This window comes from Phocoena sinus, chromosome 1 (genome assembly GCF_008692025.1).
Source record: "Phocoena sinus isolate mPhoSin1 chromosome 1, mPhoSin1.pri, whole genome shotgun sequence".
In the NCBI taxonomy this organism is placed as follows: domain Eukaryota; kingdom Metazoa; phylum Chordata; class Mammalia; order Artiodactyla; family Phocoenidae; genus Phocoena; species Phocoena sinus.
In genome coordinates this window covers 112,838,908-113,066,742 of record NC_045763.1, presented here as the reverse complement: position 1 = coordinate 113,066,742, position 227,835 = coordinate 112,838,908, and the positions used below count along the sequence as shown (strand labels likewise).

Below are 227,835 nucleotides of genomic sequence, written 5' to 3'. Positions count from 1 at the left end.
TCCGGTTAGGTCTGAACCCCTGCCTCAGGGAGAGATCCCTTCCAAATGTATTCTTCCTTGGATATCTCCTCAGCCCTCAGATACCATAGAGTTCTCTTACATCTTATAATCATTCTTTTGTCATACTTTAACACTTTTTTTTTTGGCCACACTGCACGGCTTGTGAGATTAGGGATTGAACCAGTGCCCTCAGCAGTGAAAACGCCAAGTCCTAACCACTGGATCACCAGGGAATTCCCGCTTTAATACTTTTTTATAGTAAACTTCCCTGTGTAAATCACTGTGTGTTCCTCTCTCCTGATTGAACCCAGGACTGATAGAAACAGGAATCAGAATGGCTTGGTCTCCATAGCAACACTAGAAGAAAGAAGGCAATGGAGCAGTGCTTTCAAAATTATGATGGGAAAGTATCTCCAACCTAGAATTCTATACCCAGCCAAAATACAAACCAAATGGGGGGGTAAAATAAGGGTGTTTTAAATAAAGCTGTCAGAGTTTGGAGCTGCACACAAAAATGTGGCTGAAAACAGAACAGGCCTGGGGGATCTGCAGGAGGGAGAAAGCAGCAGTGTAGATTCTGAGCACAGGGAGACGACTGCTCCATCTGGAAGAAGAGGTCTACACCTACCCGTCGTACAGAAGTGCCTGCAGCTCTGCTGCTACAGACAAACCAGTGAGGAACTGCCAATAGTTTCCTCCTTGCTTTTAGAATCAGGCTCTCTCCTCTAGACGGGCTTGTGATCTGTGACCTGCCAGGCTCACGGGACTTTCCAGTGCCTTTCCTTTTCCCCTCCCCACACCTCCAGCCCTCTGCCCTCAGGGTCCCCAAGTTAAACAATCAAGATGTATCACTTCAGCCTCCAGGCACCACACCCATCCCTTTCCTGGATCTCCACCCTTCCCAAGTGATGGAGAGGAGGGGATTAGCGGGGAGGAACTCTAAATTCATATGAATAAACTTGAGAAATGAATACATTGGAAGTTAGTCCCTATTGTTATCTTTGAACCATAGGAAAGGGCAGTGTGAGAAGGACCCAAAAAGCTTCCTCCAATTGAGCTGGAGTGGGGCAGGCTCTCTTCCACTTTACACCCCTCATCTCAGTATCAGGCTGAAATGCCTCAGCCAAGGAAAGGGTTCTCCAGAAGCCACCTCTGCTTTATGTCTTGCCTCATCTCTGGCCTCTTTCTCCTTGCCTGTCTGGACTACAGCCTCAATAAACAGTGCTCTTGCATTCAAGAACATTGACTCGACAAGAGTAAGTGGGGCTCCTGCCCTGGGCCTCACACTTAGAACACCCCACATTACACACACACACACACACACACACACACACACACACACACACACACACACAGCACAGCACTCCCCGGGTTTCAGTTTTGAGGACAGACATGATGGATAGCAAAGGAGACACTTCCTCCCTCTTGCTCTGGATCATGCTAAGTGCAGATATGAGACCTGGGAAAAGATAGTGCCAGAGCAATCCTTGGAGCATTGCCCCCTGGCACCACCATCACCCAAAGGATGGCAGGACAGCTGAGCTGAAGCCCATTCATGGTTATTTAGACTTTTCTGATACTCCAGCTTCAGGTCAGCAAACCTTAGCCTTTGGGCCACATCAGGCCCACTGACTGTTTTTTGTACAGCATGTGATGGATGAATCTCATGAATGTAAGAGACACAAAATATCAGGCTGCCTGATTCAATTTATATAAAGTGTAAAAACCGGCAAAACTGATCTATGGTGTTGGGGGTCAGGATAGAGCTTACCTTTGGGGAAGTGGGGGCAGGTGTCTGAGCAGAGCACTAGGGAGGTTTCAGATGTGATTACATGCATACTTCACTTATTAGAGTTAGTTCCTAGATATTTGTTTTGGGAAGCTTATTATAAATGTATTTTTCTTTTTTTTAAATTACTTTTCAAATTGAAACCATATTATACATAGCCATGAGGTACACTAAGTTGTAGACCTTAAGTACATAGTTCAATGAATTTTTTGCATATGTATACATTCATGAAAACTCTACCCAGACCAAGATATAGAATATTCCTAGCATCCCAGAAGGTTCTTCCCCAAGCCCAGCACCACAAGAGTAACCACTATTGTGAGAATGACTGTTTCTTGTTCTGCTTCTTGATTTGGGCATAATGAAGTCATATATAATGTTATCCTTTGTGTCTGGCTTATTTTACTCAACATAACGTTCTCTGAGATAATCCATGTTGTTGTGTGTATCCCTAGTTCATTCTTTTCTATTGCCATGTAGTATCTCATTGTATGAATGTACAATTTGTTTACCCATTCTGTTGTTAGACACTTAGACTGTTTTGACTTTTGGCTGTTGTGAATAAAGTTGCTGTGGACACTCCTTTGTACATGTCTTTTGATAAACATATGCCCATATTTCTCTCACCTAGGAGTGAATTTTCTAGTCACAGAGTAGGCATACATTTAGCTTTAGTTAATACTTTAGTATTTAAGGATTAAGTTAGTATGTTTTATGTCTTAACTTTCTCTCTACTTCAAGGTCATAAAATAGCCTTCTTTGTTTTCTTCTAGAAGCTTATATGTCCTTACCTTTTATACTTTGGCCTATGACTCATTTTGAATTAATCTTTTTGTGTATGGGTGTAAGGGTCAATATTTACTTTTTCCATATACATTCAATTGTTTCCAGCACTATTTAATTTAAAAGAACGTGTTATTGTTGATTATACAGGAATGCAATCAATTTTTTATTTGACCTTGGTATCCATAATCTTCCTAATTCATTTATTAATGGTAATAATTTATCTATAGATTCTTTTGGGTTTTTCTATGTACACATCATGTTATCTGCAACCATGATTTCTTTCTTGCTTTTTTTCTTTCTTTCTTTCTTTCCAATACTTGCCATTTTTATTTCTTTTTCTTGCCTATTACATTGACTAGAGCCTTCAGAACAATATTGACTGGAAGTGATGATATTGGATAACTTTGTCTCATTCTCAGTCTCAGGAGGAAAGCTTTCAATACTTCACTATCAAGTCATGATGTAAGACGTAGGTTTTTTACTATACTCTTCATCAGGGTAAGGAAGTTTCCTTCTATATCTAGTTTTCTAAGAGGTTTTTTATGAATTGTATAGAATTTTATCAGGCACTTTTTCTGTACCTATTGAGATAGCCATGTATTTTCTCACTTATTCTGTTAATATGATTAATTACATTGATAAATTGTCAACTCTTACACCAGTCTTGCTTTCCTAGAAATAAGTCCAAATTTTTTGTGATGTAGTAAGTTTTTATATATAGTTAGAATCAACTTGCTAATGTATTATTTAGGATTTTTTGTATTTATATTCATAAGAAAGATTAGCCCACATATTTTTTTTTTTTTTGTTTCGGTACGGCGGGCCTCCCACTGCCGTGGCCTCTCCCGTTGCGGAGCACAGGCTCCGGAAGCGCAGGCCCAGCGGCCACGGCTCACGGGCCCAGCCGCATCCGCGGCACGCGGGATCCTCCCGGACCGGGGCACGAACCCGCGTCCCCTGGATCGGCAGGCGGACTCTCAACCACTTGCACCACCAGGGAAGTCCCAAGCCTACATATTTTTTATTAATGTTCTTATCAGTTTTTGTCATCAAGGTTATGGTGATCTCACAAAATGAATTGGAAGAATGTTTTACTTCTTGCTTTGGTGTTTATTGGAATTCACCAGTGAAACCACCTGGACCTGGAATTCTCTTTGTTGAAAGATCTTTAATTTTTAGATACAAATTCTTTAACACATACAGAATCTTCAGACTCAGATTTTCTACTTGTTTCTGTTTTGAAAAGTATTCTTCATGGAATTTGACTATTTCATTGGAAAATTTCATGTTTATTTATGTAGAATTGTTCACAGTATCCTCTTATTATCTTTTTGTTTTGTTTTTTTTTTGGCCTCGCAGCTTGTGGGATCCTAGTTCCCCTACCAGGGATCAAACCAGGACCTCGGGCAGTGAAAGCACGGAGTCCTAACCACTGGACCTAGAGGGAATTACCCGCTTATTACCTTTTTAATATCTATTGTGATATCTCTCTTTTCTTTTTTTTTTTTTTTTTTGCGGTACGTGGGCCTCTCACTGTTGCGGCCTCTCCCCGTTGCGGAGCACAGGCTGCGGACGCGCAGGCTCAGCGGCCATGGCTCACAGGCCCAGCCGTTCCACGGCACGTGGGATCTTCCCATGACCGCGGGCACGAATCCGCGTCCCCTGCATCGGCAGGTGGAATCTCAATCACTGTGCCCACCAGGGAAGCCCTGCCTTTTATATATTTTTTTTAATTTATTTTTTAACTTTGGTTGTGCTGGCTCTTAGCTGCAGCAAGCGGGCTCCTTAGTTGCAGCAGGTGGGCTCCTTAGTTGTGGCTCGCCAGCTCCTTAGTTGTGGCATGCAAACTTCTTACTTGCAGCATGCATGTGGGAATGTAGTTCCCTGACCCCAGGCCCCCTGCATTGGGAGCACAGAGTCTTATTCACTGCGCCACCAGGGAAGTCCCAATTTGTGCCTTTTTTTAAAAAAAAGTTTATCAGTCTTGCCGGGGGGTCATCAATTGTATTAGTTCTTTCAAAAAAAACAGCTTTCGCTTTATTGATTCATACTATTATATGTTTGTTTTCTATTTCATTAATTTTCTGTTCTTAGATTTATTTCCTTCCTCCTACTCTCTTTGGGTTTAATGTGCTGGGGGTTTTTTTTCCTGATCTTGAAAATTGATTATTATATCATTGATTTGCAGACTTTCCTCTTTTCTAATATATGCACTTAAAGATATAAATTTCTCTCTGAGACTGGGTATAGCTGCATTTCCCTAAATTTGGTATGTTATAGTTTTTGTTTTGTTTTGTTTTGCGGTACGCGGGCCTCTCACTGCTGTGGGCCTCTCCCGTTGCGGAGCACAGGCTCCGGACGCACAGGCTCTGTGGCGATGGCTCATGGGCCTAGCCGCTCCGCGCATGTGGGATCTTCCTGGACCAGGGCACAAACCCGCGTCCCCTGCATCGGCAGGCGAACTCTCAACCACTGCACCACCAGGGAAGCCGCTTCCTTTACTTTTAACCTTCTATATCCTTATAATTAACGTGTGTCTCCTGTAAGCAGCATACAGTTGAGTTTTTTTTTTTTATGCAATTCAACAGTCCTTTGTCTTTTTAATTAGGGAATTTTGTTCTTTACAGTAATTGAATTACTGATATATTTGGATTTAAATCTTACATCTTATCATTTGTTTTATATTTATTTCATCTTTTCTATTTTCTTTTCCTGTCACTCTGACTTCTTTGGATGAATTAATTCTTTTTATTATTCTATTTTCCCTTCTGTTCAATTCTTAGTTATACATTCTTTTACTATTTTTGTTGGATACCTTAGACCAGAAATTCTTTTTTTTTTTTTTTTAGACCAGAAATTCTTAAAAGTTTTGGTTGAAAGATCCCTTTATACTCTCAAAATTATTAAGAACACAACTGGACATCCACATGTAAAAGAATGAAGTTGGACTCTTATCTCACACTGCATAGCAAAGATAACTAAAATGGATCCCAGACCTAAATTTAAGAGATAAAACTATAAAAAAAAAATTTTTTTTAACTCTTAGGAGAAAGCATAGGGGTAAATATTCAGTGACCTTGGATTTGGTGATGGTTTATAAATTATGTTTCCAAAAGTTCAAGCAACAAAAGAAAAAATAGGCAAGCTGGACTTCATCAAAATTAAAAGCTTTGGGCTTCCCTGGTGGTGCAGTGGTTAAGAATCTGCCTGCCAATGCAGGGGACATGGGTTCGAGCCGTGGTCCAGGAAGATCCCACATGCCGCGGAGTAACTAAGCCCGTGTGCCACAACTACAGAGCCTGCCCTCTAGAGCCCACAAGCCACAAATACTGAGCCCGTGAGCCACAGCTACTGAAGCCCACATGCCTAGAGCCCGTGCTCCACAACAAGAGAAGCCACTGCAATGAGGAGCCCGCGCACCACAATGAAGAGTAGCCCCCACTCATCGCAACTAGAGAAAGCCCGCACGCAGCAACAAAGACCCAACGCAGCCAAAAATAAATTAATTAATGAAAAAAACTTAATTAAAAGCTTTTATGTTTCAAATGATACTATCAAGAGAGTAAAAAAAATAATCCACAGAATGGGAGAAAATATTTGTAAATCATATATGTAATAAGGGTCCAGAATACATAAAGAACTCTTAAAACTCAAAAACAAAACAAAGCAAAAAAGGCAAAGACGAATAGATAGTTCCCCAGAAGAGCTGTATAAATAGCCAAGAAGCACATGAAAAGGTGCTCAATGTCATTAGTCAGTAGGAAAATGCAAATCAAAATCACAATGAGGGACTTCCCTGGTGGTCCAGTGGTTAGTAATCTGCATTTCAATGCAGGGGATGTGGGTTCAATCCCCTGGTTGGGGAACTAAGATCCCACGTGCTGTGAGGCAATTAAGCCTGCACGCTGTAACTAATGAGACTGCGTGACACAGCTAGAGAAGCCCATGAGCCACAAATAGAGATCCTGAATGCTGCAACAAAGATCCTGCATGCCGCAACGAAGATCTGCAAATATGACTTAATGCAGCCAAATAAATAAATATTTAAAAAAGCAAAACAAAACAAAACCACAATGATATATACCCTCAAAATGAATGGCCTTAATAAGAAAGAATTTTTAAAGGGGAAAATAAGTATTGGAAAAAATGTGAAGAAACTTGTACACTCACACACTGCTGAATGTAAAATGGTGCAGCCACCGTGGAAAATAGTTTGGCAGTTCCTTGATAAGTTAAACATTGAATTGCCAGTATGACAGCAGTTTCACTCAGTATATGTGCAAAAGAATGGAAAACACCATTCTTTGTGTTCAAACAAAAAACTTGCACACAAAGGTTCACAGCAGCCCTATTCACAATAGCCAAAATGTGGAAACAGCCCAAATGTTTATCAACAGATGAATGGATAAACAAAATGTGGTATATTCACACAATGACATATTATTTGGCCAAAAAAAGGAATCAAGTAATAATACATGTTACAACATGGATGAAACTTGAAAACGTAATGCTGCGTGAAAGAAGTCAGAGACGTAAAGGGCTATGTATTATATGTTTCCATTTGTATGAAATACCCAGAATATGCAAATTCATCAAAAATAGAAAGCAGATTAGTGGCTGTCAAGGGCTGTGGCGGGTGGGGAAATAAGAGCGACTGCTTAATGGCACAAGGTTTCCATTTGGGGTGATGAATAGGTTCTGGAACTAGATAGTGGTAATGGTTGAACAACATTATGAACGTACTTAACGCCACTGAACTGTACGTTTTTAAGTGGTTACAACAGTAAGTTTTATGGTAATCTATTTTACCACAATTTACAAAGTAATTGAGGACCTCAAAGAGCTTTTCTTTATGTGGATAATATGTAACAATATTTACCATATTAGAAATTAAAATTGGTTATTTAAAACTATGTATATTTTAATTCATTCTAAAATAATAACAAATTAGACCATTACAAATAACATATATTTTATTTGGGGTTTTTTGTTGTTGTTTGTTTAAAAAAAAGAAACAGAAATAAGAGTGGCATTGTTTTACATTTTTTACTTTTATTTCAATTCTGTCTTATAAAAGACAGCTTGATTCTCATGTCAGCTTCTGTCTCCAATCTGTTACATGATATTTTAGTTGAAGTATATAAAGAAAATTTGCACACCCATTGGATGGCTGCTGCCAAAAACAAACAAACAAAACCCAAACCTCACAAAATAAGTTTTGTTGAGGATATGGAGAATTGGAACCCTTGTGCACTGTAGGTGAGAATGTAAAATGGTGCAGCCACTCTGGGAAACATTATGAAGGTTTCTCAAAAAAATCAATCCTGCCTCTGGGCATATACCCAAAAGAACTGAAAGCAGGACATTGAAGAGATATTTGCACACCCATGTTCATTGTAGCACTACTTATAAAAGACAAGAGGTGGAAACAACCCAAATGTCCGTCAATGGATAACTAGATAAACAAAATATGGCATATACATACAGTGGACTATTATTTGGCCTTTAAACAGGGAAATACTGATACAAGCCACAATGCAAATGAACCTTGAGGACATTATGCTAAATGAAGTGTCAGTCATAAAAAAGATAAATATTGTAAAATTGCATTTACATGAGGTATCTAAAGTAGTGAAATTCATAGAAACAGAGTAGAATGATGGTTGCCAGGGGATAGAAGGAGAGGGAAATGGGATTTTGTGATTTAATAAGTACAGACAGACCTTGGAGATATTGTGGGTTCAGTCCAGACTGCAATACAGTGAACATCACAATAAAGCAAGTCACACAAAATTTTTCAGTTTCCCAGTACATATAAAAAGTTATGTGTTTACACTATACTGTAGTCTAGTAAGCGTGCAATAGCATTGTCTGAAAAAAATATACATACCTTAGTTTAAAAATACTTTCTTGTGGGGCTTCCCTGGTGGCGCAGTGGTTGAGTCCGCCTGCCGATGTGGGGGACACGGGTTCGTGTCCCGGTCCGGGAGGATCCCACGTGCCGCAGAGCGGCTGGGTCCGTGAGCCATGGCCACTGAGCCTGCGCGTCCGGAGCCTGTGCTCCGCGGCGGGAGGGGCCGCAGCAGTGAGAGGCCCGCGTAACGAAAAAAAAAAAAAAACTTTATTGCTAAAAAAAAAAATGTTAACCATTATCTGACAATGCAGCGTTGCCACAAAACTTCAAATTGCAAAAAAAATGTAATATCTGCGAAGCACAATAAAACAAGGTGTGACTGTGAAAAAGAAAGTTTGGCATTTACAGGTATGTAATTGGAAAATAGAGTATTTTAATAGCCTTTTCAGATAATTGTGGATATTCTCTTTTTTAAAATAATTAATTTATTTATTTATTTTTGGCTGTGTTGGGTCTTTGCTGGCTGCGGGCTTTCTCTAGTTGTGGCGAGCAGGAGCTGCTCTTGGTTGCAGTGAGCGGGCTTCTCATTGTGGTGGCTTGTCTTGTTGCGGAGCATGGGCTAGGCACACGAGCTTCAGTTGTGGCACACGTGCTCAGTAGTTGTGGCTCGCGGGCTTAGTTGCTCCACGGCATGAGGGATCTTCCTGGACCAGAGCTCGAACCTGTGTCCCGTGCATTGGCAGGTGGATTCTTAACCACTGTGCCACCAGGGAACCCCAAAATGTTCACATTCTTTTTGTACATTAAAACACGTTGGTAAAAAACAAAAACAACAACAAAAAAGTTGGTCTATCTTGTGCTTTATTTTTAAATACTTATCTATTTTTTTGGCCAGGCTGTGCTTCATGCAGGATCTTAGTTCCCTGACCAAGGATTGAACCCACACCCCCTGCAGTCGAAGCGTAGTCTTAACCACCGGATGGCCAGGGAAGTCCCTATCTTGCATTTTTAATGGGCTTTTTAATCATTCAAATTTTTATAACATTGTGCATTGGTCATGGTGTATGATCCTTTTAGTGTGCTATTGAATTCATTTTCCTAGTATTTGGTTGCAAATTTTTGCATCTATATTCATCAGGGATATTTGCCTATAGTTTTCTTTTCTTATGATGTCCTTATCTGGCTTTGGTATCAGGGTAATTCTGGCCTCATCAAATGAGTTTGGGAGTGTTTCCTCCTCTTCAATGTTTTGGAACTTTGAGAAGGACTGGCATTACTTCTTTAAATGTTTGGTAGAATTCACCAGTGAAACTATCTGGCCATTTCTTGTTGGGAAATTTTGATTACTGACTCAATCTCTTTATTTGTGATTAGTCTGTTCAGACTTTCCATTTCTTCATGATTCAGTCTTGATAGCTTGTATAATTCTAGGAATTTATGCATTGCTTCTAGGTTGTCCTATTTGTTGGTATGTATTTGTTCATAGTAGTCCCTTATGATCCTTTGTATTTCTGTGGTATCAGTTGTAATGCCTCTTCTTTCATTTATAATTTTATTTATTTCAGTCCTCTCTCTCTCTTTCTTTTTATTTGCTAACCTGACATCAGTTTGAATTCTTTTCTTCATATCTTGTAATCTAGCAGCCAGCCATTTATTTAATTCAAAGCTAAGCATTTTCCCCTTCAGTTTTACCTTCAGCAAATGTCTAAAATTTTCTTAAAGGGATAGCACATTTAAATAATTAATTTAAATTATTATTTTTTAGATAGCTAGTGGGAAGCAGCCACATAGCACAGGGAGATCAGCTTTGTGCTTTGTGACCACCTAGAGGAGTGGGATAGGAAGGATGGCAGGGAGATGCAAGAGGGAGGAGATACGGGGATATATGTATATGTATAGCTGATTCACTTTGTTATAAAGCAGAAACTAACACACCATTGTAAAGCAATTATACTCCAATAAAGATGTTTTAAAAAATAAAAATAAATTATTATTTTTAATTAATTAATTTATTTGTTGCACTATGTGGCTTGCAAGATCCAGGAGTGGCTGTTTGTTCCAAAGGAAAATAACCCTGTATCTGCAAGCCTACCTCCATCCCCTTTCTCTTCCCAATGGGCACACCTACAAATGAAGACTCTTGATCTGCCCAGGGTGAGGATATTTTTATCTCTTTTTACCCTGCAATGCATGCAGCAGCTCTTCTCCCTAGTTGACCCAGTTGGTGACAATGCAGACTCTGTGAGCAGAGGCCAACCTGCAGCTGCAGGAACCTTCTTTTCAGCATTCCCCTTACTGCCTCTGGAAGTCCTGCAGAGGCTCAATCATTGCCCTGGTCCATCAATAGGAAAGTCCCAATCATTCATGATGGTGGCCATTCCACCTCACATCTCATCTCATCTCATTCCACCTCACATCTCATCCCACCAGCCTTTTCTGCCCTCCCCTCTTCTCTCTGGGTTCTGCTTATGTCACTGTGTGATGATTTCAGTAGATCAAGTAGAAATTGTATTACAGACGACAGTAATGCTAGGAGGAAAGAGTGAAGAAAACCAGCACACAGTGATTAGAGCCCATGTTTGCACAGCCAAAGAGTCAAGAAATTATGGATACAAAAAAAAGAAAAGAAAAGAAAGAAAGAAAAAGGAATGATGGATTGATGGATACAGAATGAGTAATCAGCTGTGGCTGCCAGGTGACACCATAGCAACTCCAGCTAGGACAAGGCAAAAAAAAAAAAAAAAAAAGGTCAGCAAGCCCTTCATGCCTTCGTAGTATTTATTATATAGAGAGCTATTTTTAATAGTCAAGCTCTTCTGTTATACAACAGATTTTCTTATTTATGAATATGTAATCTGACTTTGATTCTCGTCTATCCTTGGCCACTGGCCAAGGAGAAGCCTAGTGTCATGATACAGCATAAGGAGTTTTGGACTTCTGGATAAATTATGCTAGAATTCCACACAGTTCAAGCGTCTATATCCCCAAAGCAGGTATTCTCCTTATACCACTCTTAGACTCAGGCAAGAAAGGCTACTCTTCTGGGTTCATCTAGAGCACCCTCTCACCACCACCATGGGCCTTCCTCTGGCCTCCCCACCCTAGGGGCTGGCTTTTCTGGAGCCCACATTGACTCCTTTTAGACCGGGGCTACTTAAAATGGTTCTCTAACCACTAGCAGTCAGCAAACTTCTTGTTACTGGTCCACAACACACACTAAATATAGGAATTTATATAAGGAAAAAAATAAGAAAAAAAAATTTTTTTTCGGTACGCGGGCCTCTCACTGTTGTGGCCTCTCCCGCTACGGAGCACAGGCTCCGGACGCGCAGGCTCAGCGGCCATGGCTCACGGGCCCAGCCGCTCCGCGGCACGTGGGATCCTCCCGGACTGGGGCACAAACCCATGTCCCCTGCATCGGCAGGCGGTCTCTCAACCACTGCGCCACCAGGGAAGCCCTTGCATAACTTGTAAGCGGACCCTGAGCCAATAAGATTAAGAAGTACTGGCCGAGATATTGCAGAAAATCTGCTGGGACAAGTCGGCCTGTTCCACTATGCTAGTTCCAGAGACAGAGTCAAGGACTGTCTCTTCCTCTTCTTGGGGCAAACCTAGAGACCAGACATCACTGGTGGCCATGAAGGTCTCCTGCATGCTTCCTGTATCTTTTGTATCTCCCGATGACAAATCGAAATTATAAAGGAGTATCGACTGAAAAAACAACAAAAACAAAAACTGCACAACCTAAAATCTGCGAGTTGCGTTTTACTGAGAACTATAGACCAGGAGACAGCCTCTCATATAGCTCTGAGGCAAAGGAAGAGCCAGGATATATAGGAGTTTTTCCTGGGGAAAAACAAACAAACAAACAAAAAACAGTAGTCAAACATCAAAAGATTATTGCTAATCACAAAAAAAGAGACATCTCAACTTAATGATTTTAGTGCTTTTCTGTGTATGGAAAGGTGCAAGCGTCTGGGATCACTGAAATTATTCCTTTGATATGCATCTTAACTCTCTAGGGCCAGCATCCTGTTTTTTTTCCATCCTTGATTCCCTTCAGGGTGCACCGCTGGGGCTGGCTGCAGTCCTAACAAGCCCCAAATAAACACCTGTTTATTTCAGTCAGTCTGTTTCTAAAATTTGGATTAACACTCCCACAGATCAGACTTGCTGGGTTTCTAGGAGTCGTCCCTTCCTCTCCAGTAAAGACCCAACCCCAAGATCCAAGCTCTCGCGATTTCCCCCGGCTCTGGCCCCGAGGGTCACCAGGAGTTGGAGAAGCCACTTTCCCTGCAGGGGCAACCGCTGACCTTCCTCCCGCTGTGCTGGCAGGGGAGCCTGGGGCCGCTATGAGGAACAGAGGTACGCTCTGTGAGATGCCTCCAGCATCTCTCCCCGTGATGGGAGCAGGTTCCTAACCTGGAGCCCTGTCACAGCAGCCCTCCACCCAGGCGTTTCCCGCAGAAGCACCACATCCAAGGGTGACCAGGGAAGAGAGGCACCCGGGCTGGATCCACGAGGCGAGCAGGGCCAGGAGAGTGGCTTGCGCAGGGAGTGGGGCAGGACATGGTCTTTTCCTTCCACCCGTACCCCCTCCTCACCTCCTGCAGGCCCTGAGTAAACCTGGGCACCCTCTCCGCCTCTTCCTGGTACTTGGACCCACACTAGTCCCCGCTGGGCCCTGGGGCACAGAGAACTGACCTTTCCCAGGGTGGCTGGGGCCTCTGGATCCTGCAATCATGGGCAGATGGAAAATTTCTGCGGAACCTCCGGCCCAGACAGACTTCAAGCCTCAAGCCGTCCTAGCCAAGTGGCAATCGCATGCTCTTGTCCAGAAACACTCGTTTCTTAAGGGAAAACACCCCATTCCTTTTTTTTTTTTAGGTGGATTCTAGGCCCTAGGAAATGTTTGGGAAAGACTTCCCTGTTGCAACTCAGCAAGATGAAGGCTACACCCTCCCTGGCTGGCTCAGCGGCTGCCTCTGGAGCACAGCTCCCAGCAACTCACTGAGAACTGGAAAGCTTCCAGAAGTCTTGGGAGAGTCAGAGAGGAGGTCAGCGTCTCTAACTGGGGTCAGGACACAGTTCTTCAAGATAGGAGGATGAAGCCCCAGAGGAGCGTCTGCATTGAAGCCTGGAACAGACACTGTGTCTTCCACTGGACACAGTCAGAGCCACCATCGCCTCCCCCATCCCTGACCTTAGGAGGTAGCCCTCCAAACCCAAACTCTCCCCCACACAATGTAAAAACTTGGGTGCAGTCTTCCCAACTTTGTTCTGAGAAATGAGATAAGAGGGAGAATTCAGCTCCTCCCTTCAGCCCTAGAGCTCCAGCTGCTGGTGCAGGGAATCTCCTAATAACCGATCCCTCCTGAGTAGAGACCACAGTCCATAGTCCTGGGTCTTTATCAGTGACTCCCTCCTCTGTACTCGAGGGGGTGGCAATGGTGCGATGCTGTAGCTGCCTGCCTATCTGACCTGAGTCCTCTGGTCTCTCCCCATTATCTCCTGCAGCACCAAGGAATGTAGTGTTATCCAGCTTTTCTGGCAGAAAAAAATGTCTTTGTGTTTTGAATCTCAACCTATGTGGCTCCCGCTTAGGGCCAGAAATCTGGTTGGTCACAATCACTGGGAAATAGTGTCTCAGGACATTGCAGTTTAATTCACTTCATGCTAAACATCAAGGAAGATGAAATATACAACATGGGACATGGTGGCACCAGAGCAGATGTATGGGGTTTTCTCCAGGACTTGCGAGTCTGGCTTTGGTAACTGGGAAGATAGCGTGTCATTCCCTGAAATAGAGGGTGCTGGAGGAGGAGCAGGTGCTGGGGGGAATAATGTTCATTTGGAGGCATGTTGAATGTGAGGTGCTCGTGGGTCATCCAAGGAGAAAAGTCCAGTGGATAGTTGAATACAGGCCCTAGAGCATGGGGGTGAGCAGGGAGAAGTCCAATCTGGAGGTGAACCACGGTGATGCTCCCAAGTCTTATGTAAACCATGGGTTTGTATGGGGCCATTCAAGGACCTTGCACTGACCAGAAGAGCTCAGAGCCAAAATGGTGCCGTGGGGGGGGGGGGGGGCGGGAAGAGCAGAGGAAGGAGCTCCAGGAAAGGAGACTGAGAAGGAGCAGCCAGAGAGGCAGGAGTGAAACCAAGAGGGGTTTTGTTTGTTTGCTTGTTTGTTTTGTTTTTAAACCAATGGATGACAGAGTTTCAAGGAAATAAGTCAACGAAGTCAAATACTAAGAGATTGCAAGTAAGATCAAACCTGGGACTTGGCCACATGAAAGTCAAAGGCGATTTTGGTGAGAGCATTTGAGGGGTGGGTCAAGGAGGAGCCGGATGGTAGGGAGTGCAGGAAGAGGACGAGGACACAGATCACTAAGTAGTTTACAGGGCTGAGGAGGGGGCAAGTGCGGGAAAAGCTCAGCATCCTTATTTGGTAAAGGGAAGAACCATGAGCGAGGAAGGGGAAGGTAAGATAAAGAGGACAATGGGGCTTCCCTGGTGGCGCAGTGGTTGAGAGTCCACCCCTGCCGATGCAGGGGACATGGGTTCGTGCCCCGGTCCCGGAGGATCCCACATGCCACGGAGCGGCTGGGCCCCTGAGCCATGGCCGCTGGGCCTGCGCATCCGGAGCCTGTGCTCCGCAACGGGAGAGGCCACAGCAGTGAGAGGCCCGCGTACCGCAAAAAAAAAAAAAAAGAAAAAAAAAGAAAGAGGACAATGGATGGGGGATCATGGAAGGTGAGAGGATGGGGACTGCGTACCCTGCCTCTGCAGAGTGAAACTTGTAGGTGATGGGGAAAGCTGAAGAAGTTATTTTCCTCTGTGAAGTAAGAGGTAGAACCATCTGCATAAGGTAGGGTGGGAGATGGCGGGATGGAGTTGAGGAAAGAGAAGAAAGTTAGGAATTGTCATTGAGGGGAAGCAGAATGAAAGTGAGCAGAGATGCACAGCATTGCCTCACTGTGTGACAGGCCTGCTGAGGCGGGAGTCTGTGAGTTCCCAGCTCCTCTACTCAACATGGTCACGCGGCTTCCTCCTTTCACATGGACAGCTCACCACGGGACACGGCATGTTGACCCAGCATCGGAGTGTTGCTGGGCAGAGCGGTTAATACCAGACCACAGGCTATGGGCTGGGATGCGAAGCAAGTAAGAGCCCACACAAAGGAGCTGCACGACCAGAAGAGGAGGAGTTTGTAGTATGTATTGGGAGTATAGGTGAAAGGCAGAGGAGCTGAAGGATACACACAAATGCTGCATTATGACCTTTCGGAGGTGACACTCCCGATGGCAGTGGGGCGCCCAATGGGAGTGCACTGTTTTGTGGAGAGGAGGTGAATGCCCTCAGAAATGAGGCCGAAGGAGAACAAAGCGAGGGCATCACACGGGTTTCTCAGACACACATTCTGAGAAGGCACTAGGGTAATGGTGGGAGAAGCGACCAGAAGACAGTAAGCCAGGTGCCCAAGTCCCCAGTGAGTGCAGGGAAGGAAGTAGGAAACCAAGAACAAATGGGTTATCTGAGCGGCAGGAGACTCCAACTCGTGCTTATCTAGAGATGGAAGAAAAGATATCTGCAAGAGGCAGTGAGAGTAAAAATAACTCAGGCCCTGCCCCTCAGATATGTATAATGGGATCCTGGGTGAGGGGAGACCTCAGCTGCTCATTTGAGAAGTGGGGGAGAACATTCTCTCCATGCTTGAATAGCACCTCGCCTGTCCTCTGAAACCTCTCTTGTAGGTCAGCAGTGGGTGGGGTGGGGAGTGGGGACCCTGAGGATCTGTCACAGGGTGAGGGGCAGCAGCCCTTTGTTCGGGGTGAAAAGTGGCAGGAACAGGAAAGTTAGGAGCCTAACCAGCCTCAAGGGATTAAGGCCTGTTTCCCTGTCCTGGGGGCGGGGGGGGGGTGGATTGAGGCCAGATGCCACTTGCTGCCTGAGGCTCAGGGTTCCAGAAAGAGCCTGGTAAAAGGCTGATTTGCACCTGAACAGGTTCTTCCTGTGTGGAGGCAGGTACCAGTTTGTGTCCCAGGGGTCTGTGGGCTATCCCTGCCCTAGACTATTCCTCAGGAGGAAAACTGATCTTATGTCCATGTCTTTCCTCCAAGCTTAAGCACCACAGATTTTTGTATTTTATTTATTTATTTTTATTTACTTATTTTGGCCACCCTGCGAGGCATGCAGGATCTTAGTTCCCTGACCAGGGATTGAACCCGGGCCCCCTGCAGTGGGACCGAGGAGTCCTAACCACTGGACCACCAGGGAATTCCCAGAAATCTCTATTTTTGAGAAGGAAGAAAGGGAGGAAGAGGAAGGACTGCCACCATGACAGAAAGGACTGGCTAGGTCAGAAGACGAAAGGGTGGGGTGGGGGAGTTGACGGGCATCAGAGTCCAGCACTAGCCCTGAGCTCTCCTAGGACATGAGCTTGCCTGGCTTCCTCACCCCTCTCCCTCCCTGAAAGACAGCAGCACACCTTATCTGCTAACCTTCACTTCCTGCAGTCTTGGGCTGCCGCCTTTTTTTTTTAGCTGCACAGCATTCGGGATCTTAGTTCCCTGACCAGGGATCCCTGCGGTGGAGGTGTAGAACCTCAACCAGTAGACAACCAGGGAAGTCCCTACTTAGGCTCCTTAATATTTACTTCTGTGAAAAGCCAGGAAGATGGGAGGCTATGAGGCCTGTGCTAATGGAAAAGGCATGGGGTGGTGGTTAAAAAAAATAAAAAAAAAAAATCAAAAATATTTACCCGGTCCTTTCCCCTACACATACCCACCTATCTGGTATGTGTTAGGAATGAGAGTTTGGCCTGTGTTTGGAAAAGCAAACAGTCAAGGTCCTAAGCACCCAGCCATCAGCAGAACACAAAGTTCCTGTGATCCACGTCAGTCCCGCCCACTGCCCCATCTTCCAGCTGAAACTCAGATACCAGAAGGTGTGCAAACAGAGGAGGTGCTCTACCGCACCAGTCAGATTCTGTTTTCTCCACTTCGGCCCACATCTACCCACTCAGTTCCATTTAAGAAACAGTTTCTATCTGTCTTTACTTTTACCACCAGTCTTGGTTAAACATCAGAAAAGAGACAAATTACACACTTCTCAGAAACTGGAATTTTATAAAAAGGCATTTTTCTCTTATATCCATAAAATGATATAATTTTTGCAAGTATAGAAATGTGTCATAAATTATACAGAATGTTCCTTAATTACAGCTCATTGCAACTTGGTACTTTCCTCCCTCCCTAAAAAACGAGAGAGAACCAAAAAAATAATATATATATAACTGTATATATATATATTTATATATATATATATATTTATATATTTATATTTATATAATATAGACAAACAAAATATGAAAAAAAATCATTTCCTCTTTGGTATAAAAATCAGACTCTCACCTTGAGAGACACACAAACAGACATGATGTTGGGTTTGTAAACCATGTGGCCTAAAGAATTTCCCTGTCAAGCTTTCCCCGCCCCCATCCCCTGCCCACCCCACCCTGCCTCAAGGCAGCCCACCTCCAGTTCCCTTGGGACTCCCACATAGCCCACTCCCAGCTCCACACCATTCCTGAGTAACCCTCTCCACTACCAAAGACAAGGAAAAAGTTCTTCCCAAGACTGATTTGGTAGCAACTAACTTGGGAGACACGTAATTTAGGGAAGTGCTTCCTAGGTGTAGATAATGGAGAGGAAGGACAGGCAAGCCAAAGCTCTGCTGTCCAGACCAAGCCAGGCACGGGGCAGCCGCCTCCTCTGCTCTTCCCCACCACTCAGTACAGGGACCCCACCAAATCCTGCCGCGTGCTGGGCCTGGAGCGGGTGGGACCTCTTTTACCAGAGGGAGAAGTAGAGGTCAGCTTCCCTTTAGCCTCATCTCATGATGCTCAGCTTCCCCTTTGGGGCCACCTCAGGCACAGGAAAACACCAACGAGGAGGGAGAAGGAAAGTCAGAACAGACTCTGCCAGTGAACTTGGGTCTAAATTTAAAATGAAAGAAAATGTTCTTAGGACTACATTTCACACCCAGCTTTAGGTCACTGAGAAGGACAGGGCCACTTTCCTAGGCTCCAGCCCAATACCAGCAGGACTTACGGAATCCAGGAGTTGTGTGTGTTGAGGAGGGGTAGCACTTCACTCTCAAGGTGAGGAAGGAGACAGGAGCAGACCCCTGTATACTCTCCCCACACCCTGTGGCTGACAGGCACCTCCCTCCCTGGTCAGCCTCTCTGTCCCTCGTGGGCACCAGCCCCTCCCAAACCACTCCATATCTATCCGGCCTCCTCTTCCCCAGGAGAGTTAAGACACCAATCACAACATAAAAGTCATATAAAGGCCTCCTCCACTTGCCAAATAAAAAAGACAAAACCAAACTGGACACAAACACACATCAAGGAGAGACACACACACTGTGAGGGGCCGAGGGCCCCAGCAGGTCTCTGGCTTCCCGGCATGATACATTCTTGTGTAATTCAGGAACAGGGGCTCTGGGGCCCCTCTGGGGAGTGGGAGTAAAAAAATACAGAGATTACAGTCTCCCTGTGGGCTCCCAGGCAGGGCAGGGGCAGACACAATCTCTCACAGTTTTTTCTTCTGTTTTTGGTTCCACATCTGATCCCCCACTGGGGCTGGTCAGCCCCCGCTCTGCCCTTGGGGCCAGCCCCCTCCACCCTCCCAACTGCTAGGAGGGCCCTGGGCTGGGGATGCCCCAGCCACTCCTAGTGGGACCAGCAGGACAGAGTCTACCAGGGGAGATGGGATGAGGACCTGGGCAAGGAATGAGGACCCACAGTTCCGAGATGCTGTCCTCTCGGTGGCCGGCCAGCCCTGCGTGCGCTGATCACCGGCAAGGGGCGTCCCCGTCCCAGCCATCACCCCTTGAGGGGCTTCTCAGCCCCTCCGCTGGGGCTGCTGGCGCTGTCACTCTTCTTCCTGCGCAGGCTCTCAATCCAGCTGGAGCTGGAGCGGGTGGTGAAGCCAGAGAGCGCCAGGGAGCTGAGCCGCATGTTTTTGCCAGACATGATGAGCTCCCCGAAGCCCTCCTGGTGGGAGAAGGCATAGCCGGAGCGCCGGGAACCCGTGCGACCCACCCGCCTCATGCAGCGGTGCTGGGCCTTCTGCTTCTTCCTCACCAGCTGGGTGTAGCGGACCTGGCGGGGGAGGCACGGGAAGGAGCCTCCGTCAGCGTGGCAGCGTCAGACACTGCCTCAGGGAAGGGCCCCAGAGTGTCTGGGATGGGGCAGGCACGGGCACCTCCAAGACTGCCCAGGCTGTCTGAACCCACCGTCCACGCACTTAACAGAAACTGCAGCCACAGGCGTATTTAAGCCCAAGGGCTTTCGGACACACGAGCTCCATCCCCCAAAGCAGATAGGCTGGCCTCTCACCGTGTCTGAGAGATCCGGCTTCAGGTTCAGCCTGAGGAACCGAAAGGCGACCACAGGCATGATGCAGACGACTGTGGTGAGCACGATGGTCAGCCACACGGTGGGCTGGGCCAGAGTGTTCTGGGCATTACCTGGGAACAAAGGAGTCAGGGGCCTTGGGAGTCACAAAGCAGGTGCAAGGGCAGCACCGCCCCGCTGAGTTCCCCATTTCTTTTTCTGGCAGCCCTACTTCCCCAGTCTCAAAACCTAAGTCATCCCTGGCTTCTCTTTCTCTCTGCTCTCCAAGTATTTATCTCCAACTTGGACTCTAGCTCCAAACTCTGAAAACAACTTCAGACCTGTTTTGTTTTGTCTTTTTTTCTTTCTTTTTTTGGCTGCACGACATGCAGGATCTTAGTTCCCCAACCAGGGACGGAACCCACACCCCCTACAGTGCAAGCGCCAAATGATAACCACTGGACGGCCAGGGAAGTCCCCAGACCTACTTCTTTAACTGCCTTAACCTGACATCTCTGTTGAACATCTAACGGGCACCTCGGTTTCACACGGCTGAAAGTGAACTACTGTTTCCTCCACCCCAATCTGCTCCACGTCTTCCCCAGCCCAGGAGATGCCACCACCCGCTAAGCTGCTCCAAGTAAAAGCCCCGGAGTCAACCTGGTTCCTACCCCCACCATCTCAGGCCCCCATCCAATCTGCTGGCTCCATTTCCAAAATATCTATGGGATTCCACCACTTTTCATTCGACTCCAAGCCACCATCATTGTCACCTGGGTTACTGCTATAGCCTCCTAGCTGGTCTCCCTGTTTCTACCTTTACCCTCTACCTTTTATTATCCACAAAACAGTAAGAGTGATCCTGTAAAAACATAAATCAGTTTATGACATTTCCCTGCTCAAAACCCTCTGATGATGGCTTCCTATCACATTTAGATTAAAATTCAAAGTTCTTACTTTGACCTATAAAGGCTTAAATTACCGGACTGATTCTCATCTCTGCCCTCCTGCCTCAGCCATACCTTCCAACCTCGTTTCCTTCACTCCCCCAGCTCCTCTGCTGCTGACGACCTCCCCACAAGCCCTCACCTAAGGCTTCCATATCACTGTTTCCTCTTCCTGGGCTGTTCCTGTCCAGAGAGGCACATGGCTCACTCCTTCCCTTTATTCAGATTTCTCTGTGCCAATGTCTCTTCCTCAAAAGGGCTTTGCTGATGACCCTTGTACCTTGATGCCATTCCCCACTCTCTCCTCAAAAAAAAAAAAAAAAGAGGCTCCTGGCAAGTCAAGTGCACACCTGACAGCCTGGCATTCTGATTCCTCAAATGGCCTGCCTTTCTAGCCTCTCTTCCACTGCTTCTCAAAGGGTATTCTTGTCCCACCCTAGCTGGAGAACTCTCTATTTCCTGGAAATAAACAGCCTTTTCACACTTCCAGCTCTCTGGCTTGGAATCTGGCTCCCAAGTCCTGGCTACACCCTCAGCAGCCTCTTCTGGGGGACTATCCCTGACCACCCCACAAACAGTCATTCTGCTGACCATGAAGCCTGCCACCCCTTCGCCTCCCTTGTAGCCTGGCAGGGCTGTTCTTCATTTTCATGGATACAGAGACTCTCTGAGGGCAGGGCCTGGGTCGGATACAACTAGATCCCGACAGCACCCTGGCAGAATACCTGGCACATAAAGAGTGTTGAATAAATGCCTACCTACCCCGTTAGTCCCAGAACAACTGTGATTCCTCACTGATTCAAGAGGAAGCCACAGGCACTCACCCACAAACCGGAATTGGTTTGGAAACATGTCGAAGAGCCCATTACTGTGCATGGCAAAGAGGATAGCAAAGTAAACCGCCAGGCTGCCCCAGATGAAGAAGTGGTTGATGGCCGTCCAGTAGCCGGTATCCAGCCCAATCTGCGAAAAGCAGTTGTTACAGGCAGAAGGAGCACCCCCCCACACAAACCCAGTCCCCCCTCCCAGGAACAGAACTGCAGTGCCCAGTGTACCCCAAGGACAGGAGCCCCACCCCTTCCAGAGGGGAGGCCAGTTCCCGGACTGCCTCCTACCTGCACACTGACCACGATGACCAGTGAAGTGGCCACGGTGACCGCAAAGGACTGGTAGTCAGCCAGCTGAGTGCCATCATCGCGGGTGGCCTCAGCAAACACCCCATAGGGGATGAAGAACATGAGCACAGATGTGTAGATGCCCTGGGCGATGCAGATGAAAAATTCCCGCTTGTTGAAGAGGAGGTTCAGCTGGCCTGGCTCGTACAGCTTAGGGTACTCCATGCTCCGCTGCTCCGGGACATCCTGTGTGCGGAGGGCCAGCGGCAAAGGAAGTCTCAGAAGCTGCCGCTTTAACTCAGGAAGGCCAAGGGCAGACTCTGCCCCCCTGCCTCTTTTTTTTCTTTTCTTTTTTTTTTTTTTTTTGCGGTACGCGGGCCTCTCACTGTTGTGGCCTCTCCCGTCGTGGAGCACAGGCTCCGGACGCGCAGGCTCAGTGGCCATGGCTCACGGGCCCAGCTGCTCCGCGGCATGTGGGATCTTCCCGGACCGGGGCACGAACCCGTGTCCCCTGCATCGGCAGGCGGACTCTCAACCACTGTGCCACCAGGGAAGCCCGTGCCTCTTTTTTTCTAAATTCGACAGCTATATCCGACCTCAAGCCAGCTGCCCCCAATCCATCTTTTGTTCAGCAACCCAGGGGAGTTACAAGTCAGGTGTGGCTGAGAGGGAGAACCAGCCACACCCTGACCAGCTCACAGAACTGCCTTCCCAGGGACCACAGGCAGTGGGCACAAGCCTACCACTATCAGGTGGCTCCCTTGCAGCAACGTCTTTCTCCCCAGCCCGCCCGGTCATCCAACTCCCCCATACCTGATCGAAGACCCCCATAGCCAGGACCGGGAGGGAGGTGTACACGATGTTATAAAGGGTGATGAAATACTGGTCATAGACGGTCTGGAAGGAGAACAGGGAGTGAAAGAGGAGTGAACGTGCAGTCTTTCTTCACTACAAATCAGGCGGAGGAAGACAGCCGACGTGGCATATGTGGAGGCCTAAGGAATTTTCTGGAACTCCCTCTCCACTTCTTCAACAAGCATTTTTTTAAATGCTTGCATCAGACAACAGCTAGGCCCTAAGGGGACCAAGCAATGAACAGGACAGATACAATCTCTGTCCTTAAGGAGCTTAAGGATTGGTAAGTCAGGGCAGTGGGGAGCTCACTACCTGGGCCGAGAAGCCGCAGAAGAAGCCAAACCAGAAGTGGACCATGGTGAAAGCGAAGTTCTTGTAAAAGAAATAGCAGAGGAACTTGCACATGCGCAGGTAGGACCAGCGCCCATGCACCAGCAGGAGGCGTTGCAGGAACTTGAACTGGGAGAAGGAGTAATCGGAGGCCAGGACAGCCTGGATCCCTTCCTGCCCACTGATGCCCACACCAATGTGAGCCGCTGCAGAGACAAGAGATGACAAGAGGATGAAGACAGCCACACCCTTCAGACTCACATCACATTTTGGCCCCCTCCCCCATCATTCCTCCCTGGGCCCCTCTCCCTTCCCCAGCGCCCAGCCGCCACACCTACGCAGTCCACTCACTTTTGATCATGCTGACGTCGTTGGCTCCATCTCCGATGGCAAGGGTCACAGCCTTCTTGTACTTCTTAACCAGTTCCACCACTTGTGCCTTCTGCAAGGGGGTCACCCGGCAGCAGATGACAGCTTTGCAGGCACAGGCTGTCTCCAGAAACTCCAGCTCCATGTCTGCCTCTAACGCATGGGCCTGGGAACACAGAGTGCTGAGAGAGCCCCAGTCTTCTCCAGGAGAGACCTGGGGGTCAGCTCGTCCAAGTCCCTGTAAGACCGCAGCCCCCCTGAAGTCCAGGGAAATGGGAACATGGTAAGATCTAAGAGCCGCTCTCTGAAAAGATACTGCCCAAGCGAAGGATGACGACACTTACCAGGCTGTGCCCGTTGATGACCAGGGCGTACTCCCCAGCCACGGCTTCCAGGACAGAAGTGAGCTTGGAAGAAGAAAGCTTCTCCTGGTAGGTGAAGCCGTTGCCTACAGTGCGGGACGAGTCCATCATCTTCTCCCGGGCTTTCCTGTGAAGGGGGAAACGAGACCGTGGTCTGCCAGGACAGGAGCAGGGATTCAAGCCCAATCGGGGAACCTCTGCCCAACCCCCAGGTACACTGCAGAGCATCTACCTGTCTGGGGCCTTTTTACCTGAGCTCCTCCCGCACTTCCAGGACCGTGTGGCCAGTGACGATGAACACCTCCGTCATGTCGTCCGTCAGCATCTTGCAGGAATAGCCAATGTTCACGGCCGTCTCTACCAAGAAAGATTGCAGGAGCTCTGGACAGGCCCCCGACAAGGTCAGCGCAATTGCCAGCCCGATGTCCCAGGCTCATGCAAGGACTCCACGGGGCTGTGTCCAGATGCAATCTCCTTGGCCCTGCTGGTTCTCACCTTGCTTGTCCCCTGTCAGCACCCAGATCTTGATGTTGGCCAGCGTCAGGAGGGCGATGGTCTCTGGAACCCCTTGCTGAAGCTTATCCTCAATGGCCGTGGCACCCAGCAGCTGAAAATACCACAAGGGTCCCTGGGACGAGAGTCCAGGCATGACCCCTCCTTGCCCACGCTTGGCTCGTTCTGCGGCCCATACCATCATGTCGCTCTCAACCTCCTCGTAGACGCTGGCCAGCCGGTCCTCCCGGCTGTCCTGGGCCAGGCTGGCCTGGAGCCGTCTCTCGGCCCACTCCTCGTAGTACTCTTCATCCAGATCCTTGTAGGCCAGGACCAGGGTCCTCAGCCCTTCGCCCGCGTACTCCTGGAGAAGGAGTCAGGAGAGTCAGCCCCCAGCCCCTCCCACCACCTCGTGAGTAGCAGAACCACAGGGCTCCCTTCCTCACGCCTACATTCAGGTGGTCAGTGGTGGTGTTGAGGAGCTCTTGGGTGGAGTGGTGGAGTCTGTCCAGCAAGATGGTGTCAGCCCCTTTGCAGTACAGTCGGATCTTCCCCTCTGGATTCCGCACTATGGGTGGGGCGGGGGGAGAACGTCCCAGAAAAATTCAGACAGGTGAAGCCCCCCCAACCTTAAAACATCAAGGGTCACCCAGTACACCTCACCCATCCCGGGTCTGCATGCTGCCCCTGAATGCCCCCTGCACCCCCGTCCCGGCCTCACCTATGACTGACATCCGTTTGCGGATATTGTTGAAGTCCAGGATGGCCAGCAGCTGGTACGTGATGGCTGTGCCCATCTCGTGGACAGTGATGGTCTTGGGTGTACGAGAGCGGAATACGAAACCAAAATTCCTGGCTGCGGTGACCAGAGCCCCCTCGTCTGGCGACTGGGCTTTGTAGTACAGCTCCCCTGGGTGGGGAGGAAGAACACAGGTGGTGTCAGTGGCCCCATTCTCAGCCGAGTGTCCCGCCCAGGAAGCCCCAGGCAGCCACACTACAGATCACAGCCCGAGCCCAAAGGCACAAGTCAGGTGGGGGAGAACACAAGCCAGCTCCTCGGCTCACCTTCGTTTCTCTTTTTTTTTTTTTTAAGGCCATGCTATGCGGCACGTGGGATCTTAGCTCCCTGACCAGGGCTCAAACCCGGGCCCCCTGCATTAGAAGCGTGGAGGCTTAACCACTAGACCTCCAGCGAAGTCTCTCACCTTCGTTCTTTTCTTCTGACATGACGGTGTGACACAGGGAAAGGAGGCGGAAGAACTCGTGCGTGTGTGGGTCCCCCATCTTGACAGCCTCCAAGAGGGTAGGGTCCCAAAATAAGAACTTCTTGTCAGCCAGAGGATTGAAGGAGAAGTTGACGGGTTCAGGCCTCTGGAGCAGGTTAAGAGTGTGATCAGGAAAGGGTGGGTCACGAGGCTGCCTCCCAGGGAGGCGCTGTCCCCACCAAGATCCTGTCCACTGTGGACCTCAAGATTCCCACTTCTGCTACCAGCTCTTCCTTAGAACACCATTTCCTCCAAGCAGCTTCCATTTCCTGACCAGACAACACATCACTCCTAACCACACCAACCCTGCCCAGGCACCCTGTGTTTAACTGGCACAGACAATCACCATGGGGTCTGGACCTTACCTCTCCCAATTCAGCTTTGTGCCCAGGACATCGAACACGTCACCTACACACAGCCAGGACAGAAGGAGGAGCACCGTCAGAGCTCGAGACCTCGCAGAGCAGGGGGAGAAGCCTCCAGCACAGGACCCCCACAGGCATCTGGAACCCACAACCCTAGTCGCTGATGTGAATGTCGCCCAGATTCACACGGCTGACTCAAAGGACAGGAGTGCGCAGGCACCCTGGATCCTCAGAACCCCAGGACTGAAAGCCATGACACCCACTGCTCTCCATCCCCATCCACGCTCCAGCTCCCCCCCACAGGACAGCTCCAATTCCACCACCCATGTCCCTAGGGCTCCCAGGGCCCTTCGGGTGCCTTCGCTCTTTAGGGCTGCACAACAGACAAAGCCTCACACACTGGCCATGGGGCCTGAGTTAGTAGAGAAAGCAGTTAGGAGAGGGGCTCACTCTGCATAAAAGACCCCACACATGCTGCCCAAGCCATCCCAGCAGCTCAGCCACAAGGCCACTGCAGCAGGGCCACACTGGAAAGGCCATGGTCACATTTCAGAGACTCACAAGGGCCCTGGACAGGCAACACAGCGAGAGTCTAGACTCCAGCAGGGCTGACAAGGTCTAACCTGGCCAGTGTGCCCAGGGGCAGTGTCTTGGGCTTCACTTCAAACAGCCAAGGAGCTCCCCTATTGCCTGGAGCTGGGATCGGGGTGAGGGCACCAGCAGAGGAGAGGGGAAGCACTGTCAGTGTCTACCTCCTGACCCGGGGCGCAGAGCAGACCCTCTCAAGTCCCACAGACCCAGGTAGGAAAGAAGTAAAACCCAAACATCAAGACAATTGTGGGAGCCCCAGCAGCACAATCTTCAGGCAAGACGCAAGCCCTCGGTCCCCTGGAGGCGCAGCCATACCGTAGCTGCGGCCGTTGATGGAGCACTTGTTGAAGACATGATGTTCTGGGTGAGGGTGCCTGTTCTTGTCAGAGAAGATGTACTCCACCTGGCCCAGCTCCTCGTTCAGGGTGGTGGTGCGGGCCTCCGCGGGGCGTCCGCTTCCTTCACGCAGAACATCTTCTTGTCCCAGTTGATGAAGTAGCTGTGGCCCAGGCGGATGACCTCCACGCTGCACAGGGTACAGGAGGTGAGGCTGGGGGCAGGAAGGGGAGGGGGACCCCCACCCCCATGGGCCTTTGCTGCAGGCCCTCCGCCTGGGGAGAAACAAGAACGGAGCAGATACCTGGGCAAGGACACCTGGGTGGGGGAGGGCAAGGAGAGCCTAAAGGTGGGGGTCCCCGACCCTGACCCTCGACGCTCTCCAGACAAAAAAGGTGCAAAGGGCCTGGGCAGGCGGGACAGACGGCACAGGCAGAGGAGAGGGGACTGTGGACAAGGCACTCGACCCGTTCTTACCTCAGGACTAATAATACAGAAACCATGCAGAGAAAACAAGAGAAAGTGCAAGAGGGAAGGAAGAGAAAAAAAAAAAGAGAAAAAGAAATAATGAGGGTGCTGCGCGTGCCACAGGCACACAGGCGTCCCTGCAGGGAGAGAAAACCGAGGAGGCGCTGGAGCCCGTGCCTTGCTGCCCGAACACAGGCGAGGCTCGCTCCTTCCGCCCGGCTCTGGGCTGCACAGCCTGACCTGGGGTGTTGGGAAGAAGGCGGGGCAGACTGAGATGCTGACTCCAGAAGGAAGCGGGGGCCTCAAGAGTCTGGGAAGAACACCAATTTACATCGGCACAGGGCTCTCAGCACCCCACGGTGTACTCGCATCACCCTCTTTACTAGGCATTATCCTTGGGATTTAGGACTGTTAGCATCTCAGAAAGGGCCCATGTTTAGTCCAGCACAGCCAAGCAATGGGGCCACGTCCTGGAACCCTGCTGCCAACCTGACTGAGGCTGCTGTCAGGACCCAGCGACCACACAAACAATGAGCTGGCTGGAAACGCCTTGATGGCCTTTGCCCCACTCCACTGATCAAGCGTCCCCTCTCCACCCTCCCCGCAAACACACACTGTAACCTGATGACACTTAGAAACTTTTCTCAGGCAGCTACCATAGGCTTCGAGCGAACTTGGATACAAAACAAAGACAGCAAAGTCCAAGGTGGAAACAAAAAAAAAAATCAGATTGGAAACAAGAAAACCTTTAAATAGTAATGAAATACCAGAGTTGTGACGGTCATGATGAACATGCTACCACCCGTTATTCGTTACGGTAATTTCATTTTTTAAAAAGTATTTTCCAATCTTGTATCTTATATCAAAATGTCCCTATTAAGAGAATGAAAACTGGTATTATTCTTCCCATTTTACATGAGAAAACCAAGGCCCTAAGGGACTGTGGATTTGCCTGAGGTCACGTGGCTACTGAGTAGGCAGGACTAAACCACAAGCCTTCTGAGTCTCCTTCTAATGTTCAAAAGCCCCTGTCCACTGTCCACCCCTCAGCACAGAAACTCCTTATCTCCTACTCACTGTCAACAGCACTAGGACTCAGTGGCCAGTGGGGAGATCTGAGGACTATTTGGGGAATCTATGTGAACAAAAAACAACATATGGGAAGAGATCTGAGCATCTCTGTAAAGCATTTCCTCAAAAATGTTACAGGTTGGGAGTTCCCTGGCAGTCCAGTGGTTAGGACTCCGCGCTTTCACTGCCGAGGGCCTGGGTTTGATCCCTAGTCAGGGAACTAGGATCTCACAAGCCATGCAGCCAAAATAATAATAATAATAATAAAGTATACAATTCGATAAATTTAAAAAAAGTCATAGGTTCTCTTATCTCAAGTGCAAGGCACTAAATACAAAAATATCTTCTCTCTTCTTGCCATTCTTTCTTCCCCCTGCATCCCCCTGCCCTTCCTGTTCATTCTCCCTGTTAACATTCTCTTTCCTGCAAACATCCTAGATGTCCTCTTACTCCTATTCATGCTGTAGGCCACTGCCAGCCAACACTTCCTAAAGCATTCTTTAGACTTTTTTAAAGACTCTTTTAATGGTTTACTAAGTAAAAGTCCATTGGCAAAGATTCAGGACCCTCCACAATAGGGAACAAGCTTGTGTTTCCAGCTCTCTGTCTCACAGCCCCCCACTCACAGTCCATGATCCTGCCAAACTGTCCCAGGACCAACCATTGCAAGGTCCCTATCTCTGTGCCTTTGTTTCCAGCCCTCTCCTCCAGGCTCCACCTTCACCCATCCCTGCCACCATTCAAAGCTCAGTTCACCAGCAACCTCTTCAAAGATGTCCTCTCTGATTAACTATGCGGGGAGTAATGCTCTTCCAACCCTCATGGCACTTTGTGCCTCTGTGGTATCTCAGTGGGATGCATGGTAGCTCGGTGTCTTACACTGTTTGCATCTCTCCTCCCCTACCAGTTTGCTGCTTTTGAAGGCAGAGGCTGTATTACACATCAACTGTGTCCCCTTGCTTTACACATAAGGGTAACACTGAACGTGTTACAGCACTAGTTCCCATTTTGTTTTATAACATGTTCAGATTTATCTCCCTCTACTAGACTGAAGCTCCTGGAGGGAAGGAAATCCATTCTTAATACATCTTTGTATGTGCCACAGCACCTAGCATGCTTCTTTGCACAAAGTCTGCATGCGATAAATATGTGCGAATAAATCAATATGGTTTTTATTCTAATACAATCCAAAGTACCAGGAAACTGTGGTGACGTTTGCTTTGTACAAAAAGATAAACAGATAATATAAAATGTTCACAGCACAGGAAGGAGAGGACCCCAAGTTCCCTCTCAAGAATTTCACCTTCACAGAAGACAGAAGTTTGCCAAGGGACCACCTGAGCTCCCTGGAGAGACCCCAGAGCAGAGAGAGCACATACCTGACATAGAGCGATATGGGCACGACGGTGTTAAGGATGATGATGTAGGACCAGAAGGAGAGGAAGCCAGAGAAGAAGGCACTGTCCACCGCCTCATCCCAGGGCAGGTAGACCTGGAAGCGTGTCCCAACCTCGTGCTCCCAGATGGCATTGCCAATGGCTAGGATCACCCCCATGCAGACCAGAAATCCAAAAATCTGCAGAGGAATGAGAAGCAGAGGCTAAGCTGCCACTTAGGAAGCCCTCAAAACCAAGTGCATCTCTAAGGTCACCACTGGTACCCTGAGCCCTTGAAAGCTCAGGCATCTTTTTTTTTTTTATAAATTTATTTATTTTTGGCTGCGTTGGGTCTTCGTTGCTGCGCACAGGCTTTCTCTATTTGTGGCGAGCAGGAGCTACTCTTCATTGCGGTGCACAGGCTTCTCATTGCGGTGGCTTCTCTTGTTGCGGAGCATGGGCTCTAGGCATGTGGGCTTCAGTAGTTGCGGCACACAGGCTCAGTAGTTGTGGCTCGCGGGGTTAGCTGTTCCGTGGCATGTGAGATCTTCCCGGACCAGGGCTCTAACCCGTGTCCCCTGCATCGGCAGGTGGATTCTCAACCACTGCACCACCGGGGAAGCCCCTCAGGCATCTTTAAAATGGTGGCATGCTCTAGTGGGAAGCACCCAGAACTGGTGACAGGTTCTAGTCTGTCACTGACCATCACGTGGACTTCCTCTCACGATGTTTTATCAACTGTATGCTGGGAGGGCTGAAATGGTTGTGTAGCTCCCACTCTGACATCCTAAAACATTTGGGAGACCTCAAAGATGGTAAGAGTGGGGGTGAGCTACTTTCAACATACCAAAGCAGCTTATTAGAAATCACCCATTTACCGGAGCTAAGCCTCTACAGGCTAACAAAAATGCCGGGACTTGCCTGGTGGTCCAGTGGCTAAGACTCCACGCTCCCATCGCAGGGGCCTGGGGTTAAATCCCTGGTCAGGGAAACTAGATCCCACATGCCACAACTAAGAGTTCTCATGTTGCAACTAAAGGTCCCACATGCAACAGCTAAGACCCAGCGCAGCCATAAATAAATAAATAAAATTTTTTTTTTAAAAATGCCAAGTTTCTGTAATGTTCATTATCTTATACAGATTGCCAAAAAAGTCTTTTAACCAAGACACAAATTATGTCTTCATAAATGTAGATTTCTTAATAGTCAAAAAACTTATAAAGCTTGGAGTCCTTGAAGAAGGATCATAAGAAAGTTTTGGTGGTTTAAAAGAAAAAAATTGAGACCATTGCGTGATTTCAGACATCTATCTTCAAAGCTGCCTCCACTCTGGATGCTTTGAAGCAAAGCAGGAACCATCCCGATGTCCAAGGACTACCAGGGGGCGATGCAAGCCTTGGCCTGATAGCCTCTCAGACTGGGGGTTCTGCAAACCCTTCAAGGCCAGGGAGGAAACTGTCTCACCAGACGCTGACCCCAGCTTTTGCAAGCTGGCGTGTGGGGGGCAGGCAGCAGGCAGTGGGAGCACAAGAAGGGGAGGAGAGCCCAACAAGGAGCTCAAATTTCTAGCCAAACAAGAGAAGGATTCAGGAATTGCCAAAAACTAAAACAGAAACTTTTCCTTTGGGATCCTTTGCTCTTGGAAGTCAGGGGAAAAGACCCTGCTATCCATCCTCCAAATGGAAATTTTTCTTTTAATTCGCTCTCCATCCCCATGAAGGCCTCCTTGTCCCTGGCAAAGCAAACAGAAGGTCACATGCTACACTAAGTCACCACCATAACTGGAATCCAGAGAAGGGAAGATTTGTTTTAACTTTCTTTAAGTTGTTGATTCATGCACGTTCCTAATGTTTTTTAAATAACATCTTCCAAGTCCAAAAAGAGCCTGAAATAAACACTGTCTTTGAGTGGTTGACCTGCCAGTGGCTTTAAAAGCTAAAACCTGAAGGCTGACTACTGACCAGAGAGGAGAGATGGAAGTAAAGCGACCCGCCCAGGGAGAACCAGAAGGGCAGAGGCAGGAACCGTATGTGGGAAGCCTTACCCAGAGCACCAGTGTATTCATTAGGCGATCAATACTTGTTCTCTTGAATTTGGTCCTGCCGCTGTTCTGCATCAACTTAGTGTCAGGACCTAGAAAGGAATGCGAAGGGCTGGGAAAGCCAAATAACAAATGTGCCTCTGGGCTTCTGCCCTGGTCCCAGACTACAGGACATCAGGGTGGAAGAGAGACACTGGCTGGATGAGAAGCTTGGATCCAGGGCCCACTCAGCTTCCTCCCACATTCCTGCGGGAGGGCGAAGGCAGCAATTCTCACCCTTCTTTCTTTGGGCCCTAGGAGGCTCACCTGCAAAGATGACCAGCCCGAAGCACCACTCGGTGTTTCGCAGCACGCAGCCCCGCAGCAGCATGTTCTGGTTGCTCAGGGGGAACTTGTTCTCCTTCCAGTAGAGGGTTCCGCTGAATTTGTCCAGCTTATTGTTGGGAGGTTCGCAGATCACTTCACCTGAACAGAAGACAAGAGTGCCCCCGTTCAAGGTGCAGTCTGTAGCTTAACCAGGAGACAGCAACACAGAAAAAGAAGCTGCAGGGAGATGGTGTTAGGATGTGAGCCCATCACACACTGCTGGTGGGAGTGTGAACTGATGCAACTTTCTGGGAAAGGAATGAAGCAGCATGAACTCCTATTAAAAGTACACATAGCCTCAGACCCAGTAATCCCACTTTGGGGACTCATTCTACAGAAATGATAGCATAGGGCTTCCCTGGTGGCACAGTGGTGAAGAATCCGCCTGCCAATGCAGGGGACATGGGTTCGAGCCCTGGTCCAGGAAGATTCCACATGCCACGGGGCAACTAAGCCCATGTGCCACAACTACTGAGCCTGCGTGCCACAACTACTGAGGCCACGTGCCACAACTACTGAAGCCCATGCGCCTGTGCTCTACAACAAGAAAAGCCACCCCAATGAGAAGCTTGTGCACCACAACGAAGAGTAGCTCCCCCTCACTGCAACTAGAGAAAGCCTGCGTGCAGCAACGAAGACCCAACACAGCCAAATTAAAAAAAAAAAAAATGATAGCATAGCTCAAAACAATTTTATTGAAGCATTATTTGAAGAGCAAAAGACTGGAAACAACTGAATAGTCAGGGGAGAGCTGAACAAATTACAATACATCAATTCTATGAAACATTATAGGGTTATGAAAAAGAATGATGCAAATTTCTTTACATAGTGACGTGATAAGATACTTATGATGAATTTAGTAAGTACAGAAAGGCGGTTGCAGAGATTTTAGTACAGTATGATCCCACTGATTTATGCTCACGTGTCTGTATAAACAGAGAAAAGTGTGGATGAATACACACTAAACTGCCAGTTAACGTGACTACCTAAGGAGACTAGAATCGGAGGGAAGGAGGGCTTTTTCTTATACGTGCTACATAGTTTGTCTTGTTAGAAGGAGCATATATCATTATTCTGAGACAAATAAGAAATAAGAATAAGCTGAATTTCAACATGTACAGCAAGGAGGGAGCTATCAGCCACGAGGATCTCTTGAAATGACCATCAATTCACAAGTAAATGATAGCCACCTGGCATTCCTGACACCCCTGCCCCCCAAAAACCCAAAAAAGTCCAGAGCGGTGCATAATCACAGGAACAAGAAGCCAAAAAGAGAAGGCACAATTTAAACCCCCAAACCCACCCACCTCCTCTACCTGAAAGCTGCTTCTCCAAAATTACTCACCATCAAACTTGGCAAGCTTACTGATGTCTCCCAATTCCGAGGTGACTGGAATCGCCTGCCGTACTTTCATGTTGGTCTCTCTGGAAGGACAGTGTCCCTGAGGCCTGGTTCCCTTCTCTTCCTCTAGATTCTACCTGGGGGCACCTGACCATGGAGGACCACCCCCCCCACCGCAGGCATTACTAGGTGGTAATTCTTTTACACGCCCCAAAGGCTTTCTTACCCATCAATTTTCCAAAAGGTACAGAGCCCAGACCTGGGAACCTCTTTCAAAAACAAGCTTGTTACCCCAAAGGAGGCAGAAGGAGATGTGTGACACTGAGCATGCGACTTACCCATCGAGTTCTGCTGTCTCTATGTAACACAGCCCATGGGGCTCACTGCTGGAAAGGAGGAGGAGATCCGCCTAGAAAGAAAGCCTAGTGAGAGGCCAAAGACCCAATCCTCCACCCGCAATGGACTCTTTGATGATCCCTCCTTCCACTAAGCACTCTTGGTTTGCTTAGTCCCAAGCATGTGAATGGCTAGAAAGGGGGCATATTAATATGACACAGAAGCTTCCCACTCAAGAAAGTTTCCTCCCATATGTGTTTAAGAGGCAATAGTCAATCAGGAAAGACTCATCCCTTTCTGCCAAAGTAAAGGGAGAGCACTGTAGGCCTAGAGGGGCACCTTGTCCCTTACCGCCACAAACTGGTTATTTTCTAGCTTGATAATATCACCAACACAGACATTCATCCACTGCTCTTGCTGGAGGCTGAGGCAATGAGAAGATAGAGAAGAGGCTGTCAGTAGCTAGAGAAGTTCCCAGGGGACCCCTTTCTTCCCCAAGGCCCTCAGTCTCCAACAGGCACTCACATTCCATTGATCAGCACCTGAGACTGACGGTTATTCACCTGGTTATCACTCTTGTGGCGGAACTGAAGAGAGGAAAGAAAGGTAAGACACCTTCTCCCGCTCCAAGGGACTTAGATGATCAGTGGAATGCAGAGCATGCTGGGTACCACCTTGTCTACACCTGTTCACAGGTCTACTCTCTCCCTGACTCCCCCTCCCTACTCTCGGCCAAGATATCATGGATCTAGCTGGACCAGGTAAGGAATGGCAAGGTCACTGAGGAATTGTGCTGGGTGGAGGAAAGTGAGTTGTGGGGTGGGGGGTGGGAAAAAGGTATAAGAATGAAAACAACTCACATAGTCATCAGTGGCGTCTTTAACAGCTGTGATTGTGAGGACAAGAACCAAAGGCACAATGGTGGTGAACCAGGAGAGGGAGGAGATCTGTGGGATCAACTGAATAAAGGAAAGAGAAGGCATGCTTCCGAGGCCCCGTCCTCGTTTCCCCTAGACCTTTCTCTTCCTTGACTTTATATCGCTTTGTGAGTTGCAAAGGGTTTACCACAGGTCACTTACCTGCAGAATGAGAAGGAACAGGAAGTAGGTATTGGCAACTTCCTGGAACTGCTCAAAGAGGTTGACAGGCAGGAAGGTGAGAATATTGTACTTGGAGGTCTTGATGCAGTTACTCTGTGGCAGTGGGAGAGAAGATAATGAGGCAGCCTCCAACCCCAACCCAGAATGAGACTGAGGCTGCCTCCTCCGTCCACACTTTCCAAACCTCTGTCCCCAAAAGCCAGTGACCAGAGGTGTGGGAGGGCGAAAGAGGAGGAGGGAAGAGAGTCTCACGGGGTCAATGTATCCTGCTTCACTGACAGGTGAAGGCCATGAAAAATTCAGCACACAGCAGGTGGAGAGTGGCGAGGAGGCTGCCTTCCCCTCCCTCAAGCACTCTCCCAGCAGTCAGCCCTGTGTCCCAGCCTAGGACAGATGGGATGCACCTTTCCCCTTTCTGACTCAGGAGGAGAGCACAGGTGGTCTAGAGCCACTTACCGCATACTGGAATCTCTCATTGTATTCTCGGTCATTGGCCCGCGCCCTCCTTTCTTCTTCTGCAACAGAATGATGCTGCAGTCAGGAGCAAACTGAGGCCTGGCCCAACACCTTGTCAGGCCCACCCCACTCTATGGGTTTTCCACTGAGGGGCCTTGGTTCCTTCCACAGCACACAGTTTTTAAGGAGTTAGCACCACACCTGAGGTGCCACTAAATTCTTCCCTCTAGTCCACCTCTCACCACCAGCCTGACCACTGGGCTCTGCAGGTATTACATTCTCAGGACAAGATGCCTTCTCCTTTCCTCACCAACAACCATCAAGGTCTTCCACTGGGGACACTCAGTTTCTCTCCCCCATCCCTTTAATTAATGCTGTAGGAATTAACGGCATTGGGTATCTCCAGAGGAACAGTAGCTGAAGACACTAAGCTTCCTTCTCCTGGAAACCCCTGCAGATCAAGCCACGGTACTGCCCTCCTCCTAACCTAGTGGGTGGGGTGGGTGGCAAGACAGAGGGTCACTGTGCCCTGGAACTGCTCTGCGGCAGCATCCCAGCCCCACGTGCAGTCCCCCCTACAGAAGCCTCTGCTTGTCACATGTCATCAGCAGCGGCTTCTGACTGGCCCACAATGACATCATCTTATTTCAAAGCTCATCTTCAAGTGGGGGGGGGCGCGGGGGCTGGTCAGGGATATGGGTCATGCAGACTGAGACAGAGATGAAAGAGGGAGGAATGGGATGTAGTTGAAGCAGTTGCTCTCTAACCATAACCTTTCTTGTGCCATCTGCACATATTTCTCCTAAAAAACACATCTGTCACTGAGTGACAAATGAACTACACCTATTCTGAACACCCACAGATCTGGGACTGCAGGCACCAAGTTCAGGTCCCAGAATATGGGGTTGTCCTAGGAAGTGTTCTCCAGCCCATCTCCCGTGGTCAGGACCACAGGCTGAAAAAGGGGGTACCCTGGTTAGGCAGTAAACATAATGCAAACCAGTCCTGGAGCCAAAGGCAGCATTCCAGATGCCTTCCCTCACCCCCTCCCAAGCCCCCTGCAGGGCACACTGCAGTAACAAAAACCTCAGACCAAAGCATCCTCTGCCTACCCAGAGTGCTCCTTCCCTGCATGGTCACTTTACTCCCAAAACTTCCCCAGAGGGGACCCCTCAGGCTGAGTGCCTGTGCAGTCACCAAAGACCATGCAAAAGGAGAGGAAGGGACCAAATGCTTCGGAGTCAGGATCTCTGGGTTTGCAGAGGACAAGGGAAGGCTGGGGGAGGCCGGGGACAAGCGAATGTGAGGGAGGAAGGGGGTAAATTACGGGCTCGGGAGAGCTGCCAGTCGCTGCCTCCTGTTACCTGTCCCCCAAGAGGGCTTCTTTCGGCTCCAGGAAGGGGGAGCCCCGGCCCGGGCCCACTTCTCGGGCATCTCCTTGGGGACCGTCATGATCCCAGTTTGAGCGGGGGAAGGGCGGGCTGTCTGTCGGTCTGTCCTCGGCCTCAGCGGCTCCGATGGGGCGGCCCCCCAGGGAGGCACCGGAGCTGCGGCAGCTCAGAGTGGAGCCCCGGCCGTGTGGCGCGCGCCCCACCTGCAGCCCCGGCCATCCTCCCGGCCGCCCGCACCCAGCGACGCCGCGCGCTCTGCTGCGCCACCGCCGCCCCCGATGTCCCCCGCGGACGCCAGCGCGTTCTGAGTGGCCCCGGACACGACTTGCACTCCCTGGGCTCCGCCCCCGCCCGCTCCCCCGACTGCAGGGTTAGCAGCCTGCCAGCGCGCCGCGTAGGCGAAAGCCAGCACGGAGTCCCGCCTCCCTCGGCCCGGCCAATGCGGGTGAGGGGACTGCCAGCGTTGTCCGGGGCAACAGCTTTCATCCCACCGCCTCCCACCCCCACCCCCGCCCTCAGGAAAACAAGGAGGACCTGGCCTTGGATGGGAAAATGAGGGGAGGAAACGAAGTGCGAGGACGGAGAGGAGATGGTGGGAACACAGCACCCCGGACTCCCCAGACCACAGAATAGGAGCTCCAGGTGCCCCAAGATAAGAGTCTATGTGTTTGGGGGTGAGGGGCAGGTACTCAGCACCCTCCTGGGGAAGAACCCAGCTTAGGGAATCAAGGCGAAGAATTCGGTTTCCTAAGGCTCCCCCCAGGATGGATAGGGCTGCAATCTACCCTCCTTCAGGCTCATGACCTGTCGTCCCTCTTCCTTTGCTCCCTGAGTCATAATAACACCCACTCTTGATGGTCCCAGGGGTTCCCCCCGACCCCGCCTCCTGCCTGTCTTACCTGGGGGGCGCTTTTTTGCACACAGTGCCATCTCACCCAGCAAGGTCCCAGCAATCCCATGGGAGACCCTGCAGGAATGTGACATATGCGTGAGGTCAGGAAACTGAGGGCAACCTTCATTCCCCTTTTCAGACTCCTCCTGAAGGTTTTCTTCCCCAGTTCTGACCTTGCCCCTCCCCCAGCCTTCCCCACTAACTCCACAGCAACACTCTGCTCTTACTGCCCTGATAGGTCCCTGAGAAAGAAGAGGGAACTTCCCCACCACCTCCCCCAATGCCTCTGCCTTGGATAACATGAGGTGACTGACCGTTTACAAAAACCAAGACCTGCTGGGAAAGGAAGGGGGCAAAGAAAAGAAGCCAGATATTGACAGGAGGGGCACAGCTCTCAAGGTACCCATCCCAGGGACAATGGATGCCCCATGTGCCCTCCTGGTGGCAGTGAGTGGGTGCCTGTGTTTACTGGAAAGCAGAATTTCCACTAAAGGGTGGGGTTGAGGGAACAAGAGCCAGGAAACACCTGGCAGAGCATCAGGAAACAGGGTGGGCAGGCCCCACCCTTCTCAAAAAGCTTATAATCTTCCCATCCCCCCCCATTACTGGGGCTTCCATTATCACCTCCTCCAGGGGAGCTCACTTTAGAGGCTTGGCCTTCACTTCCTGTACACAGTCCCCAAACCAATTCCTCTCAGTCTGGGTTAGCCGCCCTTCTGGGCCAGCAAAGGGGTCTTTTCAACCCTGCTGGGGAGTCATCCCTATCTCTCTCTCTCTCACCCCAAGCCTAGTCCAGTCAGTCTGGCACTGGGTGAAAGCTCAGGGAGCATCAGTCAGATGGACCTCTGCTTCTTTCTATTTCCCTATGTCCTTCCTTTCACCTAAAAAGGTAAAAGTCCTGGCCTATAAGACAGGGTCACAGAGCCTCATCCCAGCTTAGCTCAAAGGAAGCTGCCAGCCAGGTCCTGGGTCCTCTTGTCCACCTCTTTCTTTGTCTGGGTGGAAAGCCTTCCTACCCCTTGGTTCCCCTGTCTCCAGCCTCCTGGGAACACCCTGCCAGCCCTAAGAGATACTAATTGTCTGTCTGCCCAGCCTCTATAATTACACACTATGGCCAAGGCCCTGTCACCCACACCAATTCTTCGTTCACTAAGCCGGACTCCCTTCCTGAACCCCAGTCAGGCATATACCTAGAGCCAGAAGTCCTTTTCCTCTCTGACCCTCCCCAACCCTGGCAACCAAGGGAAGAAGAAAAACCTCATCCACGTTTTCGAGATGCCAAGCCTTCCTACAGGGCCCCCAGCCAGGGTCTCCACCCAGTCTAGAGTATGAGTCATAGGAGGGTGGGGCATGGAGAGGTTAAAAGAGAGGATGCAAGGGTGGGCATCACAAGTTCCATAGCCAGCCCCGCCCTCAGGGAGGGAGGCAATCAAGAAACACTATCAGCCTGAAGATCTGGGTTTGACTCCTATGAAAGAAAGAGTTAATGAAGGAGCCGCACAGGCTGTCAGGAGTCAGCACACCTACCAGGAAAGTTGTTTTACCTCTAAGACCCTGGGGAGACTGAAAGCTGGCTGGCCCCAGACTTCATCCCCTCTGGGGTGCCATAATAGGGAAGGAAAGGGAGGGGTGAGACCTGGGAACAGGGACCCTCTCTCACTTCTCCTTCCCAGTCTCACACAGCCTGGGTTTTCTGAGCCCAGGCCCATTAGCCACGTGGCTCTGCCCCGTCACCCTGCCCCAGCCCCCTCTGCAGCCACATTTGGGATAAAAATAGCCAGCTCTGGGAAGAAGGCAATGCTCCATGGAGGAAAACGGCTCCTCCTCTAGGCCTGGCCCCTGCTCCCCTCCAGCCCAAACCCAGGAAGCCTGACCCCTTCTTTTAGAGGAAGCTGGCAGGGATATTTATGGGCAGGTCAGGGAAACAGAAGAGAATGGAATCCAAGACCCCCGGCTCACTTGCCACCAACGCCTGGCCACTTTCCATGGCCAAGGACAGAACCCAGGACTCTCTCCCAGCTCTGGACTCCCAGAGCTAGCACCTCGCCTTGCACCCTTGGTTTTCCTCACGCACAGAGACCTCCACCTTACAGAGACAACGCCTACCACCCCCAAACTCCCTTCTCCAGGCACCCAAACCCTCGGACCCCGGGTACTCCCCTCACCCCCACGACTCTGGCCGGTTCTCCCCTCTCCGCTGCTCCATAAGCTTCTCCTCCACACTCCCACGCCCCTTTGCTGGTCTCCACGCGCCCCTTCAGCACCCCACCCTCCCATCCTGCGGACGGCCTCCCGAATCTCCCCCACCCTTAGGCACCCAACACCATCTTCTCTTCAATCATCCACTCCCCCTCCTCCGTCTCACCGCAGCTCCGACTCCCTGTCCCCTGTCCTCCCCTGCCCACACCCCCCGCCCCGGCCCCTCCAGTCCCGAGTCCGCGTCCGCAGCAGCATCTCCCCCTGCCCTCCCGGCCCCGCGCTCCTGGGCTGCTGCCCCCGCCTTGCCAAACCTCACCTCAGCGCTCAGCGCTCGGCGCCCGCCCCGGCGGCCACGTCCTGCCCATGCCGGGGGCTGGGGCGGGGGGCGCTCGGCTCAGCTCCCCGCGGGCTCCCGCCCCCCCAGCTGCAGCCCCTCTCCCCCCAGGGCCTCGGCCCGCTACTTTGTGTCAGTTTCGGCCACGGCGGGGCGGAAGTGACGGAGGTGGCGGGAGAGGGCGGGGGGCGGGAGGGGGTTTTGGGGAGGGATGAGGGAGAGGGAAGGCGGGAGCCGCCATCTTTGTGCGGGGCAGGGGGAGGGTCTTAACCCCTCTGATGCTCCTCCGCAGTGTGAGGCCGCTATCCCCGCCCCAACCACTCTCCGATCCATCCCCGGTCAAAAAAAAAAAAAAAAAAAAGTCTGGAAGCGAGATAGCGCTGAGATTTTTTTTTTTCTTTGGAAGAAAAGGAAACAGAAGAACGCTGTTTATCTGCTAATGTGTGGGAGACTTAGGGAAGCGGTGAACGACGAGAATTTTCCTCCGCACCAGCTTTCTTTACCCCTACACTCATTCCCTCTGTTCCTTCGCCTTCTCTCCTCGCCCTGGCTCATCTCACTGTTCACCCTCTCCTTCAGTGACACAGCCCGGAATGTCTAGCTATTGGGTCGTGCGTCAGTTTCTCCCGCTTGGTCTCCCAGTCTCTAGGCGCTTGCATGCCTGTGTTCCTCCGGCGGCCCTCCCTTTTTTCCCCCACCACGCCCCCTTGGTGGAGGCGGCTCCCCGTACCCCTAATTACTATCTGCGGGGTGCTGAATCTCTGCGAGGCGCCCCAGTGAGCGGAAAGGCGGGCGGCGCTGAGGTTACGAGAGCAAGGAGTCAGGCAGTGGGGACCAAGCTTTGGAGGAAGTCCCCTGGGTTATGCCCCGCACTAGATGGTCGGCCTCCACGATCCTGCGGATTCCCGCGGCCTTCGCAATCCGGGTTCCAGGGTGCGCACCCTCTGGCGGCTACTTTGAGGAACTGCGTTCCTGGAAGTCCAGGGTCCGAAAACCTGCCTGGGGCAGGAGGCGATGAAAAGCCTAGGTCCCTTACCTGACCCTCTTCAATTCTCCCTGTCCAGGCATCCTCCCCAGTTTAGGAGGAAGCGATGCCTAGATGAGTAAACGGAGAAGCTGCCCAGGGCCTGGTGTATTAATAAAGAGAAAAAACGTCTTGTCACCAGGCATGGGTCTCTGGCCCTCTTCAGTGTCCGTGAGGGAGGTGAGGACTGTCATGTCAGAATCACAGCTTACTCTCCTGCACCTGAGTTGCGGCAGGACTTTCCGAGTCTGAGGCTTCAGGTTGGGCACACTCTAAATCCTGAGCTGGCTCTGAGTGCTCAGGATGATGCCGAGCCACCAGCCGCCAGTGTGTGGCTGTGCTAAGTGTGGCCCTCCCTAGAGGGCCTACCACCAGCCATTGCCAGCGCTACAAGAGAAGATCAGAAGGGCGATATCAGGGTGAGTCCCTTAGCCTTCCCTCTGAAGGACTGGCGGTAGTAGTAAGAGAACTCCCTAAAGCAGTTCCTGGGGTGATAGACACCAGAAAGAAGGTGTGTTGGCACCAGAGCATAGCACTTAAAGAGGAGACTCCAGGAGAGCTTGGTCCAGCCTCTTGCCTTAGGGAATTATCTGAATATCTGTGTTTTGTTGATGAGATTACTAATGTCCAAACAGGTAATGTGACGTGCCCAAGAACACAACCTCTAAATGTCACTGTTTCAATGAAAAGAGTGGAGGGGGAGGCAGGGGACAAAAGAGAAAGGGAGAACTTGGGCTTAGAGGAGGTTCACTGTCCTAAGAGGCCAAGAGAACTATTTAAAAGGAAGATCTGGGGACCAAGGCTTAGAGCCTTTAGCAGAGGGATGAAGGGAAGGACAGCACCAGGGGAGGCCGTCTCTCACCTGAAGACTTCAGGGCCCCAGCCAGCCACGTAGGTGAAAAGCCGTGGGTCGAGGTCCCAGGCAGGGTTGATTGGGAACCCACAGCTGGCACCCATGGATAGCCTGATGGCCAGGATCAGCAACCCCACTACCACAGGCTCCACACTCGCAGGCATTCCCTTGTTCCGTGTGTCCAGGATGGCTAAGATCCCCACAATCAGCATCCAGGTGCCCAGAACCTTGGAGTGGACAGAGGCAGAGGGGCTCCCATCAGCTGTCAGGTGCTCCATCTGCCCTATCTCACCCAAGCACTCCAGGCTACCACCCCACGTCATCTGACTTTGTCCAACACAGGCAGCTGGGGAAGGTGAGGTGCAAACATAAATGCAACCCCCACATCCCACCCAGAGCCTGAACAATAGGTTGAGGTCCCAGGGGACAAGGGCAAAGGTTGTGGCTTTCCCAAATCACCCCCTCATGCCTACCTGATCCAGGAAGGCATTGCTCAGGGGCAGTTAGGTGGCAGGGTAGGTGACAAAGATGGAGGCTGTCTCCTTGGGACCAGTCACTGTCAGGTTCCCACCTGTATAGCTCTGTAGGGCATCTGCAGGGTCATCTTTGCTCATTCAAAACTGCTCTAAGGCACCCTTACCCACACACAGGTGTCCCCAACCCCGTTCTCTCTGTTACCATGATAGAGAGCATACACCTATGCTCCAGAGGCACAGAAAGCGGATAGCAACTGCACCAAGGAGTAAATGGGAAACTTGGCCCAGGGGAGGCATCCCAGGAGGCACATGACCAGGGAGAAGGCTGGATTCAGGTGGGCCCCTTCAAGGATCAAGAAAAGAAAACAAATATCCATTGTGTCACTGCCAGGCACTGTCACCAGGTAGCACTGCAACTCCTCCCCACAACTCTTAAGACAAATGTTACTCTTCCCATCATATAGATTAGGAAGTTGAGGCTCAAGGAGGTTAAGCAACTTGTCAAGGTCACACAGTGAAGCCAAGTTTGAACCTGGGTCTGTCTGCTCTTTCCACTACAGCACTTGACGCAATGTGTGCCTGGGGGACGAGCAGGTGAGGTCCTGAGCAAAGGTGAACCCCCAAGGGCTTAGGTGGGGGACAGAAGAGGAGAGTACTTACCCTTGATGCTTTGCCATAGATCTCCATCTATGTGAGTGGAGGATTAATGTGAAGAAGCGGGATGGCAAGAAACAGAAAGGGAAGGGACTGGACTGGGCCAAAGGCATATCTCAGTCCAGGTCACTGGTCAAGCTCAAGGAGATAATATCTATAAGTCACCAAAGGATCTGCCTTTTCACAATTACCACACTCAAGTACACAATCCTACCCCGTCTGATGACCAGACCTCACCCTCCTTACCTGAGACATTACCACTGATGTAGATGGCTAGCCTAACACCCAGAGAGCTAGCCAGAAACATGATGAAGAAGTTGCCTTTGGTTCCTCTACTGGTGACAGCCTGGGCCAAAGTCCCCTGTATGAGGAGCTGGTAGAGAGAAGGAAGATGAGGAAGAGGGAACCAAGAATAAGGAGCCTGGTGGACCAACAGGAGAGAGAGACTGGGAAGGTGAGGGGAGTGGCCAAGAGAGATGAATGGACTTGAGAGATCAGCAAGAAAAAGCAGAAAGAGGGAAGGGGAAAAAATGGGAGAAGCAGAGAAAGAGTAAAGAAAGGGGAGGAGGATAAGAGATGGAAAGGGACAGGCATAAAAATGAGGGAGTAGGAGAGGGATAAAAGGGACAAGAGCGGGGGAAAAAGAGAAATGATGGAGAGTTGAAGCGGGACACCAGGAGGAAGAGATAAGGATGCTAGGAGGAGCCAGAAACTTTTGCCCACCTCCCCTCTTTCCTTCCCCCAATTACCCTGCCTACTGTGAGCACAAACGCACCCAGAAACTCTGGCCAGGCACTGCCGGGCCGGGATGCTGTGGATCTGAAGCCGGTCCTTGACTTGGGCCAGGGACTGAGTGTAGGCTATGGTGGGGACACCTTATCTCTGGTTACCACTCCCTCTGTCTGCATAGGTGCACTGCTGCTACACAGCTTCTGCCTGTCAGGGGCAAAGATAAGGAAAAGACTTTAAAACCAATTATCTCAGTTACTGAACAGCAGCTAATGTCTGTCTGTGCATGAGTGGAAGCTAGGGAGGGAGAAGGTCTATGGGCAGTCTCTGTGCACAACTAGAGCCTGGAGTTTGCCCAGCCTCTGTCTCCTCTGTCTCTCATCCCCAGTCCTCCCAGGAGGAGCCTCCCCTTATGCCGAAAAACTGGGAGGAGTAGGCTGCTTCATGTACATTAGTTCTCTTGGTGCTCAAGACAGCTGTGGAAAGTAGTATTGTACTATCGCTCCTGCTCTGCGATGAGGATACTGAGAGAGCCTTAGAATTCCCCAGGCCACACAGCTAGTTAATAGCTAAGTTTGAATTCAAATGCAGGTCTTCTGACTCTCCCTCTGATATTCCACAATGCCTCTCATGTGGAACGTGAAGTCTTCCCTCAAACCATTTGGATGCTTGGGAAATTCAATATGCCTCCAGAGAGACTGGACTGAAGACCGCAGGCTGCAGGAATAAAACCCACATAAGGCATGCTTGTACTTTGATGCAGCCTCACCTTGACTAGAGGAATGCTCTGTCTTTGTGTCTCTTGCCATTGGCTCCAGAGGAGGGCTTCATGCCCACGTTGAGCTCCACCTCCCCTTCTCTGGATGCTTGCCACTCTTATTCTGCTTAAGACAGCCACTTCCTACTTCTTCATATCTCAAGCCTCTAATTAAGATTCATTCAACTATGGATCAAGCTCTAGACCCTGGGGAAACAGTGGTAAACGAAACATAGCTCCTGCCCTCTTAGAGCTGATGCTCTAGTAGGTGGAAACAGACAATATACAGATTTTAAAAATACTGATATAGTTTATGAGGTTCTTGAGAGCTGGGTTATATAACCCTGGGGGCCTCTAGCGCAGTCCTGGGCACATCTCTGTGAAATAATACTTCTTTATTGGCTTTAGCGGATATTATAGTGCTCCACCCAGGTCCCCTTTTCAGGGCTAATGCACCCACTCCCCAGCTGCTGGGAATAACAGATGCTGCTGGCACTCAGCTGCTTCCCTCATGGCAGTGACTTCTGTGGCAGGGAACTGCTTCAGCCAAGGTCACGTGTCCTCCTATAGGATCCACATCAATGAATGGTTGATGCAGGGATTCAATGACCGAGGGGAGTTTGGTTAGCGTTTATACATAGAACTGGATGCCGAGAGTGCTGGATCAAAGGAAGTGGAACATAAAGTTAGATGTGGAAGAATTTATTGATAAGGGAACACTCTCCTGGGATTTAGGATTTAAATCCTGGCAAGATCCCTGGGATGTGGGGTGAATACACTTCTAGGAGGCTTGGGGAAAATGATAGCTCACGATAAAAAAAGTAAAAATGCCTAAACAAGTCATTTACATTGAGGACCATTATTGAAAAAAGGGAGAATACTCAGACATTTTGAGGATTTTTGGACAAAGGATCTGAACTAAAATTGACAGCTGACAACCCAAAGCTGTACCACGACCCCTTGTTAGAGTAGGAGCATATGGGGTCCAGATAATAAATGGAGTCCTGGGCTCAGGTCTGGTTCACAGGATATTCACTGAGACCAAGGATCCACCAGGTGGTCACTTCCTTGACACCCCAACATATAATTGAAATGGACATTCTTTGAAGTTGCAGAACACTCATATTTGTTTCTTGACCTATGGAGTAAGTGATGAAGGCCAATTAGAGGGCTGAGACTACCTCACACTAAGATAATAAATAAAAACAATACCATATCCTAGGGTAAATGGAAGAGATTAGTGCCACCCTCAAAGATGTAAAGAACATAAGTGAGGTGGTCCCTTTCATACCACCAGTTTGGCTCCTACAAAAACCGGATAGATCATGGCAGATGGCAGTGGTCTACGGTAAAATTATTCAAATAGTAACTCCAATTGCAATTGTTGTGTCCCAAATGGTAACTTTTTTTTTTTTTTTTTTTTTTTTTTTTTAGCGGTACGCGGGCCTCTCACTGCTGTGGCCTGTCCCGTTGCGGAGCACAGGCTCCAGACGCGCAGGCTCAGCGGCCATGGCTCACGGGCCCGGCCGCTCCACAGCACGTGGGATCTTCCCGGACCGGGGCACGAACCCGTGTCCCCTGCATCAGCAGGCGGACTCTCAACTACTGCGCCACCAGGGAAGCCCCCAAATGGTAACTTTATAGAGCAGTTTAATACAGCCTCTGGTTGGTAGTATGTAGCCATTAATCTGGTGAATATGTTATTTTGCCTCCCAACCAGATCAGAAAGGAGGATCCCAAGGAATTTCATCCACGTGGGAAGTCTAGCGATAAACACTTACCCCAGGACTATGTAAACTCTCTGGTCCTCTGTCATAATACAATCTGAAGGGAGCTTGACTATCTGGACATTTTGAAGAACATCATATTTGTCCACTATACAATGGACCCTTGAACAACACAGGTTTGTACTCCTCGGGTCCACTTACATGTGGATTTTTTTCATTAAATATGTATTACAGTACTACACGATCTACAGTTGGTTGAATGCAAAGATGCAGAACCACATATACAGAGAGCTAACTGTAAAGTTATACTTGGATTTTTTTTTTTTTTTTTGGTCTGCGAGACATGTGGGATCTTAGCTCCCTGACCATGGATCGAACCCGCACCCCCTCCAGTGGTTAAGGCGAAGTCTTAACCACTGGACCTCCAGGGAAGTCCCTGGAGGGGACTTGGATTTTTGACTGGGCAGATGGTCAGAGGCCCTAACCTCTGCGTTGTGCAAGAGTCAGCTCTATATATAACATCATGCTAATCAGATAAGGAGAGGAAGAAATGGAAGTATATTGGAGGGCCTGGAAAGATAACATGTATTCAGAAGGTGGGAAACAATCCTATAAAGATTCAGGAAACTGCCACTTTGGTAAAGTTCTGAGAGGTCCAGTGGTCTGGGACATGCTGGATATCCAATCTGAAGTAAAGGACTGATTATTGCATCTCCTACCTTCCACCACTGAGAAAAAAACATCACCAATCTACTTAGGATTTAGGAGCAATGTATTTCACACTTGAGAATACAACTCTGACCATTGAAGGCTGTCAACTTCGAGTGGGGCCAAAGCAGAAAAGGCCTCTGCAGACATGTGACCCAGCAGACCCAGTGAGACTAGAGTATCTGTAGTAGGAAACGATACTGTGTGTGGTTTGGCAAGCTCTAATAGGAGAATCATAATGTAGACCCACAGGGCTCTGGAGCAAAGCCATGCCATCTGCAGCAGAGATATACATACCTTTTGAAAAGCAGCTCTTACAGTGCTACTGGGCTCCAACAGAGACAGAGCATCTGATTACAATTCATCAAGTGACCAAGTAGCCAGAACTGCCCATCACAAGCTGGGCTCTGCCTAATTCTCCATGTCTTTAGGAAGGGTGGGCCCAGCAAGAACACATTGTAAAATGGAAGTGACATCTTTGGGTTCAGGCATAAGCAGGGTCAGAGGGCACAAGCCAGCTGAAAAGTAAGTGGCCCAGGCTCTACCAGGCATCTCTCCCTCAGCTCACATGACCCTATTGGGGATTGTCTTAGTCCATTCAGGCTGCTATAATAAAATACCATAGACTGGGTGGCTTATACACAACAGAAATTGATCTCTCACAGCTCTATAAGCTGCTAATTCCAAGATCAAGGTGCCAGCAGATTCGGGGTCTGGTGAGGGCCCACTTCCTGGTTCATAGACAGCTGTCTTCTCCCTGTGTCCTGAGGTGGCAGGAGCAGGGAAGCTCTCTGGGGTCTCTTCTATAAGGGCACTAATCTGATTCATGAGGGCTCTACCTTCATAAGCTAATCACTTCCCCAAGGCCCCACCTCCAAATACCATCACAATGGGGTTAGGTTTCAACATATGAATTGGGTAGGGGGGGCACAGACATTCAGTCTGTGACACGGATCCCTTGTGAAGAGGGATCAGAGAAGGAATAAGCTTGGTTCAGACATGAGTTGGCAGTTTGTGGGCAAAAGCCAAAAATTGACTGCTGCTGCATTGCAACAAATCAAGAGTGGCCTTGAAAGACAGTGGTGAGGGGAAATCCTCCCAGGGGACAGAGATTTGGACAGTACATCTGGTCATCCACTTTGCGTGGAAAGAGAAGCTAAGAACATACACAGTCACAACTGGCCTGGTTGTTTGGTCAGGGGCTTGAAAAGACAGAGTAGAAGATCAGGGACAAGAAAGTCTGAGGATGGACCTATGGGAGTAGTCTTGAAGTATAAAGGTCTTTGTATTATACGTTAACGCCCACCAGAAAGCATCCATCACAGATGCACTGAACAACCAAGTAGGAAGAATGACTTAGCCACTGCCTGTCATCAGCCACCCACTTCCGAACAATGAATACACTGAGTAGAGTAACTGGTGGTAGGATACAGGCTATGCACAGGCCCAACAGTGTGAGCTCCTACTCACCACGGCTCAGTTAACCACTGCTGTGGCCAACATGCAATCTGCCGTTAACAAATACCAACACTAAGTCCCTAATACAGTGCTATCTCTCAAGGAGAGGAAGCAGACACTTAGGGACAAGGACACTAGATTCCCCACCACTTTTGACTGGGATTGGCACTTACTCTGAGTATAGGTTTGCCTTTCCTGCCCATAGGGTCTCAGCTAATATCACTCTATAAGGACTTATAGAGTACTTGATCCGTTAATGTGGGATCCACATTATATAATTTTTAAAAATTTATTTATTTTTTGGCTGCGTCTTCTTTGCTGTGCACGGGCTTTCTCTAGTTGCGGTGAGCAGGGGCTACTCTTCGTTGAGGTGTGCGGCTTCTCATCGCAGTGGCTTCTCTTGTTGCAGAGCATGGGCTCTAGGGCACACGGGCTTCATTGTCTGGGGTACGTGGGCTTCAGTAGTTGTGGCTCACGGGCTTAGTTGCTCCACGGCATGTGGAATATTCCTGGACCAGTGATCAAACCCGTGTCCCCTGCATTGGCAGGCAGATTCTTAACCACTGCGCCACCCGGGAAGTCCCTGAAACCTTTTTTTTGGCTGTGTTGGGTCTTCGTTGCTGTGCGCGGGCTTTCTCTAGTTGTGGCAAGTGGGGACTACTCTTCACTGCAGTGCACAGGCTTCTCACTGCAGTGGCTTCTCCTGCTGCAGAGCACGGGCTCAGTAGTTGTGGCGCACGGGCTTAGTTGCTCCACGGCATGTGGGACCTTCCCGGACCAGGGACCGAACCCATATCCCCTGCACTGGCAGGCGGATTCTTAACCACTGCACCACCAGGGAAGTCCCTACATTTACATCTTGAGTTTTTCTATCTGGTATGAGGCAATGTTCTAATCTACTTGTTTTACATGTGGCTGTCCAGCTTTCCCAGTACCACTCCTTGAAGAGACCAATAATGTTTTGCTAGTTATATTTTCCCTAATATGTACAAAAAAATAAAAACATAGCCAGTAAAGGAAAACATATTTGCCCATGTACTTCATCAAATTATCTCATGAACTACCCAATCATAGTGCTCCCACACCTAGGGAAGCAGTTTTTCCTCTACACTTATACACATACTTCCTTTTTTTTAATCTAATGCATCCCCATGTAGAAATTTCCCTGGAATTATCACTAGTTATATTATCTCTTCATAAGGAAAATCATCTTCTAGAGATACTTGACCCTTACTTATCAAAATCAGGTTTTGGAAAGTAAAGCAAAAAATTAAGAAATAATTTTTTGTGGGCCAAGTTAATTTGGGAAGCCCTGGATAGTGTGAGAAAGTGGAACAGCCATGACAAAGCCAAAACTAAGGAATTAGCATAAATAAAGGTTTTATTGGTCAGTCTGGGTGAGTGACATACTGACATACCCCCAATTCACTGTTCCACACACCCAAGGTGCTGACGTGGCAGGAGGAGAACTAAGCCCATTGCTGGTGAGCAAAGGGTGGGAGGCGAAAAGAACCTAAAGGCCTCTGAGGGTTAACAAGGCTACCGGGACCGGAACCAACGTCCTACGAACAAATCCAGGATGGAAAAGGCATCATCCAGGGATGGAGGTGTTGGTGATTCTGGACCTAAGGAAGAAAGTGATACACAGAGGCTAAGTGAAAGAGACTAGACAAGGGCAAAGAAGAAGAATAATGTTAAAAGGTAGGAGGGTTAAGGGTTTCCCTTTCCCAAGGAATTAAGAAATGGATCCCTTTGATTCATACTCTTTACTTACCATCCCTAGGAGAGCCACCTGCTTCTTGATGGGTTACTGTGGTCTCTTTCCGGCCCTCACTGTCCACCACAGTCCGGCGCTCCTCTACGGTCTACAAGGAGAAGCCCCCACAATATCCCTAACAGTTAACTGATTTCTTTACATAGGTCTCCCTTTCCAGAACATTCTCTGACCATAGTTCCCTTTACCCATCTCTCCCAACTCACCCCATCTGGCTTAGTGATCTTAGTCACAGAGATGCTCTTGAAATAGGATTTGGGCTGGGGCTGCAGAACTGGGCCAAGGCCCTCCTCGGAAACCTGGGTATCAAGATCTAGAAGGGCAGAGAGAGGAAAGAGGAAAGAAGGAGTCCAAGGGAAAGAAGGGAACAAGTGTAGCCGGAAGAAATTTCAGGGAGGGAGAACAAAGGGCTGGTAAATGTCCTTTCCCTCCAAACTCACCATTGTCCTCTCTGGCTCTAGAATGGGGGGTCACAGGCCACGTATCATCAAACTGCAGAAGAAGCCAAAGTAGGTCAAATGACACCTTTCAATCAAATTTGAGGGGGTCACAGAACCCAAACTATTTCCAAGTTCCAAAACTACTTTTCCTCAGGAGAAATTATCCCAGCCAGGATAGCTTTATTTACTTACACCTTCCACCTTCCTGTTTTATGTATCCCTCTACCAAAAAGCATTCCTCAACTGATACTTTTCTGTCCTCCCTCAAGAAATCTGCTTTGTCCAAGAATCATTTAGACCAATTTTTTTAAACAAAAAGCAAAACTCACATTTCCCCCCAAAGAAAATCCTACAAGAAGCTTAATACAGAAAACAGATAAATACACCAAGAGGAGGGCCTAGGACCCCAACCCAAGACTGTTAAGATTCCAACAAGGTTTCCAGTCTTTGCAGTCAGTTTTCTCCACAGGCTCCCACTTCAGGCCCAGATGTACTCACCCTATGAAAAGGTCTCTGGGAGCCCCAGCCTGGTGCTGGTTTGGAGGATTCAGTTCTTGCGTCACTCTCCAAGGCCCCACGAAAGATCCTAGGCTGGTGACTATCTGGATACTTAAGCATTGAGTCCCGAAGCGTCTGTCCTTCCTGCCGTCTCTCACCAGGTGTCTCTGACTCAGGACCTGGAAGTTCTGCAGAAAGGCGGCAGGTGGATGCTGGGGACTTGGACTCTTAAATCTCCTTGAAATCATCAGTTTTCTCACACTTCCCAACCCCCAACTACTCTCTGCAGGTTCCTTTTTTCACCCACCGACCCAGCAGAAACCACAGGTTCTCCCCCGGGGCATCCACACACCAGGAGGGCGGGAAGGCAAGGTCCAGGCCCCCATCTCGCTGAAGATGTTATTGAAATCCCGTACTAGGTCATCAAAGCCGAAGTTATCGTGGAAACGCATCCCTCCTCCTGGGCTGAAGCTGAAGCCGAAGCCAAATTCCTCGGGGGGCTGGGGACTCTCAAATCTCGAGCTCCCACGGCCCCACGTGGCTCCTTCTTCTTCCTCATCATCTTCATCTTCATCGCGAGTCATCCCTCCAAAAAAGGGATCTCTGTGGCTAGGGGTGGAGGCAGATCGGCCACCAAGATTTCTACTTAAACCATAAAATCAGCTAATGGGTGACAAAGTGAGACAAAAGCTGCGATCTAGGAAGCTGAAGTGAGGGTTAAGAGGACTGGCCATCGGGTTTGTTTTGTTTTTATCAAAGTCAGCCCTCACCTCGCGGCTCCCCCAAACGCTTCCGCTCGGCTTTTCTTCACTGTTCCCCAGCCCCTCCCTTCTCTCCCAAGGTCCGGCTCACTTGCTCACTGTTCTCTTCCCCAAAGCCCCATTGTCTTCCCCACCCGCGCCCCTGTTGCATCACCCCAGACTGCAGAAAGGTTTAAGCGGCTGTTTCCTCTCCTCTTAACTACTGCCCTGGTTACTGTCGCGGAGTGAGCGCTCAATGTTGACTTCCGTTCTCTCCGCAGGAATTGAAGGAGTGGGGAAAAGGATGTTTTTCCAAAAATAGGGTGTCAAGGGTCAAGCTCACCTCAGAGGATCCCGCCCCACGTTCTCTGGCCCGGACCCGCTCTCACCTCCGAGGTCCAGAAAAGCCGAAAAAGCCCCGAAAGAGGTCAAAGAGGCTCATTCCCGCAGTGGGACTCGAACTTTCGAACCCCACAGCTGGGGTTAGCCAGAGCTACGCTGACGGAAATTGAGCGAAGCGTCAGACCACGCTACCGGAAAGCAAGCCTGCGATCGGACACTGTCGTAAAACGACCGTAAGCCGGACTGGGTGGGGGGGCAGGGCGGACGGACCTATCACGTTCCAAAGGTTTTCTTTTACTGTTTCCTGTGAAGGGAGCGGGCGTACTGAATTTTCATTTTACAACGATCACCTGCCTCCTAAGTCAATTCTCCTTCCTGCCGATCAACCCGCTCCAACAGGGTGTTTCGAGGGTTTGACACTGGATGGCACCGGAGGCAGCCGCCAGAGGGCAGCCCACCCGCACAAATGAACCGGACGGAGACCCACCCTCACCGCCGGCTCACCAACCCATGGACGACCAGTCTTACTTCTAAACCCACCTCGCCCCTTTCCTCCGTCCAGTTTGTTTCTTGACTGATACAAATAAAGTCTAATATTAATTAAAGGGATGGACAAAATGTTGCATTAAGCTTCTTCTAGTATAGTGACTTCCCCAGAGTTGAGTAAAAGATAAAGACAGAGGAACGCGTGGATTTAGCTCCATCTCTCCAGCTATTAAGGATTTTGTCATAACTATACGGGAGTCTAATTCTTTCAGGCAGGGTCTGCAACCACCAGGATAAAGACTTTGTAAGAGAGCAAGGGAAATCTATTGAAGTGTCTTGGGAGAGAATCTGGGGCGATAAGTATCCCCTTTTTCGGGGCACTGACTTTAAAAGCCTCCCCCTCCCTGTACCCCCAACCTCCATCCCAACCCTGGCCTTGCTCTAGACTCCTTTTCAAGGGGTTGGATATTAGCTACTTGAAGTGAAAGCACTCAAGAAGTAAGAACTACTGCTTCAGTTTTGCTAGCCAACAGTGCATGTTGCCCTCATTTCTTTCCAGTTCATTTGCCTGGATCCATCTAAATTACACTTTGATTCTACAAAGCCATTTCTTTCAACTCCTGCTTAACCCTTTCCCTTTCCACCCAATATCTGCTATCCCTTCATTGCCTAAAATCTGCTGTAGATCTGGAGGAAATGAAGATTTGCAGTGATTCTTTCCAGGCACCACGCTGTGTAATTCTTAGGGGAGAGGGGGAAGGGAATGCCCTCAAGGGCAAGATACTAGCACATTAAGGTCAGAGGAGTTCTTAAAGGGCGAAGATTTCATTTTATTCCACTGCCTTCGGGGCCTGCTAGAGAAGGCCCAGTTGGTACAGTAATACTTATTCATCAAGCTGGTCATCGACGAGACTGAGGATATCCTAGACGGAGCAAGAATGGGCAGAGGCTGAAGGTAGAGGTTTTCTTTTTATATATACAAGACACATTAATCCATTAAATTTGAGGACACAGTACAAAAAAAAAAAAAACACTTCAACTAATTCATCTGACAATGCTGTTCATATTCATGACGCCATTTTTTTGTTGTTGTTGTTTTGTTTCCTAATAATAAAGGAGGAGACTTAGGGCTGTTGGGCTGATATATATTTGGGGGTCCCCCCTCCCTACCTCACCCACACACCACCAGGGTGAACAGGAGGAGGAAAAGGGAGGGCAGGGCCCACAGCAAAGTTTCATAATCTTGAATGCAAGGGGGGAGGAGGAGAGGAAAGGAAGAAAAAAAAAAGGAGAAAATACAAATCCTATAATACATACAACAGAGTGGGGATGGTATGGGAATGGGACAGACATGAAGCTGAGGCATGGGATGGGCCGCTGGGGGTGGGGGCAGTGGAACCCCCCCACATTCCTTTCTCTCTTTGATGCTGTTTCCATAGTTGCCAGGCTGAGAAGCCCTCTCAGAAGATGGGACCGGGAGAAGAGAGTCAGGGCCTCAGTTGGCCCCCCAGCTGTAGCTGTTGTAGGCAGACTTGTTGGTCTGGGGCTTCTGCGGGATGGAGCTGGTCTGGCTACGTTGCCCGCTGCCCGTCTGCAGGGGAATGGGAGGGTGAATGGGGAGGAAAAAGATGTCTAGTTAGTGGGACAAATTTATGACATCTTCAGGTGGAAATCTGGAAATTGTTTTACTCTCCCATTCCCCTTGCTTAGAAACTACTCTGAAGCTTACTTCTTAACCATAGGAAATTTGTTTTATACAGCAGTTAGAGCACCTCTGACAAGTAAAAAAACACTTTAAAACTTTAAATAAGGGAAAGATGAAAAGAGGGTGGGATATTTTGAGAGACAAGATAGTGCATCAGTTCTACTAATTTTCAATTTCACCTTCTCCTCACCCCCCCAAACCCACCATCCCCTGATCCGAGGAAAGGCTACTCTCTAGAGAGAATTATAGCCTCTTGGAGATGAGTGATCACAAGGTGATTTCACTTTCACTGATCCCCATGAATGCCTCAATTTGGACATCTGTCTTTGAGAGCAAGGCAGCCCTTATTCTAGCTCCGCAACCACCTATGAGGAAGGGGGAGAGGTCACCTGCACCACCCCAGGGCTCCCCACCCCTACCACACATCACATCTGCGAGCCCATTTCAGGAAAGGTAAGAGAGACAGTCTGAGGCCCCAGGCTCCAGATGCTGCCCCAAGAATCCTTTCCATTCCGGTAACCAAGTGTTTCAAGAGTCGGGGAAGGGTAGAAAGAAAAAGACACTGAGGAGAGGAGGACAAGAGAGGAACGGGAGGCCAGAGAGCTCAGCAAGGTGTTTGTGTTTGTGTATCCCGATTTGTGACCGTGCAATCTTTTCTCTTCAAGTTCCCTGAGACTGTGGAGGTGAAATGGGGACTGAAAAGGAGTGGGTTCAAGCATATCATCATTCAGTTTCATTACCTGCTCCTCCTGCTGGCGCTGGCAACAGAGAATCATCTGCAAATATGGTAGCTGAGGCAGAACCAGGATATATGGAAAATAAAGGGACAAACTTTGACAATAGAACTCCACCATTAGAAGGGAAAGCTATAATGTCAGGGAAGGGGGAAGGCTGGGAGAGGTAAGAGGGGAGGTGTGACCCAGGTCTGATAGGATGAGGACAACTGTGCTATGGGAGGAGGTGGAGGAGAAAGGCACCAAAGGAACTGGGCAAAAAAGGTTTCAATCTGGCCTCTTCTCTGACATCTCCTTTGCCGGCCACTCGTGTTGTGTGCGCTTGTGTCTGTATGTGCTGTGTGCCCATGGCTGGCGCTGGGGAGGACTGGGTGAAGGTGGTGGTGAGGAAGGGTAAGAAAAGGAAAGGGGAGGTAGTTTTAGGGTATAGGAAGGAAAAGGAAGGGAAAGGAAAGAGGGGGAAGGGCTATTACCTGGCCATCCTGCTGCAGGTGATGGTGAAGTATCTGGGAGTGCGGTTGCTGATGGGGGGTCAGAATGTGCATAAAGGGGGCAGGTGGGTAGGCAGCAGCTGTGGCCGGATTGATGGGCCCCCCACTTCCTAGGGCTGAAGGCAAGTTGAAGGAGGCAGCAGGAGTACCGGAATGAAAACCTTGTTTCTCAAAGGACTGCTATCCAGGAGAATGGGAGGAGAGAGAGTAAAAGGGATCAGCAAACTAATCCTCAGAATTTCTGAACCCAAGATCCCCCACCCTCAGAAAGCAGCATGGTGTCAGAGAATGAATGCTGCACCTGAAGTCAGACATTCAGGTCTTAGCCTCAGCTCTACCCTTTAACAGCTGTGTGAACCTGAGAAAATTAATCTCTCAGCCTCATTTTCTCTTAACATGAATCAGGGATGCTGTTAACCTCTCAGTTGTAAGGACCAAATGAGAGGATAGATGTGACAGCACTTCATAAATTCTAACATCATTCATGAACACAGTGAAATCTGCTAACTACTCTTAGCACAAATAGCGATACCCCCTGGAGTTGGGTAAAAATTAGAACTCCTTGGATATTGCAAAAGAAATGAATACACACTGAGGTTTCTTGAGTGTTAATGGTCTTGGCCATGAAAGACTCCACCATAACTCCTAATACTTTACATCAAGCTTTTACTTATTTATGGTGTGTGTTGGGGGAGCAACACAATACAAATCTGTGGATAATTCAGATGCCTCACTTTAGCTACTGGGTTGTGTCCTCTCCTACTGTTTATAGATATACTTACAAAAAAAATGGAAAGAACTAGTTTCCCTTCATTCCATATGTGTTCTCTCGGAAACTTATGAAAAGGTTGGGAGTGGGTATGTAAAGGGCCAGGACAGTTGCACAGTAAATCACATGACATATCACGACAATTTACCACACTGCAGCTTCCTGTAACATTTTTCTTGCTTTTTCCCAGAGGGCTAAATTTAAACTTCTTCAAGAAACTGAGGTTTAGAGACACTCAGTAGAATGGATTTCCTGACACCTCTCTTAGGGTTGTTCTTGTTCACTGTATTTTTTTTCCCCCTTTGGCCACGCCACTCAGCTTACGGGATCTTAGTTCCACGACCAGGGACTGAACCCGGGCCATGGCAATGAGAGTGCCAAGTCCTAACCACTGGAAAGCCAGGGAATTCCCATGTTCACTGTACTTCTATCATTCCAACTCCACCTCCTCTATGTCATCTCTTTTTCCACTTCTATCCAGAGCCAGGCACCTACCTGGGTTTTGGAGTACACAGAACCCGAGATATCTGGCACGCCTGTGTTACTGGAGGTGACTGATACACCTGGGGGAGGAGGAAACAGACAGGAGGATTAGCTCAGCTAGCTGCCTGGCCCCATCCCTGGGAGATGATGTGTGTAGCCCTTCTAGCTATAGCACTGCAAGGGAATTTTGGTCTGTTTTTCCAGCTTCATGTCAGTCCTGAGGGATAAGAGTTCATGACACAAAAGCTCCCTAGGTTCTCCTGCCCTTTCCAGATGTGTACTGAGTATTTATGTGAGAGGGAGGTGTGTTGTATTGGGGAGGACTAAGGAATATAGCCAAACCTCACTAGCATATGGTTTTCAAAACACTTCTCTGTGCCAAAGCCCAACAAGATTGTATTAAACTTTTAACGTCCATTTAAAATCAACTGACCCCAACTCCACTCAGTTCTGCAGTGCTGCTCCTGAACGGGTTCAAAATCCATGCCTCCACAGCATAAGGTAAGTATTAGAGGAGCACTCCTATTCAACCCCCAAGAGCACTTTCATTCTCGGAGCCTCAGTTTACTTAGTCCAGCTTCCCCAGAGTCTTGGCAATTCTACACTACAGACTTATGATTTAAAGAGCTGGCGCAAAGGCTAATTTCCATTTGCTCAGTTTAAGCCAAAGTATGGAGAGAGAGGGGTAAGGAAGGTAGATAAGGGTAGGCTGTCTCCTACAGCCTAGATGGAACACAAAAATCCAACTGTCATTCTAGTTTACAACTTCAGCTTTTCCATGAGTTAAAAGCTCTAAGCCATACTCCAGCAACTTGCATGTTTCCTGTTGAAAACCTCCCTACCACCTATAATTTTAAGGAAACCACAATAGTACAATTCTCCATTTTGATTTGTACTCCTTAAACTGAAATACACATACTATACCTCCTAGGGTATGGGGCAATAAGTTAAGGATAGGAAAAAGCCATCAGGTAAAATAACCCAGCAACTTACTTGAGAAACTGTATACCAATATTGAAGGAAAAGTAACTCAAATTTAACTAGGAATTTAGAGCATCCTTTCTAAAGATCTGTTAGTTTTCAGGAAGTGAGATAAAATGAAACCTCAGAAAAACTTTGCATTTCAGTTTATGTCTTTGGATCATTCTCCTCTGCTGTTAGGAGCACTGTGTTCAGAGTTTTTTGGAAGCACTAAACTGACCAAATCACAAATGAGGAATTCTCCATTCACCCACAATTCAACAGCAATCTCCCTTCAAACTCCAGAACCCAAATCCTCTCTAGACCAAGGCAGCCTTCAAAAGCTAAGCCCACCTTGGACAGCCACTTTAGAATCTTCCCAGTAGAAGTGGCATCTTACCCTGGAGAACCCTCCCACATCACAAGTCCAGATAGTTCTAGGGCGGAGCAAACACCAACTAGGAAAAGAACAGAACTACAGAAACCAAGCATGAGAAAATACTTCCCCATCTCCAAAATATCAACTCTACACTTTAAAGGCACTGAAGAAAAAGGGGACAATACAGGAACTAACGGAATAGTTTTTTCCCTTCCCTTTGCAAGCCCCAGGTGCCCATTTGGCAAATCACTGGTAATAGGCATAACTTTAAGAACAGGAGTTCATTTATGGAAAAAGCTAAGCTAATGAGGAGGTTTGTGTGGAAGGGTTGAGAGTAAGGTGTGACAGGATATAAATGGAACATTTTTGAGGGAAACCAGAAGAGACAATGATCTTTACTGCAAAGGCTCAAACAGCTTGCTGACACCACTTGGTCATCCCATACAGAATGGGAGAAATGGCCGACTCTCAAGCCGGGTGGTAGGGAGGAATTTAGTTCTAATGTGCCCCTACCTGGTCTCATCCTTTCCAGAGGGTGGACTAGCTAAAAAACAGCTTCTAGTCTAGAGGCCTTAATTGGCCTGTTGGTTGAAACAACTGGAAATGCTGGAAAAAAGAGAATACTTTGTGTCATAGCCCTAAATGGCCTCAGTGTAAGCATCTGAGACCCTAGAAAATAATGGGCATTGGTTTCCCTACCTATCATTCACCAGTAATTAGCAATCTCCTCAGACTACGGAGTTTTCTTGCTTTCCTTCCAACAGTCAACACCCCCTGGTTACCCCCACTCCCAAGCAGTGCTGATCATACAAACACAATGTGGATGGCCAGGAGGAGAAACAAGAACCAATCTCTCCCAGCATGGCAGCCCCTGGGAAAGCTGATCACACTCACAATACAAAATTACTCCAGAGGGCTGGGAACAAATACAAAGAAAGTGAAGTACCTGGGTTTCCAATTAACCAAGGACAGGGTTCTCACTGTCCGAGTTAACTCTATGAACGAAGGGCTGATGGTGTACCAGTTGGATTGAGAGGGGATGAGAATTTCCATAGTCAAGGAGATGTCTAACCAAATCTCTCCCACACATTCTTAGCTATACCCACAAGTGCAAAACGACTAATAATCCACAATCCCTGAAAAGCCATCGAGGGACTAAGAACAATGTTCCAGGCTAGAACAGTTTCCACAGCCTGAGTCATCAACTAGCTGGTCACTAATGACTTTATCTGATCTCAATCAGCCACTTGGCCCTTGGGAACCAGATGTGGGAATTAAGCCTTGGAAGATACTTTCCTAACAACAGCTCTGAACACCATCTCTTCAGCCTTTCACAATGACACGACACGAACTTTTTTGTCCTTTCTCCTCTGCTTATGTCAGAGACAAGGGGAAGATCTAAATGGAAAAGTGAAGAGCCATAATAAGCATGGCGAATCGGGCATTTTCTACAAATAGCTTTCTTGACTAACCAATCAACAGGCTGGGAACTGAGGCCACTTCCCCTCCCCCACCTTAATAAAATCACCATACTGAAAAGTTAACAGTTCTTTGGCTATGCTGGGGTTTGATTGAAAAGGCCACCCTCCACCCTTCATCCACAGCACAACATTGGTTCCTAGTGTCCAGAAAGACATGCACGGAAAGAACGCCAGAGTTAGCTAAAGAAATACCACAGTTTATTGAAGACTACAAATATTTTGTTACAAGTTGGAACTACATGCCTTCCAGAAATCAAAAGCAACAGCAGGTGTGTGCATTGGTGCTTCGGAGGAGGTGCTGCACCGCTTGAATTCGAAATGGGTAAGACGGGGTCAGACACATGGGGGAGAGGGAAATGGGGGAAGGGCAAGTTCAAAAGCCCAGAAGGTATCCACCAACTCATTTCCCCAAGCCACGCAGGCCATGGCCACAGCTCAGCAGGCTCTCCTCAGTGGTCTGGTTTCTGAAACAAGACTTCAGTGCAAATTTACACACACACACAAAACACAGCCCCCAGCCTTGGGCCAAATTAGCTCTCTGCCGTCCAGAAATGCTTGTAAGGGGGTGGATATTTTCTTCCTAAAAGGAATCAAATACATAAAAATAAATGAATTTAGAGGTTGATGAGGAATGGGATGACAAGAGCCCTCTGTGGGGTTGGGAACTGGGGATTCTTAAAGGGCTGTTATAGGAGGTCTCTGAAATCTTAAGGGAAGTAAGAAGCTAGGATTTCCAAAATCAGTTATGCCATTTTCTTCGATTACCAATCATCTACCTCTTCAAATTCTTGAACCTGGTCCAGCTCAGACCTAAATCTAATATTCTTGGAATAGGGCCACTCCAAGACAAAAGCTTATAATCCTCCCCACCAAAGACTAGGGTGGACCTGCTCAGTGAGAGGGGGGCCCTAGGCACAAGGAGTCTGGGTATTATTAAATCTCATTGGGGTCTCTCAGGATTTCTTCAGTTTAAATCTTGACCCACTCTAAGTCATACAACACAGTTCAAAGCTCCACCTGTTAGATCCCAGACCTACTGCCCTTTTGCTCAGCTCAGTTTCCCAATAATTGAAAACCTTGGGCAATTTTAACCACCTGGAGCCCATACAAGGTGAAGAACACAGATGTAGCTCCATCCAAATCACCATGTAACCATAACTAAGCTAAGAATTTTAAAGGACAACCCTTAACTCCAACCCCAAGCAATGGCAACCACCTCCTCCCCATACACATCTACAAGGCACTGAAAAAAGTAGATGGAATTGTTTTATTCAAAGACTCTTACTCCCTGTCCTCCAAAAATGGAGAGTAGGTGTCAGGTACGGGAGCAAGGGATAGGCTAAATATCTTTGAGGTCAGCACCCATTCAGAGGATTCCCGTATTTCCCTCCCTGCCATCAGAGGTGCAAATGGACTTTGCAAAGAGACCAGCCATACAAATGAAGGAACCTAACGGTCCAACTCTCCCTCTATTGAGTATTCATGCCCTACTCCTTTCTCTCCACATCTCAGGCCCTCTAGATAGGCAATAAAAAGGGGCCACATGAGAAAAGCAGTACTACAAAGAGATTTAAGCCAAACCTACCACAGCATGCTAGCTAAGAACCCACTTAACTCTTCTATTCAGTGAATATATCCCCTATTGTACTACCAGTACCTTAAACGTTAACACTTGCCTCCACTGACATCTCAGTAAAATCTTGGGGCCCTCTGCTTCCCACCCAAAGTTTAGGCCAGCCAACATAATCTAACAGCCAACTCGTGCGCCAGGGCATTCCCGTCATGAGTAGTGGATACACATTCTAATATTAAGCTCCTCTGTTGGTGCTGCTCAGACACCCAAGTCAGGCAGACATTAACAATCATACATGGAGCAGCAGCACACCCTCATCAACCCTGTTTTCTCAAGCACCAGATCTTCCTCCCTGAAACTCATTTAATGACATCCCATAGACACCAATGACAGCCAGGGTCAAGGTGAGCTTACCAGTGTTGTATCCATGAGACCCATATCCACTTGGCTGTTGGAAAGGGGTGGCTGATGCATTCACACTGACATTCACACCATGCTGCTTGGAAGAGGTAGGAGCCACCTGAAGAGCAATAGGCCAGAACTACAGTGAAATGGCAGCAAAGTACCATTCAACCGACCCGTCCTACTCCAGAGACTGGGCATTCAGATGGCTACCCACTCTGATGTAAGCTGTCCACAGTTTACTTAGCAAAATGGGTTCAGGGAATGAATGAGAGTCTGAGGGAAGCAAAGCTGTACATTCCCCCTTTAGCTAATTCTACGAATGGGTAATCCCTTACCCCAATCCCAGCCCCACTCCCTCTCCCAGGCCAGAAAGAGGCCAGAGGTGGAAACTGTTCCTCTTCATTCATTATTAAAAAGTCATCTAGCCTTGAAAGCAGCTAGCATAGTGTCTAGGGCTAGGACTCTTCACCACAAGTAAAGACCAAGCCCAAGTACTTACAGGGAACACAGCAGGCCCATACTGGAAGGTGCTGGGGAGGCCCGGAACCCCTGTGTAGTATGGCAGGCTGGTGTAACTGTAGCCAGGAGGCAGCGCCGGGTTCAGGAATGTCTGCTGCGTGGTATGGTGAGTCTGTGTCTGGTTCTGCTGGGGCTGGGCCAAGGTTGTGGCCGGGGCCGGGGAGGAGGCATCCCCACGGCCGAACTTTGTGAGGTCACCTGTGACACGAGAGGCTAAATGTATCTGCCACTTTCACCCCCCAACACCAATGCAGAATTTCCTCTTCTGGTTTCACATGATTCCAGGAGAGCCTTCAGAGACTATTAAAGTCCAATGCTTTGAATTCCATTTCTTTGCGGCTCCATTTAGCACTGCTCAGTACACAATCTGCACAGTGCTAGTCAAGGACTAATGTTGCATGACTGTGCAATACTGTGGCAGAAACCAGCTCCCAGAATAAAGCTCCTGTATGATTTCCCTGCCCACCTGTTTTCTTTCAGCTCTTCCCCACCCCACCCCCTCCTTTCCTTCTCTGCTTCCCCTCCATGGGGAAAACTCCATGCTGGACTTGAAAAACAATGCTAGGTTAGGGAAAATGACAGGGCAATAAGGTCAACAATAGGTCAGGCCCTGGCCTAGCAAGGCAATGAGACTGCCACATGAGTAAGAAACAGGAGCAGAGATGAGTAGAGGAAGGTCAGTTCAACCACAGTACTTCCTGGTAAAAGCTAGAGAATAGCTGAGAAGTCAACACATCATCCGGAGTCACAGGGAGACAACAGAAAGTGGGATGAGAAGCCAAGCTGCTACATGCCCATCTTCAGCAGGATTCTGAATCTACCAACCCTGATTTACCACATCCATTTTGTACTTCTGTCAAAGATCTTAATTAAGGTGAGAACTGGACCCCTTCCTTCTACTAATCAGGTTTCTGCCACCAAGGCCAACACAACCTCCCTATCCCAATCCTACCAGAATAAGGGTTGCTGGCCAGGCTACCATCCCTCCCAGTCAGCGGAGTGGTGGGTGTGGGAAATGGGATGCTGTAGTAATCCTGAAAGAGAGAGAGAAAAGAGCAGAGACTCAATGCCACTCATTCCCAGAAGTGAGGACATGTCATTCAGGGTGAGAAGCAAGAGAATGTTGGAGTACTGCAATTTATCCAGCCATTGATTAAGCTGGCTTGAACTGGCACAAACTCCATATTACTCTTGCATACACTGTCCCCCCTGCCTGGCCATGGGGACAGTCAGGCAAGGTCTACAAGTATGCCCACCAGGAAACACTTCAAGTCCATCAGCACCAATAATATTCTCAAACCTCTAGATATTATCCCTCATAGTCTACTACTACTGAGAAAACAGATCTTCCTTCTGGAATTCATCAAAGTGTTTGAGACATACAGGAAGCATCCCAAGAGCTCCACAGTACTCTGAGCTTTGTAACAGGTTAAAATGTGTTTACTTCAAAGATGTCACAACTCTGATTAAAAAAAAAAAAAATTACCTTCTGTTAGAACCACTCTCGAAGTACATTCTAATATATCTTAAAGTATGTGACTTATCAACTGAACATTTGGAATAATCCAAACATTAATTTTAAGATCACTTTCTTTTCCTAAGCTCTACAACCATATACTCACCAATGGAAATCTTGTCTGAAGCATCTGCAAGTCATCATAACCATATACTTGTGGCTGAAAGATACAAACATGTAACAATATTAATGAGGACTGGTCATGATGGTAGCAAACCAAGGAGCTAAGAGACAAGATAAATCAACATTCATACTCATTCTTAAGAAGAAGAGGACATAAATTATTTCCTTCATTTTCTTTAAGAAAGAAGTGAAATACAAAGAGATTACATGATTCATGAAAGGTCTTGAAGCTTTCCTTGAGCTACACAGTGATTCAACTAGGCTGTCCTCTGGGTAGCAGTAGGGTACGCACAAGTCATTCATACATAGCCTGCTTTATTCTACCTTTGTCTCCTTTGCCCTTCAAAATATGGCTTAAAATTTATCTCCTTCAGAAAGGATTCGCATTTTACTCTTTAATGTTTGGGTACTAAGGTAGTGTGTTAGCTATTAAAAAAGTGCTAATGGATGTTTCATTTGTATAATATTCTTCTAGACTCTCCAAAGGCAAAAACAAGTTTTTGGTTTTTCTTAAATTTTTATTGGAGTATAGTTGATTTACGATGTTGTGTTAGTTTCAGGTGTACAGCAAAGTGGATCAGTTATACATATATATCCACTCTTTTTAGATTCTTTTCCCATATAGGCCATTACAGAGTATTGAGTAGAGTTCCCTGTGCTACATGGTAGGTCCTTATTAAGTTATCTGTTTTATATACAGTAGTGTGTATATGTCAATCCCAATCTTCCAATTTATCCCTCCCCCCACCCCCGCTCTAATCCCCTGGTAAACATAAGTTTGAAAACCAGACGTTTAAAAAAAATTTTTTTATTAAATATCCTTCATCTTAATAGGCACTGAATACACGAAGCTGATACAAGACACAACAGAGCAAAAGGCTACTACTGTCAGTCACCTATTCTCAGATAGCCCCAGACTAAGTCAGGGAACTCTACTCTGACTTGGTCAGAGCCAGCATAGACCCCCAGAAATTAGGAATCTATCCAACTAGAGAAAATAATTCCCTAAGAAATTGAAAGGGATTCCAGTTAGACACTCTGGCCTTTGGCTTCTGAGGCCCAGAAATTGTGTTTCACCCGAGAAAATACACAGTAGAGGACCTGGTCTAGGTTTAGTCCTTCCTCTCTAAAAAATTATTTTTTTCCAAAACTACAAAAATTAAAAACTTGTTTGCTTACATGTGACAACCACTCATTTATTATTTAATTATATTCTTCCACCTGAAGCCATAGCCATAAGAATAGCCATACCACCTTCCTCTTTTGGAGACGATCCTTCAGTCTCACTTACCGGGTAGGCATGTAACAGCCCTGGAGCCATAATATATGGATTAGGCAACAACGGCGGGACCCCAGGAGGGAGGTTGGGAGGAGCTTTTCCTGAAAGAGAAATTATATTTTTATCTTGTCACACTATTACTTTGCTCATTCATACCAAAGGAATGCAATTCATCTTCTTTGCAGGGCTACCTGAAGTTGTAGCAACTGAGCTTCGAGTGGAGGCTGTGACGGTAGAGTTGCTGCCTAGGCTGAGGCCCAAGCTACTGCCACTATTGAGACTGGAAGAGACACTGACCACTGGGGGAGGTGCAGAGACTGTGCTGGATGTGGTGGAGAAAGTGCTGGAGGAAGAATGAAGATTCGCCTCACTCTCCACGCTTGTGTGCTTCAAAAAGGCGGTGCAGTGGAAGAGAGGAGGAGGAAACAGTGATTAGTATAACAGGTCAGGAAAGACAATCCCTTCTGTTGATTATATCGCACCAACTTCTCAATTAAAAAGGCTGAGGCAGGGTACTAGGGTGCTCTCTGCCAAAGTAATTAGAAGAAGTTACTAAATACTGTCTGGCTACACATTCCCCAACATTCATCTGGTAAGGATGGTAACAACAGACCCACTGCACATTATCACCCTGTTCAGAAAGGCAACAGAGCGAGTGGGGACAAACTCCCTAGAAACGAACACTGACTAGCCAATGAGGAGACAAAAGATAGTTTAGGTCTGAAAAATATATCATAGTCTTCTCTCCCACATTCTTCTTCACTAGGCCAGCACAACAGACAAGTTCACAAGCTAGAAAGAAGTACAAGTTCTAATGAATTTAAACCTGAAATAGTACACTTGAGGAAAGAGAGATTCCTGAGAAAGCCTTAACCCTCATTACACCTTGCCCCAAGCTTTTGACACACCAGACACCTTTGCCCAAAACAGGTCCTCCTGAAGTTAGTTTTCTTCCTTACCATCTCAGCTTAATTCCACAAATTGTTATAAAATCACAACAGTGAAACTAATTCCTTGGCCAAAAGCTCTCATCTGGCCTCTACTTTCATAGGATGCCCAGACTCAAGCTGATTATTTTCAGGACTCATGTTTGCCATACCCCAGACCAATGAATGAAAATGGCTGTACCAGTTAGAAAGGGATGTTCTTACAGAATTTATCATAGCATACAAAGTCCCACCCAATTACAGTATAATCAAAAAAGTCACTTCCAGGGCTTTGAGAATTGGCCCACAGCTCTGCAGTATTTCTGGATTCTTCTGCCTCTCGGCTTCAAACATCCTTTTTACTCCTTTCCTGCAACTTCAGATGAATTATCATTTTGCCACCTCACGAAGAAATTTTCAAGACTCCCTTCTTGGGAGACTCCTACAGTTGGATAGTTGTTTAAGTGTAAACAAGACCATACTTCCTCTTTTACAGCATCACACTTACCAAAAGAGTGGATGTCGAAGTGCGCCCAGAAGATGTTGATGACGAAAGGGTATTCTGCTGAGTAGATAACGTGCTTTAAGGTAAAAGAGGTTGCCATTAGCCACAGGGCTATGGTTACCTGACCTGGAGCTTCAGTCAAGAACACAGGCCAGGGCTTCCCTGGTGGTGCAGTGGTTGAGAGTCCGCCTGCCAATGCAGGGGACGCGGGTTCGTTCCCCAGTCCAGGAGGATCCCACATGCTGCGGAGCGGCTGGGTCCGTGAACCATGGCCGCTGAGTTTGCGCATCTGGAGCCTGTGCTCCGCAACGGGAGAGGCCACAGCAGTGAGAGGCCCACGTACCGCAAGAAAAAAAAGAACACAGGCCAGACACAGAGAACTGACTTGTGGTTGCCGGCAGGCGGGGCGGGGAGGGATAGAGTGGGGAGTTTTGGGTTAGCAGATGCAAACTAGTATATATAGAATGGATGAACAAGGTCCTACCGTATAGCACATAGAAATATATTCAATATCCTGTGAGATAAACCATAATGGAAAAAAATATAAAAAAGAAAATATGTATAACTGAATCACTTTGCTGTACAGCAGAAATTAACACAACATTGTAAATCAACTGTACATCGATTGAAAAGAAAAAGAAGAACATAGGCAAAGAAGGCATAATATGGGACCAAGGAGATCCTGAGATCATATGGTAAACACAATGGCCAGCCAAGGGTAGTGAGCAGTTAAAGCAAGAACGGGTGTTGAAAAAGGGAAAAAAGCCTCCTCTGTCTTTACTTCCCATAGCTTTTAGGTTACCCACTTAGCTAATGTGGTCTCTGCTAGGCAGAGAGGACAAGATAGAACCAGAGAGCTCTGTTATTACTACTCACCAACCCAAACCTCCATCCTCACCCCAAATCACCTGCTGTGTTGTGTGGTGGTACTATTTGGAATCTCCTCATTGTGGCTCAAGCCACCCAAGGAAGATGAGTGCTGATTGGTTGTCGTCAGTAAGGAAGCTGCAGATACCGTTTCACTGAGAGGGGGGATGCTAGAAGTGGAAGGTGAGTCAGATTTCACTGCAGAGCCTGTAGCACCTGGAAATAAAGAAAGGAATTCATCTCATCAGAGGAAGTTATTAAGAGGTGACAGCCCTAGGCTGTCCCAAAGACAAGAGTGTGAGTTATTTAGTGAATGGACCACTAACATTTAGGTACAATCTTTTCCTTTTTTTTTTAAATTCCAAGCATTTCACAGCACTGATCTCATTTGTCCAATAAAGAGAATCCAGAGGATTATCACTGTTACAAGACAGAGAACCTGAAACTTACGATAGTTTGAGATTAAACAGCAAGGTAGAAAGAACCAAGCTGAGACTATACCAGAAGTTTTGATCATTGAGGCAGGGCTCTTTTCACAACAATCTACGAAATGCAAAAATATTTAAAGGGGAGTAAAAACACTACAACTGAGAGGAAAAAGCCTGGAGAACACTCACCTTCAACAGATTGCGTGGTCTGTAACTGCGTGGCCTGCACAGAACTGAAGCCATTCTGGTACAAAAAACAGAGGAATAAGAAACAAACAAACTCAAGTGAATAGGTCAAGTTAGCACATTGACTCAGCTTAACTTCTGTCAACCAATTTCTTTCAGAGAAATTCTACAATGAAAGGATTTACATAATGTATACTACCCAAACAAAGTAAAAACAACAAAAATTTAAAAACAACAATAATAAGATATACCAACTCTGTGTGACCCAGGGCAACAGAAGGCAATGCCCAAACTGCTGAAGAGATCCCAAACCCCAAACAGACATAGGAAAGGTCCAAATCCAGTGATCCCTGGGGGAGGATGTGGGAGTATGACAGTTCAGCCAAACCACCTATTCTGCTGGCTGCATCTGACAGTCACTCCACATTGCATATGCTGTCCCCCTCACCAAGCCAAGACACAGCAAGGTGAGGTCTACTGATATGCACCCACAGAAGGCTGGCAATCAGATCTTCCAAGAAGAGAAAACAGGTAGTTGAGACTGATTCTACTAAAGAGAATGAATCTTTAGTGCAAAGAGAATGATCTTCTGGCTCTAAGTCTCCAAGGTTAGTGAAGAGAACTTTTATTTCACCAACCACAAAAATGTGGTTCAGCTTCTCAATCAGCACTTCAGAGGTTTCTTAGCACCATTTGTCAAGAAGTAAAACACTAGTATTTCAGTGATTTTGCCCACTATTCTCCTAACCAATGCCCAGGGGCTCATGAAGCCAATACCTTTGCCTGAGTCAAGTCCTTTTGGGGTGATGAAGAGATGGAGCTGGGGTACCGCCGAGTCTGTGTGGATCTCTGTTCATATAGAGGGCCCTGAGCATTATTTTGGGAGGTATAGGTTGTCGACTGAATTGGGCCACTCTGATAACCAGACTCCTGACTCTGGTTAGATGAAATTGTGGATGAAGATTCACTGTGGGGAATGGAGAAGGAAAATCTGAGAGAGACGAATAGAGCAGATCCACTGATACTAAAACAGTGGAGATCCACTACTTGTGTAAGTTGATTACAATCAAAAAGAAAAATTCCAGCAACAAATAAAAGAAACTGCCGTAATTTTCTCCTGAGAACAGTAGGAATTTCCACATCCTATAGAGCCAGGGATCTAAGCTAAGAATCCAGTTTAAAAACATTTTCAACTCTCAAAGGAAGAGAAAAATTTCTTGTTCCCTTACATGCTGCTGTTATTAGAAAAAGAGGCTAACAGTCAGTAGAAAGGATATACTACTCTTGGTCCCTTTGATACCATCATAACATGAACCCTGAACATGGGAAAAATCACCTTTTCCTCATGTTCATTTTAAGGAATTCTGAGCTCCTGGCCCTCTCAAAAACCCTATGAAGTAAAATTCTCTTGAAAGGAACTTTTAAAATATTCATATGCATTAACAGCAATTATGATTCAACAGAGCTAGGCTGGGGCAAGACATCTCTATTTTTAAATTCTAAGGATTGAAATTCCTAGTACTCTGAAATTCCTCCAGGATTTTCTACTGCTTAAGATGGCCTTCCCTGATAGCTATCAGAGGAGGCGGGGAAGGTTCTACTGGAAAGGTTTCTTTTACTTGTGTAATGTATTAATGTTACCTCCTTCCTAGGATTTAAAAGCTACACCCTTTGTAGGCTTAAGTCCACACCAAGGGGCTAAAAGTGTCAAACACATTTTTAGCTGTGGTAGATGCCAAGGTACTGTTAAAGGTGGGGTACATGTCTCTAGGAACTGTGCCTGGACATTCTAGAAGTGCCCAAGGGATACATTTCTGTTTAGAGTTAGGAAAAACCTAGTAACAATATTTTAAAATGCTCAACAAAATGCTACAATTGGCTACTTTTCTCTCACTCAATCAGAGGCTTGGCCTGTCCAGAGTTCTAGGAATCAGCAGGAGATTTAGAAAAACTGGTAAATGTCTGATAAAAGAAGTCTTATGACGGCTGTTTCCTCTACCTGGCCGTGCTGGTATAGAGGCTACTTGGAGCCTGGCTTGAAGAGGCGCTCGTGGTGGGGGTGGACTCATAATCAGAAAGGACAGGCTCTGACCCAAACTGCAACGCCCCAAACTGCAGATTTAGCCCTGAGATATCTGCCGAGCCAGGCATCTCCACAGCCAGAGCAGGAATCTGTAAAGAAGAAAAAGTAATGGTTTACTGTAAGCTTACTGTAAGACTAATAAAAAAATTCTGCTTCAAACCTCCAAATTACACCCTTACAATCTCAATTCTCAAATCCCACACCCCTTTGCCCTAAAATAATATCTATCTAAAAGTTCAAATATACCTTAGAAGTCAAGGAGGCTTTTTTCTTCTGCTGTTTCAGTTTTTGCTGAGCCGGCTGAGGGCTGGACGATTGGTTGTCTGAAGACCCAGGAGACATTTGTGGAGCCGAGGTGGATTTGCTTGGCAGAGGAGAAGATGGGGGTGGAGGTGCAGCAGTGGAGGTAGCCACTGCAGGTGGCTTCTCCTGAAGGAACACCTCCATCATGGTTGAAGATGAGGTGAAAGCCTGGCGCTTTGTAAAGGGGCTGTGCACTGTTGAATCATTTGGGTTCTTCAAATCTGCACGAGGAAATCCAATAAGCATGAGGCCAGAGGTGTTCGTGAACCTCAAGAAAATGCTATTATCCTGCTCTAGAGCCATGAACTAGGCCCCCAGGAATCAGAAACTCATATAAACAGGTCCTCTTTTAAGATTTAATCTCATTTCTATAGGTGGCAATCATTGGATTTTATTTGTTAAGCAGAACCTAATGAAATCAAAACTACCATCCTGCCTATGTAAGAAAGGAATCCAGGAGTTGTCCATGTTTAAAGTGTAAGGTCCTAAAATGGAAAAGCCCAAAGGCAGTATGATGTTTTCAAATACTAAAGATAAACCTAGGCAAAACCCAAAACATCCTCAGGTCAACAGAAGACTGCAAATGTGTACAGGGCTAAATTTGATGAAAGAGATATAGAGATATACAGCCGCAATTTATGTATTTAATTATTATTCCCCAGCTTTCTGAACTGAGCCTATCTCACCAGGGGAAATCAACTGTGGGAAAAGAGCCAGTTGGCTGCCCTTCTCCTCACTTCAGAACACATTCTCTACCCCTACTCCTGCTAGCCTCTTGGCAGTAATGCTCCAATGCTTAAAGAATTCAAATCACTTTCCATATTTCTCACCATACTGCACCAGCGATGGGGATTGTGTGGTGGAGCCCATGTCCCAAGAGGAGGTGGTGGTGGTTCCAGATTGAGAATGCTGAGCTGCCAACTGAGCCAGGGCCTGAGCAGTCTTGAATTGCTCCAAGAACTGGGAGCCTGTGGTGCTGCTGCCTTTAGCTTCACCGACATCACCAAATCCTTTCCCTAACATGCTCACCTGTAGATCAACACAGAGATTAGAGAAATCCACATCCAAGCAACTTTGTTCAACTACTCAAAAAACAAACAAACAAACAAAAACAAAACACTTATCCTGGTTAAGAGCAAGTACAGATAAGACAAGTAAAGAATGTCCAGGGGCTTCCCTGGTGGTACAGTGGTTAAGAATACACCTGCCAATGCAGGGGACACAGGTTCAAGCTGTGGTCCAGGAAGATCCCACATGCCGCGGAGCAACTAAGCCTGTGCGCACAACTACTGAGCCTGAGCTCTAGACCCTGTGAGCCACAACTACCGAGCCCGCGTGCCACAACTACTGAAGCCCACGCGCCTAGAGCCCATGCTCTGCAACAAGAGAAGCCACCACAGTGAGAAGCCCGCGCACCACAACAAAGAGTAGCCCCCACTCGCTGAACCTCGAGAAAGCCTATGCACAGCAATGAAGACCCAACACAGCCAAAACTAAAAACTAAATAAATTTTTTAAAAAAGGATGTCACAAAATAGAATAGTCCATTACAGCATAAGCTCTGGACTCAGACTGACTACATTCAAATCCTGGTTAAATAATTGTGGAAAAATTACTTGTAACTGGTCTGTACCTCATTTTCCTCATCTGAAAATAGGAATAAAAGTAGTACCTCATAAAGGTGTAGGAAGATTAAACAAGATTAAAGCATTTAATATGTGCATGGCACATAACAAGCAGTCAAAAAAATAAGAGCCATTAAAATTTATACCATTACCATCACTTTCTCCTCCCTCCTTCTCAGGGACTCCTTTAATGACTGGAGGGGTTTTCTCCCCTTTGAATTTTTAAATCAACTAATACTTGATTATTAAGCTAACATGAAGGTGATATAAAATTTCACTTCAGGGGCTTCCCTGGTGGCACAGTGGTTGAGAGTCCGCCTGCTGATGCAGGGGACACGGGTTCGTGCCCCGATCCAGGAAGATGCCACATGACACGGAGTGGCTGGGCCCGTGAGCCATGGCCACTGAGCCTGCGCGTCTGGAGCCTTTGCTCCGCAACGGGAGAGGCCACAACAGTGAGAGGCCCGTGTACCACAAAAAAAAAAAAAAAAAAAATTCACTTCAGCCATTAAAGTCTTTGCCCCTTCCACTGAACAGCTCAAAAGGAACAAAAACAACTAACTGAGCTTCATCTCAATGTTTCTAATAACTAGCATAGAGACAAAGAAGCAAAGTCAAGGAGCTATCTCAACTTCTGCACTAAATGATCAAGTAATGAGTCAATATGATTTTATTGTTTTCTGTGTATATCCAAGTTCTACAGGGTAATCATTATGACAAAACAAAATTTACTCTTAATGCTTTTGGGGGATTCTCTCTATTCCCTACTACCAAGTAAAACTACCAGCCTAGACCAGAAGATTAACCATGTGGCCTTGACTATTCTAAAGAACCTCCAAGGAAATTTAGTCTAGTCTCTCTTAGGTTCTTACTTAAGCACATCATGATCTTCATCATTAAGCGGTGCTTATACAAAACCAATCTGTCCAACCCAATGTAAGACTTTCTTTTCCACTTCAGTCTGTATCCCAAGACTATACAAACAAGAACAAAAACACTGGAAATCTAGTTGAAAGTACGGGATTGCGGCAGAGAGATGATTCCGCACAGCATGATTACCAAATATTCTGCAAGCGTGAAACACAGAAGGTATAGAAAATTACCTAACATTCATATATTATGATAATGGGGAAGGGCTCCTATATTACTTACATCTATTAAATTTTAAGGGAAATTAATCCTCTAACCTCTGTCCTCAATGGAAAAGAACTACATTAAATAGCATACTGATTAACGCAGGTAATGAGAAAAAAGAATAGCACTTATGTTTAGTTTCACATACCACATGACACACATTAAACAGAATGTTAAAGTGGAAGTATACTGAAAACTTATTCTTGATATGAGAATTTGGATTTAGGTGTAAATCTTCAACTCCAGACATTAAAGACAATTAAAAGTGACACAGAGCACTTAACCCATTTTCCAGTCATATATCTTAGGTGTTGGTAGTTATTTTCTGATCTTCATTACATCTTCCTACAACCTTTGTCCCATTTTGTTTCTTCCTTCTTTTCCTTTTTAGTCCCAACACTCCTCTCCCTTCTCTGCCACCTTTTCTCTCCTGTGACCACTCATTCATGGCAGAATATCAACCACCAAATTACTATTAACACAAAAAACTACTTTAAGACAACAGTTAAAAACTAACAGAGTGGGACTTCCCTGGTGGCACAGTGGTCAAGAATCCGCATACCAATGCAGGAGACACCGGTTCGATCCCTGGTCCAGGAAGATCCCACGTGCTGTGGAGCAACTAAGCCTGTGAGCCACGACTACTGAGCCCTTGTGCCACAACTCCTGAAGCCCGCGCACCTAGAGCCCGTGCTCCACAACAAGAGAAACCACTGCAATGAGAAGCATGAGCACCGCAGCAAAGAGTATCCCCTGCTCGCCGCAACGAGAGAAAGCTTGTGCGCAGCGATGAAGACCAACACAGCCAAAAATAAATAAATTATTTTTTTAAAAACCTAACAGCTCTGGATTAGAGGTGACTTAGCAGTTTTACAGCTGAATTACTCTAACCTTACTACTAGAAAAATAAAAGTATATGCATACACATAGTTTCTTACCTCTTACAACTATAGTAACCCTCCAGCAAAAAATAAACAGGAAAGTAAAATAAACAGGAAAGAAGAGAGAAAAAGCAGTACTTTTAGGATTTACTGACCATCTTTGTTTATTTAGCCTTTGCTATAATTGATGACCTTGAATTTTAAAAAATATTCTGAATCAACAAGTCATTTGCCTTAAGTGCTCTAAGTTAATAATCAATATCACTACTTCCACATTTGTGGAGACTTTACCCATTATCTTACTTATCTTCCTGAAACCCTGTAAGATAGGCACAGCAAGCACTCTTATCCCCACTTACAGAGAAACGGAGAAATAGCTAGTAAGTGGTCAGATTCAGGAAGACCCCAAGTTTTTAGAAGCCTAGCTCAGAAATGTCTGGTTTAAATGAATACGTATGACAATTCTGCTCTATCAAGAAAAAGGGAACGGCTGGACTTCCCGGGTGGTCCAGGGGTTAAGACTCCGTGCTCCCAATGCAGGGGGCATGGGTTCAATCCTTGGTTGGGGAACTAAGATCCCACATGCCGCACAGTGCAGCCAAAAAACAAAAAACAAACGACAGGGAACTGCTACAATCTTCCATCCAAGTTTAATTAGTATTACTAATACTAATTAGAATTAAAATTGGTTGTCATTGATTTTCACTCAAGAGTAACAGTGAACGATGTTTGCACAATAAGTATTCAGTAAATGATATTAACTCATTTTTTTTTAAAGTCTACACGTTAAAAAAAATACATTTAATTAATTAATTTATTTATTTTGGCTACGCTGGGTCTTAGTTGTGGCATGTGGACTTCTTAGTTGTGGCATGCATGTGGGATCTAGTTCTCTGACCAGGGATCGAACTCGGGCCCCGTATATTGGGAGCGTGGAGTCTAATCCACTGGACCACAAGGGAAGTCTCCTAACTCATTTTTATAAGATGACTCAGTCTGTCCAAAGCTAAGTCCTCTCCTAGAGCTATATCCCCTACTACCCCTACTACCCAACTCGACATCTCTACACCCAAGTCAGCCTAGGAAGACAAAAGAAGACGCTTTACCTTGCCCCAAACCTCTGGGTATCACTGAAAGGAATTACTGTATGTATGTGCTGGGGTTGCAGAAAAGTTTGGTTAGGATACACCATGTTTCCTACTTACCATACTGTGATGAGAAAACGTGTTCCCTGAAGCAGGCTGTGATATGGCACTCTGCTTCGAGTTACTGAACACCAGAGGCTGGGCAAGAGAAGGAGCCTGAGATGGATCCAGATTAGATGAATCATTCTCCATTGAAGATGGTGTCTTCCCCAACAGAACAGCAAGGTCAATTCTGGTGGAGAGATGGGAGCTTGATGAATAATGACTGAACATTCCAGCATTCCCCAACACCCGACTCAGATTATGGTTAGATCAAAATGAAGTCACTCCCCAGAAACACAAAGCCATGAAATGCTTAATTCATCAAAATAACAGATCTGTAAGAGCCACAACAGTATCTACCTATGCTCCAATGAGGCTGCCAACCTTAATAATGTTAAATATTTTAATTTTAGTGAAATTAACTTAGTGAAATATCAAATGTTACTTTTAATACAGCAGCTCGATAATTGGGCCAAAATTTACAAATTTTTACCCATGATTTTAATACTGAATACCTGTCATTACCAATATCTAATATATAAAACCACATACTAGAATGCTGGCATCCTCAAGCAGCTTTGGAACAAGAAGGGTTTGGGGAATTTTTCCCTAAATTTTTAAAATATTTCAAGTTACTTGTGATATAATGAAAATATATACTAGGGGCTTTGCAAATTTCCTGAGTAGTAGGAGTGTCGTTTGTTTTTCATAATTGGTCTCTTTCAACCACAGTTTATGCTAATAAAGTAACTCAGGGTGGGACCCCTCACAGAGTTTCAAGAAGGCGGTGGGTCACCAGAAACACCAAGAAAGTGATTAGAGAGTTGGAACTTTCAGCCCCACCACACTCCACCCACTTCTAGGCAAGGAAGAGGAGCTAGAGACTGAATTCAATCACCAATGACTTTATCAATCATGCCTATGTAATGAAACTCTCATTAAAAACTCTTGAACAATGAGGTTCAGTGACCTTCTGGGATGGTGAACACATCGATGTGCCAGGAGGGCAGTACACCCAGAGAGGGCTTAGAAGCTCTGTGCTCCACCAACCCCCATACCATGCCCTATGCGTCTCTTCCATCTGGCTCTTCCTGAGTACTGGTTATAATAAACCAGGGATAGCAAGTAAACTCTTTCCTGAGTTATATGAGTCATTCTAGCAAATTATTAAACCTGAGCAGGGGGCTGTGAGAACTCCCAAATTTATAGTCGTCTGGGCAGAAATGTGCAGGTGGCCCATTTGCAGCTGACCCCTGAAGTAAATAAAGGCAGTCTTGTGGTACTGAGCCGTCAACTTGGGTCTGTGCTAACTCTGGAGAGTTAGTGTCAGAACACCCAGCTGGTGTCAGAGAATTGAAGAATTGGTGTGGAAAAAAATCACAGATATTTGGTATCATAGAAAAAAAAAAAAAGTATGGAGGTTCCTTAAAAAACGAAAAACAGAACTACTATATGACCCAGCAATCCCACTACTGGGCATATACTCTGAGAAAACCGTAATTCAAAAAGAGACATGTACCACAATGTTCACTGCAGCACTATTTATAATAGCCAGGACACGGAAGCAACCTAAATGTCCATCAACAGATGAATGGACAAAGAAGATGTGGCACATATACACAATGGAATACTACTCAGCCACAAAAAGAAATGAAATTGAGTTATTTGTAGTGAGGTGGATGGAGCTAGAATCTGTCATACAGAGTGAAGTCAGAAAGAGAAAAATACCGTATGCTGACTCATATTTATAGGATCTAAAAAAAATGGTACTAATGAACCTAGTAGCAGGGCAGGAATAAAGACACAGACATAGAGAAGGGACTTGAGGACATGGGGGAGGGGAAGGGGAAGCTGGGGCAAAGTGAGAGTAGCATCAGCATATATACACTACCAAATGTAAAATAGCTAACTCTTGGGAAGCAGCAGCATAGCACAGGGAGATCAGCTCGGTGCTTTGCAATGACCTGGAGGGGTGGGATAGGAAGGCTCAAGAGAGAGGGGATATATGTATGAATATGGCTGATTCACTTTGTTGTACAACAAAAATTAACAGCATTGTGAAGCAATTACACTCCAATAAAGATGCATGAAAACAAAAAACACATTACCTCTGGTAATGACATCCTGAACATCCTATTCCTATTGCACTTCTCTTTAGGACATTCTGAATCAACAGCTATCATACCCAGGTCTAGAAATAATCCAAGAGTCTTTCAGGGGATAAAAACATTCCCTGACAAGTGTTATCTCCCTCTACTGACCCCAATACCTATGTTCAAGTTCTAAAAATTTCATAAGCCAGATCCTAGGGAAAAAAATTATCACCATACTCAGTGGGCTAAGCAAAGACCATAATTATTAAGCAAGAGAAGAAACTATTGAACAGTTCTGCAAATTCAGAAATAAATGAAAACTTTCCACTTTCAGCTTCTCTTTACCTGACTTACTACAAGTTCTAAGTTTTAATCAATACCTATGATGCTGACAAGGCTGACCTATGTATTAAAGGGCTATTTGGGGGAGAGTTAGCTTTAAAATTGTAATATAGGGATTTCCATTCAGTAGATTACTAATATCAACTCTTACAAATCTACCAATCAACTTAATAGGACCCTAATATGATTTGGTTATCATTATTACCAACACCATGGGAGTCTGTAGAGGTCCAGTGCCATTCTTCCTTACAACTAACTTAGCAGATACCCTTGGGAAAAGATAACAGAATTATACCACACACTTGCCTCTGACCAGCAGTGATTGTCACATTCTCCGCAGGCAGAGGCACTGACGACACATTAGAGGCAGTGAAGATCTTGGTCTCAGAAAGCTGGAAAACAGAGGAATTAGTCACTCCTAGTGTTAGGTAGGTTTCAGTCAGAAACCTGGCACAGGTTAAGGGGAATTCAATATCAAGAAAAAGGGGAAAACTCTTTGAAGAGAGAACTATCTACTCTAAGGAATCCTGAATGGACTGACCTTCAAGCCCCTTCTATCTGTGCACAATGGTTTTATCAAAAGAGAGGGTAGAATCAAGAAACCTAATAAAATCGAGTGGAGTCACATAATATGGGCACTGAACTTACAGGAAGGTGAATATGCTAGACAGAAAAACAGAGAAAGCCCCTTTATATTTTCCCGCTACAGCTCCCAACTCCTACCTCAACCCAAACCATACTTTATCTTCCACTACTCCTCTCAAAGAAAGGAAGATCACAGCCAAGATGAAGACAGATATAAGTTAATTCTTGGCTTTTGAGCAGTAAGGGCCCAAGTGCTGATGAGTCGATATATGGAGGAATAATTTTAACATGCACTTTTTGGGGACTTCCCTGGTGGCGCAGTGGATAAGACTCTGTGCTCCAAATGCAGGGGGCCTGGGTTTGATCACTGGTCAGGGAACTAGATCCGACATGCATGCCACAACTAAGAGTTTGCATGCCACAACTAAGGAGCCGGCGATCCGCAACTAAAGGAACCCTGGAACCACGACTAAGGAGCCCGCCTGCCACAACTAAGACCTGGTGCAACCAAATAAATAAATACATATATATTTTTAAAAGGCATTTTTTGCCTTAAAACTGACTTTGTTACACCTAGTCTCTCCACTATAAAACACTAAAATTAGGTAAACAATTGTAAGGAATAAATCTTCCTACTATTCAAAAGTTGATTTTTTTTGAGGGGGCAGGGCATGCTGCCCAGCCTTCTGGGATCTTAGGTCCCCAACCAGGAACTGAACCCTGGCCCTAGGCAGTGAAAGCGAGGAGTCCTTAACCACTGGACCACCAGGGAATTCCCCAAAAGCTGACTTTTAAAAAAAACTTTTTATTAAAATCTCCCCTCTAAAAGCAGTGAATCCACTCCCCCAAATATATCATTCTCTGAAAGGTGGTTAAGCTGACACGCCAAATCTTAGAAAGTATTCACAAAGCAGTCCAGCTCTGCTACAAGAGAAAAGAATCACCCTCTAATGCTGATACATCCGGAATTTTAAAACTCAGGCCTGAAAACCTAAACAGTCTTGACACATCATTCCCTCTTATCATATTCTGTCTTGACTGAATAAATACAAGTACAGGAAGGTTCCTCCATGATCACGGGAAACTGTAATTCATAGCAAAAGCTTGACTGTGACCAGGGAATCAGGAAAATTCTTTTACTCAGGTACTACTCCAGCGAATTCATATAGCTTGTTTATGTGCCACCCATCTATGAGGTTTCCTAGTTTAGTCAATCTGGAAGATAGCCAAACCTACATGTTCATCTCAATTACAATCACCACGATGCGCTCTTAGTACAAAAACAAAAAGGGTCCCAGAGTCAACCAGACTGTAAACTTAAGAACTTGGTACTGTAACTCTCATCTGTACCCACCTCTAAGCCAATTACAGGACCATACACCAATGCCTGAATGTGAACCAAATAACTGATTTGCTCCAAGGAGAGTCATGTGCCACCAGAAGCTGTTACTCAATGCACTACCTGCCTAACTCCATTTCTAGTGCCCTACCCAACCACCATCTCTTCCTGGGATAAATCCGACAATCAGATATTGGACTTACACAAGTGCACTTGCCCTTTCCATAGTCTGGTTCCACAGAGTCCTGTTCATGCCCAGTCTCCTTCATATAACATATGTGAAATGTTCTGGCTCAGAACACTATTTTGGATGTAAAAGTTTTGGGTCAGAATCTTAAGGGTGAATTTTGAGGGGTAGAAACATACCCATTTTCTATCCCTAAACACCACTTAGGGATAGAACGTACTAATGAGGAATGACCTGGGAATACCTACATCTTCATTCCAATCTTCAGTTCCCCACTCCTCTGTTGCAGTCCTCCATGCACCTGGGAATAAAGGAAAAACAATGAAGTAATTTTAAGTACCAGTACAAAGCACAGGCAGAAAATACGGACGTTTTAAACTTTTGGCAGCCAAAAGTGTAACTAGAATTTAGTAATCAGAAGGGATTCTTGGGCTTCAGAGGGAGGAAAAGACTTTTTAGAAAGGGATACCTCAGAACAACCAGGGTTTTAATAAGATTATGATTTCACAGCTACTTTCAGTTCTTGTTACACAGCTGTAATAGGAAAGAGAGCCAGACAGTAAGAAAGAGAGAGAAAATGCAAGAGACAGCAAGACTCCAATGGACCCAATGCTCCAAGCAATCTCTTAAGGGCCTTCAAGTCCTCTGACTTAGTAGTCTGTTCAGTGAAATGGCAGCAGACAATTTAAACTGAAACATGCAAGCTATACTTATTTGGTATAAGACAATACTGCAGGCAGTCTGAAGAAAGATGGTAGCAGGGGCAGAGGAACACAAATGGTTGCCACATTATAGTCAAAGGGCAGTGAAGAAGGAAAGGCTTGAAATCCAAACTGAGAGCACTGACACCTACCTGCTATGGGAACTGAATTTAAAAATGCATACTCAGGGCTTTCCTGGTGGCACTGTGGTTAAGAATCCGCCTGCCAATGCAGGGGACGCGGGTTCAATCCCTGATCCGGGAAGATCCCACATACCATGGAGCAACTAAGCCTGTGCAACACAACTACTGAGCCTGCGCTCTAGAGCCCATGTGCCACAACTACTGGGCCTGTGTGCCACAACTACTGAAGCCCGTGTGCCTAAAGCCCATGCTCCACAACAAGAGAAGCCACCACAATGAGAAGCCTGTGCGCCGCAACGAAGAGTGGCCCCGCTCTCTGCAACCAGAGAAAAGCCCACGTGCAGCAACGAAGACCCAACGCAGCCAAAAATAAAAATTTAAAAATGCATACTCAGCAGAAGTCAAGTTTATAGATCGTTTTGATTTAACTATAAGAAACACCAATGGATCTGTTCTTTACAGAAGACACGAGATGAGATTGAAAAATAAAATATGTGTAATAGTTACCGTACTGGTCCTAACTATACAAAACACAAAATCTGACCTGTAAAAGTCATGGCACAGACAATGGAGGGACACAGTTTCTGTAGGAGAGGTCCGTAAATAATCAAACCACCTTGCATATTCCCCTTGTTTTGCTTCACGTATACGCATAACCTCAGAAAAGGAACCTGGCATTTTTTAAGGAGTACAGGTGAGTTTCTATGAGACCTAAAATTCTTCCCTTCAACCAAAGAACCACACTAAGAAACAGGAACCTCTGTGTAGCAAGGACCAGAAAACGCCTTATTTTCTTCTCTAGAATAACAGTATATATTTAATAATTCTTAAAACGTTCTCTCCAAATGGAGAAACTTCTTACAAGAATGAAAGAATGAAGGCGTGGCATTCAGATTTCACTGTCACTGAAGAGAAATATTCTAACACCTACAAAACCCGTCTGAAATTCTCTTAAACACTTAATAATGAAAAATCCTATTTCCTAGAGAAAAATATGTTCAGTGCAATGCCTTTCCCAGGACAATGTTAAAACTATGCCAGGGAAATTCCAAACCACTTAATAATGACAATGTTCTCCAAATCAAACTAAAGCCCAATCTCAGTTTAGACAAGTTACAAACCACACTCTTCTATCCCTCTCTAGTGATGGCATTTTTCCTCCCCATTGACAACCATCCCACCCTGGCTAATTGGAATCCAAAATCTGGGTTAACACATACACACAATCCTAGAATTGGAAGTGATCTAAGAAGTCATTTACTACTGAGAGGCTATCTCTCAATGCAAGAAATTTTTTTTCCCCTGCACTCTGGCGACTGCATCTGGAATGGAAAGGAAGACTGCAGACAGCTACTTGACACCTTCCTATATAGGACATATGGTCTTGGCTAAGGAAAAGGACTATACTGAGAAAGCGTTAAGGCACAGAAAGAGTACAAATGCTCTGAACAAAAGATTAGGGCTTCCATTCCATCAGCAAAAAGCACAGACAATGTAAATGTTAAATATTCATTAAATAAACTAATTTTTTTAAGGAGGAAAAACAGGCACAGAATATGAGAGAAAACAGAAAAATAAAAAGCAGGAAAACAGAAAAATGACATATCCACAGATATTTCAGTTCATAAAAATCTATTAAATATCCGGGGCAGTTAGGCGCCTGGATGTATCATACCAGGAGCAGTCTCAAATTTTCGGGGATAATTTGACCCCTCAACCCCAATGAAATCAAGTCCTGAAACAAAAAAGAAAAGAAAAGAAAAAACAACCAGTGAAATTTTGCTTGTGAATGAGAATGTTTGCCCCCAACACACAATTCCCACTGTACCTGTGGATATTTTAAGGGTAGATTTGAGTCTCTTTTTAAATTAAAAAGGGAATTTGTAATTTGCTATCATGAAAACACAAAAAGAGATCATGCATGAAGCTAAGTTCAAATCATGAAACTTGAAGGGAATGCATGAAACTATACTCAACACTTTCATACTAACAAGCAATTCACATAATTTTTCATTCAGCCACAAATCAAAAATTTCTGAGTCTAGCCTCCCAAATCTGCTATTCTCTACTCGGTATAAACAAACACACACCTCTTCCTTCCCTCTCTCTTTTCCCAACCAGATCCTTGTTGAAAATAGCTAAGGCTTTCAATCTAGGACTGGGACTCCATGCCTAATTTTCTAATTTTGCCTAACAAATCCCTTGACTTCTATTATCTTTTCTGCCAATGATAAAAAGCCAAATACCCAAGAACGAACTACAGCTCAGAAACATATCTGTTATTCGGACTGTTACCAATGCTCTACAAAGCCATCAAGAGATGAATGAAGGGGGCTTCCCTGGTGGCGCAGTGGTTGAGAGTCCACCTGCCAATGCAGGGGACACAGGTTCGTGCCCCGGTCCGGGAAGATCCCACATGCCGCAGAGCGGCTGGGCCCATGAGCCATGGCCGCTGAGCCTACGCGTCCGGAGCCTGTGCTCCGCAAAGGGAGAGGCCACAGTAGTGAGAGGCCCGCGTACCGCAAAAAAAAAAAAAAAAAAAAAAAAAAAAAGAGATGAATGAAGAGCAGTTCTAATGCCTCCAAAGTATAAGTTAAAACAGAAAAGGATATTTCATAGCCAAATGGTTAAGGGACTTCAAAAAGATATCTAGCTTGCCAATAACTTTAGCCTCCACCAATGAGAAATCTGTATTAAAAATGAGTTTATAAGATAGCTTGATGAACAAAAAGCAAGTAACATTCAAGATCTGAGGTACAGCATATTGTGGGCAGTAGATGAGAAGTGATTTGTGCCAAAGACCTTCCTAAAGACGCAGGATTAAGGTAACTGATCTCTGAAAGGGGGTAAGGCAAATTTAAATGGATAAGGAGTCAAAGAGCCTATTTCATGCTCTACTATTAACCCTTCCGCCACTTTGTAAGAGGAAAAAATTCTCAGGCTTTCCATGTGCTGGCTCAGCCAGAAAGAGGTAGCTGGTCTCATAAGAAAGTACTCTGGAACCAAGAGGCTGTTCTTATTTAAAGTAGTAAAAGTTATCTCTTACTCCCAAACACATCTTGGTGTACCCCACAAGCCTAACATATCCTCAAACATATATACACTACTCAAATATGCATCAAAGTCAGCTAACAAAAAAAGCGAATCCCATACTCTACCACACCCAGAAGACTATCCAACAAAGAAAGGCAGAAAGTCTCCAGATTTCCTTCTTGCCCATAAACTGAGATTTCCCAAAAATTAAGGGAAAAAGATACTCCTATCTCTGTATGCAGAAACAAATAAATTGACAGTGGGCTTTGATTCTGGGCTCTATTCATCTTTACAAGTAGTGGATTGATTAATTCTGGATATCTTTTCAAAAGGCAAAGTTAAGTAGCCAAACAGAAACACTAGGAAATACAATTGGAACTAATGGTATAATGGAAAGAGCATGAACTTTGAGAGTCAAAAAACTCTGAGTTCAAATACTAGCAAATTTCATAACCACTCTTGCAGTCTAAGTCTTGTCATCTGGAAAGTGATGATAAATAATGTCTATTTTATAAAATAGTGATGAAGATCAGGTGAAACAGCATGTATAATGTGCCCATGGGCACAAAGTAAATGAAGGAGAGTACACTGTAATTCTGTTGTCACCCCTTTCCTCTCTCTGACTCAGCAGCCAAAAACTACTCCACTTTTTTGTTAAGTATATCCTCAAAAAAATTATTTCCTTAGATTCCCAGAGACAAGAAACTAATAAAAGTCACTCACTCGTCCCATCATCTGGTTCAAAGTGGCCAGTGTTGTTCCATGTATTGCCGCTATTATTGCCATAGTTATCATCAGTATTGGCCGGCTCTGCATAATCAGCTGGGTTAAAGGTTCTGGGAGAAAAAAAAAAAAAAAAAAAAAAAGCTTAAAAGAGTCTCTGAGCTCTAAGCAGCACCAGTGAAAATTAACTCAAAAGGAGGGCAATCAGAATCTTGACTGTCTCTTTCCTAGTACAGATCAACCATGGCCCCATTCTATAAGCCTATAAGCTGTCTACTTTTGCTCACTTACCAGCTTACCTAAAATTTCACGGTATAATCTTTTTTTTTTAAGAATTTTAATTTATATCCACTATCCCTTTTGGATTAGGACACCAATAAAATCCACATGAAGATTTTGAGAAAACAGCAGGTATGTGTATTCAAATGAGATAAAATAATTCAGGTGGTAAATGCTTATCTCCCAAAAATAAGCCCTATGCCTATACACAGCTGATGAAATAGTCCAGCAATCTTTCTGATCACATTTTGGTTATAGCTGCCTATTATCCTCAGGATACCAGGATATTAACCATGCTAAAACATTATGGTAATGCTTAAGGAAAAATTAAAGACTTTAACACTGGATCAATGAAACTTACCCCATTCCTTGAGCAGAAAACCTTCCTCCCCGCCTACCAGAGCCACCTAAAGAATGAGAAAAAGAGGGAGAAAGAAATATTTTAGAAGTTGATATAAAATCACCTTGCCAACAGAGGCAGCTTTGGAAAGTAAGTGGTTGACATCATCAGATATTCCTTCTCTCACTCTGTAGCACATCAGTTAATATAACACAGCAGGACAATTATTATTGACAAGGTTGTTCCTTTGCTGATCAAACTGCTGGATCCTCAAGCAAATACAATAATAGCAACAATAAAGAGCAGAGGAAATGACATCTACCTTCCTTCCCACTGCCCACTCAGTAGTCTCTAGAATTTGCATGACACCTCAACAATTAAGGTATCCAGAGTCCATGTGAATTTGTCTGGTTTTAAATAAAGCAGACCCCTACTAAACTAATAAGAGTAGCTTGCCCCCAGTATCCATCCCGCCAACAAACTGATCACCTCTGCCTCGGCCACGACCTCTTCTGCCTCTTTCTGTGCCTCTTCCAGAAGGCCCTCCACTCTTGGTGCCATCTAATCCATTTTCCTGACCTCGAACTGAAATTTAAAAACAAAACAAAACAAAACAAAACAAAACACCACAGATGGCCAGAGCAAAGTGAATAGAAAGTATGTACATAAATGGTATGTATACATGGTGGTGGGGAGACAAAAACAAAGAAGAGAAAATGAGCTGGAAGGATGGAACATGATGGTTACTAGGGAATGGTTACTAGTCAAACAATTTTACAAACGGCTACAAGGTAACTTCATGCTCAACTGGTGGCTGTTGCTAGAAAAGGCTACATGCAAGAAATGCCAAGGTCTCAGAACAGATGATTTTAAGAAAAATCAAAAGGATGATATAATGGTTACTAGATCCAGCCTCGCAGAGCCCTGACATCCCTCAAGTCTAGACATTACTAACCCACAACTAGTTTTGTTAAAGCCCCATGCATACACTCTCGTCCGCGGCTGGCACCTCTCCCCCGTCTTGGTGGCCCACCACGTCGCCGACTATAGTCTCTGTCCCGGTCTCGATTTTCTTTGCCTTCCTCGTTGGATTCCGTTTGGCCACTGTCCTTCTGTCCTGAGACTCCTTTCTTCTTCCCAACCATCTCCCAGGAATGCTAAAGAAGAGCAGAGCATTCATGTCTAATCAATATAGGTTGCTACCAGGAAACCAGAGATAAAAGCTGGGACAACTGTTAACCATTCTCCTCTCAGCATCCACATCTAAGATAACTTCTATTAGTTTATTTCTGTTTAAGTGGAGAGTATAGACAAAACCTCAAAACAAATTCTACACCTATCACTGCAAAATTGAAGCCCTTTTTGTAGAAGAGGTGCTTATAAGCAAATGGATTGCAAGGATCACTTCCAAAAGGGTTACCGAGATCTCTATCCAGTTCAGTCAATCGGCGTGGTAGTCAAAGGACCTAGTTACTTACTGGACCTTTCTGTCAAGTGTGTTTCCTGGGCTGAAAAAACTAATTCCCTTTGGATTCAGTGACTCCCAGTTTCTTATAGCCTTATCCATGTCAAATAAAGCAGAAAAGAAAACTGAAAGTTTGTAAAAGTTAACTCTGAATTCAGAATGAACGAATAGCATTTGACTCTTGAGTATATTCTCTAATTCAGCAACCTAGAATTTAGGAGGAAAACAACTATACCTACTCCCCAACCCACCCCGCTTCACACACACCAATTTCCTTTATTTAAAAGAAGACCAAATAGCAGTCAGGAAAGCACAGCCCTGGCCTTGAGACATGCTGACTATAGGAAGCCTTCCATTCCTGGTTTTATTCACTGTGTTCTCCCCTATACATCCTGAATTGCTACAATACGATTCAACCTTCCTCAAAGCAGTTCATTCCAGATTGCAGGAGGGAATATTTACAGTAAGGAAAATGAGCTAAACAGTCTTGCAAAAACTCATTCCTTAGGAAAATGAGTTTTATAAATTTGAAGGTTTTTTTTGGCCTCGCTGTGTGGCTTGCAGAATCTTAGTCCCCTTACCAGGGATTGAACACAGGTTCTCAGTAGTGAAAGCGTGGGGTCCTAACTACCAGCGAATTCCCTATAAATTTAAAGTTTTAAACACACAAATACATTGATTTACAAATTTTTGCAGAAAATATGTACAAATAAAAGTTCCAGTTCAATCACCAAGACTATCAGAGCTTTACTATCCTAGATACCATCTAACCCAAACTACAATGGCCCTGTTGCTCAGCAACAGGTATCTAATACCCAATAACTTTGAAAATATGGAATAGTAATATGAAACTACTATTAGTTTTGTCAGGGTTGATAATAATATTGTGGTCATATAAAAGAGTAACCTTTAAGGGAAACATGCCAAAGAATTCAGGAAATAAAGTACTATGATATCTACAACAACTTATTTCCAAATAATCCCAAGTGTCCACCAGTGGATGAGTGGATAAACGAGATGTGCTACAAACATACAACGGAATATTATTCAGCCTTAAAAAGGAGTGAAATTCTGACACAAGCCACAATATAGATAAACCTTGAAAACATTTTGCTAAACGAAGACACAAAAAGACAAATATTATTTGATTCCACTCACATGAGGTACCAAGAACAGGCAGAACCTTACACGAGGTAGTGAAAATAGGTGTTACCCCAACATGGGAGTCGGGAAACGGAGAGTTAACTGTTTAATGGATACAGTTTCTAATTAGGAAATGAATAAGTTCTGGAAATGGATAGTGGTAATGGTTGTCCAACACTGTGAATGTCCTTAATGTCAATGAATTGTATAATTAAAATGGATAAACTGGTCTATTTAGTTAAGTATATTTTACCACAATTTAAACATTTTTAAGTTCAAAAACAGTAAATTTAAAACTATACTAAAAGCATACCTACATATTCTAAAAAAGTCCACAAGAAATAGTTTACTAAAAATTAAGTATCTGCCTAGCACTCGGCAGCTCCTTGTTGCCTACTCTTTCAACCCACCCAGATTCCACATTATAGCTGGTAGGTCAATTTTTGCTCACAGTAGCTTCAATTCATAAATTATAGTAACCTTGTAGCTAAATCTACATCAGCAACACTGGAAAACAGACTCGACACAGTTCTTCGAGTTTTTGCTACTCTGTCTCAAAACCTGATAGGTTTCAGAAACCTGTCACCTTTTTCTTCTCTATGGTTATACATCAGCTGCTGGCACCAGATGGGTTCTGTAAGTAAAAAGAATTACTATAATCTTCCCGAGGCACTGCCAGTTTTCTAATACGATCTCATCCAACCAAATACATCCAACATTGATTCCCACTGGTTTCACTAGTAGCTTATTTATTTGTGGCATAAACCTACATTCTCTACCCTTTTTTCTTTTTTGATACTGTGAAAGGTCAGACTTGCAGCACTAGGCAGGAGATGCTAGAAGGTGAAACAAAATATGACTTGTGCAAAAAAAAAAAAAAATTCACTTTTTTTTTTTTTTTGGCTGTGCCATGCAGCATGCAGGACCTTAGTTACTCAACCAGGGATTGAACCCGTGCCCGCTGCACTGGAAGCTTGGAGTCTTAACCACTGGACCGCCAGGGAAGTCCCCCCAAAATTCACACTTTTTAAAAGTGTAAGTAGATCCACCTCTACCTCTACCCCACTCCCTCGAAAATACAGAGACAATTACTCTGGAGTAAACTCAAGATGAACCAGAACTGCTTTCTGATTATCCAGGCAGTAATTTTCAAACAAGACCCATAATATAAAATCTAATCTAGGACCACACTTTTGAAGAGAAAAAGGTACGAATTTAAATTCAATGATTAAAAATAGTTTTTCACTATTATTTCCCATTGCTTCGAGGAAACTGACAAACCTCCAACATTCAGCTAAAGTGACACTGTAACATCAGTTAAGTTAATCTCTCTAAGGATGAAATCTGGTTATCAATTTCAACCAAAGATCCCCTGAGTAAGACCACGTAAATAAAAATGACTTCAAATGATACACTCATTAAAAAAATAATAATAAAGGTCTCTACTAAACACCGTAGGAACATCCCAAAGATTAATTAGTAAGGCAGAATCCCTGCTCTTAAGGGGCTTAAAAATTTGAAACAGTAATAAGACAATAACAAAACACAGGATTCTCATTAAATGGAAAGGAAAGGAGGAGGTGAAAGCAACTCTAAATTCTAGGGCAAGAGTTCCTCCAATATCCCCTGTCATCTCCAGGGATGGTCAACAGGCTCTAAAGTTTGTTTCTCTGCTAATTCAACAGAAGTAAGTTCACATGATGAAAAGGTATTGTGAAATGTAAAGCTGATATTGGTGGGAGTGTTCTGAAATCAGAATCCAGTAGTCTGTGGCTTTGTTCAATAGCAATAAAACATGTGAGCAGAAATCTTCCATGATTAGTAACTAAGGCTATTAAATAGCACCTCTAACTCAGACTAACCAAATCTTGAAAACAGTCACTAGCCTAGAATGAATAATTTATTTCCAGGCCAACTAGAAGAAACTGATTTTATCTGTTTTCTCCTATTAATTGTACATAAATTTTAAGTATTTGCAACCTGCGGTAAATAATCTTCAAGACAGTTGCTTGCTTTATTTGGAGAATAAGATACTGTGCTTTAAGGTGAGTTACCCCACTTGCTATTTCTGGAATTTACTAGCCTCTCAACGAGGGACCCACTTTCTAGAACACTTTATTAGCACTCTACCGTATCTGGGTTTCCTTCCAGCAGTACATTGATGGCTCTGTTGACATCTCCGTTGCAGTCATGCAAAGCAATGACACATTCATCCTGGTTCTTGCCTGTGATATCAATCAACTGAAAGAGAAAGATCAGCAACCATCATGAACAAGCCTGCACTCCCCACAAAAGAAAACTAGGTGAAAAAAAAAGGAGCAGACACAGCTGAGTTTAAAAGAAACAGGCTTAAAAAAGTAAAACATGCAGAATTTTGGTACTCTAGTTCCAAAAGCAAAATATTAACAACCTATGATTAGGGATGGGGCAAAAGTATTTATAAAGCAGTTGAATAACACAGCATCTAATAGAGAATCAAATGCAGAAGCATACAGAATCCAGTATACCATGACTTGCCACATTTCCTAGATGCCACAACTATTCGAAGCTGCTGTACAATGGTATCAACAAAGTCATTCAATAAACAAGAGGTTAAAATTAAGGTAAAACCTCTTTGAACAAGGTATCTGTCCAAAGGGGTACAATCAGACAATAAAAGCACTCATAATTCGTTTAATACTATAGTGGAAAATATCCTGGTAGGCATCAATTCTATTTAACTGTGCTTTGATCTTGATGTCTTTTTCCACAGCTTATGGCAAATTAGCGATACACTCACTTGTTTCACCTTTTCCTCAAAGTCAGCATCATTATGGTCCGAAATCATCTGTGCAAGTCGAATTTGTTCCGCAGTGGCCTAAGAAAGCGTGATCAAGAGACAACAGTTTAGAGAATAAGAGGGACCTATATAGTCAATATTCATCATCTCCCACCCCAATTTCCTTCTCCTTGTTACAAATGACCAACTAATAAAACGCTACCACCATGACAACAAAGAGTGAAGCTGTGACTATTTCAAGCTACAATCTCTAAAAAAGCAGGGAGCTTTTTCACCTATGTTCACAGTTAAAGAGACTTTCACTTTGGGGTCACAGCACCACTTTGAAACGTCTGTGCTTTAATTCAATTTCATTTATTTGCAAAGTCATGTGTAAACCCTGTTCCTGATTCTGCAATGACCAATGCCACCCTTTTATTCCTTAGGGATGAGAATATCATTAAGGTTTAGTCTGAGGATACACTCGGCATATCTTCCAAGTATCCAGTGTATGTTTATAAGATGTCAGAAATTTTAGCCCCAACTGAGATTAAGTACTAAAATTCTGCTAGAAATTCACCTGGAAAAAGAAGTGAAAGAAAAATGAATAAGAGGAAAGTTCTAGTCTTACATATTCAATTTAACTGACCATAACCAAATACAAATTAATTCATTCATATTAGGTGCCAACAAATACCAGACTAGTTATTAAAAAAAAAAAGATTATATCTAAATCCAACTTAAAAAGAAAAAAAAGAGAGAACTCATAAACCTCAGCACCCAGGTGCCAAGGAGGTTAATTTACTCTTTAAAACTGAGCAATACTCTAGGGTGTCTCATCTGTTAATCTTGAAGGAACATAGTAAAGATGCTAACTCCTCATGGGAAAGGAAAAATCAGATTAGGCCTCAATGAGACCAGAGAGGAAAACAAAAGACAAGTTAGGGAAAAGAAGAGCAAAGGAAAGGAAGAAGGTGGCAAGACAAAGATTGGCTAGAGGGATATCAAAGTGCAAGGTCTAGGAAATAAGAAATGTATTGCTATAACAACCCAGATGAATGAAGGAAAATGCTATCTTAGAGATACAAAGCACAGGACCCATTCTTTCCAAGCCTCATAATGCAATAAATTAAGCCCATTGCATCACAGCATGTCATTAACAGTTATCAGGCCCCAAGTGAAAAGAGGCATGGATTAGAAAATAAGAATAACGAACCCAAACTAATAATCCAAAGCACAGAATGATGCTGCACTAGATGGAAACCAGTATCAACCAGCAAGGCTACCTCATGGATCCATATCCCTTGGGTTCTTTACCTGGGGCCGCTGCTTGTGCTGTGTCTGATTTTGGTTTTGAGGTGGTTCCCAGTTTCCCCGGGCTCGGTTAGTGCCCACCGACGTCATCATTTACAGTATATACAAATAACAGTATTTACAAGGTAGAATACTGAAAGATTTAAGAAAAAAAGAAAAGTTTAGATGTTAAATGTGGGCAAAATGTTTTCAACCTCTCTTTCATCAGCACCTTCACCACTTTCACTTCTTTAAAGAGACAAACCAACATTCACCTGTTCTTAAGACAGATTTCCAGTATGATAAATTCCTTAGAGAACTATGACTATTTATCCATTTTTGTAAAACAAGAAATATATAAAACATGTGTTGTGATGGTTTGTTTTAAAGTTATGAGCACGATTTGGTTACAGTCCCCTATAGGCAGCCTTTGTGAAGTTTTGCTATCTTGATAGTAAGCAAAACAATGTTAATAATCAAGTCTTCCAATAGGCGAAAATACCCAACGTCCCTTTGACAGAAGGAAAGATAATCAGCAAAGCCTGGAAACAAAAGCCTTCCAGGAAGGGGATTAGTCTATACTCCAAATAAAAACAATTTAAAATGCTGTACTCAACCTACCTTTGAAAACAGCTTTACCTGCCTTACAACCTTTCAAACGTAAGTTGCATGTGTCCTCCATCATTTGGGAAAGGACAAGCTCAAGCCTAGCCTCTTTCTTCCTCCCTCAAGTTTCTATCTCTCAGTATGGTGTGGGGGCTCCCACACCTTTCAGCAAAGCACGTATCAGCCCCAGTGACTTTGCCCAGAATCTCAGTTCCTTGGATAATAATTCTAACACGCTGTTTTTGTGGCTGCTTCTGTGGCTGCTTCTGTTGGTTTCCTAAGTTCACAGTTCCAAGAAACCAGAATTGCAATTCCCCTCCACCACTCACCTTAATATATAGAGAATCCCAAATTTGTCCCAAACCAAAAGCATCTAGCACAGAGTTTTATTTGGAAGAAAGTGCTTCTGGGAAGTCATTTTAAACTTGAGACATTATTGCCAGCAAGATGACTTTGTTGAGTCTTTAGAGACATGGAACACACAGGGCCTTCCCAAAACCAGATCAGTTTTGTTAGTAACACTTCTAACAAGCAAAGATTCTACTGAATTTAAGTTGCCTTCATTGATACTTTGTTTTATAATGCAACCTCAGCTGTTGCATTTAGTAAACAAAGAAAACATTCATCATATGATGGAGTGCTCAAAATAAGGTTACACTGCATTGTTTTACTCCCTGCCAAAGAGGACAAGTTTATACTTTTTTGCTCTATATTGAATTTTTTTTCATTAATGATACTCCATATAAGGTAATTCTAAGCTGCCCAGAAGACATTGATGGATTTGAGGGACAGGTAGGCTGGGCTTCTAAAGAAATATGCAAGGATTAATATTAGGAGACTGAATTTCACCTGTTTCTTGGGTCACAAAGAAAGCCAACTTCCCTGTGGATAAATTCTTCAGCCAGTTGGGTCAATATGTTACATAGGTCTTTGCTGTTTGATGCAGTCATTAAGAATTGAGTTTTACATTTCCTGTCACCAAGAAATATTTTTAAGGAAAGTGCATGGCTAATTTTTAACCATTACCTCTTCTCCCTACACAAATGTGCACAAAAAGGCCTGTAAATATGTATAGATAGTACAGGATTATTTGATACACTGTAGTCCACTTTCCCAGGCTGCCATTATTGTCAAGTTCCAACACTTAATTTACAATAAACAAGTGTTATTCAACCAAGTACGCCTGGATTCAAATCAAACAGAAAAAGAAAAAATATCAGGCTTTATTATAATTGACTCTAAGATGAACATTCTAACATGGGAGTGGCCTCTCCTGTAACTTACAAATATTGATTGCTTTCTACTCATCATGTGATTTCAATTTGTGAGCATGAGTTACACTAGGGATATGAATTTCAGGACTACCTGTATGGACAACTGCATGTACAGTACCAATCAATGTAAATACATTAAAAAGTCATTTTGAAAGCCACACAATTACTCAGGAAAGGGGAAAAATAAAATCCTCCTAATCACTCTTGCTATTAGCTTCCACTTCTCTCTTACAAATGCTTTGAAATGTGTGACTAAGACAATGTGTGACTAAGACAATTTTACCACCTAGGTAGTAACAACACTGACCAAAAGATCAAAAGTAAGTGATGTGGGATGGATCACTGGAGGGCACAGAATTAGTAGCCTTTTAGTAGCAAGCAGAGACACATACCCAGAGTTATCACAGAGATGAGGAATCTTGTTAAGTACTCTTTCTTAAAACATAAAAATATTTAAGGGAAGTAGGTGACAAGTATTGGAGACCAAGGGAATAGTGCAGGAACAAATACAGATTTCAATACAAGAGTGCCCTTGACTGTTTTCTGAAAACCAGCTACTTAAAAAAATAGCCAGAGAAATTTTACAGAAAAAAATAAATAACAAGTATTTATTGAGTATCTACTATGTGTCCAATACTTTAGAAAATACAAAAGCAATATGACTTGGTTGCTGCCCTCAGGGAGCTTACAATCTAATTTGAGAAACAATTCAGAAACTATGAAGCTGGAAGGGGGGTGGGTAAGGCTTGCTACTTCTAACAGAGCAACTAATTCCCCTAGATGCTCTGTGGAAATGATCCCTGCATCCCCTTCCCCATCAACTTGAATCTAATTTAAAAAAGAGTACTTCCCAGTTAGGACACATTTGGCAACAAGGGGCTTTAAGTCAAAATCCAAACAGTACATTTTAAGGCCTTTCATCATTAGTTTACATGCCAGCAACACTTCCCGACTTCCCATTCACGACGGAAATAATCACTGGGATAGTCAAATCTTTAAGGACAATGGTTGTAGGATCTCAAAGCAGTTTTAACAACCCATACACAGCCAAAACGTTTTACTTCTCCTGTATTTCAGGTTGTCACTGACCCTCATCACATCCCAGCAAGTCACATCAGACATCCATCCCCAAAGCAGAATATGGGTGGTGGAAGTGGATGGGGAGAAGACAAAAAGGATTTCTCCATCTAATAATCAGGGACAATCAAAGGCAAAAGGGGTAACAATAACAACAAAAAAAAGGCCTGTTACTGTGGTGTTTTTCTTTCCACAACATCCTACACCAGAGATGGCTACATTTCAAGAACGGTGGTAAAGGAGCGGCCTCCTGTTTGTGACATCAGTTTGCAAAGCAATTTAAGGACTGTCCACAAGGTGAAGGGTCGAAGAAATTTGGAATTCCTGTCCCATTATAAGAAGAGTGAACACATACCCCACTGCTCTAATGACGTCCCTTAGGCGCAATATACCCTATGGGGGCCTTCAGGCCCAGCTTCCCAAATAACATCATTAATTGTTTGGGGTACCCAAAACTACAGTATGGAAGACAGGAAGCTAAAGACAGCAGCAAAAAAATATATTCCAAGAGCTGGAGCGGTGAGCAAGAAGGAAAGGTAATAAGACGAGCTGACAAAGAGGCTGGAAACGGAGAGGGGACGCAAGCCCACGCGTGGAGGATGGGAGGCTCACCCCGCTCAGCGCCACATCGGGAGCTCCCGGGGCCAATCGCCTCCTTACCTCCCACCCGGAACAAATTAATCCTCCGCACTCCAAACTGAGGGCCACATGGGGGAGTTTGGGGCAGCTCCACCCCATCGCCCTTCCTCTCCCCCCCACACACTCCGCCACCCCCAAACCAGGCCGGATCCGGATCAGAGGAGGCCCGCAGAGGATTGGAAAAGAAGGAAAACCTCTCGTCTTCTCCACAGGCACCGGCCAGGGTAGAGACAGGGCCCTACCTCAGGCGGGGCCCAGGCCTAGCTCGCTCGCGCTCTTTCTCGCTCTCCCCCGTCTCAGGCTCTAGCCGCATGGCCCCCCCCACTACGGCTGCCCCAAGCCCCGCCCCGGCCACGCTCCCAAATCGAGGCCCCGGCTCTGGCGCGGCCCACTAGGCCGCGAACCCAACCATAAACAAAACCTCCAGCGGCCGACTCGGGGGGGGGGGGGGGGGGGGGGGCAGGGCTCGCAGGACTAGGAGGGGGTGTACAGTGGGGAACACACGGTGCGGGGGGGCCTACCGAGGGAGGGGGATACGGCGGGGGTAGGAGAGAAAGGAGGGAGGGTAAAAGGGGGATCGTGGATTTAAAGGGGCCGCGGACAATACCCGGCCCCGCCGCGCTGCCGCCGCCGCCGCCGCCGCCGCCAACGCCGCTGCGCTCCCAACTTTACCTCAGTCTCCTCCACACTGACACCCCGGGCCGCGCCGCCCCTGTCACGTGATATAAGGTTCCCTCCTCCCTACCCCCCTCCCTCCTTTTCCCTCTTGCGCTCGCTCTCGCGCCTTCCCCCTCCCACTTGCCTTCCTGCGTCCCCCAGCACGTGACGCGAAAAAGGACGCGCACGCAAGCGTGCGCGTGCCGCCTCGCCACGAGACACCTCATTCCGGCTCCGCGCGTCCGCCCCGCCTCCTCCGCGGCGGCCCCGCCTCCACCACGTGACGCGCGGATAGCCTCCGTTTCCTCTTACTGGCGTAGTTCCGCGTCTCCGCACTCGTCGGTCCCGGTTGTCATTGCGTGCCTGAGTCACGTGCTGGGGGGAAGCGGGAAGGCGTCGTTCTTCTTTCCTAACCACCCCCCCGTCCGCCATGTTTTCAGGCCCGGTCAGCCTTGGTCTTTCCCCGTAAGGAAATGGCCGGGGCGCTTCAGGGAACCCAGGCGCCGTTGCCTCGGCGCAGCCCGGGCTGACGAGGCAGGGCAGCGGGGTAAACCGGAGCGGTTCTGCGCGGGGTGGGGAGGCCATGGCGTCCGGCAGTAACTGGCTGTCCGGCGTGAATGTCGTGCTGGTGATGGCCTACGGGAGCCTGGTGAGGAGATTCCCCCACCCCATTTCCTGCTGTCGCCTCTGACCCAGTAGAGACCCTCCTCTTGAGCAGTTCCCGGTCCTCATTCTCCACCCACTCACCTGCGCTTTTTCTGGGCTTTGACTCCTATCCCAGGAGTACCTGGGAGCATAAGTCACCGACCGCCCCGCCCCTGGCCGAGAACCCTCCCCCTAAACCCTAGGATAAAGACCCCCAAGCCTCTACGCTACAGGCTTATCTATGTCCACGCCATCGCTGACGGCCTTGCTTTGTCCCAACTTATACCCCGAAGCATTCGTGAGAGGCCGAATTGAGGGATTTGAAATGAAGGCATGCCTTTTTTTTGTCTAACTTTTTAATTCAAGGTTATTTACTTCTCATATCTTTTGGACAGGTGTTTGTACTGCTATTTATTTTTGTGAAGAGGCAAATCATGCGCTTTGCAATGAAATCCCGAAGGGGACCTCATGTCCCTGTGGGACACAATGCCCCCAAGGTAGGTCCTTAAGTCATGAGATAGTCATGGTTTTCCAGATCCATTAGGGCCCAGAATGAGATTTCCTTTGCCTTTAGAAATGACTTAATTCCCGTGTTTCCTTGTCCAGTTACCCATGTGTATATTAGTATATTGTATATTAGTATATTGAGCAATAAAGGTCATCTTGGGTCTTGGCTTACCTGCTCACTGCCGTGGCACAGCAAGTAGCTTATCCAGGGACTTCAGTTTCTGCATCTGCAGAATGAAGGACTTGGATGAAAATTCCCAACTCTTTATGGTATGATGTTTCCCAGTTCAATTTAAACTACCCAGTGTTTAATGTTTTGGGTTTTTGTTTTTTTTTTTTTTTTTTTTTTGATTTAGGATGGGGTTAGAGTAGTTAGAATTAGCCCCAGATCAGTGAGAAGGGTTGCCATTGCAAAACTTTAGATTTATAAGGGCCCCATAAATCATCTAGGTCTATCATTCATGTTACCAACTGAAATCTAAGAAAAGGAAGCAGCTTACTGGAGGACATACAGGAATTGAATAACGAAGCAGTGTCTGTCTGTACTTTCTCCTTAGGTAATTGCTTTCCTTACCTTGGCTTTAAATATCTACTGTTGAAATTTTATTTCTATCCCATTCCTCCTTCCTGAGTTCCATCCTTGTGTATCCAATTGCCTACCTAACATTTCCAATTAGATGTCTGATAGGCATCTCAAACCTAACATGTCCTAATGCCCCACAGAACTCTTAATACCCCCAACTGCCACCCCCATCCTGCTTCTTCCGCCTTACACTTCTGGGTAAAGGTTGCCTGCTGTCCTTACCAACCTCCTTTTGTATGGCTCTTCCCTGATCACTGGGATCCAGCTACACTGGTTGAATTTCTTTATGTGTGCTGTCACTGTGGCCTAGAATGATCTACCTCTGGTTTTTACTTGGCTAGCTCATTTGATCTTTAGAACTTAACTCAAATACTATCTGCTACAAAGAGGAATGCTTATGACCCATTATAAAGTAGATCTTCTTTGTTTTCAGATAGCATTTTACTACAAATATTCTTTTATGTTTATTTGTTTAATGCCTCTCTCTTCTCTAAGCTGTAAGAATGTATACACCATGCCAGTTATGTTCACTGCTGTAGAGCCAGGGCCTACACATAGTAATAATTCATTGTTGAGTGAAAAGCAGGTTAGTGGGAGGGCTAGAGCCCGGACACAATTCTGTCAACTCCTAGAGCAATGTCCTTTCATTAACTAGTACTGTAACCCTCCTCTCATTGTTCTTTGCTGATATATTTCATGGAAAGCCTCAAAGATGATGTTGTGGCCTGAAACCTCAACAGTGCTTCCACATTCTCCCAGTTCTCCGAATGCCAGCTGCCTCCCATAAGAAGGATATAGGGTTAGTTTCCAGTATGTCATGAGCCAATCAAACCTTTGACTATTTAGGACCCCCCAACCTCAGACTAGATGAGATCAAGATTCCTTTTGCTCTAAAAAGTTCTGGCGAAATTCTCATCCATTGCTGGTGGAAGTACAGACTAGTAAAAGTGCTTTGGAAAATATTGGGGTATTGTCTAGTAAGGTTGCAAATGTACCTAATCCATAGCCCAGCAATTCCACTCCTACCATAGAGAAATTAATTTTTGTTCATGTGTACCAGAAAACACGTACAAGAATACTCACAGCATTGTTTCTAATATATATATTTTTAAAGCTGTTACTCTAAATGTCCATTTGAGAATGGATATATAATAACGTAATAGTATTCTGGAATACTATAAGGAATGAAAATAAACTGAAGATAAGTATATGAACACAAGTGAATCTCCAAAATACTTTTGAATGGAAAAAGTAAATCAAACATGAATGAATCTCAAAAATATGCCAGGTGAAAAAGTGCCAGGAAGCCATTCACAAAAGAATACGTACTGTATGATTCCATTCCATTTGTATGGAATTCTAGAACAGGAGGAACTATATTGATAGAAAGCACATCAGTGTTCCCTGGGGCATGAAGCGGGAGGTTGCCTGCAAAGGGGGATGAAGAACGTTTTGGGGTGATGAAAGTGTTCTGTATCTTTTTTTTTTTTTTTAAAATTATTTATTTATTTTTGGCTGCATTGGGTCTTCATTGCGATGTGTGGGCTTCTCATTGCAGTGGCTTCTCTTGTTGCAAGCACGGGCTCTAGGCACGCGGGCTTCAGTAGTTGTGGCACGTGGGCTCAGTAGTTGCGGCTCGCAGGCTCTAAAGCACAGGCTCAGTAGTTGTGGTACACGGGCTCAGTTGCTCCATGGCATGTGGGATCTTCCCAGACCAGGGCTCGAACCCATGTCCCCTGCATTGGCAGGTGGATTCTCAACCACTGCGCCACTGGGGAAGTCCAGTGCTCTGTATCTTGATTGGGATAGTGGTTGAATGGATGTATTCATTTGTCAAAAATTGTCAGACTACACACTTAAAATGGATGTATTTTATTGCGTGTAAATTAAACCTCAGTAAAGTTTATTTAAAATTTTAAAAGATAGGTTGCAGAGCAATTCAAAAAGTATTTTTCCAAAAAATATATATATATTTTCCATTTGTATAAAGTTCAAAACCAGGCAAAGCTAAACATCTTCCTCAGGGTGATGTGATAAAACAGCAAAGAAAAATAAAACTTGAGAAGTTAAGGTTGGAGGTTGCATTCAATCAGGTGGACACACAAGGCTTCCAAGTCATTGGTCATATTCCAGTTCATAAATTGGATAGTGCATACAGGTGTGCATCTTAATGAATTTTGTAATTAAGGTGTGTAAATATGTCAAATGTATTCTATGAATGACATATTTCACAATAGAAGTTCCTAAATGTCACAAGAAAATACTTGCTGGGACTCTGGCAACCCTCTTAAGTTAGATGAATATGAAACTGTTAACAGTGTTTGCTTCTGGGTAAGTGGGGGTGACACCTTTCGTATCTTTTTTAATTACCTACTTAAAAAATTAAATGTGCTCTAGAAGAAAGCCTCTAGAAATCCTGTGGTCCACCAGGTAGGCATAGTTGCCAAACTTCTAAACCACATACAGATCTTATAGGTTTTTAGAGTAGATTATGACCTTCAGTTGATGTCCATTTTTTCCCAGCTCAGGAAATTCTTTATGACACCTAACCAAGATTCTTCTAAATCCTGTCAAGGGAACTTCCCTGGTAGTCCAGTGGTTGAGACTGCACTTCCACTGCAGCGGGTGCGGGTTTGATCTCTGCTGGGGGAACTAAGATCCCGCGTGCCACTCAGCGCCCCCCAAAATTTCAGTTGAAAATCAGAAATAATGTTAATGGTGTAGAGCTTGAAGGAATTCTGGCAGGTTAAAAGATCTAGCTTAGAGATAGACAGTTTGGAGAGGTTCTTAGCGAACCCAACCCCATTCTTTATTAAATTCTTGAGTCTTACCTGGCAATTTCATTAGCCAAATGAGCATTTTCTCTGCTTCTGTTGTCTTAGTTGTTCACCTGTTCTGCCCCATTTCCAGACTGATGGGAAGCAAAGTACAGGCTAAGTGACTGTGTATTCTTTTCTCCACACGAACAGGACTTAAAAGAGGAGATTGATATCCGACTATCCAGGGTTCAGGATATCAAATATGAACCTCAGCTCCTTGCAGATGATGACGCAAGACTGCTACAGCTGGAAACCCAGGGAAATCAAAGTATGTGGCATACTTTTGGAGGATACTTCAGTGAGGGGTCTCACAAACTCAGAATTCCTTTGCTCTCAGAGTTATAAACATAGCTGCTGGCAGACTCAGCAGCTGTGGGTCCTTGTTACTGGGTATATGTCAGATGTGGGAGGCTCTTTAAGCTTCCTGGAGTTTGAAGAATCTTTTGAGGGTTATACCTGAGACCAGTCTCTTTCTTAACAGATTGCTACAACTATCTATACAGGATGAAAGCTCTGGATGCCATCCGTGCCTCTGGTAAGGGCTGCTCAGCAGCCGTTCCGGATCCTGAAAGCTCACCCGGGGAAGAGAGGGAGGAACCCACTTTATGTGTTAGAATTTGTCCTTTCTGCACATCTCCTGCTGGTAGGAATTTCCTAGTTTTGAGAGTACTGGGTTACTATTTTGCCTAAGGAAAATGATGTATGTAAGTTATTTTTCTCCAAAGAATCTGGATTTGTTTTGTTCTTTCTAGACCTTTAGTTTCATGAACTAGATGGTGGTACTTTGCTTGTTTTCCCACAAAAGACAGGCAGCATCTGCTTTTTCACCAAGCTATTTAGATGGTTCTTGAATTCTTTTCTATGACCATTGTCAGAAATGCTCTTGAATTTTTTTCATATGACCATTGTCAAAAATGCTCTATCTCTACCAAAACATAGTTAATATCTTAAACTATGTGTAAATAGGGTAAATAGGAAAATGACACTATTGTGTGTCGTTAGTATAGTTTAACAGTTGTATTGCCACCACCGTATGACCACTCAGACATAGCTCTATATCTCTGGTCTTCTGAATTCTCTTAGAATTTCCCCCCAACTCACTCATTGGACCTATTTGTAAGTTTGGGAAATTAATTAGAAAGACTAAACAAATGGGAAAGGGGGTATCATTGTTCTATTATCTCCATAGAGATCCCATTTCATGCTGAAGGCCGGCATCCCCGTTCCTTAATGGGCAAGAATTTCCGCTCCTATCTGCTAGATCTTCGAAACACTAGTACTCCTTTCAAGGGTGTGCGCAAGGCCCTCATTGATACCCTGCTGGATGGCTATGAGACAGCCCGCTATGGGACAGGGGTAAGCCAGATGACCACTTTTTCCTTCAGGGAACTAAAGGGATGCCCCAGACTGAGAGATCCTCATTCTTCCTTCCTCTTTCTTCAGGTCTTTGGCCAGAGTGAGTACCTGCGCTATCAGGAGGCCCTGAGTGAGCTGGCCACAGTGTGAGTTTGGAGGGGAACATGTCAAAGGGAGCTGGTTAGAGAATACAGGTAGTGCTGGACTGTTCCCACAGTGAGATGACCTTCAGAAGCACTGTGAACAAAATCTATGATAACATAAGAGTTGTCAGGTCCTAGACTGTTAGAGCAGCTTCTTGCTCACATTGGAAAGCAGATGCTGCCCTACAAGCTAATAAGAGAAGTTTCTCCTACTATTGTGCATCTCTTTTTCTCTTGTTTTTGTTTTTTGTCCAACTCAGTAAAATGTCAGAATTGGTATAACCTATTACACCAATAAAGAGAATAAAATAAAGTTTTTCAGCACACAAAGATGCCTTCTCTTCAGGGCCCCAGTGTCATCCTTTTGTGCCTTGGTTCGATAAAAGAATTGAATGCCAACCATTTTTATTACCACTTAAAGTATTAGTAACCCTATCTGAAACCAAAGGTGTCACTAAAGAATCAGCTGCTGAGGGCTTGTGTTATAGAAGAGACATCATGATTTTTCTCTGGGAACTTTTTTTTTTTTCCATTTATGTTATGGCCACGTCACAATTCCTCTTTTTTTTTTTAATGTTATGTATTTTATTTATTTATTATCTTTTTTGGCTGTGTTGGGTCTTCATTGCGGTGCACGGGCTTCTCATCGCAGTGTCTTCTCTTGTTGCGGAGCACGGGCCCTAGAGCATGCGGGCTTCAGTAGTTGTGGCTCTCAGGCTCTGGACTGCAAGCTCAGTAGTTATGGTGCACTGGCTTAGTTGCTCCACGGCATGAGGGATCTTCTCAGACCAGGGATCAAGCTCGTGTCCTCTGCATTGGCAGGCGGATTCTCAATCACTGCACCACCAGGGAAGGCCCTCACTGGGAACATTTTAAATACGTACTAACAAACCTTCATTATGTTGTTTATGCATACGTGTAACTGAAAGAGTAAAGAGGGAAAGCCAGCCTAGAATAAAAAGTTAGTTACCAGCCATGAAAAGAGTACATCTGTTTTCTGCTGTGTTGATTATGGTTCTTTCTCAGAAGATAAGGGGTATGTCTGTCCTGTCTTCTCTCTGTTCTTAAAAATAGACTACCTTGTTCTAAAGACAAAAGGTTCTAGTAAAAACTACTTAGAAAACTAATAAAAATGAACATGTGGAAAGGATGGAAAGGAGCATTTGGTCTAGAAGTCAGGCAGGAGGCCTGTTCAAAATTCAGTTTCTTTGAAAGACAAATAGTGTATGATTCCACTTACGTGAGGTATCTGGAGTAATCATATTCATAGAGACAGAAAGTAGAGTGGTGGTTGCCAGGGGCTGGAGGAAAGGGGGAATAGGGAGTTGTTTAATAGGCAGAGAGTTTGTTTTACAAGATGAAAAGAATTCTGGAGGTTGGTTGCACAACAATGTGAATGTACTTAACACTGCTGAACTGTAAACGTTTAAAAATGGTTAAGATGGTAAATTTTATGTGTATTTTACCACAATTTAAAAAAAATTTAGTTTCTTTGATCTCTAGTTTCTAGAAAGTTTCAATGAGTATATTGAAGAGTAAAGGCTCTGAAATCTGACAAACTTAGGTTTGAATCCCAGCTCTCTGTCTCTTACTAGCTTTGTGACCTCAGGCAACTTACTGGATGGACCCTCAGTTTCCTAACCTGCAAAAGGGGATGATACCGCCCTATAGGAATAGTGGGATGTTAGTAAATTACATGTTGGTAAAGCACCAGGTTTAATGTCCTAATAAGTGCTCAGCAGTTAACTTCAATATTATTTTGTTATTCAGTTGTTTCAAGGCACTGGGAGTATATTAATGGCATGCACACATTAGGTGGATCAGCAGAATTAAAAGTTTTCTTTAAGCACAGTGAAATGAAGAAGAGGTTGAGTCAGAGGCAGGGACTCAGTGGGAAAATTGGTTTCTCTGCTATTTCTAGGCTACCAGATGAGATTTTAGTAACTAGTTTATAAGGTAGGACAGAGACCATTTGTGGCTACAGCTGCATTTATAGGATGGATAAGCCTTGAATTGTTTTCTTCCATTAGTCCTCATTCTGTCCGTGACCTGCCCTCTTTGTTTTCTTCAGGGTCAAAGCCCGAAGTGGGAGCTCTCAGCGACAACATCAGTCAGCAGCCAAAGACCTAACCCAGTCTCCTGAAGTCTCCCCAACAACCATCCAGGTGACATACCTCCCCTCCAGTCAGAAGAGTAAACGTGCCAAGCACTTCCTCGAATTGAAGAGCTTTAAGGACAACTATAACACACTGGAGAGTACTCTGTGATGGAGCTGAAGAACTCTCACTGTTGATGAAGCCAGACAGACTGCAGTGTGCTTGCCAGGCAGCCCTCAGGTCAATCTGGCTCAGCAGCCCGGACTGGATCAGCTGAAGCTCTGGTTAAGTTCAGAGCTCTTAGAGTTCATGCCTAGAGGTCATTTTCCCACCCTCTCTTACGGCCAGTTTCAGAACATCAGTTAAGACTTTATTTTCCCTTGGTAGCACTTTTCTCTGGAGTTGAATTCAGATGTTTTTCTTAATATTTCTGTTAAAGCTTCCTTAAAAATCCTCACTTGGTTTTAATCATGGTTCATCTGTCCTTTTCCAGACTATAAATAATCCCAAGGGTGAGAGTTGCGATGATGAGACTTGGTGTCTTGTCTTCTGTATCTGTCCCTTCGAACACAGTTGAATGGGAACCATTTGGGTTTGAGACATCTAAGAGTTCATTGGTGGGAAAGGTATACAGGAACTGGTGGGGAGATTGGGTGAGGCCATGAGTGGTATGTGGAACAGCTTACCCTGGTGCTCCACTTAAACCAGGATGTGTTGAAACATTAACACAACTTCCCTGGCGTGCGAGGATCTGCCTTCTACTTTCATTCCCTACTGTCATGAATAAAGTGAAAAGGGAATGTTTTGACACCTGACATAATCCCATCTCTCCTCATGTGTGGGGTAGTGTGAAGGAATGGTCAGACCAATATATTGGTCTGACTTTATATAAACTATTTAATAAAATGAACAATTAAAGAATAAAGCATATGATTCATTCCTTTATAGTTGTCTTTTAATAAAACAGGCATGTGATATGCTCTCTGGACCTAGAACCATACAGATACTCCTTGGGACCACAAAAGAAGAAATCCTGAAATGTGACTGGTCCTTGCTCATAGAATTGCCTGTGTCACTAATAGAAGGCTGGAGAACCAGGATTCCCTTCAGGTCTCCAGGGCAACAGGCCAGGTGACCAATCAACTCCTAGGCCTAGGCTCATTGTTGGAGGTGTAAGTGTTGCTATGACTACTGAAACCTTGGTGACTGAAAACAAAGAAGAGCCTGTTCAGTCTCCTAAGACTACATCAAGCAAGTTTGTAGACATGTCTGTGGAAAAGATGGTAAAAGTAGAAGTATGCAGAGTTGGAAAAGGGGCTGGTTTGGATGCGTTTCCCTGGATGAGGTTTCCAGATCAATTTACCAGAAATGGACAGATGTAACAGAAGGGTAGTAGCAGGAGTGGGAGATGATGTCTGGCACATAGTAGGTGTTCAGATATTTGTTGCATACTAACCACTGCATGTTACCTTTGATCCATTCTGAAAGGAGTAGGACTTTCTCCCCACCTACCCTAGGAAATTGGCTACTCCCTGTCTCTAAAGGGAAAGGTCTATGTGTCTCCCACTATGATAGGGTACTGAGTGAGGTACTGGAGATCAAGGCAGATCAACAGAACTCCCTTTTCTTGCAGAGTTTTCAAAGGGCCCTGGGACTTAAGAAGATGGTGGACAGGTAATCTCTGCTTCTATCCCTTCCCTTAGCCTTCAGATTGACCTTTTCACCCTCCTGTCCTGAAGCCACTTCTGAGATCCGCTCCATCTTGTTAGGGGCTCCTCAAGAATGCAAACAGGTATGGGAGGGGCAAGAAACAGTCCTTGTTCTCACAAGCAGAGATCAGCCTCCTAGTGCCCACTCGGTTAGGCTACGTAGGCAATGGTTATTGTCCCTTGCTTCCCATTCTCTGAAGGAAAATTGGAGCAAGTTTTTGTTGTTTTTTTTACTTTTTAAGGAAAATTCAAGTATTTGTTGCCCAGCATCGCACTAACCATGTGGTAGGTATGCAGTAGGTATTTATTGAATGAATGAATGAGAAAACTCAAAAGATTAGGCTGTATATCTCCATCACCTGGGGAGCTCTTTTCTCTGTTGTTGTTTTTTTTGCGGTATGCGGGCCTCTCACTGTTGTGGCCTCTCACGCAGGCTCAGCAGCCATGGCTCACGGGCCCAGCCGCTCCGCGGCATGTGGGATCTTCCCGGACCGGGGCACGAACCCGTGTGGAGGCGGACTCTCAACCAGTGCGCCACCAGGGAAGCCCAGGGGAGCTTTTTTAAAAAACACACGTCTTAACCCAGAAGATTCTAAGATGGTCTGGGATTAGATAGGATAAGCCTGTTTTTTAAGGTTTCATAGGTTATATCCAGAGGTAGCAAGGATGTGAGGTAACAAGAATGCATATAGTTTTAGTGGGAATCAAGATTGATGCAGCCTTTTTTCTTTTAATTTTGTTTGTTTATTTTGGGCTGCGTTGGGTCTTCTTTGCTGCGCGCAGGCTTTCTCTAGTTGCAGTGAGCGGGGATACTCTTCATTGCAATGCATGGGCTTCTCGTTGTGGTGGCTTCTCTTGTTGCGGTGCACGGGCTCTAGGCGCACAGGCTTCAGTAGCTGCGGCATACAGGCTCGGTACTTGTGGCTCGCGGGCTCTAGAGCACAGGCCCAGTAGTTGCGGTGCACCAGCTTAGTTGCTCCACGGCATGTAGGATCTTCCCGGACCAGGGCTACGAACCCGTGTCCCCTGCATTGGCAGGCAGATTCTTAACCACTGTGCCACCAGGGAAGTCCCTGATGCAGCCTTTTTTATGAAGCCTTTTTTATGAAATCTATCAAAATTTTAAATTCACATGTCCTTTGAACTGGCAACTCTACTTCTAGGAATTTACTTTGCACACATATACCTGCAAAAGCACTAGAATGTACATACATGAGTATTCATGACAGCATTGTTTATAAAAATAAAAAAGCTAGAAACAACGTGTAGCTGGTTAAATTATGATACAAAAATACTAGACAGCCTTTAAACAGAACAAAGTAAATCTCTTTGTGCTGATACGGAAAGCCCAAATTGTTAAGTAATACTGCTTATGTAAACATATGATTTCATGTTAAAAAAAATTAAAAGATAACACTTGCTGATATAGAGAAGTTTTCTGTAAGGATACACAGGAAACATAACCTTGTTGAGAAGGACTGGGGCAGAAGAATGAAGCTTTCACTTTTCGTCTAATATCTATTTCTGTATCAATTTAATTTTTCAGCCATCTGTAAAAAATACTTGATTTTTAAAAAAAATGTCAACAGGATTATCTGAACAGAGGATGTGTGTGTGTGTGTGTGTGTGTGTGTGTGTGTGTGTGTGTGAGACACACATATATTCCTCTTATATATTAGAAAACCTTAATTCAGACCTAGCCAGGACTGAGTATCACTGGTATGATGGATGGAATTAATCCTTAGATTGGATTTGATACCCAGGTCTGCCATTAAGTGACCTTGGGCAACTCACCTGAACTTTAAAGTTTCCTTGTCTGTATAATGCAAAAATTAATATCTGTGACACATGGTTATTATGATGATTGAGTGACATAATATACTAGGTTCTAAGTCAGTTCTAGTTATCCTTTCAAGGAGTTTGCAGTCTTCTCACAATGGCACAGAAGTTCTGGTGAAGAAGCAGCCTCACTGATGGCGTTTTTGTCTCCACTCCTGACTTTAACCCATTCAACCCCTACCTTTCTGCCTGGGACAGGTGGCGTAATTCACACACTCACTGTCTGTGGCAGATGACATTAAGCCAGAGGAGAAACCCATATGCCATCCTAAGGATGCAGGACACTATGGTGCAGGAGTTGGCACTGGCCAGCAAGCAATTACTGATGGTGAGTTCTAGCAAGGGTGACCTGAAGTTTCAGCCCCTACTGCCCTGTGCCTTTGCCCACTGGGATTCCCAAGCTCTTAGTCTCTGCCGTTATACCAGAGCAGCAACTCTTTAACTGTAAAACCAAAGCTCCTTTTCATTGATTCTTTGCATCCAGTTGCAGAGTCCCAAACTGCAGTCTAGTCTTTGCTCCTCTCGCCTTGGTAAGACTGCTTCTTAGTGCCTAATACCTGCCTCTTGGAACCTCTCTCTCCCTGGAGTCCCCAATTGCTGTCATGTCACCATCTTTGTATCCAAGGTGCCTAGAAAAGTTTCTGGTTCATGGTAAGTTTTCAGCAAATATTTGCTGAACATTGGAGCTTCACCCATGGGGAAAAAAAATGGGTAGGCTTCCCCTCCAATGGTTCAGCCTCTATGCTACTGCCTAGCTTATGTCACAGCTAAGTCCAGATCCAAGAGAACACAGGTGATGGGAAAGCAACCAGGGAGAAAGAATGAGAAAGGTGGGTAAACAGAGGGCAAACATGACACTCTATTCTCCCCTCCCCACCAGGTCCGTCAAGCTGCCCTGCACCAGCTGTTTGAAAAGGAGCATCGGCAGTACCAACAGGAACTAAATCAGATGGGCAAAGCTTTTTATGTGGAGAGACTCTAATGGCATTTGAAACATTGTCCTTCCATTCTCACCATACCTGCTAACCTAGATTTCTTGAGCCCCACCACCTTCAGCTTCCTTCCCCAAACTCATCTGGATCTAGTTATGTGCCCAGGACTCAAGACTGTGCTCCAACTCTCACCTCTGGTGCCCCTGTCAACCCCCTGGTGCTATAGGGGAAACAATCTATGAAACAATGGTAAAAACAAGAGTGACGCCTTGTGGTCAGAATGACATATGCAGTGTTGATGTAAGTGGGGGAAGGGGAGGTGGATAGAGGCACAATGTGAGAAGCGAATCCTGATTTGGTTTAACAAATAAAGCTAGTTCTTAAAGGTTCAAACCTGGACTACTGGCTCATTCTTTCAGCCCTAAATCTTGATCTATTTCAAAAGTGCTTATTCACAGCTGCCATAATCTTAATAGAGCTTTCTGGATTTTGCTCACCACCTCTCTGATCTCACTTCCACTGATGTTTTCTGTATACTTGGACAAATAGCTCTGAATATGGCTATTAATCCACAGGTACTATGGTGCTTGATGTCAGTAGGCCTGGATTTTAGGTTCTGACTCGGCAGTTATTGTGAGACCTTGGACAAGTCTCTTTCATCTGGATTTCTGCCTGAATTCCCACCTTGGCAAAATAACAGGGTTCCAGACTCAAATGCCTTCAGGAGTCCAGCAGTTATAAGGGAATAAGGGATGGTGGGATTTATGGCGGACTGGAAAGAGCATGTGAAATCTAAATGCATTTAAAATTCTTAAAAGTACTGATTAATCATTTGCATCTATAGGCCATAGAGAACTTTACTTATAAAGGTCCGCTTTACATACAAATGACATCTCAAGCCAGAGAAACTCCCACTCTGCATCCAGTAACAGGTGCAGGAACACGCCATCACTCTCTGATGTAATTGCCATCATACGTACTTTTCCTTGTTCCCTCACCTTGCCATCTGCATGCTCATTGGTTACTCATCCTTTCCACACTGATGGTTTCCTGCCCTCAAACTCCATGTGGCTCTGTCTGCACTGCAAAACTCGCACCTTTTCTTTCCCCCCTCCCCCAAGTCTGCCTCTGTCCTTCAATATGCATTTTTCATCTTAGCTCAGAGCTTCTCCTTCCTCCTTTCCCTACACACCCCACTGACGAGGAGCACAGAGAAACAGCAAGGTATAAAGAGAAAAACACATGCTATGGAGTCAGGTGTGCGTTAAAAGTCTGACTTCACCTCTTAATTGTGTCACCATGTGTAAGTTACTTCTCTGAGCCTCAATTTTCTCTTCTGAAAATGGGGATAATACCCATCTCAGAGGAACATTATGAGGATTAAATAAGATTATGTAGAGAGCAAGCCCAGCGCTTGGCACGCAATAGGTATCCTCCCTCTTCCCTCTTAGGAAATTTCCCTGTGACCAAGCCCTTCACAGGTCCCCTACTGGCCCCCTGGCCAGCCCCCTTATGCAGCTCAAATGTCATTCTCCATCCCAGGCCTGTCTTTCTGTTCTATATATCCATTCATCCTCCAGTCCCCATCAGCCCTGCTTCCCAAGCCGTCTTATCTTTAGTCAATAACTACTCAAGTGTTGTGACACCAAACAAGACACGGAGCTCACAGGCTGGTCAGGGAGGCAGGCGTTGACCAAATCATGACAGGTATGATGAGAGTTTTATAGGAGAAAAACCACACACATGTCCTGGATTTGACCCTCAAACCTGGCTTAGTCTCCCATTCCTTCTGCCTGTTCCCCCGCCCTCTATTCCCTGCGGGTCCACCTTGCCTTCACTCCTTTTATCTTCCCTTGTATCTGTCTCCCAGCTGCCCCCCGCCTCTTATATATGACAGCATAGCCTGGCGTTAGGAGAATAGGCTTCCACATGTCAGAGCTGGGTTTGAATTCTGGCTGTCACTTACTGCCTGTGTGGCCTTGAGCACGTAACTAAATTTCTGGGTCACAGGGGCTTTTTTATATGTAAAATGGAGATAACGCCTACCTCACTGGATCACTGTGGAGATTAAGTAAAGCACTTAGCAGAGAAGTGGCATATAATATCCAATAAATGCTAAGTCATAATGATGTTTTCCTGCCCTGTGAGAGTCTTTCTCTTTTTATTTCCTCTCCATTACCTGGCTGCCCCCCCACCTCCCACCACACTCTCTCATCAACCCCTTTTATTCCTCTTTCCTCTGTTCATTTGGGCCCACAGAATGCCCAGCCCCCTCTGCCTTGATCCCTGACCTTGGCCTCTCTCCCCAGGGCTTGTCAGTGCCAGGCTGGCTCCAGTATTGGCAGTCTGGCCCCCTCCGGAGCCCATCTCCTCTGATCCTCTCTGCCTACTCTGTCCGCTCTCATCACATCAACTGAGTAGTTCACCCCATCATACCCACCCAGCCCCTTTTCCCTCTGTGGCTGGTGCCTTACCCAACTCCTCAGGCTCAGAAGGACTCAGTCTTGCTTGAAATGGCTACACAGAAGTTACTTCCAGGAGAGCTAGAAAGCTTTCATCAAAGGCAATCTGAGATTTCGGCCTGGATATGCCATCCTGTCAGTCTCCTCCTAAGAGAGCTACTCGTCCCCTACATCAATGTTTCCTGTCTCTTCCTCTGTTTCCCCAGTGCCCCAAACACTAAAGTCCTTTCAATTCCTGCTAGTCCCTTTCCCAGCCTCTCTCCCTCCAGCCTGTGGTTCTCCAGGACAATCAAGGTTCCCAGAGAAGGGAACTAGAACTTGGGGGAGGGGGTGTTAAGGATAAAAAGGAAGGTCAAGAAAGTAAAAATTACACACAGACTGAAACCCATAAGACAACACCACAGGTGCCTACCTTGGAGCTTGTATGCCCATTTGTTAGTCTTCGCCTGGAAGGCAAGAGCCACACAATAGGAATTGACTGGGGCTTGGGACAAGCTATTGATCTAGACCAAGGGCACTGTCGAGTTGGCATATGTGTTTGTGTGTGTGTGTGTTGAGGGGGTGTGGAGGTGTCCAGCCTAATGGGAACAAGGACACATGGAACAGGCCTGGGGGCTGAAGCAGAGCATCCTCCTCCCACCCCACACTTCCACCCAAGCCCCCCACCCCACCAGTGTAGCTATAACTCGGGCTCCTTTCTGCCACAGTAGAGAGAAGAATCTGCCTGCCACATGATATTCAACAGACCTGGTTCTCTTCAGAAGAAAAATCTCCCAGAAAAGCAGGCACCAGGCTGGATCCCTGTGAGGGAAGACCATGAGAGAAGCCAGCCCAGGAGCTTGCATTGTAAAAAGCCCCAGAAGAGGAGGAGAGTCCCAAGGACTGCAGGCTGTTTCCTGGCAGAGGGGGTTTCCTCCCTCCCTTTGATCTCCTAAAATCTTACTTCTAATTCCGCCAGGCGGGAGAGACCATATTTCTTCTCTGGAGCCCAGGCTGGAGCCTGCTAGTGAGACAGGTCACTCTTCTCTTCTGGACACCCAAGGGTGGCTTTAAGGAGGATGCCTGGAGGACATGGGGAGAAGGTGAGAAGGGACAAGATGGTGGGAAGAAGCAGCCAAGCCTTCTGGAAGTTTCTCATGGCTACTAATCTGTCATACTTAAGAGCAGGAGGGTTCCAGGAAGGTGTCTGCTGAAAGGCCGTCAGCAGCCTTGTGTGGGTGTTGGAAAGGGAAAGCAGGATGTGCAAGTCCTCACCCCCACTCTGGCAAAGCCTTGGGGCAACAGGAGGGGAGTTGAGAACAGGTGGCAAGGTTGATGAGGACCTGCTGACACTGCTGATCCTCTGGGCACTGGGGCCGTGACATGATAGGGAGAAGCTCCGTGTCAGAGCTTTGGGGAAGGATAGGTGCCCAGATGTGGAGCCCTGTCAGATATTCTTCCTGGTTTAGGCCAATGTGATCCAGCGAAGGCCAGGCACTAGTAGGAGAGGAGCCGGGACCGGCATGGCACGAAGAGAAGATGAATAAGAGCCGGCTGTCTTGGGAGGCAAAGAGCAAGGGTCAGTGCTCTTCCCCAAGGAGATGGCTCTCCATCTAGCCATGCTTGGTGCCTGGTGTCTCTGCTCTGTCCTTTCTTTGCAGTGGGGAGGAAGGCAGAGGACCATCAAAGCTCTCCTGCCAGCTTCTGTGTGATATGTTTGATATTGGGTTGTTTAATTAGGAACCAACTAAATGTCAAACATATTCTTACAGCAGTAGGCAATTTAGCATCATACTCTTTCCTACCTCAACCTCTGGGGCTCTGGGGCTCCTGTCTTTTTTACTGAATCTCTTCTCTCCAGGACCCCTTTGGAAGACCAGTCGCTGCAACCTATGTGGATTTCAGTCTTGAACTGGAGGGCTAGTGTGGGAACAGGAGAGTGCTGAAGTCTGAGTATCAAATCTTCCTATACTTTTCCCTTATACTAGAAGGGATATGGCTCTGATCTTTTCCTGTCCTTGTATTTTTCTCCTCCTTATTCAATCCCCCCACCTTATTATCCACTGCTTCCTGTCCCTGGGACTCTCTCATTCCGTTCCCTAAGGGCAACAGTAGGGGTCTTCGGTTTTTCTGCTTTCCTTCAAGAGTCAGCTGATGGTCTATCTGCGTATCTACCTCTATTGACTGGAAGCTCTCCTGAGTGGACTCCAGTTTTGCCCTCTACACTGGTGGGTGTTTCAGTCACCCCATTGTTGGGGCCTAGTATTAATACTACCCATCTATCCTTGACATAATGACTAATTAGAGCCATTTATATTCTTCCCTGTTAGCTCTGGTCACCTTGAACAGTGCCCACCTCTCCCTGGCATATTGTCAGATTGTATGGTGCCTCTGTCTGGGATTAACTGCCACCTGTCAGTAGCAAGCCTCCAAGTGGAATGAACATGGCCTGGAACTAAGCCAGGGGAAATACAGTGGGTAACGATGATGATTATCATGAGTGGGGAGAGTTAAGAAGGGAGCAGAGGGTGAGGAGAAGAGTAGAGCAACACAGACCTTGGTCTGTGTGGCTATAAAAGCTCTATTTAAAGATCACTATGGGGAAATGGAGAACATTATCCTATCTGGATTACTCTGACCGTCCCCCCGCTTTTCTCCCCTGGCCCCACCCGCTTGAAGCTCTGGGATGGCCTTCTAGATCCCAACCCTACCCTTTTACTCCATCCCTGTGGTTCTTAAGGGGGAGGAATGATGTCTCCCTGCCAATTAGAGACTCTCAAAATAGCACAGTAATTTGATCTGGGGATCTGGGGGAATTGTCAAAGATCATGAGTGGCCTCCCCTCTTCACTGTTGCTCAAGCTCCCTGAATACCAGGAATCAAAAGGTAAAACTCAACCAGTGGAATTTGATTAGCATCCAACACAGTCTGGGTGAGAGTAAGGGGGAAGCTGAAGGGCAACTAGGAGCCTCTGGGTGAAAACTACCATTCTAGAATTGCCAAAGTACCCTTCTCTATTTCAATGTCCTCCCCTTCCCCCTCCCTTCTCTTTTAAAATACCCATAGAGCTGCCCAGAGTGAGTGGAAAGTTTCAGGGTCAGGGAGAACCTTTCCCCTCCCCGCCACTTTCCATTGTCTAAAATCAGCCTCAGCTGTTCCCTAATTTTTCTTTGCTGGTGATGTCTGTCCATCAAAGTGTCTCACCCTGTGTTCCCCTGAGAACAATGATGGGGCGGAGGGAGCTGGAAAGACCATATTAGGAACAAGAGGTGGAGCCATGGGCAGAAATAAAGGCTCAAGTCTGGGGAACTAGTCACTCAGCCAGCAGCCCCTTCTTTCTTACCCTAGTCTCCAGTCCTCCAGTGTTCACAGGTGAGCTCCCCAACAGCCACTGGTCACGATGGAGGCCATCAAGAAAAAGATGCAGATGCTGAAGTTGGACAAGGAGAATGCTCTGGATCGGGCAGAGCAAGCTGAAGCTGAGCAGAAGCAGGCAGAAGAAAGAAGTAAACAGGTAGGCCTTGGCCTTGGTCTCTCTCACCTGCTGGTGAACAAGACTTGTGAGATGGAAGAGAGTTTTCATGGGAAAGGCAGTGACCACTGGTGCCAGCTCATCCTTTGGGTGGGAGGGACTCCTCTTCTTCCCCAGCCTCACTGGATAGGCAGAGGACATCTAGGGTATTTACCTCAGACTGCCTGTGTGACCTTGGGGAAATCGGTGGCCCCTTCTGAGCCACAGTGTGTCTGCTGGATTTAAGTGGGAGTGGATCATGTTTTGGAAAAAACCCTGATTTCTAGAGGAAAAAGTGGGAGCTTGGCATGTAGCATCTCTTTTCCCTTAAATGGAGTCATGGACATCTACATCCTAAGATATTTACCATCCCAGTGTCTTAATGAAAACCCAGCATGGCTTGGTCATCTTAGGGTCAGAGATTACAAGGTCACAGGTGAAGGGCATAGCATAATTCCTGGGGCAGTTGGCTGAAACTGACTAGGGAGAAAGTGTGTCACTCTGAGGATGATAACATAGAGGCTGAGCTCAGAGGTCTGTCAGGGCTCAAGAGACTAGGGTCTGAGACTGCACTGTTGTGTATATATGTCTTGTGTGTGATTCTTGGGGCTTCTATAGCTGGAAGATGAGCTGGCAGCCATGCAGAAGAAGCTGAAAGGGACAGAGGATGAGCTGGACAAGTATTCTGAAGCTTTGAAGGATGCCCAGGAGAAGCTGGAGCTGGCAGAGAAGAAAGCAGCTGATGTGAGTATACAGAAATGGGGGGACGGGTCTAATCTACACACATAGATCTTCATGTTAATAACTAAACACTTGGACATATACATACTTGTGGATTCAGAGAACATAGGCATAGATACCCACATACATTTTTGCCACATGGTGGCATACCCTTGTAATGGCATATACTTTCTTTCTTAAAGACATGTAGAAGTCTCACCTTCTTACCCCCAATCCAGGAATTGAATTATCTTTCCCCGGACCTAGACAAAGGGAGGGGACTCCAAGTCCAGACTGCTATCACTTTTCCCACCTCCTCCCCCATGCCACATTCTTAGCTTTTGTGTCCAAGGATTGGCACGTAGATATGTGTATTAATAGGGAAACTCTCATCTCTCAACTGCCCAGCAAAGCCAGCTCAGATTTCATAGTGGGACAAAGGAGGTCACACTGACCCTGGCCCTATATGGGTTTATTTATCTTGGCCAATGTGGGCATTTACCCTTATGTCACAGAGATGCCATAGAAAACATTGCTTATAGGGCAGCAGAGAGAATCTTAGAATGATATACTATAATAGAAATAAGGACTCAGGGGGTAAAGTTGTCACCACCAGACCTTATTCTGTGACCTTGACTAAATTACTCAGCTTCTCTAGGGCTGAATTTTCCCACTTGAAAATGAAACAAATTCTCTTTTCCACTTAATGTTATCTCATAATCACCCACTTTCCTTCATCTTCAGTCCTGAAGTTAACCACAAAGATAAATGAGAGACTACACAAAAAGATTTTTGGAAGAAAAGTAACATAGGAATCTTAACAGCAACAAAAGAATGTCCCAGTATTGATGGAAATACAGTCAATTCTCAGCACTGGGTTAATAGGAAAATAGGAACATGTGTTTTTTAAAATTCCATTTGGTTTCGGAAAACAGCTAGAGACAGAGTAGGCCGTTCAGAAATGTTTTCGGATCCTCACATTCAAACGCTTTGCTATTAAGTTTCTGATCTCCTCTTTGGCTTTCTGCCACTTTCAGGGGCCTGGGGAAGTGGTGAGGGTTGTTGAATATATCATGCCAGAGGTCAGAGACACAAAGCATATCATATGCATTATACATGTTCATAGTTTCCAAAAGTTTAGGCCACTGCAAACTATTAATTAATTCTCCCTTCTTGCAAAACTGTGAACAACACAGGTTAATCCCAGGACTTTGGGCAAATGCTTGATGGCCTACTGGAGTTGCCTAACCTAGGTTCTATGTATAGATGGATAGATTTCTCTGGTTCTAATAAACGGGCATGGGAGTAAGTTTTCACAAACTGACACAATGTCAGGTTGATAACAATTTTGTGAGAGGTTGAGTAACAACTCTCTGAGAAAGTCCTTAGGCTGAAACAGCTAGTATAGTGGGCTTGAGGAGGTGTTTCCAGGAACAATGAAAAGAGCCAACAAGTCTAACCTGAGATCTTGGGGGCGAAAGAACGACATAGAGGCTCTAAACAATATGCCCATATCATTGGGAAGATAAAGGAATTTGCTGGGGATGAATTCTATCTGTCCTTACACATACACACACACGTCAGCCCCCACCTAGACAGGGTCTACTCAGTACATTCATTTGAAAGAAACTTCTCATATTTATATAGGAATCCACCAAAAACTTTTAAATACGTAAAGTATGAGTAAAAAAACTCATTCAACTTCTGTCCCCCTTGTTAGCTTTCCCAACAGTCATTAAGAACCCTCAGAGATACGTAGGAGAACAAGAAATAGGAGGGGAAGGTTGTAGGCAAGAGGCAAACATCTGTTAGTCCTGGGTTAAGATGGAAACAGGAAGAAAGTTTTTTTTTTTTAATTTTTTTTATTTTTGGCTGTGTTGGGTCTTTGTTGCTGTGCGGGGGCTTTTCCCTAGTTGCAGAAAGCGGGGGCTACTCTTCGTTGTGGTACGCGGGCCTCTCATTGAGTGGCTTCTCTTGTTGCAGAGCATGGGCTCTAGGCGCAGGCTTCAGTTGTTATGGCTCGTGGGCTCTAGAGCCCAGGCTCAGTAGTTGTGGTGCACGGGCTTAGTTGCTCCATAGCATGTGGAATCTTCCCGGACCAGGGCTCGAACCCATGTCCCCTGCATTGGCAGGCGGACTCTTAACCACTGCGCCACCAGGGAAGCCCCAGGAAGAAAGGTTTCTTTTCTCAAAGGTGGGGTCAGCAAACTACCACCTGTGGAGTAAATCCTGCCACAGCCTGCTTTTGTACAAAGTTTTATTGGAACATTGCATGCCCATTCATTTACATATCGCCTACAGGCTTTCTCCCTACGAAGGAGTGGTAGCCACACCCTATGGCCCACAAAATCAGAAATATTTACTGTCTGGCCCTTTACAGAAAAAGTTTGCTGACTCCTGCCTCAACGGATCAAAGAGGGAAAGTGAGGTGTTTATGGGAATTGGGAAAAGTGCTGAATAAGGAGGAGGCAACAGGTTAAAAGTAGGAAGCAAGGGTCAGAGTCAGCAGCAACATAATGTATGCATCTTTGAGGGGAGGGTGCTCTGTCTAATACGAAGGGAGTTCACAACTCAGCTTTTGCCCTTGAGATTAATAAACAAGTAAACAGAGCATATTACTTTGATGTAGATATAAGGGAAAGAGAAGGAGGAGGGAGTCAATAACTGCATGTTTACACAGTGAGTTCTGGTTATCTGAGAAGCCTTTTTGGAAAGTGTAGGATTTGCCAGGACTCCTTGAACAAAGAAAGGGTGAGGGTGTGGCAAGATCAGACTAAACTTATTTCCTCCCTGAGTTCATCCAAGGTCCTATTTGTTTGTTTTTTAATTGTGGAAAATATATACATAACATAAAATTGCTATTTTAACCATTTTTAAGTGTACAAGTCAGTGGCAGTAAGAACATTCACACTGTAGTGCAACCATGTCTAGGGTTCCTTTAATCTGAGATGAAATGAGAAGCTATTGAAGGTAAAATAAGGGGAAAGAAGAGTGCGATAGTTTGGACATGAGAGTCATAACACCCTTTTTTAAGGACAGGAGGTGAAAGGGATGGGGAGAAGAGGGACAGGACAGACATACACACCTGTTGATATACTGTTGTATTGTTGGTTACCAGGAAGGCAGTAGCACTGGGCCCCTTGCTGCCCATCCATCATGCTTTTAAAGGTCATTAGGAGTCAATCCACCTGTTTCCCGGGATCAAGAGAAGATTATCTGTTCAAATCTACCAGCCTCAGGAATGCAGTGGTGCTCTCACCACTCCTTTGGTTTGTTTAAGATGAGGTCTTCTGATTCTTCAGTAGGGCAAAGGGCGGGGACGCGCTGTGTGTGTGTGTGTGTGTGTGTGTGCGCGCGCGCGCGCGCGCGCGCAATACTGCCCCCTGCTGATCAGCACCCAGATGACAGAGTCTCATTTTTGTTTCCATAGTCTCTCTCATCAGGTTTCTCCAAAGAGAGTTGTAAAAATTCTTAGGCCATCAGGGCAGTTTACTGAGGCTTCAAACCCTGCTTTTTCTTTCCAATTCCTGGGGTGGGGGTGGGGTAATCAGAGTGTACAGGTAACTCTATCAAGCAAATTACTTATTGTTTGCATTGTTTCTGTTTCCTCTGAATAGTCTTAATGCTCAGTATTTCTAAATGGAGATAGTTGAAGACACACCCTCTGGTGGGAGTATCTTCAGAACCAGGCATTGAGTGCAGCACCTGACTTACCTATCAATCTTTTTGGGGATTAGGATTCTTAATTTAAAATCCTCTTCTACACCCTCATTCTCCAGAGGAAAAGAGAGCTGCATCACAGGAGAGACTTATTACTATTACTTACTGAGAAGGTGGCAGGAACACAAAGAAATAAGAGGGAACAGTAAAATCTCCAAGGCCCTTTACTACTGTGCTCCTAAAGATTCTGCATAGCAATGTCTGTAGGGGCAGTTTCTAACTCATAAATAGCTCCTTGGGGTACCTGGAAGCAGAGTGGTGGGAAATTGGTGAGTTATAACAGAGAATGGAGGCTGAGTTCCACATTACTATAGTTTTTCAGGTGCTCATATCATGCTGTTGCACAAAGGATCTGGTAACAGTAGTCTGTAATAGAGGATTCCTTCTGACAAAATGGAGGCATAAGATATCTTCCAATTCCTACAAAAGGAATTGTAAGCGATGATTAATTACCAAGTCCTGAATCATTCAAAGTTTGGAGAGGCTGGCAAATCACTGGTGCATATTGACTCTCAAAAGTAACAGGGGAAAAGACCAGTACTCTAAATAGAACACTTATGTTCATAACTGATGCCAAATAGATTGAGAACTTTGTCAACCTGCCCATCTCTTCATCCCCCATTAATTTCTTTCATTGATTTTCAGGAGATGGGAGAGAACCTACCTGAGCAGACTTTAAAAGGAGGCTGGAGGTCATCGTCTTTTGAAGATGAGACCCAGAAAGTCTAGGCTTTTCTTAGTACCTGGGTTTGGAGCATTTGTGGGGTGCGTGGAAGTAGAGGCTTGTAGGGTGTTTATGTTGTGGAGAGGACACAGGGTGCCCTAGCGGGTAGGTGGTGGCGGATCAGCACTGAGGGAGTGAGGGGTCAACGGCGGGTGTAAAGGCCGCACAGGCCAACCATTGGGCAGCTTGCCCAGCGACTGGAGAGGCTTAACCACGACGCGCCTTCCGGTTACCATGGTAGCCTTCCCTCTTCCCAACCCCGCCCCCCTTTGCTGGCCCGAGGGAAAGGCTGGGAGCGGTCGCCTAGGGCTACAGCGAGGTCCCGCCCCTCGCTCCCAGCCGCGGGTCTCCCTCCAGTGGACGGCCTTCCCGCCTGCCTGCGGTGGGAGGGCGCGGCAGTGGTGGCGTCACATCCGGGCGGGTGGGTGAGTTCCGGTATTTCAGGGCGGAGCAGGCGGAAGTAGGGTGAGAAGTGGCTGCAACGCCGAGCGGAGGAGGCAGGAACCCGAAGGCAAGCAGGGGCTGGGTGGGGACCATGGCCGGGATCACCACCATCGAGGCGGTGAAGCGCAAGATCCAGGTTCTGCAGCAGCAGGCCGATGATGCAGAGGAGAGGGCCGAGCGCCTCCAGCGGGAAGTGGAGGGAGAAAGGCGGGCCCGGGAACAGGTACGGAGAGGGCGAGGCGCGTGAGGGAGGAGCAGGCTCTGGAGAAGATGGGAGAGAAGTGGGTTCCATTTTTGCGGTGGAGCACGGTCCTTAGGGGGCCAGCATACTCGAAGATGAAGTTGGAGCTCGGAGGATGGGTGGGGCTTAGCTTCATTTGGACCTCGAGCGGGTGAGGGGGAACTAGGTGCTCGAGCGAGCAGGCTTGACCTTTGAAGGAATTGAGCTTCACCGGGACTGGCGGGTGGTTTTCTTCCTCCTCCTCCTCTTTCTCCCTGCTCATTCATTCAGTCCCTCCGAGTCGGGCGCGGTCAGGGGAGGGGCTCAGCGGCCTCTCCCTCCCCCACTTCCCCGTGGCGGGGGGCGGGGATTGTGCTCTCGTTTAAGGTTTCTGGCTCTAGGGGTGAGAGTAGGTGGATTCCTCTCTGGTTTGGGTGGGGGCAGAGCCGAACTTACTGTGAAAGGGTGGGGAGTGGAGGGGTGGGAACCGCCGGAAAGCCCCCGGCGTGGCCTGCTGGCAGCTTTTCCGCTCCCTCCTCCTGCTCAGGAAATGAGGCAGCAGTCGGCTGAGAGGAAGCGCGGTGCCCTCCCTGGAGGAGGTTGAGGCCACAGCACCGCCTCCCATCCTCCGTCCTGGGGCCCTTTCCTCTTAGGGGGAGCCCTTGCAACTGCTAAACCCACTCTCTCTGTCGTAGTGAAGCAGGAGGGGAGGAGACGGTACTTCATTCTCTCTGTTAGTGCAAATGTAGGAACCAGCAGAACTTGCTATGGTGACCTGGAAGGCAGGAACTTCTGCCAGATTCAGGCGTTTATTGCTGAAGTGTGAAGAGTGCAAGTTGAACCGGTTAAGAACACTTCTTCCAAGCAGAGCTGATAAGCGAGTGTATGTGGTAGAGAATCTGATGGAGTGCTGATTTCTGTCAAGGTTTCTGGTTGACCTAGGCAGTATGGTTGATGGAGACAAAATAATGAGTTCCGAAGTGATGTTACTCTGCTACTTTCCCAATTACCCATTACCATGTCTTTTTTTAAATTTAAGTTCAATAAATATTTGTTCAGCTGAAGGTTGGCACTTAAAATGTTAATGGATTGAGTGGTGATTCTTGAAACTGCTTTCTGTTTAGAAGTGGTGGACTAGTTTTAGTAAGCCATAAGATTTTCCAAGGTCTAGGGTGCAGTCCATTGGGTGGAGCTGATCTCCTGAGTTGAGGCTTTGGTTTTGGAGGATCTTGAGGCTGGAAAGTAACTGTTGCTAAAATTTGAAGACCTAGTGAAAGAACTCTTGTGGTTTATTGGTATTCCTTGTTGTTCTTTCCCTTGGTAAGTCCCCCCCCCCCTTTCTGGCTGCTCCTTCAGGGAGTGGCTGAGAATTAATGTTTTGGGGGGAAAAGGGGGAAAACAGCTGCCCTCCAGGTTAATACTTAAAGATTGTTAGAATAGTCATTTATTTTTATAACTGGGCATGGAAATGCTGGGAGCTTGTCTTTCTCAGTCACCCATTTCTCAGTGGATATTTTCTCCGTTCATTATGCCCGTAACTTCTAATTATCAATTCAAGTAAGATGGACTGGCTGGGTGACTCTTTACGACTAGCGACAGCTTCTCATCTCCTTTGTTCTGGAGACCAGATCCCCTTAAAGGGGAAGACAGGGATGGCCTGAAGGAACTAGCCATGTGTTGAGCTCCAGAATCAGGCTCAAAGTATAGGCATGCTAGGAATAGTTCTAGGATAGATGATGTTGTCCCCCCAGCAACAGCCCCCAGGATTTTGTTTTCCCCCTAGGATCCTCACCCACTGCCCCCAGGATTTGGTAATTTTTCTTGCAGGAAAATTTAACTCCTTTTTGCCCCATCCTTGGTGACTCTAGGGTAATAGGCAGCAGAGGGAGCAGCTTCAGATGTTTCTTAAGCTTCTCCCTCAGAGCCTGCCAAATTTGCTTATTGAGCTGAGTGAGGTCTAGTGAGAAAGCCCTCAGATGGGGAAGTAGTGTTAAAGATTTATGAAACCGGTATCTTCTACTCCCTAGCTTGAGGGAGCCTAATCTTTCGACTTTCTGCTCTAGTGAACTTTGAATTCCTCCTGAGGAGACACCTGTGGGAAGGGAGGGGAGTGGTGCTTGAACTGTCTGTTATCCTCTTAGGGCATTCTGGAATGTGGGTTTTGCAGGCTCCTCCCTCCTGGAGCTGGAAGCTCTGCACTCCCTGATGGTATCGCATGCTGTTAGTGGGATTGTCACTTAATTCCTTTTCTGGTTGCTTTGTGTGAACATCCAACCCTTGTTGGGAAGCTGGATGAGTCCAAAGCAGAGACCGAGTTCTGGCATACATCTGTCTTTTCTGCTCTTGGCCTGGAGATTGACCTTTTATAATGTAGCACCTTGTCAAATCCACTTTTGATTTTGAATCTCCTTTGCACTTTTTGCGAAACTGAAACAGACTGCAACATAATATTTAAATGCAGTGTTTTTCCTTTTCTCTGTGTGTGTGTGTGTGTTGTGGTAAAAATACACAATGGTAAGTATTTACCATTTTAACCGTTTTTAAGTGTACAGTTCACCTTATTTGTTAATACCTGTCTCCTAACTTCCGCGGGTATTTCTCTCTCTGTCTCTTTTTTTTCCTGGTGTAAAAAATTTAGGAATACTACTGAGGGAGTGAGTGGGCTTTGACTAGCAGTTTCGATTGTGGCCTTATTCCCAAATTCCTAATCTGCAGGGGGTGGGTGGCCGTGGTTAGAATGTCTGGCTGTTGGTGTGGCTCTCTCCTGTTCATAGGGTCTGGTGGAGTAAGCAACTGGCTTTATCACCTTTCTTTGGTTTAGGTTTGCTTTCCCACTGAGTACCTTTCTCTTACCTTCATACTAGAGCACATACTCATAGGGGAGAGCCAAATAGCCCTTTGCTCTGAGTGCCTCTGCTTAGACTCCACCTTTGTTTACTCTGGGACAGATAACTCTGCTTCCTTCCTTCCAACTTTCCTGCCCCTTGATGAAATTTAAAGTCCCCAAGGACACAGTATCTCCCTGGGTAGATATATTTGTGAACACAGTGAACTGGGGCAGTCCATTACTCACAGGGCTCAATCCTAACTTTTTCATTACTCTTTTGCTTTGAATTTCATCTGTGGCTTTTGTCTAAAAAGAGAAACCCCAGAGTGGCAGAATGCCAGATATAGGCTAATCCCCTTCTGTCCTTGGCCCTGATCTGCCTCTGAACACCAGTCCCCTGTCCGTTTCTTGCCTTGACGGGTATAGTGTGCTTGGGGAATCTCTTCAGTGTGGAGGATGGTAGCATTTAAACCAAACTCATTTCATAGCTGAAGCTGTAGTCAGCCATCTTCTGATATGACTGAATCTCTGCTGTGTTCCCCTCTCCGGCCTTGGGATTTTTGCTTCTTGGGTGATGGAGAATCCTATTATTACCTGAAGGAAGGACCTCACAGTGTACCTCCAAGCTGGGCAGAGGTGGGCAAGCTGAAAGATCAAAACCACATCTAGGCGTGCTAAACCTAGGGTGACAGAAGAGCGTGTAAAGTTAATGTTTCCCAGGGCCATGTTTCCCATTCTCATCTGCAGAAGCTAGTCCCACTCAGTCTCTTGGTACCACTTGATTGACCTGAAAGGGATAGGCATTGTGCATAGGTTCTGGCTGGAAGGAAAAGTCAGGTAGGTGTCTTCCCTTGTTCCTTTAAACATTAAACAGATCTTGATTTTGCAAGCTTTTGTTTCATTGTAAAGAAAACTGATCCTCTGTGGGAGGAGAAAAAAGAGGATAGTGACTGCCCTCCTCCCTTCCCTCCCCACCAGGGTCTCCAAAGCTTTTGCTGGGACTCCCATCCTGGGTTCTGTTTTTGGTACAGGCTTGTTCAATGTGCGCATGCTCTAGTTAGGGCATCAAGATGTGTTTTCTCCTCCTCCCTTTTCAGCCTTGCGAAGAATTCTATTGTAAATGCTGATTTGTGGGAGAAACTGCCCGAGCCAGCTTGTTGTCATGGAAACTGTACACCCCCGCCCCCATAGCCTGTTATCTTTACTTCATTTGGGTAACTTCTGGTGAGCTGGGTGGGGACATAGATTTCATGAGCTTCCTTCAAATCTGGGTTTGATGTCGTTCCCTTTTTTTTTTTTTTTTCCTTTAGTTCTAGGCATCTGAAGGGAGCGGGGTGGGATAAATCATTGTACTGGCAGTGTTGCATAGTTCTTGGCTGATAGGCAGACTCGCTCTCATAATCTTGACCTGTCAGCCTTTTTGAGCTTGTGAGACGAAATGTGTGTTGTCTTAGGGTGCATCTGGTTTCCTGAGACAGGACCAGAGAATACTTGTCTTTGTGTTATTTTGAATACAGACACAAATGGTTTCTTAGTAATTTCAGCTTATATAGATGTCTTGATTTTCTTTTCCTGTAGGTCAGTGGTTATATAGCCCCAGCCCCTGCAGTGCCTCGAATCTCCCATGTTTGTATTTGGAAATTTTTGTGCCAAATTACCTGATTCTTAACAGGAGTGTTTTGGGCTATATCCCTTCCCATAGGGGCTGGTGGCCCAGATTATTTCTCTAGCTACCCCCACCCCTGACTGCCAGGAGGAAATCAGGGTAATAGAATTCAGGCACAATCTGGGCTGTAGAAGAGAGATCGTGTTTACCAAGCACTTGGATAAGCATCTGAACTGGGGAGTGTGCAGAGCAGATTAAATTCTTGTGCAGTTGTGGCGGTCAGTGTACTTGCCACCAGTAAAGGTCTGGGGAGGGGAAAGGCAGTCAGAGGAGGGAAGATTTTCTACCAGTAGAATTCATGCACATGCAGCTGCCTTCTTCTTTCCTTGTTTCTTATTCCATTGCCAAGGAGGAGGTATGGGATTACTTGGACTCTAGCCTGTGCTTTATTGTGGGGTGGAGGCCAGGGAGAGGATTGTCATGCCGTACTGGAGGGTTAGGCTAAAGGGATGACTTGAGGAATAGAAAGGAGTCACAATTCAGAAATTTGGAGGGTTGGTGGTGGGCATGAAGGAAACATTCTCTTCTAACCCCCAGTTTTTTTGGTAATGCCATCAGAGCAGATAATTTTAGCCAGAAAAAGCTCCTTGTAGCCAACTTTTAAAAGGTGGGAGGAGGGGGCAAGTTGAAAGGGTAGGAGGTAGGTATCCCAATATTCCATCCTTTTGCTTTTTCTGTTCTGGAAGGTTCTTCTGGAAAACATTATTCTTTTAGCTAATCATCCTCCTGGTGTTAGGGTAAGCTGATCAGAGGTTTAACAACTTGAGTTAAGCAACAAATTAATAGATAATCCAAGATTCCCTCTTTAAGAAACCTTTCTTATTTTTCCACTTTATGTGACACTTATGAGAAAGCTGCTGCAGAGTGAGATACACCTTTAAGCCAGAGCTCAGGCAGAAGGACCCCTTTACTGGCTACCTTTTCTGACACTAGCGTGTTCAGGAATTTGAACTGGTATTAACTGACACTGGGCTGGGCAAGGAGCTGAGTTTTAAAAACACTTTTCCTGTGGAACAAATGGGAATTCGTTGATGGGAAAGGGAGGAAAATACATGTAATATTATAGAATATAAAATCATGTCTGCTAGGTCTTATGTTCATCTGAGTTAAGTCACGTTCTACCCTGCAAGGCTCTGGCTTCCTCATGGTGGTAGTCAACCCCAATCTTAGTGTCATAATTAGTTCAGTTTCTTTTCACCATGCCTCTGCTTCCTTTTCCCATTCTTTCATTTAAACACAGGCTGAGGCTGAGGTGGCCTCCTTGAACCGTAGGATCCAACTGGTTGAAGAAGAGCTGGACCGCGCTCAAGAGCGCCTGGCCACTGCCCTGCAAAAGCTGGAGGAAGCTGAGAAAGCTGCTGATGAGAGTGAGAGGTGTGTAGAGGGGCCTGATGAAGTGTGGATTTCAAAAGAAGTTCATAATGGCGCTGATCAAACAGGTTTCTTATAAACCCGTTTTTTAAAACTGTAACCTATTTTTATAGGATCTTCTTTCCTTCTGCATATTCTCTCCTTATGAAGACCGACAGAGTAGGGGTTACCTGGACCTGTGACCCTTTTATAATTGGTGTTTCTCTATAAATTGACCTAATAATCCTTAAATGGGGTCACCAGGATGACCTCCACTTAGATAGCACCCACCCATAGCAGTTCTCAAAGTGAGGTTCCAGACCAGCAGCACCTGGGAACTTGGTAGAAACTCAAATCCTCAGTAGCCCCTACCCCTCATCTACGAATCAGAGACTCTAGAGGTGGAGCCCAGCAATCAGTGTTTTAATAAGCTCTCAACCCTGGCTGCACTGTTGGAATCATGGGAGTGTGTGGTGGGGATCTTTGGGGAGTTTAAAAAATATATCAGGGACTTCCCTGGTGGCGCAGTGGTTAAGAATCCGCCTGCCAATGCAAGGCACATGGGTTTGAGCCCTGGTCCGGGAAGATCCCACATGCCATGGAGCAACTAAGCCTATGCATCACAACTACTGAGCCTGTGCTGTAGAGGCCGCGAGCCACAACTGTTGAGCCCGCATGCCACAACTACTGAAGTCCGTATGCCTAGGGCCTGTGCTCCGCAACAAGAGAAGCCACCGCCATGAGAAGCCCGCGCACCGCAACTAGAGAAAGCCCTCGTGTACCAACGAAGACCCAACGCAGCCATAAATAAATAAATTTATTTTATATATATATAATCTCTCAGAATGCCTGGGTCCCATCCCAGATCAGTTAGAATCCATTGCAAAAGAGATCTGGGCATTAATGTTTTTAAAGCTCCTCCAATAATTTTTTTGGGGGTGGGTGGCCGCGCTGAGAGGCTTGCAGGATCTCAGTTCCCCAACCAGGAATTGAACCTGGGCCCCGGCAGTGAAAGCCTGGAATTCTAACCACTAGGCCACCAGGGAACTCCCTCCTCCAATAATTTTAATATGTGCCCAGGGTTGAGAACCACAGTCCTTGAACCAACTCATTTTTTGTCGAAAATAGCCAATTGGCTCCTTGTCACGTGTGAGTTAAATGAGAACAAAGGTGTGTGATGACTTGGATGGGATCAAACTAAGACTTTCAGAATTAAAAATACCCTGTTGGGAGTACATTAACGCAGTGCAGCTGTGAAAATAAATAAGACAGTTATGTGTGTACTATTACAGAGTAGTGTCCAAAGTATAGAAAGAGGAAAACCAGTTGCAGAGCAGTGTGTAGTATGATTCCTTTGGGGTGTGGGGAAATGGAGATGAGATTTTTGGCATATAAAACATTTCTGGAAGGATTATGAATTAAGAGATTACTTCTGATGAGCAGGACTAGAATTAGGGAGGCTTACTTTTTGCTTTATGCTAGACTACACACTTAAATATTTAGTTTTTTAATAAGTGTATTATTTTTATAAGAAAGTTTTAAACAAAATAATTAAACTAAGGTCGGAGGGTGCTATGGAAATTCTTTTTGAGTGACAAGCAGAGAGGAATGGGCTTTAAAAGGCGCAATTCTGGGTCCCTTGGAGTTGAGTTGATGACAGGCTCCCCAAGCTGTCAGTGCCACATTTGTCCGTATTGTTTCTGGCAGAGGTATGAAGGTTATTGAAAACCGAGCCTTAAAAGATGAAGAAAAAATGGAACTCCAGGAAATCCAACTCAAAGAAGCTAAGCACATTGCAGAAGAGGCAGATAGGAAGTATGAAGAGGTAAGACGCTTTTAGCTTGTCCCTCTCTCTTCAGCGATATTGGGCTTCTGAAAAGAATCATGAGAGGGAAGTGGCTCCTTCTTTGCTTCACTGAGCTGTACCTGTGTCTTGTCCCGTAGGTGGCTCGTAAGTTGGTGATTATTGAGGGAGACTTGGAACGCACAGAGGAGCGAGCTGAGCTGGCAGAGTCGTGAGTATCTTGCTCCCCAAATCTTGCCATACCATTCTGTTCCTTCCACTTTGGCTTGGGCACTAATGTGAATAAACTAGCATTCTTTCAACCTTGTTAAACAGGACCTAGAGAGTGGGAGTCATCTAGAATGCTTTTTTTTTTTTTTTTTTTTTTTTTTTTAGCCTTAAGAATGGCTTTGGGCTTTCTTACTCTCTTAACTAGTGACAAGTGACAAATGAGTCTTCTTCATTGAGAAAAAAATGAAACCTAAAAAAATGGTGAACTGTTAACCGGCACGCCCAACTGGGTTCTGCTTCTCCTTGAGGCATTGAAGTTGCTGTGCCGACTTAAGATCTGTCTCTGGGGCTTCCCCGGTGGCGCAGTGGTTGAGAGTCTGCCTGCCGATGCAGGGGACACGGGTTCGTGCCCCGGTCCGGGAAGATCCCACATGCCGTGGAGTGGCTGGGCCCGTGAGCCATGGCCGCTGAGCCTGCGCGTCCAGAGCCTGTGCTCCGCAACGGGAGAGGCCACAACAGTGAGAGGCCCACGTACCACAAAAAAAAAAAAAAAAAAAAAAAAAAGATCTGTCTCTGTTTTTACCACTTTGCCAGGCTGCTGGGGAACTTTAGGGCAAAGGCAGACATGACCTGCTCCCCTGTTGGCACCTTCTGGGCCTTGTTTAACAAAGTCCGTGCTGATGCATATTTATTTGTGCTTCCCTTGCATTCCCCTCTCCTAGACGTGACATGTCATGACCATGGTGATGTTTTCTTCCCATTTTTTGATTTTTTAATTTTTTTTCCCATTTTGCTGCTTGTTTCCTTGCTGTGTTCCTTTTTGACCTTTCTCCCTCCCCACAACCTGGCTTGTGCGATCCCTGTGACTATCACTAACAGCCGTTGCCGAGAGATGGATGAGCAGATCAGACTGATGGACCAGAACCTGAAGTGTCTGAGTGCTGCCGAAGAAAAGGTACTAACCATTGAACCCACAGAGAGGTTATACATATGGTGTGGTTTTGTTTGGTTTTGTTTTGTTTTGCAGCTGCCTCCCCTCCACTGGTTGATTTGTTGAGTGCTTTTTCATCTCTTCATGGAATGCTCCATTCCTCTCCACTTAACTTGGCATCTTTCATCTCTTCTTTCCTAATTGCTTCACTGCCTCTCCACAGGGTCTCACCTTCCCTTGGGTGATTTTGGGGACTATTTGGGTTGGGCATCCGTTCCCACCTCCACCCCAGGTAGCAGTTATGATTTGTTCCTGGTAGTGATTTCTGTCAAGTGTTTTCTTTATTAGTATCCAAACATTCTGAGTCCCAGCCCAGGAGGGTCCAGCTCCTGATATATTCTATGGTAGAGGGAGGAGGGTTGATGCTTGCTCAGATTACCTGGGAACTTCTCTTTTCCCCAGTGTGCCTTCCAACTCTCTCTACATATAGGTACAATTCATGTCTGTGTGTCTCTCTCCTTTTTTTTTATTCTCTCCTTCCCCTTTCCTTTCCTGCGGTATTTAAAATATTCACAGTAAGTGTTCTGAGCTGGAGGAGGAGCTGAAGAATGTCACCAACAACCTCAAGTCTCTTGAGGCTCAGGCGGAGAAGGTAGGGGCTGGTTTGTAAAAGTGACAGGCTTTGGGGCCTGGGCCCAGCCCTGCCCTTGATGAAAGACTGGAGAAACCCATTCCTTATATAATCCAGTGAGAAGTATCCACCTACTCTCTCCAGATTCTGGGTTTAATGCTAATTCCTGTGCACTTTGATTGCTGTAGTTAAAATGACTTCTTGGTCTCAGGTGACTGGGGTCATGTTCTCCTCTGGCTGATACTGCTATGCTGACAGAAGGGGACAACAAATAGTATCAGATCTGAGACCTAATGAGCAATCAAGACAGATGACTTGTCTTTATATTCTTGTGGGACTCTTTCAGCCATGTGGCGTCTGGGTGTCACCACACCCACTCGTTAACCTGGAGGCAGGAAGAATACCTTCCTGGGTTGATCTGAATAAGATCAAAGCTTAGGTCCATTTAAAAAATAAAGGGCCTGGGGACTTCTGTGGTGGCCTGGTGGTTAAGACTCCATGCTCCTAATTCCGGGGGCACAGGTTCGATCCCTGGTCGGGGAACTAAGATTCTGCATGCCACTCTGCCAAAAATAAAAAAATTTTAAAAATAAATAAAGGTCCTGGAGGATTCTGAGGGTATCATGGCTCTAAGGACATTGATTTATGGATTTTAAGGACTGTTGTCCCAAAACAGCCTTGCTCTTTCTCATGGATCATTCAGCACATTAAATCCAAGAGGATGTTCAGTGTAAAAGTAAATGTCAGGAGGAGGGGTATTGTCTGTGTGAGTAATTTCTATTCTGAAATGTTTATTCTACTTTTCTTACAGTACTCTCTAAAAGAAGACAAATATGAGGAAGAGATAAAGATTCTTACTGATAAACTCAAGGAGGTGAGCTGAGGGGATTATAAGGAAGGACCCAAAACATTTAGAGGCATGTAAGGCATTAATGTAGACTTAGACTAGCTGGCTTTGGTTCTGAAAGGTATAGAAGTAGAAGGTGGAAGAAGTAGAGATCCTTCTCTGTCTTACTCATCTCTGATTCTGACTGATTTCATGTTTCTCCCAGGCAGAGACCCGTGCTGAGTTTGCTGAGAGATCGGTAGCCAAGCTGGAAAAGACAATTGATGATTTGGAAGGTATGGAGCCTGGGTGAGGGATTAAAATAAAGAAATCTAGAGGATGACCTTGCCCTTTGACCGTTAGCCTCTTCCCCTGTACACCAAAGGGAGTTGGTAATGACTTGGCATGCATCCTACGCCCTGCCCTGTGCCACAGCTAGGTGAAGTGGGTCAAATCCTGGAAGTGGATTTTTACACTTACTCTTCCTGTAATAAGACTTTACCTAATATTCTGGAATTTGCATCCTTCCCTTGGAGGAGACTGGTAATAGCATGTACCTCCATGTCACCCCATGGCTACTTTTGGCAATCTTGTTCATCACTCAAGTTGTGGGGGACCTCACCAAGAGATGCAGCAGTGGAATGACCACTTCTCAGAGCTGACCAATGCCAGGGGCTTTCTAAAAATTCCTGCCCCCATAATTTGGCAACTGCATCTACCCTAACAAGGGAAAGTTTGTACTTTGCTCTGAGAACTCTGAGATATGCTCCTTTGGTACACTCTGGGTAGCAGGATATTCTTTGGGAGAGTTTTGCGGAGGCAACCTGTAGAGCAAAGGGGCCAACAATATTGGTCACGATGGGTAGGTAAAGAAGAAGTGTCTGAATGTTAATGTGTATTTTCTCCTTTTTCTATGTTAAGTTCAGCATTATCACTGCTAAGAATTGGGTTAACTGGGTGGGAGTGGTATCCTCTTGAGTGCCTTTGGTGATTGGAATTTCTAGTCATGACTATGCCCAGGTTCTCAACCTTTACTGCAGTTGATTAGAGGCGTCAAGAAGTCCCGTTGGTCCTGGGGACAGTGGATCTGAAAATGGCCAGTCATGGCAACCAGGATAGATGTTTTCCTAACTGTGGGATTAGACCCATGGTCACACTTTCCCTAATTTCTAATGATTCCCTCTCTTCATCTGCTTCTGATACCTTTTATCTGTCCCCTCATTCCTCCCTGTGGTTCCTGTGCCTGTCCAGATGAGCTCTATGCCCAGAAACTGAAGTACAAGGCCATTAGCGAGGAGCTGGACCACGCCCTCAATGACATGACCTCTATGTAACTATCTGACAGCAGAGTGGGGCTGGGACCTTGGCTTGTGGGTGGGTGGGGGTGTAGGCTGTGCATAGTGTGCTCTGGTTTTGTCTTCTGAAAACTAGAATCTCCACTCTTATCTTTAAAACACTGGTGCTGGTTACTTGTTGGCAAAAGCTGGGGAGGCATTTAATCCTGGATCAGTGGTAGCACCCTGATCTACATGTAATTTTTGTATTTTTTGTTCATAGTCCCTTCATTATGACACCAGGATTTTTCTATCTGTTTCTCAAATTTAGTCTCAGAAGGGCTACTGATGAAGATAGAATCATGTCATCATATAATTTAAGGAACTAGGGCCCAGAGAGCCAGTGACTTGGGCCCTAGCGTCTTACAACAAAACTCAGACTTCATGGGTGTATATGATGCCTGATATTAAAGTTTAGGGGAAACACCCATGATTGGAAATACCAAATTCACCTAAAAATCGAGCTGAGTCCCAGAGCAAGCCAGGTAGTAAAAAGCACCAAAATGAGTTGTTGGGGACTTTATCTGTTTGCTGTGGATCCCTGATCCTTGATGCTAATCTGCCTTTTTCCCACTAACCCTGAAAAGAAGCCAAATAACTCAGGCTGTAGTGTCTGGCTCTCTTTTATCGTTCCTACTGCCACCTCTTCCTTTTTCTCCTCTTCCTGTCTCCCAGATTGCTGTCTAGATTGATGCTAGTCCTTCTCACCTAGAGTCTCCTTACTTTTTCACACAGATAATTATCACCGTTTCTGCTCTGTTCTGGATCTGCCCCCTTTCCTCGGGGAACCCAACGCCCCACTCTCGCTCTGGATTCCATTTGGGTCAGCCTGGCTGACCCCCAAGGCATTAGGATGGGCGGGGGGACCACAAAGCAACTTATGTATTCTCTTCCACCCCTCACCCCAAATTAAAATGTTAAGCTGCCGGAAGCCTCATGCCACCCTGCATTTGTGTCATTGACAAAGCTGCTGCTGTCCCTAAAAAGGAGCCTTGGGGGTGTAATGTGGGGAGCAGCTATTGTAGGCTCTCCCTCCTCTGACTTATATAATCAAAGCCACTTTTGTGTGTGTCTATTTTTTCTTGACATTTAAATTCAACTGATCTGAATCTATCAGAGTGGTGGACTAGGAGAAGTTCCTTAGAATAGGAGCTCTAGTCTTACACTGAAGCTGAATAAGATCATCTAAGTCCTTTACTTCCAGGTTCTTAAATCATCCCTTCTGGAATGTTTGTCTTCTCTTTAGGTTCTCCTCCTTTGAGAGACCACAGAAGTACCTCCCAATATATATTCTGTACCGTTTTACCAGTGGTTCAACTGGTGCATCCTTGGAATACCCAATGAACCCAAATATGTTACCACTAAAATTGACTAATTATATTATCCCAAGTCATAGAAAATACGTAATAGGTAGAATTTCCAGCAGTTTTATGTTTTCTTTAAACCTTTCTTACATACTTGAGGCTCACTACCATTTGCCTGCTAGTATGTGCTACCGGGATATAAGACAAGTGATAAATGACTGTTACTGGAAAAATAAAAATCATGCATATTTCAAATATTATACACAAGGTAGTAATTTATTACATGCATAAATATGGTTAATTGCTTCTAGTAAGATTGTTCCTAGTTTATGTTGTAGAATTAAATATCAACCTTTTGGAAATTCCTATGCTAATTTACACAGCAGAGATAGTTGAATCTGGGTAGTGTAGTCATCGGTTGTACTTATCTAAGCACCTAAGTATTGTTCACTTAGTATTTCAGTTTCTCAGTGGAGTGTATATTTAAAACTTGCCTTTCTTTTAAACAGATACAGCCAGGTAGAGAGGTTTTCCCTACTTTAAAACTTTGGGTCTCATCAAATTCAGGTTTCTTTCTGTCTATACCATTTCTTTTTGCCACACAGCCTTTGTGATTAAGGTGCAGGTTAAGTTATTGTTAATTTAGGCACAGGGTATTAAGGTGGGGACAGAAATAACCAAAGACGGAGGCATCATCCCTACTCTCAGGTTGCTCAGAATCCAGTAGGAGAGAGAACATATGTATAAAACTAAAGATGATGTGTGATATGTGCCCCAAATAATGAAGTTTTGTGGGAGTTCAGAGACGGGGAAGAGGTTGATTGCAGTGGAGATGATTAAGAAAGTCTCATGATAGGAGGCACATAAAAGGTACTCAATAAACATGTTAAAATTTTCCTCTTCATTTTTATTGGATTCCAAAAGATTGGATTTTGACAACCAGAATCTGGTTGAAGGAAAGTGGATATTGAGTATCTTCATTAAAGAGAAGCAAAAGAATAAAGGCATAGAGTTGGGAAGGACACCACAGCTATAACCATTTAGTTACAGTAGGGAACAGGTATGTGCTGTATCAGGCTGGGGAGTTTTAATTTTGTAGGTAATGGGGGTGCCACTGGAGATTTTGAACAAGGATATGTTCTGAGTAGCATATAAGAAGAGTTAATTTGGCAACTACTAATATGTTAGAAGAGCAGATTATCAAAGTGATCCATTAAGACAATGATTCCCAAATTTCATTCATTTGCATACCACTTTTTTTTTTTTTTTGCGGTACGCGGGCCTCTCACTGTTGCGGCCTCTCCCGTTGTGGAGCACAGGCTCCGGACTTGCAGGCTCAGCGGCCATGGCTCACGGGCCTAGCCACTCCGCGGCATGTGGGATCTTCCCGGACTGGGGCACGAACCCGTGTCCCCTGCATCGGCAGGCGGACTCTTAACCACTGCGCCACCAGGGAAGCCCTGCATACCACTTTTGATGGCTTTTGCCATATTCACATGCAGCCTACATTATTTTTTTAATTTACTTCTTTTCAGATTTGTTCTTATGCTACAAAATTCTAATTTGAAATGAAAAGTTTTGACGTGTGCTAGTGTTTTTTTCTAATGCATATTAAAATAATACAGCTGATACATTTTTTTTAAGTTCACAAATGTATACTGTCTGCAGTTTTCTCACATATCACTAGCAGTGACTGTAGCACACTTTAGGAAATACTGGGTTAGGTTGTTGCAGTTTCCCAGAGATAATAATATGAACTATAGTAGTGGTAGTAGGGGATGGTGCTAAACCTGGGCATTGTGAAGGGCCTGGTCACTAAATGCAAGAAGGAAGTGTCAAGGATGACTGACTTGGAGCCTAGGAAAATGGTAGTATTAAAGGTGTAGAGAGGTCACGTGGTCTTGGTTTGGGGAGGCATGGGAAAGTAGAGAAGAAAATAAGTCTGAAAAACTGGCAGGTATCCAAGATGAAAACAAAATCCTAAGACTTGAGGGGGAGAAATTGATATGAGAGGTTTAGGAATCCATGAGGTTGGCAGGCAGTTTAGGCCATGGAAGTAAATTTGAACCCTAAAAGACAATTGCAAATATAAAAAGAAAAACATAGGCAGAGGAAAATCTGTGTAGAGGATGAAGCCAAGTGGAATTGGTTGGAGGGTTAGAAGGAGAACGAGTAACTTTGATACTTTAAAAACTTCAAGGCTGGGTGATTTCCAGTGATTCTCAACTTCAGATATAGAAGGAAGATAACTGAAAATAGGACATTGTCACTGATGTTTTATTAATCTGAGGGTATATACTGGACATTAAGGACAAGGAGAGGAGCCATATTTCAAGGAAGAGAAGAGTGAATTGGTGGAAAGAAAATAAAGGCACGAAGTATAGTCTATAGTCTATACAAAGTCCAATAGAACTTTTGGCAGTGATTTCCAGTATAGTAGCCACTAGCCACGTGTGGCTGTTGAACACTCAGTGTGGCCCAGAAGCTAAATTCTCATTTTATTTACTCTTAGTTCATCTAGATTTAATTAGCCACATGTGGCTAATGGCTGCTGCATTCATTGGATAGTACAATTCTAGATGTTTTAGTATATAGGCAGAAGGAGTTGACTTTGGTACAGAGAAAGGCTTCTTACAAAGGAAAGAAGAGAGTAGAGAGAGATTAGAAGAAAAATGAGGTGTTATACTTTGGTAGCTCCTGTCTTTCCCCATGGCATGAGTCGTGTGAGCAAGGATAGAGACCAAGAAGCCAGGGTAGCAGAGTGAAATTTGCAATACTGTACCATGATAAATTCACTCTTTTGTTTAATGCTTTGTATCCTTATAGAAACCATCCTATGTTACTTGACAGGACTAGCTGTGGAAATGGGGTGAAGCATCATTGGTAATCTCAGAGCAAAGTGCTTCATCTCTTAACTTTCTCTCCTCATCTTAATTTCTAAGAAAGAACCACAGGCTGTTGTATTGGAGTCCATTCTTCCCTTCCTCATTACCGTTGTTGGGATGAGGAATAAAACAAAATGTGATTGGACCCCAAGTTACCTGATGGGTGGAACTGACCTGTTATGTTAGGCAACCTTGTCTTAGTCACACCCAGTTTCTTCCATTCACATATTGAATACTCCTTAGCCTTAATATGAGGGGGGAGTTTTAAAAAAACATAAAAGAGCAAAATCTGTTTTTTCTACCTCATTCTTTGAACTTTGAGGCTTTAAAACTGATAGAGTTCCCTTTACCCCAAGCACCCGCATCCTTTTTCCTTTTCCTGTTACAGAATGAAATTGACCTGATTCAGACCAGTGAAGGATGTGTAGCATCCATGGGATTATTCCCTGAAAGGAAAATCAGATCAAATGGGGATTCTCTGGCTTGTTTTTTTGTTTGTTTGTTTCATTTACTCTTATCAGGGAACCAAGAACTTTAATGAACTAGTGTCTGGTCCTGAATTTTTAGTTACTAGAAATAACAGAGTTAGAAACCTTACTTATTACTAAGTTCAAGGTGAGAGAACAACCACATTTATCTTTCTGACCTTCTGCAATTCTTAAGGAACTATAAGTTCTGGGATTTAATTAGGCAATAAAATGCTCCCACTTCTTCTCTGTCTCTTTATTTCTTCCCTAAGTGGAACAAAACCCTCATTGAACTGGCTGTTTTTAGGGATATGATCCTGATAGCACCCTTCTTTCCCAAGAAGGATGTGGGAGTCACACTGACTAACTTGGATATAGATGCTATGGATCAGTCAGGTTGCATATGGTCTTTATATGTAATATAACACCAGAAAGTTCAAGAAATGAGAGTTCAACATAATTTGAACCCCTGCTGTTTGTCAGAGTTGCCCCAGTGAATATGACAGGTTGAATCCCAGGCCTCATGGACTAGTATAGACTAGTACAGTGTTTCTCAATGATGAACTTTAGTCCTTTAAGCCAGGATAATTCTGGGATATACAGAACAATCCTATTTATTGCTGTCCCCTGCCCAATAAATATCTGTAGGGCCCTCCAGTTACTGTGACAATTACACATTTCTAAATTCCCCTCTAGCGGAGGGGAGGGGCAGTATTCCTCCTATTGAGATACTGGTTTAGTGGGAAGTGCAATTTTAAAAATTCCCTCCAATTCTGCCCCTTAATACGACTCTTTTTTGGTTATTCCACCCAGGATCTTTTTGTACATATATGCTTTCTGTTTTGATTGGGTACACAGAGTGACAAGTATTATTGGGAACATACTGGCCCCCAGCTTCCAGGTGGAACTGGGAAAACCTCAGCCCAGAAGGCAAGGTACCTGAGCAGTGCCCACAGTCAGCCCACAGCTGCAAGGCAGAAAAGTCTTTTTCATATTGAAGTCCTGAGACCATTTTGAAACAGACTGTAAAACAGAAAGAGACTTGTTTATGAACACGAGAGGCTGACATTAGGAGTAGACCAGGAAGATCCATCTCCAATTGCCATTACCTCTGTGTTGGTCACATGGATTTGGATTCTCTCTACCTCCTCTTTTTTATTTATTAAAAAAATTTTTTTTTCTTGTGATGAGAACTCTTAGGATGACTTTCTTAACACCTTTCATGTATAACATACAGCAGTATTAATTATATTATGTTGTACATTTCATCCCTGGTACTTCTTTATCTTATAACTGGAAGTTTATACCTTTTGACTACCTTCATCCCATTCCCCCTCACCCCACTTCCCACCTCTGGTAACCACAACTCTGATCTCTTTTCTATGGCTTTGTTTGTTGAAGTATAATTGACCTACAACACTACGTTAGTTCCTGGTGCACAACATAGTGATTTGATATTTCTATGCATTACAAAACGATCACCACTCTACACCTCTTTAAGATGTGCTCCAAGTAGAAAATCCAGATAAAGCCAGGGGATTTGAGCGCTTAATTACTTGTATCAGGAATGCTTTTGGTTATAAGAAACATCTTAATAGCAGCTTAAATAAATATGGGATTTATTTTTCTCTCATAATAAAAAGTCTTGATTTGAGCAACTGTGGCCTGCTATAGTTGGGATTTCTGTGATTCTCACGGCCCTTTCTTTTAAGGTTGAAGTTTGCAACTAGTCATCACATCCATGTTCAAGGCAAGAAAGAAAGCTAAAGTTTTTCTGGAAGCCCCTGACAGACTACCCCCTACATCTCATTGGCCAAAACTGGATCACATGATCCCCCCAAGCTGCCAATGAGGCTGGAGAAACAGGATAGTCTTGATTGGCTTGTACCAGTAATTCACCTTACCTGGGGCTGGCTGGACACACTGTTGGCTCGGACAGGTTTGGGGTTCTTTTAGAAAAGGTGAAGTTGGGTTTTGATTCGCTGTGCCACTATGATGGGCCTGTCACCCAACACCTACAACAAGAAGCATTAGAAAGTACAGGATTGAGTGAGTGTAGGGATATTTATCCCAGTCTCCCATTCATAATACTGTACTGAATGCTTTTACAGAAAAATGTTCAACCATTCACTCTGGTTCCTTACAGACCCCGATTATTATAAATGTATTTCTTATAAGCCAGGTGTATTCCTTCCTTTGCCGTGTTTCACTTGTCTCAGTTTCTCAACCCAGGGAATAAATACGGTGAAGGAGATACTTTTCTCCCTCAGAATGTCATTCTTTCAACTTGTCAGTCTGCATTTTTTATTTTATTCCTCTGTTGGTCTTTCCACCAACTGACCTAATCCTCCTCGCATCCATCCTGCCTTACAGATACATGTTATGTATACCAGGTAGTTAAAAGTCTCAAAATTTACTTCTGGTACTCTACTAACCTTCCCTTTTTCTCTTTCTCCTCCTCTTTTTCCTCTCCTTCTCTTGTTTTCTCTCCTCTCCATTGCTGCTGCAGAGCGTCTCTACAGCCAACTTGAGCGAAACCGCCTGCTTTCTAATGAGCTGAAGCTAACGCTGCATGATCTGTGTGACTGATGGGCAGGGCTCACTGATGCCCATTAAACCGAGCTTACGGCTCACACCACTGACCTGGACCCCAGCAAAAAGCTGATTGTCTTTTAAAAGTTATTATTTTGCCCTAAGCAAATTTCTTTTTAGTTGGGACAGTTAGAATAGTGTCGACTTCCTAACTGCACTGTAAAGTGGGAACAGTTAAGATTAATACTGCCTTTCTGTCCCTTTTCAAGAGATTGTGGGTGATGAAGGGAGGGACCTGAGAGATAGTGAGAAAACCTGGGAGAGTTTTCTGTTTTCCACCTTTACTTGCTGCTTTTTCACTTGTGCACTGACTGTAGGATATGTTCCCTTGCATGGATGTTTTCTAACAATAAAAGGACTGACTTGACAAGATGTTGTAACTGCTTCGTCTGCAGGCCCAGGGATGGGCCCTTCTGACCGGGTAGAAAAAAGGGAAGGGAAAGAAAGGGGTGTGGGATATGAATAGGTCTGCGTTGCCATCCCCTTTTCTGAGTTGAAGGGTATTTTCCCCACCTCCCTAGAGCAGTGAGTGGTTTACTTGCTGGGAAGCTTTGATTCTCCGTGATGTTCAGCTGCTGGTTTTCTTCCTGACATTTTTCCTCTTGCTGCTTTTTCCTGGTATTATGTTTAATTGTAAGTAACTATGTCACAGGCTAGTTCTGAAGAATAGCTCTGCAAAAATCTGTTAAAGGTTTGCTTACAAGGATGTTTTGTAGTATTCTTGACTTTGTTTTCTTTTGAGATTCTCTGACTTAGCTATGGGGGTTCTTTTATTTATCCCACTAGTTATTCCTTTCCTCTCTACTTGTTAAGGAAAGCCTGTAGTGCATGAGGATCCTCCTGTACTCTTTTCAAGTTGAGGTTCTGCTGTTTCTACTGGTAGAAATATGCCCATCCTTGTTCTCAATGTGTCAAGCTCCAGCGAGCTATTTCGAGTAGGTGTTGTCCTGTGGGCAGAGACTAGAAGAGTGGATGGCTGGTGTTTAAGGCCACCTCCTTCAGTGACTGAAAGCTGAAAGCCTTGGTTGGGTGTGGGGAGGAGAGGAAATGACTGATAAGGTCCCCAGCTCCCTCCCCCAGAAGTACAGCAACACCTGTAACTTCAGTAGGCAAGCCTGAGGCCCTGCAAAACCGAGTGATGCAATAGCTCACTTCTGTGGCTGAGAAGGCAGCTGCTTTATTAGTCTGCAGTTTCTCTGCAACAGGAGCAATTCTCAGAGTGGGTAGACCTTGAAATTTACTTCTAGTTTTTATAACGTCTCTCCTTTACCCCCATTAGATAAACTGAAATGCACCAAAGAGGAGCACCTCTGTACACAAAGGATGCTGGACCAGACTCTGCTTGACCTGAATGAGATGTAGAGCACCCCAGTCCCATCCTGCCGCTGCTCCTCCCTCTGACCCGACTCCGCTGAGGCCAGCCTGCCCGAAGCTGACCTTTAAACTGAGGGCTGACCTTTAACTGGAAGGCTGCTTTCTCCTTTCGCCACCTCTCCCACCCCCACCCCTGTGTCCTTTTCGCCAAACTGTCTCTGCCTCTCCCCAGAGATTCCATTTGGGCTAGAGGCTGAGCACCTTTGGGAACAACGTTTAAGGGAATGTGAGCACAATGCTAAGTGTCTTTAAAAGCATGTTGTGATGTACACATTTTGTAATTACCTTTTCTGTTGTTGTTGACGTAGCAGCCATTTGTAAAACATTCCAGATAATTCCATAGTTCTGAAGCAGCAGTCTAATCCCTTTTTCACTTTTGGAAGGTAACTTTTCAGCTTAATGCATATTGCCCTCTCCGTAGAGGAGGGGAAAAGGTATGGGCCTGCCTTACAGAGAGCCAAACAGCCCAGAGGACTCCGTTTTGGGAAACCTTATTGCTCTGTAAAAAGTACCCGCCAAACTAGAAAGGTGATTCCAGAAGGAGTTAGCCAAAAAAAAAAAAAAAAAGGCGCTGTTCAGGTTTTCAGCTTTACGGTATCTTTGGGCACCTTTTTTCCCACCAGAAGTGACCAGATGAAATCAAGATGGTGAGACCTCTGAGACCAAATCCTTGTCCCAGCTCTCCCCTGTTCCTAGCCGCTCACAGAATGGATCATGTGCCCCTTATTTTGAGGCGACCACTTATTTGCTCTCCCGCCTCCTTGAAAGAAAGGAAAGAAAATTATGTTTTACCACTGATTTAGCCATATGAAACTCATCTCATCACCCTTTTCTGGGTCTGAAGCTGCTGTCTCTAATAAAAGTGCCATCTCATTGTGCATTGTATCAGTTAGTGCTGGATAAATCTTGAATAGCTTATGTACAAAATTGTTTTTAAATTTTATATTATTTTGAAACTTTGCTTCTTTGGGGTTGGGGCACACTGGTCACCCCATCTGGCTGTGACAGCCCTCTACAGTCTGGGCTGGCAGTGTGCTGATCTTTTAATGTTTCTTTCCCTACCCAATCCCCCCTTTTTGGTGAGGTTTCAGTGAGGTCAGTTAGGTGTGCATCCTACAGCTTAATTGGCTTAAAATGTACTCCCCTTTGGTGTGGTCTCTTTGGGGGCCGATTGGGAGAAAGAAAAAACAATAGTGTAACTGTTTTGATACTGAACATTGATAAATGTCTTTTTGAAATAAAGAACCAGTCCCTCCAACCCTCAGAGGTGCTTGCTTTTATTTCCTAATCCAAATGGGCTTTCTACACAGGAGCTATGAAGTTTGGGTAAAAATCAGACCTTTGTGGGTGGAAGCAACAGGATTTGATGTAGAGCACACATTTTGGAAGGTGACCAAAACTGGGGTCAGAACTCAGCTCTCAGATCCCTAGTTGTGTATTCTGATGTCAGTCATTTAGTTTCATTATCTGTAAAATAAAGATAATATGTATTGTTAGGGTAAATGTGAAGATTAGAAATATTTATGTGCTGGACCTTAACACTGGCATCTTCAGGGTGAGCTATACATTTCCTTTATAACTGTATTGATTCTTATAAATCTGGATTTATTAGGCTCTGCTCCCTAAACAATTTCAACAATATATGACACGGATTACGTACTCCTATACATTTGTGGTTTAGTAAACCGTCCTGAGACAGGCTTCGAGCTGATACTCTGTTGGATATTTGGAGAAAACAAGTTAATTTAACAAGAGGTGCTCTCAGAGTATTTGCTTAACAGACAGGCAGCGTGAGTGGATAGCTTTCTAAGCTGCCTGTGAGACGCCAGTGCCTGGCATTTTCTGCACTCTGGCCTTGAGGCTGGACATGAAACGGACTTCCTAGTAAAAATGACAGCTTCCTTGACAAAGTCCAGCTGTTTATACTAGAGACTGGAACATTTTTTCCGTTTATATGTATGGGCCGATGCTGACTGGAAATTATTGCCAAAAAAAGGGGGGGGCAGGGAGTTGCTCTAGGAGCCAAACGTAGTAGGCAACAGAAGGAGAAATTTAGCTGTGAGAGACTATTTTTTTAGACTGCTCTGCTTGTTCTTTACTATTAAAAAAATCTGCCACTCAATATTTAAGAAAGTAGCCCTTTAAGTGGGTAGCTGGGTATGTGCCTTAAAGTTTCCATAACGGCTTGCTGGAGCGCTTCATAAAAACATTCCCATAATTCCCCACAGAACGAAGGCCCGCCTCCTGATGACGTCACGCCTGCGGATTGGCTGACGGTGGGGCTGAGGGCGCGGCTGTAGTTGAGCGGGAACCGAGAGCTGGCGGTTGCCATGAAGGCTGTTGGATCACCCGGGCCCCGAAGCGACGGGCTGTTCTGCTTGCCTCTGCAGTGCCTCCTGTTGCTGCTTCTCTTTTTGCTTGGAACCCTGGCCAACAAACTTAACGTGCCACAGGTGTTATTGCCCTTTGGCCGGGAGCCAGGCCGGGTTCCTTTCCTGCTGGAGGCGCAGCGGGGCTGCTACACTTGGTGAGGGGTGGAGGGTCACGAGGGTGTGCACCCCCAACGCCACCCAGGAAGAATGGGAGGGGTTCCTCAACTGGAGACGCCACAGGAATGCTTTGCGGTCACTCTGGCCTGAAGAACCCCTTGCCCGTAGGGGCTGGGAGTGGGGTGTCAGTGGGAGTGCAGTGGCCAGCCCTTCTGAAGTGGCCTGTCCTCGTGTGGGATGTCTTCAGCTTATGTGTGGGGCCTTATATGAGCAGTTAGGGTGTGAGACTGGCCTTCTTATTGTGTGTTGGAAGGGGTAGTCACTGTGTGAACAGCTGTCAGAGCGCAAGGAAGCCCTGTGTTGGAGGCCTCAGGCATTGATGGCTACCCAATGCGAAGAACTTTCAGTGTAAACAGCTAGAGAGGAAGTTCCCAAGGTGTGAGGAAATTTATTGAGGGGCTAGAGAGGCTTAGGTTGTGAGTTCTCTACAAACTAAATAAGGTGGGGTTTTCAGTGTAAAAACACAACTAATTATTGCATACTTAACTAAGCACTTTGCATGTGTTAACTCATTTGGTTTTTACAGTCTTATGAAGTAGTATTATTCCCATTTTAAAGATGAATGAATCGAGGCATAGACACCATGAAGTATAAACTTCTTGTAATATGAGAAGATGTACTTTGGGTGGAGATGAGATCTGCCTGTAATATTATGTTTCCCCCCTTATATGAGAGTACTCTCAAAGTGTACACTCAACTTTGGGGGAATCAACTCTGGGGGGATGACTTTCTGACTGGGGGTGGAAAGACATGATTTTCTGGTGTGAGAGGACCCAAACATAGGTGGTGTGGTTTCCTAAGGTGTGAGGGAACCTAACGGAAGTGGGTTCCAAAGTATCAGAGACCTCATCCTAACTGGAGTAGATTTCCCTTTACTATCACTTATGAGAAGCACTAAGGTTTGTCCAGAGTGTAAGAAGTTCACCTCACATTTTATGAGGAAGTACAAGGGAATCAGGCTTATGTGATGATCCAGTGTGATTTATTTCCTGACTGAGGATGATGGAAGGCATGAATCTAGCATTGAAAGCCATTCCTTCCATCCATCTAAAAATATTAATGATTTTTTAAATTGTATTTTGAGTTGGACTCACACCTCATAATTTGGGCAACATTTCCACCTTAGAAAGCAGCAGCCCAATTTCTAGGATCAGAGGAAATTCATTCCTCAGAGTGTGAGAAGCCAGGTCTCTCATTTTTGGAAAAACAACATCAATCCTATTTTTACATACTGAGGGAAGAAAGTAAAAATCTTATTTTAAATATTGAGGGAGGAATGTAACTTGGCACAAGGGATCACTGGAAAATGTTCTGATCAGCCTCTCCCACTTAAATCTTGTGTCCCTAAGCAATGTTTCTATTTTAAAGAATCATTTAAATACACCTGGTAGTATGTAACATGGAAAAACTATAGGAATCTATGTTATACCAAAAGTTAATTTTAACCCACATTCTTATTTCATACTCTTTAAGTATTTTATTCTGGCAGGCATTCCACCCATCATGATGCAGTAACTGTTGAGCCTTTATATGAAAATGGCACCTTATGTTCCCAAAAAGCTGTGCTCATTGCTGAATCTACCCAACCAATACGCCTCAGCAGTATTATTCTTGCTCGAGAGATAGGTATGTTGAGACAAAACACACTATGTAACAGTTCATCAAGAATAGAATAATCTGATATCTTTTATAGATGGTTAACAGAGACGGTGTTGGCTTCAAATGATAAGAGGTAGAAAAAAGGATTCCTGCAATTTTGACATCCTATTCTGTGATTTTTTTTCTTTTTTTTTCTTTTTTTTTTTTTTTTGGTACATCCAGCCCCTGGCATGGTGCCTGATACAGAGTGGAAACTGGTTGTTTGAATCAGTGGTGAAAGGAAGGAACTATTAGAGCTAGCTTGGGTGTTAAGGTCTGAGGTTGGTCTTGAGTGAGGCAAAAGGCAGTATAAAAACTAGTACTTCTCAAAGTGTCATCTATGAATCTAGCATCTGCATCATAAGCATCACCTGGGAGCTTGTTAGAAATGTAAATTCTCGGCCCCACCTTAGATCTGCTGTATCAGAATCTCTGGAGTGAACCCAGGGATCTGTATTTTGAACAAGCTCTCCAGGTGATTCTCATACAGACTAAAGTTTGGGAAGCACTGCACTAGTTTATTTTAGACCAGAGCGGCTTAAGAAATGCTATTTGTGGGACTTCCCTGGTGGCACAGTGGTTGGGAATCCGCCTGCCAATGCAGGGGACATAGGTTCAAGCCCTGCTCCGGGAAGATCCACACATGCTGCAGAGCAACTAAGCCCGTGGGCCACAACTACTGAGCCTGCGCTCTAGAGCCCGTGAGCCACGACTACTGGACCCGTGTGCCACAGCTACTGAAGCCCACGCACCTAGAGCCTGTGCTCTGCAACAAGAGAAGCCACCGCAATGAGAAGACCGTGCACCACAATGAAGAGTAACTCCCACTCGCCGCAACTAGAGAAAGCCCGCGTGCCACAACAAAGACCCAATGCAGCCAAAAAATAAATTAATTAATTAAATTAAATTAAATTTTAAAAAGAGAAATGCTATTTGTATCCAGAATCAGAGCAGGGCTCTTTGTATCCCTGAGTTTCTGGCACTTGATATTGTCATATTGATAGGCCAGAAATATCTGTATGGCTTTTATTTTTATTTACTTATTTTTTTCATTTATTTATATTTGGCTGCATCGGGTCTTCACTGCTGTGCGTGGGCTTTCTCTAGTTGCGTCGAGCAGGGGCTCCTCTTTGTTGCAGTGGGCAGGTTTCTCACTGTGGTGGCTTCTCTTGTTGCGGAACACAGGCTCTAGGCTCACGGTCTTCAGTAGTTTCAGCACGGGGGCTCAGTAGTTGTGGCGCACGGGTCCAGTAGTTGTGGCTTACAGGCTCTAGAGCACAAGCTCAGTAGTTTGTGGGCACACGGGCTTAGTTGCTCCTCAACATGTGGGATCTTCCCAGACCAGGGCTCAAACCCGTGTCCCCCTGCATTGGCAGGTGGATTCTTAATCACTGAGCCACCAGGGAAGTCCCTTCAGTTAAATGTTAGTCAAGTTAGAAGATTAATTTAATTTTTAAAACATTTTATTTTAAAATATTTAGATTTACAGAAGAGATTGCAAAGATAGTACAAAGATTTCCCATATACCCTTCACCAGTCTCCCCTAATGTTCCACTAATGTCCTTTGTTCTGCTCTAGGATTCACTCCAAGATACCACATTACTAAACTAAATTGTTATCTTACCTTAGTCTCCTCTGATCTGTGACAGTTTCTCAGCCTTCTTTGTCTTTCATGACCTTGACACTTTTTTTGTTATAGATTTTTAGAAGGAAAACCTCAGAAGTGAAGAAGCCTTCTTATTGCATTATATCAGGGGGTACATGATATCAACATGACTTATCACTAGTGATTTAACCTTGATCACTTGTTAGGTAATGCCTATCAGGTTTATCCACTGTAAAGTTACCATTTTTCTCTCTCCATATGCTGTTCATTAAAAATGATCACTAAGTTCAGTTCATTCAAAGGAAGAGAAATGAATCTTCACCTCCTGGAGGGAGGTGTGTCAAAGAATTTGTGGACATACATTAAATACCACCACAGTAACTAATAAATATTTGGGGAGATACTTTGATATATCCTGTTTCTCTTTAAAGTTTCATTCACTAGTTTTTGCATTTATCTATGAATCTTGACTGTAGCAGTTATTACTGTAGAGTTCTAATGGTGATTTTCTCTTTCCCTCATTCCTTCCTCACTTATCTTTTTTTTTTAAAACATCTTTATTTATTTATTTATTTTGGCTGTGTTGGATCTTTGTGGCGGTGGCACAGGCTTCTTTCTAGTTGTGCACGCGCGGGCGCTGGAGCGCGCAGGCTCAGTAGTTGCTGCGCACAGCCATAGTTGCCCCGCTGCGTGTGGGATCGTACTTCCCCGACCAGGGATCAAACCCGCGTCCTCTGCATTGGAAAGCGGATTCTTAACCACTGGACCACAACGCAAGTCCCCTTCCTCACTTTTTTTTTTTTTTTTTTTTGGCTGTGTTGGGTCTTCGTTGCTGGGCGCGGGCTTCTCTAGTTGCGACGAGTAGGGGCTTCTCATTGCAGTGGCTTCTCTTGTGGAGCACGGGCTTCTAGGCACGCAGACTTCAGTAGTTGTGGCGCTCGGGCTCTAGAGCGCAGGGCTCAGTAGTTGTGGCGCACGGGCTTAGTTGCTCCGCGGGATGTGGGATCTTCCTGGACCAGGGCTCCAACCCGTGTCCCCTGCGTTGGAAGGAGGATTCTTAACCACTGCGCCACCAGGGAAGCCCCTGATTCTCAGATTTTTAAATCTCACAGTCCAGAAAAAAAAAAAATGAAAGAAAGTGAGAGAGAAAAATTTATTGGCAGGCAGGACTGACATATGGTTACCACCCTCTTACTTTCCTAAATAAATATATTTTAAAAATCTACTCTTACCATATTTCATTAAAAAAATTTTTTTAACACTTCAAAAGTAATATACAGGGACTTCGCTGGTGGCGCAGTGGTTTAAGAATCCTCCTGCCAATGCAGGGGACACGGGTTTGGAGCCCTGGCCTGGGAAGATCCCACGTGCCATGGAGCAGCTAAGGCCCGTGTGCCACAACTACTGAGCCCACGTGCCACAACTACTGAAGCCTGCGTGCCTAGAGCCCGTGCTTGGCAGCAAGAGAAGCCACCGTGATGAGAAGCCCGCGCACAGCAGCGAAGAGTAGCCCCGGCTCACCGCAACTAGAAAAAGCCACAGGCAGCAGCAAAGACCCAACACAGCTAAAAATGAATAATAAATAAATAATTTAAAAAGTAATATAGAATGTAAGGATAAAGTATATTCCTTTGAAGTGAATATATTTAATTTATTACTGTCTTAAAATTCTTATTTTTTCTCATTTTCCATGGATGAATGAAAACATCATTATAGATCAGTATTTGGGAATCACTAGTCTAGTGTCTCTTTTTGTAAACAAATGCCTTTATATTTTGTTGCTATGCTGTTTTCTTCCACAGGTTGAAAGGAACTGTTACAACCTTTCTTTTTCTTAGTATTTAGAATAAGCTCCTGAGTGTATGAGACATTTAAAAGATTCATGACCTGTTGAACTAAATTCTCAGTTTTGGGGTTCATTGTAGTGACTGACCATGAACTGCGCTGTGATGTTAAGGTTGATGTGATAGACAGCATTGAAATTATATCTCGAACCCGGGAACTCTATGTAGATGATTCACCACTGGAACTGATGGTGAGGGCATTGGATGCTGAAGGTAAATAATGTCAAAGGAAAAAAAAAAAAAAAAAAAGAATGTCAAAGGATTCAACAAAATTAAATAGAATAAACACCTTTGTGTTTAGCATTTGGAAACAGCAATTTGAGAGATAAAAGTAGATTGGAAATAATATTTATTTTCTCATATGAAGTTCATGTACATGAGGAAATTAATAATCTGAGTATGGTTTGATGTATTAGCTACATACTTTCATTAAAATTTCCTAATTAAAATCCAGATTCTGCCACTGAGTTTTAATGGTCCCTAGATCAACAATAAGAACATTTTTCGGAATTTATTTTTAGTTCTGTTTTGATCAGTCTACTTTCCATAGGCCAGGAAAATTAATGTAAACCTGTGAAAAAGTTTTATAATTTTAAGCTTATCTTTCTTGAGACTGATTTTACATGCTTTTAATATACTATATTAATGTAATATGTAAAAAAATGAACATTTAAATGCATTGCTTCTTTCTTGTAAACTAGTAAAGAGTGATTTTTTTAATCTGAAAAATTAAGGTATTAGAAAGTATTCAACTCTAGTTTATATAAAAATTTTTATTGAAGGGATCAGGATTAGAGATACCTGTCAACCCTGAGGTAGACTATAAGGTGGCCTTTATGTCGAAAGGAACAGAGAGAGTGCCATAATTTTGTCAACCAGAATTTAATCAGAGTCCTTTCACTTTTAGAAGGCTTATACGACAACAGTACTTACATTGTTCGTGTAGGGGTCTTCCTGGTATTTGTGTTTTAATTCATTAATGATAGTGCTTCTATTTGTTAATGAAAGAAGCCTAAAAGTAATTTTCTAGTTAGGTTTCCCTTTCTTGTTAAAGATACCTGAATATTTTTGAATATGTGATTCTGTCTTGTCTGCTTTTGGCTTGCTCTACAGGAAATACTTTTAGTAGTTTGGCAGGGATGACGTTTGAGTGGAGCATTGCCCAGGATAATGAATCAGCAAGAGAAGAACTGTCTAGCAAAATTAGGTAACCTTGAAATCAAACATAACCATCTAACTTTGAAGGAGACATCTGCCTTTGGGTACCACACTGAACAGCAATCATTTGTGTGGGCTTTGATAATCTTTCTATCTGGAACTTTTTGGAACAGATAAATTTATCAGGGGGAAATGTCTTTGGTAGAATGACCTATGGCATGGATTTAGGTACCTTTATGATAGTTTAATTTGAGCCACTGCAGAGGAGTTCATGAGCTCAGGACTGTACAATTATTTGTCAGGTGTATCTTCTGCCAGTTTTATTGTTCAAGCTATCTATGCATGCCGAAATACAGTGAGTGGATAATAGTATGAAGTTTTATCTTCAGTACCAAGTAATAGCTCTCAGACAATGCAAGTTTTAGTCCTATAACAGTTTTAGCCAGAAGCATATTAAGTACTTTTCTTCTATCTAGTCCAGGTGGAAATTTAAAACTTTTGACACTATATAGACATTGAAGAGATTATGTTTAAAGTCTCACAGAGCCTTTTGGAAGAAGACTCATTAATTTACTAGAAACAATCCTTATTTTATCTCTTTAGGATTTTGAAATACTCTGAAGCAGAATATTCTCCCCCTGTATATATAGCTGAGATGGAAAAGGAAGAGAAACAAGGGGATATGATTTTGGTGTCTGGGATTAGAACTGGTGCTGCTGTTGTAAAAGTTCGAATTTCTGAACCCTTCTATAAGGTAAAATGTTTGTGCTATAAACTTTCATTTAATAGTCTTGCCTATGGAATATATAGTTTTTATGTTTTTCTTAGTAGAAGCCTTCTAAGCTGATATGATTTGGGCCAATTGAAAAAGTCATTTGAAATGGATAAACATTTTTTACAAACTTGTCTTCCTTAAACATGTTATTACCCAATTACAACTGACATTTTCTCTTAAAACATGTAACTGCATTTTATTCACCAATCCTTTGAAGTGTAGGTCCAAGAACTTTGGCTGTGAGTTCACTGGTTAGAAATATACATACTGGTTCTTGCATAAATTACAGCTTCTAGTTTCTTTTTTTTTCATTTTATTTTATGGTCAAGTGAAAAATTACACATTTGTGAAACAATTTGAATGCAGGATTCTATATTTTTCAAGGATTTTCCCCCAGTCTTTTACATTTCTCACCTACACCTAATTTGATAGCAGTACATTTTAGCAGCTTACCTTTAACTTCTTTTCAAAACATTTAAATTTTTATAGAAACAACTCTTTTCATATAATTGTTTTTTAATGTAATTATAATTAAAAGTGCAACTGACATAAACAGGGTTGGGAAAAACAAATGTCATTTTGGTAAGCGTTTAATTCAAGTGGCAGGAAGGTGTGTGCACATCTAGAGAGCAGCCTATTAACCTTGTATTGGGTAAGCCTTCACAAGAATCAATACGTTCAACAAGGGATACAGAGTAACTTAATCTAATTCAGTTCACTGGAAGTTGGTTAAAAGAGTTTCCATGGGGCTTCCCTGCTGGCGCAGTGGTTGAGAGTCCGCCTGCCGATGCAGGGGACATGGGTTTGTGCTCTGGTCCGGGAAGATCCCACATGCCATGGAGCGGCTGGGTCCGTGAGCCATGGCCGCTGTGCCTGCGCTCCGCAATGGGAAAGGCCACAACAGTGAGAGGCCCGCGTACCGCAAAAAAAAAAAAAAGAGTTTCCATGGCATACCGTTAATTAAGTCTTACCTTTTTCCATTTTAGCGTAGTGCCTTTTTATTTACCTACTCTTCTCCTTTAGAAAGCTTGTCATTTTCTATTCTTTGTTTGAGTGACTTAGAAAGTTAATATAGTATTAATATTCATGATCACTTTTTTTAAACATCCTTATTGGAGTATAATTGCTTTACAATGGTGTGTTAGTTTCTGCTTTATAACATAGTGAATCAGTTATGCATATACATATGTTCCAATATCTCTTCCCTCTTGCGTCTCCCTCCCTCCCATCCTCCCTATCCCACCCCTCTAGGTGGTCACAAAGCACCGAGCTGACATGATCACTTTTTAAAAATTAATTAATTTATCTGTTTCTGGCTGTGTTTGGTCTTTGTTGCTGCGCACGGGCTTTCTCTAGTTGCTGCAAGCGGGGGCTACTCTTCCTTGCAGTGCTCGGGCTTCTCATCGCGGTGGCTTCTCTTGTTGCGGAGCACAGACTCTAGGTGTGCAGGCTCTAGGCGCGCGGGCTTCAGTAGTTGTGGCTCGTGGGCTCTAGAGCACAGACTCAGTAGTTGTGGCACACACGTTTAGTTACTCCATAGCATGTGGCATCTTCCCAGACCACGGCTCAAACCCATGTCCCCTGCATTGGCAGGCAGATTCTTAACTACTGTGCCACCAGGGAAGTCCCATGATCACTTTTTAAGGCTAACTGAAATTATGATCTGTGATTAAGAAAGCATTTTTTAAATCTTGATAAAATATTTTAGAAGAAACTTATTAAAAGTAAACTTTAGGGCTTCCCTGGTGGCACAGTGGTTGAGAGTCCGCCTGCCAATGCAGGGGACACGGGTTCGTGCCCTGGTCTGGGAAGATCCCACATGCCGCGGAGCAGCTGGGCCCGTGAGCCATGGCAGCTGAGCCTGCGCGTCCGGAGTCTGTGCTCCGCAATGGGAGAGGCCACAGCAGTGAGAGGCCCGCGTACCGCAAAAAAAAAAAAAAAAAAAGTAAACTTTAATGAGGAAGATGACCTTGAGGATTTTGCCTATGGAAACTGTGTTTTTTTCCTTCTTCCTTTAGAAAGTGGCAGCAGCATTGATACGTCTGCTTGTTTTGGAGAATATATTTCTTATACCATCCCATGATATTTATCTCTTAGTAGGAGCATATATTAAATATCGAGTTGCAAAAATGGTTCAGGGAAGAATGACAGGTAAATATCTTTTCCTAAGACTAACATTTCCCAAATCCTTTCTGCTGACAAGAGAAGCAACTCCACATTATGTATGCAAAATACTTCTTTCTGTCTTTAGATTTTGTGATAAAGTACAGTTTACCCTTGAACAACATGGGTTTGAACTGTGCAGGTCCACTTATACATGGATTTTCTTCAATAAATACTACAGTACTACAGGATGCGTGGTTGGCTGAGTGCATGAGTGCAGAACTGGGGTTACGGAGGGTTGACTAATATGCGGATTTTCAACTGCATGGTGATCAGGGAGTGGGGGATGGTGTCAGTTCCTCTAACCCCTGCATTGTTCAAAGATCAGCTATATCCCTTAATTGCTGTACTTGAGCTAATACTGAGCAGAGATAGTCTCCATGTCTTAAACAGGCTAATGCTGCTTAGCTTCAGTGCCCATAGACATCTGAATTGTCTATTAAAACAACAACCAAAAGTTTACTAGCTTTAGAGGGCAAGTGAAGAAACTTTACCAGAAGGGACTTGAATGATCTTTGCAAAAGGTGTTTATTGAGAAACTCAGTTCATTAACTAAAAAACTTAATACTCTATTGACCCCCAAAATCCCACTGAATTTATAAAGTGTGCATTTGCTCCATTAACATTAGTCCTTTACTTACTTTAGTGAGGATCCCTCCTCCTACTCTCAGTTCACTGAGTTTTAAGAATATAAGCAATACCAACAATAAACTCATATAGTATTCTCCTCAAAATGGCTACATGTAGAAATTCATCGTAGTGAGGGAAATTAAAAGCAGATTGTACTCTTATTTAGACCTGCTTCCTCTTATAATCCAACAATACACCATTGTCCGTTGGAATGGCTGCCCTGGTTACATTTATGTATCTTTCATGTCTTACAGAGGTGAAATTTCCCCTGGAACATTATACACTGGAATTGCAAAACCACAGAGTTTCATGTAATATGTCTCTTCCTGGGAAAGTGGCTTTACTGGATGAGAAAACAGCCATGGTGACTGCTGTCCAACTGGGCCACGCTAACCTTGTCTTTATCCATAAAAGTATCCTTTTGCTTAAGTTTTCGCTGCCAATCTATATTTCCTTGAGCATGCTATACATGTTCCTTGGTAAAATAATTAGTTAAGCATGATTATAATACTACTACATTTATTTTCTATAGGTTCTATTTTTAACAAAGCACTATAAATTATTTTTGTCATAATTTCTAACAAAGGGTAGGTACAGAAGCGTAGTTGGAACTTGGAATCTGTTGACTTCAGAGCTTATGTGCAACCTCAATCAAATTATAAATAGGAGACTGGGGAAAACAGTTTGGAGGAACTTGTGTAAATGTTATTTAATTTGTTCTTTCCTATTTTCACATGAATAATTGAGAAAAGATGGTATTGTCTGAAGTGGCTACTTAATTAATATTTGTTAAATTGAGAGTAATTTTTAAAAATTCACTAAACTTGGGCTTCCCTGGTGGCGCAGTGGTTAAGAATCCGCCTGCCAATGCAGGGGACACAGGTTCGAGCCCTGGTCCAGGAAGATCCCACATGCCGTGGAGCAACTAAGCCTGGGTGCCACATCTACTGAACCTGCTCTCTAGAGCCCGCAAGCCACAACTACTGAGCCCGTGTGCCACAACTACTGAAGCCCGCGTGCCTAAAGCCCGTGCTCCACAGCAAGAGGAGCCACCGCAATGAGAAGCCCGCACTCCACAGCAAGGGAAGCACCGCAATGAGAACCCGCGCACCGCAACAAAAAGCAGCCCCCGCTCGACACAACTATAGAAAGCCCACGTGCAGCAATGAAGACCCAGTGCAGCCAAAAATAAATAAATAAATAAAAATTCACTAAACCTGCTCTGTAAGATTGAACAAAGAGAGATACATAGAGCGCTACTATAGTCAATGAAAACAAAACAGTATAAAGATTAAAATTCTCAGAAAACTGAAATTTTCAGGAAATTCATAAAATTCTCAGTGTTTGATATTGAAATATTTCCTATTTTTGAATCTTTGAATCTCAAATAACTTAATTTATTCAGCAAATATCTATTATATTTCTACTATATGTTCAACATTGCTCTAAGTGCTAAGCATACAGACTATTTTACTCAGGGTAGTTAGGGAAATCCTCTCTGATAAGGCCACATCAGAGCAATGAACCATACAGATATCTGGGTGAAAGAGCTCCAGGAAGAGGAAATAGCAATTGCAAAGGTTCTGAAGCAGAAGCATGTTTGGCATGTTTACAGAAGAGCAAGGAAGACACTGCTGCTGAGTGCAGAGAATAAGGGGAAAGTAGTAGAAGAGGTAATAGAGTAGGAGAGGGAGTAATTATGTAGGGCTTAGTAGGCTTAACTCTGAGTAAGAACCTATCAGTCTTGAAAGGTACAGTATTTCTTGTAGAATAGTATTTGTTAATTAGCTGATTATATTATTTGTCTAAAACACTCAGGAGAGGTTTGGTTCAAAGTTGTTTGTTCTCTAGTCATTTTAAGGTGCCTAGGACATTTGTGAACAAATACAATAGTGCCTACAAAGTAAACTAAGACATTTGATATCTACTGAGCCCCAGCTGTGTGTCAGGCACTACCCTGAATTCCCCAGGCAGACTTACCATGATTTTTTTTCATATTCTCAGTTCATATCATTATTTATTTCAAAGTAGTAACTATTAAAATATACTACATTTATCTCTTGACATGGATGGTGACTATTCATAGTTTGTTCCAGCACCTGCCTTAGGGTGGCTGGTGGTACCGTTGTTCATAGAGATGGGTAATATAAAAGAAGGAGCAGGTTTAAGGGAAAAGGAAACTAGTTTAGTTTTTCACATGTTAACTTGAAGTATCTGTGGGATAGACATCCAAGCAGAAATGCATCTGGAGGAGAAAGATTCAAGATGAAGACAGATATTTGAAAGTTATCAGTTTATAGCCAGGTGATAGTTGAAGCTGTTGTTGTAGACAAAATCACCTAGGGGGAATATACAGAGTGAGAGGAGAAGAGAGCTGAAGACAGAACTGTGGAATATTAGCTTGTGAGGTTCATATGGAAGAGGAGGGACTTTAAGGAGGCCCAGAAAGAATGTTTAAAAAGTAGTAGGAGGGGACTTCCCTGGTGGCGCAGTGGTTAAGAATCTGCCTGCCAATGCAGGGGACACAGGTTGGAGCCCTGGTCCCGGAAGATCCCACATGCCACGGAACAACTGAGCCTGTGCTCTAGAGCCTGAGAGCCACAACTTCTGAGCCCGCAAGCCACAACTACTGAAGCCCGCATGCTCTGGAGCTCACATGCCGCAACTACTGAGCCCGTGTGCTGCAACTACTGAAGCCTACACGCCTAGAGCCCATGCTCCACAACGAGAGAAGCCACTGCAATGAGAAGCCCATGCACCACAACGAAGAGTAGCCCCTGCTCACCACAACTAGAGAAAAGCCCACGTGCAACAACAAAGACCCAGCACAGCCAAAAATAAAAATTAAAAACAAAAATTAACAACAACAAAAAAAGTAGTAGGAAGGGGACTTCCCTAGTGGCGCAGTGGTTAAGACTCCGTGCTCCCACTGCAGGGGGCCCAGGTTCGATCTCTGGTCAGGGAATTAGATCCCACATGCATGCCGCAAGTAAGAGTTTGCATGCCACAACTAATGAGCCGCCTGCCACAACTAAGACCCAGCACAACCAAATAAATAAATAAATAAATAAAATATAAAAAGTAGTAGGAGGGATTTCTCTGGCGGTCCCGTGGTTAAGATTTCACCTTCCAGTGCAGGGGGTATGGGTTCTATCCCTGGTCGGGGAGCTAAGATCCCACGTGCCTCGCAGACAAAAATCCAAAACATAAAACAGAAGCAATATTGTAACAAATTCAATAAAGAGTTTAAAAATGTTCCACATCAAAAAAATCTTAAAAAAAAAAGTAGTAGGAAAACCAGGAGAGAGGTTTCATGATAACCAAGTGAGGAATTTACAAAGAGAATGTTCCTCAGGTGAAATAGGCAGAGATAAAGACTAAGATAAAGACTGAAAGACTGTAGTAACCAGTAAGTCTTGGATCACTTTTTCAATAAAAACAGCTTGGCTTTAAAAAGAAGGAGGCAAAAAGGTAGAACTTTGAAAAAGGCATGAGAACTTTTTTAAGTTAAGAGAAACTTGAATATGTCTATAAGTTAAACAGAGAGATGGCAGAGATATGGAAGAAAAGAAGGCCAGCTGATGGAGTAAGATTTCTGAGGGGCAAGAGAAAATGAGATTCAGAACAGATGGAAGGATTAGGTGAAAGGAAGATATCTTATTCTGTTAATGGAGGAATGAACTGGTGTAGAGACCTATCGAGATCCATTTCCTTGTCTGTAAAAGCGAAAGGAATGATGTACTCCTGAATTCCTTCTAGCTTTTATATTTTATGAATACAGTACGTAATCCAAACCAAACCTAGGTTGGCACAGAGTTGCCTACAGTGTTTAAAAGATTTGCTCTGATGAATAGATAAAAAGTAATTTTAATTATCATATCAATTGTATGTATATTAGTAGCTCATTTGGAGTACTGGGACAGCTTTAAAAGTTTGATCCCTGAAATAGATTAAATATTTTGCTTTCATTATCACTATAGATAATGTAGTGCTAAACTATAGCCTAGTGCATGACTGAATTAATAGAACTTCTAAATTAGTGTACTTTGAAATAATGAGTGTTTTCCATTAAGTCGTTTCAGAAGTATATTTCTCAGAGCAGAAATAATTTCTTCTTAGCTTTTGGATGTAGTATATTTTTGAGAGGAAAATACGTTACTAATTAGATTGTGTATAGGCTAACAGAATAAATTTTTATTTCTGCTAAAAATTTAAAAAAATATTTACTTCTTTGGCTACGTCGGGTCTTAGTTGCGGGGGGCGGGCTCTTTGTTGCAGCTCAGGGGCTTCAGAGCGCATGGGCTCAGTAGTTGCGGCGACCTAGGCTTAGTTGCCCCGCGGCATGTGGGATCTTAGTTCCCCGACCAGGGCTCGAACCCGAGTCCCCTGAATTGGAAGGTGGATTCTTAACCACTGGACCACCAGGGAAGTCCCCTGCTAAAACTTAACGAAAGGGAATAATGGGTAGTATGATGTGTGACCTAGAAGTATCTTTGGTGACAAAGAGAAAACATTTTGGTATTAAAGGATTGCCACAGATAATAGAAAATCAACTAGTGATTTTTAAAACTGTCTGCAGAGCCCAAGGTAAGTTGCTGGGCTGGATGGCAAGTCATGCCTCTCCCTCCCTCTCCATCCACCACTGACCATTTCTTTAGCCAGGGCAATGCCACTTTGTCCTGCTTTCCATAATGGGCTCCTATGTAAGGATTTTGCAGGAGGAAAGAGTTCCACAGCTAAATGAATATTAAAAACATGGAGCATGATCTTTTTTCTCTCATTTCATCTTCCTCATATTTGAAATTCAAGAATACCTGATTCCTGTGATTGCTGAGCCCTCAGATTTTTCTCAGAATATACACATTTAAGTTTTGCTTTCCAGTGGATAATAAAAGATAGAACTTTTATTTGCTTTCATTTGTGGGCTTATTTATTTATTTTTGGTAACTCATATTTCTCTTTTCACCCAACTAGCTCATAAAATTTCCTTAAGCAAAAATTAAGATGTCCATATGCGATCTTTGTCTGGACTCCCAAGTTGCACCATATATGTTGTAGAGCCTGGATTTCTAGGTATTTTTAGATAATAATTTTCAGAAAGCTGAATAGCTTAAAGTATTTCACTGAAATGAGTGCATTAAAGACTAGAGTGCTTCATTTTGAGACTTAACTAATTTCAAATTCAACCTTACTTGACATGTTTTCTCACATTGTTTCGGTTAAATGCTGTCTGCAAGAGTAAAGCATCTTGAGACATTGTTATAAAACATGAAGCTCCATGTAATACAACGTTGGGTTAGAAAAAGAGACTTTATACAAGGAAAAAAGAAACCTAATGTCCTTAAGCCGTATGAAACAATGAATCTGACTGAAATCAGCTGAAATCTTGCCTGACATATCAGAAATGAGCAAAATTGTGGGTTTGGGGGTGGAGTGGCATTTGTATACAGATATAAGTGAGAGTGTTTCCTTTATACCTGAGATGAGCTAAGTTAAGCCAGGATCTTTGGAAACCCAAATTATTATACAATTTTATAGAGGCAACTAAAGGATCTACTTTGGAAACCATCTCCATCTATTATTGAGTTTTGCTCTTTAAATGACTTTTTAAAGTTTGTATTTTTAAATTCATTGTAGAAAAATGTTGGCCTCTTCTAATATTTTTGTTTCTTGATTTGTGTACAGGTTTCACAGTCCAACCTGGAGACCGTTGGAGTCTAGAGGTGGGGCAGGTGTATGTTATTACAGTAGAAGTATTTGATAAAAGCAGCACAAAAGTCTATATTTCAGATGTGAGTCTCTCTTTTGTATTTTTCTAGCCCCTTTAAGGATAACTCCTTGAGTGGGAAATCTTTTTGGCTAGGAAGACTTTTTTTCTTTTGCTTCCAGATTTTACCTTTGAAAATGCAAGTTACTACTTTATTATTATTAAATAGTTCTATCCTTGAGGAATGCTAAACCAGAAGTAAAAGATATAATCTGGTTAGAATTATAGAAGAGAGATGAAGTTGACACCAATGATAACACTTTGGAGGGGATCCTCATTTTACAACTTCATTTCAGAGATGGTCACCAGAGTTTTATAGTGGTGAGAGTAATAGTGTGACCATTAAATGTGAAGTGTTGTAGTCACTCTCCAGTGTCCTTTTCTTTTTCCCCTGAGAACTGTCAATTTATGGAATAGCACAGATTACACTAAAATTTATATAAGCTTCGACTCTTCCTATTTTTGATTACTTGCCATTAATGGATCTTTCAAAAACTAGTACCATTTTAAAATGACATCTTTCCAACTTAGAATTTGGTGAGGGAGAGCAAAGATTTTGTTTTTGTTTCTTTAACCCCCAGAATGCATAGCCACACTTTTTTTTTTTAATGCTTTGGGATTAAGATGGCTTTAGGGAAAAAGCATGTCTTCAGGTTTGTGTTGATTTTGGGCTGATTTTCAGAATCTCAGGATTATGTACCAATTCCCAAGAGAGTATTTTGAAGAGCAGCTGACTACTGTGAATGGATCTTACAATGTAGTGAAAGCCCTGAAACATGGTGTGGTCATGATAAATGCATCCCTGACTTCCATCATTTACCAGGTAGGAATTAAAAGGATGGTCTTTGAATCCTGAGAACACTGACCAGACTTGCCTGACTTGTTGATTTGCAAGCACATATATGGCATATCCCACCTTTATCTTTCACAAAATAAACTAATAAACAGTACACTTAGTAGTTTATACCTCTACAAATTTTCTGTTCCAATTTCTGTTAATGCATATATCTGCATTTGTGGTCATTGTGTATGTATGTCATTTGAGGGTCCTTTAAAAATTATTTCAGGGCTTCCATGGTGGCGCAGTGGTTGAGAGTCTGCCTGCCGATGCAGGGGACACGGGTTTGTGCCCCGGTCCGGGAAGATCCCACATGCTGCGGAGCGGCTGGTCCCGTGAGCCATGGCCGCTGAGCCTGTGTCCGGAGCCTGTGCTCCGCAACAAGACAGGCCACAACAGTGAGAGGCCCGCATACCGCAAAATAAATAAATAAATAAATAAATTATATATATATATATATATATATATATATATATATATATAATTTCATATGCACGTTTCCTTGTGTCATCAGGTCCACATAGGAGTACTTTCTATTCTAAAAATCCAAAGGGTTAATATGCCAATTGTTCAACCATGTCACCAACTTTGAACTTTTGCATTTTTAACAGTTTTTTTACTTTGTAAATGGCATAACTGTGTATCTTCGTATAATTTTTATTCCTTTTGGTTAATTTTCTTATGGTATAATAACAGAAATGGAGTTACGAGGTAAAGGGATAAGGAATGAATCTGTTTCTAATGCGTCTAAAATGTGTAAGTATCTGATTTTTAACTGTCTGTCAAATTTTTTTCCCTCTCCCAAACCTACTTTTTCTCCAGTGATCCTTTTGCCCAGCTGTTTAAGACAAAATCCCAAGAGTCACCCTTGACTCTGCCTTCTCCTTCACCTTCTACATTCAGTACATTATTGAATGCCATGTCAGTTCTTCTAAATGTCTCTCAAACCCATTTCTTACTAGGTGAAGAAGACATTGCGGTCTTTCACCTAGACTTTCACAGTAGCTTCTAAACTGATATTCCGACCTCCAGTATTGTCCGTGGCTAGAATGATATTCCAAAAACTACAAAAATTATTATGTATTTACTATTTAAATTCCTTTGGTGGCTTCCCATTGATTTTACGGTAAAGTTTAAACTTCTTAATGTAGTTTTATAGGACCCTCTATGACAGAGATCACAATCTGGTGGCCTGCAGACTATCTTGGTTTGTAATCTTGTTTTTTATTTAGGTGTGTAAGTTTCTTTTTAATTGGGAAATTTCAAATAAAATCCAAGTTTCTGATTCTCTAGATTATATGAAAATCTGACAGTGATTAGCTGGAAGAGATAGTGGCTACAACATTTAGACTATACTTTTCAGCCTGCTGTGTTTCCTGCCATTCCCTGTTATTTTATATTCAGCTTAATAAACCTGTTTATAATATCTACCTGATACCTGTAGGCATTTGAGTTTGTGACTCTATATGATTAGCCCCTGACAACTTCTCCAACCTCAGGTCTTGTCACGCTTCCTCTCTTATGTTTCAGCCATACTGAACTTTCAGTTTCTAAAAAATGTCTCTTTTTGCCTCTATTTTATTTTCATTTTTTATAAATAAATATAATTCCTTTTGTCTACAGCCCTTTCTCCCTACTCAATGCACAGGGCTAGCTTAACGTTGGTTCCTCAGGCATGTTTTCACCTTTCATATGTTCTTAGAGCTCCCTGAACTTCTCAGATCAAAATATTCATCGTAGTTTATTGTTATTATTTGCTTCTTTCATCAGATTATAAACTTTGAGGGCAAAGATTATGCCTACTATATTCACAGCTGTTGCCCTAACATCTGAGTGACTAAACATACAGTTGATACAAATAAGTATTTGTTAAATGAATGAATGGTGTTTGGATTAGTTATGGTCAGGTATAGATCTATATTCAGTATTAAAATATATCTAGTTTTTTAACAATATTTAATACACAGTGATTTTTAAAATCCATTGTTATGGTATTTCTGGCAGTTTGACTCTATTCTACAATTATTCTTCAATCCCACCAATCCTGCTTTTAAAAAATGTTATGTTTTAAAATCTGAGCGCATCCTTACTCCTTTATTTATTTATTTATTTATTTTTGGCTGTGTCGGGTCTTCGTTTTTGCACGTGGGCTTTTCTCTCTAGTTGTAGTGAGCGGGGGCTACTCTTCGTTGAGGTGCGTGAGCTCATTGCGGTGGCTTTTCTTGTTGCACAGCACGGGCTCTAGGCACGCGGGCTTCAATACTTGTGGTACATAGGCTCAGTAGTTGTGGCTCTTGGGCTCTAGAGCACAGGCTCAGTAGTTGTGGCACACAGGCTTAATTGCCCTGCGGCATGTGGGATCTTTCCGGACCAGGGATCAAACCCGTGTCCCCTGCATTGGCAGGTGGATTCTCAACCACTGTGCCACCAGGGAAGCCCTGTAGATCACTTTTGAGAGTTGCAATCTTAACAATATTAGGTCTTCCAATACGTGAACATGGGATGTCTTTCCATTTATTCAGATTGTCTTTAATTTATTTAAGCAATATTTTGTAGTCTTCAGTGTACAAGTCCTGCACCTCCTTGGTTGAATTTATTCCTAAGTAGTTTATTCTCTTTTGATGATATTGTAATGAATTTTTTTCTTAATTTACCTTTCTAGTTTGTTTATTGCTAATGTATAGAAGTACAACTGATATTTATGTGTTGATCTGCTATGCTGCAACTTTGCTGAATTAGTTTATTAGCTCTAGTATTTTTCCTGGATTCTATAGGATCTTTCATATATAAGATCATATCACCTGCAAATAGTGATGATTTTGCTCCTCCCTTTCCCATTTTGATACCTTTTATTTCATTTTCCTGCCTAATTTCTCTGGCTAGAACTTATACTACAATATTGAATAAAAGTGGCAATAGTGGGCATCCTTGTCTTGTTCTTGATCTTAGGGCAAAAACTGTCATTCTTTCACCATTGAGTATGATGTTAGCTGTGGAGTTTTCATATGTGGCCTTTATCATATCGAAGAAGTTCTTTTCCACTCCTGGTTGTTGAGTGTTTTTACTGTGAAAGGGCGTTGAATTTTTCTCAAATGTCTTTAAGCATATTTTTTTCTTTCATCCTATTAGTTGGTATATTACATTGACTGACGTTTATATATCATACTGCTTTTGAATTCCTGGGAAAAATCCCACTTGGTCATGGTGTACAATCCTATTAACATGCTGCTGGATTTGGTTTGCCATTGTTTTCTTCAGGAGTTTTGTATTTATATTCTTAAAGTATACTGGTCTGTAGTTTTCTTTTTTTGTGATGTCTTTGATTTTGGTATCAGGGCAAATGCTGGCCTCTTAGAATGAGTTAGGAAGAGTTCCCTCCTTTTTCTTTTTTTCTTCATCATCTTGTTATTCTTTTTTCTTTTTTAAAAGGTTTGAGAAGCATTGCTGTTAATTCTTCTTTAAATGTTTGTGAAACTTTACAACCGGGGCTTCCCTGGTGGCGTAGTGGTTGAGAAACCTCCTGCCGATGCAGGGGACACGGGTTCGTGCCCCGGTCTGGGAAGATCCCACATGCCGCGGAGCGGCTGGGCCCGTGAGCCGTGGCCGCTGAGCCTGCGTGTCCAGAGCCTGTACTCTGCAACAGCAGAGGCCACAACAGTGAGAGGCCCGCATACCGCAAAAAAAAAAAAAAAAAAAAAGAAAGAAAAAAGAAAATTTACAACCGAAGCCATCTAGGTCTGGGCTTTTCTTTGCTGGAAAATTTTTGATTACCGATTCAATCTCTTTGCTTGCTATAGGTCTGGTCAAATTTTCTACTTCTACTGGGTCAGTTTTTTATTGTTTTTTTTTTTGGTACACGGGCCTCTCACTGCTGTGGCCTCTCCCGCTGCGGAGCACAGGCTCCGGACGCGCAGGCTCAGTGGCCACGGCTCACAGGCCTAGCCGCTCCGCGGCATGTGGGATCTTCCCGGACTGGGGCACGAACCCGTGTCCCCTGCATCGGCAGGCGGACTCTCAACCACTGTGCCACCAGGGAAGCCCTGGGTCAGTTTTTTTAATTGATGTGCTTCTAGGAGTTTGTCCATTTGATCTAGGTTGTCTAATTTGTTGGTGGACAATTGTTCATAGTATTCTCTTAGAATCCTTTTTATTTCTGTAAAGTTGGTAGTAATGTCCCCACTTTCATTTCTGATTTTAGTAATTTGAGTATTCTCTCTTTTTTTTCTTAGTCACTCTAGCTAAACTCAATTTTGTTGATCGTTTTGAACAACCAAATTTTGGTTTTGTTGATTTTGTGTACTGATTTTCTACTCAGTTTTTTAAATCACTGCTCTAAAAAAAAATCTTTATTATGTCCTTCCTTGTGCTAGTTTTACGTTTAGTTTGCTTTTCCTTTTCTAGTTCCTTTAGCTATACAGTCAGATTATTGATTTGAGATTTTTCTTCTTTTTTTGGTCACACTGTGCCCAGCTTACAGGATCTTAGTTCCCTGACCAGGGATTGAACCCGGGCCACGGCAGTGAAAGCACCAAGTCCTAACTACTGGACCTCCAGGGAACTCTGTCTTCTTTTTTAATACACATGTTTACAACTATAAGTTTTCCTCTGAGCATTGCTTTCACTGCATCCTGTAAGTTTTGGCATGTTGTATTTTTGTTTTCCTTCATCTCAGAATTTCCTAACGTTCCTTATGATTTCTGCTTTGACACACTGGTTGTTTAGAGGGTTGTTTAATTTCCACATATTTGTGAATTGTCTAGTTTTCCCCGTGTGAATTCTAGTTTTAGTCCATTTTGGTTGAAGAAGATACTTCATATGATTTCAGTGTTTTTTTTTTTTTTTTTCCGGTACGCGGGCCTCTCAGTGCTGTGGCCTCTCCCGCTGCGGAGCGCAGGCTCCGGACGCGCAGGCTCAGCGGCCATGGCTCACGGACCCAGCCGCTCCGCGGCATGTGGGATCTTCCCAGACCTGGGCACGAACCCGTGTCCCCTGCATTGGCAGGCGGACTCCCAACCACTGCGCCACCAGGCAAGCCCGATTTCAGTGTTTTTAAATTTATTGAGACTTGTTTTGTGGCTTAACATATGGCCTATCCTGAAGAACGTTCCACGTGCACTTGAGAAGAATGAGCATTTTGTTGTTTTGGGGTGAACTATTCTGTATATGTCTGCTAGGTCTAGTTGGTGTATAGTGTTGGTCAAGTCCTCCATTTCCATATTGATCTTTTGTTCTGGTTGTTCTATCCATTATTGAAACTGAGGTATTAAAATTCAACTATTGTAAAACTCTGTTTCTCCCTTCAGTTTTGTCCATTTTTGCTTCATTTTGTGGGGGGGGGGGGCTCTTTTGTTAGGTAGGTTTATGTTTATAATTGTTATATCGTCTTGATGAATTGACCCTTTTATCAATTTATAATGACCTTTGTCTCTTGTAACAATTTTTTAAAATCTATTTTGTTTGACATTAATATAGACTGCTCCCCCAACTCTCTTTTGGTAATTATTTGCATGGAATATATTTTTCCCTTCTTTCACTTTCATTCATGAATCTAACATGAATCTCCTATAGATAGCATATAATTGGATCATATTCTTCTTTATCCATTCTGTCAATCTCTGCCTTTTAATTGGAGAGTTTAATTTATTTTGGGCTGAGTTGGGTCTTCGTTTTTATGCAAGGGCTTTCTCTAGTTGTGGCAAGCGGGGGCCACTCTTCATCGTGGTGTGTGGGCCTCTCACTGTCGCGGCCTCTCTTGTTGCGGAGCACAGGCTCCAGACGCACAGGCTCAGTAGTTGTGGCTCACGGGCCCAGTTGCTCCGCGGCATGTGGGATCTTCCCAGACCAGGGCTCGAACCCGTGTCCCCTGCATTAGCAGGCAGACTCTCAACCACTGTACCACCAGGGAAGCCTAAATTTGAGACATTTTCATCATTATTTTCTTCAAATATTCTTTCTGCACCTTTCTTTCCCTACTTCTGGGACCCCTGTTTTGTATATATTGATTTACTTTGATGTGCTCCACTGGTCTTTAAGGCTTGGTTATTTTTCTTCATTATTTTTTCTTTTTGCTACTCTGAATAACTTCAATGGACCTCTCTTCAAGTTTGCTGATTCTTTCTTCTGCCAGCTGAAATCTGCTGTGAAGGTCTTCTAGTGAAGTTTTCATTTCGGTTATTGTACTTTTAGCTTCAGAATATCTGTTTGATTCCTTTTTTATAATTTCTATCTCTTCATCAATATTCTCTATTTGGTGAAACATCATTCTTCTGGAGTGATGTCCATTGTTTCCTTTAGCTCTTCAATTTAAAATCTTTGTTTAGTAAGTCCAGTATCTGTGTTTCCTCAGAGACCGATTGTGTTAATTTCTTTTTTTTCTATGAATGGGCCGTATTTTCTTGTTTCTTTGCATACCTTATAATTTTTTTGTTGTTGAAAAGTTAACATTTTGATATTACAGTGGACCCTTGAACAACATAGGTTTGAATTGCACAGTTCCACTTATACATTTTTTCACTTTTAATACATACTACAATACAACATAATCCATGGTTGGTCTGCAAATATGATACCATGGATATGGAGGGCTGACTGTAAAGTTATACATGGATTTTGACTGCACAGAGGGTTGGCACTCCTAAACCCCACATTGTTCAAAGGTCAACTGTATAATGTGGTAACTTTGGAAATCACATTCTTCCCTTTCCTCAGGGTGTGTTGTTATTGCTTGATGTGGGTTGTAGTTGCTTGTATGTTTAGTGAGTTTTCTAAACTATTTGTGGAAGATTGTGTTGTTTGTCATCTGTAGTATAAAATTTCAATTCCTTTAGGCTTGTAGGCAGTGTTTGACAAATAATTTCTTAATGCCTTAAGTCACCTTTTCTTGGGGCTTCCCTGGTGGTGCAGTGGTTAAGAATCTGCCTGCTAATGCAAGGGGACATGGGTTTGAGCCCTGGTCCCGGGAAGATCCCACATGCCGCAGAGCAACTAAGCCCATGTGCCACAGCTACTGAGCCTGAGCTCTGGAGCCCGCGAGCCACAACTACCTGAGCCCGTGTGCCACAACTACTGAAGCCCACACACCTAGAGCCCGTGCTCTACAACAAGAGAAGCCACCATAATGAGAAGCCCGTGCACTGCAGTGAAGAGTAGCCCCTGCTCCCTGCAACTAGAGAAAGCCCGCATGCAGCAACGGAGACCCAACTCAGCCAAAAATAAATAAAAATTTTAAAATATATATATGAATAAAAAGTCACCTTTTTCTTGATTCGACATACATTTGGTTGCTGTAAACCTTTGAGTATTTTTGAGTATTTTCCAAAGTTAATTCTGACTTTTTTTTTTGCATTTCTATGGAGGGACAGGTTTCTTGGAGTTCCCTACTTTGACACTTTGCAGACATCTCCCACCTGCTGGTATTTTTTATTAGGATTTATGAACGTGATATTTTTTCAACTTATTTAGGACTTTAAAAGTTTTTTTTCAGCAATGTCTTATAGTTTTCATCATACAGGTCTTGAAGATATTTTATTAAATTTGTCCCTGTTTTATGTTTTTAAGCTATATATGTATTTGTAAATTTTCTCCTTTTACTTGATCATGCTAGTATATAGAAATACAGTGGTTTTTTGTATGTTACCTTGAATCTTGAAAGCTTGCTGAATTCACTTATTCTAGTAATTTTTTGTAGATTCCTTAGGAATTCCTATATATACAGTTATGTTATATGTGAATAAAGACAGTTAACCCTTTTCATTCCAATAAATATGCCTTTTAGTTCTTTTTCTTGCCTCACTGCACTGGCTAGGACCTCTACTACAATACTGAATAGAACTGTTAAGCGTAGACATGTTTGCCTTATTCCTGACCTTAAGTGGAAAGCACTCACCCTTTCACCATTGAGTATGATGTTGACTACAGATTTTGTGTAGATGCTCATCCTTAGGTTGAAGCAGTCTCTTTCTATTCCTAGTTTATTGAGAATTTTCATCATGAATTGGTGCTGAATTTTGTCAGTGCTCTTCTGCCTCTATTGAGGTGATCAATATAGTTTTTCTTTTCTAGTCTTTTAAATATGGTGAATTAATTACATTGATTGATTCTCTAATATTAAGCCAATCTTGCATTCTCAGGATAAACCTCACTTGCTTATGATTTGTTATCCTCTTATACATTACAGGATTTAATTTGCTAAAATTCTGTTAATGACTTTGGCATATATGTTTTTGAGGGCCTATAGCTTTTTTTTTCCTTCTTCTGTTTTTTATTATAATGTATTTGTCAGGTTTGGGTGTTAGGATAATATTGGGTTTATAAAATGGGTTGGGAAGTATTATTTTCTATTTTCTGGAAGAGTTTTGTAGAATTAGTGTTATTTCTTCCATAAATATTTGGTAGAATTCACAATGAAACTATTTGAGCTTGGAATTTTTTTATGGAAAGTCTTTTATTATTATAGTGATAAAATATACATAACATAAAATTTACCATTTTAACCATTTTAGGTGTACAGTTTCAGTGGCATTAAGTAATTCATGTTGTGCAACCATTACCACCATCTCTCTCCAGACCTTTATAATCTTTCCAGACTGATTCACTCTACCCCTTAAACAATAACACCCCCGAACACCCCATCCCATTCCCTGGTAACCACCATTCTATTTTCTTTCTCTATGAATTTGACTAATCTAGTTACTTCATATAAGTGGAATCGTACAGGGAATTCCCTGGCAGTCCAGTGGTTAGGACTCTGCGCCTTCACTGCTGAGGGTGTGGACTCAATCCCTGGTCAGGGAACTAAGATCCCGCAAGCCACACAGCACTGCCAAAAAAAAAAAAAAAAAAGGTGGACTTATACAATATTTGTCTTTTTTGTGTTTGGCTTGTTTCACTTAGCATGTCATTAGGGTTCATCCATGATGTAGCATGTCAGAATTTCATTCCTTTTTAAGGCTAAATAATATTCTATTAAATGCATATACTGCATTTTGTTTATTATTTATCCATTGATAGACACTTGGGTTGTTTCCACCTTTTGTCTATTGTGAATAATGCTGCTATGAACATGGGTATACAAATATTTTGTCAAATCCTTGCTTTCAAATCTTTGGGGTATATACCCAGAATTGGAATTGCTGGATCATGTGGCAATTCTATGTTTGACTTTTTGAGGAATTGTCATACTGTTTTCCACAGTGGCTGTCATTTTACATTCCAGCAGCAATGCACAAGGGTTGTGATTTCTCCACATTCTTACCAACACTTGCTATTTTCTATTTTTGATAATAGCCATTCTAATGGGTATGAAGTGGTATATCACTGTGATTTTAATTTACATTCCTCTAATGATTGGTGTATGGGAAGGTTTAAAACTATGAATTCAATTTAAAAAATTTACATACAACTATACAGGTTATTTCTTCTTTTTTTTTTTTTTTTTGTGGTACACGGGCCTCTCACTGCTGTGGCCTCTTCCGTTAAGGAGCACAGGCTTAGGACGCTCAGGCCCAGCGGGCATAGCTCACGGGCCCAGCTGCTCCGGGGCACGTGGAATCTTCCCGGTCCAGGGCACGAACCCGTGTCCCCTGCATCGGCAGGCGGGTTCTCAACCACTGCGCCACCAGGGAAGCCCGGTTATTTCTTCTTTTTTTTTTTTTTTTTTTTTTTTTTTGCGGTACGTGGGCCTCTCACTGTCGCGGCCTCTCCCACTGCGGAGCACAGGCTCTGGACGCGCAGGCTCAGCGGCCATGGCTCACGGGCCCAGCCGCCCCGCAGCATGCGGGATCTTCCCAGACCGGGGAACGAACCCGCGTCCCCTGCATCGGCAGACGGACTCTCAACCACTGCGCCACCAGGGAAGCCCCGGTTATTTCTTCTTGAGTGAAATTTGGTAGCTTGTGTCTCTGAAGGAATTTCTGTTTAATCTAATTGTTGAATTAATCACATAAAGTTGTTCAAAATATTGCCTTATTAATTTTTATGTCTGTAGGATCTGTAGCAATGTTGTCTCTTTCATTCCAGATATTGGTTATTCGTGTTTCTCTTGCTTTCTTCATGAATCCAGCTAGACATTTATCAATTTTATTGCTTTTTACAAAGAGCAAGCTTTTGGTTTCATTGACTTTTTTCCAGTTCTTTATCTACTTTCTCTTTCATTGATTTATGCCTTTACCTTTGTTATTCTATTTCTTTTCCTTACTTTGGATTTAAAATGCATTTCTTTTTTAAGTTTCTTATTGTAGAAGAATCTTACAGTGGATCACCGGTTTTATATCTTTCTTCTTTTTAATATAAGCACTTCTACCACATTCTATTGGTCATTCAAACCATTCCTGACACAATGTAGAGGGAACTACACAAGGATGTGAATACCAGGGAGTGGGGATCAGTGGAGGCCATCTTGGAGACTCGCATCTCCAAGTTGATTCTGGGTTCTCTATTATTAGATTTAAAGGCATTACTGATCCTGTTTCTTGTGATTAAGAAGTGAGCATTGATAGTTCATGGTATGCAATAGCAAAACAGCTACTAAAATTTTCACCTGTAGACACTATAGTTAAGTGCATGTAGAAGGCAAAGCTTTCGGTAACCAGGTAGTTGCTGCCATAAAACATGTTAGTGAAAGTCTGGGATATAATAGAGCTTATTGATTGTTGTTTCTAAGTGTGCTGGGTAACTTTGGGAAAGAAAATGGTTAGTTCAGGGCTTTGAATTCCCAACTCAAGATCCACCTAAGAAATCTAAAAGATTTTATGACTACCCTAAAAGAAGCCCTTATTACAATATTTCCTTGTTCTGCAATCATAATGCAATTTATTTTATTAATTAATTAATTTGTTTGTTTTATTTTTGGCTGTGTTGGGTCTTTGTTGCTGTGCGCGGGCTTTCTCTAGTTGCGGAGAGCAGGGGCTATTCTTCCTTGCAGTGCTTGGGCTTCTCATCATCGTGCCTTCTCTTGTTGCAGAGCACGGGCTCTAGGCGCACGGGCTTCAGTAGTTGTAGCATGTGGGCTCAGTAGTTGTGGCTCATGGGCTCTAGAGCTCAGGCTCAGTAGTTGTGGCGCATGGGCTTATTTGCTCCATGGCATGTGGGATCTTCCCGGCTCAGGGCTTGAACCCGTGTCTCCTGCATTGGCAAGTGGATTCTTAAGCACTGTGCCACCAGGGAAGTCAGACGTTTAAAATTTTTATTACCTCCTTTGTTTTTTTTGCCGTACGCGGGCCTCTCACTGTTGTGGCCTCTCCCGCTGCGGAGCACAGGCTCCAGACGCGCAGGCTCAGCAGCCATGGCTCATGGGCCCAGCCTCTCCGTGGCATGTGGGATCTTCCCGGACCGGGGCACAAACCCATGTCCCCTGCATCGGCAGGCGGACTCTCAACCACTGCGCCACCAGGGAAGCCCTAATGATGTTCTTTTAAACTGAAAGAACATCCAGCTAGCCACCTTAAGAGAGTGAAGAGAAAATCAGAGCCATTACTGCAGATGTGACACAGTTGCTAAATATTTCAGGGCTTCTTTAAAAAATAGATAGATAGATAGATAGGTAGGTAGGTAGAGTTTTCCTTCAAAGAATAAAGGCCAACATAGTTGAGTGTGAGGACTCTATTTTACCTGTATGGGTACCCCCCTAAACCCTGCTCTTGTTTTTAAGCAGGATGGGAATATCTTACCCCAGCATCTTTAAATGTTCTCTTTATTTTCTTCTGAATAGCTTGTAATATTCCTTTGCCTTTACAATTTATATACTTAACTGATAGATGTCCAAGGATCTTTCTTTCTGAAACTATGATTGCCCTTTCTATGTTGATAAAACTCTTATTTCAGGAAATTTAAACTGCTTTCCGTGACTGTGATACTTCTTTTAGGTCTATCAAAATCCCTTTCATTATTATTGAAATGTAGTAGCTGTGCTTCACTAATGAACAGGAAAGTTTATTTCTTTCTTTTATTGATAGAAACTGGTTGAGTAATTTATTAACACACCATTTTTCTGATGCTTTATATGTGAATGTGGACCATAAGAAGACCATAAGAACAGTCCTTATAAAATCTGTTTTGCTCCTTTTTATCTGCTCTTATAGAATAAAACTATTCAGCCTATAAAATTTCCAATTATACATCAGCAAGAAGTGAAGATTTATTTTCCCATCAAGCTTACACCCAACTTTCTGGCATTTCCTCATCATCCCATGGGAATGTTATATCGTTATAAAGTACAGGTATGATGTCTTATAATGAGAATTCACAAAGAAATGTCAGTTTCTCTGATAGCTTAATTTATTGAAGGTTAATGTTAAATCTTATTTCCCCCTAATCCTAGCAGTATAACTCAGTTTTGGGTGACAACCAAATCATGCTCTTGAATACTGTCATCCTAAGAATACTTGGGGTACTTTCCTTCTCTTCCATATATCCTTTCCTTGTGAGTTTTATAAAGTTTTGTCAAGCTCCCTTGTGCTCTTTTTTGACATTTTGTGATACTGCCATTGCATGATCCCCCTTTAGTATTACCCTTCCCCATTTAGTTACTTTAATATAGCATCACAGTTTCTTAATGTTCCAGAAATAATTTATTGTATAGTTTTATTATTTCCTAAACTTTATTTCACCAGATTTTACATCTTCAGTTAAATTCCAATTTTCTTCCTATACTAATTAAATATAAGGTTGTATTTTTTTCATAGGTAGAGGGTGGCAGTGGCAATTTCACCTGGACCTCTTCTAATGAAACAGTGGCCATGGTAACCACTAAAGGAGTGGTGACGACAGCTGGTCAGGTCAGAGGGAACAGCACTGTTTTGGCCCGAGATGTACAAAATCCTTTTCGATATGGGGAAATTAAGGTAAGCAACTCTCCAAAAAACGTTCATATCTCCTCTGAGACATTGCTGTCTAAATTTAAGTACAGTAACACATTAAAATTTTTTTTTTCTTTTTCAAGTTGGTTGTTTTAAAATGATCCTCAGGACTTCCCTAGTGGTCCAGTGGTTAAGACTCTGTGCTTCCAAGGCAGGGGGCATGGGTTTGATCCCTAGTCAGGGAACTAAGATCCCCTGCTGTCAACAATGGGAAGCCAACACAGATTTTTCCTAAGGTCAATAATATGATAAACACAAAGAAAGAAAACTACAGGCCAATATCACTGATGAACATAGATGCAAAAATCCTCAACAAAATACTAGCAAACAGAATCCAACAGCACATTAAAAGGATCATACCCCATGATCAAGTGGGGTTTATTCCAGGAATGCAAGGATTCTTCAATATACGCAAATCAATCAACGTGATACACCATATTAACAAACTGAAGGAGAAAAAGCATATGATCATCTCAATAGATGCAGAGAAAGCTTTTGACAAAATTCAACACTGATTTATGATAAAAACCTTGCAGAAAGTAGGCATAGAGGGAACTTTCCTCAACATAATAAAAGGCCATATATGACAAACCCACAGCCAACATCATCCTCAATGGTGAAAACCTGAAACCATTTCCACTAAGATCAGGAAAAAGACAAGGTTGCCCACTCTCACCACTCTTATTCAAAAGTTTTGGAAGTTCTAGCCACAGCAATCAGAGAAGAAAAAGAAATAAAAGGAATCCAAATCGGAAAAGAAGAAGTAAAGCTGTCACTGTTTGCAGATGACATGATACTATACATAGAAAATCCTAAAGATGCTACCAGAAAACTACTAGACCTAATCAATGAATTTGGTAAAGTAGCAGGATACAAAATTAATGCACAGAAATCTCTGGCATTCTTATACACTAATGATGAAAACTCTGAAAGTGAAATTAAGAAAACACTCCCATTTACCACTGCAACAAAAAAGAATAAAATATCTAGGAATAAACCTACCTAAGGAGACAAAAGACCTGTATGCAGAAAATTATAAGAGACTGATGAAAGAAATTAAAGATGATACAAATAGATGGAGAGATATACCATGTTCTTGGATTGGAAGAATCAACATTGTGAAAATGACTCTACTACCCAAAGCAATCTATAGATTCAATGCAATCCCTATCAAACTACCACTGGCATTTTTCACAGAACTAGAACAAAAAATTTCACAATTTGTATGGAAACACAAAAGACCCCGAAGAGCCAAAGCAATCTTGAGAACGAAAAATGGAGCTGGAGGAATCAGGCTCCCTGACTTCAGGCTATACTACAAAGCTACAGTAATCAAGATAGTATGGTACTGACACAAAAACATAAAGATAGATCAATGGAACAGGACAGAAAGCCCAGAGATAAACCCATGCACATATGGACACCTTATCTTTGATAAAGGTGGCAGGAATGTACAGTGGAGAAAGGACAGCCTCTTCAATAAATGGTGCTGGGAAAACTGGACAGGTACATATAAAAGTATGAGATTAGGGCTTCCCTGGTGGCGCAGTGGTTGAGTCTGCCTACCGATGCAGGGGACACGGGTTCGTGCCCCGGTCCGGGAAGATCCCACATGCCGCGGAGCGGCTAAGGCCCGTGAGCCATGGCCGCTGAGCCTGCGCATCCGGAGCCTGTGCTCCACAACGGGAGAGGCCACAACAGTGAGAGGCCCATGTACCGCAAAATAAAAAAAAAAAAAAAAAAAAAAAAAAAAGTATGAGATTAGATCACTCCCTAACACTATACACAAAAATAAGCTCAAAATGGATTAAAGACCTAAATGTAAGGCCAGAAACTATCAAACTCTTAGAGGAAAACATAGGCAGAACACTCTATGACATAAATCACAGCAAGATCCTTTTTGACCCACCTCCTAGAGAAATGGAAATAAAAACAAAAATAAACAAATGGGACCTAAGGAAACTTCAAAGCTTTTGCACAACAAAGGAAACCATAAACAAGACCAAAAGACAACCCTCAGAATGGGAGAAAATATTTGCAAATGAATCAACTGACAAAGAATTAATCTCCAAAATTTACAAGCAACTCATTCAGCTCAATAACAAAAAAACAAACAACCCAATCCAAAAATGGGCAGAAGACCTAAATAGACATTTCTCCAAAGAAGATACACAGACTGCCAACAAACACATGAAAGAATGCTCAACATCATTAATCATTAGAGGAATGCAAATCAAAACTACAATGAGATATCATCTCACACCAGTCAGAATGGCCATCATCAAAAAATCTAGAAACAATAAATGCTAGAGAGGGTGTGGAGAAAAGGGAACCCTCTTGCACTGCTGGTGGGAATGTGAATTGGTACAGCCACTATGCAGAACAGCATGGAGGTTCCTTTAAAAACTACAAATAGAACTACCATATGACCCAGCAATCCCACTACTGGGCATATACCCTGAGAAAACCAAAATTCAAAAAGAGTCATGTACCAAAATGTTCATTGCAGTTCTATTTACAATAGCCCAGAGATGGAAACAACCTAAGTGCCCATCATCGGATGAATGGATAAAGAAGATGTGGCACATATATACAATGGAATATTACTCAGCCATAAAAAGAAACGAAATTGAGCTATTTGTAATGAGGTGGATAGACCTAGAGTCTGTCATACAGAGTGAAGTAAGTCAGAAAGAGAAAGACAAATACCGTATGCTAACACATATATATGGAATTTAAGGAAAAAAATGTCATGAAGAACCTAGGTGTAAGGCAGGAATAAAGACACAGACCTACTGGAGAATGGACTTGAGGATATGGGGAGGAGGAAGGGTAAGCTGTGACAGGGCGAGAGAGAGGCATGGACATATATACACTAACAAACGTAAGGTAGATAGCTAGTGGGAAGCAGCTGCATGGCACAGGGATATTGGCTCGGTGCTTTGTGACCGCCTGGAGGGGTGGGATAGGAAGGGTGGGAGGGAGGGAGACGCAAGAGGGAAGAGATATGGGAACATATGTATATGTATAACTGATTCACTTTGTTATAAAGCAGAAACTAACACACCATTGTAAAGCAATTATGCCCCAATAAAGATGTTAAAAAAAAAGAAAAAGATACCAAGTAAGAGGAAGTGCTCTATGTCAGAGGTCAGCAAATATTTAGTTAAAAAGAGCCAGTTAGTAAATATGTTAGGGCTTCCCTGGTGGCACAGTGGTTAAGAATCCACCTGCCAATGCAGGCGACATGGGTTTGAGCCCTGGTCCGGGAAGATCCCACATGTCGTGGAGCAACTAAGCCTGTGCACCACAACTACCGAGCCTGCGCTCTAGAGCCCTCGAGCCACAACTACTGAGCCCGCGTGCCACAACTACTGAAGCCCGTGCACCTAGAGTCTGTGCTCTGCAACAAGACAAGCCACCGCAATGAGAAGCCCACCCCCTGCAACGAAGTGTAGCCCCCGCTCGCCGCACCTAGAGAAAGCCCAGACACAGCAAAGAAGCACAGCAATGCAGCCAAAAATAAATAGATAAAACAAATAAATTTTTTTTAAAAATTTTAAGTTATAAATATGTATTTGTAGGCCACATACAGTCTCTATCTCATAGTCTTCTTTTTTGTCATTGTTGCTTTTTATTTTACAGCCCTTTAAAAATGTAAAAGCCATTCTTAGCTTACAAAAGTCAAGAAAGTTGTGCACTGGTCATATTTTGCCAGACTCGTGTTGAATGGTGTTAGATGCTTTAGAGAGGTCGATTGATTAAGGAATGAAATGAGTGACAGGTTCAGCACCTAACACACAAACACAAAACATACATATATGTTATGTATATGTATATTTAAATATTTAAGAAATGCTTTCTGGGCTTCCCTGATGGCGCAGTGGTTGAGAGTCCACCTAACGATGCAGGGGACACGGGTTCGTTCCCCGGTCTGGGAAGATCCCACATGCTGCGGAGCGGCTGGGCCCATGAGCCATGGCCACTGAGCCTGCGCGTTCGGAGCCTGTGCTCCGCAACGGGAGAGGCCACAACAGTGAGAGGCCCGCGTACCGCAAAAAAAAAAGAAATGCTTTCTTTTCTTCTAAGACTTTCCTAACATAACTTTCTTGAAAGATTAATTTTTTTCCCCTCCAGATATGTGTTCTGAAACTGAACAAAATGAAAATGTTACCATTTCATGCTGATGTAGAGATTGGCCAGATTATAGAAATCCCCATTGCCATGTATCATGTAAATAAAGAAACCAAAGAGGCCATCGCGTTCACAGACTGCTCTCATTTATCCTTGGATTTGAACATGGATAAGCAAGGAGTCTTCACTCTTCTCAAAGAAGGTAAGAGTAGGCTTTTTATTCTTTCCTTTCTTTGTCTTTGAATTAAAGGACCAATCAACAATTCAGAAACTATGAATTACAGTCTAAATTCACACATTGGGAATTCCGTAGTGGTCCAGTGGTAGGGACACTGGGCTTTCACTGCCAAGGGCCTGGTTTCAGTCCCTGGTCGGGGAACTAAGACCCCACGAACCGCGCGGTGTGGCCAAAAAAATTAAAAATTAAATTTAGATATTACCTTTCTTTATAATACTTTTATTTATTCTGTCAACTGCCTGTATTAGGTGTTACAATATGATGTAGAAACAAAGGCACGAAAATTGAATAACATATCCAGGCTTCGTTGTGGCCAGACTATCAGTTTTTAGTCATATTAAAGGCTTCTCTTTCCAGCCTCAAGCTTGCTTGCTTTCTTTCTTTCTTTCTTTAATATATATACTACACCTCTTTCTAAGAGGACTGTATTGCCATTTAATGTATATATATATATATATATATATATATATATATATATATATAAAATTTATTCTGTAAAAGAAAATACCTTTTTAATAAGAAAAGAATATGAATAAGCTATCCATAAGGATCAATATCATTTACCGTTATGGAACTTCATATTTGATCCTGATCACCATTGTTTTTCAATAATAATGACAGTAGTAGCATCTAACATTTGTTTAGCATTTCTATTTCCTAGGCTCTGTTCTGAATACTTTTCATATACTAACTCATTTAATTCTCACAATACATCTATAAGGTTGATATCAACTTGGACTTCTCTTTTGCCCTTGTTAATTATACTATACAATATCTCTCACCTCTCCTCTGTTCTTAGGCTGTCTCTCCCCATTTTTAGGCCCTCATTATCTCTCACTGAGAATTTAATGATATCCTCCAACTGTTCTTGCCTTTGATAATCATGGCTACCAGATAGATCTTCATGAAGCTCAATTTCAAAATTAATTTTCCTGCTCAAAAATTTTGAGAGGCGGACTTCCCTGGTGGCGCAGTGGTTAAGAATCTGCCTGCCAATGCAGGGGACATGGGTTCGAGCCCTGGTCCGGGAAGATCCCACATGCCGTGGAGCAACTAAGCCTGTGTGCCACAACTACTGAGCCTGTGCTCTAGAGCCCGCAAGCCATAACTACTGAGCCCACGTGCCACAACTACTGAAGCCTGCGCACCTAGAGCCCGTACTCCGCAGCAAGAGAAGCAACCACAATGAGAAGCCCCCACATCGCAACGAAGAGTAGCCCCTGCTCGCCACAACTAGAGAAAGCCCGTGCGCCGCAACAAAGACCCAAAACAGCCAAAAATTAAAATTAATTAATTATTTTTAAAAGTATACAATTCAATTAAAAAAAAAAATTGAGAGGGTTCTCCCTGCCCGTGGACAACAGCCAAAATCCTTTTAGTTTAGTATTAAAGGTCCTCTACAGTGTAATCCAACCTACTTTTTGGAACTTCATGCTTTGGCTTCATGTATGGCTCTAGCTAAACTAATTACTTTAGTTAAAATTTCCCATATATCTCTTTCATATACTCACTTGTATCTCATTTATATTTCTATCTTTGTTCATTTATTTGTCAGCTTAAGATACTCTCTTCTGCATATCTAAACCTTTCTTGATCTCCCCAGCTAAAAGTAATCATTCTGTTTTCTAGACTTCTATAATGCTTATCATTTTCTACTAATAATTTAATTTATGTAAATGTTCACCCTCCCCTTCTAAACTATATATGCCTTGAGGTCAGGATCTTTGCTCATATTTGTATCCTCACCATACATAGAACTGTGTCTTACATGATATATATCTGTTAATAGAAAGAACATTATTTTATATCAACTTAATATAAATAATTGGGGTCTAGTAGTGTGTGAGATTAAGAATTTTTTAAAATATTAAAATTCTTGTATTTCTATAGACTGATTTCCTTGAGAACTGATGGCTTATTACCCTACTGAAGTCATGCTTTTTGATTTGCAGGTATTCAAAGACGAGGACCAACACACTGTTCCAGTGCACATATAGCAGCCAAATCTCTGGGCCATACTTTGGTAACAGTTAGTGTGACTGAATATGAAGAGTATTTGGAGAGCAGTGCCACATTTGCTGCTTATGAACCCCTAAAGGTGAGATATTTCATGCTAAAGAATGCCATATCTTTTCATGGACCCCACCATGTCCACCTGGGGGCTTCCTACCTATCTGTGATCTCTATTAAAGATCAGTGATATTTATGTTCTCTTTACTTACCACTCTCTTGTTTTTAGACCCACAGCTTCCTCATCAAATCTGAGTATCAGGGAGTTTATGCTATCATGTTTTGGCCACAGGAATATTTATAAGTTGTATCAGCAAGTTTTATTATTTATTTATTTATTTATTTGGGGGGGGCTGTGTCGGGTCTTAGTTGTGGTACGTGGGCTCTTTGTTGCAGTGTACAGGCGTCTCTCTAGTTGTGGTGCGCCAGCTTCTCTCTAGTTGTGGTGTGTGGCACACGCGGGCTTAGCTGCCCCGCGGCATGTGGGATCTTAGTTCCCCAAACAGGGATCTAACCCGTGTCCCCTGCGTTGGAAGGCGGATTCTTTTTTTTTTTTTTTTAATAAATTAATTTATTTATTTTTGGTTGCCTTGGGTCTTTGTTGCTGCGTGTGGGCTTTCTCTAGTTGTGGTGAGTGGGGGCTACTCTTCATTGTGGTGCGCGGGCTTCTCATCGTGGTGGCTTCTGTTGTTGCAGAGCACGGGCTCTGGGGCGCATGGGCTTCAGTAGTTGTGGCACGCGGGCTCAGCAGTTGTGGCTCTTGGGCTCTAGAGCACAGGTTCAGTAGTTGTGGCATGTGGAATCTTCCCGGACCAGGGCTCGAACTCGTGTCCCCTGCATTGGCAGGCGGATTCTTAGCCACTGCGCCACCAGGGAAGCCCCTGGAAGGCAGATTCTTTACCACTGGACCACCAGGGAAGTCCCAACAAGTTTTAGATATTTTGCTTTCTTTCCTCTTTTTCTTTCTCTTTTTTACTGAGATATAAAAAACATATAGTAAAGTACACTAATCTTAAGGTACTATTTATTTTTTTATTTGGCTGCACCAGGTCTTAGTTGCAGGATCTTTAGTTGCGGCATGCAAACTCTTAGCTGCAGCATATGGAATCTAGTTCCCTGACCAGGGATCAAACCCGGGCCCCCTGCATTGGGAATGCGGAGTCTTAGCCACTGGACCACCAGGGAAGTCTCTTAAGGTACTGTTTGAATTTTCACATATGTACGTATCTTTGTAACACCACCTGGAAGAAGATATAGAATATTAGTATACTCTCTTTTGAAGAACTCTGAAAGAAAACCTTCCACCCTAGGGACGGAAATCAATCATCTTTTACCCTTTATACTTACAAATTTTCAGCACAACAGTCATCATTTTGGCCCCCAAGGATTGGTCCATTATAATTGGGATATTACGACAGGTGGCAGTTCAAAATAAAAGTAGATAGGGACTTCCCTCGTGGTCCAGTGGGTAGGACTCCATGCTCCCAATGCAGGGGGCCCAGATTCAATCCCTGGTCTGGGAACTAGATCCCCACATGCATGCCATAACTAAGAAGTCCACATGCTACAACTGAAGATCCCGCACGCTGCAACGAAGATCCTGTGTGCTGTAACTAAGAGCAGCCTAAATAAATAAATAAATAATTTTAAAAATAAAAAGATAAAAGTAGATAGAGGGGTTCCCTGGTGGCGCAGTGGTTGAGAGTCCGCCTGCTGATGCAGGGGACACGTGTTCGTGCCCCGGTCCGGGAAGATCCCACATGCCGGGGAGCGGCTAGGCCTGTGAGCCATGGCCGCTGAGCCTGTGCGTCCGGAGCCTGTGCTCCGCAACGGGAGAGGCCACAACAGTGAGAGGCCCGCGTACCGCAAAAAAAAAAAAAAAAAAAAGTAGATAGAGCCTGGCATGCTTTCTATATATTTGAGTCCTTCAGGGGCTAAAATTGATGTCTAGGGGCTTCCCTGGTGGCACAGTGGTTAAGAATCCACCTGCTGAGCCCTGGTCCGGGAAGATCCCACATGCCGCAGAGCAACTAAGCCTGTGAGCCACAAGTGTTGAGCCTGCGCTCTATAGCCTGCGAGCCACAACTACTGAAGCCTGCACGCCTAGAGCCTGTTCTCGGCAACAAAAGAAGCCACCGCAATGAGAAGCCCGCGCATCGCAACGAAGAGTAGCCCCCACTCGCCGCAACCAGAGAAAAGCCCGCACGCAGCAACGAAGACCCAACCCAGCCAAAAGTAATAGAAAGTAAAATAAAATTTTAAAAATAAACAACAAAAAAAATTGATGTCTACAAGTTCTTGCTGATACATACTGACAAATACTGACTCAGTGCCTCTTAGGATGAGGAGGCATCCACAGGGAAAAAGTTGTCAATGAAAGAAGCAAGGTAAGTTATTAATTTTAAAAAGATAACTTGTTCATTAATATTTGCATTTTGGGCTTCCCTGGTGGCGCAGTGGTTGAGAGTCCACCTGCCGATACAGGGAACACGGGTTTGTGCCCCGGTCCGGGAAGATCCCACGCGCCACGGAGCGGCTGGGCCCGTGAGCCGTGAACATTGGGCCTGTGCGTCCGGAGCCTGTGCTCCGCAACGGGAGAGGCCACAGCAGTGAGAGGCCTGTGTACAGAAAAAAAAAATTTATATATATATATATATTTGCATTTTAAGTTGGCCTCATTGTACATTGTGCAGCCTAAGTATTAAACATATGGTTTGAGCATATTTCACTCATTCTCTTAGTGGATGAATCATCCTACTTGCCTAATTAAGTGAAAGTGCTAGGCTGCCACGCCTGGTCATTTCATGAGGTTTTTTCTTAGTTTTATCATTATCCTTACCCTAATTTTATATTTATTGAATGTCCCACAAATCAGATCTCCCCTGAATGAAAACTATCCTTAAAGGAAAGGAAGTAAGATGATGATTTTCTTTTTCTACCTAGTAATTTGGTCATGTATCTTTTTCTTTAGCTGCTGAAAAATATATGTATGTTTTACTTTTGTTATCAATCTTATGTTTTGGTACATGGTATATAGTTCTCAATTTGTCCTTTTATACATCATTTCAATTCAGTTGATCTGATTAATTTTGGACTATATACATCTAGGAAAAAGGAATAACTCCAGTTTTACTTTCTCAGAAAGCCTTCCATGAAGCCTCTGACTAGTTTAATTTCTTCTATTTGAGGCTTGTTTGGCACTCTGTACTGTGCCTTTTTGTAACACTCATTATACTCTTTACCTACTTCAAATCTGTCTTTTCCAGACTATTAGCTCCACTGTGAGGCAGGACCTTATTTTGGCTTTCTATTACTGTATCACCAGTGGGCCATCAATGAATATTTGTTAAATTGAATTATATATACATTTTTAAGAGAATACTGCCATTAGACATAGGAATGTTTAATGTTAATAGTATTCAATAATAAATATGATTGACTAGTTCAGGAAAGAAATATTAAAACACGGTTTGCTTACATTTTCAGAATGATTGCTTCAACTCTATACTTCATTTTGTCACTTAGTCACTGTTGTAGACACTGTGTACCATACAAAAAAAACCCCTACATTTTGAGAATACTTCATTCCCCAAAAACCAGTTTCCTCATCTATAAGTAGGATACAACTCCTCTGTTTACTGGAGTGAATAATACCTGTCTTGACTACCTCTTAGGTGAGAGTTCTTTGAGAAACAAATGAACTGTATAGATGTATTATGTTCATATTTTTAGGGCAGGAGTTCTTTGATACTTTAATAAAATATCCATTTAAAATTCTTATGTAATATGGTGACAGATGGTACCTAGACTTATTGTGGTGATCATTTTGTAGTGTATAAAAGTATCAAATCATTATGTTACACACCTGAGATAAGTTTAATATTATATGCCAGTTATACTTCAATTTTTTAAAAAAGAGAAAAAAAGAAAAATGTTTATGCACTTATTTATCAATACTTTTTATGTGCACAGCATTGTACTAAATCCCACTGAGGAAGAGAGATTCTTTCAAAAATTTGGGGTATAAGATACTCTTTTCTCTTAAGTTTACATAACTAGACAGTGTAACAAGAATTATTAGATGTATATATATGAAGATTTGACATATTTAAATAGCATTAGGGGATAAACAAGTATACAAATTAATGGTAGAGATAATTACTATAAAAGCTTAGAGGATACAGAAGTGGTTGTGGTCTGGAATGATTAGACATAAATTAATGGATTCTCTTGACACATGAGTTAGGCTGAATGATAGGTGGGATCTAAATTAGTACAGAGGTTGAGAAGCATTCCAAGTAAGAGGCATAACATATATGTTTCCTAATTTGGGAATTAAGTTTAATGTCATTTACATTATAGTTATATAACCAGTTTTTCACTTTAGAAAACTGTTGAATTCTCTAACTAATCAGGAGTTAATTTCTTTAAATGTCATCAGGCTCTAAACCCTGTGGAAGTGGCACTGGTGACATGGCACTCTGTAAAGGAAATGATATTTGAAGGGGGCCCTCGTCCATGGATCTTGGAGCCCTCACGATTCTTTTTGGAGCTGAGCATGGAGAAGACAGAGAAAATTAGAATAACACAAGTCCGGCTGCCAGCCCAGAGAAAACAGAATCAGTACATCTATCGGGTCCTGTGCCTGGATTTAGGGGAACAAGTAGGAAAATGATCTTTTTCTAACATTTCTTTTAGCAATAATACTCCAAATCTTTTGTACTCCTAGCCATTCCTTTTCAGATTCTAATGGATTTAGTTTATGTACTAGATGGGAAAATTCTAATTATTGATTAAAAGATCTTTTTTTTTTTAAAGCTTACTATTCTTTAAATGTACACCAAAGGTTTTGGTTTACTCATCTGAGAATTCTAACAGTTCACCAACCAAATGGTTCAAGATTTTTTTGTAGTAGGGGGCTTATTTCAATCATTTTATCACTATAATTCATTTCCTGTTGCCTAGACTAGAGGATATATAGTTTTCCACCTCCAAAGAATGTGAGGAAGGGAAATTTAAAGTGTCATCTATGGTTATCAATTTTGAAGAATGAGTTAGATCTGTGTTGATAAGAGTAATTAGTATATTGCCCTTTATCAGTTTAATTAGTTTTGATTATTTTTAGAGGTAGTGATGGCTTTATCCATAGCTGCACCCTGCTTCTACCAAAACCAGTAGCAAAGGTTTTCAGTTTGACCAGGATTGAGAATTTAAAGTATGACTATGAGGCATAGCCCAGCTAACCAGCCCTTAGGGAATCCATGTATGATTTTAACTTAATAAGAACTGTGCTGTAATCAATTGAGCTTCATTTTAATATCTCTAGTATACTGTATTGTATATATGACTAGCTATTAGTGATTTCAATCCTAATTATCCCCTTTTGAAGCTCTCTAGCTTCTTTTTGTTTTCACACTGTTATTCATTAGTATTTCCACCAGAAATGAGTTGAAACACAAATTAGCTTTTCCACTTTTTGCCAACTGGTAACAAAAGATTTGGTGGAGGAAAAGACTGAAGTAATTGGTCAGTTAGATTTTTTTAATGTTCCCTTTGTTTCTATGATACCCTTGTTTCTCTTAGCACAGATAATTAAGAACTATAGTGTCTTAAGGGATTTGCCTGATTATAATGTCCAAAGGGACTCTATACTGGGATTTGAATAATTCTAACACGTTTAGATTGGCACAACTGACATCAAGTGTCTACCCACAATTACCTCTCTTGCCCTTGTGTTTTCTTAAAGATTCTGACATTCCAAATTGGAAATCATCCAGGTGTCCTGAACCCTAGTCCAGCTGTAGAAGTTGTGCAGGTACGCTTCATATGTGCCCACCCTGCCAGCATATCAGTATCTCCAGTATATAAGGTGCCAGCTGATGCCCAACCATGTCCTCTGCCACAGCATAACAAACAACTGGTGAGTACAGTGTCTCCAACTAATTTACATTTTCTCTAACCTGCTTTAAGAGAAATGGTCTGAAATGTAGCTTTTGTCTTATTGAAGTTAAGGAAACTCTTTTATTTGTTATCCAATCTCTGATAGTGTCTGAGAAATGGTGATTCAATTAGGTTAGAGTTGGCTATACTTAGTGACACTTAGTGACTTTGCTTGTTGTACTTAGGTACATAGTCAGCTTGTAACTATGACAATAGGCAATTGAGAACTCTCTAAATAACTTCCAAATTGGTTTGCTAGTATCCTTCCCTACTAAATCTTTTATTAGCATTATTAGTAACTTATAGAATTTACCTCTACTCCAAACCCATATGAAAAATAATGATAAACAATAGCATAGGGCTTCCCTGGTGGCGCAGTGGTTGAGAGTCCGCCTGCCGATGCAGGGGACACGGGTTCGTGCCCCGGTCCGGGAAGATCCCACATGCCGCGGAGCGGCTGGGCCCGTGAGCCATGGCCGCTGAGCCTGCGCGTCCGGAGCCCGTTGCTCCGCAACGGGAGAGGCCACAACAGTGAGAGGCCCGCGTACCGCAAAAAAAAAAAAAAAAAACAATAGCATAGCTAGAAGGTAGGCAACAGGAAATGAGGAATAAATGAGTTATCTAACCTAGAAACTAGAACATCAGACTATACACTAAATGAGGTTAACTATGATTCCAAGCATGGGAAAATAGGAGTCATTTCTTAACCTTTGCAGAATAGAACAATCCATTAATTATTCCCATTTTACAGATGAAGAAACTGAGGATCCTAGAAGTTGAGTAATTTTCCCAAGGTCATAAAGCTAGAAAGTAGCATTTTCCATTTGACTCCAAAGCACACGTTATTAACTTTCTTGCTATACTGCCTTTTTATTATAAAAGAACTTATGAGATGTTGCAGGTTAGGAACTCATTTTTTTTTCAGAAACAAATTCAACATTAAATACTATTATTTGAGCTTTATAAATTATTCACTTTTTTAAAAAGCACTTAGATGGAGCAGAATAGTTATCTCTATAATGCACTTAGATGGAGCAGAATATTTATCTCTATAATGGCATTGTCGTTCAATATCTTTTTTTTTCATTTGAAATAATTTAAATTTATAGAAAATTTCCAGGAAAAGTGCACCTTTTTTCCTGGAACCATTTAAGAGTAAGTTACAAACATGATCCTCCATACTTTAGCATTTATTTCTTTTTTTGTATTTGAGTATAATTCACATACCATAAAATTCACCTGTTTAAAAGTGTGCAAGTAATATTGTTAACTAAGCTCTACTTCAATTTTTTTTTTTTTTTTTTTGCCGGATCCCTCTACTTCAATTTTAAAAAGTGTGCAAATCAGAGTTGTGCAACCATCACCACTATCTACCTTCAGAACATCTTCATTTCCCCAAAAAGAAACACCACACCCATTAGCAATCACTCCCCACTTCCCCCTCCCCTAAGTCCCTGAAAACCACTAATATACTTTCTTTCTCTATATTTGCCTATTCTGGACACTTCATATAAATGGAATATATGGTGTTTACATGTAGCTTCTTGCATTTAGCATGTTTTTAAGATTCATCCAGGTTGTAGAATGAATCACTACTGCATTATTTTTTTAAGGCTGAGTTCTGTTATATAGATATACTACATTTTGTCAGTTGATAGATATATGGGTGGTTCCCATTTTTTGGCTCTTATGAATAATGCTACAATGAACATTCATGCACAAATTTTTGTGTGAATATATTTTCAGCTCTCTTGAGTATATATTTAGGAGTGGAAGTGCTGGGTCATATGGTAACTCTATGTTTAGCCTTTTGAAGAACTTCCAGCTGTTTTCCAAAATGGCTACCTCATTTTACATTTCCATTACCAACGTATGAGAATTCCAATTTCTCCACATTTGCCAATACTTGTTAATGTTTGTTATTTTGATTATGTCCTTCCTAGTGTGTGAGAAGTGGTATGTTATAGTGGTTTTGATTTACATTTCTCAATGACTTATGACATTGTGCACCTTTCCATGTGCTTATTGGCCAGTTATATATCTTCTTTGGAGAATGTCTATTCCAATCTTATGGGTTGTTCATCTTTTATTATTGTTATACAAGTTCTTCATGTATCCTAAATACAAGTCTTTTTGAGATATGTGATTTGCAAAACTTTTCTTCCATCTTATGGGTTCTTTCACTTTCTTTTTTGATTGTTTTGCATTTTTTAATTGAAGTATATTTGATTTACAATGCTGTGTTAATTATTGCTGTACAGCAAAGTGACTCAGTTATACATATATATACATTCTTTTTTTAAAATTTTTTATTGGACATACATAGGCATTCTTTTTCATATTCTTTTCCGTTGTTTTATCACAGGATATTGAATATCGTTCCCTGTACTATACAGTAGGGCTTTCTTTTTTTTTTTTTTTTTTCTGGTAGGGCTTTCTTGTTTATCCATTCTGGTATATATGTATATACCAGTTTGCATCTACTAATCCCAAACAGCCAATCCATCCATCTCCCACCCCCTCCCCCTTGACAACCACCAGTCTATTAAAAATATGGAATGCTTCACAAATTTGTGTGTCATCCTTGCGCAAGGGCTGTGCTAATCTTCTCTGTATCATTCCAATTTTAGTATACGTGCTGCTGAAGCGAGTACTTTCACTTTCTTTTTTTAAACTTTCACTTTCTTGATGGTGTATTTTGAAGCACAAAAGGTTTTATTTAACGATGTCCAATTCATCACTTCTGTTGTTGTTTCTGTTTGTATTTTTGATGTCATATCTAAGAAACCATTGTCTAATCCAAGGGCACGAGTATTTATGCTTTTGACTTCTAAGAGTTTTGTAGTTTTAGCCCTTACATTTAGGCCTCTAATCCATTTTGAGTTTATTTTTGTGTATGGTGTGAAGTTGGAGTCCATCTTCATTCTTTTGCAGGTGGATATCCAGTTGATCCAGCACCATTTATTAAAAAGATTATTCTTTCCCTTTGAATCATCTTGGCACTCTTGTTGAAAATCTATTAACCATAAATGTGAGGATTTATTCCTGGGCTCACAAATCTCTTCAGTTAATCCATACGTCTGTCCTTATGCCAGTACCATACTATCTTGATTACTGTAGCTTTGTGGTAAGCTTTGAAATTGGGAAGTATGTGTCCTCCAACTCTATTCTTCTTTTTCAATATTGCTTTGGCTATTCTGAGTCCCTTGCATTTGCATATGAATTTTAGGATTCCTTGTCAATTTCTGCAAAGAAACTAGCAGGGTTTTTTTGTTTGTTGTTTGTTTTTTTTTGCAGTACGTGGGCCTCTCACTGCTGTGGCCTCTCCTGTTGCGGAGCACAGGCTCCGGACGCACAGGCTCAGCGGCCATGGCTCACGGGCCTAGCCGCTCCGTGGCATGTGGGATCTTCCGGGACTGGGGCACAAACCCGTGTCCCCTGCATCGGCAGGCGGACCCTCAACCAGTGCGCCACCAGGGAAGCCCCTAGCAAGGGTTTTGACAGGAATTTCATTGAATCTGTAGATTCATTTGGAGAGCATTACCATCTTAACAATATTGTCTTCTGATTCATGAATGTGAGCTATCTTTCCATTTATTTAGGGTTTCTTTAATTTCATTCAACAATTTTTGTAGTTTAGAGCAGTGGTCCCCAAGCTTTTTGGCACCAGGGACTGGTTTTGTGGAAGACAATTTTTCCACAGATGGGGTTGAGAGGGGGTGTGGGGGGACGTTTCAGGCAGTAATGCGAGCGATGGTTCAGGCGGTAATGTGAGCAATGGGGAGCGGCAGATGAAGTTTTGCTCCCTCGCCCGCCTCTCACCTCCTACTGTGCGGCCTGGTTCCTAACAGGCCGCAGACCGGTACTGGTCTGTGGCCCAGGGGTTGGGAACACCTGGTTTAGAGTATACACTTGCACTCCTTTTGTTAGATTTATTCCTAAATATTTTATTCTTTTTGATGCTATCATAAAGATAATTATTTATTTCATTTTCAGATTGTTGCTCTTGTATAGAAATACAGCTGATTTTTCCATGTTAATCTTGTATCTTACAACACTGCTGACCTCATTTATTAGATCTAATAGTTTTTTTGGTGGGTTCCTTAGGGTTTTCTATACACAAGATTATGTCATCTGAAAATAGAGACAGTCAGACTTCTTCTCCCTTTCCAATCTGGATGCCTTCTTTTTGTCTCCTTGACTCATTGTCCTAGCTAGAACCCCCAGCACAATGTTCAGTAGAAGTGGCAAGGACAGACATCTTGTCTTATACCTGATCTTAGGGGCAAAGCTTCCAATCTATAACTATTAAGTATGATATTGGATGTGGAAATATAGATGCCCTATATAGGTTGAGGAAGTATAAAGGTTGTGGAATGTTTTTTTCACCAAAGAGTTTCATATTTTGTTCAATGTTCTTTCTGTATCTGTTGAGATGATTGTGTGTTTTTCTCCCTTTTATTCTATTAATATGGTGTGTTACATTGATTGATTTTCATGTGCATACCAACCCTGCATTCCTGGGATAAATTCCACTTGTTTATCATGTATAAACCTTTTTACATACTCCTGGATTCAGCTTGCTAGTATTTGGTAGAGGATTTTTGCATCTATATTCAGAAGAGATTTTAATCTGTAGTTTTATTTTCTTGTGGTATCTTTGGTTTGGTATCAGAGTAATACTGGCCTCACAGAATGAGTTGGGAAGTATTCACTTCCCTTCTACTTGTTTGAAGAGTATGTGAAGAATTGGTATTCATTACTCTTTAAACATTTGGTACAATTCACCAGTGAAGCCATCTGGGCCTAGGATTTTTGTTGTGGCATGTTGTGTTGTTTTCTTAAATTACTTATTCAATCTCTTTACTTGTTATAGATCTAGTCAGATTTTTTATTTCTTATTGAGTCAGTTTTGCTTGCTTGTATATTTTGAATTTTCCCATTTCATTTAGGTTTCATTTAGGTCCTCAGAGTTTTGGTGTCCAGAACTTTTATAGGGGTTTTATTACATAAACATGATTGATTAAATCATTGACCACATGTTTAAACTCGACTTCTAACCCCCCTCCCCTCCCTGGAGGTCAGGTTGGTATCACCTGGCTCAAAGTCCCATCACTATAATCACATGGCTGGTTTTTCTAGCATGACCAGCCCCCATCCTGAGTTATCTTATAAGTATAAACTCAAGTGTGATCCAAGGGGTCCATCATGAATAACAGATACACTCCTATCACTCAGGAAATTCCAAGGGTTTAGGGTTACTTCTCAAGAACTGGGGACAAAGACCAGCCAATTTCTTTTATTTATTTATTTATTTATTTATTTATTTATGGCTGCATTGGGTCTTTGTTGCTGCACGCGGACTTTCTCTACTTGCAGCGAGTAGGGGCTACTCTTCATTGTGGTGCATAGGCTTCTCATTGTGGTGGCTTCTCTTGTTGCGGAGCACGGGCTCTAGGCATGTAGTCTTCAGTAGTTGTGGCACGCGGGCTCAATAGTCGTGGACATGGGCTCTAGAGCGCAGGCTCAGTAGTTGTGGCTCATGGGCTACTTGCTCCACGGCATGTGGGATCTTCCCGGACCAGGGCACGAAGCCACGTCCCCTGCATTGGCAGGTGAATTCTTAACCACTGCGCCACCAGGGAAGTCTGTCAAGATCAAATTTAGATCAAAAATTTAAAACAGGTATAAAAGACGTTCTGGGGGACATTTGGGGAAATTGAAATATTGACTATACAGTATGTAACACTGAATTAATGTTAATATTCTTATGTGTGATAATGTAGTTTTTGCTACTCATTCTTAGGAAATGCATGCTGAAATATTTAGGGGTAAAGTGCCATGATACCTAAATCATTTGGAAAAAAAAAAAAGACACACACACATACAAATACGCACACAGAGAGTATGAAAGTAGAGGGAGAGATAGAGAAAGCAAATGGTGGATTGAGATGAAGTATCTATAGGTATTCACTCTACCATTCTTTTATGGTATTCACTATACCATATCTGTACCTTTGAAGACTGTCAAAGAAAAAATATTGGGAGAAAACATGATCCCTGGCTTCAGGAATATCTTACCACCTCTTAAACTATTGTTTCTTTTCTTTTCTTACTTTTTATTTTAATACAGATTCCTGTATCAAGCCTGAGAGACACAGTCCTGGAACTGGTAGTGTTTGATCAACACAGAAGAAAGTTTGATAATTTCAGTTCACTGATGCTAGAATGGAAATCCTCAAATGAAACACTAGCTCATTTTGAAAATTACAATTCAATGGAGATGGTAGCAAAGGATGATGGCAGTGGGCAGACCCGGCTACATGGTATTGTAAATATTTATGAATCCTTTCATGTATCTACTAAATGGTTCTGCACTAAATATTTCCTTGTGGGTGACAGTCTATTTAATCTGTCTCACCTTTCACCTTCGATTTTTGTATTTTTTAGAAAACATAAAGGTAGATTCCCTTGTTTGCAAAGCTAGGGTCTAGAGTCCAATGTTTCTCACAAGAACACAAAATTAATTTTAAAATGTATTGGTTACCTATTATTTACCTAAAACTTTGGAAATATTATTCATTTGTTAGGCAGTGTTTATTGAGTGGCTACTACATGTAAGGCCCTCTGCTAGGCACTTGGAGATATAATGGTAAATGAGACACTCACAGCTTTTGCCCTCATAGACTTACAGTTCAGTTGGGGAAACTGGACTTTAAACATTACATTGTGTTAGGTGTTTTGAAGGGCAAATATGGGATTCATTAAGAGCTTATAACAGGAGAACCTAACCTAGTTTAGATCAGAGAAGACTGCCCTAAGAAAGTTGCATGTATTCTGAGACCTGAAGGGATGGCAGAAAGAGGAAATAGAAAGAATGAACTAAATAAGTGAAGTGAGACTGACTTAGAGACGGGGCAAGAGGCACAAGATGAGGTTCTAAGAGGGCAACAAGCCCTCAGGGGCAGTAGCCCATCAAGCCTTTGCTTGTATCACATTTGCTGAGGTCCTATTCTCCAAAGCAAGTCACCTGGCCAAAACCAGAGTCGAGGTAGGCCAGGACTACTCAAGAGCATGGATACCACCAGGCATGATTCACCACAAGACATTAATATAACAATCTAGGGCTTCCCTGGTGGCGCAGTGGTTGAGAGTCCGCCTTCTGTTGCTGGGGACACGGGTTCGTGCCCCGGTCTGGGAAGATCCCACATGCCGCAGAGCGGCTGCGCCCGTGAGCCGTGGCCACTGAGCCTCCGCGTCCGGAGCCTGTTGCTTTGCAACAGGAGAGGCCACAACAGTGAGAGGCCCACGTACCGCAAAAAATAAAAAAATAGAAATAAATTAAAAAAAAATAATCTACCACAAATCAATCCCAAAAGTAAAGAAGAAAGTGGCACAAAGGGTAACTTTTAGGTTTCTGGTATGAGTATTTGGTAACTATTCTTTTCTTTTAACTTTTTATTTTATATTGGAGTATAGTTGATTAATAATGTGTTAGTTTCATGTGTACAGCAGAGTGATTTAGTTATACATATACGTGTCTGTTCTTTTTCAAATTCTTTTCCCATTTAGATAACTATTCAATTCAATAAGAAACATTAAAGAAATAAGATTTAAGCTTTCCCTTACCCACAGGGAGTTTATACTCAGGACAAGTTTAAGGGCTTAACTAGAGAATATGATAACATAATATTAATATGTATATGATACTATAACAGCAGAATACCAATAATATGATACAGTTAATGTAAAAAGTGGTAGGGAAGAAAGAGATGCTCCTTATATCTGTAACAATCAATCACCAAATACCATCCATTTTGTTTTCTAAAGGTTTTCTCTCTTCCTCTCTAACTTCATCACTAATGTCCTCATAACCTCTATCCTACATCACCATAGTAGCCTCCTAACTGATCTCAATGTGTCTCTCCTACCCTCTAATCCACCCTCCATACTACTGTCCAGAATGATCTTTCTTTTCTTTTTTAAAAAAATTTATTTATTTATTTATTTTTGGCTGCGCCGGGTCTTAGTTGCGGCATGCGGGATCTTTAGTTGCAACGTGTGGACTCTTAGTTGTGGCATGCAAACTCTTAGTTGAGGCATGCATGTAGGATCTAGTTCCCTGACCAGGGATCAAACCTGGGCCCCCTGCATTGGGAGCACAGAGTATTACCCACTGGACCACCATGGAAGTCCCCAGAATGATCTTTCTAAAATACAAATCTGGGGACTTCCCTGGTGGTCCAGTGGTAAAGAATCTGCCTTACAATGCAGGGAACATGGGTTCAATCCCTGGTCAGGGAACTAAGACCCCACATGCTGCAGGGCAACTAAGCCCGCAGTGACACGTATTGTCATTGTGTCTTTCTGGATAAAGTTCACATGTTGCAGCTTAACATACCGACCCCTGCCTACGTCTTTGGCTTCACTTCTTATTACCACCCACATGTATTCTACATTTTTCTCATACTCAACAATTTTAGATCCTTAACCATGAAAAGGCTTGTCATACCTCTTTCCTTTGCATATGTTTTATTTTCTCTTTACTTGCATCTTCACTAGGCTAAAATCTTCCTCTAGTAATCTAGGAGTTTTCTGTTCCTCTATATTCCCAATCTAAGGAGAATATTCCTTCTTTGTGCTCTTATATATTCTGTATTAGGTGCTCTGTACATACTTCTATAATAGTACTTATCACACTGTATTGCAGTGGTTGGTTTACCTCTCAGCCACCCTTCTAAGCTGTGGGTTCCTTTGAAGGCAAGAACTGTGTTGTTTTCTTCTTCATCTCTGTATCCTAATTACTTGTCATAGTGCCTAGCATATAGTTAGGCCCTTAATAAATCTTTGTTGAATGAAAGAATGTAACATCATGAGAAAATGCTTTACAGATTTACGCATGATCATCATGTGTTGAGGATAAAATAAGAGTTGTCCTAAGTAAAGTGGCACATTCATGTTAGTTAAATTAAAAAGAAAGAAAAAAGAATGAATGAGTAAAGCAGGGTCAGATTATGGACAGCTTCAAGTACTAGTTTAAGTAGTTTGAATTGCTCTAATAAGGACTAGTTAGCAATTAAAACAATTTTTTTTTTCATTTAAAATTTTTGAGTAAGGGACTGACATGACATTTACATACACAAAACAGATTAGAAGCATGAAAAGTCCCAAAGGACAATCTCTTTATTTCTCACTTTTATTTTTAAATCAAACAAAAATTTCCCCATACCCTCTTGTCAGCTTATTTTTGGACTCACAAACCATTAGAGCTGGAAAGAATTTTAGATTTTGTCTGTCCCAACCCCTCATTTAATAAAGGAACTGAGAAATAAAGTGATTGTCCAAGGTCACATAGGAATATAATTGCAGAGTCAGCATAGAACCCCAGTTTTCTGTTTCTTGTGTATTTCCTTATTCACTGTTTTTTGGGTTTGTTTTTGTTTTTCTCCCTGAAATAAAACACCATTTGGAAAAAATTAGGGCAGATTTTTGGTTTTCTAGAGACACTTTTGTATTCTACATGTTATTGTTTCTCACAGGGTACTTTTTTGCATGTCTCCAGGTCAAAGGATCCTTAAAGTACATCAGATAAAAGGGACTGTACTCATTGGAGTCAATTTTGTGGGCTACTCAGAGAAGGAAAGTCCAAAGGTAAATGGAGACTATTATATAAAAAATATTAATTAACTGAAATGTAAGGCTCCTTAGAAGTCATTTATATAACTGATGTAAATCTGAGAACTATGCACCTCTATGAATCTGTTATCTTTGGCACTTGAAAGAGTACTGGAATCTTCACTCACTGAGCTGAGGAATTAAAAGTTTGTATTTACCTTTGTGGTTCTTATTACATTTCTAGGAACTTTCCAACTTGCCCAGATCTGCAGCTGTAGAGCTGCTCCTGGTAGATGATGTAACAGTATCGCCTGAGAATGCTACCATCTATAACCACCCTGATGTGAAGGTAGAAGCTATACGGGTCTAGCTAAATGGAATCATATTGGAAGGGAGAGGTTATTAAAATTAATAGTATAACAATAAAAAAGCTCACTTATGTGTTGAAAATCAGCAATTCACATATATAATGCATATATAATAATTATCCTTAGCAGTAATACTTTAATAGTCATATTTTGTCTTTTGTCCACTGACCGTAATCTTTTAATTTCATACTCTTTCTTAGGTAAGTAGAAGTTATTTTCTTTGAATTTTTTATAAACCAAAGGGAACAGAATATTGTTTGTCTGATTTTTCCATAGGAAATATTTAGCCTTGTGGAAGGATCTGGTTATTTTTTAGTCAACAGTAGTGAGCAAGACATTGCCACCATCACTTACCTGGAAGCAGAAAGCTCTGTCCAGGTGAGTTCTAGAGATATTCCCAGACTGATGGTCTCAGGTCAAAGCTCATTCTTAGGACAATGATTGGAAAATTTTTATTGGGTGTCTCAAACTTGTTACAAAAAATAACATTTGTGTCTTTTTCCTTTTTTAACCTACATAGATTCTTCAACAAAAAAAGAGCGTTTTTTTGTTTGTTTGTTTTTTTCTGTAACTAGCTACAATATGTGGCAATTTTTGGCTCTGATTGAATGGAAACAGTGTAGGAGACATCTAATTATAAGATTTCCATTAAAAGAAGGTTAATTTTTATAAATTTAAAAGCACAGAACTGTGTGGATAGTTAGATATACTATTGACTTTATAATTTGAGTATATGGTATTTTCAGCTAGGACATGGCAACTTAAAATATTAAGCTGACTCCATAGTCAATATGCCAAGAGATTTGCTTTTAGTTGACTTGTAATAATAAAAAAATATATTATATTAACATATGTATTTATTTCCTTCAAAGAGCTCAAAGGAATGTAACTTACTGTAGTCATAATGTTGCTTTTTAAAAGAGGAGATTGAGGCCCTATGGGCAAAGCATGTGAAAAACCATGCTGCTGTGCAGGAGCTGTAGTACAAGAAGGAAAAACAAAGTATCAGTCCACCCAGTACTTTCTCTCTCTCCTTGTGATTGCATATAAATGTACATGATTTTCTTCCTGAATCCTTTCCCTGTTCATAATTAAGAAGCTGGATATGTATGTTGGATTCTGCTTGAAATCAATCAATTTAAACTCTGCTCTTTATCAGTTAGTATTTGTTAAGGGTACATATTTTGCCACAAACTGAAACATCACTTTAAGGGTACATATTGTGCTATGCCTGAAACATATAATGTGACCTCTCAGAGTTCCCATCACAAAGAAAGTAAGATATTGTATTTTCCACTTTGGGTGGAAATAATTGCTATGATTATGCTTGGAGCATGTTTGCTTCTTTACCCAGCTACCATCTTCTTCCTTCTAGTTAGTTCCAGTACATCCAGGATTTCTCAGCTTGGAGGTCTATGACCTGTGTTTGGCTTTCTTGGGTCCAGCAATGGCTCACCTCACGGTGTCAGACATGCAAGAGCTGGAGCTTGATCTGATTGATAAGGTAAGAGATGTTTGCTTTCTCTCTTAAATGAAGCAGGCGTCATTCTCACTCACTAGCATCACCGAATATAGTCTGCTCAGCTACCATGTGTGTATACCAGGCCCTTTGATGATGTTAATGGAAATATCTGCCCTTAAAGAACACAATTCCAACACTAAACATGATGAAGATAAATAGAGTGTTAAAGCACAACTTAGGGACTTCCCTGGTGGTCCAGTGTTTAAGACTCCATGCTTCCAATGCAGTGGGTGTGGGTTCGATCCCTGGTCAGGGAACTAAGATCCCATGTGCCACCGGGCATGGCCAAAATTAAAAAATTTAAAAAACAGTTTAAAAAAATAAAGAACAACTTAAAAGAATACACATAGATTAGGCTTACTAGATCAAAGGCTGACCAGGAACATTTAGCATGAAAAAAAGAGCTTGCCACCTCTAAGAGTTAAACGGCCCTAGGTGAATGAGACATCTCTACTAAAATTACCTTAAAAAATTATTTTTTTTAATTTTTGTTTTTTAACCATTAGGTTGAAATAGGTAAAACTGTGTTAGTAACTGTGAGGGTTCTTGGCCCTTCCAAACGCCCGTTCCAAAATAAATACTTCAGGAACATGGAGCTCAAACTGCAGTTGGCTTCTGCCATTGTCACCCTGACGTGAGTACCATTTCAATACTCCTTTCTTGGGGACTTCCCTGGTGGTCCAGTGGTAAAGAATCTGCCTTAGGGACTTCCCTGATGGTGCAGTGGTTAAGAATCCGCCTGCCAATGCAGGGTACACGGGTTCTATCTCTGGTCGGGGAATATCCCACATGCTGCAGAGCAACTAAGCCCGTGTGCCACAACTACTGAAGCCCGCACACCTAGAGCCCGTGCTCCACAACAAAAGAAGCCACCTTAGTGAGAAGCCCACACACCGCAATGAAGAGTTGCCCCCTCTCGCTGCAACTAGAGAAAGCCCACGCGCAGCAGTGAAGACCCAACACAGCCAAAAATAAATAAATAAATACATTTATTTAAAAAACCAATCCGCCTTACAATGCAGGGGACGTGGATTAAATCCCTGGTCAGGGAACTAAGATCCCTCATGCCGCGGGGCAACTAAGCCCGTGTGCCACAACTACTGAGCTTGTGTGCCTCAGCTAGAGAGCCTGCGTGCTGCAAACTACAGAGCCCATGCGCTCTGGAGCCTGTGTGCCACAACTGGAGAGAAGCCAGCGTGAAGATCCTGTTTGCCGCAACTAAGACCTGATGCAGCCACAAATAAATAAAATAAAATAAATGATAAATAAATCTTTAAAAAATATACTTCTTTCTCCCTATGCTTAATGCCACAAGAATATCCCTCCTGATAGCCTGGTTAGCTCTCCCTTAGGTTACTTCAGATTTTCTTCTTTCCTTTTTTTGTAACGGTACCTTTCAGCCCATACTCTCTTCCCATATTCAGCTCTCTACAAAATACCCCTTCCAGATCCTCAGATGTCTTATTTTGGGCCTAAAATCATGTGTCTCATTAATATTTCCATTTCATGAAACTTCTCCTTGGATGATATCCTTTGGGGGTGCTTCACACTTGAGGACCTTTAAAAAATCTAGAAGTAGAGGCACTGGTATTGCCCTCTGTGAAAGGGAAGATACAGGAATTCTGAGGCAATTTAGCATTTGCAGTTTTGCCAGTCTATGTTTATATTGCTCTTATCCCTTTGGAGACCAAGAACAAATTTTTGCCCTTCAGGAGCCTTCTGCCATTGCTATGAACTTTGTCTTGACTCTGGAAGTTATTTTATGGTAGTTCCTTCTAAGCTGAGTTAATATGAGCAGAAGATTGGGAATTCCCTGGTGGTCCAGTGATTAGGACTCTTCGCTTTCAGTGCCGTGGGCCCAGGTTCAATCCCTGGTCGGGGAACTAAGATCCCACAAGCTGTACCACATGGCCAAAAAAAAAAAGAAAAGAAAGCAGAAAATGTTAAGCATCTTAGAAAGATGCATAACTGTCCACTCTTAAAACCAAATTTTTCTCACCTAGATATTTGTGGGTCTTTGCAGGCTAATGGAGAAACAGGATGAATACTCTGAAAATTATATCCTTCGAGCTATCACTATTGGGCAAACCACACTTGTAGCTATTGCCAGGGACAAGATGGGGAGAAAATTCACGTCGGCTCCTCGGCAAATTGAAGTAAGGAAATTATCTCATCCAAAATTCATACTTCATCTTCTTTATAAATTTTATAAATTTCCAGTGGTTAGGACTCTGCGCTTTCACTGCTGAGGGCGCAGGTTCCATCCCTGGTCCAGGAACTAAGATCCCACAAGCTGTGAGGCATGTCCAAAAAAAGAAAAAATGTAGAAAAGAAAGGTAATTGTAAATATAATCTTTTTTTTAATTTATTTTTTACATCTTTATTGGAGTATAATTGCTTTACAATGGTGTGTTAGTTTCTGCTTCATAACAAAGTGAATCAGTTATACACATACATATGTTCCCATATCTCTTCCCTCTTGCGTCTCCCTCCCACCCACCCTCCCTATCCCACCCCTCCAGGCGGTCACAAAGCACCTAGCTGATCTCCCTGTGCTATGCGGCTGCTTCCCACTAGCTATCTACCTTAACGTTTGGTAGTGTATATATGTCCATGCCTCTCTCTCGCTTTGTCACAGCTTACCCGTCCCGCTCCCCATATCCTCAAGTCCACTCTCGAGTAGGTCTGTGTCTTTATTCCTGTCTTACCCTTAGGTTCTTCATGACATTTTTTTCCTTAAATTCCATATATATGTGTTAGCATACGGTATTTGTATTTCTCTTTCTGACTTACTTCACTCTGTATGACAGACTCTAGGTCTATCCACCTCATTACAAATAGCTCAATTTTGTTTCTTTTTATGGCTGAGTAATATTCCATTGTATATATGTGCCACATCTTCTTTATCCATTCATCCGATGATGGGCACTTAGGTTGTTTCCATCTCCAGGCTATTGTAAATAGAGCTGCAATGAACATTTTGGTACATGACTCTTTTTGAATTTTGGTTTTCTCAGGGTATATGCCCAGTAGTGGGATTGCTGGGTCATATGGTAGTTCTATTTGTAGTTTTTAAAGGAACCTCCATACTGTTCTGCATAGTGGCTGTACCAATTCACATTCCCACCAGCAGTGCAAGAGTGTTCCCTCTTCTCCACACCCTCTCTAGCATTTATTGTTTCTAGATTTTTTGATGATGGCCATTCTGACTGGTGTGAGATGATATCTCATTGTGTAAATATAATCTTAATGACCACTTTTATTACAGTGAGTGGATATGTAATAACTTATTTAATCATTCTCACTTAAGTAATTTATAATTTTTTGCTATTATAAATAAAATTTGCATTTATAAATAAAATAAAATACGTTTTTGTATATAACTTCATTGTACATAATTAGGATTTTTTTCCTTAGAATAAGCTACATGATCATTTACTATAAACTTGACTGTAGTTAATCACTGTTGTCCTTTTGGTTTTCTCCTTCAAGGTGTTTCCTCCATTCAGACTTGTTCCAGAGAAAATGACACTGATTCCAACTAATATGATGCAGGTGATCCAAAAGCCAGAAATGAGGCTTTCTCCCCATCCCACCTCTGCTCCACCCCAACACACACATACACATACACCTCTTCCTGTTGACCTTCCCTTGTCTACTCTCAGCCAAGTACAAAAGGATTTGATAAAGAAGAAAATTAGTATTTTCTTTGTTCTATGAGAAACGTGGTATGAACTACTTCTTGGAATCCCATGGATCATTTATAGCACTTCCATCTCGTGCATTTGAGGTGATGTGGCATATGCTGGTTGGAAAGTGGGGGAAGATGAAAAAGTCGAGTTACTTGGACAAAAGGTTGGGAAAGGAGATGTGACTTCTCCCCAAGGTCCAGGCATTCACTGGTGTGTTTACATTCCAGGTAATGTCTGAAGGTGGCCCTCAGCCTCAATCTATCATTCACTTCTCCATCAGTAATCAGACCGTGGCTGTTGTTAATAGGAGGGGCCAAGTTACAGGGAAGGTAGTTGGCAGAGCTGTGGTCCATGGCACCATCCAGACAGTAAATGAAGATACTGGAAAAGTCATTGTGTTTTCCCAGGTATTGGTTCTTTGTTCTGCTCTGTTTCTACTCCTCCATCTGGGAATCACTGGGAGGTAGAGGAAGAAATAGTGATGGGGAGGGTGTCAACAGCCCAGGGAAGTCTTTTCAGTCCCCTCATTTGGTATTCTCTTAACCAGGCATGGGAAATATGTAATCTTCAGTGAAAAACCCACAGAGTACTTGGCATTGTTATAAGACATAGTCCCTATACTTAAGGAATTGTTTCAAGAACAAATACAAAACAAACAAAAACAAACAAACAAAAAACCTATATCTATGGCATGTTTGTTGTTGTTGTTGAATGCCCCAAACAACAACAAACTAACTAGTTATCATAAGCATCCACCCCACAGACACTCTCTCTTAGCCTAAGCTTGCTCTCCACCCTGTTGAGCAGGATGAAGTACAGATTGAAGTTGTGCAGCTAAGGGCTGTTAGGATCCTTGCAGCTGCAACTCGACTCATCACAGCTACTGAGGTCAGTAGGATGGCTCTGTTCCAGGTTCATTACTTTGATAATGCCAGCTGGACAGGATGTATAGCACAAAACCACTCTTCATTTTCAGATGCCAGTTTATGTCATGGGAGTGACCAGTACCCAGACCCCTTTCTCCTTCAGCAATGCCAACCCTGGGCTCACATTCCACTGGTCCATGAGCAAAAGGGACGTATTGGATCTAGTGCCCAGGCATTCAGAGGTATAAACTTACCTGTTTATTATATTACCTTAGGGATCTTGATACTAAATTTATTTTATTTCATCATAAGTTTTAGACTAACTCACTTCTAAACTACACAATATTATTACTTACTCTTTTTCCAATTGTTCTGTGAATGCTGGAAACCTGAAAATCATATGAAGAATCCAAATTTGAGTATTCAGATAATACTATATGATGTTTAACATACTTTGCTAGAAAGAGCTCTCAACAAAGCAATGCTTCCTTTGATGTATTTGTTGTTGTATAATGTTGTATTTGTGAGCAGATACTGTGTTACATGAATAACACATTGTGAATATAAAGTATTTGTACATAAAGTTTAAATATATAATCTTTCAACATGTTCAGACACAATTATATTAATAATCATGTTTGTAGTGCATGATGGGCAGTTGACATTAAGAAAGGTGGTTGCAGGCTTCCCTGGTGGCGCAGTGGTTGAGAGTCCGCCTGCTGATGCAGGGGACACGGGTTCGTGCCCTGGTCTGGAAGATCCCACATGCCGCGGAGTGGCTGGGCCCGTGAGCCACGGCCGCTGAGCCTGCGCGTCCAGAGCCTGTGCTCCGCTACGGGAGAGGCCACAACAGTGAGAGGCCCGCATACCGCAAAAAAAAAAAAAAAAAAAAAGAAAGGTGGTTGCTGAGCACACTCCTGGGCCCACACTACTAGGAGCTGGGGAAGAACTGGAATCCTACCTTGAGCATGAAGGGTGCCATGGGTGTCATAGGGCTGTTGTGGGCCACCAACTGGCAGCTGATTCTGGACCTTATATCAATGGCAAATTTAAGGACAATTAATTAAACTCCTCCACGGTTCCCTTTGGTGGTACCGGCTCCTCCCAATTCACCTGCTGCATCTGGAATGGCCAAAGCCCTCAGGATGGCTATTGAGGAAATCCACACTGCAACATGAGTCTTTATGTTTTTTAAAATAGCTTTGATGTTTTAATACATATAGCACTAAACCTTACTCTGAAACCTGAAAAAGAAAAAAAAAAAAAAAAAAGAGGTGGATGCTACAAACTTTACCTACTTCACAACGTTGTTACCTGATCATCAGTTTAATGGAAACCACCCAAGATGGTCCAGGATCAGTGGCAGCCACTTAGGTCTGAGCTTTACCTTAGGAAGAAGGAACCTGGGGCCAAGGTACCCAGTAGGTCACAACTCAGTGCCCACAAAAACAAAGAATTAGAACTTGAGAGAGATCAGAGTGGTTACAGAAGCTAGAATTAGGTCATTTCTGGAGCCAGCCAAAAAGAAAAGTCTGGAAAAAATTTTAAATTTCCAATTTTCTTAAAATATCCTAGATCTGTAATCTAGGGAAACTCTAGTGGTTGAGTCTTCTAGGGAAACTCTAGTGGTTGAGTCTTCTATCTGTCATGGACTGCACAGAGCCTGGTTATACTTGGAACTGAGGAGAGATAGAACTGTACTTAGTTTGGTAGAGTTCTGCAGAAGGATCTGGCTTTTTTTCTTGAATAGCAAATAGGAATTGTGTGAAAGGAGGGGATGGCCTAGGTCTTAGCATCTATTCTACTTCTCCCTTCCTCTAATATTCTTATCTAAATAATCACTCTAACGGAAGAAATGATTGAGAGCCATACAAAGATTTTCTTCCCCTGCCTTCGACCTCAATAGAAAGGTCTCTAATGCCCTACAAGGTAGACTTCCTGCACTGTGGTGTCACCATTTAGAAATTCACTTGGATTAAACAATTATAAACCACTCATTCTTTAGCATAAGACTTTCTTCCAGACAACTGATTGAAATCTGCACAAAGGAGATGGGAATTTTTATGTAGGGCAGGAGGGAAAGGTGAGTTTGGAACTTGGAACTCTGTATGAGTCAAGAGAGTGAAGGAAGGTCTTGAGTGCTCCAGACAGCAAAAATGCAGAGGAGATAGAACGTGAAATGAGTGCCAAAAAGGTAGGCAAGTGCCTACTTCAATATTTGCCTTAGGGGACTTCCCTGGTGGTGCAGTGCTTAAGACTCCGCGCTCCCAATGCAGGGGGCCTGGGTTTGATCCCTGGTCCAGTAACTAGATCCCACATGCATGCCACAACTAAGAGTTCGCATGCCATAACTAAGGAACTGGCAAGCCGCAACTAAGGAGCCCGCCTGCCACAACTAAGACCTGATAAACAAATAAATAATTAAATAACATTTGCCTTGGTGTTGGCCCTCCCTTCCCTCTTACCAGAAATCTGTGAAGGCCTAATCCTTATCCAATCTAGACTAGAATGGTGAGTGAAGCAAGTGAGGAAATGGTCAGCTAGTTTAACACAATCCTAAAACAACAGCTTCCCTTTCTTGTCCTCTTCCTTCCTTGCTACCACTCTGAACTCCAGGAGTAGATTACCTCACTTCTCTCATCTCAAGTTCTACTGTTTCAACCTATTGAGGATACCCCTTCCTTCATTTCCATTCTTCTCCTATCAATGAATTGACTTCTTGCAAGATAAGAATTCTTGCATAGGAGTCTTTCCAGAATTAGTTGAGCACTGAACACAGAAGTTTACTTTAGGGGTGACTATGTTTCTGGGAATAAAACAAATATGAAAATAAATCCTGGGGGAATTCTCTGGTCATCTAGTGGTTAGGACTTGGCACTTTCACTGCAGGGGCTCGGGTTCAATCCCTGGTTGGGGAACTAAGATCCCACAAGCCTCAAGGTGCAGAGAAAGGAAGGAAGGAAGAGAAAGAAAGAAGGGAGGGAGGAAGGAGGGAGGGAAGGAAAGGAGGAAGGAGGGGAGGGGAGGGAAGGGAAGGGAAGGGAAGGGAAGGGGAGGGAAGATAAGCCTGGAACTCTAATTTTTCTAGATAGCTATTTTCAACAAAGAGGGAAGGGCACAGTGTTTATTCATGAATATTTCTTAATCCATCCCTTTACGGTCTAGGTTTTTCTACAACTCCCAGTAGAGAATAACTTTGCCATGGTTGTCCACACAAAAGCAGCTGGTCGGACCAGTATCAAAGTCACTGTCCACTGTATGAACAGTTCCTCTGGGCAGTTTGAGGGGAATTTGTTGGAACTGTCTGATGAAGTTCAGATCCTGGTAAGGTCCCAAAGCTAAATCTTGTTTCTGTATATCAAGGAGAAGAAAGTTATATTCTCTTACCATCCATGAAGAGCTTAGTCTGTATAGAGAGAGAAATTGCTAAAGGGATCTCTGGAATAGGCTTATGGTTTCTAGATCTTTGTTATTCCTGCTAATTGCTTCTATGAGCACTGACATTAGAAACTACAGCACATGCACTCCCCTCAACTCCCAACACAGTGAATACAGTATATGAACACATAATAACTAAAGAGGAATTAATTTCTGATTGGTTCTGCCTAACACAGATATTATGATACAGTCCACTTAGCTATACTTACAGGTAGAATGAAATCCTATCCTAACTTCTGGTAAGGTATGAGAGTACAAATAGTTTCTCCAGATGTTCTCAAGCTGAAAGCTACATGGCCCTATTGTTTTTAGAACTCAAAGAAAAACTATTTTTTGTGTGGGGCAAATAAGTTTCTCTACCTATAAATTTGGGACTAATTTTTTTTTCTTTTTCTTTTTTTCCTTTACTTTGGCTTTGGTTCCCTGATTCAGTGAGGGGTAGAGGAAAAAGCACTTTACCAGGAGGCAGAAGACCAGAATAGTGCCCTTGCTAATTAAATACTACAGGTTCTTCATTCTCAAATCTCTTTTCAGGTTATTAGAACTAAAATTAGAAATTTCAATGGGACTTCCCTGGTGGCGCAGTGGTTAAGAATCCGCCCACCAATGCAGGGGCACGGGTTCGAGCCCTGGTCAGGGAGGATCCCACATGCCGCGGAGCAGCTGAGCCCGTGCGCCACAACTGCTGAGCCTGCGCTCTAGAGCCCGCGAGCCACAAGTAGAGAAAGCCTGCACACAGCAACAAAGACCCAACACAGCCAAATATAAATAAAATTAATTTATTTTAAAAAAATTAGAAATTTCAAAATTATTTCATACCTAATATCTAAGTAATATAGGGGATGTGGTAAGTGTAAACTATGCCCAGTCCCTTGTAGTCAGAAGCAGGGCTAATATTAGGTTATATATTCTACACTACCTAAATAAGTTTTAAATGCCTGGCTCATTTTGGAAAGCATAACTGTGGGACATTGGGCTAAATTGAAGTTGGGCAGACTTGATTTGTAGTTGTCCATTTGTGAGTAAAGGTCATCATTTGTCTTTTCCGGAAATGAGGAAAACATCATTTTCTCATTCTAGGTGTTTGAAAAACTCCAACTTTTCTACCCAGAGTGCCAACCTGAACAAATTCTGATGCCCATGAATTCTCAGCTCAAACTCCATACCAACAGGTAAGGAGAATGGAGAAGAAGACAGGCCAGGATCTAACTTTACCCTCAGAGAAACACTGCACATGGAAAAAAACATTGCCTTCTAAGGTAATTTTTCTAACCCACAAATAATTTTTTTTAGTTGAAGTGAAATTCATATAACATAAAATTAAATTGTACAATTCACTGGCGTTTAGTACATACACAGTATTATACAACCATCACCTCTAATTCCAAAACATTTTCATTACCACCAAAGGAGGCCCATACCCATTAAGCAGTCTCTCACCATTTTCCCCTTCTCTCAGTCCCTAGCAATCAACTAATCAGCTGTCTCTGTGAATTTAAATATTGTGTATTTCACGTAAATGAAATCATACAATAAGTGACCTTTTCTGTCGGCTTCTTGCAGTTAACATGTTTTCGAGGTTCATCCACATTGTAGCATGTATTGGTACTTCATTCCTTTCCATGACTGAATGATATTCCATTGTATGAATGTAACACATTGTTTACCCAGTCATCTGTTGGTGGACTTTGGTTTGTTTTCCCCTTTTAGCTATTGTGGACTTTGGTTTGTTTTCCCCTTTTAGCTATTGTGGATAGTGCTGCTACGAACATTCACGTACAAGTATTGGTTTGAATACAGTTGGCCCTTGGTATCCACCAGGAATTGGTTCCAGGACTTGCACTCCCACCAAAATCTGCAGACGCAAAAATCCATTCTATAAAAATGGTGTAATATTTGCATATATGCACATCCTCCTGTATACTTTAAACTATTTCTAAATTACTTATACCTAATACAATGTAAATGTTATGTAAATAACTGCCAGTCCAAGGCAAGTTCAAATTTTGCTTTTTGGAACTTTTTGAAATTTTCAGCCTGTGCTTGGTTGAATCTGCAGATGCAAAACCGATGGATATGAAAAGCTGACTGTACCTGTTTTCAATTCTTTTAACCAAATAATTTTTTAATGATAAATATGTAATAGTATTTGATTTTTAACGAGATAAGCATAATCCAAAGGCTGACTTTTACCTGAGGAAAAAATAACTACACAACATGGAGAATGGCAAGCAGTTTTCTCAGAGTACAGCTAACAGTAATCCTGGCAATCTCTACTCCTTTCTTTCTTGTCAAACAGAGCCCCCAAGAGATGCCATTTGCTCCGTTTATTCCCTAGGGTAGGGGCCGCCTTTGTGAGTTCCCGTGTTCTCAAGTGTTTCCCTAATTCATCTGTCATTGAGGAGGACGGTGAAGGGCTCCTGAAAGCTGGTTCCATTGCAGGTACTGCTGTGTTGGAAGTCACTTCTATAGAACCTTTTGGAGTCAACCAAACAACTGTAACTGGGGTTCAGGTGAGTTCAGGGACTTACTCAAAAAAATAAAAGGAACGCCATGGCCTTAAGAGGCAGATTTCCTTTTTTAAGAACTAGAAACTTCTCTGGAAGTCAGAAATGAACTGTAAGATAAGAGGACAATCTTGACATGAACCATCAAATTAAAGTGGACTTTACAGTCCTTGTTATAAAAGAGATTAGCCTCAAATTGGTATGAATGTCTTCTGAGCAGATTTGGCAAAAGGGTTGGTGTGGGAGAAGCGTAGAACCATTGCTATCAAAATTAGGCTTTGTTTTTAGAATTTTTTTTTTAATTAGAAGAGATCTTAGAGGTAAGTTAGTCTAAAACAAACAAAAAAGTGTTTTGTGCGTTAAAAATCTAGTATATTCCAGCTTCTGTGTTGCTCCTTTTACGTATATTATCTTTTTTAACTACCACAAAAACCCTATGAGATAGGCATTATTAGCCCTATTAAACTGATGATAAATATGAAACCTAGAATGGTTAGATGAAGATATGAAATAATAAAGCTAGGATTCAAACCTGGACTTCCCTTACTGTATCACAGTTTATCTCTTGCAGTGTGAAAACAAAACTTACAGTATTCTTGATAAATGATCAATTATTTAACAATAAATATTGACACTTGGCACAAAATAGAAGAAATGCAGTCCTTTCCTCAAAAAGCTCCAGCTTCTTTTCACATTTCCACTGTTTTAGTAATTAAAAAGCCATTTCCTGTACTGTCATATTTCTTTTTCATTCTGTCATCTGAAATCAAGAGCTAACTATTTCCTACAAAAGAGGAACACCATTTTTATCATTGATTATAAGTCTCAGAATATGGTCTCAGCTCCTCTCCAACGCATCCTTCTCTGTACTAGTAGGTTTTGTCTCCCACAGGTAGCACCAGTGACATACCTGCGAATGAGCAGCCACCCCAAGCTATACACAGCTAAAGGAAGGACCCTATCAGCCTTTCCCCTGGGCATGTCTCTCACCTTCATTGTTCAGTTTTACAATAGCGTTGGAGAGAAATTCCACACACACAATACCCAGCTTTATCTGGCTTTGAACAGGTATGGAAGGCAAAGGAATGGTGTTGACATTGTGGTAAACATCTTATTGATTAACCTGGTATTATCTAAAAGCTCCAGTAAATTCCTCTCATATTCTGCAGTTGGAATCTGATCTTTCTTTCTTTCATTAAGATGGGAAAAAAACAGAATTAGTTGTTCAATGAAGAAAAACTTCAGTATGTTGTGAATTTGACAAGTCCTAGTTCATACAAAGCTCCTGTAGGGAGCCAATTGGAGTATTATCAAAAAGCCATACTAAAAAAAAAAAAAAAAAAAAAAAAAGGCATACTGAAAAAACAATTTTTTTTAATTAAAAAAAAAAGCCTAGGGACTTCCCTGGTGGTCCAGTTAAGACACTGTGCTCCCAATGCAGGGGGCCCAGGTTCGATCCCTGGTCAGGGAACTAGATCCCACATGCCACAGCAAAGATCCCACTGCTGCAACTAAGACCGGGCACAGCCAAGTAAATAAATTAATTAATAATGATTTTAAAAAAGCCTAGCTGGGCACTATATATATAAATGTAATAGACCTGATCCCTAGCCCTAGTTGCTTACTCTCCATTGTAGAACTCCATCTGAACTTTTGAGCTATTGAATATAAAATGTTGTGATAGGGTCTGCCTCCAGAACTGTTTCCTAACTATTGACTCTTTTCAGAGATTTCTACCTTTCATGTCTGCTTTCAGAGATGACCTGCTGCTTATTGGACCAGGGAATAGGAACTATACTTACATGGCTCAGGCTGTGAACAGAGGGGTGACACTTGTGAGGCTCTGGGACCAGAGACATCCCGGCATGGCAGATTATATTCCTGTTTCTGTAGAGCACGCCATCGAGCCAGACACCAAGCTTACCTTTGTCGGAGATGTCATCTGCTTCAGTACTCACCTCCTCAACCAGAATGGTTTGGATACCTTCCCTGTCTCAACCTCACAACTGACAGGATTAGAAAGCAACTCATCCCTTAGATGATTTTTTTTTTTTCCAAATTATCTAAAATCTAAGGGGCTCTTTGAGAAAGAAAATACTTTTGTGTGTTTTATTTTTCATGTTAACTGATAATTCTCAGTTTAGTGCCCATTTCTCTCCATAGCCAGCCAATTAGAGGTCAGCCAGTAATATTTACCAAGTGTCTACTGAATATATAAGGCAGTGTAGAGTACTGTGCCTTCTCCTCCATTCCCGGCTTCTGAAGGAGGGTAACTGCTAAGTTGAACATCACGAAAGGATGAAATAAAAGGAAAGGGCAATAAGGCTTTAGTTCTAAGAACCAATTGTGTGTACACTGTTTTGTGAGGCACATCTGAAGGCCTAACTTCTACATATACCATCACTGTAAGAAGGTTTGGCCTTGTACCGGGCTACACCATACTCTTGATCAGCAAAGCATTTCTGTTCTAAGAAGTACTACTGAGTTACAGAAAATCAGTCTTGGGTTAGGAAATGTGTGTTGTATCTTTAGGCTTCCAGGTAGCATATCCCAAAATGGTATATACTGACTGGGTATATGCAACCAAATAATCCATCCAAGTAAGGCTGGCTGGGGTGTTATGTGGCTTGGGCTTTGCGTCCTCTTTGGGGAACTATAGATACATATGTTTGGGTAAAGTGATGTAATACTGGACATTAACTGTATATTTTGGACTTGATACAAAGCAAACTCTATTCAGCCTAGGTCAAATCCTCCAATCCTGTAACAGTTGACTTGTAAGCAACCACTACTTACTAACATGTAATCCATGGCCAGTAAGCTAACTGTGCTTACAATACCATGATTGTTAATCTTTTGTCAGTGAAGCAGAGGCTTTTTTTACTCCCTTTTCCTAGGTTCTGTCAGGACTGTCCCTCTGTCTTCCATTCTGGAATTTTTTGGGCATCTCAAATCCATACCACTTTGGATGAGGAAGCAGAAAGGGCCATATGCCAGGATCAGTAATCTAATCTAATATTTGACATTCCTCTGCTACTTGGGACTTAAACCTAAGTAAACGGATCCTCTCTTCTGCCAGTTGACACTTGCTTGCAGTCTTCCTGCTATCAATCAGTAGGTCAAAGCAGATTCATCCTTAGCAGGGTCTATACAGAGTTTAATCAGAGTGTTATTCCTATGTGTAAAAAGCATTTTTCTTTTTCCTAAGGAGAACAGTTACATTCTCCAACTAAGTAGCTTCTTTTGTGATTGTGAAGGTCAGCAGTTCCTGTTTTATTTTGCTGGCATGACATACGAAGGGGAACCCGACATTAAGAAAACAACGTTAGGGACTTCCCTGGCGGTCCAGTGGTTAAGACCCTGCGCTTCCAATGCAGGGGGCCTGGGGGCCTGGGCTCTATCCCTGGTCGGGGAATTAAGATCCCATGTGCCACATGACGTGGCCAAAAAAAAATTTTATTTTAAAGAAAAAAAACAAAGTTACCCTCAAAGCTGGGTGTTCCTCCTGGGAAGGGATATATGTATGCTTGAATGGTCTACTGACTTGGATTCTGAGTAAGGTTAGAGTGACCAATTTATATCATATCAAAGTTTGCAGCCAAGTGCTTTCTCTTGTTTTTTCCTAGGTGAACCCGGGATGTGGATGATTTCCGCTAATGACAATATTCTACAAACAGACATTGTCACTGGGGTAGGAGTGGCCAGGAGTCCAGGAATAGCAACAATTTTTCATGACATTCCAGGACTAGTGAAAACATATCGAGAGGTAAACCTAATGTTATGAGTTGAAGGGTTCATGGGAGTTCCCTGGTGGCTTAGTGGTTAGGATTCCAGGCTTTCACAGCCGTGGCCTGGATTCAACCCCTGGTCAGTGAACTAAGATCCTGCAAGCCATGTGACACAGCCAAAAAAAAAAAGAGTTGAAGAGTCTAGAGTAACTATTTCAATATATGGGAATATGCATATAGAGAGCACATCCTATGAAAAGAAATACACTCACATATCAGATATAAAGCCAGCCAACAAACTTTACTGGAACATAAAGGTAAATCGTGATTAAGGTTCTTAACCAAAAGAATGACTAGTCTGATTTATAATTTAAAATATCACCATGAGGGCTTCCCTGGTGGCGCAGTGGTTAAGAATCCTCCTGCCAATTCAGGGGACAGGGGTTCGAGCCCTGGTCCGGGAAGATCCCACATGCCACGGAACAACTAAGCCCATGCGCCACAACTACTGAAGCCTGCATGCCTAGAGCCCGTGCTCCACAACAAAGAGAAGCCACCACAATGAGAAGCCCGCGCACCATAATGAAGAGGAACCCCCGCTTGCCACAACTAGAGAAAGCCCACGTGCAGCAATAAAGACCCAAAACAGCCAAAAATTAATTAATTAATTTAAACATATATATATATATATATATATATATATATATATATAACCCAGGAATCCTGGTGTCCGGGAAGCCAAGTGAAGAAGGTATTTCAAGGAGGGAGGGGGAGATCCACCACATGAAAGCTATTGATGGGTCAAATATGAAAACTGAGAAATGACTGATGGTTTTTTGCAATATGGAGGCTGGTGACTTTGAGGAGTAGCTTCAGTGGAATAAAGGGACTGGAAGTTTGACTGGAGAATTGAAAAAGAGGACTTGGAGACAGTCCTCTTCAAGGAACTGGAGTTGAGTTTGTTTTGTTGATTGTTTTTTAAAATGGGAGAAATAATGGCTTAGGAAATGATTCAGTAGAGAAGGAAAATTTGATGTAGGAGTAGGGAGAATTGCTTAAGTGATACCCTTGAGTAGGTGAGATGGGTGAACAAGTGAATAGGTAAGCTTTATAAAGCCTTTCCTATTTCCCCCTTAAATACATGTAACATCTCCTTCCTCTGTGCCCAAAGAATTTGTTTGTTCCTCTTTTCATTCCTCTTAATAGCTATTATTTTTTGAGCATCTACTATGGGCTTGGCACTCTGCATCTATTTTTTTTCATTTTTAATTTTATATACAGTACAACTACCATTTTTAATCTTCTCAACCCTGCAAAGTATTATCCCAATTTTATAAATGAGTAAATTGCCCAATAAGTGCCCACATGGTATCTGGTACCTTCTTTTATAGAGCTCTAGGTGTAACATAAATAATTACATATAGATGGCATGGTAACATAAATGATCATGTCAGAAATGCTCTTAGAATAAATACAGAAGAAAGTCACTAATTCTGCCTAGACATTAAGGCTAAATTTTCCACAAATGACATTTAAACTGAATCCTGGGATTAGGAATTTGGCAGAAAAGAAAGGGAGAAGGCATATATGTACAAAGGCAAATTAAAAGTATATGTTGTGTTTGAAGACCAATGAATAAATCAGGGTGGCTTCAGCGTAAGTTTTAAGGGTAGAGAGGGAAAAATTGGATAACATTCAGAGAACTTGTATCATGAGCAGATAAGAGGGTTGAGGAGAAAGGCAGCATGAGAAGACAACTAGAAAAAGGGGCTGAGAAGGTTCTAGGTGCTAGAAAAGCAAGGAGAAAGGTGTCACAAAGGCAAGAGAGAGAATGCGCTATGATGTCAGAGGCTACAGATAAGTCAAAAGGTCATATTTCAGTTGGTGTACTTCGTAAAAATGCTCATTTAATTATTCACTAACTGGTAGACAATCACTGAGGCCTGTTATATGTCAGTGATTATGCTAGGCTCTGGAAATACAAAGATGAAAAAGACAAAACTCCTTTCCTCACTGAGCTCTTAACATAACTTGATTTAGTTACCGAGTCTAAGCTCGTACTGCTCACTGTACGACAAGCCAGTAATCAAGAGGCAAGTTGTTGCAGGGGGCAAGGAATAACGACTTTATTTGGAAAGCTAGCAAATTGAGGTGGTGGGCTTCTGCCCCAAAGAACCATGTTGCCTGAGTTAGAATTCAGGTTCCATATCCATACTAAAAGGGGAGGGGGCAAAGTCAAACACTTCCTGGTTCCCATCAGCCTCCAGCAGGGGGACGTGTTCATTTTTTCATCCCTGCAGTCGCTCACAGGTGGGCCTGGTCAAGATGTTTCCTGTGAGCTAAACAAAGGTATTTTAGCTTAATGCTCATTTCCTGGGAAGCAGGGTTCCCAGAGATGGGCCTTTATGTATAATTTAAGCTTTTAGGCAACATCCCTTTAGTGATTAACTTGTAGTAGAATACAAAAGGTTCTTCCCTATTACAGTTTTAAGGTCCATGAATATATGAAAAAATAAAAAACTATGGTAGTACTGAGGAGACTGGACAGTATACTGCATTTAAATTGAAGGAATTTGGGAGGAATCCCCTGGTGGTGCAGTGGTTAGGACTCTGCGCTTCCACTGCAGGGGGCATGGGTTTGATCCCTGGTAGGGGAACTAAGAAGTAAGATCCTGCATGCTGTGTGCAACAGCCAAAAAAAACAAAGCAGGAAAGGATACCCAAAGGAGTTAGAATCCAAAAATAAATAAATAAACCAATAAGTTGAAGGTATTTGGGGGGAAAGGGCCATCATTATCACCATCTTCTCTCAATGTAATCATTAAGCACTTGCCTTATATTCAAGGCACAATACAGGCTGTACAAAGATATATTAGGGTTCTAAGTTGAAACGTAGAATCTAATGGGAGGGGTTTTAACAAGTATAAAAATACCTACAATATAAGGCAGAACATTACAAGTATTTTGAGAGAAACAGAATACTTTGAGGTTTCAGAAAAGTTGAGATTATATGCAACTAAAGAGAGAAAAAGAAAACTTTCTAAAGGAAATTGCAACTGTCTTCAAAGACATCTAATAGGGAATCATACAAAGGGAATATATGTCAGAAGGAATAATGCACAAAGACCTCCTTTTAGAAAAAAATGTTATTTTCTTTTCAAAAGTAAACAAATTTTGTGGTTCTCAAATATGTGATCACTAGAAGGGCAATTTGCTCTTGTGTGAAACTGCTTTCAGCTAAATAAGCTATGAGGGATGGAGAAGAAGGGAACCAGATTCTCTAGGAACTTAGGTACCAATTTTCCTTTGGTTTGCTGACAGGTGGTGATCCATGCATCATCAAGATTAACACTCAGTTATGACCTTAAGACTTACCTCACCAATACCCTCAATTCAACTGTGTTCAAGCTCTTCATCACCACTGGCAGAAATGGTGTCAATCTTAAAGGTCAGCAATCTCTTTATAGTTCTGGGTCATTATTCCCACCTTTCCCATTCTCCCTCATTTGCCCCTTTGAATTAGCAATACAAGTTTTCTTTCATTTCAAAATTGATTCTACTTTTACAAAGAAATCACTGAGGGACTTTCACAGTGGTCCAGTGGTAAAGAATCTGCCTTCCAATGCAGGGGACGTGGGTTTGATCCCTGGCTGGGGAACAACTAAGCCCGTGCACCACAACTACTGAGCCCTTGCGCCTCAACAAGAGAGCCTGCATGCTGCAAACTACAGAGCCCACGCGCTCTGGAGCCCGCGTGCTCTGAGGCCCGCGCGCCACAGCTAGAGAAAAACCTGCACGCCATAACTAGGGAGAAGCCCGTGTGCTGTAAGGAAGAGCCCGGGCGCTGCAAGGAAAGATCCCACATGCCGCAACCAAGACCTGACGCAGCCAAATGATTAAAAAAAAAAAAAATCATTGAGCGCTATGAGACCTCAGAAATTATGACTGGATTAAGGTTTTGAAATAGGCTCAACCTAGTCACTGTTGTCTTTTTAGTTATAACCCTGAGATCAGGAGGTAGCCTAGACCAAGGATTTCCAAACATGGCTGATTTTTAAGGTTATCCAAAGAAATTTTTAAAAAATAGATTCTTAGGCTCCATCCAGATTTAATAAATTTGGGATAGAGCCTAGGATACAATTTTTTTTTTTTTTTGGTTGCATTGGGTCTTTGTTGCTGCACACGGGCTTTCTCTAGTGGTGGTGAGCGGGGGCTACTCTTCATTGCAGTGCACAGGCTTCTCGTTGCAGTGGCTTCTCTTGTTGCAGAGCACAGGCTCTAGGCGCACGGGCTTCAGTAGCTGGAGCATACGGGCCCTGGAGCACACAGGCTTCAGTAGTTGTGGCACAAAGGCTTAGTTGCTCCACAGCATGTGGGATCTTCCCGGACCAGGGCTGGAACCCGTGTCCCCTGCATTGGCAGGTGGATTCTTAACCACTGCACCACCAGGGAAGTCCAAGATACAATTCTTTTAAAGCTTCCCAAGACTTGAGAATTGTTGGACTAGATGATATCTGAAATGTTATTCGCTCAGCAAATTTGCCTTGTGCTTTTCTTTTTTCATTCTGTATTGGGCCATGATTTACTGTCAAAAAAAAGGGGGAGGAAAGATAACTAAAATACAAGAAGCTTCTAATAGATTCCAAATGCTGTGTTAGGAATTTTTATATTTTTTATCTCATTTAACAATCTCATCATGTAGTAATTATCATCATTTTAAAGATGAGAATACTGGGAATTGCCTGGCAGTCCAGTGGTTAGGATTCTACGCTCTCACCATCAAGGGCCTGGGTTCAATCCCTGGTCGGGAAAAAAAAAAAGATGAGAACACTAAGTCTAAGAGCAAGTAATTTGTACAAGGTAACAACCAGTTAGTGGCAGGAGTGGTGGATATGCTCCACTCCAAAGTCCATGTACATCCTTTCATTCCTCTTTTTTTAAAGAACAAATTCCAGATTCGGGGGCAGGGGGAAGGTAAGGGGTGGGGAGAGGGTAGGGGGCGAGAAAACACAAACCAACCAGAGAAGTCCAGAATATAACAGAATATAACTGTTTATAAAACAAGATAATTTAAACTCTAATTGCCCTTTTTGTCCTTCAATTTTAAGCACTTAATATATTTTTTTTTCAGAGTAGGTATTTAATCTTAAAAATACAATCTAACTATGTATGTATAAATAAGAACACTTGATCTTTAAAATTCTCCAGGTTCTTTTACAAAGTATTAAATGTTTCTTCATAACATATTCACTCATTGTTGTCCACCTTATTGAATTTTACAAGGAGACTGTAATTCCCCCCCACCCCACCCCAGCAGAATCTTTCTAAAACCACAACTATTATGAAACCTCATGTAACAGTTCTTTTGATATTGCTGATAGTCTCCAAAAGATGAGAATGGTCCCTAGACTGCTGGCAACTGAGAAAGAGCTTTAGCAAACTAAGACTGTTAAGAAACTGTGCAGGGGAAAATCCTGTTAACAAGACATAGTTCCTATTTAATTTAAAATGCATCCATTGCAGCTGACCCAACCTTGGTGCCAGTCTGTTTCTTGCTGGCTATGTGGCTCCTGTTTAAGGCACCACTTGTAATGAACTTCTAGAGATCTTTGACTTGAATCATGCTGCAAAACAGTATGTTTTAGAAAACAAACCTTCCTAGACTTAAAAGCTACCTCCCAAGTGTAGCACTTTATTTCCAACAACTGTCCAACTTCTGTGTAATCTTATTCCCACTGATGAATTCCAAAAACCTTTGAAAGAGGACAGCAGCTATGATATTGATAATAGAAGCCCCATTATAGTCACAAACTAGCAGAAGCAAGGGTCTTACAATCCTTTCACCTTGATTGTGGTAGGACCCAACAGAGCTGTCAAGTAGGCAGCTGTAGCAAGTCAAGGAGAACTGACCCTTTGTTTTGTTTGTTTGTTTTAGTACCAAACTGCCTCTATATAATAGCCTCCCCTTTTACAAATTCCCCTTAGTGAGAGCTATTTATCTCTTTTCTGCTCATTAGGATCCTGCACCCCAAGTCAGGCCTTGGCCATTACAACAACACTTCTTCCAGAGACCCTCATGCTGTGCCATGTACAGTTCAGTAATACTTTACTAGACATTCCAGCAAGTAAAGTCTTTCATGTCCATTCAGATTTCAGCATGGAGAAAGGTGGGTTCCACCAGTTGAATCTGGTTTCCCCCTTGTTTTCATATTTGTGCAAATGTCACTTTCTTATTGGATTGCATTTCTACTTTCCAGTTTCATCTGCTATATAACTGTGGAATCTTTCTCAGTCAGCATTTTTATTCTATCCATTCAACAAACTTTTAACACGTCTATAATATACTATGCTTTTCTATTATAACTTACTACTTTCTCCTTTGTTAGCCTGTTATCTTTGTGAGGGCTTGGATTATGTCTCATTCATCTTTTATCCCCAACTAGTAGCACAGTGTTTGAATGTCGCTGAACTGAAGGATATTCCAAGCAGAACAGCATTAACAAGTGGAAAGCAGAAACAGGCATGACACTGGGAGGACTTTAAATAAATCAGTCGACTGATCTAAAATGAGACAATTCATGTCAAATGTAAATAGGTAATGCTGTATCATGTAAGAGCTTCTACTCCAAGGTCAGGCAGTTTGAATGGTATGAGTAATGAGAAACCACTGATGGAAGGTTCATTCAGCAAACCGTTGAGCACCAAACAGAATGCCTGGTACCAGGACAGGCCCTGGAGGTACAGCGGAGTAAGACAAGGCTTTTAACTCTTACTAGAATTGCACAGGGCGATTAGTTATAGAATAAAGATATACATGGGATCCTAGGACGCCAGAAAGAAAGGAGTATCTACATCAAACCTGGCAGTTAGTGTGAGGTTTTACAGAGGAAATAACCTTTAGAAGGATGACTAGAACTGAGGTAGATGTGAAGAGAACAGGACATTCCAGGCAACACACAGCCCTGGAAAAGTTTTCAAAAATAAGTTTAAAGTATACAATGGCAGGGCTTCCCTGGTGGCGCAGTGGTTGAGAGTCTGCCTGCTGATGCAGGGGACACGGGTTTGTGCCCCGGTCCGGGAAGATCCCACATGCCGTGGAGCAGCTGGGCCCGTGAGCCATGGCCGCTGAGCCTGCGCGTCCGGAGCCTGTGCTCTGCAACGGGAGAGGCCACAACAGTGAGAGGCCCGCGTACCGCAAAACAAAAAAAAAAAGTATACAGTGGCAGTACCCAGAATGGATAAGAAAGAATGAGAGGCAAGGAGACTAGTAAATGCAATTTACATTGCAATAATCCAAGCATGAATTGATGAGTGTCTAGACCAGACTAACAGAGAAATACTAACAGAGGGGCCAGATGTGAGACATTTCAAAGGACGAGTTAGCAAGATCTGGATATAGGAATGAAGGAATAGATGTCAAAAGACAACTGAGGTTGAGCATGGGTAACTAGAAAAACAATACTATTGACAGAAATACAGCCATAAAGAGGTGGTTTGATAGAGAAGTGATTAAACCATGTTCAAATCTTGCCTTTCTTCCACAAAACCCTTTACTGATCCAACTCTGACTACTTCATCCTATATCACCTTAATTTCCATTTACACTATATTATTTAATACTCCCTGACATGTCAATTTACCAATAATGGTATCCTTAAGTTCAACTGTGGGTTCCCTGGGACTGTTTCATCTTTGGTAAACTCCTCCATAGTGGCCAACAGTATGCTAATAGTGAATACTCAAAACTTGAGTTCACATTCTGAATTTGCATGTAACTATTTTTCCTTCCTATCCTACTCCAGTTGGCTAAATAGAGCCTCTGAACCTTCCTGCTCAGTTTTTCCTCTTTTCTTCAGGGGTTTATGTCTGCCTAATCAAGGTTCGACCCCAGTCAGAGGAGCTACTCCAGGCCCTCAGCACGGCTGACACCTCAATCTATGGTTGGGCCTCGCTTGTCAGTGAGCGTAGCAAGAATGGAATGCAAAGAATCCTCATTCCTTTCATCCCAGCCTTTTACATCAATCAATCAGAATTGGTTCTTAGCCACAAAAAAGACATCGGGGAGCTAAGGGTACTGGGAGTGGACAGAGTTCTTGAGAAACTAGAGGTATGTTAAGGACTGAAGCAAAACAGGTCAGGGTTTTGAAAAAGAGATTTTTCATTCTCAGTCCAGGGTAAAGGAACAGTTACTGAATGACTTGATAAAATTCACCACAGGAAATTCTTAAACAAAATGAAGAAAATCTGTCCCCTTCACAATGCCAGGGGGGCCCCCAGAGTCCAAACTCTAGGTCAAGAGCCTTGTCAGTCTGGAAGATAACACAAATACTTTTATGTATGTGTGTATGTATATATATATAGATATAGATATAGATATAGATATTACACCTATGCTGGCTTGAAACAATTTTAGAATGCTAGCTTAAAACTTTTTTTGAAGGCTATATTATTCTCACAGATCGTCTTCCCTTATCCTTCAACACATCTAAGTGAGAAAAAGTGACTTGTCAGACAGCTAGCTAGAACTAAAAATCCAGATGTCTTACTGTGTATGTTTAAGATTGGAATGTATTGACACAAAACTGACTTTTCTTTGAAACATGTTCCATCTCCTTTTCTCCAAGGTCTTCCCCAGCTCCCCAGTTCTAGTGGTCTCTGGCCAAAGGCACTCTTCCCTCACACGTGGTCTGGCTATCTACCCCATAAAAGTAGTCAACTTCACTTCCCTCCAGCAGATGGCATCACCTGTTTTCATCAATATTTCCTGTGTGCTCACCAGTCAAATTGAGGCTGTGCGAGTGAGAGCTATGAAAGGCAAGTGTGGTACAGGTGAGCATTGGGGGTGCCTATTTTTAATCTAGAGGCAAAAAGAATGCATTATGATTTAGTCAATGGGAAACATTCAGCCACTTGACCAGCATTATTCAAACTAGCTGGGACATGGATCTTTATTCTCCAAGCCTACTCTATAAAATATAACCTTCAGGTAGCTTTCTTATCACTAGCTAGATGTTATACTTAAATGTTATGTCAGTTTGTCAGCTTCGTAAGTATACTACTTACCCTGTTTTAAACCTCTTGATAAATGTTTCACTTACTTCAAAAGTATTTAGCAAACCTTTGTGCATCAATGGGCAAATGGTGGTAACCCTAGAACCAAGACTTAGCTTCCCCAAATCCTGATTCTACCATTACCCAGTTTAGAAACGCTGTCAAGTTTGGGTGGGATGGGAACCATTATGGAAAGAGGTATTAGGAAAGCCAGAGAACCATCCTCCTTATATGTGTCACTCTCACTTGCCCATGCCTCAAGGGAAACAGTATTTCTCTTAATTACTGGGAGTGAATTAGGCTGAACCTTAGTACATCTAATGGGAGAAAGGTTTTTGCTTCTATAAGCACCCGATCTGTACAGGTCAATAAATATTCTAAGCATATTTATATGCATTTTAATTCTCATGATTCTAAAGAGTTTTCTAAAACTTTATAAAGATGTTTTTCCCTTTAAAGAGTTGAGAAAATTGAGGTGTTCAGGGTCCCACCAACTAGAAAGTGTTCAACTCCAATCTGTCCTTTCTGTGAAAGCATTTTTTTTTTTTGCGGTACGCGGGCCTCTCACTGTTGTGGCCTTTCCCGTTGCGGAGCACAGGCTCTGGACGCGCAGGTTCAGCGGCCATGGCTCACGGGCCCAGCTGCTCTGCGGCATGTGGGATCTTCCCAGATCGGGGCACGAACCCGTGTCCCCTGCATCGGCAGGCAGACTCTCAACCACTGCGCCACCAGGGAAGCCCTGAGAGCAGTTTTTAAATCTAGAGTTCATGGATCTCCACAAAGGTCCACAGACAGAACTCAAGGTGTCCATGCCTTGAATGGGGAAAAAAAATTGCATCTTTATTTTCAATTAACCTCTAACTGAAAGTTAGCATTTCCATTGATTATGAATATAAGCAACAAATCACAGCAGTATTATATGTGACTTTGTCACCAAGGGAAACCATAGATGTTTTCATGTTCCAACTGTCACATCTCAAAACATTTCATTTCAAAATTACAGTAGTTATCAGACCTAAAGCTACAAGTTTTTTATTAATAGAGCACACATACTACTGTATCACAAATTAGGCCTTTGAACATTTTGCTAACTGTATATTACAAATTAGGTTTTTTCCCTATTTTCATCAACTCTTGATATTAATTGGTTTCCTTTATTCCTACATTTTATGTTTTGCATTTAAAAACATTCTGAGTTGGGATCCATTGACTTTATCAGACTGCTGAAGTTGCCCATGGCAAAAAAAACAAGTTAAGAACCCCTGCACTTCTTAGAGATAAGAAGGACAAGCAGGGCTTCCCTGGTGGCGCAGTGGTTGAGAGTCCGCCTGCCGATGCAGGGAACACGGGTTCGTGCCCCAGTCCGGGAAGATCCCACATGCCCCGGAGTGGCTGGGCCCGTGAGCCATGGCTGCTGAGCCTGTGCATCTGGAGCCTGCGCCTCAGGAGCCTGTGCTCCGCCATGGGAAAGGCCACAACAGTGAGAGGCCCGCGTACCGCAAAAAAAAAAAAAAAAAAAAAAAAAAGAAGGACAAGCAGTGTAACAGTACCATCACAGTGGGTGGGAGTCTTTAGATACAAACATCCAACCTTCAGCTCATTCATACAAGTGTGTGCCTACTGTTATGTCCCAAGCATGGTCCCTACTTGCAGAAATCAGATTTAAGACAGGGCCCGGGGACTTCCCTGGTGGTCCAGTGGCTAAGACTCCACGCTTCGAATGCAGGGGGCCTCGGTTTGAACCCTGGTCAGGGAACTAGATGCCACATGCTGCAACTAAGGGTTCGCATGCCACAACTAAAAAGATCCCGCGTGCCGCAACTAAGACCCGGCACAGCCAAATACATATTTTAAAAAGACAGGGCCCAACTAAGACAGGAATTAGTTCAATGCAGCCAGAACAAAGGGGTGCTATAAATTAACGTGCCTAAGTTTTATTGGGACTCCCAACAGTGGGACCTGATCAAGGATTAATATAGTCTCGTTTCTACTAATAAGCAACCTCTAATTAGTCTTCAGAGTGAAGCAGTTTGTAAACAGTGTGAAGTTGTTACAACAGTTGTGAAACAGAGTCTGGTGAGAGGTAAGACCAGTTAAGAGCCCAGAGGTAGAGGGCCTATGTAAGGGATGCAGAATAGGAACTAGGTCCAAGGGCCTGGTGACAGTTTACCTGGGAAGGCCAGTTAAATTCAGGCAGTTTTGTGGGGCAGGGAAGAGTTCATTTCTAGACACTGAAAAGTTTGAAATAACCAAAGGCAAGTGCCAAGCATGCTTCAAACACAGAAGTCTGAAGTTTTATTGAGGACAAGTTTATAAACATATCAGAATGTACCTGAATAAAAAAGGACAAGTAGCCCCTGGATTTAAGAGGTTATTGGTGATCCAACAAAATACTTCATTCAGGTTAGAGGGATTAAAAGGAGAACTTGAATCACCATAGACTATCACAAACTTGGTGACGGAAAGCAGTCACATGGAATTAAAGTGCACAGGAAAGGTAACAGGCATTTTAAAGTGGCAAAGAATTTAAATATTCTTTTGTAAGCTGAAAAGAAATAAGACTCAAGAATTGTAATTTACTGTTTAGAGAGATAAAAAACCAAAAAAAGGTAAGAGGAGCTAAGTTCAGTTCACCTCTTTTTATCTGGTAAGAAGCAAAAGAATTTCCTAGAGGGCTGGGTTTTAACTATTTCAGCTAGATACTCTTAGGACCACACAAGTTTTTAAATGCAACATCTGTCCTGGATAACTATAATCTTCTTTTATTCTGCCAATGTGTAGATCAATGTGAAGATTCACGTGTCCTCCAGAAGCTCATGGGTTCTTACCAGATTTTCTTTACCCTCTTTGCGGTGTTGGCACCAACAGCTTTCCTCTTTCTAGGTAAGAAGTCCTTATATTCAGCACCGTGGCCTTTTGACTTGGAAACTGCCTTCATTTTATTTCACAAACTAAATGAGGATGAAAATTAGCTGTTTATCACATCTAATTTGGGACATGCAATTGAAACTGATTTAGCCTCCCTAACCCTAGTCACTAGTGGACCAAAGATCCCACCCAACTTACTAGGAAGCAATGAACTGCATGTGGCCAACAAATACCACACAGAAGTGGAAATTACTGCTAAACCTTAGATTATAGCTAGTTTTGCTCAAACACATAGCTAGAGATGATTCAAGCAACACAACACGTACTATCATCTACACGTGCATTTCCCATCTCTCAACCAGAAGTTGGAATACCTCTAAGACTCATTGAATAAAAATTTCCTGTAAGTATAATCATTTAATTTGAAGCCTTTTTTTTTATAGCAATACTTGCCCCCTTAAGGCCTTCCTCCAGTGAAAACAATTCTCTTTGGTGACATCTCCCTTACTCTTTTTCCAGCATACAATGCCTTCCTAAACAAGATACAGACAGTTCCAGTTGTTTATGTACCAACTCTAGGTGCACCACAACCAGGTAAAGAATCACCATCTTTATCACTGAAAAGCTCAGGTATCATCCTCATACACTTTTATTCACCCTTCATCTATCTCCCTTCCTCCTTTACTTCTAGGTTCTTACACATCCACACGTTCTCCCCCTCCCTTCATGAGTCCACAACCCCCACCAGCGCAGCGTCGGCTACAACATTGGCTTTGGAGTACAAGGCACTAACCTCTGCTTGGACAAGTCCCCTTAACTGCAGGGGGCTGGAAATTTCTAGCCCTAGACCAGGAGCCTAGCAGCAACCTCTGCACTCATAAGCCTCCAAACAAGCCTTCTGAGAACTGTAAATAAAGGATCCTAAGCTGTTTTGTGTTAAAGTGGTGTGCTGGATCGCGTTTTAAAGATCAACTGTCAGTTCTTAATTCTAAGAAAACATAAAAGTGAAAGCAAGTACCCCATTTATGTACCATTCCAGTTTTTAACCAAGCTCTGCAGATTTATTCAATAAGCCTACGGATAGGAATGTCCCAAATGGACTTTTTAAGTATTTGCCACTTACTTGCCCCAAGTGACTCTACAGTCCACTCTTCTGATTGCCCCTGAATACGTGAGGTAGGAACTTCCTAGCAGTAAAACAAGACAATAAACAGGACGTATCCAAAATGTGTTTATTCGGATGGTTTCCCATTCATCCTGATTCCAGGGGCTTTTAGTGCTGCTTCCGTCTGAAAGAGCACCCTGCAAGAATAAGTTCCGAAGGTTAACTGACAGCAGCCTACTTACCCTGTCCCACCCCTACAAAACAAAATGATGCCTGATACCCACAGGAAACCTACATCTGTAGTTTTCTCAACTCTTTTAGCTCCTACCTACTCACTTAAAGACAACATCAGCTTCAGTTCATATGAAGCCCCTTTTATCACCCATCCACCCCAGCCTTAGACAGAAGCACTGAGATTAGTGCTTTCTAATTATGCTTTTGGAGAAAGAGAGAAAAAAAAGACTATCAAACCCAACCCTCTTTGCAAGACAGCCTGATAATTTACATTATGCATGACCTCTCTCAAGATTCAAACCCCAAAATCACAACATTAATTAAACCATTTACCTTCTGTAAGCCTTGCTTTTCCTCCTGTAGGCTGGCAGAGGACGGTAGAGCAGCCAACACACAAAACTACTGTTTGTGCATGGCTAAAGACGGTGGTGATTTTATAGCATCCTGTGAAAAAACATCGAGTTACCCTATTTTCCTCAAACCTTTATCCATTTAAACATATGCTGTCATGTATTAACTGTAAAACAAACATGTTATGTAAATGCTTGAAATTTACTTTCCTATTCTAAATCGATTACTTGGCTCTAGGTATACATTAAAGCCAACTTAAGAGCAACCTGGACTATCTGCCCCCACCTATGATTTTTTTGTTAATGCGTTACCACCATCATCCAAAAAAACTATCCGAGAGTTAAAATATAGACAATCCTCTATTTGGTGAGGGGAGCGGCTCAGTAACTGGTCAACGTATCCACCCCCTTGTCTCCAGGTACAAGTATATAAATGACCACAGCAGAAACCCAACGTAACATTCCAGGGTTTCTCAACACAAAGAAATGTTAGGGTCTGCACATAAAGTTTTGAAGGGAGATCACTATGGATCACTGTTCCTGAAATGCAAAATTTTACCCATCTCAAACATTCAAATTTTAAGAAATCAGAACCGTTTCAAGGATACCTTTTTCCTTGGGGTCCAGTGCTTTCCCCACTACTGCAAGTTATCTCCTCACCTGGGCATTTCACATCCATGAAATAGGAATTGGGGCTCTGCACCAGGCGCTTCTTCTTGTGTTTCCTCTTCTCCTCTTCTGGAGAGGGATGAAGGAGATCCTTTGCGAGCTAAGAGAGGCAGAAATGCAAAGATTTAGAAACCATCGGCGAACACGGGATGATCGAAAACAGCCCCCACTGCCACACACCGGGGAGAGCTCGCCCCTCGCCGCCCCTGCTGTCTGCGCAGCTGGGCCGCCATCTTATCGCCTTTCCGCTCCTGTCTATGCAAAAGGCTCCATGGGCCTCTGCAAAGTGCGGAGAGCAAGTGAGAGCCCTCTGCGATCCGAAGTCAGCGTGAGGGGAGCGTGCGGACAGAAGAGCGAGATCTCCACGGAAACCTGCACCAAGGAACTCACAGGCATGTTCTCATGAGGAGGTCGTCACCGTCGGAAAGGAGCGAAAGCGGAAATTCTGCTCCTTAAATCCGCCGTCCCGCAGGAAGTGACGCCTGGGCCTTCTGCCGCCATGTTGGGAAGGTCCTTCTCTCACGGTGTGTGGGCGGCGGGGCGAGGAGGGGGCTGCCATTTTTGGAAGGTCTCTAAATGACAGAACATAGATGAGTCGCCATGTTGAGAGAGTGAGCATGTTTTCTTAAGGTCAGCGTTTGATCTCTATTAAGGGATAAATGGACAATTTTTAAATTTCACGCTGCACTTTAACAATGGGAACTGCTTAGGAAAACAGCGAGACTGAGCCATGTCTGGGACTTATTAAATTTCTTTACTATTTTTCAATTGGTTTAGTTTGCCCATTTTTAATAATTCAGAAATGTAAACATAAAAAAAGGAAGTCCTCATATTTTCCACACCTCCAGCCTATTCCTAGGGCTAACCATTGTTAAATTTTATTCTCTCCTTTCCATCTTTCCCTCTAATACTAATTACATCACTCACTTACGTAGTACTTATTTGTGCATTGTTCTGACTGCTTTTCACATGTTAATTAATCGTCACAACAACTCCATCAGGTTGATACTATTATTATCCACATTTTACAGATGGGGAAAGTGATGTCCAGAGGCATTAAACAAATTGTCCAGAGTATGCTACTAAACCGCCTTCCAAAAAGGTTGTGCCAGTTTACATTCCCACATCCTTTCCCCCACACTTTCACCAGCACCGCCTTTCCAAGATTTCTAATCTTGGCAGCATCGACACTCTTGACAGGGAATGAGAAGAAAAAATGAAGAACAAATCATGGTCTTCTACAGTAATGATCAAAGGGTTAGAATGTCCATTTGTCATAAAGGAGGGGCGAAGATGACCCAAATGGCATCTGGGGACCTGTTTAATTCCAAAGGAATGGAATAGGGCAAGGGATGTGAGTTCTAGTCAAGACTGTACTGGTAAACGTTTAACACCTGACTATACGGAAGGGGTTAAATATGCTAATTTCAATGGCGTAAATACTCCCACCGTGGCCAACTTCATACTATCAATGTGATATCATTAAACACGGATTTGGAAAGAGATAAGCACAATCTGTTCTCATGAGCCACTAAGGATTGGTTCCAGCACACTACTGATGGGTGAGAAAAAGCTCTGAGGAAGTGACATTTAAGCTGAAATCTGAAAGACAAGGAATCAACCAAGCAGCAGTTCGGAGGAATAGAATTCTAGGCTGAGGGAAGAGCTTGTGAATATAAAACCAGAGACCGAATGAACCTGCCAAAATTGGGGGGGGGGGGAAGGCATTGTTGCAGAAGCTCAGAGAGCTAGGGGGAGAGTACTATGGAGATGAGGCTCCAGTGAAAGCAGGTATACAGCAGCATAAGTACAATTTAGAGAGGTGAAAAAGAATAATATATTGCTGGGTATGAAGAGTCCAGATCCAGACAAAATAAAATGAAATGAAAAAGAATTGATGGAGTTTTAATCAGAACAATCCATGAACATTGAAGAGTAATTTAAAGGGCTGGAGAGAGATGGTTTGGACAGCGAGAAATAGAGGACACTCAAGATTTGTAATACAGCTTGAAGACATAATGGCTGGTGAGATAAAGGACAAAAGGGGATTGAATAGTTGTGTTTGAGAAAGGACGAACATTGGCACACAATGTAACGAGGATAAGTGAAGTGACAAGAGATGTCTTCTCACAACCAGTACACTATCCTTATACAGGAACTATTCTACTGATCTGCTATTAGAAAAGCAGATATTTTGAGTAATTTTTTCCAAAGGCAAAGATAAATTTGTTTCTTTATAGCTGTGTTCTCCATATTTCAGCTTCCTGGTTGCCAAGGCTACACATTCACAGTCTGTTCAGTGGGGTGTCAGGAGTACTGTCTCAGGGCTGTGTTAAAAGATCCGGATCTCATGAAAAGAACGAGACCAGACATTTGTAGTCCCAATCTCTGTCTTCCTGAGCTGGCATGTCAGAGAATTCACACACAGGGTCCCAGAAGAAAGACTGTTCAAAATGAAGCTCCAGAATGTGTCTAGGTGAAGTCTGCGTGTGTGTGTGTGTGTGTGTGTGTGTGTGTGTCTGTGTGTGCGTGTGTGTGGGCGCGCGCTGGCGCGCGCCTTGGGATGTGTGTGTGTGTGTGTGTGTGTGTGTGTGTGTGCTGATTTCTATAGTGTAATTACTTTTAATTTTCACTCTGTTCCACCAGGGGGCAGACTGACTCAACGAATAGCCACCAACTCCAGGCGTCCCGCTTTTTTCAAAAGGAATTGGGATTCTAAAACTAAGGGCTTGGAACACTAACACCAGAATTCTAGAACTGCCCCAGAAGGATTCTGTTTTCCCTGAGTCGCCCCTCCAAAAATCAGTCCCCAATTTTTGGCAACTCCCAGTGCTGTCCTGGCCTTTACCCTTATTCCCCCAAACTTCCCTTTCCCTTAATTCCTCTAAAATTCCTCTTCCCCTGGTCATTTTGATTAAACTTCTACTTCACATCACCCCAGCGTCTCTGGCTTCA

The 227,835-nt window shown here is 43.5% G+C and overlaps 10 protein-coding genes, 1 long non-coding RNA gene, 2 other non-coding genes and 1 pseudogene across 77 annotated transcripts; 7 read left to right on the top strand and 7 right to left on the bottom strand.

The window, feature by feature from the left end:
• Nucleotides 1–10,628: 10,628 nt before the first annotated feature.
• On the top strand, nucleotides 10,629–24,162 carry LOC116757394. The gene is made up of 3 exons (XR_004350947.1): nucleotides 10,629–10,640; nucleotides 19,915–19,921; nucleotides 24,034–24,162. It is a non-coding gene; the product is annotated as an uncharacterized LOC116757394 (long non-coding RNA).
• On the bottom strand, nucleotides 17,538–37,771 carry ATP8B2 (ATPase phospholipid transporting 8B2). The gene is given in 29 exon segments (XM_032638863.1): nucleotides 17,538–19,596; nucleotides 19,834–19,964; nucleotides 21,602–21,740; nucleotides 21,893–22,138; nucleotides 22,706–22,789; nucleotides 23,060–23,283; nucleotides 23,429–23,612; nucleotides 23,791–23,935; nucleotides 24,060–24,165; nucleotides 24,304–24,415; nucleotides 24,500–24,664; nucleotides 24,753–24,868; nucleotides 25,022–25,210; nucleotides 25,506–25,671; nucleotides 25,931–25,956; nucleotides 25,959–25,973; nucleotides 26,837–26,972; nucleotides 26,975–27,047; nucleotides 29,776–29,972; nucleotides 31,817–31,905; nucleotides 32,120–32,278; nucleotides 33,525–33,604; nucleotides 33,860–33,930; nucleotides 34,209–34,281; nucleotides 34,383–34,444; nucleotides 34,718–34,816; nucleotides 34,937–35,050; nucleotides 35,414–35,472; nucleotides 37,704–37,771. Coding segments are annotated over 29 exon segments (3,570 nt in total). The 5' UTR covers nucleotides 37,735–37,771; the 3' UTR covers nucleotides 17,538–19,317.
• A 3,683-nt stretch (nucleotides 37,772–41,454) lies between these two features.
• On the bottom strand, nucleotides 41,455–44,774 carry AQP10 (aquaporin 10). Its single transcript, XM_032651375.1, is given in 9 exon segments — nucleotides 41,455–41,621; nucleotides 41,624–41,640; nucleotides 42,116–42,333; nucleotides 42,580–42,698; nucleotides 42,785–42,925; nucleotides 43,483–43,609; nucleotides 43,995–44,021; nucleotides 44,023–44,096; nucleotides 44,735–44,774. Coding segments are annotated over 9 exon segments (930 nt in total).
• Nucleotides 44,775–49,978: 5,204 nt separating this feature from the next.
• On the bottom strand, nucleotides 49,979–52,819 carry HAX1 (HCLS1 associated protein X-1). Of its 4 annotated transcripts, none has more exons than XM_032651706.1 (7): nucleotides 52,457–52,819; nucleotides 51,680–51,969; nucleotides 51,328–51,515; nucleotides 50,830–50,881; nucleotides 50,596–50,702; nucleotides 50,390–50,480; nucleotides 49,979–50,240 (listed from the first exon to the last, which is right to left on the bottom strand). In XM_032651706.1, the coding sequence occupies exons 1-7, from the start codon at nucleotides 52,507–52,509 to the stop codon at nucleotides 50,155–50,157; spliced, it is 867 nt and encodes a 288-aa protein (XP_032507597.1). In that variant the 5' UTR covers nucleotides 52,510–52,819; the 3' UTR covers nucleotides 49,979–50,154. The 4 variants fall into 4 exon arrangements, with proteins under 4 accessions (XP_032507597.1, XP_032507604.1, XP_032507621.1 ...); XM_032651713.1 differs by having other exon boundaries at nucleotides 51,680–51,936; XM_032651730.1 differs by having other exon boundaries at nucleotides 51,680–51,913; nucleotides 52,457–52,581.
• Nucleotides 52,820–53,318: 499 nt separating this feature from the next.
• UBAP2L (ubiquitin associated protein 2 like) lies at nucleotides 53,319–96,868 on the bottom strand. 50 transcript variants are annotated; one of them, XM_032651331.1, is made up of 29 exons: nucleotides 96,064–96,149; nucleotides 91,885–92,014; nucleotides 90,589–90,666; nucleotides 89,940–90,050; nucleotides 86,157–86,358; nucleotides 85,691–85,786; nucleotides 85,223–85,268; nucleotides 84,583–84,695; nucleotides 82,502–82,561; nucleotides 80,231–80,283; nucleotides 78,178–78,263; nucleotides 75,455–75,626; nucleotides 71,441–71,639; nucleotides 70,554–70,831; nucleotides 70,224–70,396; nucleotides 69,002–69,191; nucleotides 68,228–68,282; nucleotides 67,652–67,826; nucleotides 66,747–66,819; nucleotides 65,504–65,699; nucleotides 65,325–65,413; nucleotides 64,017–64,070; nucleotides 63,347–63,428; nucleotides 62,375–62,592; nucleotides 61,885–61,990; nucleotides 57,090–57,157; nucleotides 55,808–56,005; nucleotides 55,341–55,391; nucleotides 53,319–53,818 (listed from the first exon to the last, which is right to left on the bottom strand). In XM_032651331.1, exons 2-29 carry the CDS (start codon nucleotides 91,972–91,974, stop codon nucleotides 53,780–53,782), a joined length of 3,351 nt encoding a protein of 1,116 aa, XP_032507222.1. In that variant the 5' UTR covers nucleotides 91,975–92,014; nucleotides 96,064–96,149; the 3' UTR covers nucleotides 53,319–53,779. The 50 variants fall into 50 exon arrangements, with proteins under 50 accessions (XP_032507222.1, XP_032507331.1, XP_032507347.1 ...); XM_032651388.1 differs by having other exon boundaries at nucleotides 53,320–53,818; nucleotides 86,190–86,358; XM_032651359.1 differs by lacking the exons at nucleotides 53,319–53,818; nucleotides 82,502–82,561 and adding exons at nucleotides 53,846–54,486; nucleotides 67,228–67,257 and having other exon boundaries at nucleotides 86,190–86,358; nucleotides 96,064–96,152.
• Nucleotides 63,513–63,648, bottom strand: LOC116745515. Its single transcript, XR_004347446.1, has one exon. It is a non-coding gene; the product is annotated as a small nucleolar RNA SNORA58 (small nucleolar RNA).
• On the top strand, nucleotides 96,401–105,199 carry C1H1orf43 (chromosome 1 C1orf43 homolog). 3 transcript variants are annotated; one of them, XM_032651741.1, is made up of 7 exons: nucleotides 96,401–96,762; nucleotides 97,154–97,255; nucleotides 100,818–100,935; nucleotides 101,149–101,202; nucleotides 101,857–102,023; nucleotides 102,111–102,169; nucleotides 104,238–105,199. In XM_032651741.1, exons 1-7 carry the CDS (start codon nucleotides 96,697–96,699, stop codon nucleotides 104,431–104,433), a joined length of 762 nt encoding a protein of 253 aa, XP_032507632.1. In that variant the 5' UTR covers nucleotides 96,401–96,696; the 3' UTR covers nucleotides 104,434–105,199. The 3 variants fall into 3 exon arrangements, with proteins under 3 accessions (XP_032507632.1, XP_032507650.1, XP_032507642.1); XM_032651759.1 differs by having other exon boundaries at nucleotides 96,474–96,762; nucleotides 102,111–102,217; XM_032651751.1 differs by lacking the exon at nucleotides 97,154–97,255 and having other exon boundaries at nucleotides 96,532–96,762.
• Nucleotides 105,200–105,925: 726 nt separating this feature from the next.
• C1H1orf189 (chromosome 1 C1orf189 homolog) lies at nucleotides 105,926–109,083 on the top strand. The gene is made up of 3 exons (XM_032651242.1): nucleotides 105,926–105,936; nucleotides 107,931–108,138; nucleotides 108,691–109,083. Exons 1-3 carry the CDS (start codon nucleotides 105,926–105,928, stop codon nucleotides 108,790–108,792), a joined length of 321 nt encoding a protein of 106 aa, XP_032507133.1. The 3' UTR covers nucleotides 108,793–109,083.
• A 5,415-nt stretch (nucleotides 109,084–114,498) lies between these two features.
• LOC116740012 (tropomyosin alpha-3 chain-like) lies at nucleotides 114,499–119,601 on the top strand. 2 transcript variants are annotated; one of them, XM_032605115.1, is made up of 3 exons: nucleotides 114,499–114,697; nucleotides 115,313–115,438; nucleotides 119,457–119,601. In XM_032605115.1, exons 1-3 carry the CDS (start codon nucleotides 114,584–114,586, stop codon nucleotides 119,577–119,579), a joined length of 363 nt encoding a protein of 120 aa, XP_032461006.1. In that variant the 5' UTR covers nucleotides 114,499–114,583; the 3' UTR covers nucleotides 119,580–119,601. The 2 variants fall into 2 exon arrangements, with proteins under 2 accessions (XP_032461006.1, XP_032461013.1); XM_032605122.1 differs by having other exon boundaries at nucleotides 114,523–114,697; nucleotides 115,313–115,442; nucleotides 119,457–119,506.
• A 680-nt stretch (nucleotides 119,602–120,281) lies between these two features.
• Nucleotides 120,282–141,981, top strand: TPM3 (tropomyosin 3). Of its 9 annotated transcripts, none has more exons than XM_032605052.1 (9): nucleotides 120,301–120,525; nucleotides 126,256–126,389; nucleotides 128,073–128,190; nucleotides 128,310–128,380; nucleotides 129,887–129,962; nucleotides 130,753–130,815; nucleotides 130,994–131,063; nucleotides 132,019–132,097; nucleotides 140,629–141,981. In XM_032605052.1, exons 1-9 carry the CDS (start codon nucleotides 120,394–120,396, stop codon nucleotides 140,630–140,632), a joined length of 747 nt encoding a protein of 248 aa, XP_032460943.1. In that variant the 5' UTR covers nucleotides 120,301–120,393; the 3' UTR covers nucleotides 140,633–141,981. The 9 variants fall into 9 exon arrangements, with proteins under 9 accessions (XP_032460916.1, XP_032460962.1, XP_032460943.1 ...); XM_032605035.1 differs by lacking the exon at nucleotides 129,887–129,962 and adding an exon at nucleotides 129,259–129,334; XM_032605025.1 differs by lacking the exons at nucleotides 129,887–129,962; nucleotides 132,019–132,097 and adding an exon at nucleotides 129,259–129,334 and having other exon boundaries at nucleotides 120,282–120,525.
• A 144-nt stretch (nucleotides 141,982–142,125) lies between these two features.
• Nucleotides 142,126–223,603, top strand: NUP210L (nucleoporin 210 like). The gene is made up of 40 exons (XM_032605013.1): nucleotides 142,126–143,250; nucleotides 144,762–144,898; nucleotides 148,442–148,573; nucleotides 149,474–149,567; nucleotides 150,122–150,272; nucleotides 152,312–152,444; nucleotides 153,341–153,499; nucleotides 158,091–158,159; nucleotides 158,772–158,878; nucleotides 159,536–159,676; nucleotides 171,769–171,906; nucleotides 172,372–172,530; nucleotides 176,683–176,881; nucleotides 178,870–179,015; nucleotides 183,369–183,590; nucleotides 184,674–184,847; nucleotides 191,001–191,193; nucleotides 194,430–194,518; nucleotides 194,727–194,831; nucleotides 195,127–195,228; nucleotides 196,226–196,354; nucleotides 196,879–197,006; nucleotides 198,396–198,528; nucleotides 199,865–199,927; nucleotides 200,292–200,471; nucleotides 200,872–200,952; nucleotides 201,041–201,172; nucleotides 204,096–204,254; nucleotides 205,449–205,540; nucleotides 206,707–206,881; nucleotides 207,768–207,943; nucleotides 208,632–208,849; nucleotides 210,502–210,641; nucleotides 213,925–214,051; nucleotides 216,621–216,770; nucleotides 218,460–218,710; nucleotides 219,228–219,432; nucleotides 222,436–222,537; nucleotides 223,042–223,116; nucleotides 223,214–223,603. The coding sequence occupies exons 1-40, from the start codon at nucleotides 143,054–143,056 to the stop codon at nucleotides 223,312–223,314; spliced, it is 5,664 nt and encodes a 1,887-aa protein (XP_032460904.1). The 5' UTR covers nucleotides 142,126–143,053; the 3' UTR covers nucleotides 223,315–223,603.
• Nucleotides 187,415–187,521, bottom strand: LOC116745147. Its single transcript, XR_004347291.1, has one exon. It is a non-coding gene; the product is annotated as a U6 spliceosomal RNA (small nuclear RNA).
• On the top strand, nucleotides 201,581–202,174 carry LOC116759056 (annotated as a pseudogene).
• RPS27 (ribosomal protein S27) lies at nucleotides 221,924–225,361 on the bottom strand. 2 transcript variants are annotated; one of them, XR_004345768.1, is made up of 5 exons: nucleotides 225,271–225,309; nucleotides 224,872–224,980; nucleotides 224,195–224,305; nucleotides 223,646–223,824; nucleotides 221,924–222,605 (listed from the first exon to the last, which is right to left on the bottom strand). XR_004345768.1 is itself a non-coding variant. In XM_032605135.1 (4 exons), the coding sequence occupies exons 1-4, from the start codon at nucleotides 225,274–225,276 to the stop codon at nucleotides 223,796–223,798; spliced, it is 255 nt and encodes an 84-aa protein (XP_032461026.1). In that variant the 5' UTR covers nucleotides 225,277–225,361; the 3' UTR covers nucleotides 223,737–223,795. The 2 variants fall into 2 exon arrangements, 1 of the variants encoding a protein (XP_032461026.1); XM_032605135.1 differs by lacking the exon at nucleotides 221,924–222,605 and having other exon boundaries at nucleotides 223,737–223,824; nucleotides 225,271–225,361.
• Nucleotides 225,362–227,835: the final 2,474 nt, after the last annotated feature.

Excerpts from the sequence above, each read along its gene's own strand:
- HAX1 (XM_032651706.1), bottom strand. The coding sequence starts at position 52,509 with ATGAGCCTCTTTGACCTCTTTCGGGGCTTTTTCGGCTTTTCTGGACCT. Across the intron at positions 50,703-50,829 it reads TAGAGCCAGAGAGGACAATG|ATCTTGATACCCAGGTTTCC; the intron begins GTGAGTTTGGAG and ends CTGCCCTTCTAG. Across the intron at positions 50,481-50,595 it reads AGATCACTAAGCCAGATGGG|ACCGTAGAGGAGCGCCGGAC; the intron begins GTGAGTTGGGAG and ends TTCTCCTTGTAG.
- UBAP2L (XM_032651291.1), bottom strand. The coding sequence starts at position 91,974 with ATGATGACGTCGGTGGGCACTAACCGAGCCCGGGGAAACTGGGAACCA. Across the intron at positions 69,192-70,223 it reads CTCTATACCAGCACGGCCAG|TGAATCTTCATCCACAATTT; the intron begins GTAGAGGAAACA and ends CATTCCCCACAG. Across the intron at positions 65,700-66,746 it reads CTTCGACATCCACTCTTTTG|CACACAAGCGTGGAGAGTGA; the intron begins GTAAGTGTGATG and ends GCCTTTTTGAAG.
- C1H1orf43 (XM_032651741.1), top strand. The coding sequence starts at position 96,697 with ATGGCGTCCGGCAGTAACTGGCTGTCCGGCGTGAATGTCGTGCTGGTG. Across the intron at positions 101,203-101,856 it reads GGATGCCATCCGTGCCTCTG|AGATCCCATTTCATGCTGAA; the intron begins GTAAGGGCTGCT and ends TTATCTCCATAG. Across the intron at positions 102,024-102,110 it reads CAGCCCGCTATGGGACAGGG|GTCTTTGGCCAGAGTGAGTA; the intron begins GTAAGCCAGATG and ends CTCTTTCTTCAG.
- C1H1orf189 (XM_032651242.1), top strand. Across the intron at positions 108,139-108,690 it reads CCAGCAAGCAATTACTGATG|GTCCGTCAAGCTGCCCTGCA; the intron begins GTGAGTTCTAGC and ends CCTCCCCACCAG.
- LOC116740012 (XM_032605115.1), top strand. The coding sequence starts at position 114,584 with ATGGAGGCCATCAAGAAAAAGATGCAGATGCTGAAGTTGGACAAGGAG. Across the intron at positions 114,698-115,312 it reads CAGAAGAAAGAAGTAAACAG|CTGGAAGATGAGCTGGCAGC; the intron begins GTAGGCCTTGGC and ends GGGCTTCTATAG. Across the intron at positions 115,439-119,456 it reads CAGAGAAGAAAGCAGCTGAT|GTGCTCATATCATGCTGTTG; the intron begins GTGAGTATACAG and ends ATAGTTTTTCAG.
- TPM3 (XM_032605025.1), top strand. The coding sequence starts at position 120,394 with ATGGCCGGGATCACCACCATCGAGGCGGTGAAGCGCAAGATCCAGGTT. Across the intron at positions 128,191-128,309 it reads CAGATAGGAAGTATGAAGAG|GTGGCTCGTAAGTTGGTGAT; the intron begins GTAAGACGCTTT and ends CTTGTCCCGTAG. Across the intron at positions 131,064-140,628 it reads GACAATTGATGATTTGGAAG|ATAAACTGAAATGCACCAAA; the intron begins GTATGGAGCCTG and ends TACCCCCATTAG.
- NUP210L (XM_032605013.1), top strand. The coding sequence starts at position 143,054 with ATGAAGGCTGTTGGATCACCCGGGCCCCGAAGCGACGGGCTGTTCTGC. Across the intron at positions 196,355-196,878 it reads AGCTTGATCTGATTGATAAG|GTTGAAATAGGTAAAACTGT; the intron begins GTAAGAGATGTT and ends TTTAACCATTAG. Across the intron at positions 218,711-219,227 it reads GAGTTCTTGAGAAACTAGAG|GTCTTCCCCAGCTCCCCAGT; the intron begins GTATGTTAAGGA and ends CTTTTCTCCAAG.
- RPS27 (XM_032605135.1), bottom strand. Across the intron at positions 224,306-224,871 it reads CATGGATGTGAAATGCCCAG|GATGCTATAAAATCACCACC; the intron begins GTGAGGAGATAA and ends GTTTTTTCACAG. Across the intron at positions 223,825-224,194 it reads AAAAGCAAGGCTTACAGAAG|GGTGCTCTTTCAGACGGAAG; the intron begins GTAAATGGTTTA and ends TTATTCTTGCAG.